General features: G+C 46.3%; 6 protein-coding genes, 4 long non-coding RNA genes, 10 other non-coding genes and 1 pseudogene across 28 annotated transcripts; 9 read left to right on the forward strand and 12 right to left on the reverse strand.

Moving 5' to 3' along the window:
* The first annotated feature begins 5,432 nt into the window (after positions 1-5,432).
* LOC137309993 (zona pellucida sperm-binding protein 3-like) lies at positions 5,433-6,603 on the forward strand. The gene is made up of 6 exons (XM_067977993.1): positions 5,433-5,598; positions 5,684-5,810; positions 5,891-5,970; positions 6,053-6,174; positions 6,247-6,381; positions 6,464-6,603. The coding sequence occupies exons 1-6, from the start codon at positions 5,507-5,509 to the stop codon at positions 6,580-6,582; spliced, it is 675 nt and encodes a 224-aa protein (XP_067834094.1). The 5' UTR covers positions 5,433-5,506; the 3' UTR covers positions 6,583-6,603.
* Positions 6,604-12,139: 5,536 nt separating this feature from the next.
* LOC137309978 (uncharacterized) lies at positions 12,140-39,714 on the forward strand. Of its 2 annotated transcripts, none has more exons than XR_010960033.1 (4): positions 12,140-12,811; positions 12,910-13,101; positions 19,312-19,401; positions 39,036-39,714. It is a non-coding gene; the product is annotated as an uncharacterized lncRNA (long non-coding RNA). The 2 variants fall into 2 exon arrangements; XR_010960034.1 differs by having other exon boundaries at positions 12,150-12,197.
* Positions 32,147-32,318, reverse strand: LOC137310003 (U2 spliceosomal RNA; annotated as a pseudogene).
* LOC137309977 (probable G-protein coupled receptor 139) lies at positions 36,970-41,004 on the reverse strand. 2 transcript variants are annotated; one of them, XR_010960032.1, is made up of 2 exons: positions 40,222-40,477; positions 36,970-39,313 (listed from the first exon to the last, which is right to left on the reverse strand). XR_010960032.1 is itself a non-coding variant. In XM_067977980.1 (2 exons), exons 1-2 carry the CDS (start codon positions 40,778-40,780, stop codon positions 38,412-38,414), a joined length of 972 nt encoding a protein of 323 aa, XP_067834081.1. In that variant the 5' UTR covers positions 40,781-41,004; the 3' UTR covers positions 36,970-38,411. The 2 variants fall into 2 exon arrangements, 1 of the variants encoding a protein (XP_067834081.1); XM_067977980.1 differs by lacking the exon at positions 40,222-40,477 and adding an exon at positions 40,711-41,004.
* Positions 41,005-53,611: 12,607 nt separating this feature from the next.
* Positions 53,612-55,030, reverse strand: LOC137309994 (uncharacterized). Its single transcript, XR_010960036.1, has 4 exons — positions 54,956-55,030; positions 54,752-54,873; positions 54,546-54,680; positions 53,612-54,463 (listed from the first exon to the last, which is right to left on the reverse strand). It is a non-coding gene; the product is annotated as an uncharacterized lncRNA (long non-coding RNA).
* A 535-nt stretch (positions 55,031-55,565) lies between these two features.
* Positions 55,566-57,118, reverse strand: LOC137309995 (uncharacterized). The gene is made up of 3 exons (XR_010960037.1): positions 56,799-57,118; positions 55,787-55,902; positions 55,566-55,699 (listed from the first exon to the last, which is right to left on the reverse strand). It is a non-coding gene; the product is annotated as an uncharacterized lncRNA (long non-coding RNA).
* Positions 57,119-67,942: 10,824 nt separating this feature from the next.
* LOC137310000 (uncharacterized) lies at positions 67,943-110,529 on the reverse strand. 5 transcript variants are annotated; one of them, XR_010960039.1, is made up of 5 exons: positions 109,587-110,529; positions 103,887-103,976; positions 86,184-89,258; positions 84,052-84,244; positions 77,965-80,350 (listed from the first exon to the last, which is right to left on the reverse strand). It is a non-coding gene; the product is annotated as an uncharacterized lncRNA (long non-coding RNA). The 5 variants fall into 5 exon arrangements; XR_010960041.1 differs by lacking the exon at positions 86,184-89,258; XR_010960042.1 differs by lacking the exons at positions 77,965-80,350; positions 84,052-84,244; positions 86,184-89,258 and adding an exon at positions 67,943-68,634 and having other exon boundaries at positions 109,587-110,525.
* A 2,982-nt stretch (positions 110,530-113,511) lies between these two features.
* On the reverse strand, positions 113,512-231,164 carry LOC137309988 (zona pellucida sperm-binding protein 3-like). 2 transcript variants are annotated; one of them, XM_067977989.1, is made up of 9 exons: positions 231,126-231,164; positions 114,984-115,099; positions 114,793-114,896; positions 114,532-114,709; positions 114,321-114,447; positions 114,161-114,240; positions 113,960-114,081; positions 113,752-113,886; positions 113,512-113,673 (listed from the first exon to the last, which is right to left on the reverse strand). In XM_067977989.1, the coding sequence occupies exons 2-9, from the start codon at positions 115,097-115,099 to the stop codon at positions 113,555-113,557; spliced, it is 981 nt and encodes a 326-aa protein (XP_067834090.1). In that variant the 5' UTR covers positions 231,126-231,164; the 3' UTR covers positions 113,512-113,554. The 2 variants fall into 2 exon arrangements, with proteins under 2 accessions (XP_067834090.1, XP_067834089.1); XM_067977988.1 differs by lacking the exon at positions 231,126-231,164 and adding an exon at positions 115,993-116,350.
* On the forward strand, positions 119,936-120,007 carry trnad-guc (transfer RNA aspartic acid (anticodon GUC)). The gene has a single exon. It is a non-coding gene; the product is annotated as a tRNA-Asp (tRNA).
* On the forward strand, positions 126,179-126,260 carry trnal-uag (transfer RNA leucine (anticodon UAG)). The gene has a single exon. It is a non-coding gene; the product is annotated as a tRNA-Leu (tRNA).
* Positions 144,286-144,357, forward strand: trnah-gug (transfer RNA histidin (anticodon GUG)). The gene has a single exon. It is a non-coding gene; the product is annotated as a tRNA-His (tRNA).
* Positions 156,289-156,360, forward strand: trnah-gug (transfer RNA histidin (anticodon GUG)). The gene has a single exon. It is a non-coding gene; the product is annotated as a tRNA-His (tRNA).
* trnae-uuc (transfer RNA glutamic acid (anticodon UUC)) lies at positions 169,097-169,168 on the reverse strand. Its single transcript has one exon. It is a non-coding gene; the product is annotated as a tRNA-Glu (tRNA).
* Positions 172,035-172,107, reverse strand: trnaf-aaa (transfer RNA phenylalanine (anticodon AAA)). The gene has a single exon. It is a non-coding gene; the product is annotated as a tRNA-Phe (tRNA).
* On the reverse strand, positions 181,597-219,887 carry LOC137309975 (CD209 antigen-like protein C). 2 transcript variants are annotated; one of them, XM_067977978.1, is made up of 7 exons: positions 219,684-219,886; positions 208,180-208,441; positions 197,120-197,215; positions 195,849-195,977; positions 195,114-195,265; positions 188,104-188,210; positions 181,597-182,335 (listed from the first exon to the last, which is right to left on the reverse strand). In XM_067977978.1, the coding sequence occupies exons 2-7, from the start codon at positions 208,265-208,267 to the stop codon at positions 182,179-182,181; spliced, it is 729 nt and encodes a 242-aa protein (XP_067834079.1). In that variant the 5' UTR covers positions 208,268-208,441; positions 219,684-219,886; the 3' UTR covers positions 181,597-182,178. The 2 variants fall into 2 exon arrangements, with proteins under 2 accessions (XP_067834079.1, XP_067834080.1); XM_067977979.1 differs by lacking the exon at positions 197,120-197,215 and having other exon boundaries at positions 219,684-219,887.
* LOC137309989 (zona pellucida sperm-binding protein 3-like) lies at positions 225,112-226,484 on the reverse strand. The gene is made up of 7 exons (XM_067977990.1): positions 226,410-226,484; positions 226,141-226,318; positions 225,928-226,054; positions 225,768-225,847; positions 225,566-225,687; positions 225,359-225,493; positions 225,112-225,273 (listed from the first exon to the last, which is right to left on the reverse strand). Exons 1-7 carry the CDS (start codon positions 226,414-226,416, stop codon positions 225,155-225,157), a joined length of 768 nt encoding a protein of 255 aa, XP_067834091.1. The 5' UTR covers positions 226,417-226,484; the 3' UTR covers positions 225,112-225,154.
* trnak-uuu (transfer RNA lysine (anticodon UUU)) lies at positions 228,642-228,713 on the reverse strand. Its single transcript has one exon. It is a non-coding gene; the product is annotated as a tRNA-Lys (tRNA).
* Positions 231,165-237,240: 6,076 nt separating the features above from the next.
* Positions 237,241-237,313, forward strand: trnaf-gaa (transfer RNA phenylalanine (anticodon GAA)). Its single transcript has one exon. It is a non-coding gene; the product is annotated as a tRNA-Phe (tRNA).
* Positions 237,314-239,647: 2,334 nt separating this feature from the next.
* trnae-uuc (transfer RNA glutamic acid (anticodon UUC)) lies at positions 239,648-239,719 on the forward strand. The gene has a single exon. It is a non-coding gene; the product is annotated as a tRNA-Glu (tRNA).
* A 14,162-nt stretch (positions 239,720-253,881) lies between these two features.
* LOC137309985 (probable G-protein coupled receptor 139) lies at positions 253,882-256,299 on the forward strand. The gene is made up of 2 exons (XM_067977985.1): positions 253,882-253,981; positions 255,398-256,299. Exons 1-2 carry the CDS (start codon positions 253,882-253,884, stop codon positions 256,297-256,299), a joined length of 1,002 nt encoding a protein of 333 aa, XP_067834086.1.
* Positions 256,300-285,878: 29,579 nt separating this feature from the next.
* Positions 285,879-285,950, reverse strand: trnah-gug (transfer RNA histidin (anticodon GUG)). Its single transcript has one exon. It is a non-coding gene; the product is annotated as a tRNA-His (tRNA).
* Positions 285,951-288,358: the final 2,408 nt, after the last annotated feature.

The raw sequence follows: 288,358 nt of genomic DNA on the forward strand, positions 1-288,358 counted from the left end.
CACTGAACATTTTAACCAGACTCTTAAAAAACAGTCTTTAAAATGAGAACGGATAAAAGTTCATCACATGCAAAACACAATAACTTCCCCACGTGTCACTGGGTAACCATGTTAGTATTTCCGTCAGTCAGTCTGCAGAAAGTTATCGCTTCATTAATGGCGATTACAACAATTTTTCATCTTTCACGTGTTCATTTAATAAAGTTCACAATTGTTTTGTGACAATTATTTCATTGACCGGGAATCGAACCCACACCGCGGCGGTGAGAGCCCTGAATCCAAACCACCAAATGCCGCGCAGTGGGTCGAGTCACGGATCGGCACAGTTGAGACAAAGAACAAAGTAAAAAGTAGAAACAGAAAATGTTGCGAACTCTCAGCAGGTCAGACAGCCTCTGTGGAGAGAGAAACAGAGGGAATGTTTCAGGTCGGTGACCTTTCATCAGAACTCGCTCCACAGATGCTGCCTGACCGGCTGAGTGTATCCAGCATTTTCTGTTTATAGTTCAGATTTCCAGAATCCGCAGCACTTTGCTTTTGAAATTAAAAAGTAGCCCAAGTTGATGAAAGTTGCACCAGTGAAAATCCTGGGTGGAGATTTAGAGGATGCGACAGTGGGAAGGGCTGGACTGCGATTCGAACAGTCCTCCAAGCAAATTTCGGGGAAGTCATCGAAATTTAAAAGAGGACTTGGAACGGGAATAGAACGACAGGCTCACGTGACAGGGCATTGGTATTCGGAATGTACAAAATGCAGTCCCCATTGCTCTGATGACCTGAATCAGACAAATAGTAATTCACAACACAGGACAAATCCATTTGATTTGAGTTTTGGAAACCCATTCACGACAGCAGCTGTCTCCCATCAGTTTACTTTTCCAAACTAAAGGGTGTGAAGCTTGCACGAGTGATGATCTGTGCTGTATTATTTCTGAGCAGCAGACTCACTTTGCCCCATCAATGCCTATTTGTTGGAAGGCGCAGTCCCCATTGGTCGAGGGGATCGGTTTCTCGAGCTGTGATTCACCGTCGTCTATTTCAGGAATATTCCGGTTTGCTGAAAATGAGATGAGATGAAACGAGCAGGTCCAACGAGCCGGTCTGTAACACTACACGGCATCTACAAAGTTGTCTCTTGCACTTACAGTGAAGCGGAGGGCAGTTTTCACCCTGAAACCAACAAGTTAGGTGGCGCAGTAAATAGTGTAGATGGGAGCAGGAAGTAGTGAAGGGACATTGATGATTAAATGAGAGGGTAAAACTGTGGCAGATGGAGTTCAATGTGGGGAAGTGAGATATAATCCACTTAGAACATTAAAAAGATAAATCAGAGTATTTTCTAAATGACGAGAAACTGGGAACTATGGAGGAGCAGAGAGGTTCAGGGGTCCATCTCCAGAAATCACTAAAAACTAGTGGACAGGTACAAAAAATAATTAATGGAATGTGAGCCTTCATCTGAAGGGGCTGGAATACAAAGGGTGGAAGTTATGATACAGATGCATAAAGCTCTGGTTAGACCACATTTGGAGAAATGCGTTCAGTTCTGGGCACCGTACCCCAGGAGGGACATATTGGCCTTGACTGGGTGTGGAACAGATTCACCAGAATGATACCGGGGCTAAAAGGGTTAAATTATGAGGACAGGTCTTGTGGACGAGACTTTTATTCCCTTGAGTATAGGAGGTTAAGGGGTGATCTAATTGAGATGTTTAAGAAGATGGGGGGAGGGGAGTGTAAGAAGATGGTTTGTAGTGGAGAAGAGAAGCCGGGGGTTATCTTTACATTCCAGGATGATCCTGGAATAGTGAGCAGTTTTGTCAGAGGAGAGCAGGACCCGATAGTGCTTTATGTGGTCCAGCCAGATCTGGTGATGAATGGTTAACCAGTTGTCCACCATAAATGTTCAAGTCTGCGTCCCTTGGGCTCACAGGAGTGGAAATGAGGGCAGTACTAGGAGGATCGACCAGGGTGAGAGAAGAGTAATGGTTTTAATGGGGAGAAGGGTATCAAAGATGGAGGTGAGGGTCTGATCGAGCAGATGGGTCGCTGCAGAAATGTCGTGGTGAATGGAGGGCCAAAGTCCAGACAGTTGGGAATTTGAAAGTGCTGTTGTAAGTGACCTGGGGGAGGGTTTTTTCCAGGGATGAACACAGAAGGAAGTGGGTTAGTCCCACTCCCCTGCTCTTTCCCCATATCTCTCCAAATTTTTTCATGTCAACGATTCACTCAATTCCCTTTTGAAAGTTACGATTGAACCCACTTCCACCGCCCTTTCAGGCAGTGCATTCCCGATCATAAAGACTCGCTGCGTAAAAAAAATCTCTCCTCATTCCCCCGCCCGTGGCTTTTTTGCCCATTGATCTTAAATCTGTGTCCTCTGGTTATTAACCCTTCCATCACTGGAAACAGTTTCTCCTTATTTACTGCATCAAAACCTGTCACAATCGTGACCCTCCATTAAACCTTCTGGGTGTAGTCTCAGTACCCTTCCTGCTGACTATCCCTTTAGTTCTCATGTGGTCCAGCGGTTAGGATTTCTGGCTTTTACCCAGGCGGCCCGGGTTCGACTCTCGGTGTGGACAAAACAGCTTTTTAGTCCCAGCCTCGCAATTTGCCTGCAGTCCGGGCTGTGGCTGCTGCTTCCTCTCTCACTTCTGTGTCAGACCCACAATCACACTGACAAATGAGGCAGACCACAGCTCTTAAAGGGACAGTGCACTAAAAGCAACAATGTCCAGACAGGTCACTCAGCAGCTCATGGCCAAGTGTTTGACGACAATCCTTTTATCATTCACTGTAAAACCCGAGGCTCAGTGAAACACTCACAGAATATTCTGGAAAAACTCAGCGAGTCAGGCCGAATCTGTAGAGAGAACAAACCAATTAACTGAGAGTCTCAGTGAGACAAGGAACGAGACACGTTTCTTCACAAATTGTCAGGGGATCTTTTACACCTCGGAGCAGAAAGAAGGGACCCCCATTAAACACCTCATTCAAAGGACAGCACCTCTCACGATGCAGCTCCCTCTCAGAGCGACACAGTCAGTCTGGATCATGTGTCCCAGTCCTGGAACGGGAGATGGAACCCACACCCTTCTAAACACCAGCCTGACTCCCTGGTGTTCCTCCCACCCTTGGCTAGTCATGAAACAGACTGTGCCACTCCCAGAGTAACTGATGAGCACAGCCTCAGCCCTGGGTCCCGGTCTGCACCATAACTGCAGCCTGTTACCGCTCATAGAAAGTGGGATTCCTGTGTTCATTCTGTGATGTGCATTGGGGGAGTGGGACTACATGGATTGCTCTTGCATAGAACTGGTATGGACTCAATGGGCCGAATGGCCTCCTTCCGTCCTGTAACCTTTCTATGATTCTATGATTCCATTTGGGTGGAGAGGGTTAAAAGGAAGTGATCAGAGATGGCCTTATCCATGATTGACACGATCGGGAGTAGAGAGGCCACGTGTTTGCAAGGTCGAGGGGCTGGCCATGAATATGGGTCGGGGAGTTTCTATGCAGGGAGAGATTAAGGGAGGATAAAGTATCACATAATAGACTTGTTTTAAAAATTGAAGCCCATGGGATTAAAGGGACAATGGCAGCGTGGATACAAAACTGGCTAAGGGGCAGAAAACAGAGAGTAGTGGTGAACGGTTGTTTTTCAGACTGGAGGCAAGTATACAGTGGTGTCCCCCAGGGCTCAGTATTAGGACCACTGCTCGTTTTGATATATATTAATGACTGGGACTTGGGTGTACAGGGCATAATTTCAAAGTTTGCAGATGACACGAAACTCAGAAATGTAATAAACAATGTTGAGGATAGTAACAGACTTCAGGAGGACATAGACAGACTGGTGAAATGGGCAGAAACATGGCAGATGAAATTTAATGCAGAGAATTGTGAAGTGATACATTTTGGTAGGAAGAATGAGGAGAGGTAATATAAACTAAATGGAACAATTTTAAATGGAGTGGAGGAATAGAGAGACCTGGGGGTGTCGTTACACAAATCTTTGAAGGTGGCAGGACAAGTTGAGAAGGCTGTTAAGAAAGCAAATGGGGCCCTTGGCTTTATTAATTGAGGCATAGAATAAAAAGCAAGGAATTGATACTAAACCTTGATAAAATACTGGTTAGACCTCAGCTGGAGTATTGTGTTCAATTCAGGACACCAAACTTTAGGAAGGATGTCAAGGCCTTCGAGAGGGTGCAGAAGAGATTTACGAGAATGGTGCCAGGAATGAGGGACTTCAGTTATGTGGAGAGACATGGAGAAACTGGGGCTGTTCTCCTGAGAGCACAGAACGTAAAGGGGAGACTTGATAGAGGTGTTCAAAATTGTGAAGAGTTTTCATAGGGTAAAGAAGGAGAAACTTTCCAGTTGTAGACCTAACTCTGAGATTCAATTCTATTGACCTTGAACCTTCACCTACATTTCTCCAAAACACTCTGTTCTCTTGTGCCTCAATTGATTTATCTTTTCTGTTCCTTCCTGTGTATATTCTGGCCTGTTGCCTCAACTTGTGGTCAATGAATGTTCAGTGTGGAAGTTCCTGTTGAGACTGCTCTTAAATGATGAAACAAGTGGAATAATAATTGTATCCCAATGTATTAAAGGGGAACTCCACTTTTGGTTATTACACCTGCCAATCCCCTTGTTTTAATGGACACAGATGAGGTTTAAAAGTGATGTGTTTTGTGCTCCATATCAGGGGTAACTTGAAGCCCCTTAAGGTGAAAGCTCTATTCTATATGGGAAAGAATGCTCATCAAATCTGGCAGTGCCAATCATTTCAGGGTTTCTGACTGCAGGCCTGAAGTCCCCTGTAATAGAAGGTGGACTGAGTCGAGTAACAGAGGCTGCTCCAGGCAACTTCAACCAATGGTGGAGCTGCTTCAATCATGTGTCATTGAGGAACAACTGAAACTCCTCAAACTGCTGCTCAACAGGGCAGGAAAATGACCAGAAATAGCTTTTGTCCAATGAGACCAGCTCTTCATTCCTGAACCTGATGTCTTTCAGATGGCTGGAGATTTCCTGGTCTACACCACCCACCTGAACCACACCCCAAATGCTCGTGGATCTGTCATTGTGAGAACTAATGGAGCCATCATTCCCATTGAGTGCCACTATTTTAGGTAAGAATCTTTCCTCTGTGGCAAATAAGGTCTACAGCAGGTGCAGTTCTATGAAGTTGTCCTGAAATTATCTACTGTCCTTCCAGGAAGGGCAATGTGAGCAGTGACCCTATCAAGCCCACCTGGATCCCATTCAGCTCGACCAAGTCTGGAGAAGGGCTTCTGTCATTCTCACTGCGTCTTATGAACGGTGTGTGATGGGTGGATGGCGAGTGCTTTTCTGTCGTTTCTCACTGGGAGTTACACCCACTGTCTCCAACCCTTGTCCTCTTGTACTTCAGATGACTGGCTTACAGAGCGCACCTCGACTGTCTACTACCTGGGTGACCTCATTCACATTGAGGCCTCTGTTTCAATGACCAATGCCCTTGAAGCTCTACATTGACAGCTGTGCAGCTACATTGAGCCCAGACAAGGATTCCACCCCAAGATACAACATCATTGACTACCATGGGTAAGGAGCTCTCTGCTTTCTCCAGCTGGTTATGTCTCAATAGGTTCACTTTATTCACTTTGTCCCTTTTTTAATCTTTCTTCAGTTGCCTCCTGGACAGCAAAGCTGAGGACTCCTTTTCAACCTTTGTGTTGCCAAGAGGTGAACGTGAGCTGGACAAACTCCAGTTTGACCTGGATGCGTTCCGCTTCTTTGGAGATGACCGTTCCTTGGTAAGAGGACGCCAAACATTGGGTTCCCCATGTTGGGAGGAGGTCACTAAATAACAACTTGTATTGAATGTGTCCCTCAGATTTTCATCACCTGTCACCTGAAAGTTGCTGCAGTGGATCGGAGAGATTCCATGAACAAAGCTTGTACTTTCCAGAATATGTAAGTTCCCTCTCTTGCTCAGGGATGTGTTGTATTAAAGGGTGATGGACAACCTGGTTGATAAACTGATTCTCTGGTTTAGCTGGACCCCATTGGAAGAATCGACCAATGACGTGTGTACCTGTTGTCATCTGGGCAACTGCGGTGCCACAAGGGAATTCCTACTTGATTCCAGAGGAAGGAGGGATCTTGTACCTGGACCTGGTAGGACACTGATCCTCTTGATTGTTGGAGGTCACCCTTTACCCTCTCTAACTGGAATGTTTGATATTGCAGAGAGTGATGCTGAATTGAAGTGGGAGGGTGAGGCCTCACTTGGACCCCTGGTCATTCTGGATCCTTATGTGACAGATGTGGCAACTGAGCCCCTTAATGAGGTTGAGCAAAGGATGCAGGAGAGGTCTCCGGGTGGTGAGTTGGCCGACTGCTAGTTTCCATTTTCCCCTCAGTATTTCCTTCCCTCACTGACCATTGGTTTCTTGTTCCTTTTTAGGTGTGGCGTCTGAGGTGGTCCTGATCCTGGCCCTGACTGTGACTGCTGTATCTCTGATCTCTGCCTCTTTGATCGCCTTGTTTCTGTACAGGAAACACAAGCGCACCCAGTTCAACTAGTTATCAAATGACCAATAAATCAGTGACTACTTGTATCTTCTAATGGCTGGTTGCTCATTTTTCATTATCTGGCTCCAATCAGCATGCAATGCGTGCTCAATACTGTTCGTAACACTCTGCACTCCTCCACAGTTCCTCCTGTTAGTGAAATAGGTTTTAATGAGTCCATGTAAGTAGTTGCAGAATGGTTGGTAATAGTGTATCCAGACCCAGTCCAGGGATGGCTGCAGCAATGGGTGAAGGCTTGCCAGGCCCTCATTGTGCAGGTCAATGAACTTTAAAGGGACAGTGGGACTGGCCTGAGGTACTGGTGCCGCCTGGTTGACTGCCCAATCATTCCCTTGGTGCTCTGCAGTCATTGATCACTTGAATCCCCACACGGGCTCCAAACTCCAGTTAAACTTTCCCGTTCGGATCTAATTGTCCAAACACCAATACAATTGAAAGTCAGTGGCCTTGGAACTCTCTTCCAAGATTGAAGATCTCTGCCCCTGGTGTAAAGATTCTTGTTTAGTGGTGCTGGGACTCCGGGTAGATTTCAAATGCTCAGTGTAAATGTGTGCACCGGAGGCAATGTTGTGCCCATTGGGTACAGGCACAGTGAGAGTGTGAGGGATGGGGAGCCCAGCGGTTGTGTTTTAACTCTGTTGGATGTGAATTTCACCTGTCTTCTTGTGAGCACAGGCTGAAGTTTCGATATCTTCAGCTTCCCCTCACGACAGGCCCTCAGGATTTTATTGTATGTAGTTAGTCCTATTTTCAGATTACATTATTTATCGTTCACTGTATTTGAGGGGTGGTCACAGGAACAGGATTAGGCCATTTCGCCCCTTGAGCCTGGTCCACCATTCAATGAGATCATGGTTGATCTGTGACATAACATCGAGCGGGAGGAGGTATTGGCGGTTTTAGCAGGCCTAAAAATGAATAAATCCCCAGGCCCGGACGAAATGTATCCCAGGCTACTGTGTGAGGCAAAGGAGGAGATTGGGGGTGCTGTAACACATATATTCAGAACCTCTCTGGCCACAGGGGATGTGCCAGAGGACTGGAGAACCGCTAATGTAGTACCATTATTCAAGAAGGGGAGTAGGGAAAAACCGGGGAACTACAGGCCAGTGAGCCTAACATCAGTGGTAGGAAAATTATTGGAAAAAATTCTGAAGGACAAAATTAGTCTCCACTTGGAGAAGCAAGGATTAATCAGGGATAGTCAACATAGCTTTGTCAAGGGAAGATCATGTCTGACTAATTTGATTGAATTTTTTGAGGGGGTGACTCGGCGTCTGGATGAGGGTAACGCAGTGGATGTGGTATACATGGATTTCAGTAAGGCCTTCGATAAAGTCCCCCACAGGAGACTGGTCAAGAAGGTACGAGCCCATGGAATCCAGGGTGCCTTGGCACTTTGGATACAAAACTGGCTTAGTGGCAGAAGGCAGAGGGTGATGGTCGAAGGTTGTTTTTGTGACTGGAAGCCTGTGGCCAGTGGGGTACCACAGGGATCTGTGCTGGGGCCCTTGCTGTTTGTGGTCTACATTAACGACATGGATATGAATGTAAAAGGTATGATCAGTAAGTTCGCTGATGATACAAAAATTGGTAGGGTGGTAAATAGCGAGGAGGATAGCCTCAGTCTTAGGACGATATCAATGGGTTGGTCAGATGGGCGGAACAGTGGCAAATGGAATTTAACCCGGAAAAGTGCGAGGTGATGCACTTTGGAGGGACTAACAAGGCAAGGAAATACACAATGAATGGGAAGACCCTAGGCAAGACAGAGGGTCAGAGGGATCTTGGTGTGCAAGTTCACAGATCCCTGAAGGCGGCAGAACAGGTAGATAAGGTGGTAAAGAAGGCATATGGGATACTTGCCTTTATTAGCCGAGGCATAGAATATAAGAGCAAGGAGGTTATGATGGAGCTGTATAAAACACTGGTCAGGCCACAGCTGGAGTACTGTGTGCAGTTCTGGTCGCTGCACTACAGGAAGGATGTGATCGATTTGGAGAGGGTGCAGAGGAGATTCACCAGGATGTTACCAGGGCTGGAGCGCTACAGCTATGAAGAGAGACTGGGAAGATTGGGTTTGTTTTCCTTGGAGCAGAGGAGGCTGAGGGGGGACATGATTGAGGTGTACAAAATTATGAGGGGCATAGATAGGATGGATACTAAGGAGCTTTTTCCCTTCGTTGAGGGTTCTATAACAAGGGGGCATAGATTCAAGGTAAAAGGTGGGAGGTTTAGAGGGGATTTGAGAAAGAACTTTTTCACCCAGAGGGTGGTTGGAGTCTGGAACTCACTGCCTGAGAGGGTTGTGGAGGCAGGAACCCTCACAACATTCAAGAAGCATTTGGATGAGCACTTGAAATGCCATAGCATACAAGGCTACGGACCAAATGCTGGAATATGGGATTAGATTAGACTGGGCTTGATGGCCGGCGCGGACACGATGGGCCGAAGGGCCTCTATCCGTGCTGTATAACTCTATGACTCTATAACTCCATATACCTGCCTTAGTCATATCACTTACCTTTTGGTTAACAAAATTTTATTCTGTGATAATAGATTTAACAATTGAGCGAGCATCAACTGCTCTTTGTGGAAGAGTGTTCCTAACTTCTCCCACTCTTTGCGTGCAGAAGTGTCTCTTAACTTCACTCCTGAAAGTCCTGATTCTAATTTTTAGGTTATGTCCCCTGGTCGCTAAACTGGCTGTTTTTATAACTTTACAGTGAATTGGGCCCAATCCATGTCTGGGACACCCTTTACTTTGAAATATTGAAATTTGTTCATAAAATGTTCTTCAGATTAATAAGAGAATGTTTAACTTTACTGAGCTGGGTTTTTCTTTTTGGTAAATCAGACATTCAGGGGGCCTACTAAACAGGATGGGAGCTGTTAGCAGTAAACACCCTCGCTTCAGACAACATTCTTTGGCAGGTGGAGACCACGCCTCCATTTAAATCAAATCATGGTAATATTTTACTTGAGCTATAATCACTGAAGTTTAGTGTTTAAACATAGCAGGAGATCCAGGCTTGTTCTGTTAAAGTAGAATAACAATAAGTTAGTGGGAACTTTTAACAATAGCAATTCATTTCTGCTCACTGTACACACTGAAGGTGATTTTTCTTCCAGTGGAAACTGCAGTCAGACGGCCCCTCCTCACTTTCACTCTGAGCTTCCTCACACTATTGATAAATAGTGTTCGGAAACTTTAAACCCAATAGATGACAATACATTCAAGTGTAGTGTAGGTCCATCCTACCCTCTTCTGACTGTTGTCTGATTTACATGTAAACATTTCAGGGAGACTTTACAAACTAGATATACTGGCCAGGACACCAGGAGAACTACTTTGGGATTTTGTTTACAATGTTGCAAAAAAATACTATGTAGGAATGCTTAAAGAATTCATTCTCAATGAAGCTTAGGATCTTACAGTACAGAAACAGGTGACTTTCCTCTTGCTCCTCATCCAATTTAATGTTCCTCTGTTCCAAGGTCCCTGGACACGACACAAAGCTGGGGTGGAATGTGAGCTGTGAGGAGGATGGAAAGAGGTTCCAATGTGATTTAGACAAGTTGTGTGAATGGGCAAGAACATGGCAGATGCAATATAACGTGAATAAATGTGAGGTTATCCACTTTGGTTGTAAAAACAGAAAGGCAGATTATATCTGAATGGAGATAGATTTGGAAAAGGGGAGGTGCAACAAGACCTGGGTGTCCTTGTCCGCCAGTCGCTGAAAGCGAGCATTCAGGTGCAGCAAACAGTTAGGAAGGCGAATGGTATGTTGGCCTTCATTGCAAGAGGATTTGAGTATAGGAACAGGGATGTCTTACTGCAGTTATACGGGTCTTGGTGAGACAACATCTGGAGTATTGTGTGCAGTTTTGGTCTCCTTATCTGAGGAAGGATGTCCTTGCCATGGAAGGAGTGCAATGAAGGTTTACCGGACTGATTCCTGGGATGGCAGGACTGATGTATGAGGAGAGATTGGGTCGACTAGGTCTATATTCAGTAGAGTTTGGAAGAATGAGAGGTGATCTCATCAAAACATATAAAATTCCAGCAGGACTAGATGCAGGGAGGATGTTCCCGATGGCTGGGGAGTCCAGAACCAGGGGTCACAGTCTCAGGATACGGGGTATGCCATTTAGAACAGAGATGAGGAGAAATTTCTTCACTCAGAGGGTGGTGAACCTGTGGAATTCTCTACCACAGAACGCAGTGGAGGCCAAGTCATTAGATGTATTCAAGAAGGAGGTAGATATATTTATTAATGGTAAAGGGGTAAGGGGGAAAAGCGGGAACAGGATACTGAGTTAGAAGATCAGCCATGATCATTTTGAATGGTGGAGCAGGCCCGAAGGGCTGAATGGCCTACTCTTGCTCCTATTTTCTATGTTTCTATACTCCCGTTTAAAATAATTCATGGAGTCTCTGTCAATAACACTGTCGGGCAGAACTCTACATTGTCCCTTCCCTCTCTGTAAAGATTTTTTTTGAACCATAAACATGTATCTTTTGCCATGTCACATTTGACCCAAGGGGTTATGGAATGATAGAAATTTACAGCACAGAAGGAGGCTATTCGGCCCATTGTGTCAGTGCCAGCTGAAAAAGAGCTCTCCAGCCTAATCGCACTCTTGGTCTTGGTCCGCAGCCTTGCAGGTGACGGCACTTCAAGTGCACATCCAAGTATTTTTAAAAAGCGATGTGGGTTTCTGCCTCTACCACCCTTTCAGCCAGTAAGGTCCATACTCACACCACCCTCGGGTTGAAAAAAATTTATCCACAGATCCCCTCTAATCCTTCTACCAATTACTTGAAATATATGCCCCCTGGTTATTGGCCTCTCTGCTAAGGGAAATAGGACCTTAATATCCTTTTTTTATTTGTTCATGGGATGTGGGCTTTGCTGGCAAGGCCAGAATTTATTGCCCATCCGAAATTGCCCTTGAGAAGGTGGTGGTGAGCTGCTGTTTTGGAAGTGATGCAGTTCGTCTGTCCCTCAATAATTGAAACACCTCAATTAAATCCCCCCCTCAGCCTCCTCTGTTCCAATGAAAACAACCCCAGCCGATCCAATCCTTCCTCACAGCTAAAATTCTCCAGTCCTGGACCATCCTTGTAAATCTCCTCTGGACCCTCTCTGGTCCAATCCCATCTTTCCTGTAATGTGGTGACCTGAACTGGACACGGGTTAAATTTATTAGTCCGCCTGTTCCCACAGGTCCCAGTCGAGTTTCTTCATTCCTTTCCTTGGTTCAATCCGTCATTCACCGATTGGGTTTATGACCGGTCACCACCTCCTGTGATTTCCCCAATTGGCTGCCCCTCTTCTCAGAGATTCTCTCGCTCCACAGACCACCTGCACTCTGTCGGTTCCACCAATCCGGGAAGCTTCACCTGTGATTGGATGAACTCGGTGACCCGGGCCCGTCATGGCGGCCGAATCTCCCACAATGCAGAGCGGCGGAGAAAAGGCCCCATCTGTGAGACAGGCCGCGCTGCACTCTGGGAGAATGTTCGCACATGCGCACATCACCCGCCGGATCAGCGACCGCTTCCTGTTGTGTCGCGAGACAAACTTTCCGTTTTTTCGGTTGAGAACGAGCGGTTTTTATTGTGACGGAAACTGACGTCACTTTTCCTTTGAATCGCGCGGTTTGATTTAAATAAACGGCGCACATGCGCAGTGTGGCGCATCCCTCTTAAAGGGCCCTGGACCGGCCGAGAGTCCCCGAGCCCGGGGACAGGACCGAGAGACGGGCAATGGGATTAGAGCGGAGGGCGGCCCCGGGGAGGGGGAACTTGCATTTCTCCAGCGCCTGACACATCCTCAGGACGCCCCAAAGCCTCGCAGCCAATGGGGGGCTTTGGAAATGAGGTCACTGTTGTCATGTGGGCAGCCATTTTGTGCACAGCAAGATCCCACAAACAGCAATGTGATAAATGACCAGATAATCTGTTTATAGGTGTTGGTTGAGGATTAAATATTAGCCAGGACACCGGAGAGAACTCCCCGGCTCTTCTTCGAATAGTGTCGTGGGATCTTTTACATCCACCTGAGGGGCCGGACTGGTTTAACGGCTCGTGCAACAGACGGCTCCTCCGACAGTGCAGCACTCCCTCAGTACTGCACTGGAGTGTGAGCCGAGATTTTGTGCTCAGGTCTCTGGAGGGGAGCTTTAACCCACAACCTTTATGATTCTTGAGGTGAGAGAGTGATACAAATGAGCCACGGCCGACACCGAGTACTTCAGAAGGGTCGTTAATTCTTCCGTCCAGTAACACGATGTGACTTTCTTCCACAGGAGAATTCATGCCTGAACTTCCAGGAGTTTTGAGGAAAACCGCACCGGATTTGAAACAATCTGTTGGAAAATACTTGAGGCCGACTGGAAACCTCTTTGGATGTTCACACGGCCGGGAGGCACCAAGACAATTCGATGAGACTGTGAAGGATGTCAAGTGAAATCAGGGACATGGCGAGCAACGGTGTGAAGGTAACTGCGGGATCCCCGGGGTAATGCCCAGTCTGTTCAGGTGGGCTGTTTAAAAGGAAATGGAACAGTGCGGGGAGAAAGTTGTCTGGGGACCGGAAACAGAGGGTCCGGGTTAATGGGAGTTGCTGAGATTGGAGAATTGTAAACAATTTTACAACACCAAGTTATAGTCCAACGATTTTATTTTTAATCCCACAAGCTTTCGGGGGCTTTCCCCTTCCTCAGGCGGTGTGGAAGTGATTGGAGAAGGGTTGGAAGTGGTTACCCCAGGGGTCAGTGCTGGGCCCACTTTTATTCTCCGTATTTATGGACCGTTTAGAATTACATAGAATTTACAGCACAGAAACAGGCCATTCGGCTCAACTGGTCTGTGCTGGTGTTTATGCTCCACACGAGCCTCCTCACACCTCTCTTCATCTATCCCTATCTGTATATCCTTCTATTCCTTTCTCCCTCATGTACTTATCTAGCTTCCCCTTAAAAGCATCTATGCTATTTGCCTCAATTACTCCATGTCTTAGCAAGTTCCACATTCTAACCACTCTCTGGGTAAATAAGTTCCTCCTGAATTCCTGACTGGATTTATTAGTGACTATCTTCTATTCATGGCCCATAGTTTTGGACTCCCCCACAAGTGGAAACACATCTATGTCGACCCTATGAAACTCCCTCATAATTTTAAAGATCTCTATCAGGTCACCCCTCAGCCTTCTCTTTTCTAGAGAAAAGAGCCCCAGCCTGTTGAGTTTATCCTGATAGTTATAATCTCTCAGTTCTGGTATCATCCTTGTCAATCTTTTTTGCACCTTCTCCAGTGGCTCTACATCCTTTTTGTAACATGGAGACCAGAACTGTGCACAGTGCTCAGTGTGGTCTAACCAAGGTGCTGGACAAGTTTAACATAACTTCCCTGCTTTTCAATTCTATTCCTCTGGAAATGAACCCCAGTGCTTTGTTTGCTTTTTTATGGCCTTATGAACCTGAGTCACTACATTTAATGATTTGTATATCTGTACCCCTGGACCCCAATTTGCTCCTCTATCCCATTTAGACTCTTATTATCCAGGAAGTATGTGGCCTCCTTATTCTTCCTACTAAATTTGTACCACCTCACACTTGTCTATATTGAAATTCATTTGCCAATTCCACGCCCATTCTGCAAGATTATTAATGTCTTCCTGTATTTTATCGCAGTCCTCTTCACTATTAACGATATCCCTCAATTTGGTGTTGTCCGCAAATTTTGAAATTGTTCTTCCGATTCCCAAGTCCAAACCGTTGATGCAAATGGTGAACGACAGTGTTCCCAGCACCGATCCCTGTGGAACACCACTTCCCACCTTTTGTCAGTCTGAGTGACTCTCATTAACCCCTGCTCTCTGTTTTCTGTTTTGTTATCAGCTTGCTATCCATTCTGCTACCTGTCCCCTGACTCCACAAGCTCTGACCTTGGTCATGAATCTACTATGCGGTACCTTATCGAAGGTCTTTCAAGATTTTCTTCTTCAGATATTGATTCACTTCCCTTTTAAATTCTGCTTCCCTCAGTGTTTCTGGTCGGACATTCCATCGTCCTAACAACCCTCTGCATCAAAAAGAAAACCAACCTCTCTTAATTTGATGCCCTCCAGTTACTGACTCACGAACTGGGATGTGGGCGTCACTGGCAAGGCCAACGTTTATTGCCCTTCCCAGTTGCCCTTGAGAAGGTGGTGGTGTGCCACCTGTCTTGAACAATTGAGTGACTTGCTAGGCCATTTCAGAGGGCAATTAAGAATCAGCCACATTGCTGTGGGTCTGGAGTCACATATAGGCCAGACCGGGTAAGGACGGCAGGTTTCCTTCCCTAAAGGACATCAGTGAACCAGATGGGTCTTTACGACAATCCGGTAGTTTCATGGCCACCATTACTGATACTAGTTTTTTTTAAATTCCAGATTTTATTTAATTAATTGAATTTAAATTCCCCAGCTGCCGTGGATTTGATCTCATGACTCCGGAATATTAGTCCGAGCCTCTAGGATTACTAGTCCAGTAACATAACCACTGTGCTCCCGTACCCGTACTAGTGGAAATAGTTTTCCCTCATTTACTTTATCAAAACCCCCTCATAATTTTGATCCCCACTCTCTGATCTTATTTAAACTTCTCTGCTCTCATGAAAAGTTATGTCAAGACTCTCATCCTTGGGATCATCTTAGTGAATCTCTTCTGCCCCTCTCCATGGCCGCGACATTCTTACTAAAGTAATGCACCAAAAACTGGACACAATATTCTGACTGTGGCCTGACCCATGATTTGTCCAGGGGTAGCATTAACTCTTTCCTTTTATACTCTATGCCCCTATTTATAAATCCTAGGATCCCATGGGGGTTTTTGCAAAACAGCTTTATCAACTTGTCCTCCCACTTTTTTAAAGATTTGTGTATCTGAATCCCTAAATCTCTCTGCTCCTCTACTCCTTTTACAGTTTTACAGTATAGTGTCTATTTCCTCTCCTTATTCTTCTCACCTCACATCTCTCCCCATTAAATTCCATCTCACATCTACCTGCCCAATCTGCTCACCTGTCTGCCTCCTCCTGAAGTTGTCGATAATCCTCTTCATGGTTAATCTCACTCCTTATCTTTGTGGCAGCTGCAAATTTTGATATTGTGCCCCCTACACCCAGGTCCAGATCATTTCTATCCACAGATATTGAGAAAAGCAATGGTGCCAACACTGACCCCGGGGATCGCCACTGTTTAAATCCTTCCAGTGCAAGAAACATCTGTTAATCACAACTCTCAGTTTTCTGTCCTTTTATCCATGCAATCTCTCATTTCTCTCCAACTTCTCACATTTCTATCCCTTAGTTCTCATGCACAAACAGGCTCTCTTCCCCTTTCCTCTCTCTCTTACACACAGACTGTTTCTCTTTCCTGTCTCCAATATTCTCTCTTGCCCGTTCTCACAAACCCTTTCTCCCTCTCTATCTCCCTCCCACCCTACCTCTCAGACTCTCCTTCATCCAGATGCAGACTCTCCGAGACACACTCTCAGACTCTCCGAGACTCATTCCCTCTCTCACACAGACTCTCTGAGACTCATTCCCTCTCTCACACAGACTCTCTGTGACTCACTCCCTCTCTCACACAGATTCTCCGAGACTCATTCCCTCTCTCACACTATTTTACCCACTTTTCAGAGAAACTTACAGAACAGAAGGAGGCCATTCATCGTGCCTTTGAAAGAGCTGTCCAATTTAGTCCCACACTCCAACTCTTTCCCCATAACCCTGCATATTAGTCCTCTTCAAGTATATGTCTAATTGCCCTTTCAAAATTCCCATGGAATCTGATTCCACCAACCTTTCAGGGAGTGCGTTTCAGATCTTAACAACTCTCTGTATGAAGAAAAACTTCTCCTCATTTCCTCTCTAGTTCTTTTGCCAATTATTTTAAATCTACGACCTCTGGTTACCGACCCGCTTGCCAGAGGAAACAGAGCAAGTAGGGAGAAACTATCAAAACCCCTCTTGATTTTGAACACCTCTATTAAATCTCCCCTTATCCCCGGCTCTAAGGAGAACAATCCCAGCTTCTCCAACCTCTCCACATAACTGATGTCCCTCATCCCTGGTACCATACTGGTAAACCTCCTCTGTACCCTCTCCATGACCTTGACATCCTTCCTAAAGTGCGGTGCCCAGAGTTGTCCACAATACTCCAGCTGAGGCCTAACCAGTGATTTGTAAAGGTTCAGCATGACTTCCTCGTTTTTGTATTCAATGCCCCTATTTACAAAGCCAAGTTTCCCATACCCTTTCTTAACCATCTTATCAATTTGCCCTGCCACCTTCAAAGATTTGTGACTATGTACCCCAGGTCCCTCTGTTCTTGCACTCCCCTCAAAATCGTCCCATTTAGATTATACTGCCTGTCCGCTTTGTTCCTCCCAAAGTGCATCACTTCACACTTGTCCGTCTTAAATTGCATCTGCCCTGTGTCTGCCCATTTTACCAGTCTGTCTATGTCCTCCTGAAATCTGCTACTATCCTCCTCACTATTTACTACGTTGCTAAGTCCTGTATCAGTCGCAAACTTTGAAACTGTGCTCCCGAAACCCAAATCCAGGTCATTTTGATATAACAAGAAAAGTAATGGTCCTAATACTGACCCCTGGGGGACCCCACTGCATACTTCTGTCCAGTCAGAAAAGCATCCGTTCACCACGACTCTCTGCTTCCTTTCCCCTAGCCAATTACGTACCCAAGTTTCCACCAATTTTTTCCTTTAATCCCATGGGCTTCTGTTTTCCAAATAAGTCTGTTATGTGATTCTTTATCAAATGCTTTTTGCAAGTCCATATATACAACAGCTACTGCACTACCTCCATCGACCCTCTCTGTTACTTCATCAAAGAATTCAATCAGGTTCGTCAGACATGGTTTGCCTTTCAGAAATCCGTGCTGGCTGTTCCTTCTTAACCCATGCCTCTCCAAGTGAGAATTAATTTTGTCCTTGACAATAGTCTCAAGTAGTTTCCCCACCACTGATATTGGACTGACTGGCCCGTAGTGACCAGTTTTATCCCTCTCTCCTTTTTTGAACAGGGGTGTAACATTTGCAATCCTCCAGTCCTCTGGCACCACTCCCATATCCAAGGAGGATTGAAAGATTGTGGTCAGAGCTTCTGCTATCACCACCCTTGCTTCCCTCAGCAGCCTGGGATGCATCCCACCTGGACCGGGGGACTTGTTAACTTTGAGTGATGCCAACCTATTTAGCACCTCCTTTCTATCTATTTTGATCCTATCCAATATCTCTACTCCCTCCTCCTCTACTGCGACATTAACTTCATCCTCTTCTTTTGTGAAGACAGATGCAAAGTCCTCATTCAGTACCTCAGTCATGTCCTCTGCCTCCACAAGCAGATTTCCTATTTTATCCCTAACCGGCCCCACCATTCCTTTTATCCTTTTACTTTTTATATTTTTATAAAAGTTTTTGGGTTCCCATTTATGTTACTTGCTAATCTTTTCTCATATTCTCTCTTTGCCCTTCTTATATCCTTTTCAATTTCCCCCTGCACACTCTCCTGGTTGTGTACTGTATTCTGTACCTGACAGTGGTCATAAACCTTTTTCTGTTTTATTTTAAGCTCTATTTCCTTTGTCATCCAGGGAGCTCGAGCTTTGGATGCCATATCTTTGCTCCTTATGGGAAAATCCTTGGTTTATACCCGAACTATCTCCACCTTGAAGACCTGCCATTGCTCATTTACTGTTTTTTGGCCAATCTTTGTTTCCAGTCCACCTGTGCTCGATCCCTTCTCAAATCACTGAAATTGGCTCTCTTTCAGTTGGATATTTTCACCTTTGATTTTTCTTTGTCCCTTTCTGTAATTACTTTAAACCTAATTATATTATGATCACTATTACCCAGATGTTCTCTCACTGAAATACACTCCACTTGCCTTACATCATTCACTAAAACTCGATCCAGCACTGCTTCCTTCCTCGTTGGGCTAGAAATATACTTGTAAACAATTTTACAACACCAAGTTATAGTCCAGCAATTTTATTTTAAATTCACAAGCTTTCGGAGGCTTCCCCCTTCGTCAGGTGAACGATGTGAAATGAAATCCTCGAAATGAAATCGCATTTATAATTCACAGAACAATGCTTGGTGAGTACAGACAGTTTTTTCAACTGCCCGTTGCCAAGGCAATCAGTGTGCAGACAGACAGGTGTTACCTGCCAGGTCTCACAGAATATACAAATCACCAAAAAAAAACAGAGATAGAGAGGTTGAAACATAGAAAAGACAGCAACTGACCCGTTATATTAAAAACAGATAACATTTGTTCGCTGGTGGGGTAACGTGTAGAAATATACTAATTAAGAAAGTTCTCCTGTACAAATTTTTCAAATTCTTCACCCTCTCTCCCTTTCAATTACTATAATCCCCTGCGTCTGTCTTTAAGGGACCACATTACTCTGAGTCACCTTCTTTCTCTTAATATACTTGTAAAAACCTTTAGTGTTGTCCTTGATATCCCTCACAAACTGGAGTTGGCAGCTGATATTGTGACTGAATTTAATCCATGTAAAGAGCGGAAAGAAAAGAACAATTTAATGTTAAAGTAAATCAATCAAATGCCATTAATGACAAATATATTCAAATTAAATATAATCATCGTCTCAAAAATAGTCCTGTTGTATTCCAGTGACAGATTCTGGAATCTAATCAGCCACGAGGAGATGTCGGACAGCTGCCCAGTGAGACTCGGCCTGTGATGGTTCCTCTCTTCCTCGGGGTAAGCACCTTGGCCAATATCGCCTTTAATGTAGTAAAACACCCTCAGGTGATTCACAGGCGTGATTATCAATCAGAATTTAACACCGAGCCACATAAGGAGGTATTAGGACAGGTGACCAAAAGCTTGACCAAAGAGATAGGCTTAAGGGACGTCTTAGAGGAGGAGAGAAAGAGAAGGAATTCCAGAGCTTAGGATCAATGCAGCTGAAGACACGGCCGCCAATGGTGGAACGATTAAAATCGTCGATGCGCGTGAGGCCAGAATTAGAGGAGCGTGGAGATCTTGGAGGGTTGTAGGGCTGGAGGAGGTCACAGAGATAGGCAGGGGCGAGGCCATGGAGAGATTTGAAAAGAAGGATGAGAATTTTAAAATCAAGGTGTTGCTGGACTGGGAACTAATGTAGGTCAGCGAGCACAGGGGTGATGGGGTGAACGGGACTTGGTGCGAGATAAAATACGGGAGTTTTGGACGAGCTGAAGTTTATGGAGGATGGAAGATGGGAGGCCAGCCAGGAGAGTATTGGGATAGTCAAGTCTAGAGATAACAAAGGCATGGATAAGGGTTTCAGCAGCAGATGAGCTGAGGCAGGTGTGGAGACGGGCGATGTTATGGAGGAGGAAGTGGGCGGACTTCGTGATGGAGCGGATATATGGTCAGAAACTCATCTCGGGGTCAAATAGGACACCAAGGTTATGAATGGTCTGGTTCAGCCTCAGACAGTGACCGGGGAGAGGGATGGAGTCGGTGACCAGGGAAACGGTGTTTTTGGTGGGGACCAATTGAGCCAAGTGTTACTGTGGACGCTGCACGTGATCTGCTACAGAAAATGGATCAACTGATTTAGCAAATGAGATCACCTACAATTCAACGTAATAAATGCCCTGAATCTCAATAAAATGAATAATCTGTGAATCAAAATAGCTGAGATAATCTTAAAGAATGGCTGACCTGCAGCATGAACACAGCTGTGTGCGGGCCTGTCTGTCTATCTACCTGTCTGTCTCCCTTTCTGTCTCCAACCTGCCTGTTTGCTTCACTTGCTCACTCACGGTCGGTCTGTCCCTTGACCTCTCTCACTATTCCTGTTTCCCCTGCTTTTGTGCCGCCCAGTCTCTGCATGCTGGTTTCTCTCACTTCCTCCTTGTCCCATTTCACTTGCTCCGCATCCCTCTCCCTTGCTCCCCATCTCCTATTCTCTCCCAACCGAGTTCTCATCTCTGCGTCCACCTTACTCTGTTTCCTTACCCCTCCCTCTCTCCATTCCTTCTCATCCCTCTCTGTCATCCCCATCAATCGCTCTTTACCCTCTCTCTTCCCTCCCACTCCGTCCCCATCCACTTTCTCTCTGTGCCTGACCCTGCTCTCCTTTTAATTTCTCGGACACATTTTCGACACAATCCCCGTGTTTTGCCCCGTCCCTAGATCTCTCTGTCTGCAGTCCATCCCTTTCTGGAGGAGGGCCAATTTCAGTGGGATGAGAACAGATCTGGCCCGGGTTAATTGGAATCATAGATTGGCAGGGAAAACTGTAATTGAACAGTGGGCGGCCTTTAAAGAGGAGATAATTCGGGTACAGACAAAGTACATTCCAATGAGGGAGAAAGGTAGGGCAACTAAAGCCAGAGCTCCCTGGATGACAACGGAGATAGAGAATAAGACGAAGCGGAAAAAAGTGGTGTATGGCAGGTATCAGGTTGATAAAACAAGTGAGAACCAGGCAGAATATAGAAAGTTCAGAGGGGAAGTGAAAAGGAAATAAGAGGAGCAAAGAGAGAGTATGAGAATAGACTAGCGACCAACATAAAAGGGAATCCAAAAGTCTTCTACAGATATGTTAACAGTAAACAGGTAAAACGAGGAGGGGTGGGGCTGATTATGGACCATAACGGAGATCTACTCATGGAGGCAGTGGGCATGGCTGAGGTATTAAATGAATACTTTGCATCTGTCTTTACCAAGGAAGAAGATGCTGCCAGAGTCTCGGTAAAGGAAGATATTGTTAAAATACTGGATGGGCTAAAAATTGATAAAGAAGAGGTACTAGAAAGGCTGGCTGTACTTAAAATAGATAAGTCAACTGGTCTGGATGGGATGCACCCGAGGATGCTGAGGGAAGTAAGGGGGGTAATTGCAGAGGTACTGGCCATAATCTTCCAAACAACCTTGGATACGGGAGTGGTGCCAGAGGATTGGAAAATTGCAAATGTTACACCCTTGTTCAAAAAAGAGTGTAAGGATAAACCCAGCAATAACAGGCCAGTCAGTTTAATCTCGGTGGTGGGGAAACTTCTGGAAACAATAATACTAGACAGAATTAACAGTCACTTCGACGAGTGTGGATTGATCAGAGAAAGCCAACACGGATTTGTTCAAGGCAAATCGTGTTTAACTAACCTAACAGAGAGGGTAGATGAGGGAAATGCGGTTTATTTTGTGTATATGGACTTTCAAAAGGCGTTTGATAAAGTGCCACATGGTAGGCTTGTCATCGAGGTTGTGGCCCATGGAATAAAGGGGGCAATAACAACATGGACACAGAATTGGCTAAGTGACAGGAAACAGAGAGTAGTGGTGACCGGTTGTTTTTCGGGCTGGAGGGAGGTGCATAGTGGTGTTCCCCAGGAGTTGGTTCTGGGACTACTGCTTTTCTTGATATATATTAAGGACTTGGACTCGGATGTACAGGGCACATTTTCAAATTTGCAGATGACACGAGACTTGGAAGGGTAATGTACAGTGCAGAGGATAGTGATAGACTTCAAGAGGATATCGACAGGCTAGTGGCATGGGCGGAAACGTGGCAGATGAAATTTAACCCAGATAAATGTGAGGTGATACATTTCGGTAGCAACGAGGAGAGGCAATATAAACTGGAGGGCAAAATTCTAAAAGGGGTACAGGAAAAGAGAGATCTGGGGGTATTTGTGCACAAATCGTTGAAGCTGGCAGGGCAGGTTGAGAAAGCGGTTAAAAAAGCAGATGAGCCCTGGGCTTTATAAATAGAGGCATAGAGTACAAAAGTAAGGAAGTCATGATGAACCTTTATAAAATACTGGTTCGACCACAACTGGAATATTGTGTCCAGTTCTGGGCACTGCACTTTAGTAAAGATGTGAAGGCCTCAGAGAGGGTGCAGAAGAGATTTACTAGAATGATTCCAGGGATGAAAGACTTTAATTATGTGGATAGACTGGAGAAGCTGGGGTTGTTCTCTTTGGAACAGAGAAGGTTGAGAGGAGAGTTGATAGAGGTATTCAAAATCATAAAGGGTCCAGAGAGAAACTGTTCCCATTGGCTGAAGGGTCAAGAACCAGAGGGCATAGATTTAAGGTGATTGGCAAAAGAACCGAAGGTGATATGATGTAAAACGTTTTTACACAGCGAGTGGTTATGATCTGGAATGCGCTGCCTGAGGGGGTGGTGGAGGCAGATTCAATCATGGCCTTTAAAAGGGAACTGGATAAGTAGTTGAAAGTAAAAAATTTTCAGGGCTGTGGGGATAGGGCGGGGGAATGGGACTAGCTGGATTGCTCTTGCACAGAGCTGACATGGACTGGATGGGCTGAATGGCCTCCTTCCATGCTGTAATCTTTCTATGACTCGAAGAGTAAACCGTATGACTCTGCCTAATCATATTTTGATTTTCTAGGTGCCCTGTTACTACATCCTTAATAATAGATTCCAGCATTTTCCCTAACTATTGATGTCAAGCTAACTAGCCTACAGTTCCCTCTTTTCTCTCTCACTCCTTTCTTAAATGGCGCGGTTACATTTGCTGCCTTGCAATCCACAGGGACCATTCTAGAATCTGGGGAATTCTGGAAGATCACAACCAATGCATCCACTATCTCTGCAGTCACCTCTTTTAAAACCCGAGGATGTCGGCCATCAGGTCCAGGGGGTTTCTCGGCTTTTAGTCCCATTAATTTCTCCAGTACTTTTTCTTTACTAATATTAATTACTTTAAGTTCCTCACTCTCATTAGGCCCTTGGTTCCCCACTGTTTCCGGTATGTTTTTTGTGTCATCTGCTGTGACGACAGATACAAAATATTTGTTTCACATCTCTGCCATTTCCTTACTCCCCATTATAATTTCTTCTGTCTCTGCCTCTAAGGGACCCACGATTACTTTCACTCATCTCTTCCTTTTCACATACTTGTGGAAGCTCTTACAATCTGTTTTTATATTTCTTGTTGGTTTACTGTCAGATTCAATTTTCTCCCTCTTTATGAATTTTTGGTCATCCTTTGCTGATTTCTAAAACTCTCCCAATCCTCAGGCTAACTACGCTTTTTGACTACATTGTAAGCCTCTGCTTTTCATCTAATATTATCCTTAAATTCTCTAATTAGCCACAATTGTACCACTTTTCCCGTGGAGTTTTATTCCTCAAGGGAATGTATATTAGTTGAGAATTATGAATCATTTCTTTAAATATTTGCCATTGTTTGTCTGCCGTTATATCTTTTAATCTAATTTCCCAATCTACCTCAGCCAACTCGCCCCTCAAACCTACATAATTGGCTTTGTTTGTTTCAGACCCTAGTTTCGGACTTAACCACATCACTCTCAAACTGAATATGAAATTCTATCGTATTATGTTCACTCTCCCCCAGAGGATCCATTACTATAAGTTTATTAATTAACCCTGTCTCATTACACAATACGAGATCTAAAATAGCCTGTTCCCTGGATGGTTCCTCTACCAATTAAGTACTTTTAAAGTCTAGTTGCTGCTTTACTGTCGGAAACACGGCAGTACATTGAACACAGTAAGGTCCCACAAACAGCAATGTGATAATGACCAGATCATCTGTTTTAGTGATGTTGGTTGAGGGATAAAAATTATAATTGAATTTAAAAGACCGGTCCAGCAGTAAGATACGGGTTTTCACCCACCTGCCATGTTTCTAAACCCGACCTTACCACTGGGGAAGATACCAAGCAAAGGCTGGGCCAGGGAGGCAGGGACTCTCCACAGGTGGTGGGGGGGAGATCAAGGGAGAATTGCCCAGGTTGCTCTTACACCCTCTTCTAGTGGCTGGATTCAGACCAGCAATGGTGGAGGTCGAAGACCCAGAGAAGGGGAGAAATGGCCTCAGATATAGAAATGACCGAGGCTCAGTGTTCATCACTGTGGAGTAGTTTACAATTCAGCAAATATATTGTCCACACGGAGAAAATTGTCCACCACAGCCAACTTATCAGGCGGGTAGAAGTGAACTCTTCGAGGAGTCGCGTTTCCCTTAAAAACTCTCCAGCCAAATGGTAATGTCCCTTGAAATTTACAATCCTGCCACACCAGTCATCGCCAGCTTGAATGTGTTGTGTCAGATCCTCTATCCAAGCAGTTTTCTGCTCCTGTCACTGTGACTCATTTCTGTTACACACCAGAGAGAGAGAGAGAGAATGTACTGCAAGTCTATTTATAAATCTCAGCCCATCTCCCCATCACTCACTGAAACATTGTTGGTGCAGAGGGGTGATTAAGCAACACATATTTCTCCCTGTACCTTTCTGCCAGCTGAAATGTGTCCATTATAATGAGAACAGGTGATGTGCCACATAAGTCCAGTGCCTGGCATGTGATCCTTGGCACATTTATACACAGAGGCACCCTCAGAAAAGGTGGCAAATACCGTGGCATTATTTTGGATGGAGAGGGCCTGAGGCTTAATTGCGACAGGCCTTTCCCCACAATATATGTGTGAGTGACAGGAGACACAGACGGAGACACGGGAGAGACAGACGGGGAGAGAGAGACAGACAGACAGACATGGGAGAGACAGACGCAGATATTAAAACGTACCCTTGTTTTAGATGGAGTATGACTTAAAAGCAAAGTAATGCATTGTTTCATTGACTAGTAATGTGGTGAATAGTTACTAATAGACCCGAACTCATTCATAACACCTGCAAGAATAACTTGCAGTTATAGCTTTCCCTCCAGTGGCACATGTGGACTATCATGCAATGTGAAACAGGGTGATTTTAACTCTCCCTGATCGCAGGAGCAGTTAAAATGGAGCAGCTCCATTTCCTGCTCCATTCCCGTCAATCGGCCGTTTTAACGCCACTCATCTTGGCTTTTAACGAGTCTCCCGCTGGACTCCTCGATCACATCATAACCCCTGAAATTTAACCCACTTCTGAGCAGGAAGGCCACCCCACAGGGGGAACCTGTCGAGAAGCCTGCAAGACACACTGAGGTAAGTTTAAAAAATAAACTGACCTTTGAGTAAATAAGGAGAAATTGTTTCCACTGACAGGAGGGTTGATAACCAGAAAAAAACAGATTGAAGATAATTGACATCTAATCCAAATACATTGGGCCCGGTGTTACCAGGGCTGCGGATTCTCGGCGGGGGGGGCTATCGGGCACGTGGGTAACGCGCCCGGTGAAATCAGTCAGCTCCCCGCGCGATCGTAGCATAAATGGATCCACTTACCTGGTCTTCCGGGTTCCCCACTGCTGATCTGCGCGTCGGGCGGACTGCGCGTGCACAGTCAGATCCGTCAGCTGGAGGAGCTCTATTTAAAGGGGCAGTCCTCCACTGACACATGCTGCAACAAATAGAAAAAATTACAGCATGGAGCAGCCCAGGGGGAAGGCTGCTCCCAGTTTAATGATGCCTCAGTCCAGGTATCAATACATGGGGTGAGGTGAAGGGGGAGGACCGAGATCGTCTCCCCCCCCCCCGCCCCCCCGGCGGGCGGGAGGAAGCGGCCTGCCTCTGCCACCAGGAAGGCCTGGCTCGAGGTGGCAGAGGAGGTCACCAGCACCACCAACATATCGCCCACCTGCATACAGTGCAGGAGGCGCTCCAATGACCTCAGTAGGTCAGCCAAAGTGAGTACACTTACTCATTCCCCTACACTCCATCTGCCACATCACTGCCCCCACCCCACACCTCCTTCTGCACTGCCAACACTACTCTGTCACATCACCCCTCATACCCACTCAAACCTCATCCTCATCTTACCTGCACCTACTCACCTCGCCAGTACTCATCCCGCCACTACCACTCAACCCAATCCTCATACAATATCATGGCTCTATCTCATACTCACCCTCTCATGCATCTCTTTCACAGTCAGCCTCACTCAACCTGCCACTACCTGTGCTGCAGCCACAGGGCATGCATCACATATGTGCAGCAGGAAGCGTAAGGCAAACGTGTCGTGAGCATGAAGGGGATGCACAAGGGTGTTTGAGGGTTTGTCATGGTGTTTACCTGTATTTAATTTCTGAGCAACTCACATCACAGATTATATTGGCACCACTGCTGCCATGTCTTCGCGAATCTTGTCTGGTTTGTGCAATAATGCCCTTTCCTGAGGATCACTATGAAGACCCACAACTGATGCCACCCATTGTGTCACTGCAGAGTGGGTGTAGGTGTATTTGCAGGGCTCTTTTGTGCAGACGGCTGAGAGACGTCAGCGATGTCCCCGGTTGCACCCTGGAAGGATGCGGAGGAGAAGTTGTTGAGGGCAGTGGTGACTTTGACAGCGACAGGTAAGAAGATGGTGCTCGGGCCAGCCAGGAGCAGCTTGGCATGAAGGAGGCTGCAGATGTCCACGACTACATGTCGAGTGACTCTGAGCCTCCGTGTGCACTGCTGCTCAGAGAGGTCCAGGAAGCTGAGCCTCGGTCTGTGGACCCTGTGGCGAGGGTAGTGCCCTCTGCGACGCATCTCTCTCTGCGGTAGCCCTCCCTCCTGCTGTACAGGTGGACGTGTCACAGCGCACTGTTGTGGAGCTCCACGTGTCAGAGGTGGACGGTGAGGCTGGTGATGCTGTTCGCCCTCCGAGGAGGTCATGACTGCAGCTACGGCGGCCCCCATCCGGAAGATGTACATCTGAGGGGGTCCGCAAGGTAGGTACATATCTCTGGACCCCGGGGTAAGTGTGCAAGTTGGTGACTTTGGTTGTCAGGAGGAGGGTGGTGGAGGCCAAACTTTGTCCCAAGTGACTGAGTGGCCTCCTGCAATGGGTGAGGGTCTCCCCCACCCCCAACCTGTCAAATGGACCTTTGCTGCTGCCACAGGCTGACAGCTGCAACAGGTCCATTTGAACTGGGAGTGTTTCCCCCAGTGCGGGAAACAGTCCCAGTTTCCTTTAAAATCCCACCCCTCCTCACATAATCCCTGAATCAGGTCAGTTAATCACCTGAACAAGCAAAATAAATACGTTCAAGTGGCATCCCGCTGGCTATAATTGCCTGTGGGATTCCCACCAGCGGGGGCTGCGCGCGCACGCCGGCGCGTTAGTGGGGAACCCGGAAATGCGTGGTCCCACTCCGGGATTTCCCGATTTTCGGGGCCCCCCCGCCAGGAACGCACCCGATAGCGGGTGCTAAAATGCTGCCCATTATATACAAGATGGGTAAAAAGAGTTAAGATACAGATTAGCCATGATCTAAATGAATGGCAGAACAGAATTGCGGGAATGAATGATCTACTCCTGAGGGTGAGCGTGCAGTTCAATGGGCCCTTCCTCTCACTTGATTCAGTTCCATGGACCCTGACAGTCACTGGGGGACAGTTCCATGGACCCTGACAGTCACTGGGGTACAGTTCCATGGACCCTGACAGTCACTGGGATACAGTTCCATGGACCCTGACAGTCACTGGGGTACAGTTCCATGGACCCTGACAGTCACTGGGGTACAGTCCCATGGGCGATGATTCTCACTGGGGTACAGTTCCATGGGCGATGATTCTCACTGGGTACATTTCCATGGGCACCTACTCTCACTGAGGTACAGTTCTGTACACTCTGACTCTCACTGGGGTACAGTTCTGTGCACTCTGGCTCTCACTGGGGAACAGTTCTATGCACCCTGACTCTCACTGGGGAACAGTTCCATGCACCCTGACTCTCACTGGGGAACAGTTCCATGAGGACCTACTCTCTCAGTTCCATGGACATTGTCTGTCACTCGAATACTATTCTGTGGATCCTGACACACTCTGCGAACAGTTCCATGAACACTGACACTGGGATACAGTTTCACGGACACTGACACTCACTGGGATACAGTTCCATGGACACTGACTCTCACTGGGATACAGTTCCATGGACACTGACTCTCACTGGGATACAGTTCCATGGACACTGACTCTCACTGGGATACAGTTCCACGGACACTGACACTCACTGGGATACTGTTCCACGGACACGGTCTCTCACTGGGATACTGTTCCACGGACGCTGTCACTAATAATGAAATACCATGGATGAATAAAGAGATAAGATCAGAATTGAAACTAAAGAAAAAGGCATACACTCAGCACCTGGACAATAAAGAAGAGGATGACAAAAGGGAATACGAAGAGGTTAGGAAATAAGTTTTAAAAACCTATTCGGAAGGCAAAGAGGAATTACAAAATTAAATTATCAAAGAATACTTTTTAAAAAGTAAAGTATTCTACAGACACATAAATAACAAAAGGAAAATCATGATAGGGGTCGGGCCACGAAGGGATGCACAAGGTAAACTCACAGGTAACGGCAGAAATGTGGAATCATTACTTTGCCTCAATATTGACACTAACAAGATGGATAAGACATTAGAAGCAGAAATCAAAAATGTTGTAAAGACATTTATGATAGAAAAGGGGAGATAATTGATAAACGAGTCAAACATAGAAAAGAATAGAAGGATATGCTGATAGGTTTAGATGAAGTACCTGAACTATCTCCTCCTTGAAGGCCTCCCTTTGCTCTTTAACTGTTTTACCTGATAATCTTTGTTCCCATTCCATAAGGGCCAGATCCCTTTTCAACTCACTGAATTTAACCCTCTTCCGGTTAAGTATCTTCAACTTTCATTGTCCTTGTACTTTTCCATAATTACTCTAAACCTAATCATGTTGTGATCACTGTTTCCAAAACACTCTCCCATTGAAACTTGCTCCACTTCATTCCCCAGAACTAGATCCAGCACTGCTTCCTTCCTCGTTAGGCTGGAAAATGTCTGAAGAACCTCAGACATTTACAAAAGCTGAAACTATCCCAGCAGCTCAATCCAATACAGCACCTCCAACTAACCCAGTAACTTAAGCTAAAACTGCACTTGCAGTAAATAGATTACCTCAAACTTAAGCTGCTGCCCTAAGTAATCCAGCACCTCAACATAATCTAATACCTCAAGCAAAAACAGCACCTCAGACCAGCCCAGAACCTCAAAATAACCTAATACTTCAAAATAATACAGCCTCCAAACTAATCCAATACCTCAAGCTAACCTAGCACCTCAAGTTAGTCCAGCACCTTAACCTAACCTAGCTCTTCAAGTAGTACAGTACCTCTAACTGGCCCAGCACCTCAAGCTAATACCATGTATCTCTGAAACTGACCACAGCACCCTGAAACTGACTCTGGTACTGCAAACTGGGTTCAGGGACCATAACTGAGGCAGTGTTCAATGACTGACTATCCCATCTCCCCAAATGAGTCAGCATCCTAAAGCTGTCCACAATATGCCCCAAACCGATCACATCATCTGCAAAAAAAACACAATACCCAGAAACTGACCCAGCCCCCACACACTTACCTCACCATCCACACATTGATCAAACACCCAAAGCTAACGATCGCATCACACATTGGGCTTCTGCATCCTGTAAAATGATAACTGCACTGTCACAGCAAACCACAGCATCTGTAAACTGACCTTAAACAGTGCACATTACCCCAATACTGAGCAGAGAAACCCCAAACCACAACACCCACAAACTGACACAGAACAACAAACATAGACAACGATCTCTGATGACTCAACACGCCCAGACTGATGCCAACACTGAGGGATTGTAGAAATCTCTGACGCTCAGCCTTCGGTCTCAGCCTTGTCATGTGGGTTCATTCTGGGTTCGAGATATGTTTCGTGCGTTGAATATTTTTAGGCTGATGAATCAGTGTAAGACTTTGGTTCAATCTTGGATTCTGGGCTTGTTTTCAGTTTCAACACAAATTTGGGTTCTTGGCTTTTCTTTATGTTTATAATTCATTTTACACGAGTTGGTCACTTTAGAATTGGGATTGGTTCAGGGTCCCAGTTCAGTTTTATATTCTGGGTTAGTTTGGTCAATTTGAGATTCTGTGTTGTTTTGAGTTTCTGGCTCAGTATCTGGTTGTAACATGCTGCACACAAACTGACCATAAGAGCTCCAATTAACTCAGGACCCTCAAGACTAACATTCTCCACGCATCCAAAAACACCCAGCACTGCAAAATATTCCACAGGACCCCGGCAAAGACTGATACTCACAGACTGATCTCGATGATCCCTAACATTACATCATATCTCAAAAACAGCAGAAGAGCCTGAAACAAACGACAGAACTAACAAGTGAACCAGTGGAGTCAGCTAGGGTTCTGGGCCAGGTCGGGTTTCCAGGTCTGCTTGGTGTTTCGGGTCTGCTTTGGGTTTGCCGTACTTTAACATTCAGAGTCCGTTTAGGATAGTGGATCAATTAGGGTTTAGATCAGCCTGTGATTCTGAGTTGGTTGCAGTTTTGCTTTGGTTCCGGGTTCCAGGTCAGTTTAGGATTCTGGAACAGTTTAACGTTCTTCCACTCTGAGAGGGAAATCCAGAGGACCGGAGCTCTTGGATTGACTCGAGTTCCTTTGGAACTGCAACAATTTAGGCTACGGAAAGTGTCAGTATGAGGGTCTGGGTCAGTTTATGTTTCGGTACAGGTTTAGGGTTTTATCTTCGATTTAGGGCTTTGGATCACTGGGTTTTGGGATGTTTAGGGTATCCAGTCATTTCAATTTACATATTAATTTGGGGCTTAATGTGAGTTTAGAATTGTGGGTTACTTTGTAGTTATGTTGAATGTAAGATTCTGGATCATTTTCAGGTTCTGACTCAGTATTTCGTTGATGGTCAGTTTAGGGTACCTGTCACTTTTGGGATTCTGGATCAGTTTCGGGTTCCAGGTCAGTTTAAGTTTCTGGGTCACTCGGGGTTCGTGAGCTGATTTAGGGTTTTGTGCAGCTTAGTGTTTTTGGTCTCTAAAGTACTTTGGATCAGAGGGTCTCAAGAAGGGCAGAGGGCTCTTGTTCACAGGGAGTTCTGTGTATGTTCAGGATTCCAGGGCACTTTTATGTTCCAGATCAAGTTGAGGTTGTTCAGAAGTTTGGGCATTCATGTTCAATTCAGTTTAGTTTGGGTTCAGGTAGGGTTTGTGTCTCTGGGTCATTTTACAGTTCCTGGTTTATTTGAGGTTTGTATGTGAGTTTAGGGTCTTCCAGTGTTGGGCACCGTGTTGTTTAGGTTTGAGGATCAGATTGAGAGTTGTTGCTTGTTTTGTTCAGAGTCATTGTTGGGTTCTGGTTAAGTTTAGGTTTGTGACTCGCTCTGGTTCTGCTTCAGTTTGGGGAAATGGTTCAGTGTCTGATTAAGGGTTAGTTTGGGGATTTAGGTCAAGTTATGTTTCAGTGTCAGTTTTGGATTGTAACATTGTGTGTTTGCCTTGTCGTGCAAGTGTCTACAGAAGATTGGGGTTCTGGGTCACTTTGTAATTCTGGTCAGTTTAGGTTTCAGGTTCAGTTTGGAAATCTTCAATATCATTTCCACCTCAATATTTATCTAGTTAATCTTCACAGCTTTAATTGAGGATTTATTCCACATTTTTTTTAAGTACAAAATATCAACTTTATTCTCAGTAATAATACATACAGGGACACTGGAAAAACCTGTTTTTCATTTTGAATATCTCCCCACAGGGAGGTGCACCGTTCCCAGAGACACTGCAATACTGGGTCAATGCGTGGAGTGGACGGAGCAAGCCCCTATTCCATCTCCCTGTTCCAAAAATCAAATTAATATACGGTCCCCAGATAAGGGACGTATCAGATATTAAACTGATAAGAACAGATTTTTTTTTCAAAAAATATACTTTATTCATAAAATTTGTAACACTACTTGCAATACAGTTGTCATCACATTTCAAACATACACAATACAGATTATACAATTTGCAAGATACATAAAGTACAGTTCAATTATGATTCCAACAATACAGTTACACATTGTTCATAATTACAGTTCATGACACTCTAGGGTGCCTTATTGCATTACAATCAATAAGCTTATTGATTACAGATTCATTGCAGTACATTACGATTCATTACATAATTTTGTATTTTACCTGATTGCAGCCCCTCGGTTTACAATTGCGGGAGAGCTCTAAACGATAGCCTTTCCCCACAGAGCCTTTGCGGCGGCCGCACCCAGCTTCAGTGCATCCCTGAGCACGTAGTCCTGGACCTTGGAATGTGGCAGTTGAAAAACACTCGGTCGAGGACAGCTCCTTGCACTGGAAGACCAGCAAGTTTCGGGCAGACCAAATGGCATCTTTCACCGAGTTGATGGTCTTCCGGCAGCAGTTGATATCTGTCTCGGAATGCTTCCCTGGGAATAGCCCATAAAGCACAGAATCATGTGTTACAGAACTGCTCCCTTGAGGGAGAAACTAGAACCAGGGGCCACAGTTTAAAAGTAAGGGGTCTCCCATTTAAGATGGAGATGAGGAGAATTTTTTCTCTGAGGGTCGTGAGTCTGTGGAACTCCCTTCCCCGGAGAGCAGTGGAGGCAGGGTCATTGAATATTTTTAAGGCTAAGTTGGATAGATTCCTGATTAACAAGGGAGTCAAAGGTTATCATAGGTAAATGGGAAACTACGGTTGAGATCACAATCAGATCAACCATGACCTTATCAAATGGCAGAGCAGGCTCGAGGGGCTGAATGGCCTACTCCTGCTCTTAATTTGTATGTATGAACCTGGACAGATACCACTGCATCTCTCTCCAGATCGTCTTTGCAAAGGGACATTCCAGGAGGAGATGGGTGACGGTCTTGTCTCCACCGCAGCTTCCTCGGGGACAGCGCACGTTGGCACTGAGAGGTCGGGAGTGCATGAAGGATCTGATGGGAAGGGCCCTTTTCACCACCAGCCAAACTACGTCTTGGTGCTTGTTTGAAAGCTCTGGCGATGAGGTATTCTGCCAAATGACTTTGGCAGAACACCTCATCGCTGCACAATGGGGAAATCCTTCCAATCGAACACTAAGGATTGTTAATGTTGTATCCACATCACGTACTTCTGTGCCCCAACAGTTTGTTGTGACACACAATCCATTTCTCTTGTTGTATTTTATACTATTACTGTGCGAGTTTCTGTTCTTATGGAGGTGTCTGTGAGTTCCCGTGGGCTGGATGTTGGTAATTTCAGCCTCCAATGCCTGTGTTTGGACACAGCCCACACTGACAGGAGGCAAATCTGTTCTACCTGCTACTTGTAAGGATCCCACATTAAACAGTCTGGGCAGCATCAATCCATTATTTACTGGGAATGGGCCCACTGCAAATATTGTGTTTAATTAATGATCTCACTCAGATAAGATCAGAGCAGGTGGAGTCAGGGGACAAAGAGCAGAATTAATAGCAAGCTGGGTACAAAACAGAAAACAGAGAGTAAGTGTTAAAGGTAGTTACTCAGACTGGCAAAAGGTCTGAGTGGTGAATCACAGGGATTGGTGCTGGGACCACTGTCTTCACCATTTATATAAACGATTTGGACTTGGGAATTGGAAGTATAATTTCAAAATTTGCGGACAACTCCAAACTGGGGGGTATAGTTAATACTGAGGAGGAGTGCGACACAATACAGGAAGATATAAATAAATTTGCACAATGGGCGTGTAACTGGCAAATGAATCTCAATATAGATAAGTGTGAGGTTTTAAATTATGATGGGAAGAATAAGTGGGCCACTGCTTCAATAATGGGGTAAAGGAGCAGAGGCGTCTCGGGGTACAGATACACAAATCACTAAAAGTAACGACACAGGTTAATAAGGCCATTAAAAAAGCAAACCAACACTGGGGTTCATTTCCAGAGGGATAGAATTGAAAAGCAGAGAAGTTATGTTAAACTTGTATGGAACCTTGGTTGGACCACACTTGGAGTACTGTGAACAGTTCTGGTCTCCATATTATAAAAAGAATATAGAGGCACTCTATAGAGTAGGTGAAAAAAAGATTTACGAGGATGATACCAAAACCGAGAGGTTATGCTTAACAGGAAAGATTGAACAGGCTGGGGCTCTTTTCTCCAGAAAAGAGAAGACTGAGAGGTGACCCGATGGAGATCTTTAAGGTTATGAGAGGGTTTGATAGAATTAATAATAATAGTAACAAAACTTCACTAATTTAATCTTCTAATATGCAGAGCATATCTTTGCTTAGTTCATGAATAATGAACCTAGGCCCTGTGAGTAAAATTGCAACTGACTGTCCACAAAGTTTAATGGAAACTGAGCAACTTGTGTTGATGTATCACCAGCCTGAAAATATAGGGCTCGATTTTAAAAGTAAAGAACGGGTGGGTTGGGGGTGGGGGTGCATTGAAAATTGCCACCATTTCAGACCTGCCTCCAACCCGCCCATTTCCCGTTTTCACAGGGGCGGGCGACCAACCCGCTCCCAGGGGGCGGGTCGGGCCTCATAACCTTTCAAGGAGGCTTCAGGCATCCATTTTTTACTAATTCCCGATTTCCACCCTGGGTGGCGAGGATTCCTGGGCCTTCTGTTTTACTCCTCGTGAAAGGAGGTGAGAAGGCCTGAGAGTAACAGGCAGGTGCCTGGAAAGGCACAGCTTGTGGGCCCTGAGGAGCAGGAGTGCTTCCCCCAGGCCCAACAAGCCTACCTGCACCGACACCCCTCCCCCGATCCCGGACCCCCGAATCCGATCCTCCCCCTCCGACCCCCGACATTCCCCTCAATGATTGCTGACCCCTGCAATGAACCCCGATCCCATCCCACATGACTAGCGACCCCCGTGCCCACCTATGCCCATCTATGCCCCGTGCTCACCCGTGCCCCCCATCCATGCAAACAAAGACTTACCTGAAGACGTCCTCTCCCTGGCTGGTTTCCCGTCCCACTGAGACGAGCCTGTCAATCAACCGGTCAGTCAGACGGGAAACAAAAAAAATAAAAGATGTCCTTCCGTCAAAATCTTAAGGATGTCACGGAAACCCGTACTAATGGGTTTCCTGACCTCAAATTGACCCCCGCCCCTTTCCCGGCTCCGTTTTAAAATCACCCTCATAATCTCTGAACATCAACCATGGAGTGGAGTGAACAAATAGGTGGCAGCTGCAGTTGAAGGCAGAGAAATGGAATATATAGAGAGAGATGGGTAGTGAGAGGGAGGGATGTGGAGAGACAGAGCAATGGAATATACAGAGAGAGGGAGGGTGGATAAAGAAAGGGAGCAACTTAAACAGAGAGGGGTGGACGGCAGACAGAGAGATCCAGGAACGGGGCAAAATGAGGGGTTGTGTAGAAAACGGTTCTGCAAAATTGCAGAGAACAGAGCCAGGCACAGAGAGAAAGTGGATAGGGACAGAGTGGGAGGGAAGAGAGAGGGTAAAGAGCGATTGATGGGGATGATAGAGAGGGATGAAAAGGAAGTGAGAGAGTGAGGGGTAAGGAAACAGTGAGGTGGACTCAGAGGTGAGAACTCGGTTGGGAGAGAATGGGAGATGGGGAGCAAGGTAGGGAGGGGTGCGGATCGAGTGAAAGGGACAGGGAGGGAGAGAGATACACTAGTGTGCAAGGAGTTGGAGGCAAATAAGCAGGGCAGCAGGAATAGTGAGATAGGCAATGGGAGATAGAGAGGGATGAAGACAGATACAGACCGTGTCAGAGAGAGAGAGAGAGACTCGAACGGGAAGGTGGGAGACAGAGAGACAGGCTCACGGACAGCTGTGTTCATGCTGCAGGTCAGCCATTCTTTAAGATGATCTCAGCTATTTAGATTCACAGATTATTCATTTAATGGAGATTTCTTACAGTAAAGGAGAGAGCAGGTCCCCAGTGACACCAGGACCAGAGTTTTATTAACACAGCACATGGAGATTTCTTACACAGTCCAACCCCTTACTGGCAAAGTCACACATTGTACAAAAGGGATCCAACAAACTCCTCAAATTTGTCACTTAGTTACAAAGAGGGTTATTCATATATCAGTGATAACGCCCTTTGTACAACTTGCTGTCTACAGGAACTGAGCTAACTTGAGCCATGTTTATTTTTAAAAAAAATCTATGTCCCTGACCCCGTCTCCCCGTGCGTCCCTGACCCCGTCTCCCCGTGCGTCCCTGACCCCGTCTCCCCGTGCGTCCCTGACCCCGTCTCCCCGTGCGTCCCTGACCCCGTCTCCCCGTGCGTCCCTGACCCTGACCCCGTCTCCCCGTGCGTCCCTGACCCTGTATTTGGCGTTTTCCCCTTTCACTCTTTCTGACTGAAACTTGTCTGATGAGTGGTAACACTGTCATACAAGGTACTTTCTGAATCCTCACTGCCTGTCTGTACAATTCACCTTCTCCCCCTAACCTCTGTGGTGTTTGCCGTGGATTTCTTCCAAACACACATTGGCCTCACCCCTTCCTGCTTTGTCAACATCTCTTCCTTTGAGCATTATCTCTGGACTCCTCCCCTTCGATCACCTCCCTGCCGATCCCCATACCCCGCCCTCCCATTCCTCCACTGATCAGATCTCATTGACTTCCATTGGTTTCCTGACCCTCAACACGTTCCCTATAAGTCCCTCCAAGGTTTGCCTGTCCTCCCTCTGCAAACGCCTCCATCTCCATGTCCCACACTCTTTGATCCTCCAACACTGGCCTTCTGTGCATTCACTCATTCCTCGGTTCCCCTTCTGCGGCAGTGCCTCCAGCTAACCCGGCTTTACTCTCTGTTAATCCCTTCTGAGTGACGGAAACTTCATCTACTCCTGTGAAATTCCTCCATCAACTATTCTAACTGAGTCATTGGCCTGATTTTTAAAAAAAAGACTTCACGCCTGTTTTGAAACATCAACAGATCTTCTGTGCCTGGATGCTTCCGTGTTTCATGTCTACAAGGAGTGTGAGAGGTTGCAGCCCCTGTTCCACTATTTAAAGGGGCTGCTCCACAACTTCTGGCTGCGTTTCAGTCCCACGCTCCTCATCTTTGGCCACCGGGTGAGGAGGAGGGCGGGTCAGTCGGAGGATCTCCTCGTGGGCCTGTCCAAGGTGGCCATCCACAGGTCCAGGTTCGACGGGGCCCGTGGGGGCGGTCGCTCCAACTGTCGGCCTCTCTTCCCCGGATTTCTCCGCGCCTGGGTGGCCCTGGAGATGGAGCACGCGGTGTCTGCCGGTTCGCTTGGGGCTTTCCGCGACCGGGGGGCACCGCAGGGGCTGGAGTGCATCCTGGACCGATATAATAAAATTTAAATTTGACACTTATTTTGGGTTGTTTGGTTTTTCTGCACAGGAACACACCCTAAACCCCGCTTCTTGTGAAAGGGGGGCGTAAAAACACAAAAAAAATCAAAAAAAATCAAGCGTCATTCTGACTGCACTTCCAGTAAACACTTCAGAACCGAGCTGAGTGGAGGTCTGAGCAGAGCAAAACGACAGCCCTTGCCTGCCTCCTGAATCCGGGAGAAGGCAGAAAAAAAAACCATCAGTGATTCCCAGACTATTGAGGACCAACGGCTGTTAAAATATCACAGACAGAGTTACAGGAATGTTTTAAGGGGGCCCAGAAATAGTTAAAAAAGAGAGAATTAACCCCACAGATGCTGTAGGCGGGGCTCGATTATTAGTCCGGTCCGGTGGAAACTAATATCCAGTCGCTAATTCACAGCCCTTCCTCCGGACAATTACATTTCGGGTCAGACTCCCTGAGGACGTTTTTAAAAAATGATCTGAATACAGGAACATGTTTTGATAATGTTACTGTCTGTTGCTTTTGCTCATTTTTTGTCGGCTGCTGTAAAATTAAATTTTGATCTAACTTTTGAGAAGAAATGTGTTTGAAGGAGATATCGATGGCCCTGATGCTGAGTCCCTTTGGTAAATTGAGGTGATAATTGTGATCTGGAATTGAGTTGTGATGTTGGGAAGTCAGTTCCAGCTTCACTTCAGCCGTTTTCCTCATTTGACCAATTTACCAATTAGAGTAAACGGATATTTAATCACATTGAGCAGCTCCTCTCTGAACTTACTCTGGGTCACTGTGTAAATGGCCGTGTTCGTGCAGGAACTCAGAAGCTGAAGCAGAATTCCCGCTTGTTCGAAGGTTGCAAAAGGGTTAAACAAAGATCGGTGGTTAAAGACACCTGAAATTCGATAATATAAAAAATATACGACCGTTGTCATCCAGAGCAGGATAAAACTGGCGGATATGGCAAAAAGTAAAACGATGGACCTTCTGCGGTTCTTCATCTCAGGGTCCTTGTCATTCTCACCATTGCTGAGGTCCCGGAGGCTCCTTCGGGCCCGACTGGCCACTGAAATGCGTCTGACGGTGAGAGCATTAAACAATAAAATCAAACAGAATGGAAGCAACGGGGTTAACAGCTGTTCAATCCAAGAAAATGCGATCCATGCGGGTCGAATATAAAACTGTGATGATACACGACAACCCCGTGGTATATTGTTAACAGTACGGTAATGATCATACACGAAGGGCCGGGGAATGTTCTTTAAACCGAACAGCGCGCTCAAAGTCACGATAATCACAAGTGAAGTTTTCTCGGTGCAATATTTTGTTTTCAGCTTCTGACAACTAATGGCTACAAAACGATCAAAGGTAAAAGCGACCGTTAACCAAACAGAACTGTCTGTGGCAGTCGGAGCCAGGAAGAGAATGAATCTGCAAACACGAGTGTGGAGCAGGAAAGTGTCCCACCAATAAAGATGAGCAATCCGATATAAGATCACATTACAGGCAATCACCAGGAGATCCGCCGTCGCCATGGCCACCAGGTAGCGAGTGATACATTTGGAGAGACCGCACTTTCCACGGGACAGGATCACAATCGCCAGCAAGTTCACTGAGAGAAAGAGAGAAACAGAAACAGTGAAATCACTAACCGGGCTGATCAATGAGCTCTCAGTTTAACCGATGTACATGGGCTATGATTGTGTTTATTTATTGGTTTTTCCCCTTGGCTTCTGCCTCCTGGTCCGAAGGGGCAGCTCATTCTGGGAGGTTCCTTTCGGGTGACGGTGGCCCCGGGATCCCTCACCCGACAGCTGAGTCCTCACTTGTGATCCTTGAGATTAAGTTTATTTTGTCGATTCCGACACTGGGAGGTCCGCGGGGCAGGACGTCACCAACTATGAAAGTGAAAGGCGACAAGACGAGTTAAATCAGGAAATACAGACAAGGTGACTCTGGATTTGGCTTAAATCGTAATACGGGGGAGAAACCTAATGATTTGACCCACACAATACCAGAGACTTTGATTTCAGAAAATACATTGAAAACACGAGCCTGGTATTGAGTTGCTGCCCGTCATCTTTCAGTAATTAATTAGATGAGGTTTCCAGTGGAGTATTGTGAATGGATCATGACACACTATGTCAAGGAATTTAATTCTGTAACGTGCTCCAGTTATAACCAGGTCCAGTCTTTATATCTCAGCACAAGGCGTGAGAAAAACAAAGGACAGTCGGATCCTCGGAATAAGAGATCGTTCCCAGGAGCCGCGCGGTATAAGAACAAATCACCGCCAACTCTCACTCATGGTCTCCAGTTAATCCCCCACCCGAACCAGTGTCAAGACTGGTTTCCCCACTCTCCACAATAACACACATGGACTGAAGTATACAGTCATCGTCATTCAACTAGTCCAAACAATACTTTAAACATCAAATACATCAAAAGTCCTGTGAAGCCATTTTGCTGAAATATAATTATGATCTGAGAGGAACATTTGACGGGAACACAAGATTGTACCTTCGAGTGAGGAGGACAGTTTCTGTCACATGTTTTATTTATCTGATGCGTATTCCGTTTGTTCCCTGTCCTTCTATCCTGAAGACACTGACTCATGCCGGGATACACAGCCGCAATCTGCTCTCCGGAACCCCAGGCGATCGGTCCTCGGGAAACACGACAATCTCACCCGGTCCTTCCTCGCCCGATCTCCACAACAGGCGCGCTTTCCACCAGGAGGCAGTGGATTACACTCAGGACTGTGCGCCCTGCCTGTTTTACCCCTGCCTGGCCAGGGAGCACCAAGGACACATTTGGACCCCAGACTCGACAGTTCAGCACAGAGCGAGGGTGAGTTACTCGGTGCATTGACCAATGGGACAAGGATGGAAGTTTTAACTATCACTAAATTGTGAAGAATAACATTTTACATTTACCAGGCTCAGAGCACAAACAGCAATATCGTTAAACATTCTGTTACTTACACCGTACGTGTTGATAATGACTTACCAGGTACTCCAATTGCTGCCAGAACAGGGTAATAAATGAATTCTATCTCCGTAAATAAAGACCAACGCATTTCTCCGTGAAGACGATGTCTTTCGGTGCTGTAAAGAGGTATGCGAACTGCGATAGTCAGGTAACGAAGTTAAAACAGCGGGATACTTATAGTGTAAATAAACCCCGAATGGGACAATTAGATCGCATCCCGACTGACATCACATATTACTTACAGACTCCTGAACAAATAAGTTTTGGTCCCATCTGACCTTTGACTATCACACTCATTAAGGAGACGGAACATTACACATCGACCAGCTGAGTAACCTTTTGGAACAATGAATTGTACAATGACAGAGTCACAATTTCTAAGTTTAATAAATTACATGAAGATTGAAACCACAAGCACACAGTGTAAGAAATATCGAAACCCAGTTCACCAATGTGACATTTTTCCTTGAATCTTCTGTACTCCCATTCCCAGGCCGGTCCTGCTATTCCCTGTCACCCTACTATGTAATTTAGCACAGTCCTTGTCACCTTGTTTCACTCATTCCCCCTCTTTCTGTCTCTCTCAATGCCCAGGCCTCTCTCCCTCACACACACTCCTTTTACTTGACTCCCAAATTTCTCTGTCTGTTAATCTACCTCTTTTATTCCCTCTTTCTCTGGAACTCTATTTTCTTCCTGATTTCCCCTCTTTCTGGCTAACGGTAGTTAACTCAAAATGATTTTTGAGACTGAGATTGATAGATTTTTATTTGATGAAGATATCAAGGGATATGGATCAAAGGCGGGTAATTGGAGTTGAGGTACAGATCAGCCATGATCTGACTGAATGGCGGCACAGGATTGAGGGGCTGAATGACCCACTTCTGTTCTTATAAGATAATTTTTCACTTCTTTATAATTGGCCGCAGCTCACACTCCAGGTTCAAACGAGTTGTTACTCACTCTTTTCTGCCAGCTGGTGGAATTTACGTTAAAGTCTGGCTGATCTCTGCACCTCAGTGAAAGACAGAGCCAAGCATAGTTCTGGGAGCCTTTGCTGCTTGTCTGACCGCTGCAGGCAGACCACAGCTCTTAAAGGGACAGTGCATCAAAAATCCAGAACCACAAGCTGAAGGGAAGCAAGCCACAATGTCCCGACAGGTCACTCAGCAGCTGGGCAGCAGCTCATGGCCTGGTGTTTGACGACAGTCCTTTTATCATTTACTCCAAAACCCGAGTCACACACAACATTCTAGAAACACTCAGCGAGTCGGGCCCCATCTGTGGAGAGAACAGACCAATTAACTGAGATCTCAATGATATGAGGAACAAGACACGGCCCCCTGTGAGAAACAAAGAACTTGCATTCATATAGCACCTTTCACATCCTCCTTTAAGACACTCCTTAAAACCTGCCTGTTTGACCGAGCTTTTGGTCACCTGCCCTAATACCTCCTCACGTGGCTCGGTGTCAAATTTTGTTTGAAAATCGCTCCTTTGAAGTGCCTTGGGACATTTCACCACCTTAAAGGTGCGATATAAATGCAAGTTGTTGTTGATGTTATTCACGGTGAGATCGTGCGTTTCATTTCTTCCTCATTATTGTGGTTCTGACATCGAGGTGAAGAGTGACAGAGAGCAGATTTTAAAACCGTTGGAATATCAGTGAAATTAAATTGTGGCAAGTGAGAAACTCCGAGTCAGTTTTGCTCTGTATTTCCTGCATCCAATATTGCAGATAAATGAAAGTGAAGCTTTTGAAGGCAGAAAGTTTAATCGCCCCGTCGGAGGAATTGAACTCCTGTCTTTCCACGTGACAGGCGAAGATACTCATCACGATACTCACGGATAAGGCCATCCTTGATCACTTCCTTGTATCCCTCTGTACCCACATCCCCCTTCCCCCTCCAAAACCCACTTCATTCTGTGTTCGCCCATCAAAAAAACCCTCCCCCCAAGTCACTTACAATCACAATTTCAAAGTTCCAACTGTCCAGCCTTTGGCCCTCCATTCACCACGACATTTCTGCAGCTACTGATCTGCTCAATCACACACTCACCTCCACTTTTGATGCAGTTGTCCCCATTAAAACCATTGCTCTCTCTCACACTGTTCGGCCACCCTGGTACAGCTCTCGTCTCCTCTCCCTTCAGTCCAAGGGACAGGGTAAGGTCGCATAGCGATTATATTACTGGACTAGTAATCCAGTAGGTCCGGACTAATAATCGGGAGTCATGAGTTCAAATCTCCCCCACAGCAGCTGGGGAATTTAAAATCAGTTAATTAAATAAAATCTGGACTGAAAAGCCACCATCAGAAATGGTAACTCTGAATGCACTGGATTGTCATAAAAACCCCTCTGGTTCACTAATGCCCCCCTGAGGGAAGGAAACATGCCGTCCTCAGACCAATAGCAATGTGATTGATTCTTAACGGTTCTCTGAAATGGCCTAACAAGCGACTCAGTTGCACAATCCCGCTACGTAATAAGAATAAAACAATACGGGCCACACGCACCGAACAAGGCTCAGGCAATCCAAGCACAGTCGACCCTACGAAGTTCACCTCACGAACATTAGGGGACTTGTGCCAAAATTGGGACAGCTGTCCCAGAGATTGGTCAAGCAACAGCCTGAAATAGCGACACTCACAGAATCATGCCTTTCAGCCAAAGCCCGAGACTCCTCCATCATTATCCCTGGGTATGTCCTGACCCACCAGAGGTGGCAGCACAGTGGTATACAGTCAGGAGGGAGTGGCCGTGACAGTCCGCAACAGTTGACTCTGGACACCATGAAATGTCATGGTTTCAGGTCAAACAAGGGGAAGGAAACCTCCTGCTGATTCCCACTTACCGACCTCCCTCAGCTGATGAATCGTTACTCGTCCCTGTTGAGCACCACTTGGAGGAAGCAGTGAGGGTAGCAAGGGCACAAGCTGTACTCTGAGTGGGGAAACCTCACTGTCCATCACCAAGAGTGGTTCGGTAGCACCACTGCTGGCCGAGTCCTGAAGGACATAACTGCCATACTGGGATTGTGGCAGGTGGTGAGAGAACAAACATGAGGGAAAAACCTTTTGGACTTCGTCCACATCAATCTACCCGTCGCAGATGCATCTGCCCATGACAGCATTGGTTGGACCGACCACTGCATAGTCCTTATGGAGACGAAATTCCGACTTCACACTGTCCAGCATATAGTGTGGTGGCCGTGCTCAATGGGATAGATTCAGAACAGATCTATGCAACTCCAAACTGGGCATCCATATGGTGCTGTGGGCCAACAGCAGCAGCTGAATTGTATTCCACCACAATCTGTAACCTCATGGCCCGGCATATACCTCACTCTACCATTACCAACAAGCCAATGGATCAACCCTGGTTCAATGAGGGGTGTAGAAGAGCGTGTCAGGAGCAGCACCAGGAGTACCTAAAATGAGGTGTCAACCTGGTGAAGCTACAATTGTCCTACAACACAGGACTACATGCAAGCCAAACAACAGAAGTAGCATGCTGGAGAGCACAGCTAAGCAATCCCACAACAAACGGATCAAATCAAAGCTCTGCTGTCCTGCCACATCCAGTCCTGAATGGTGATGGACAATCATCCTCAATGATGGCAGAGCCCAGCACATGAGTGCAAAAGACAAGGCTGAAGTGTTTGCAACCATCTTCAGCCGGAAGTGCCAAATGGATGATCCTTCTCGGTCTCCTCCTGAGATCCCCACCATCACAGAAGCCAGTCTTCAGCTAATTCGATTCACCCCACGTGATATCAAGGAACGGCTGAGTGCATTGGATTCAGCAAAGGCAAAGGGCCCTGACAAAATCCCAGCTGTAGTGCTGGAGACTTGTGTTCCAGAACTAGATGCGCCTCTAGCCAAGCTGTTCCAGTACAGCTACAACACTGGCATCTACCCAACAAAGTGGTTAATTGCCCAGGTATGTCCTGTCCACAAAAAACAGGAGAAATCCAATTCATCCAATAACCGCCACATCAGTCTACTCTCAAAGATCAGCAGAGTGATGGAAGGTGTCGTCGACAGTGTTATCAAGCAGCATTTACTCACGAATCACCTTCTCACCAATGCTCAGTTTTGGTTCCACCAGGATCACTCGGCTCCAGATTTCATTACGGCCTTGGTCCAAACATGGACAAAAGAGCTGAATGCCAAAGTTGAGGTGAGAGTGATTGCCCTTGACACCAAGGCAGCTTTTGACCGAGTGTGGCATCAAGGAGCCCTAATAAAATTGAAGTAAATGTGAATCAGAGACAAAACTCTCCAGTGGCTGGCGTCATAGCTAGCACAGAGGAAGATGATAGTGATTGTTGGAGGCCAATCATCTCAGCCCCAGGACATCGCTGCAGGAGTTCCTCAGGGCAGTGTCCTAGGCCCAACCATCTTCAGCTGCTTCATCAATGACATTCACTCCATCATAAGGTCAGAAGTGGGGTGTTCGCTACTGATTGCACTGTGTTCAGTTTCATTCACAACTCCTCAGATAATGAAACAGTCCGTTCTCACATGCAGCAAAACCTGGACAACATCCAGGCTTGGGCGGATAAGTGGCAATTAACATTCGCGCCAGACAAGTGCCAGGCAATGATCATCTCCAAGAGAGAGTCCAACCACTTCCCCTTGACATTTAATTTCATTACTGTTGTCGAATCGCCCACCATCAACATCCTGGGTGTCACCATTCACCGGAAACTTAACTGGTGAAGCCACATAAATACTGTGGCTACAGGAGCAGATCAGAGGCTGGGTATTCTGCGGCGACTGACTCACCTCCTGACTCCCCAAAGCCTTTCCACCATCAACAAGGCACTAGTCAGGAGTGTGAAAAAATACTCGCCACTTGCGTGGATGAGAGCAGCTCCAACAACACTCAAGAAACTCGACACCATCCAGGACAAAACAGCCCGCTTGATTGGCACCTCATCCACCTTAAACATTCACTCTCTCCACCACCGGCGCACCGTGGCTGCAGTGTGTACCATCCACAGGAAGCAATGCAGCAACTCGCCAAAGCTTCTTCGTAAGGACCTCCCAAAACCTCGACCTCTACCACCTAGAAGGAAAAGGGCAGCAGGTACACGGGAACAACACCACCTGCACAGTCCCTTTCAATTCACACACCATCCTGACTTGGAAGTACATCGCTGTTCCTTCATCATCGCTGGGTCAAAATCCTGGAACTCCCCATCTAACAGCACTGTGGGTGAACCTTCACCACACAGACTGCAGCGGTTCAAGAATGGAAGCTCACCACCACCTTCTCAAGGGCAATTAGGGATGAGCAATACCTGCTGGCCTTGCCAGCAATGCCCACATCCCATGAAAGAATTTTAAAAATCGTCCAAATAACCTCTGGTCTGTCTCTCCCTATGTTTGAGTCACTCTATGTTTATATGTATGCGTGTGTGTCTGTTTCTTTGTGTAGGTGTGTCTTTCTGTGTATTTTTGTGTCTGTCGATGCATGCGTGTGTCTCACATTTTCTATGTTTTCCTGAATGCGTCTGTTTCTCCTTCTTTCTCTCTCTCACTCTCTCCCGCGCTCCCCACATAATTTTACTCTGGACATAATTGAACAAAGAGATGAAAAAGTGGTCGGGAAGTCTTCTTTCAACAGTGGCCCGTGGAAAATTAAACAAACTGTCATCAAACAATAGTTCAAAAAGAATCAGTAAAACATGAAGCATCTGTGGTGAATGTACGGTAACACCCAGCATCGATTCCTCATTAGTATAGTGGTGAGTATCCCCGCCTGTCACGTGGGAGACAGGGGTTCAATTTCCCGACGAGGAGGTTATTGCTGCTTTAGAAGCTTCACTTTCATTTATCTGCAATATTGGATGTTGAAAATACAATGAAAAACTGACTCGGCCTTTCCCACTTCCACAATTTGATTTCACAGCGATTTTAAAATCTGCTCTCCGCCTCACTCTTCAGCTCGATGTGAGAACCACAATGATAGGCAAGAAATAAAATGCAGAATTGTGCTGTGGACAGACCGGGTCTGAGTCACCAGCCCGAAACAGGGAGAGACCGATCGAGAGAGAGACAGACAGACAGAAAGAAAAAAGATGGAGATACAGAGAGAGACAGGTCTCGGAACAGGCGCAGATGAGAAAGCAGACTCGGAAGATCTCACATACAGCAATGAAAAGGATGCATGTTTCAGTGAATCTGTTTTAACTACTTCTTTGATGACAGTTTATTTAATTTTCCACGCGCCACTGCTGAAAGAAGACTTACTTTCGATCTCTTTGTTAGTCAAGGTCCAGAGAAAAATTATGTGGGGAACAGGGAAAAAGTGACAGAAAGAAAGAAAGAGAGAGACACTCAGAAACGGGTAGAAAAAGTGAGACACACGCAGACATATTCACACATACACACACATTCATAGCTACATACACACGCACACAAAGACACACAATCATACACCCTCCAATAACCTGAAAGTAACACAGGACTACTTGCCAAACAGCAGAAGCAGCATGCTATAGGCAGAGCTAAGCGATCCCACAACCAACGGATCTTCTGCAGTCCTGCCACACCCAGTTGTGAATGGTGGTGGTCAATTAAACAACTAACGGGAGGAGGCTCTGTGAACATCCCCATCCTCAATGATGGTAAAGCCCAGCACGTGAGTGCAAAAGACAAGGCTGAGCTGTGAGCAACCATCTTCAGCCAGAAGTGTCGGGTGGATGATCCATCTCGGCCTCCTCCCGATATCCCCACCATCAGAGAAGCAAGTCTTACATCGAGGTGAAGAATGACGCACAGAGCAGATTTTAAAACCGCTGGAATATCAGTTCATTTAAATTGAGGAAAGTGGGAATCTCCGAGTCAGTTTTACACTGCACTTTCCACATCCAATATTGGAGATAAAAGCTTTTGAAGGCAGCGAAAGTTTAATCTCCTCGTCGGGGAATTGAACCCCCATCTCCCGCGTGACAGGCGGGGATACTCACCACTATACTAACGAGGAACTACTATATTGATTCTACACTCACCCCAGATGGCGTTAAAAATGCTTCATGTGTCAGTGAATTTCTTTCAACGATTTATTTGATCACAGTTTGTTTAATTTTCCACGGGCCACCGTTGAAAGAACCTTTAACATTTCCATCTCTTTGTTAGACAACGAACAACTGACTCTGTCTTTCTTTCGTTCTTTCTTTCTCTTTTATCGTGGTGAGTTGCCCCGCCTTAGTCCGTGGTTTAATTCCCCGACGGGGAGGAAGCATTTATGAGACGCCAACTTTAATTTTATGTCTTCGCCAAGCTTCTTCCAGATGTTTGATTTTCCTCCCCGCCTTTTTTCCACGAGGGTGCCCTCCTTCCCCCCCGGCCGAGGCCTTGTTTTTTTATTCTTCGAGTGTGTTCACGTGCAGTCAACAATAAACCCAGAATATGTGTCATAATAATTTTTTTCCCTTGTGTTTTCGGCCCTCTTTCATAAGAAGGGGGGGTTTGGGTGGTTTTTTTTGTCGACTGGAAGTTCAGTCAGAATGAGGCTTTTTTTCCCCCTTTTTCCTTGTGTGTTTTTAGGCCCCCCTTTTATAAGTAGTGGGTGGGGGGGTTCAGGGTGTGTTCATGTGCAATAAACCAAAAAACCCAAAATAAGTGTCAAATAATAATTTTATTATTTCGGTCCAGGATGCACTCCAGTTTCGTCTAGTTTTCTCGTTTAGCCTCATGTGGGACAATTGGAGTCAGCTGACTTCAGGTTGTGTATAAAAGGTGCTGGTTGGTGGGGAAAGTGATAGTTGAGTTATTTGGTATCATGGGGGATTTTGTAGTGAGAGGTTCATCACTGTGGTACTGACAACGAGCAGAGCAGAGCAGAGCCAGCCAGCCTGAGGAGAGGAGAAGGAGACGAGAGGAACCATCAACAGGGAAGGAGGGAGAAGGAGAACACCATCACCATCAACATCAGCCGTGAGGGGTGTGCTGCTGCGGGTTCGGCCGTCAACACAGAGGGAGGAAGAGGAGGTCGGCGCCGTGAGGTGTGGACGGCTGGAGGTAGGGGGAGGAAGAAGACCATAAAAGGACAGGGGGTTTCCCCCCAAGTGTCTGGCCCGGGACAGCTGGAGCTGCCTGGGTGAAGTTACTTTTCTTTTGTTTCCATCCTTGGAGGACTGAGCCGAGGCAGCTTCGGCTGTCTAGGGGAAGACATCTCCTCCCCACTGCCCACCAGAAGGAAGAAGGTGCAGCCCCGCCCCTCTTCGACCCACTTCAGCGGCAGCCCACCCCTGCGGACTCTCTCCTTTCTCTGGGCGCCATCCCTCCCTCACTTGCTCTCCTGCTCTTGTGAGCTATACCTCTTAAGGCATAAACATCGGACAAAGGAGCCCCTCTCCCAAATTAATATTGGCAGACGTGGGAGAGGCGGTTATCCATTAAGGCCGTCTCCATCCATCGGCCTGAGACTATGGCATCACCATCTTCGCCGGTGCCGGGACCCAGCAGGACGTATGCGGGAGTTGCCGCGGCGGCCGCTTCTGCTGTTTCTGCCGCTCCTGCTGGGCCGGCGCCGTTTCGCCTCTTGACGAGGAAGAATGGGGTCAAGGCCTACGCCCACCCCAACATGACCATTGAGGCCTGCGTGAAGGCCATGGCCGAGGTTGTCAGCCCCTCGGCCATCGTTGCGGCCTCCAAGGTCTACGGGAAGGCTGTTGTCTTTTTGAGGTCCGAGCGGGCGGTGTCCCTGGCCCTGAGCAAGGGGCTCACGGTGGGCGGGACTTTCCTGCCGGTGGACCCGCTGGAGGCCACCGCGCAGCGGGTTGTCATCTCCAACGTCCCGCCCTTCCTTCCGGATGAGCTCCTCCTCCCCCACCTGCGTCAACTGGGGGAGGTGAGGTCGGGGATAACGCCGCTGACGCTCGGCCTCAAGGATAACAGCCTCCGGCATGTTTACTCCTTCCGTCGCCAAGCCTTTATTACACTGGCACGGGAGGAGGTGACGGAGGGGGGCTTTAACGCCCTCCATGACGGGACAGCCTACCGTGTCTTCTGGACGGCGGAGGGTGGGCGGTGCCATGCCTGTAAGGAGGTGGGGCACCTAAAGAAGAACTGCCCCGCCTCCCAGGCCGCCAAACAAGCTACGGCGGCCAAGGCTGGCGCCGCCACCGCTCCTCCCCCGAACCCCGCCCCCGCGTCGGGAGAGTCAACTGCGCGGGCGGAGGGCACCCTCGGCCGCGAAAAGCGCTGGAGAAGACGAGGCACCAGGAGGCTGGTCCCCGGGACGTTAACGGGTCGAGCCAGCCCAAGGCCGTGGTCGTGACCGCGGCTGATCAACATCTCGCAGTCGCGACAGTTCCCGGGCTGGCGGGTGGTCAGGAGGGAGCGGAGGTGGGGGCCCCAGCAGACATGGGGCTCCCCCTCCCTCTGCGACCCTCCGGCAAGAAGAAAAGGCACCACTCCCTGGAAGCGGGGGGGAAACCTGCTAAGGGACGGCCCCCCGTGGATGGGGAGTTGGCGCCACTCGCGGATCATGCGGCCCTGCCCGCTACATCTAAACAGCGGCGGGGGTCTTCTGCCTCTCGGGGGGAGGAGATCGTGCCCGTGCCGCCCGGGGGGGATGGAGAGACCCTGCTGATAGGGGGGGTCGCGGATCCGCCCACAGACATACGTACCCCGTTCACCGGGTCGGGCGTCCTGGGTGCCGGGGCGGGCGAGGCCGAAGAGGCCGGATTCGTCTGCCCTCGGCTCGACCTCTCCCAGGACCTGCTCGACCTGGTGGCGGGGTTTAATAAAAACATCTCACGGGCCGGGTCGGTCGGTGGCGACGTGGGTGGGGGGACCCCCTCCTCCCAGTATCTGGGCACGGAGCCGGGGGAGGTGGGAGAACTGGAGTATACGTTCTCCCCCGTTTCCCCGGTTTGCCCCTATATCCGGGTGCCTGTTTTTCACCACCCGGAGGATGGGGAGGGTCCCCGCCCGGCGCCGCCCTCTGACCCAGAGCCCCCGGTAGAGCCCGGGCGGGGACTCCTCTGCCGACGATCCGGGGGGTGGGATCGTGACAGGGGCGGGGCCGGCCGGCGCGGCCGTCTCGTTCTCCGCACCCTGTGCGGGGAGCGGGTCGGCCGCGAGTGACGATGATCCGGAGGAGGACGGGGACTCGGTGGTGGGCACTGGGGAGGATTTGGAGTTCGCCACCAGTGAGGTGGTGGACGCCCTCGTGCCCGACACCGAGTCTCTCCTCATCCCCGTTGAGGAACTCCGGGATTTTGTGTCCGTTTGGAGCCATCGTCGCGATGGCGTCCGGCTGGCCCTCGACCGTTGGTCGGAGCCGGCGCAATTAATCTGCTCGGTCCGGGCCGCCGTCGCGTCTGTGGCCGCGGAGGAGGGCGGCGGCAGGGTCGGGTTGCGCCGGCTCAGGTTTCTCCTCACCGGGCTCTTGAGGGAGTGGCGGTCGACTAGCGGCCCCGCTCCCTCCGCGCATTAGGTTTAAGTAGGTTGCGCTGTGCTCTTGCCATGGAGATAACCATAGCCAGCCTCAACATCAACGGCGGCAGAGACGCCCGCCGTAGATTTGACAAGTTCTCGGTCCTTCGGGACGGGAAGTATGCGGTGTGCTTTCTGCAGGAAACCCACACCGTTCCGGGAGACGAGGCCACGTGGATCCTGGAATGGGGAGGGGGGGTCTACTTGAGTCACCTCGCCAGCGTTTCGAGCGGGGTGGCCATCTTGTTGGCCCCGACTTTTCAGCCGGAGATCTTGGGGGTCAAGGAGCCGGTGCCGGGCCGCTTGCTCCACGTGGCCCTTCGCCACGGGGACGTGCCGCTTCACCTGGTGAACGTGTACGCCCCCTGGTCCGGAGCCGAGCAAGTGAGCTTCTTTGAAGAAGTGTCCACTTACCTGAACTCCGTCGACGCCGGCGAGTGCATTATCCTCGGGGGGGATTTTAACCGTACCCTCGAGGCGAGGGACCGCTCCGGTCCCGCGGATCGCCGGTCGGCGACGGGGAAGTTGAGGGACCTGGTCGGGTCCTTCGACTTGGTGGACGTCTGGCGGAATCTCCATCCCGACTCCAGCCAGTTCACCTTTGTGAGGGCCGGAGGGGGGGGGAAGCACCAGAATCGACCGCCTGTACGTTTCGCGGGCGTACGCCTCCTGCGTCCCGTCGGCCTCCATCCGGCCGGTGTCGTGCTCGGACCACCACCTGGTGTGGATGGAGCTCGCTCTGTTCCGCGCCCGGTCGGGGTCCGCGTACTGGCACTTTAACAACCGGCTGCTGGAGGACGCGCGGTTCCGGGACTCGTTCCGTCTGTTCTGGAGCGACTGGAGAGGGAAGCGGGGAGGCTTCTCCTCCTTGAGGCTATGGTGGGACGTGGGCAAGGCTCACGTCCGCCTCTTCTGTCAAGAGTACGCGAGGGGGTCGATTAAGAGGCGGGAGTCCGAGGTCAGGCGGTTGGAGCAGGAGGTGCTTGGCCTGGAGTCCCGTCTCGGTCAGGCCGCCGAGGATCCGGCCCTGCGGTGGGCATACAAAGAGAAGGATGCTCTGAGGGACCTGCAACTGGACCTCGCTGGAAAAGCGGCGGGGGGCCCGTAAGCATCTCCTTACGCTGCTGGCCGACGACGGGTCCCTCGTCTCGGACCCGGAGGGATTCAGGGCCCGGGCTCGATCCTACTACGAGGCTCTGTTCTCTCCAGAGCCGTCCAGTGAGGAAGCGCGCAGAGTTTTGTGGGAGGACCTGCCAAAGGTCAGCCCGGAGGACGCCGACCAGCTGGACGCTCCGCTGAGTCTGGCTCGGGAGGCTGCGCCTCACAACTTGAGCTGTCTCGGAAATTCCCTCCGTGCCTTTTCACTCCGCGCGGAGGTATTTCCTGTACGGGCTGCTCCTGCACACACTCCACTTCCTCGCCCTCGTCTCTCGCCCGGACACGCCCTGGCCTGCCATCCGGCAGAGGCGGGGGTCCCCAGTGGGGGGGCTCTCTACTCGGGGATCCTCCCGTGTTACATCGGGCATCTGGGGTGGAGAGTGTTGCACGGAGCAGTCGCGTGCAATAGGCGTTTACCCCATTTCACGGACTCCCAGGCCGCCTGCAATTTCTGCGGCCTGGAGGAGTCCGTGTTTCATTTGTTCACGGGGTGTGGGAGACTGCAGCCCCTGTGATTATTTGGAGGGGCTGCTCCTCAGGTTCTGGCTGCAATTCAGTCCCACGCTCCTGATCTTTGGCCGCCTGGTGAGGAGGGGGGCGGGCAGGCCGGCGGACGTCCTCGTGGGCCTGTCCAAGGTGGCCATCCACAGGTCCAGGTTGCTTGCGGCCCGTGGGGGCGGTCGCTCGGACTGTCTGCCTCTCTTCCGCGGAATGCTCCGCGCCCGGGTGGCCCTGGAGTTGGAGCACGCGGTGTCTGCCGGTGCGCTTGAGGCTTTCCGCGACCGGTGGGCACCGCAGGGGCTGGAGTGTATCCTGGACAAGGAAAATAAAATTATAATTTGAAACTGGTTTTGGTTTTTCTTTGGGATTTTTGCACATAAAAGACACCCGAAATCCCCCTCCTTTTAAAAGGGGGGCCTAAAAAATGTCGCTGTTGGGAATGGAAAAAAGTCGCGAAAAAATCCTGGCTGCTAAAAACAGCAAAAAGGTCACTGCTTTGATGCGATTGGATGTCTTTCAGACTCATCAGAAAAAGAGTAGCTGATAAACCCCCGGCTGCTCTTCCATCCCACACTCCTGAGCTGAGCGGAGTGGTGAAAATAGTAAAAAACTGTTTTTGATCCAACTCAATGTCTTTCGGATGCTCCTTTCGTTCAATCACTTCCATTGTCCTATTTCATAAATTTCTAAAAGAAAAAATAAGGAGTCACTGTTGGGATACGATTGGATGTCTTTCAGACAGACCATCAATCCATCCAGGGATCAGCCTGACTGAACTTGCCAGTTAATACTGCTGAGTAGAGCAGAGGTCAGAGTTAAAGCTCTGGGTGGAGAGCAGGGTGAAAAGTACTAGCCCTCGCTTGTGTACCTCTGAATCCAGGAGAAGGAGAAGGAGAGGAACAAACAACCAACAGGGAGGAAGGAGGAAGAAGAAGACCACCATTCACTGTGAGGGGTGTGCTGCTGCTGACCGATACCATCCAACAGAGGGAGGAAGAGGAGGTCGGTGTGGTGCAGTGTGACCAACTGAAGGTAGGGGGAGGAAAGATCATACAGAACAGGGGGTTTCCCCCCCAGTGTCTGGCCCAGGACAGCTGGAGCTGCCTGGGTGAAGTTACTTTTCAATCTGTGGAGGACTGGGCAGCTCCAGCTGTCTAGGGGAAGACATCTCCTCCCCCTGCCCACCAGAAGATCCACCTGTTAAGGTGCAACCCCACCCCTCTTCCACCCACTTCTGCAGCAGCCCACCCCTGCAGACTCCCTCCTTCCCATTCGACCATCCCTCCCACTATCACGGATATTCTTTTTTACAAAATCCTGCAAAGGAGCCCCTCTCCAAACACAGTGGGAATTGGGGAGAGGAGGTTTTCTTTTGCAAGGCCTTTGTTATTAGTCGGCCTGAGACTTGGGGTGGGTGTAGCTCGATGGAATATGGCGACACCATCTCCGCCGATGGGCACTGCAGGGGCTGGAGAGCATCCTGGACAAAAATAATAAAATCTTAATTTGACACTGGTTTTTGGTTTTCTGCACAAACACACCCTGAACCCCCACTAATTATAAAAGGGGGGCCTAAGAAAAAAAAGCAGAGATCAGAGACAGCGGTCACAGTCAGGGCCAGGATCAGGATCAGGACCACCTCAGACTCCACACCTAAAACGGAAGAAGAAACCAATGGTCAGTGAGTGAAGGAAATATTGAGGGGAAAATGGAAACCAGCAGTCCGCCAACTCACCACCTGGAGACCTCTCCTGCATCCTTTGCTCAACATCATTAAGGGGCTCAGTTGCCAGGTCTGACACTTCAGGATCCAGAATGACCAGGGGTCCAAGTGAGGCTTCACCCTCCCACTTCAATTCAGCATCACTCCCTGCAATATCAAACATTCCAGTTAGAGAGGGTAAAGGGTGACCTCCAACATAGAGAGGATCAATGTCCTACCAGGTCCAGATACAAGATCCCTCCTTCCTCTGGAATCAAGTCAGAATTCCCTCCTCGCACTGCAGTTGCCCAGATGACAACAGGCGCACACGTCATTGGTCAATTCTTCCAATGGGGTCGAGCTAAACCAGAGAATCAGTTTATCAACCAGGTTGTCCATCACCCTTTAATACAACACATCCCTGAGCGAGAGAGGGAACTTACATATTCTGGAAAGTACAAGCTTTGTTCATGGAATCTCTCCGATCCACTGCAGCAACTTTCAGGTGACAGGTGATGAAAATCTGAGGAACACATTCAATACAAGTTGTTATTTAGTGACCTCCTCCCAACATGGGGAACCCAATGTTTCGCTTCCTCTTACCAGTGAACGGTCATCTCCAAAGAAGCGGAATGCATCCAGGTCAAACTGGAGTTTGTTCAGCTCACGTTCACTCTTGGCAACACAAAGGTTGAAAAGGAGTCCTCAGCTTTGCTGTCCAGGAGGCAACTGAAGAAAGATTAAAAAAACAGACAAAGTGAATTAAGTGAACCTTTGGGACATAACCAGCTGGAATAGGCAGAGAGCTCCTTACCCATGGTAGTCAATGATGTTGTATCTTGGGGTGGAATCCTTGCCTGGGCTCAATGTAGCTGCACAGCTGTCAATGTAGAGTTTCAAGGGCATGTGGTTGGTCATCGAAACAGAGGCCTCAATGTGAATGAGGTCACCCAGGTAGTAGACAGTCGAGGTGCGCTCTGTAAGCCAGTCATCTGAAGTACAAGAGGACAAGGGTTGGAGACAGTGGGTGTAACTCCCAGTGGGAGACGACAGAAAAGCACTCCCCATCCACACATCACATACCATTCATAAGACACAGTGAGAATGACAGAAGCCCTTCTCCAGACTTGGTCGAGCTGAATGGGATCCAGGTGGGCTTGATAGGGTCACTGCTCACATTGCCCTTCCTGGAAGGACAGGCGTGTAATTTCAGGACAACTTCAGAGAACTGCACCTGCTGTCGACCTCATTTGCAATAGAGTAAAGATTCTTACCTAAAATAGTGGCACTCAATGGGAATGACTGCTCCATTAGTTCTCACAACGACAGATCCACAAGCATTTGGGGTATGGTTCAGGTGGGTGGTATAGACCAGGAAATCTCCAGCCATCTGAAAGACATCAGGTTAAGGAATGAAGAGCTGGTCTTATTGGACAAGAGCTATTTCTGGTCATTTTCCTGCCCTGTTAAACAGCAGTTTGAGGGGTTTTAGCTGCTCCTCAATGACACATGATTGAAGCAGCTCCACCATTGGTTGAAGTTGCCTGGAGCAGCCTCTGTTACTCTGCTCAGTCCACCTTCTATTGCAGGGGACTTCAGGCCTGCAGTCAGAAACCCTGAAATGATTGGCACTGCCAGATTTGATGAGCATTCTTTCCCAAATAGAATAGAGCTTTCACCTTAAGGGGCTTCAAGTTACCCCTGATATGGAGCACAAAACACAACATCACTTTAAAACCTCACCTGTATCCATGGAATCAAGGGGATTGGCAGGTGTAATAACCAAAAGTGGAGTTCCCCTTTAATACATTGTATCCCAATTATTATTCCACTTGTTTCATCTTTCAAGAGAAGTCTCAACAGGAACTTCCACACTGAACATTCATTGACCACAAGTTAAGGCAACAGGCCTGAATATCCACAGGAAGGCACAGAAAAGATAAATCAATTGAGGCACAAAAGAACAGAGTGGTTTGGAGAAATGTAGGTGAAGGTTCAAGGCCAATAGAGTTGAATCTCAGAGTTAGAGTAGTAATGACCCATTTAAGAAAGATGCAGTCCCTCAGTGACAATTTGAAGTTCTTTTTAAATATAAAGCTAAGATTGACATGTCAACATAAAGAAGTAGTTTCACACAGGGTGATATTTAACAGTGGGCAAGAATTTATACACAGATTTCATTCAGGGATCTCCTCAGTGGCTGGAGTTTCACCCGATGTTAATGAGTTCTGAGTGGGCAGTAATCTACACAGTGAAATTGGAGCAAGAGTTGAGGAATCACATTACCTGCAATCTGCTGCCACATTCATGGAGCCCATAGTCAAAGAGGACAGTGTGGTTCTGAGAGTGGATCCCAGTTGGCCGACAACCTGCTGTCCCCAAGGTCAGGTCAGCAGCTTTAATCAGGTGCCTGGTTCTAAATAAATCCATGTCTACCCTCACCAGCAGGTTCTGCTCTCCACACTGCACCATCACAGTCTGCAGTGGAGACAGACTTCTCCCCTCAGACACACTGAAATGGGAACCAAAGGGAGGCACAGGGGGAGGGACTCTCTGGGGCACAGGGGTGGGTTTTACTCTTCTCCATGGAAATCTCTGGCCTCTAAACTGTTGCCAAATGTCAGAGTAACAAACCACTCCAACTAACACCAGCACCGGGAACAAACCTCTCACCACTCAATCCCCCATGATACCAAACAACTCAACTATCACTTTACCCACCAACCAGCACCTTTTATACACAACCTGCAGTCAACTGACTCCAATTGTCCCAGATGAGGCTAAACGAGAAAACTAGACAAAACTGGAGTGCATCCTGGACCGAAATAAAAAAATTATTATTTGACACTTATTTTGGGTTTTTTGGTTTACTGCACATGAACACACCCTGAACCCCCCCCACTACTTATAAAAGGGGGGCCTAAAAACACACAAGGAAAAAGGGGGAAAAAAAGCCTCATTCTGACTGAACTTCCAGTCGACAAAAAAAACCACCCAAACCCCCCCTTCTTATGAAAGAGGGCCGAAAACACAAGGGAAAAAAATTATTATGACACATATTCTGGGTTTATTGTTTACTGCACATGAACACACTCGAAGAATAAAAAAAACAACACAAGGCCTCCGCCGGGGGGGAAGGAGGGCACCCTCGCGGAAAAAAGGCGGGGAGGAAAATCAAACATCTGGAGGCTGGTCCCCGGGATGCTGAACAATCGAGTGAGCCCGAGGCTGCGATCGTGACCGCGGCCGATCTACATCTCGTGGTCGCGACGGAGGCCGGGCAGATCGTTGGTCAGGAGGGAGCGGAGGAGGGGGCCCCAGCAGACCCTCCCTCCGCGAGCCTCCGGAAAGAAAAAAAGGCGCCGCTCCCTGGAAGCGGAGGGGAACCCTGCAAAGGGACGGCCCCCCGTGGAAGGGGAGTTGGCGCCTGACGCGGATCCTGGGGCCCCACCCTCCATTTCACACCATCGGCGGGAGTCGTCCACCACTCGGGGGGAGGAGACCGAGTCCGTGCTTCCCGGGGGGGATGGGGAGACCCTGCCTATGAGGGGGGTCGCGGATCCGGGCACGGAGGAGAGTATACAGTTCACCGGGTCGGGCGTCCTGGTTGCCGGGGTGGGCGAGGCCGATGAGGCTGAATTCGCCCGCTCGCGGCTCGACATCTCCCAGGACCTGCTCGACCTGGTGGACGGTTTTAATAAAAACGTCTCACCTGCCAGGTCGGTTGGTGGCGGTGTGGGTGGAGGGAGCCCCTTCTCCCGGTCTCTGGGCACGGTGCCGGGTGAGTTGGGGAGCTGGAGTTCACTTACTCCCCGGTTTCCCCGACCGGTGGGCACTGCAGGGGCTGGAGTGCATTCTGGACAAAAATAATAAAATCTTAATTTGACACTGGTTTTTGGTTTTCTTTGGGTGTTTTTGCACATAAACAAACCCTAAACCCCCCTTCTTATAAAAGGGGAGCCTAAAAACACACAAAAAAGAAGAAAAAAAGAAAAAGAAAAAAAAGAGTCGCTGTTTTGAAACGATTGGATGTCTTTCAGGGCCCCATTTGCTTACTTAACAGCCTTCTCAACTTGTCCTGCCACCTTCAAAGATTTGTGTAACTACACCCCCAGGTCTCTCTATTCATCCACTCCATTTAAAATTGTTCCATTTAGTTTATATTGTCTCTCCTCAATCTTCCTACCAAAATGTATCACTTCACAATTCTCTGCAGTAAATTTCATCTGCCATGTTTCTGCCCATTTCACCAGTCTGTCTCTGTCCTCCTGAAGTCTGTTACTGTCCTCCACATTGTTTATTACATTTCTGAGTTTCGTGTCATCTGCAAACTTTGAAATTATACCCTGTACTCCCAAGTCCCGGTCATTAATATATATCAAAAAGAGCAGTGCTCCCAATACCGAGCCCTGGGGGACACCACTGTATACTTGCCTCCAGTCTGAAAAACAACCGTTCACCACAACTCTCTGTTTTCTGCTCCTGAGCCAATTTTATATCCACGCTGCCATTGTCCGTTTAATCCCATGGGCTTCAATTTTTAAAACAAGTCTATTATGTGATACTTTATCCTCCCTTAATCTCTCCCTGCATAGAAACTCCCCGACCCATATTCATGGCCACCCCCTCGACCTTGCCATCTCACGTGGCCTCTCTCCCCCCGATCGTGTCAATCATGGATAAGGCCATCTCTGATCACTTCCTTGTATCCCTCTCCACCCACATGGAATCATAGAATCATAGAAAGGTTACAGCACGGAAGGAGGCCATTCGGCCCATCGAGTCCATGCCAGCTCTATGCAAGATCAATCCATGCAGTCCCACTCCCCCAATGCACATCACAGAATGAACTCAGGAATCCCACGCCACTTTCTATGAGCGGTATCAGGCTGCGGTTATGGTGCAGACCGGGACCCAGGGCTGAGGCTGTGGTCATCAGTTACTCTGGGAGTGGCACAGTCTGGTTCATGACTAGCCGGGGGTGAGAGTAACACCAGGGAGTCAGGCTGGTGTTTAGAAGGGTGTGGGTTCCAGCTCCCGTTCCAGGACTGGGACACATGATCCAGACTGACTGTGTCGTGCTGAGAGGGAGCTGCATCGTGAGAGGTGCTGTCCTTTGAATGAGGTGTTTAATGGCGGTCCCTTCTTTCTGCTCCGAAGTGTAAAAGATCCCGTGACAATTTGTGAAGAGCCCGTGTCTCGTTCCTTGTCTCATTGAGACTCTCAGTTAATTGGTCTGTTCTTTCCACAGATTCGGTCTGACTCGCTGAGTGTTTCCAGAATGTTCTGTGTGTGTTTCACTGAGACTCGGGTTTTACAGTAAATGATAAAAGGATTGTAGTCAAACACTTGGCCATGAGCTGCTGAGTGACCTGTCCGGACATTGTTGCTTGCTTCCCTTTCGCTTTCAGGGTTGGGGTTTTGGTGCACTGTCCCTTTAAGAGCTGTGGTTTGCCTCATTTCTCAGTGTGATTGTGGGACTGACACAGAAGTGAGAGAGGAAGCAGCAGCCACATCCCGGGCTGCAGGCAAATTGCAAGGCTGGGACTGAAAGGCTGGTATTCCCACACCGGGAGTCCAACCCGGGCCGCCTGGGTGAAAATCAGGAATCCTCACCGCTAGACCACATGGGAACTGAAGGAAGGACCAGCAGGAAGGGCTCTGAGGCTACACCCAGAAGGTTGCAGGGCGATTTCATGGACGTGTTCACAATTATGAAAGATTTCGATAGAGTAAATTCGGAGAAACTGTTTCCAGTGATGGGAGGGTTAATAATCAGAGGACACAGATTTAAGATAAATGGGCAAAAAAGCCACGGGCGGGGGAATGAGGAGAGATTTCTTTACACAGCGAGTTGTTATGATTGGGAATGCACTGCCTGAAAGGGAGGTGGAAGCAGGTTCAATAGTAACTTTCAAAAGGGTATTGAATAAATACTTGACGTTTAAAAAATTCACAGGGCTGTGGGGAAAGAGCCGGGGAGTGGGACTAACCCACCTCCTTCCGTGTTCATCCCTGGAAAAAATTCTCCCCCCAAGTTACTTGCAACGGCACTTTCAAATTCCCAACTGTCCAGCCTTTGTCCCTCCATTCACCACGACATTTCTGCAGCTACTGATTTGCTCAATCACACCCTCACCTCCACATTTGACGCTCTTGTACACCCATTAAAACAATCACTCCCCCTCACCCTGGTCGTTCTCCCTGGGTCTGCCCTCATTTCCACTCCCCTAAGTCCAAGGGACACAGCTTTGAACATTTATGGTGGACAACTGGTTTGGCCATTCATCGCCAGATCTGGCTGGACCACATAAAGCACTATCGGGTCCTGTCTCCTCTGCCAAAACTGCTCACTATTCCAGGATCATCCTGGAATGTAAAGATAACCCCTGGCTTCTCTTCTCCACTACAAACCGTCGTCTTAAACCCCACTCCCCTCACTCCTCCACCCTCACCTCCAACAAAATGTGCGAGGAGCTCATGGACTTCTTGGTCACTAAGATTGAGACCATCCATTCAGCTGCCTCTGCCGCTCCCCTCCTTTCCCAAGCCCACCAAGTTTCTCTCCTATCTCCTCTCATGCCCTCTCTGAGCTCTCTTGACAATGAGACCAACATCCTGCTCCCTCGGCCCTATTCCCACCAAACTGCTGACCACCCAACCTCCCTTCCTGGCCCCATGTTAGCTGACAATGTTAATTATCCCCTCTCCTCAGGTGCTGTCCCCCTCCCCATCAAATCTGCTCTCATCGCCCTCCTTCATAAAAGACCCACCCTTGACCCCTGTGTCCTTGCAAACTACCACCCCATCTCCCACCTCCCTTTCCTCTCCAAAGTGTTGCCGCCTCCCAAATCCATGTCCATCTTTCCCACAACACCATGTTTGAATCCCTCCAATCAGGTTTCCACTCCTGCGACAGTACTGAAACGGCCCTTGTCAAAGTCACAAATGACATCCTCTGTGACTGTGTGGACGGAGATTTAATCTTGATCTAACCCTTGATGCACCTGCCCACGGAGTGTTTGATGGCACAGTGCAGAGGGAGCTTTACTCTGCCATGTACTGTACAGTATCAGTCTGTAATGGAGCAGAGCCCTGCTCTTTAATAGAAATTATTCTTTCGAAGAGCCACTGAGCCACTAAAGCAGCCTCCAAGATCCAAAGTCTGATTTCCATCCCACAGTTCCAGCAGTTTGCGAGGGCTGGGCCACGTTAACAGCAGCTCTCTGTTCCTGGTCTGGAGCTGAGGTGTTGTGTATTGTCCCTGACACAGGGACCAGGCGGTGAGCTGCTGGCTCCTATTGTTCTGGGATCATTCCCTGCTGCTCTGTTCTCACCTCTTCACTGGGTCTCAGATTATTACCAGCCATCTTCCTGATCAATAAATCATTTTTCACATCGTTCACCTGACGAAGGAGGAAGCCTCCGAAAGCTTGTGAATTTAAAATAAAATTGCTGGACTATAACTTGGTGTTGTAAAATTGTTTACAATGATCAATAAACAATCGGCAGTCTGACCGAGGAGATTTGAAATGTGTGAAACATTTCATGTGTCTCATCCCTCTCCATGGCCACAAATAAATAGACCATCATGAAATGTTCACAGTCCGTTTCTTGAGCCTTCTCCTCCTTAGAAGAATCTTTTAAACTCCTTGCTAAAGTGACCTTTGATCTTAATGTCTTGTTTTGCGGTATGTTCGAGATTGTTCCAGGTCAGCATTGTAATAATTCGGGGTAGTTGAAAAGTGGGATCATTACATTAAATCTAGATATTTATCACAGCCCCGCCCCCCGAACATTCAAACCACCGTTCAGGAGGAGAACCCCTCTGCTCGCTGACCGACATTGGCTCCCAGTCCACCAACATCTCAAATTTTAAATTCTCATCCTCGTGTTCAAATCCCTCCATGACCTCGCCCTCCCTATCTCTGTAACCTCCTCCACCCCTACAACCCTCCGAGATCTCTGAGCTCCTCCAATTCAGGCCTCTTGCGCATCCACGATTTTCATCGCTCCACCATTGGCGGCCGTGCCTTCAACCGACTGGGCCCAAAGCTCTGGATTTCCCTCCCTAAACCTCCCGCCTCTCGACCTCTCTCTCCTCCCTTAAGACACTTAAAACCGACCTCACCTGTCCCAATATCTCCTTATGTGGCTCCGTGTCACATTTAGTTTGATAATCGCTCCTGTGAAGCGCCTTGGGACGTTTTAGTCCGTTAAAGGCGCGATATAAATGCAAGTTGTTGTTGTTGTTGGGGTGGAGAAAGGGTTTTCTTTCTTTTTATCACTCTTTTCTATCTCTCTATTTCTTTCCTTTCTCGGACTCTGTTTTCCGGGTCTGTTTACTGACACACATTACAATCTGTGTCACTCGGTGTCTAACAATGTGAGGCAATGTGTTTTATTCCCGCTGTGTTATCTCTCTGGCGGTTTGCTGATAAATGTTTAACTCGCGGCCTGTTCCCGTTAATGGTCACAAGCAGTAACAGACAGACAGAGCGTGTCTGACCGCCCTGAGATGTGGAAAAGGCATCAGTTTAGGACAAATGCATCAAATCAAATGTTCATCGGGCACCGAGAGAGACAAAAACCAGAGAGAAAGGCAGAAGGAAATAGACAAATAAAGCTAAATACAGACATCCTTGATGTCTCTCTATTCCATCCCCAACCGTTCAGTGTCGGGTAAAAATGTCAGTGTAAATAAATGTTCGAGAATCGACCCAAAGAAGAAACAAAATAATCCAAAAACTGCTGAAATCCGGAATCGAACCAGCGACCTTTAAATTTTCAAGCAAACGCTCCCCCAACTGAGCTATTTCAGCCCCACATCAAACTGTGCCTTGGTTCATCCTTTTGGAATAAAATATAACCCCGGGTGGAATTGCCCCTCCCGCTCATTCCTCACTTCGGGAGAATGAGACCGACCATCAAGGAGAGATTTTCTGATCCTGTCGTTGAATCTCATTTATATTAAACATTCCTTGAACTCTCTGCCGGGGGGATTCAGAGCTGGGGTTCGCCATGAACCAGCTTCCCCTCAATTCCCAGCTTTATCAGTGAATGGACCAACAAACGCTCGAGAGAGCTCAGGTTATATTAATAATAAAAACAGAAAATACGGGAAACACTCAGCAGGTCAGGCAGCATCTGTGGAGAGAGAAACATCCTTTCAGGTCGATGACCTTTCATCAGAAAAAGGAGATATTCTGTTTTTGCTTCAGATTTCCAGCACCTGCAGTATTTTGCTTTTGTTTTACAGCTTGTATTAATGTTCTGCTGATGATATCTGAATATTATCTTGTTTTTGGGCCACTTTAATCAGGTTCATGGACAAATTCTTCCATCATCCCTTCTCCCACATCGCTTCTCTCTCTCATTCATTCTTTTCTCCTTCCAATCCAGAAGAGGGCGGGAATCAGAGCTCACCCCCCGAACCCTCCGCACACTGACCCCCGTCTACCACCCCGTGTGATCCAAGAGACAATTCAATACATTACACTCTGTATAAACACAGAAAGCTGACACACCAGGGGAGATCACACGGTGTTGGACACGGAGTGAAATAAACTGAAGCGTTTATAAAAAGTTACAGATCACAACACGTGTCTCTGTCTCTCTCCACCATCCCGGCCTGTGCTGAGTGAGCTGATCTCAACTGGTGTGGTACTGAGTCCCACACAGAGCAGGATGGGCACATGTTCAATCTCCAGCCTGTACTGAGTTAGCTGATCTCACGAGGTGTGCTGCTGAGCCCCGGAGCAAGAAAAGCCGAGGCTCAGTCCTCGGCCTGAGCTAAGTTACCTGGATTCACCCTTGTGGTACTGAGCCCCACAGGGCAAGTTGGATCCCCGGCCTGTGATATGTTAGTTCATCTCACTATAATTTATTAAGGAGGTCAAGGTCTTGGAGAGGATGGAGAGGAGATTTACCAGAATTATACCAGGGATGGGGTTTAGTTGTGTGGAGAGAATCGAGAACCTGGGATTGTTCTGCTTCGAGCAATGAAGGTTAAGGGTGGAAGTAATCCACGTGTTCAAAATTAAGAGGGGTTTTGATAGAGTGAATAAGGAGAAACTGCACGCACTGGCTAAGGTGCCTGTCTATCTCATACGTTGCAGGAAAGGATGCCCCGGAGCATGGTACATTGGCGAGACCATGCAGACGCTGCGACAATGGATGAACGGACACCGCACAACAATCGCCAGACAGGAGGGTTCCCTCCCAGTCGGGGAACACTTAGCAGTCAAGGACATTCAGACTCCGATCTTCGGGTAAGCGTTCGCCAAGGCGGCCTTCGAGACAAAATCGTCGAGCAGAAATTGATAGCCAAGTTCCGCACCCATGAGGACGGCCTCAACCGGGATCTTGGGTTCATGTCACGCTACATGTAATGCCACCCGGGGGGGGGGGGGGGGAAGAGAAAAATAAGTTATCTGTTTTTAATACAACTGGCCATTCTTTGTCTCTCTCTCTTTCTCTCTTTTTCCCGGGGATGAGGGGGCGGACATATGAGGAGAGGTTGAGTAGATTGGGACTCTACTCATTGGAGCTCAGAAGAATGAGAGGCGATCTTATTGAAACATATAAGATTGTGAAGGGTCTTGATCGGGTGGATGCAGTAAGGATGTTCCCAAGGATGGGTGAAACCAGAACTAGGGGGCATAATCTTAGAATAAGGGGCTGCTCCTTCAAAACTGAGATGAGGAGAAACTTCTTCACTCAGAGGGTAGTAGGTCTGTGGAATTTGCTGCCCCAGGAAGCTGTGGAAGCTACATCATTGAATAAATTTAAAACAGAAATAGACAGTTTCCGAGAAGTAAAGGGAATTAGGGGTTACGGGGAGCGGGCAGGAAATTGGACATGAATTTAGATTTGAGGTTAGGATCAGATCAGCCATGATCTTATTGAATGGCGGAGCAGGCTCGAGGGGCTGATTGGCCTACTCCTGCTCCTATTTCTGATGTTCTTATGTTCTTATGTCTTTGTAATCTGACCGCTTGCGTATTCAGTGGTCTTGGGTGTAATGTTCCCCTGTCTGAACACCATCCATGCAGCGGTGTGATAACGGGCAGTTGGAAAGATTATCTGTAATCACCAGGCATTGTTCTGTGACGATATATGCGGAGCTTTTATGGAAACCTTCACACACCTGACGAAGGAGGAAAGCTCCGAAAGCTTGTGATTTTCAATTAAAACTGTTGGACTATAACCTGGTGTTGTAAGATTCCTTACATTTATCCACCCCAGTCCATCACCGGCATCTCCACATCATATATTCTTTCAGTTCTGGTATCATACTTGTGAATCTTTTTTGCATCCTCTCCAATGCCTCTATATCCTTTCTATAATATGGAGACCAGAACTGTGACCAGTACTCCATGTGTTCTATAAGCGTTTAACATAACTTCTCAGCTTTTGAATTCTTTCCCTCTAGAGATGAACCCCAGTGCTTGATTTGCCTTTTTATGGCCTTATTAATCTGCATCGCTACTTTTAGTCATTTGTGTATCTGTACCCCTCGACCATTTGGTCCTCCATCCAATTTGGACTTTTATTATCCAAGTAGTGTGAGGCCTCCTTATTCTTCCTACTGGTAGATGCCAGTGTTGTCGATGTAGTGGAACAGCTTGGCTGGTTCTGCAACACGTTTTCAGCTGGGATGTTGTTGGGGCACATAGTTTTACTGTGTCCAGTGTGTTCATCCGTGACTTGATATCTTGTTGAGTGAATCGAATTGGCTGAAGACTGGCATTTGTGATGGCGGGGTCCTCAGGAGGAGGCCGAGAAGGATTATCCCTTTGGTGCTTCTTGCTGAAGATGGCTGCGAACACTTCAGCCTTGTCTTTTGCACTCACATACTGCGCTCCACCACCTTTGAGGATGGGGATGTTCAGGGAGCCTCTGCGTCCCGTTAATTTCTTAATTCTCCGCCACCATTTTTGACTGGATATGGCAGGACTGCAGAATTTGGACCAGATACGTTGGTTATGGGATCATTTAGCTCTGTCTATCGCCTACTGATTCCGCTGTTTAGCATGTAGTCCTGTGTTGAAGCTTCACCAGGTTGACATCTCATTTTCAGCTACACCTGATGCAGATCCAGAGATGCTCTTCTACACTACTCATTGAACCAGGGTTGGCTTGATGGTGATGGAGGAGTGAGAGATATGCCGGGACATGAGGTTACGGATTGTGGTGGATTAAAATTCTGCTGCTGCCAATGGCAAAACAGTGCCTCATGAATGCCCAGTTATGAGCTGCTAGATCTGTTCTTAATCTTTCCGATTTAGCAAGTTGAGAATGTCACATGACACGATGGAGGGCTTCCTCGTTGGGACCTGGTCTCCACAAGGACTGTGCGGTGGTCACTCCCACCAATACTGTCATGAACAGATGCATTGGCGACAGGTGGGTTGGTGAGGACGGTGTCAAGTAGATTGTTACCTTATGTTGTTTCTGTCACTATCTGTCACAAGCCCAGTCTAGTAGCTATATCCTTCAGGATTCTGCCAGCTCTGTCAATGGTGGTTTTACTGAGCCACTTTTGGTGACTGACATTGAAATCCCCACCCAAAGTATATTCTGTGCTTCCTCCAAGTGGTGCTCAACATGGAGGAGAACTGATTCATCAGTTGAGGCGAGGTGATAGGTGATAATCAGCAAGAGGTTTTCTTGCCCATGTTTGACCTGAGGCCTTGAGACTTCATGTGGTCCAGAGACAATGTTGAAGAATTCCAGGGTCACTCGCACCACACTGTATATCCACTTCTGGTGGGTCAGGCCTGCCGGTGGGAGAGGATGTACCCAAGGATGATGGTGGGACTTTTGCTGATAGCTTTGATTCTGTAAGATTGACTAGAATGTGGGACTGCTGTCCCAACTTTGGAGTCAGTCCCCAGATGTTGGAAGAGTTTTCATGGTCGACTGGGCTGGGTGTGCCTTTGTCATGTCCGAATTCGATGCTTAGGAGGCAGCCAAGTGGTCCGTCCGATTTTATTCTTCTTAACCTTTTTTATAGCGGTTTGATTCAACTGAGTGTCTTGCTTGGCCATTTCAGAGGGCAGTTCATCATCACGTATAGGCCAGACCGGTAAGCACGGCAGGTTTCCTGCCCTAAACGACAATAGTGAACCACTTAGGATAACCTGACAGCTTCGTGGTCACTTTTTGTTCCAGGTTAATTTTGTTTTTTTCCATTTAAACTGAATTACAATTCACAAACTACCGGTGGCGATAGAGGGAATAGTAGGACCAGGCTGGCAATGGGAGTACAGAAAATTCAAGGAGAACTTTCACATTGGTGAACTGAGTTTCGATATTTCTTGCACGGTGTGCTTGTGGTTTCAATCTTCATTTAATATATTTAACTTAGAAATTGTGGCTCTGCCTTTGTACAATTCACTGTTCCAAAAGGTTACTCAGCTGGTCGATGTGTAATGTTCCGTCTCCTTAATGATTGTGATAGTCAAAGGTCAGATGGGACCAAAACCTGTTTGTTCAAGAGTCTGTAAGTAATATCAGCAGATATGCGATCTAATTGTCTCATGAGAGGTTTACTTAAACTATAAGTATCTCGCTGCTTTAACTTTGTTACCTGACATTGAAGTCCGCATACCTCTTTACAGCATCGAAATTAATCGTCTCCACAGAGAAATGCATGTGCCTGCAATTGCGGAGACAGAAGCAGTTTATTACCCTATTCTCGCAGCAATTGGGTTACCTGGTAGGTCATTATCAGCACGTATGGTGTAAGTAACAGAACATTGAACTATTTCAACGCTGAGTCTGGTAAACATAGAATGTTATTTTGCAAAGTTTTGTGATACAGCTAAAACTTTCATTCTTATCCCATTGGTCAATGCACCGAGTAACTCACCCTCGCTCTGTGCTGAACTGTCGAGTCTGGGGTCTAAATGTGTCCTTGGTGCTCCCTGGCCAGGCAGGGGTAAAACAGGCAGGGCGCACAGTCCTGAGTGCAATCCACTGCCTCCTGGTGGAAAGCGCGCCTGTTGTGGAGATCGGGTGAGGAAGGATCGGGTGAGATTGTCGTGTTTCCCGAGGACCGATCGCCTGGGATTCCGGAGAGCAGATTGCGGCTGTGTATCCCGGCATGAGTCAGTGTCTTCAGGATAGAAGGACAGGGAACAAATGGAATACGCATCAGATAAATAAAACATGTGACAGAAACTGTCCTCCTGAGTTGAATGTACAATCTTGTATTCCCATCAAATGTTCCTCTCAGATCATAATTATATTCCCGCAATGACTTTACAGGATTTTTATGCATTTGATGTTTAAAGTATTGTAAGGGCTAGTTGAAAAAAGGTGACTGTAGGAATAAACGGATCATTCTCAGGTTAGCAGGCTGTAACTTGTAGGGTGTCACAAGCATCAGTGCTTGGGCCACAGCTATTTTCAATCTATTTGAATGACTTAGATAAAGGGACCGAGTGTAATGTATCCAAGTTTGCTGACGATACAAAGCTAGGTGGGAAAGTAAGCTGTGAGGAGGACACAAAGAGTGAGCAAAGGGAGATGGATAGGTTAAGTGAGTGGGCAAGAAGATGGCAGATGGAGTATAATGTGGGGAAATGTGAGGTTATTCACTTTGGTAGGAAGAATAGAAAAACAGATTTTTTTTAAATGATAAGAAACTATTAAATGTAGATGTTCAGAGGGATTTGTGTGTCCTTGTACACAAAACACAGAAAGTTAACATGTTGGTACAGCAAGCAATTGGGAAGGCAAATGGAATATTGGCCTTTATTGCAAGGGGTTGGAGTACAAGAGTAAGGAAGTCTTGCTGCAATTGTGCAGGGCTTTGGTGAGACCACACCTGGATATTGTGTACAGTTTTGGTCTCCTTACCTAAGGAAGGATATACTTGTCTTCGAGGGGATGCAATGAAGAAAAGAAAGAAAGTCTTGCATTTACCTAACGCCTTTCCCGACCTGCCAAAGCGCTTTACAACCAATAAAGTACTTTTGAAGTGTCGTTGCTGTTGTAATGTAGGAAACACAACAGCTCATTTGCTCATAGCACAGTCCCACAAATAGCCATGTGATAATCACCAAATGATTTGATTTTTTAGTGATGTTGGTTGAAAGGCAGTATCTACCGACAGAACAACACCCTCAGTCCGACACTGGAAGATCGGCTTAGATTGTTGGTGCAACTTTCGTGGGGTGGGGCTTTGAACCCACCACCATTTGACTCAGAGGCGAGAGTGCGACCAACTGAATTACAGCTTATAAATAGAAGGTTCGCTCGATTAATTCCTGGGATGAGAGGGTTGTGAGGAGCGATTGAGTAGAATGGACCTATGCTCTCTGGAGTTTAGAAGATTGAGAAGTGATCTCATTGAAATATGTAAGATTCTGAGAGGGCTTGACAGGGTAGATGCTGAGAGGCTGTTTCCCCTGGCTGAAGAGTCTTGAACTGGAGAGCATTGTCTCAGGATAAGGAGTCAGACATTTAAGATGAGGAGGAATTTCTTCACTCCAAGGGTTGTGAATCTTTGGAATTCTCTACCCCAGTAGGCTGTGGATGCTGAGTCATTGAATATATTCAAAACTGAGATCGATAGATTTTGAGATTCCAAGAGAATGAACCGGGCGGGAAAGTGGAGTTGAGGTCGAAGATCAGCCATGATCTTATTGAATGTCGGAGCAGGATCGAGGGGCTGGATGGCCTACTCCTGCTTCTATTGCTTATGTTCTTATGTACTTTTGTACTAATGACTGCATGCTGCTGCCCATGTATGTTATTGTGGAGAGTGGGGGAAACCAGACTTGGCATTAATTCGAGAGGGGTTTAGCTGGAGAACATGAATGAGAGTTGGCGGTCATTTGTTCTTATATAGCGCGGCTTCTGGGATCCATCTCTTAGAATCATAGAGTAGTTACAGCACAGAGGAGGCCATTCGGCCCATCGAGCCGGTGCCGGCTCTTTGTCAGAGCAATCCAGTTAGTCCCATTTCCCCGCAGCCCTGCAATTTTCTTTCCTTTCAAGTATTTATCCAATTCCTTTTGGAAAGAATGGTGTACATATATCCCCAGATCTCTCCGTTCCTGCACCACCTTTGGAATTGTACCATTTAGCTTATATTTCCTCTCCTTATGCTTCCTGCCAAAATGTATCACTTCGCAATTCTCTGCATTAAATTTCATCTGCCATGTCCCGCCCATTCCACCTGCCTGTCTGCCTAATTTACGGGAAATTATCTTGTCGCATTTGCTTTCAAATTTGTTGACGTCCTGTCCCGTGGACCTCCCAGTGTCGGAATCGACTGAATAAACTTAATCTCAAGGATCACAAGTGAGGACTCAGCTGTCGGGTGAGGGATCCCGGGGCCACCGTCACCCGAAAGGAACCTCCCAGAATGAGCTGCCCCTTCGGAACAGGAGGCAGAAGCCAAGGGGAAAAACCAATAAATAAACACAATCATAGCCCATGTACATCGGTTAAACTGAGAGCTCATTGATCAGCCCGGTTAGTGATTTCACTGTTTCTGTTTCTCTCTTTCTCTCAGTGAACTTGCTGGCGATTGTGATCCTGTCCCGTGGAAAGTGCGGTCTCTCCAAATGTATCACTTGCTACCTGGTGGCCATGGCGACGGCGGATCTCCTGGTGATTGCTTGTAATGTGATCTTATATCGGATTGCTCATCTTTATTGGGGGGACACTTTCCTGCTCTACACTCCTGTTTGCAGATTCATTCTCTTCCTGGCTCCTACTGCCACAGACAGTTCTGTTTGGTTAACGGTCGCTTTTACCTTTGATCGTTTTGTAGCCATTAGTTGTCAGAAGCTGAAAACAAAATATTGCACCGAGAAAACTTCACTTGTGATTATCGTGACTTTGAGCGCGCTGTTCGGTTTAAAGAACATTCCCCGGCCCTTCGTGTATGTTCCGTATCCGTATGTAACAATTAACAATATACCGTGGGGTTGTCGTGTATCATCACAGTTTTATATACGACCCGCATGGATCACATTTTCTTGGATTGAACAGCTGTTAACCCCGTTGCTTCCATTCTGTTTGATTTTATTGTTTAATGCTCTCACCGTCAGACGCATTTTAGTGGCCAGTCGGGCCCGAAGGAGCCTCCGGGACCTCAGCAATGGTGAGAATGACAAGGACCCTGAGATGAAGAACCGCAGAAGGTCCATCGTTTTACTTTTTGCCATATCCGGCAGTTTTATCCTGCTCTGGATGACAACGGTCGTATATTTTTTATATTATCGAATCAAAAGCATCTTTAACCGCAGATCTTTCCATAATCCTTTCGCAAACTTCGAACAAGCGGTAATTATGCTTCAGCTTCTGAGTTCCTGTACGAACACGGCCATTTACACAGTGACCCAGAGTAAGTTCAGAGAGGAGCTGCTCAATGCGATTAAATATCCGTTTACTCTAATTGGTAAATTGGTCAAATGAGGAAAACGGTTGAAGTGAAGCAGGAATGGACTCCCAACATCACAACTCAATTCCAGATCACAATTATCACCTCAATTTACCAAAGGGACTCAGCATCAGGGCCATCGATATCTCCTTTAAAGACATTTGTTGTCAAAAGTTAGATCAAAGTTAAATTTGACAGCACCCGACATAAAATGAGCAAAAGCAACAGACAGTAACATTATCAAAACATGTTCCTGTATTCAGATCATTTTTTAAACACGTCCTCAGGGAGTCTGACCCGAAATGTAATTGTCCGGAGGAAGGGCTGTGAATTAGCGACTGGATATTAGTTTCCACCGGACCGGACTAATAATCGAGCCCCGCCTACAGCATCTGTGGGGTTAATTCTCTCTTTTAACTATTTCTGGGCCCCCTTAAAACATTCCTGTAACTCCGTGTCTGTGATATTTTAACAGCCGTTGGTCCTCAATAGTCTGGGAATGACTGGTGTTGATCACAGTGAAGGAATGTTTCCACATTCAGTCGCTGTTTTTTTTAAGGGGCACAACTAATTAAACCCAAATCATACAAAGAAGGACAAAAGAAACTTATTTAATTGAATCATTAAGTTGTTGCTGATGTTGACTGTCCGGTCCAGCCCCTGCGGTGCCCACCGGTCGCGGAAAGCCTCCAGCAACCGGCAGACACCGAGTGCTCCTTCTCCAGGGCCACCCGGGGCGGACAAGGCCACGGAAGAGAGGCCGGCAGTCAGAGCTACCACCCCCTCGGGCCAGGTCAAACCTGGACCTGTGGATGGCCACCTTGGCCAGGCCCAGGAGGAGATCCTCCGACTGACCCGCCCTCCTCCTCAGTCGGTGGCCAAAGACGAGGAGCGTGGGACTGAAGCGCAGCCAGAAGTTGAGGAGCAGCCCCTTTAAATAGTGGAACAGGGGCTGCAACCTCTCACACTCCTTGTCGACATGAAACACGGACTCATCCAGGTCGCAGAAGGTCCGTTTCTGTTTTAAAACGGCCGTTAAGTCTTTTAAACAAAATTATCAGGCTGATGACTCAGTTAGAATAGTCGATAGAGGAATTTCACAGGAGGAGATGCAGTTTCCATCAGTCAGTATATTTATTTTCTTTAAATGGGAGGAGGGAGGCTGCCAGGCGGAAGGGTTTAACAGAGAGTAAAGCCGGGTTAGCTGAAGGCACTGCCGCAGAAGGGGAGCCGAGGAATGAGTGAATGCACAGAAGGCCAGTGTTGGAGGATCAAAGAGTGTGGGACATGGAGATGGAGGCGTTTGCAGAGGTCGGATAGGGCAAACCTTGGAGGGACTGATTTGTTTCCTGTCCCTCAACATATTACCGATGAGATCTGATAAATGGAGGAATGGGAGGGCGGGGTATGGAGACCGGCAGGGAGGTGATTGAAGGGATGGAGGAGTGGGAGGGTGGAGGAATGGAGACCGACAGGGAGGTGATTGAAGAGATGGAGGAGTGGGAGGGTGGAGGAATGGAGACCGACAGGGAGGTGATTGAAGAGATGGAGGAGTGGGAGGGTGGAGGAATGGAGACCGACAGGGAGGTGATTGAAGAGATGGAGGAGTGGGAGGGTGGAGGTATGGAGACCGACAGGGAGGTGATTGAAGAGATGGAGGAGTGGGAGGGTGGAGGTATGGAGACCGGCAGGGAGGTGATTGAAGAGATGGAGGAGTGGGAGGGTGGAGGTATGGAGACCGGCAGGGAGGTGATTGAAGAGGTGGAGGAGTGGGAGGGTGGAGGTATGGAGACCGGCAGGGAGGTGATTGAAGAGATGGAGGAGTGGGAGGGTGGAGGTATGGAGACCGGCAGGGAGGTGATTGAAGAGATGGAGGAGTGGGAAGGTGGAGGTATGGAGACCGACAGGGAGGTGATTGAAGAGATGGAGGAGTGGGAGGGTGGAGGTATGGAGACCAGCAGGGAGGTGATTGAAGAGATGGAGGAGTGGGAGGGTGGAGGTATGGAGACCAGCAGGGAGGTGATTGAAGAGATGGAGGAGTGGGAGGGTGGAGGTATGGAGACCGACAGGGAGGTGATTGAAGAGATGGAGGAGTGGGAGGGTGGAGGTATGGAGACCAGCAGGGAGGTGATTGAAGAGGTGGAGGAGTGGGAGGGTGGAGGTATGGAGACCGGCAGGGAGGTGATTGAAGAGATGGAGGAGTGGGAGGGTGGAGGTATGGAGACCAGCAGGGAGGTGATTGAAGAGATGGAGGAGTGGGAGGGTGGAGGTATGGAGACCAGCAGGGAGGTGATTGAAGAGATGGAGGAGTGGGAGGGTGGAGGTATGGAGACCGACAGGGAGGTGATTGAAGAGATGGAGGAGTGGGAGGGTGGAGGTATGGAGACCAGCAGGGAGGTGATTGAAGAGGTGGAGGAGTGGGAGGGTGGAGGTATGGAGACCGGCAGGGAGGTGATTGAAGGGATGGAGGAGTGGGAGGGTGGAGGAATGGAGACCGACAGGGAGGTGATTGAAGAGATGGAGGAGTGGGAGGGTGGAGGAATGGAGACCGACAGGGAGGTGATTGAAGAGATGGAGGAGTGGGAGGGTGGAGGAATGGAGACCGACAGGGAGGTGATTGAAGAGATGGAGGAGTGGGAGGGTGGAGGTATGGAGACCGGCAGGGAGGTGATTGAAGAGGTGGAGGAGTGGGAGGGTGGAGGTATGGAGACCGGCAGGGAGGTGATTGAAGAGATGGAGGAGTGGGAGGGTGGAGGTATGGAGACCGGCAGGGAGGTGATTGAAGAGGTGGAGGAGTGGGAGGGTGGAGGTATGGAGACCGGCAGGGAGGTGATTGAAGAGATGGAGGAGTGGGAGGGTGGAGGTATGGAGACCGGCAGGGAGGTGATTGAAGAGATGGAGGAGTGGGAAGGTGGAGGTATGGAGACCGGCAGGGAGGTGATTGAAGGGATGGAGGAGTGGGAGGGTGGAGGTATGGAGACCGGCAGGGAGGTGATTGAAGGGATGGAGGAGTGGGAGGGCGGGGTATGGAGACCGGCAGGGAGGTGATTGAAGAGATGGAGGAGTGGGAGGGTGGAGGTATGGAGACCGGCAGGGAGGTGATTGAAGAGGTGGAGGAGTGGGAGGGTGGAGGTATGGAGACCGGCAGGGAGGTGATTGAAGAGGTGGAGGAGTGGGAGGGTGGAGGTATGGAGACCGGCAGGGAGGTGATTGAAGAGGTGGAGGAGTGGGAGGGTGGAGGTATGGAGACCGGCAGGGAGGTGATTGAAGAGGTGGAGGAGTGGGAGGGTGGAGGTATGGAGACCGGCAGGGAGGTGATTGAAGGGATGGAGGAGTGGGAGGGTGGAGATATGGAGACCGGCAGGGAGGTGATTGAAGGGATGGAGGAGTGGGAGGGTGGAGGTATGGAGACCGGCAGGGAGGTGATTGAAGAGATGGAGGAGTGGGAGGGTGGAGGTATGGAGACCGACAGGGAGGTGATTGAAGAGATGGAGGAGTGGGAGGGTGGAGGTATGGAGACCGGCAGGGAGGTGATTGAAGGGATGGAGGAGTGGGAGGGTGGAGATATGGAGACCGGCAGGGAGGTGATTGAAGAGGTGGAGGACTGGGAGGGTGGAGGTATGGAGACCGGCAGGGAGGTGATTGAAGAGGTGGAGGAGTGGGAGGGTGGAGGTATGGAGACCGGCAGGGAGGTGATTGAAGAGGTGGAGGAGTGGGAGGGTGTTGATATGGAGACCGGCAGGGAGGTGATTGAAGAGATGGAGGAGTGGGAGGGTGGAGGTATGGAGACCGGCAGGGAGGTGATTGAAGAGGTGGAGGAGTGGGAGGGTGGAGGTATGGAGACCGGCAGGGAGGTGATTGAAGAGGTGGAGGAGTGGGAGGGTGGAGGTATGGAGACCGGCAGGGAGGTGATTGAAGAGGTGGAGGAGTGGGAGGGTGGAGATATGGAGACCGGCAGGGAGGTGATTGAAGAGGTGGAGGAGTGGGAGGGTGGAGGTATGGAGACCGGCAGGGAGGTGATTGAAGAGGTGGAGGAGTGGGAGGGTGGAGGTATGGAGACCGGCAGGGAGGTGATTGAAGAGGTGGAGGAGTGGGAGGGTGGAGGTATGGAGACCGACAGGGAGGTGATTGAAGAGGTGGAGGAGTGGGAGGGTGGAGGTATGGAGACCGGCAGGGAGGTGATTGAAGAGATGGAGGAGTGGGAGGGTGGAGGTATGGAGACCGGCAGGGAGGTGATTGAAGAGATGGAGGAGTGGGAGGGTGGAGGTATGGAGACCGGCAGGGAGGTGATTGAAGAGGTGGAGGAGTGGGAGGGTGGAGGAATGGAGACCGGCAGGGAGGTGATTGAAGAGATGGAGGAGTGGGAGGGTGGAGGTATGGAGACCGGCAGGGAGGTGATTGAAGAGATGGAGGAGTGGGAGGGTGGAGGTATGGAGACCGGCAGGGAGGTGATTGAAGGGGTGGAGGAGTGGGAGGGTGGAGGTATGGAGACCGGCAGGGAGGTGATTGAGGAGATGGAGGAGTGGGAGGGTGGAGGTATGGAGCAGGGAGGGAGGTGATTGAAGAGGTGGAGGAGTGGGAGGGTGGAGGTATGGAGACCGACAGGGAGGTGATTGAAGGGGTGGAGGAGTGGGAGGGTGGAGGAATGGAGACCGGCAGGGAGGTGATTGAAGAGATGGAGGAGTGGGAGGGTGGAGGTATGGAGACCGACAGGGAGGTGATTGAAGGGGTGGAGGAGTGGGAGGGTGGAGGAATGGAGACCGGCAGGGAGGTGATTGAGGAGATGGAGGAGTGGGAGGGTGGAGGTATGGAGACTGGCAGGGAGGTGATTGAAGAGGTGGAGGAGTGGGAGGGTGGAGGAATGGAGACTGGCAGGGAGGTGATTGAAGAGGTGGAGGAGTGGGAGGGTGGAGGAATGGAGACTGGCAGGGAGGTGATTGAAGAGATGGAGGAGTGGGAGGGTGGAGGTATGGAGACCGGCAGGGAGGTGATTGAAGAGGTGGAGGAGTGGGAGGGTGGAGGTATGGAGACCGACAGGGAGGTGATTGAAGGGATGGAGGAGTGGGAGGGTGGAGGTATGGAGACCGGCAGGGAGGTGATTGAAGAGATGGAGGAGTGGGAGGGTGGAGGAATGGAGACCGGCAGGGAGGTGATTGAAGAGATGGAGGAGTGGGAGGGTGGAGGTATGGAGACCGGCAGGGAGGTGATTGAAGAGATGGAGGAGTGGGAGGGTGGAGGTATGGAGACCGACAGGGAGGTGATTGAAGGGGTGGAGGAGTGGGAGGGTGGAGGAATGGAGACCGGCAGGGAGGTGATTGAGGAGATGGAGGAGTGGGAGGGTGGAGGTATGGAGACTGGCAGGGAGGTGATTGAAGAGGTGGAGGAGTGGGAGGGTGGAGGAATGGAGACTGGCAGGGAGGTGATTGAAGAGGTGGAGGAGTGGGAGGGTGGAGGTATGGAGACCGACAGGGAGGTGATTGAAGGGATGGAGGAGTGGGAGGGTGGAGGTATGGAGACCGGCAGGGAGGTGATTGAAGAGATGGAGGAGTGGGAGGGTGGAGGTATGGAGACCGCGGTGCAGGGAGGTGATTGAAGAGATGGAGTCCAGAGGTAATGAACAAATGGGGAATAAAAACTTTGGAGGGACTGCACCTCAGAGAGTCGGAGACAGGGATTTTTATGGAAGCGGAAGGAACTGGCACTGGTGAAGAATAAAATTGCGGAGAGCAAGCGCAGCTCTCAATCGAATAGGTTGTTCACACCTGGTTCCGTGGGAGCCAGTTTACTAATAACCTGAGACGACATCTGACCAACTGGAGCTACTACACTATTTACACAATTCCACATCCGACACATTGTAGCTGATACGCTGTAAATATACTTGTTTTGTGCAGAAATACCACAGACACATTGCACAGAAACCCCAGTGTTTGCCACAGAAACAGACATGGTGCTCCAGGTCCATTTCACTGATAGGCTAGATGGCCAATCTATTAACAATGATAAGGCAATCCGTTCTTTCTGTGGTTCACACATGTTTATTCTCAGGTAGATATCTGACTCATAAAAATCCATCAAGGTTCTTAAGAATGAGGACAGGATGAGACTGGGAAATCCATATTAGTTCCTCCCGATGGTCTGATTTGTGAGCTCAATCTTTCCTTTCATGAGAACCATCCCACGTTCCGTAAGTCCAGGGGCCTTGTCACCTCACAACGGAACCGCTCACCTTTTAACATGAACTTTCTGAGTGGACTTCACCAATTGTTTCCATGGATTGGGTGGTTAGCGTTGTTCACAAATAGATTTTTTCAGTGTGAAAGTGGTCTGATTGTTACCCTATTATTTTGTCAACATATCACCTTTCACCTTTGTTCGCTGTCTCTCTTCACCAATTCAATAAAACAAGGCAAAATATTTCTGTATTCGCAACTGCAAGATTGAAAATTCTCACGGAGCTCAGGAAGAACGATCTGTCGGAAAGATTCCATCTGAGCGCTAGAGTTAACCAAGTCCTGTCACTAAAATTTATGTAAAAGGCCTTTGTGATTTTGTTGCAATTAACGGAAAATGAAATATTTCCCCATAGAACTGAGAAACTTGCTCAATTTGGAATTGTTTAAAATTGATTGTCTGTCTGTTTGGTTTCACTTCTAAGCTTGAATTATGCTGAAATAAAGTACAAAAGTTGCATTTGGGTGTTCATTTGTATTTCTGTCTGCCAAGGGAGGAAGATTAACTCTGGCCACAATTCTTGGAAACGAAACAGATAATCTGTTTTAGTGATGATGCTTGAGGGATAAATTAGGCCAGGACATCGAGGAGAACTCCCATTCTCTCTTCCAATAGTCTCATGAATCTTTTACGCCCATCAGAGAGGGCAGAAGGGGCCTTGGTTTAAGGTCTCATCCAAAAGGCCTCAGACAGGGCAGCACTCCCTCAGTACTGCATTGAAGTGTCAGCCTAGATTATGTGTTCAAGACCCTGGAGTGGGACTTGAACCCACAGCCATCTGACTCAGAGGCGAGAGTGCGACCATGGAGTAAAGGCTGACACTTGAGAAGGTGATGGTGGATCTTCTTCTTGATCCGCTGCAGTCTGTATATTTTGTAGCAGTTTCGTACAACTGAGTGCTTACTAGGCCACTTCTAGGACAGTGAAACAGCCATCCACATTGGTTTGGGACTGGGGTCATACATAAGGACATCAGCTTTGCTTTTCTAAAGGGCATTACTGAACCAGTTGGGTGTTTACGACAATCCAACAGCTCCATGGTCAGTTTTACTGATACCAATTTTTTATAGAGTCTTACAGCACAGAAGGAGGCCATTCAACCCATCATGCCTGTGCCGGCTCTTTGAAAGAACTATCCAATTAGTCCCACATCCCTAATCTTTCCCATTTACCTGCAGTTTTTTTCATTTTCAAGTGCATGTCCCATTCCCTTTTGAAAGTCACTATTGAATCTGCTTCTACCTCCCTTTTCAGGCAGTACATTCCAGATCATAACAACTCACTGCGTTAAAAAATTCTTCTCATTTCCCCCCTGGCTTTTTTGCCAATTATCTTAAATCTGTGTCCTCTGGTACCCAACACTGCTGCCAATGGAAACAGTTTCTCCCAGCTACTCTATCAAAAGGCCTCATAATTTTGAACACCTCTATACACTTCTCTACATTAAATTTCATCTGCCACGTGTCTGCACATTTCCCCAGTCTGTCCATGTCCTCCTGAAGTCTTCTCATGTCCTCCACACTGTTTAATACATTTCCAAGCTTTATGTCATCAGCAAACTTTGAAATTATGCCCCCAATACACAAGTCCAGGTCATTAATATATATCAAAAATAGCAGTGGTCCTAATACTGGGGGACACCACTGTATATTTACCTCGGTCTGATGACCAACCATTCACCACTAAGCTCTACTTTCTGCCTCTTAGACAATTCCGTGTGCACGCTGCCACCGTCCCTTTAATTCCATGAGCTTCATGTTTTCTAACCAGTCTATTATTGTCACTTGATCAAACACCTTTTCAAATTCCATATACACAATATCAACTGATCTACTTTCACCAACCATCTCCGTCGTTTCATCGAAGAACTCAATCAAGTTTGTCAGACACGACTTGCATTTATAAAATCCCTGTTGCCTGTCATTTATTAACCCATGTTTTTACGGATTATTGTCTGTCGAAGTTTCTCCACCACCATCGTTAGGCTGACCGGCCTGTAGTTATTGGGTTTACCCCATCCCATTTTTTGACCTGGCGTGTAACATTTCCAACTCTCCAGTCCTCTGGCTCCACTCCCACATCCAAGGACGATTGAAATATTTTGGCCAGAGCCTCCACTATTTCCATCCTTCCTGCGCACATCAACCTGGGATGCATCCCATCTGGACCAGGTGACTTTTCTACTTTGAACGCTGCCAACCTGTTAAGCAACCAATCTTTATTTAATTTTTTATCCTATTCAGTTTCTCTGTTCCTTTCTCTTCACTGTGAGATTAGCAGCATCCTCTCAATGTGGCCGAAACAATGTTTAGCTGAAACCAGAAAGAATAAGAAGTTTCCTGGTGCAGAGGTTGAGAGAGGAAAGGTGAGAGGGTGCAACTGGATAATGTGTTCAAAGGAAGAGAAGGTGACAGAGCAGGAAGGGGTGAGGCCAATGTGTGTTTAGAAGAGATCCACGACAACACCACAGAGGTTGGGGGAGAAGGTGAATTGTACCAACAGGCAGTGAGGATTCAGAAAGCCTCTTGTACCTTGTTTGATCGGCCAAGTTGCAGTCAGAGAGAAAAAGACAGGGAGAGGGGAAAACAGCATATATAGATTCAGACATACAGGGATACAGGGTCAGACACACAGAGATACGGGGACAGACACACAGGGATTCAGGGTCAGACACACAGGGATTCACAGAGTCAGACACACAGGGATTCACAGGGTCAGACACACAGGGATACAGGGTCAGTCACACAGGGATACAGGGTCAGACACACAGGGATACAGGGTCAGTCACACAGGGATACAGAGTCAGACACAAAGGGATACAGGGTCAGACACACAGGGATTCAGGGTCAGACACACAGGGATACAGGGTCAGACACACAGGGATACAGGGTCAGACACACAGGGATACAGGGTCAGACACACAGGGATACAGGGTCAGTCACACAGGGATTCAGGGTCAGACACACAGGGATTCACAGAGTCAGACACACAGGGATTTAGGGTCAGACACACAGGGATTCACAGGGTCAGACACACAGGGATTCGGGGTCAGACACACAGGGATACGGGATCAGACACACAGGGATTCACAGGGTCAGACACACAGGGATACAGGATCAGTCACACTGGGATTCACAGGGTCAGACACACAGGGATACAGAGTCAGACACACAGGATTCACAGGGTCAGACACACAGGGATACAGAGTCAGACACACAGGGATACAGAGTCAGACACACAGGGATACAGGGTCAGACACACAGGGATTCACAGGGTCAGACACACAGGGATACAGAGTCAGACACACAGAGATACAGGGTCAGACACACAGGGATTCATGGTCAGACAGACAGGGATACAGGGTCAGACACACAGGGATTCACAGGGTCAGACACACAGGGATACAGAGTCAGACACACAGAGATACAGGGTCAGACACACAGGGATTCATGGTCAGACAGACAGGGATTCACAGGGTCAGACACACAGGGATTCACAGGGTCAGACACACAGAGATACAGAGTCAGACACACAGGGATTCAGGGTCAGACACACAGGGATACAGGGTCAGACACACAGGGATACAGGGTCAGACACACAGGGATACAGGGTCAGACACACAGAGATACAGGGTCAGACAGACAGGGATTCAAGGACAGACACACAGGGATTCACAGGGTCAGACACACAGGGATACAGAGTCAGACACACAGGGATACAGAGTCAGACACACAGAGATACAGGGTCAGACAGACAGGGATTCATGGTCAGACAGACAGGGATTCACAGGGTCAGACACACAGGGATTCACAGGGTCAGACACACAGGGATACAGAGTCAGACACACAGGGATTCAGGGTCAGATACACAGGGATACAGGGTCAGACACACAGGGATTCAGGGACAGACACACAGGGATTCAGGGTCAGTCACACTGGGATAAAGGGTCAGACACACAGGGATACGGGATCAGACACACAGGGATACAGGGTCAGGCACAAAGGGATACAGAGTCAGACACACAGGGATACAGGGTCAGACACACAGGGATACAGGGTCAGTCACACAGGGATACAGAGTCAGACACACAGAGATACAGGGTCAGACACACAGGGATTCATGGTCAGACAGACAGGGATACAGGGTCAGACACACAGGGATTCACAGGGTCAGACACACCGGGATACAGAGTCAGACACACAGAGATACAGGGTCAGACACACAGGGATTCATGGTCAGACACACAGGGATTCACAGGGTCAGACACACAGGGATTCATGGTCAGACAGACAGGGATTCACTGGGTCAGACACACAGGGATTCATAGGGTCAGACACACAGGGATACAGAGTCAGACACACAGGGATTCAGGGTCAGACACACAGGGATACAGGGTCAGACACACAGGGATACAGGGTCAGACACACAGGGATACAGAGTCAGACACACAGAGATACAGGGTCAGACACACAGGGATACAGAGTCAGACACACAGAGATACAGGGTCAGACAGACAGGGATACAGGGTCAGACACACAGGGATACAGGGTCAGACACACAGGGATACAGGGTCAGACACACAGAGATACAGGGTCAGACACACAGAGATACAGGGTCAGACACACAGGGATACAGGGTCAGACACACAGGGATACAGGGTCAGACACACAGGGATACAGGGTCAGACACACATGGATACAGGGTCAGACACACAGGGATTCAGGGTCAGACACACAGGGATACAGGGTCAGGCACAAAGGGATACAGAGTCAGACACACAGGGATACAGGGTCAGACACACAGGGATACAGGGTCAGTCACACAGGGATACAGGGTCAGACACACAGGGATACAGGGTCAGTCACACAGTGATACGGGATCAGTCACACAGGGATACGGGATCAGACACACAGGGATACAGGGTCAGACACACAGAGATACAGGGTCAGACACACAGAGATACAGGGTCAGACACACAGGGATACAGGGTCAGACACACAGGGATACAGGGTCAGACACACAGGGATACAGGGTCAGACACACAGAGATACAGGGTCAGACACACAGGGATACAGGGTCAGACACACATGGATACAGGGTCAGACACACAGGGATTCAGGGTCAGACACACAGGGATACAGGGTCAGGCACAAAGGGATACAGAGTCAGACACACAGGGATACAGGGTCAGACACACAGGGATACAGGGTCAGTCACACAGGGATACAGGGTCAGACACACAGGGATACAGGGTCAGTCACACAGTGATACGGGATCAGTCACACAGGGATACGGGATCAGACACACAGGGAGACAGGGTCAGACACATAACAACAAAAACAACTTGCATTTATATAGGGTGTTCCTAATACACGTTGTTGAGTCAGGGTCACACCTCCGCTCTGTCCGCAAGCGTGACCCTGACCTGCCAGTCGCTTGCCATTTTAATTGCCCCTCCCACTCCTACTCTGACCTCTCTGTCCTCGGCCTCTTGCACTGTTCCAATGAAGCTCAATGTAAGTTTGGGGAACAGCACCTCATCTTTCGATTAGGCACTTTACAACCTTCCGGACTGAACATTGATTTCAATAACTTCAGATCATAACCACTGCTCCCATTTTTTCGGTCAGCTGGTGCTGGCAACGGTTCTGCCATTTACAGCAACTGATCAATCTTTTGTTTCTTAACCTGTCCCATTACCACCTTCCTTGCCTTGGACCATCATCCCTTTTGTCATTTAATCACTCGTGCCCTCCACCCTATCAGAGACCTTCCCTTTTGTTCTTTTCTCCTCTCCTCTCCCTCCCTCCCCTCCTTTCCCTGGCTCTGTACTTGCTCAAAAACTTTAAATCTTTTAACATCTTCCAGTTCTGACGAAAGGTCTTTGACCTGAAACGTTACCTCTGTTTCTTTCTCCACAGATGCTGCCTGATTTGCTGAGCTTCTCCAGCATTTTCAGTTTGTATTTCAGATTTCCAGCATCCGCAGTATTTTGCTTTTGATGTTGCCGTAAGGCTTGTTGAGTGAGTGAAGGTCCGTGTGTGCAGTCGAATTGTCCTTCAAATGGTGAATTTTTGTGCCTTTGTAGGCGGTACTAATAGAGGGAACAGAGATAAGGATAAGTCCTTCTTTCGTCTTCCTGCTATTATCACTAACCAAGGGATTAAAACTGAGGAATTGTCTAAAAAGGAGTGAGAATTGTGACTGGCGAGGATTGCTCTGTCCGACTTGACGTTATTTAACCTTCCGCATGTTCGAGTCTGCTCAGACCATATTGTATCAAGTAAGTTCATTGTCAAATATCTTTCTAGGTTGTATTCATACTGAATATCTGTATCAACAAAGACAAAAACATCAGTGTTTTTATATTTGCTGTTACAGAACTGGATGAAACTTACGGGACAGTCGACTTGTTGAACAGTTACGGATGGTAACGAGCACGTGTGATCCATCATAGACCAGACACAACACGAAGTTTTATATATGTGTTCGGTTATTGTTCAATTTTACTTTTAGGACCCATCTGGTATTTGGTGACTGGACTATGGATCCCAGCAATTACAAAGGCTGGACTGGTTCATCTTTGAAAGGTCGGATAAAATCAGAAATACATCTGTGGCTTACTTTATATTTCTGTGTTTTTTTTAACAGTGTTGAAATTCAAACATTGCCTTAATTTCAGTGCCCACGGACCATGTTCGCTGCGGTCAGGTGCAAGGCTTGCAGGCAGCAATTGTGATCACCTTGTAATTTGAAGTGATGGAATGATTTTCCTTTTCTCTGATTTTTTGTCCTGTCTTATTGTTTATTTTTCTGTTAAAGCTTGGCTCTCTTGCCTGAACATTATGAGTCGACTAACCCAGACTGGGCGCCTTTCTTAAAGCTCAGACAGGAGAAGGTGAAGGAAACTTCAATTGCTGTATCTCGCCACGAGAGGCAAGTGAAAAGAAAGAAGCAGCAGCTGGATCCAGAAGCTGCATCAGCACTTTTGACTCTCGGGGAAGACCAGTCAATAATGGAGGATGGACAAGTGGACCAAGCAGGCCCAGGTGATGTGGCATCCCAGACAGAGTTAACTGGAGGCATGATCAGTGGTATGGGATCGAGATCAATCGCCTACTTCAGGATAACTCAAAAGTTGAAAGAAAATATACCGGAGGATTTATTTCAAAGTTATGAAAATATAATAAAGTTTTATACAAATCTTCAGAACTTCATGGTGCTTATAATTGTGTTTAATTTTCTTGAACCCTTCATTAATGAAACTGCTAGAAATTCCCTGACCAAGTTTCAGCAATTGATAATGACAACTTAAGAACATAAGAAATAGGACCAGGAGTTGGCCATACGGCCTCTCGAGCCTGCTCCGCCATTCAATAAGATCATGGCTGATCTTCCACCTCAACTCCACTTTCCCACCCGATCCCCATGTCCCTTGATTCCCTTAGATTCCAAAAATCTATCGCTCTCAGCCTGAAATATATTCAACGACGGAGCATCCACAGCCCTCTGGGGTCGAGAATTCCAAAGATTCACAAACCTCTGAGTGAAGAAATTCCTCCTCATCTCAATTTTAAATGGCCGACCCCTTATCCTGAATCAGTGCCCCCGAGTTATAGACTCTCCAGTGATGAGAAAGTGGTGATACTTAGACTGTAATTAAGTGTGCAAGACTTGGCTTATCGCTTTCGTGTCTCACATCTTTTCAACAGTTATAAATATCATGCATGTAAGGTTACATTTTTTGATAAGATTGCCTACCAGAGAAGAGTTAATTAAAACCATGCCAATGGTCTTCAAAGAGAATTTTGGAAACAAAGTTGCTGTTATAACAGACTGTTTTGAGGTTTTTATTGATGGGCCTTCACATTTCGTAGCCCGTGCAGAAACGTGGTCTAATTACAAGCACCACAACACAATTACATTTTGACGGGGATAATTCCATGAGGTGTAATAAGTTTTGTTTGCAAATATTAAGGTGGTAGAATTAGTGAACATCTTACAGAAAACTGGATTTTTAAATAATATTCTACCTGGAGATCGGATTCTGGCCAACAGAGGCTTTCACCTCACTGATACTGTTGGAATGTTACGTGCACAAATCGAGATCCTGCATTTACAAGAGGAAAGAATCAGTTGTCTTTGAATGACGTTATTGACACAAGGAAAATGGCTAATGTTAGGATTGATGTTGAAAGAGTGACAGGCAATGTAGGGCAAAAATATGCGATTATGAAGGGACCTGTTCCCCTGGACTTCATGAATAACAAGGATACTGATGGTGTTACTTTGATTGGCAAAATTGGATCTCTGTGTGGTTACTTGACAAATTTGTCATCATCAGTTGTTCTGTTTAATTGATAATGTTTAATTGCTAATCATTTACTGAGTGATGAAGTTTTAATGTAATTTATTCAGCCTTTTAAAACTGGTTTACGATAAAAACTCTTAGCGCCACAACTGAACATTGAATCAATTTAGAAACATTTGCAGAACTGAATGAAGTACAGATGCCATAGATTTTGACATTTTGAAACAACACAAATGTTTCTAACCCTTGAATTATTTGCTGATTACACACGTGAATAATATTTTCCCCTGACTTCTAACATCAGGACCCAATAAAAAAAATCTGTAGCTTTTTGTAAAATACTATTAATAAAATCATGATCTGGCAAAATGCGCTCAATATGAACACTTTTGTCTGTCCATATAACAAAGTCACAGAACTCTCTTTGACAAACGACTGGGTCTGAACATGGTAGTGGTACTGCTGCTAACGGTCCAAACTCTCAGATCCAACATCATTTTTCTGAAGCCATGCATGCTCTTCAGCAGACTTGTCCTTCACACAAATGGCCATTTGATTTCCAGTACACCAGACCCATAACAATCACATGATACACCACCATCTGGGGATGCAGCAAGGTGGGGATACTCAGGGTTGAGTGCTGATCACGAATCCTCCACGTTGAAATGTTCGTCAGACAGGAACATAAAGTCTGTGTAATCTTCTCGAGCAGCTTTCTCGTGGTCACATCCCCAGCAATAGCTTTGGTGGAGAGCTTGACAGTCTCTGGGTAGCATATGGCTTTAATCAAACTGCGTGATGGTTTATCAACACGGTTGAGGCATGCTGTCTTCATTCTGGAGGCCGGTATGCGACCACTTCGATACATAAACCGAAGTCTAGAGTCTGCCTGAGTCCTGGTATTCTGCTCTGCAGTGTTTGCTTCTTGTGTGACAGATCTGAATGATCTGACACTCATTGCGAAGTTCATCACATCCAGTTCTGATATACTTCCAGTCTTCTTTTATTCGTTCATGGGATGTGGGCATCATTGGCAAGGTCAGCATTTATTACCCATCCCTAATTGCCCTCGAGAAGGTGGTGGTGAGCCGCCTTCTTGAACCGCTGCAGTCCGTGTGGTGAAGGTTTTCCCACAGTGCTGTTAGGAAGGGAGTTCCAGGATTTTGACCCAGGACGATGAAGGAACGGTGATATATTTCCAAGTCAGGATGGTGTGTGACTTGGAGGGGAACATGCAGGCGGTGTTGTTCCCATGTGCCTGCTGCCCTTGTTCTTCTAGGTGGTAGAGGTCACAGGTCTGGGAGGTGCTGTCAAAGAAGCCTTGGCGAGTTGCTGCAGTGCATCCTGTAGATGGTACACACTGCAGCCACTGTGCGCCGGCGGTGAAGGGAGTGAATGTTCAGGGTGGTGGGTGGGATGCCAATCAAATGGGCTGCTTTGTCCTGGACGGTGTCGAGCTTCTTGAGTGGAGGCAAGTGGAGAGTATTCCATCACACTCCTGACTTGTGCCTTGTAGATGGTGGAAAGTCTTTGGGGAGTCAGGAGGTGAGTCATTTGCTGCAGAAATCCCAGCCTCTGACCTGCTCTTGTCGCCACAGTATTTATGTGGCTGGTCCAGTTACGTTTCTGGTCAATAGTGACCCCAGGATGTTGATGGGGGGGGATTCGGCGATGGTAATGCCGTTGAATGTCAAGGGGAGGTGGTTAGACTCTCTCTTGTTGGAGATGGTCATTGCCTGGCACTTGTCTGGCGCAAATATTACTTGCCACTTATCAGCCCAAGCCTGGATGTTGTCCAGGTTTTGCTGCATGCGGGCACAGACTGCTTCATTATCTGAGGGGTTGCGAATGGAACTGAACACTATGCAATCATCAGCCGAACATCCTCATTTCTGACCCTATGATTGAGGGAAGGTCATTGATGAAGCAGCTGAAGATTGTTGGGTCCAGGACACTGCCCTGAGGAACTCCTGCAGCAATGTCCTGGGGCTGAGATGATTGGCCTCCAACAACCACTATCATCTTCCTTTGTGCTAGGTATGACTCCAGCCACTGGAGAGGTTTCCCCGATTCCCATTGACTTCAATTTTACTAGGGCCCCTTGGTGCCACACTCGGTCAAATGTTGCCTTGATGTCAAGGGCAGACACTCTCACCTCACCTCTGGAATTCAGCTCTTTTGTCCACGTTTGGACCAGGCTGTAATGCGGTCTGGAGCCAAGTGGTCCTGGTGGAAGCCAAACTGAGCATCGGTGAGCAGGTTATTGGTGAGTAAGTGCTGCTTGATAGCACTGTCAACAACACCTTCCATTAATTTGCTTGAGAGTAGACTGATGGGGTGGTTATTGGCCGGATTGGATTTGTCCTGCTTTTTGTGGACAGGACATTCCTGGGCAATTTTCCACTTTGTCGGGTAGATGCTAGTGTTGTAGCTGTACTGGAACAGCTTGGCTGGAGGCGCGGCTAGTTCTGGAGCATAATTCTTCAGCACTACAGCCGGGATGTTGCCGGGGCCCATATCCTTTGCTGTCCCTGAGTTACTTCAATGGCTTAAGGAAATGAGGCTGCACAGGTTTAGGTATAAAATCTGCATTGCATGGTTCCATTATGCTGAGAATGGCAGTCTTTGTTCCAGTCTGACTAAAATGCTCAAAAAATCTTGGAACATCTGCATCATTTGGTGGTGGGATATTGTGAGTTTGCCGTCGTCTCTGTGCAACTGGGTGTGGTACTGTTGGTAGGGAAAGTTGCATCCGGGCTCTGCACAGCTTTCATTGCAGCATCAAATCTCTTTTTGCCTTTGACAGATGTACAATCAATGTCAGCAATTGGTGAATATGTAACATCTTTCGCAGGAGTTGGAAAATAACCAACATGGCCACCGGAAGTTAAAGAGTGATGTCATTCGAAATACCCTACAGCGCCTTTAATGTAATTATATGTCCCAGAGCACTTCACAGGAGCGATTATCAAACAAAATTTGACACCGAGTCACATAAGGACATATTAGGAGAGGTGACCAAAAGGTTGGCCAAAGAGGTAGGTTTGAAGGAGCGGCTTAAAGGAAGAGAGGTAGAGAGGTTGAGGGAGGGAATTCCAGAGCTAAGGGCCGAGGCAGCTGAAGACACAGCTGCCAATGCTGGAGCGATTAAAATTGGGGATGCGCAAAAGGCCAAAATTGAAGAAGCACAGAGATCCCAAAGGGTTGTGTGGCTGGAGGAGGTCAAAGACAGGAAGGGGTGAGACCATGGAGGGATTTCAAAACAAGGATGAGAATTTCAAAATCGAGGCGTTGCTGGACCGGGAGCCAATGTAGGCCAGCGAGCTCAGGGGTGATGGCTGAACGGGACTTGGTGCGAGTTAGGATACGGGCAGCAGAGTTTTGGATGAGCTCAAGTTAATGGAGGGTGGAAGATGGGAGGCTGGCCAGGAGATTATTGGAATATTCAAGTCGAGAGATAACAAAGGCATGGATGAAAGTTTCAGCAACAGATGAGCTGAGGCAGGGGCGGAGACGGGCGATGTTACTGAGGTGGAAGTAGGTGGTCTTGGAGTTGGAGCGGATATGCTGTTGGAAACTCATCTCAGGCTCAAATAGGACGCCAAGGTTGTGTACGCTCTGGTTCAGCCTCAGACAGTGGCCAGGAAGAAGGATGGAGTCAGTGGCTAGGGAATGGTGTTTGTGGTGGGGACCAAAGACAATGGCTTCAGTCTTCCCCATATTTAGTTGGAGGATATTTCTGCTCACCCAGTACTAAATGTCGGACAAGCAGTATGAAAAATCAGAGATTGTGGAGGGGTCGAAGGAGTTGGTGGTGAGGTAGAGCTGGGTGTCGTCAACGTACATGTGGAACCTGATGTGTTTTCGGATGTTGTTGCCGAGGGGCAGCAGCATGTAGTTGAGGAAAGGGGATTGGCCAAGGATAGGTCCTTGGGGGACTCCAGAGGTAACGGTGCGGGAGCGAGAAGAGAAGCCATTGCAGGTGATTCTCTGGGTACAAGTGGTTAGATAGGAATGGAACCAGGAGAGGGCAGTCCCACCCAGCTGGATGGTGGAGGAGAGGCGATGGAGGAGGATGGTGTGATCAACCCTGTCAAGGGCTGCAAACAGGTGGAGAAGGATGAGGAGGGATGGTTTACCACAGTCACAGTCACACAGGATGTCATTTGTGACTTTGATAAGGGCCATTTCAGTACCGTGGCAGAGGCGGAAACCTGATTGGAGGGTTTCAATGAGTTGCAGGAAAGATGGACACGGATTTGGAAAGTAACAACATGTTCAAGGACTTTGGAGAGGAAAGGGAGGTTGGAGATGGGGTGGTAGTTTTCAAGGACATAGGGGTCAAGGGTGGGTTTTTGAGGAGGGGGTGATGATGACAGGGACACGGGGGTACAGGGCCAGGGACATGGGGATACAGAGCCAGACACACAGATTTTTAAAAAATAAACAAAGCTCTCGTTAGCTCAGATCCTGTAGACAGCAGGTTGCACACACTGGGCGTTATCACTGATATATGAATAACCCGCTTAGTTACGAAATGACGAATTTCAGGAATTTGTTGGATCCCTTTTGTACAATGTGTGACTTTACCAGTAAGGGTTTGATCTGCGTAAGAAATCTCCATGTTCTGTGTTAATAAAATTCTGCTTCTAGTGTCACTGGGGACCTGCTCTCCATTTACTATAATAAATCTCCAGGTGCTGACACACCCCGTACTGGGTTAATGAAACTCTCCATCTCGCTCCAACTGGGGCTCGCTCACTGTTGTTTTCAAAAATGTTTTACAAATGTGTACACAGAACGAAACTACACCCCAGACCCTGTAAACTACATTCCATGTCCTCTAAGCAAAATTGCAGATCCTCCCAACTAAATCCCAGATCCTGTCACCCTATCGATTGAGCCAAGTCGGAGACAGACAGAGATAGACAGACAGGCAGACACGCAGACAGCTGTGCTCATGCTGCAGGTCAGCCATTCTTTAAGATTATCTGGACTCTGGACACTGCACATGATCTGCTACAGAAAATCGATGAACCTAATTTAGCAAATGAGATCACTTGCAATTCAACATAATAAGTGCCCTGTACCTCAATAAAATGAATCATCTGTGAATCAAAATAGCTGAGATAATCTTAAAGAATGGCTGACCTGCAGCATGAGCACAACTGTCTGCGTGTCTGCCTGTCTATCTCTCTGTCTGTCTATGACCTTCCCGTTTGCTTCTCTTTCTCTCTCTGATGCGGCCTATACCTGTCTTCATCCCTCCCTGTCTCTCTCTAGTTCCCATTACCTATCTCACTATTCCTGTTTCCACTGCTTTCTTGCCTCCAACTCCCTGTCTCCTTGTCCGTTTCACTCAAACGTCATCCCTCTCGACCTTGCTCCCCATCTCCTACTCTATCCCAACCCAGTTCTCCTCTCTGTGTCCACTTCAATGAGTCCCTATCCCTCCCTCTCTCCATTTCTTTTCGTCCTTCTCGATCATCCCCATCAATCGCTGTCTATCCTTTCTCTTCCCCCTCGCTCCATCCCGATACACTTTCTCTCTGTGCCTGGCCCTGCTCTCTCTAATTTCACGGACATTTTTTTCGATGCAATCCCCTCATTTTGGCCCGTCCATCCCGTTCTGCTTAAGTCACTCCCTTTCTTTTTCCACCCTCCCTCTTTCTGACTTTCCGTTTCTGTCTCTCCACATTCCTCCCTCTCCCTACCTGTCTCTCTCTACATATTCCATTTCTCTGCCTTTAACTGCAGCTGCCACCTATTGGTTCACTCCACTCCATGGTTGGTGTTCAGAGGTTATATTTTCAGGCCGGTGATACATCAACACAAGTTGCTCAGTTTCCATTAAATTCTATGGACAGTAAGTTGCAATTGTAACCGCAGGGCCTGGGTTCATTATTTATCAACTAAACAAAGATTTGCTGTGTATATTAGAAGATTAAGTGAGTGAAGTTTCATTACTGTTGTTACCATACATTCCAATAGCACCAATATTTTCATCAGTCTGACACTCATTCACTTTTAACACCGGCCATACTCCAGCCTGTCTGAGTGAGATCATTAGATAAAAACAATATTTGCTGTGGGCCCATTCCCAGTAAGTAATGGATTGATGCTGCCCAGACTGTTTAATGTGGGATCCTTACAAGCAGCAGGTAGAACAGATCTGCCTCCTGTCAGTGTGGACTGTGTCCAAACACAGGCATTAGAGGCTGAAATTACCAACATCCAGCCCACAGGAACCCACAGACACCTCCACAAGAACAGAAACTCACACAGTAATAGTCTAAAATACAACAAGAGAAATAGATTGTGTGTCACAACACTATGTGACGTGGATACAACATTAATAATCCTTAGTGTTCGATTGGAAGGATTTCCCCATTGTGTAGTGATATGTGAAATAAATCCTCAGTTAAAGCTGTGAAGATTAACTGGATAAATATTGAGGTGGAAATGATATTGAAGATTTCCAAACTGAACCTGAACCCGAAACTGACCATAACTACAAAATGACCCAGAACTCGAAACTCATGGAGACACTTGTACTACAAGGCAAACATATAATGATACAATCCTAAACTGACACTGAAACACAAATTGAACTAAATCCCCAAACTAACCCTTAATCAGACACCCAACCATTTCCCCAAACTGAAGCAGAACTAGAGCAAGTCACAAACCTAAACTTAACCAGAACCCAACAATGACTCTGAACAAAACAAGCAACAACTCTCAATCTGATCCTCAAACCTAAACAACATGGTGCCCAACACTGGAAGACCCTAAACTCACATACAAACCTCAAATAAACCAGGAACTGTAAAATGACCCACAGACAAAAACTCTACCTGAACCCAAACTAAACTGAACTGAACATGAACGCCCAAACCTCTGAACAACCTCAACCTGATCTTAAAGTTAAAAGTGCCCTGGAACCCTGAAGATATGCAGAACTCTCTATGAATAAGAGCCCATCGCTGTTCTTAAAAACCTCTGATCCAAAGCATTTCAGAGACCAAGAACACTAAGCTGAGCTGAACCTTAAATTAGCTGACAATCCCACAGTGACTTAGAAACTTAAACTGACCTGAAACTCGAAACTGATCCAGAATCCAAAAAGGGACCAGATAACCTTAACTGGCCATCAACCGAGCATTGAGTCAGAACCTCAAATTGACCCAGAACCTTACACTGACCATAATTAAGAGTAACCCAGAATTCCAAACTCACATTAAGCCCCAAATGAAAATGTAAATTGAAATGACTGGATACCCAAAACAATCCAAAACACAGTGACCCAGAACCCGAAATCGACATAAAACCCTAAACCTATACAGAAAGCAAAACTGACCCAGACCCTCAAACTGACACTTTGTGGCCTAAATTGTTAAAGCTCCAATGGAACTCGAGTCAATCCAAGAGCTCCGGTCCTCTGGATTCCCCTCTCAGAGTGGAAGAACGTTAAACTGTTCCAGAATCCGAAACCGACCTGGAACCTGGAACCAAAGCAAAACTGCAACCAACTCAGAATCACAAGCTGATCCAAACCCTAAACTGATCCACTATCCTAAACGGACTCAGAATATTAAAACACGGCAAACCCGAAACAGACCCGTAACACCAAGCAGACCTGGAAACCCGACCTGGCCCAGAACCCTCGCTCACTCCACTGGTTCACTTGTTAGTTCTGTCGTTTGTTTAAGGCTCTTCTGCTGTTTTAAGATATGATGTAATGTTAGGGATCATTGAGATCAGTCTGTGAGGATCAGTCTTTGCCGGGGTCCTGTGGAATATTTTGCAGTGCTGGGTGTTTTTGGATGCGTGGAGAATGTTAGTCTTGAGGGTCCTGAGTTAATTGGAGCTCTTGTGGTCAGTTTGTGTGGAGTATGTTACAACCAGATACTGAGCCAGAAACTCAAAACAACACAGAATCTCAAATTGACCAAACTGACCCAGAATATAAAACTAAACTGGGAGCCTGAGCCAATCCCAATTCTAAAGTGACCAACTCATATAAAATGAATTATAAACATAAAGAAAAGCCAAGAACCCAAATTTGTGTTGAAACTCAAAACAAGCCCAGGATCCAAGTCTTACACTGACTCATAAGCCTAAAAATATTCAATGCACGAAACATATCTCGAATCCAGAATGAACCCACATGATGAGGCTGACACCGAAGGCTGAGCGTCAGGGGTTTCTACAATCCCAGTGTTGGCATCAGTCTGGGCGTGTTGAATCATCAGAGATCGTTGTCTATGTTTGTTGTTCTGTGTCAGTTTGTGGGTGTTGTGGTTTGGGGTTTCTCTGCTCAGTATTGGGGTAATGTGCACTGTTTAAGGTCTGTTTACAGATGCTGTGGTTTGCTGTGACAGTGCAGTTATCATTTTACAGGATGCAGAAGCCCAATGTGTGGTGCCATCATTAGCTTTGGGTGTTTGATCAATGTGTGGATGGTGAGGTAAGTGTGTGGGGACTGGGTCAGTTTCTGGGTATTGTGTTTTATAGCGGATGATGTGATTGGTTTGGGGCGTATTGTGGACAGCTTCAGGATGCTGACTCATTTGGGGAGATGGGATAGTCAGTCATTGAACACTGCCTCAGTTATGGTCCCTGAACCCAGTTTGCAGTACCAGAGACAGTTTCAGGGTGCTGTGGTCAGTTTTAGAGATACATGGTATTAGCTTGAGGTGCTATATCAGTCTGAAGTGCTGGGCCAGTTAGAGGTACTGTACTGCCCGAAGAGCTAGGTTAGGTTAAGGTGCTGGACTAACTTGAGGTGCTCGGTTAGCTTGAGGTGTTGGATTAGTTTGGAGGTTGTATTATTTTGAAGTATTAAGTTATTTTGAGGTTCTGGGCTGGTCTGAGGTACTGCCTTTTTGAGGTACTGTTTTTGCTTGAGATATTATTTTATGTTGAGGTGCTGGATTACTTAGGGCGGCAGCTTTAGTTTGAGGTAATCTATTTACTGCAAGTGCAGTTTCAGATTAAGTTACTGGGTTAGTTGGAGCTGTGGTATTAGATTGAGCTGCTGGGATAGTTTAAGCTTTTGTAAATGTCTGAGGTTCTTGATCAGTATGTTTCCAGCCTAACGAGGAAGAAAGCAGTGCTGGATCTAGTTCTGGGGAATGAAGTGGGGCAAGTTTCAATGGGAGAGTGTTTTGGAAACAGTGAACACAATATGATTAGGTTTATAGTAATTATGGAAAAGTACAAGGACAATGAAAGTTGAAGATACTTAACTGGAAGAGGGTTAATTTCAGTGAGTTGAAAAGAGATCTGGCCCTTATGGGATGGGAACAAAGATTATCAGGTAAAACAGTTAAAGAGCAAAGGGAGGCCTTCAAGGAGGAGATAGTTCAGGTACTTCATCTAACCCTATCAGCATATCCTTCTATTCTTTTCTCCCTCATGTATTTATCTAGCTTCCTTTTAAATGCATCTTTGCTATTCGCCTCAACTACAGCATATGATAGCAAGTTCTATATTCTAACCACTCTCTGGGTAAAGAAGTTTCTCCTGAATTCTTTATTGATTTTATTAGTGACTAACTTATATTTATGTCACCTAGTTTTGGACTCTTCAAAAGTGGTCACATCTTCTCTACATCGACCCTATCAAACCCCTTCATAACTTTAAAGATCTCGATTAGATCACCCTCTGCCTTCTCTTTTCTAGACAAAATATAGCGATCCTGTTCAGTCTTTCCCCATAGTTAAAATCTCAGTTCTCATATTATTCTTGGAAATCTTGTTTGCACCTTCCCTAGTTTTTGATAATTTAATTTTGTAATTCCTCTTTGCCTTCTGAATAGGTTTTTTTTTCTTATTTCCTAACCTCTTCATATTCCCTTTTGTCATCCTCTTCTTTATTGTCCAGGTGCTGAGTGTATGCCTTTTTCTTTAGTTTCAATTCTGAACTTATCTCTTTCTTCATCCATGGTATTTCATTATTAGTGTCAGTGTCCGTGGAACTGTATCCCAGTGGGTGTCAGTGTCCGTGGGACAGTATCCCAGTGAGTGTCAGTGTCCATGGAACTGTATCCCAGTGAGAGTCAGTGTCCATGGAACTGTATCCCAGTGAGAGTCAGTGTCCGTGGAACTGTATCCCAGTGAGAGACCGTGTCCGTGGAACAGTATCCCAGTGAGTGTCAGTGTCCATGGAACTGTATCCCAGTGAGTGTCAGTGTCCATGGAACTGTATCCCAGTGAGTGTCAGTGTCCGTGGAACTGTATCCCAGTCAGTGTCAGTGTCCGTGGAACTGTATCCCAGTGGGTGTCAGTGTCCGTGGAACAGTATCCCAGTGAGTGTCAGTGTCCATGGAACTGTATCCCAGTGAGAGTCAGTGTCCATGGAACTGTATCCCAGTGAGAGTCAGTGTCCATGGAACTGTATCCCAGTGAGAGTCAGTGTCCATGGAACTGTATCCCAGTGAGAGACCGTGTCCGTGGAACAGTATCCCAGTGAGTGTCAGTGTCCATGGAACTGTATCTAGTGAGAGTCAGTGTTTGTGGAACTGTATCCCAGTGGGTGTCAGTGTCCGTGGAACTGTACCCCAGTGAGTGACAGTGTCCGTGGAACTGTACCCCAGTGAGTGACAGTGTCCGTGGAACTGTACCCCAGTGAGTGACAGTGTCCGTGGAACTGTACCCCAGTGAGTGACAGTGTCCACGGAACTGTTCGCAGAGTGTGTCAGGATCCATGGAATAGTCTTCGAGTGACAGACAATATCCATGGAACTGTGAGAGTAGGGCCTCATGGAACTGTTCCCCAGTGAGAGTCAGGGTGCATGGAACTGTACCCCAGTGAGAGTCAGGGTGCATGGAACTGTACCCCAGTGAGAGTAGGTGCTCATGGAAATGTACCCAGTGAGAATCATCGCCCATGGAACTGTTCCCCAGTGACTGTCAGGGTCCATCGAACTGTCCCCCTGTGAATGTAGGCGCCCAGAGAACTGAATCAAGTGAGAGTAAGGGCCCATTGAACTGCACTCTCACACCCTCAGGAGTAGATCATTCATTCCCTCGATTCTGTTCTGCCATTCATTTAGATCATGGCTAATCTGTATCTTAACTCTTTTTACCCATCTTGTGTATAATGTATTTGGATTAGATGTCAATTATCTTCAATCTGTTTTTTTCTGGTTATCAACCCTCCTGTCAGTGGAAACAGTTTCTCCTTATTTACTCAAAGGTCGGTTTATTTTTTAAACTTACCTCAGTGTGCCTTGCAGGCTTCTCGACAGGTTCCCCCTGCGGGGTGGCCTCCCTGCTCAGAAGTGGGTTAAATTTCAGGGGTTATGATGTGACCAAGGAGTCCAGCGGGAGACTCATTAAAAGCCAAGATGAGTGGCGTTAAAACGGCCGATCGACGGGAATGGAGCGGGAAATGGAGCTGCTCTATTTTAACTGCTCCCCAATCCTTTCCTGCTCCTGCGATCAGGGAGAGTTAAAATCACCCTGTTTCACATTGCATGATAGTCCACATGTGCCACTGGAGGGAAAGCTATAACTGCAAGTTATTCTTGCAGGTGTTATGAATGAGTTTGGGGTCTATTAGTAACTATTCACCTCATTACTAGTCAATGAAACAATGCATTACTTTGCTTTTAAGTCATACTCCATCTAAAACAAGGGTACGTTTTAATGTCTGTGTCTGTCTCTCCCTCTCTCTCTCTTCCCGTCTGTCTCTCCCGTGTCGCCGTCTGTGTCTCCTGTCACTCACACATATATTGTGGGGAAAGGCCTGTCGCAATTAAGCCTCAGGCCCTCTCCATCCAAAATAGTGCCATGGTATTTGCCACCTTTTCTGAGGGTGCCTCTGTGTATAAATGTGCCAAGGATCACATGCCAGGCACTGTACTTATGTGGCACATCATCCGTTCTCGTTATAATGGACACATTTCAGCTGGCAGAAAGGTACAGGGAGAAATATGTGTTGCTCAATCACCCCTCTGCACCAACAATGTTTCAGTGAGTGATGGGGAGATGGGCTGAGATTTATAAATAGACTTGCAGTACATTCTCTCTCTCTCTCTCGTGTATAATAGAAATGAGTCACAGTGACAGGAGCAGAAAACTGCTTGGATCGAGGATCTGACACAGCACATTAAAGCTGGTGATGACTGGTGTGGCAGGATTGTAAATTTAAAGGGACATTACCATTTGGCTGGAGAGTTTTTAAAGAGAAATTCGACTCCTCGAAGAGCCCACTTCTACCCGCCTGATACGTTGGCTGCGGTGGACAATTTTCTCTGTGTGGACAATATATTTGCTGAATTGTAAACTATTCGACAGTGATTAAAACTGAGCCTCGGTCATTTCTATATCTGAGGCCATTTCTCCCCTTCTCTGGGTCTTCGACCTCCACCATTTCTGGTCTGAATCCAGCCACTGGAAGAGGATGTAAGAGCAACCTGGGCAATTCTCCCTTGATCTCCCCCCACCACCTGTGGAGAGTCCCTGCCTCCCTGGCCCAGCCTTTGCTTGGTATCTTCCCCGGTGGTAAGGTCGGGTTTAGAAACATTGCAGGTGGGTGAAAACCCGTATCTTACTGCTGGACCGGTCTTTTAAATTCAATTATAATTTTTATCCCTCAACCAACATCACTAAAACAGATGATCTGGTCATTATCACATTGCTGTTTGTGGGACCTTGCTGTGTGCAATGTACTGCCGTGTTTCCTACAGTAAAGCAGCAACTACACTTCAAAAGTACTTAATTGGTAGAGGAACCACCGAGGGAACAGGTTATTTTAGATCTCGTATTGTGTAATGAGACAGGGTTAATTAGTAAACTTATAGTAAAGGATCCTCTGGAGGAGAGTGAACATAATATGATAGAATTTCATATTCAGTTTGGGAGTGATGTGGTTAAGTCCGAAACTAGGGTCTTAAATATAAATAAAGTCAATTATGTAGGTTTGAGGGGCGAGTTGGCTGAGGTCGATTGGGAAATTAGATTAAAAGATATAACGGCAGACAAACAATGGCAAATATTTAAAGAAATAATTCATAATTCTCAACTAATATACATTCCCTTGAGGAATAAAACTCCACGGGAAAAGTGGTACAATTGTGGCTAATTAGAGAATTTAGGATAATATTAGATTAAAAGAAGAGGCTTACAATGTAGTCAAAAAGCGTAGTTAGCCTGAGGATTGGGAGAGTTTTAGAAATCAGCAAAGGATGACCAAAAATTCATAAAGAGGGAGAAAATTGAATCTGACAGTAAACCAACAGGAAATATAAAAACAGATTGTAAGAGCTTCCACAAGTATGTTGAAAAGGAAGAGATGAGTGAAAATAATCGTGGGTCCCTTAGAGGCAGAGACAGAAGAAATTATAATGGGGAGTAAGGAAATGGCAGAGATGTTAAACAAATATTTGATATCTGTCTTCACAGTAGAAGACACAAAAAACATACCGGAAACAGTGGGGAACCAAGGGCCTAATGAGAGTGAGGAACTTAAAGTAATTAATATTAGTAAAGAAAAAATACTGGAGAAATTAATGGGACTAAAAGCCGAGAAACCCCCTGGACCTGATGGCCGACATCCTCGGGTTTTAAAAGAGGTGACTGCAGAGATAGTGGATGCATTGGTTGTGATCTTCCAGAATTCCCCAGATTCTAGAATGGTCCCCGTGGATTGCAAGGTAGCAAATGTAACCCCGCCATTTAAGAAAGAAGTGAGAGAGAAAAGAGGGAACTGCAGGCTAGTTAGCTTGACATCAATAGTAGGGAAAATGCTAGAATCTATTATTAAGGACGTAGTAACAGGGCACCTCGAAAATCATAATATGATTAGGCAGAGTCATACGGTTTACTCTTCGAATCATAGAAAGATTACAGCATGGAAGGAGGCCATTCAGCACATCTAGTCCACGCCGGCTCCGTGCAAGAGCAATCCAGCTAGTCCCATTCCCCCGCCCTATCCCCACAGCCCTGAAAATTTTTTACTTTCAACTACTTATCCAGTTCCCTTTTAAAGGCCATGATTGAATCTGCCTCCACCACCCCCTCAGGCAGCGCATTCCAGATCATAACCACTCGCTGTGTAAAAAAGTTTCACATCATATCACCTTCGGTTCTTTTGCCAATCACCTTAAATCTACGCCCTCTGGTTCTTGACCCTTCAGCCAATGGGAACAGTTTCTCTCTATCCACTCTGTCTGGACCCTTTATGATCCTCTCAACCTTCTCTGTTCCAAAGAGAACAACCCCAGCTTCTCCAGTCTATCCACGTAACTAAAGTCTCTCATCCCTGGAATCATTCTAGTAAATCTCTTCTGCACCCTCTCGAAGGCCTTCACATCTTTACTAAAGTGCAGTGCCCAGAACTGGACACAATATTCCAGTTGTGGTCGAACCAGTATTTTATAAAGGTTCATCATGACTTCCTTACTTTTGTACTCTATGCCTCTATTTATAAAGCCCAGGGCTCATCTGCTTTTTTAACCACTTTCTCAACCTGCCCTGCCACCTTCAACGATTTGTGCACATATACCCCCAGATCTCTCTGTTCCTGTACCCCTTTTAGAATTTTGCCCTCTAGTTTATATTGCCTCTCCTCGTTGCTACCGAAATGTATCACCTCACATATATCTGGGTTAAATTTCATCTGCCACGTTTCCGCCCATGCCACCAGCCTGTCTATATCCTCTTGAAGTCTATCACTATCCTCTGCACTGTACACTACCCTTCCAAGTCTCGTGTCATCTGCAAATTTGAAAATGTGCCCTGTACATCCAAGTCCAAGTCCTTAATATATATCAAGAAAAGCAGTGATCCCAGAACCAACTCCTGGGGAACACCACTATGCACCTCCCTCCAGCCTGAAAAACAACCGGTCACCACTACTCTCTGTTTCCTGTCACTTAGCCAATTCTGTCTCCATGTTGTTATTGCCCCCTTTATTCCATGGGCCACAACCTCGATGACAAGCCTACCATGTGGCACTTTATCAAACGCCTTTTGAAAGTCCATATACACAAAATCAACTGCATTTCCCTCATCTACCCTCTCTGTTACCTTATCAAAAAACTCCATTAGGTTAGTTAAACACGATTTGCCTTTAACAAATCGTCGAAGTGACTGTTAATTCTGTCCAGTATTATTGTTTCCAGAAGTTTCCCCACCACCGAGATTAAACTGACTGGCCTGTTATTGCTGGGTTTATCCTTACACTCTTTTTTGAACAAGGGTGTAACATTTGCAATTTTCCAATCCTCTGGCACCACCCTCGTATCCAAGGTTGTTTGGAAGATTATGGCCAGTACCTCAGCAATTTCCCCCCTTACTTCCCTCAGCATCCTCGGGTGCATCCCATCCAGACCAGTTGACTTATCTACTTTAAGTACAGCCAGCCTTTCTAGTACCTCTTCTTGATCAATTTTTAGCCCATCCAGTATTTTAACAATATCTTCCTTTACCGAGACTCTGGCAGCATCTTCTTCCTTGGTAAAGACAGATGCAAAGTATTCATTTAATACCTCAGCCATGCCCACTGCCTCCATGAGTAGATCTCCGTTATGGTCCATAATCAGCCCCACCCCTCCTCTTATTACCTGTTTACTGTTAACATATCTGTAGAAGACTTTTGGATTCCCTTTTATGTTGGTCGCTAGTCTATTCTCATACTCTCTCTTTGCTCCTCTTATTTCCTTTTCACTTCCCCTCTAAACTTTCGATATTCTGCCTGGTTCTCACTTGTTTTATCAACCTGATACCTGCCATACACCACTTTTTTCCGCTTCATCTTATTCTCTATTTCCTTTGTCATCCAGGGAGCTCTGGCTTTCGTTGCCCTACCTTTCTCCCTCGTTGGAATGTACTTTGTCTGTACCCGAATTATCTCCTCTTTAAAGGCCGCCCACTGTTCAATTACAGTTTTGCCTGCCAATCTATGATTCCAATTTACCCGGGCCAGATCTGTTCTCATCCCACTGAAATTGGCCCTCCTCCAGAAAGGGATGGACTGCAGACAGAGAGATCTAGGGACGGGGCAAAACACGGGGATTGGGTAGAAAATGTGTCCGAGAAATTAAAAGGAGAGCAGGGTCAGGCACAGAGAGAAAGTGGATGGGGACGGAGCGGGAGGGAAGAGAGAGGGTAAAGAGCGATTGATGGGGATGACAGAGAGGGATGAGAAGGAATGGAGAGAGGGAGGGGTAAGAAAACAGAGTAAGGTGGACGCAGAGATGAGAACTCGGTTGGGAGAGAATAGGAGATGGGGAGCAAGGGAGAGGGATGTGGAGCAAGTGAAATGGGACAGGGAGGAAGTGAGAGAAACCAGCATGCAGAGACTGGGCGGTACAAAAGCAGGGGAAACAGGAATAGCGAGAGAGGTCAAGGAACGGACCGACCGTGGGTGAGCGAGTGAAGCAAACAGGCAGGTTGGAGACAGAAAGGGAGACAGACAGGTAGATAGACAGACAGGCCCACAGACAGCTGTGTTCATGCTGCAGGTCAGCCATTCTTTAAGATTATCTCAGCTATTTTGATTCACAGATTATTCATTTTATTGAGATTCAGGGCATTTATTATGTTGAATTGTAGGTGATCTCATTTGCTAAATCAGTTGATCCATTTTCTGTCGCAGATCACGTGCAGCGTCCACAGTAACACTTGGCTCAATTGGTCCCCACCAAAAACACCGTTTCCCTGGTCACCGACTCCATCCCTCTCCCCGGTCACTGTCTGAGGCTGAACCAGACCATTCATAACCTTGGTGTCCTATTTGACCCCGAGATGAGTTTCTGACCATATATCCGCTCCATCACGAAGTCCGCCCACTTCCTCCTCCATAACATCGCCCGTCTCCACACCTGCCTCAGCTCATCTGCTGCTGAAACCCTTATCCATGCCTTTGTTATCTCTAGACTTGACTATTCCAATACTCTCCTGGCTGGCCTCCCATCTTCCATCCTCCATAAACTTCAGCTCGTCCAAAACTCCCGTATTTTATCTCGCACCAAGTCCCGTTCACCCCATCACCCCTGTGCTCGCTGACCTACATTAGTTCCCAGTCCGGCAACACCTTGATTTTAAAATTCTCATCCTTCTTTTCAAATCTCTCCATGGCCTCGCCCCTGCCTATCTCTGTGACCTCCTCCAGCCCTACAACCCTCCAAGATCTCCACGCTCCTCTAATTCTGGCCTCACGCGCATCGACGATTTTAATCGTTCCACCATTGGCGGCCGTGTCTTCAGCTGCATTGATCCTCAGCTCTGGAATTCCTTCTCTTTCTCTCCTCCTCTAAGACGTCCCTTAAGCCTATCTCTTTGGTCAAGCTTTTGGTCACCTGTCCTAATACCTCCTTATATGGCTCGGTGTTAAATTCTGATTGATAATCACGCCTGTGAATCACCTGAGGGTGTTTTACGACATTAAAGGCGATATTGGCCAAGGTGCTTACCCCGAGGAAGGAAGGAACCATCACAGGCCGAGTCTCACTGGGCAGCTGTCCGACATCTCCTCGCGGCTGATTAGATTCCAGAATCTGTCACTGGAATACAACAGGACTATTTTTGAGACGATGATTATATTTAATTTGAATATATTTGTCATTAATGGCATTTGATTGATTTACTTTAACGTTAAATTGTTCTTTTCTTTCCGCTCTTTACATGGATTAAATTCACTCACAATATCAGCTGCCAACTCCAGTTTGTGAGGGATATCAAGGACAACACTAAAGGTTTTTACAAGTATATTAAGAGAAAGAAGGTGACTCAGAGTAATGTGGTCCCTTAAAGACAGACGCAGGGGATTATAGTAATTGAAAGGGAGAGAGGGTGAAGAATTTGAAAAATTTGTACAGGAGAACTTTCTTAATTAGTATATTTCTAGCCCAACGAGGAAGGAAGCAGTGCTGGATCTAGTTTTAGTGAATGATGTAAGGCAAGTGGAGTGTATTTCAGTGAGAGAACATCTGGGTAATAGTGATCATAATATAATTAGGTTTAAAGTAATTACAGAAAGGGACAAAGAAAAATCAAAGGTGAAAATATCCAACTGAAAGAGAGCCAATTTCAGTGATTTGAGAAGGGATCGAGGGCAGGTGGACTGGAAACAAAGATTGGCCAAAAAACAGTAAATGAGCAATGGCAGGTCTTCAAGGTGGAGATAGTTCGGGTATAAACCAAGGATTTTCCCATAAGGAGGAAAGATACGGCATCCAAAGCTCGAGCTCCCTGGATGACAAAGGAAATAGAGCTTAAAATAAAACAGAAAAAGGTTTATGACCACTGTCAGGTACAGAATACAGTACACAACCAGGAGAGTGTGCAGGGGGAAATTGAAAAGGATATAAGAAGGGCAAAGAGAGAATATGAGAAAAGATTAGCAAGTAACATAAATGGGAACCCAAAAACTTTTATAAAAATATAAAAAGGAAAAGGATAAAAGGAATGGTGGGGCCGGTTAGGGATAAAATAGGAAATCTGCTTGTGGAGGCAGAGGGCATGACTGAGGTACTGAATGAGGACTTTGCATCTGTCTTCACAAAAGAAGAGGATGAAGTTAATGTCACAGTAGAGGAGGAGGGAGGAGAGATATTGGATCGGATCAAAATAGATAGAAAGGAGGTGCTAAATAGGTTGGCATCACTCAAAGTGAACAAGTCCCCCGGTCCAGGTGGGATGCATCCCAGGCTGCTGAGGGAAGCAAGAGTGGTGATAGCAGAAGCTCTGACCACAATCTTTCAATCCTCCTTGGATATGGGAGTGGTGCCAGAGGACTGGAGGATTGCAAATGTTACTCCCCTGTTCAAAAAAGGAGAGAGGGATAAAACTGGTAACTACGGGCCGGTCAGTCTGATATCAGTGGTGGGAAAACTACTTGAGACCATTGTCAAGGACAAAATTAATTCTCACTTGGAGAGGCATGGGTTAAGAAGGAACAGCCAGCACGGATTTCTTAAAGGCAAACCATGTCTGACTAACCTGATTGAATTCTTCGATGAAGTAACAGAGAGGGTCGATGGAGGTAGTGCAGTCGCTGTTGTATATATGGACTTTCAAAAGGCATTTGATAAAGAATCACATAACAGACTTATTTGGAAAACAGAAGCCCATCGGATTAAAGGAAAAAATTGGTGGTAACTTGGGTACGTAATTGGCTAGGGGAAAGGAAGCAGAGAGTCGTGGTGAATGGATGTTTTTCTGACTGGACAGAAGTATGCAGTGGGGTCCCCCAGGGGTCAGTATTAGGACCATTACTTTTCTTGTTATATCAAAATGACCTGGATTTGGGTTTCGGGAGCACAGTTTCAAAGTTTGCGACTGATACAGGACTTAGCAACGTAGTAAATAGTGAGGAGGATAGTAGCAGATTTCAGGAGGACATAGACAGACTGGTAAAATGGGCAGACACAGGGCAGATGCAATTTAAGACGGACAAGTGTGAAGTGATGCACTTTGGGAGGAACAAAGCGGACAGGCAGTATAATCTAAATGGGACTATTTTGAGGGGAGTGCAAGAACAGAGGGACCTGGGGTACATAGTCACAAATCTTTGAAGGTGGCAGGGCAAGTTGATAAGGTGGTTAAGAAAGGGTATGGGAAACTTGGCTTTGTAAATAGGGGCATTGAATACAAAAACGAGGAAGTCATGCTGAACCTTTACAAATCACTGGTTAGGCCTCAGCTGGAGTATTGTGGACAATTCTGGGCACCACACTTTAGGAAGGATGTCAAGGTCATGGAGAGGGTACAGAGGAGGTTTACCAGTATGGTACCAGGGATGAGGGACATCAGTTATGTGGAGAGGTTGGAGAAGCTGGGATTGTTCTCCTTGGAGCCGGGGATAAGGGGAGATTTAATAGAGGTGTTCAAAATCAAGAGGGGTTTTGATAGTTTCTCCCGACTTGCTCTGTTTCCTCTGGCAAGCGGGTCGGTAACCAGAGGTCGTAGATTTAAAATAATTGGCAAAAGAACTAGAGAGGAAATGAGGAGAAGTTTTTCTTCATACAGAGAGTTGTTAAGATCTGAAACGCACTCCCTGAAAGGGTGGTGGAATCAGATTCCATGGGAATTTTGAAAGGGCAATTAGACATATACTTGAAGAGGACTAATATGCAGGGTTATGGGGAAAGAGCTGGAGTGTGGGACTAAATTGGACAGCTCTTTCAAAGGCACGATGAATGGCCTCCTTCTGTTCTGTAAGTTTCTCTGAAAAGTGGGTAAAATAGTGTGAGAGAGGGAATGAGTCTCGGAGAATCTGTGTGAGAGAGGGAATGAGTCTCGGAGAGTCTGAGAGTGTGTCTCGGAGAGTCTGCATCTGGATGAAGGAGAGTCTGAAAGGTAGGGTGGGAGGGAGACAGAGGGAGAAAGGGTTTGTGAGAACGGGCAAGAGAGAATATTGGAGACAGGAAAGAGAAACAGTCTGTGTGTAAGAGAGAGAGGAAAGGGGAAGAGAGCCTGTTTGTGCATGAGAACTAAGGGATAGAAATGTGAGAAGTTGGAGAGAAATGAGAGATTGCATGGATAAAAGGACAGAAAACTGAGAGTTGTGGTTAACAGATGTTTCTTGCACTGGAAGGATTTAAACAGTGGCGATCCCCAGGGTCAGTGTTGGCACCATTGCTTTTCTCAATATCTGTGGATAGAAATGATCTGGACCTGGGTGTAGGGGGCACAATATCAAAATTTGCAGCTGCCACAAAGATAAGGAGTGAGATTAACCATGAAGAGGATTATCGACAACTTCAGGAGGAGGCAGACAGGTGAGCAGATTGGGCAGGGAGATGTGAGATGGGATTTAATGGGGAGAGATGTGAGGTGAGAAGAATAAGGAGAGGAAATAGACACTATACTGTAAAACTGTAAAAGGAGTCGAGGAGCAGAGAGATTTCGGGATTCAGAAACACAAATCTTAAAAAAAGTGGGAGGACAAGTTGATAAAGCTGTTTTACAAAAACCCCCATGGGATCCTAGGATTTATAAATAGGGGCATAGAGTATAAAAGGAAAGAGTTAATGCTACACCTGGACAAATCATGGGTCAGGCCACAGTCAGAATATTGTGTCCAGTTTTTGGTGCATTACTTCAGTAAGAATGTCGCAGCCATGGAGAGGGGCAGAAGAGATTCACTAAGATGATCGCAAGGATGAGATAACTTTTCATGAGAGCAGAGAAGTTTAAATAAGATCAGAGAGAGGGATCAAAATTATGAGGGGGCTTTGATAAAGTAAATGAGGGAAAACTATTTCCACTAGTACGGGTACGGGAGCACAGTGGTTATGTTACTGGACTAGTAATCCGAGAGGCTCGGACTAATATTCCGGAGTCATGAGATCAAATCCACGGCAGCTGGGAAATTTAAATTCAATTAATTAAATAAAATCTGGAATTTAAAAAAAACTAGTATCAGTAATGGTGGCCATGAAACTACCGGATTGTCGTAAAAACCCATCTGGTTCACTGATGTCCTTTAGGGAAGGAAACCTGCCGTCCTTACCCGGTCTGGCCTATATGTGACTCCAGACCCACAGCAATGTGGCTGATTCTTAATCGCCCTCTGAAATGGCCTAGCAAGTCACTCAATTGTTCAAGATAGGTGGCACACCACCACCCTCTCAAGGGCAACTGGGAAGGGTAATAAATGCTGGCCTTGCCAGCGATGCCCACATCCCAGTTCGTGAGTCGGTAACTGGAGGGCATCAAATTAAGAGAGGTTGGTTTTCTTTTTGATGCAGAGGGTTGTTAGGACAATGGAATGTCCGACCAGAAACAATGAGGGAAGCAGAATTTAAAAGGGAAGTGAATCAATATCTGAAGAAGAAAATCTTGAAAGATCTTGAAAGGCCTTCGATAAGGTACAGCATGGTAGATTCATGACCAAGGTCAGAGCGTGTGGGGACAGGGGACAGGTAGCAGAATGGATAGCAAGTTGATAACAAAACAGAAAACAGAGAGCAGGGGTTAAAGATAGTCACTCAGACTGGCAAAAGGTGGGAAGTGGTGTTCCACAGGGATCGGTGCTGGGAATACTGTTGTTCACCATTTGCATCAACGGTTTGGACTTGGGAATCGGAAGAACAATTTCAAAATTTGCGGACAAATTGAGGGATATCGTTAATACTGAAGAGGACTGCGATAAAATAGAGGAAGACATTAATAACCTTGCAGAATGGGCGTGTAATCGGCAAATGAATTTCTATATCGATAAGTGTGAGGTGGTACAAATTTAGTAGGAAGAATAAGGAGGCCACATACTTCCTGGATAATAAGAGTCTAAATGGGATAGAGGAGCAAAGTGGGGTCTAGGGGTAGATATACAAATCATTAAATGTAGTGACTCAGGTTCATCAGGCCATAAAAATGCAAACAAAGCACTGGGATTCATTTCCAGAGGAATAGAACTGAAAAGCAGGGAAGTTATGTTAAATTTGTCCAGCACCTTGGTTAGACCACACTGAGTACTGTGCACAGTTCTGGTCTCCATGTTACAAAAAGGATGTGGAGCCACTGGAGAAGGTGCAAAAAAGATTGACAAGGATAACACAAGAACTAAGACATTATAACGATCAGGATAGACTGAACAGGCTGGGGCTCTTTTCTCTCGAAAGGAGAAGGCTGAGGGGTGACCTGGTGGAGATCTTTAAAATTATGAAGGTGTTTGATAGATTCGGCATCGAGATGTTTCCACTTGTCGGGGAGACCAGAACTAGGGGCCATGAATGGAAGATAGTCACTAATAAATCCAGTATGGAATTGAGGAGGACCTTATTTACCCAGAGAGTGGTTAGAATGTGGAACTTGCTAAAACATGGAGTAGTTGAGGCAAATAGCATAGATGTATTTAAGGGGAAGCAAGATAAGTACATGAGAGAGAAAGGAACAGAAGGATATACGGATAGGGACAGATGAAGAGAGGTGTGAGGAGGTTCGTGTGGAGCATAAACACCAGCACAGACCAGTTGAGCCGAATAAAAGTGGGCCCAGCACTGACCCCTGGGGTAACCACTTCCAACCCTTCTCCAATCTCAGCAACTCCCATTAACCCGGACCCTCTGCTTCCGGTCCCCAGACAACTTTCTCCCCGCACTATTCCATTTCCTTTCAAACAGCCCACCTGAACAGACTGGACATTACCCTGGGGATCCCCCAGTTACCTTCACACCGTTGCTCGCCATGTCCCTGATTTCACTTGACATCCTTCACAGTCTCATCGAATTGTCTTGGTGCCTCCCGGCCGTGTGAACATCCAAAGAGGTTTCCAGTCGGTCTCAAGTATTTTCCAACAGATTGATTCAAATCCAGTGCGGTTTTCCTCAAAACTCCTGGAAGTTCAGGCACGAATTTTCCTGTGGAAGAAAGTCACGTCGTGTTACGGGACGGAGGAATTAACGACCCTTCTGAAGTACTCGGTGTCGGCCTTGGCTCATTTGTAGCACTCTCTCACCTCCAGAATCATAAAGATTGTGGATTAAAGCTCCCCTCCAGAGACCTGAGCACAAAATCTCGGCTCACACTCCAGTGCAGTACTGAGGGAGTGCTGCACTGTCGGAGGGGCCGTCTTTTGCACGAGCCGTTAAACCAGTCCGGCCTCTCAGGTGGATGTAAAAGATCCCGTGACACCATTCGAAGAAGAGCAGGGGAGTTCTCCCCGGTGTCCTGGCCAATATTTAATCCTCAACCAACACCTATAAACAGATTATCTGGTCATTTATCACATTGCTGTTTGTGGGATCTTGCTCTGCACAAAATGGCTGCCCACATTACAACAGTGACCTCATTTCCAAAGCCCCTCATTGGCTGCGAGGCTTTGGGTCGTCCTGAGGATGTGACAGGCGCTGGAGAAATGCAAGTTCCCCCTCCCCGGGGCCGCCCTCCGCTCTAATCCCATTGCCCGTCTCTCGGTCCTGACCCCGGGCTCGGGGACTCTCGGCCGGTCCAGGGCCCTTTAAGAGGGACGCGCCACACTGCGCATGTGCGCCGTTTATTTAAATCAAACCGCGCGATTCAAAGGAAAAGTGACGTCAGTTTCCGTCACAATAAAAACCGCTCGTTCTCAACCGAAAAAACGGAAAATTTGTCTCGCGACACAACAGGAAGCGGCCGCTGATCCGGCGGGTGATGTGCGCATGTGCGAACATTCTCCCAGAGTGCAGCGCGGCCTGTCTCACAGATGGGGCCTTTTCTCCGCCGCTCTGCATTGTGGGATATCCGGCCGCCATGACGAGCCCGGGTCACCGAGTTCATCCAATCACAGGTGAAGCTTCCCGGATTGGTGGAACCGACAGAGTGCAGGTGGTCTGTGGAGCGAGAGAATCTCTGAGAAGAGGGGCAGCCAATTGGGGAAATCACAGGAGGTGGTGACCGGTCATAAACCCAATCGGTGAATGACGGATTGAACCAAGGAAAGGAATGAAGAAACTCGACTGGGACCTGTGGGAACAGGCGGACTAATAAATTTAACCCGTGTCCAGTTCAGGTCACCACATTACAGGAAAGATGGGATTGGACCAGAGAGGGTCCAGAGGAGATTTACAAGGATGGTCCAGGACTGGAGAATTTTAGCTGTGAGGAAGGATTGGATCGGCTGGAGTTGTTTTCATTGCAACAGAGGAGGCTGAGGGGGGATTTATTTGAAGTGTATAAAATTATTGGGGGCCACACAGACTGCATCACTTCAAGAAGGCAGCTCACCACCACCTTCATGAGGGCAATTTCGGATGGGCAATCAATTCTGCCATTGCCAGCGACGCCCACATCCCATGAACAAATAAAAAAAGGATATTAAGGTCCTATTTCCCTCAACAGAGAGGCCAATAACCAGGGGGCATATATTTCAAGTAATTGGTAGAAGGATTGGAGGGGATCTCTGGATAATTTTTTTCACCCAGAGGGTGGTGTGGGTATGGACCTTACTGGCTGAAAGGGTGGTAGAGGCAGAAACCCACATCGCTTTTTAAAAAGTACTTCGATGTGCACTTGAAGTGCCGTCACCTGCAAGGCTGCGGACCAAGACCAAGAGTGCGATTAGGTTGGATAGCTCTTTTTCAGCTGGCATAGACACAATGGGCCGAATAGCCTCCTTCTGTGCTGTAAATTTCTATGATTCTATAACTCCTAGTGTCAAATGTGACATGGCAAAAGATACTTGTTCATGATTCAAAAAAAATCTTGACAGAGAGGAAAGAAACAATGTGGAGCTCTGCCTGAAAGTGTTGTTCAGACAGACTCCATGAATTATTTTAAATGGGAGTGGTATAGGGACCTTAGAACAGAGGAACATTAAATTGGATGAGGGGAGAGGAAAGTCACCTGTTTCTGTACTGCAAGATCCTAAGCTTCATTGAGAATGAATTCTTGAAGCATTTCTACATGGTATTTTTTGCAACATTGTAAAAATATCCCAAAGTAGTTCTCCTGGTGACCCGGCCACTTTGTAAAGTCTCCCTGAAATGTTTACATGTAAATCAAACAGTCAGAAGAGGGTAGGATGGACCTGCACTGCACTTGAATGTGTTGTCATCTATTGGGTTTAAAGTTTCTGAACACTATTTATCAATAGTGTGAGGAAGCTCAGAGTGAAAGTGAGGAGGGGCCGTCTGACTGCAGTTTCCACTGGAAGAAAAATCACCTTCAGTGTGTACAGTGAGCAGAAATGAATTGCTGTTGTTAAAAGTTCCCACTAACTTATTGTTATTCTACTTTAACAGAACGAGCCTGGATCTCCTGCTATGTTCAGTGATTATAGCTTAAGTAAAATATTACCATGACTTGATTTAAATGGAGGCGTAGTTTCCACCTGCCAAAGAATGTTGTCTGAAGCGAGGGTGTTTACTGCTAACAGCTCCCATCCTGTTTAATAGACCCCCTGAATGTCTGATTTACCAGAAAGAAAAACTCAGCTCAGTAAAGTTAAACATTCTCTTATTAATCTGAATATTTTATGAACAAATTTCAGTATTTCACAAGGCAAGGGTGTCCCAGACATGGATTGGACCCAATTCACTGTAAAGTTATAAAAACAGCCAGTTTAGCGACCAGGGGACATCACCGAAAAATTAGAATCAGGACTTTCAGGAGTGAAGTGAAGAGACACTTCGACACGTAAAGAGTGGGAGAAGTTAAGAACACTCTGCCACAAATGGCAGTTGATGCTCGCTCAATTGTTAAATCTATTATCTCAGCTTAAAATTTTGTTAACCAAAAAAAGGTAAGGGATATGACTAAGGCAGGTATATGGAGTTATGTCACAGATCAACCATGATTTCATTGAATGGTGGACCAGGCTCGAGGGGCTAAATGGCCAACTCCTGTTCCGATGACCACCCTTCAAATACAGTGAATGACAAACAATGTAATTTGAAAATAGGACGAACTACTTACAAGACAATCCTGAGGGCCTGTCGTGAGGGGAAGCTGAGGATAAAGAAACTTCAATCTGTGCTCACAAGATGACAGGTGAAATTCAAATCCAACAGAGTTAAATCACAACCGCTGGGCTCCCCGACCCTCACACTCTCACTGTGCCTGCACCCAATGGGCACAACATTGCCCCCTGTGTACATTAACCATTACACTGAACATTTGAAATCTACCTGGAGCCCCACCCCCACTAAACAAGAATCTTTACACCAGGGGCAGAGATCTTCAATCTTGGAGGAGAGTTCCAAGTCCACTGACTTTCAATCCGATTGGTGTTTGGACAATTAGCTCCAAAAGGGGAAGTTTAACTGGAGTTTGGAGCCCGTGTGGGATTCGAGTGATCAATGGCCACGGGACACCAAGGGAATGATTGGGCCGTCAACCAGCCAGCACCAGTACCTCAGGCCAGTCCCACTGTCCCTTCAGAGTTCATTGACCTGCACAATGAGGGCCTGGCAAGCCTTCACCCATTGCTGCAGCCATCCCTGGACTGGGCCTGGATACACTATTACCAGCCATTCTGCCACTACTTACATGGACCCATTAAAACCCATTTCACTAACAGGAGGAACTGTGGAGGAGTGCGGAGTGTTACTAACAGAATTGAGCACTCGTTGCATGCTGATTGGAACCAGATAATGAAAAATGAGCAACCAGCCATTAGAAGATACAAGTAGTCACTGCTTTATTGGTCATTTGATAACTAGTTGAACTGGGTTTGCTCGTGTTTCCTGTACAGGAACAAGGCGATCAAAGAAGCAGAGATCAGAGAGACAGCGGTCACAGTCAGGGCCAAGATCAGGACCACCTCAGACTCCACACCTAAAAAGCAACAAGAAACCAATGGTTCGTGAAGGAAATACTGAGGGGAAAATGGAAACTAGCAGTCGGCCAACTCACCACCCGGAGACCTCTCCTGCATCCTTTGCTCAAGCTCATTAAGGGACTCAGTTGCCAGCTCTGTCACATCAGGATCCAGAATGACCAGGGGTCCAAGTGAGGCCTCACCCTCCCACTTCAATTCAGCATCACTCTCTGCAATATCAAACATTCCAGTTAGAGAGGGTAAAGGGTGACCTCCAACATGGAGAGAGGATCAATGTCCTACCAGGTCCAAATACAAGATCCCTCCTTCCTCTGGAATCAAGTCGGAATTCCCTCGTGGCACCGCAGTTACCCAGATGACAACAGGCACACACATCATTGGTCGATTCTTCCAATGGGGTCCAGCTAAACCAGAGAATCAGTTTATCAACCATGTTGTCAATCACCCTTTAATCAACACATCCCTGAGTGAGAGGGAACTTACATATTCTGGAAAGTACAAGCTTTGTTCATGGAATCTCTCCGATCCACTGCAGCAACTTTCAGGTGACAGGTGATGAAAATCTGAGGGACACATTCAATACAAGTTGTTATTTCGTGACCTCCTCCCAACATGGGCAACCCAATGTTTGGCTTCCTCTTACCAAGGAACGGTCATCTCCAAAGAAGCGGAACGCATCCAGGTCAAACTGGAGTTTGTCCAGCTCACGTTCACCTCTTGGCAACACAAAGGTTGAAAAGGAGTCCTCAGCTTTGCTGTCCAGGAGGCAACTGAAGAAAGATTAAAAAAGGACAAAGTGAATTAAGTGAACCTATTGAGACACAACGAGCTGGAGAAAGCAGAGAGCTCCTTACCCATGGGAGTCAATGATGTTGTATCTTGGGGTGGAATCCTTGTCTGGGCTCAATGTAGCTGCACAGCTGTCAATGTAGAGCTTCAAGGGCATGTGGTTGGTCATTGAAACAGAGGCCTCAATGTGAATGAGGTCACCCAGGTAGTAGACAGTCGAGGTGCGCTCTGTAAGCCAGTCATCTGAAGTACAAGGGTTGGAGACAGTGGGTGTAACTCCCAGTGGGAGACGACAGAAAAGCATTCCCCATCCACCCATCACATACCGTTCATAAGACGCAGTGAGAATGACAGAAGCCCTTCTCCAGACTTGGTCGAGCTGAATGGGATCCAGGTGGGCTTGATAGGGTCACTGCTCACATTGCCCTTCCTGGAAGGACAGGAGTGTAATTTCAGGACAACTTCAGAGAACTGCACCTGCTGTAGACATTATTTGCAATAGAGTAAAGATTCTTACCGAAAATAGTGGCACTCAATGGGAATGATTGCTCTATTAGTTCTCACAATGACAGATCCACGAGCATTTGGGGTGTGGTTCAGGTGGGTGGTGTAGACCAGGAAATCTCCAGCCATCTGAAAGACATCAGGTTAAGGAATGAAGAGCTGGTCTCATTGGACAAAAGCTATTTCTGGTCATTTTCCTGCCCTGTTAAGCAGCAGTTTGAGGGGTTTCAGCTGCTCCTCAATGACACATGATTGAAGCAGCTCCACCATTGGTTGAAGTTGCCTGGAGCAGCCTCTGTTACTCTGCTCAGTCCACCTTCTATTTCAGGGGACTTCAGGCCTGCAGTCAGAAACCCTGAAATGATTGGCACTGTCGGAATTGATGAGCATTCTTTCCATATAGAATAGAGCTTTCACCTTAAGGGGCTTCAAGTTAACCTTAATATGGAGCACAAAACATCACCACTTTTAAACCTCATCTCTGTCTGTGGAATCAAGGGGATTGGCAGGTGTAATAACCAAAGGTGGAGTTCCCCTTTAATTCATTGTATCCCAATTATTATTCCACTTGTTTCATCTTTCAAGAGAAGTCTCAACAGGAACTTCCACACTAAACATTGATTGACCACAAGTTGATGCAAGAGGCCTGAATATCCACGAGAAGGCACAGAAAAGATAAATCAATTGAGGCACAAAAGAACAGAGTGGTTTGGAGAAATATAGGTGAAGGTTCAATGTCAATAGAATTGAATCTCAGAGTTAGAGAGTAGCAATGACCCATTTAAGAAAGATGCAGTCCCTCAGTGACAAGTTGAAGTTCTTTTCAAATATAAAGCTAAGATTGACATGTCAATATAAAGAATTAGTTTCACACGGTGATATTTAACAGTGGGCAAGAATTTATACACAGATTTCATTCAGGGATCTCCTCAGTGGCTGGAGTTTCACCCGATGTTAATGAGTTCAAAGTGGGCAGTAATCTACACAGTGAAATTGGAGCAAGAGTTGAGGAATCACATTACCTGCAATCTGCTGCCACATTCATGGAGCCCATAGTCAAAGAGGACAGTGTGGTTCTGAGAGTAGATCCCAGTTGGCCGACAACCTGCTGTCCCCAGGGTCAGGTCAGTAGCTTTAATCAGATGCCTGGTTCCAAATAAATCCATGTCTACCCTCACCAGCAGGTTCTGCTCTCCACACTGCACCATCACAGTCTGCAGTGGGGACAGACTTCTCCCCTCAGACACACTGAAATGGGAACCAAAGGGAGGGACATGAGGAGGGACTCTCTGGCCTCTAAACTGTTCCCAAATATCAGAGCAACAAACCACTCCAACTAACACCAGCACCAGGAACAAACCTCTCACTACAAAATCCCCCATGATACCAAACAACTGAACTATCACTTTACCCACCAACCAGCACCTTTTATACACTGCAGTCACCTGACTCCAATTCAATGAGTCGCTGTTGTGATACGATTGGATGTCTTTCAGAAAAAAACTCAATATCTTTCTGATCCTCCTTTCATTCAATCACTTCCATTGTCCTATTTCATAAGTTTCTTTAGAAAAAAAGAAAAAAAGAAAAGAAAAAAGACGGAGGGAGAGAGCGGTGCAACTGAGTACAGAGATACAGAGAGACACCAGCAGAGGGAGGTAGAGAGCGGTGTAACTGGGTACAGAGATACAGAGAGACACCAGCAGAGGGAGGTAGAGAGCGGTGTAACTGGGTACAGAGATGCAGAGAGACACCAGCAGAGTGTCCAGGAAACCAACCTTTTATCTGAAATCTGAGGCGAGATCTAAACTGCACAGTGTAGAGGAAGCATTACTGTGTATCTAACGCGTGTTGTACCTGCCGTGTGAGTGTTTGATTTGACAGTGTAGAGGGAGCTACATCTGCATATAACCCGTGCTGTACCTTCCCTGGGAGTGTTTGATGTCACAGTGTGGAGGGAGCTTTGCTCCCGATCTGACCTGTAACTGCCCTTCTGCAACTGGAAAGTTTCTCCTTCTTTACTCTTTGAAAACCCTTCACAATTTTGAACACCTCTATCAAATCTCCCCTTTATGTTCTCTGCTCGAAGGAGAACATCCCCAGTTTATCCAGTCTCTCCACAGAACTGAAGTCCCTCATTCCTGGCACCATTCTAGTAAATCTCCTCTGCATCTTCTCTAAGGCCTTGACATCCTTCCTAATGTTTGGTGCCCAGAATTGAACACAATACTCCAGCTGAGGCCTAACCAGTGTTTTATCAAGATTTTGTATCAATTCCTTAATTGCCTCAATTAATAAAGCCAAGGGCCCCACTTGATTTTTTTAACAGCCTTCTCAATTTGTCCTGCCACCTTCAAAGATTTGTGTAACTACACCCCCAGGTCTCTCTATTCGTCCACTCCATTTAAAATTGTTCCATTTAGTTTACATTACATCTCCTCATTCTTCCTACCAAAATGTATCGCTTCACAATTCTCTGTATTAAATTTCATCTGCCATGTTTCTACCCATTTCACCAGTCTGTCCATGTCCTCCTGAAGTCTGTTACTATCCTCAACATTGTTTATTACATTTCTGAGTTTCCTGTCATCTGCAAACTTTGAAATTATACCCTGTACACCCAAGTCCCGGTCATTAATATATATCAAAACGAGCAGTGGTCCTAATACCGAGCCCTGGGGGACACCACTGTATACTTGCCTCCAGTCTGAAAAACAACCGTTCACCACTACTCTCTGTTTACTGCTCCTTAGCCAATTTTGTATCCACGCTGCCATTGTCCCTTTAATCCCATGGGCTTCAATTTTGCTGACAAGTCTATTATGTGATACTTTATCCTCCCTTAATCTCTCCCTGCATAGAAACTCCCCGACCCATATTCATGGCCACCCCCTCGACCTTGCCATCTCACGTGGCCTCTCTACTCCCATCGTCTCAATCATGGATAAGGCCATCTCCGATCACTTCCTTGTAACCCTCTCCACCCATATGGAATCATAGAATCATAGCAAGGTTACAGCACGGAAGGAGGCCATTCGGCCCATCGAGTGATTACCGGCTCTATGGAAGATCAATCCATGCAGTCCCACTCCGCCAATGCACATCACAGAATGAACTCAGGAATCCCACCCCACTTTCTATGGGTCGGGGAGTTTCTATGCAGGGAGAGATTACGGGAGGATAAAGTATCACATAATAGACTTGTCAGCAAAACAGGCTGCGGTTATGGTGCAGACTGGGATCCAGGGCTGAGGCTGTGGTCATCAGTTAGTCTGGGAGTGGCACAATCTGGTTCATGACTCGCCCGGTGTGAGAGTAACACCAGGGAGTCAGGCTGGTGTTTCGAAGGGTGTGGGTTCCAGCTCCCAGTGTTTCCAGAATGTTCTGTGTGTGTTTCACTGAGACTCGGGCTTTACAGTAAATATTAAAAGGATTGTAGACAAATACTTGGCCATGAGCTGCTGAGTGACCTGTCGGGAGATTGTTGCTTGCTTCCCTTCAGCTTGTGGGACTGTGTTTTTGGTGCACTGTCCCTTTAAGAGCTGTGGTCTGCCTCATTTCTCAGTGTGATTGTGGGACTGACACAGAAGCGAGGGAGGAAGCAGCAGCCATAGCTCGGACTGCAGGCAAATTGGGAGGCTGGGATTAAAAGGCTGTTATTCCTACACCGGGAGTTGAACCCACGCCACCTGCAGGAAAACCAGGAATCCTAACCACCAGACCACATGGGAATGGAAGGAGGAATCAACAGGAAGGGCACTGAGACAACACCCAGAAGGTTAAGGCGCGATTTAATGTAGGTGTTCACAATTATGAAAGGTTTTGACAGACGAAATAAGGAGAAACTGTTTCCAGTGATGGGAGGGTTAATAACCAGAGGACACAGATTAAAAATAAATGGGAAAAAAAGCCACGGGCGGGAGGAATGAGGAGAGATTTTTTTACGCAGCGAGTTTTTATGATCGGGAATGCACTGCCTGAAAGGGAGGTGGAAGCAGGTTCAATAGTAACTTTCGAAAGGGAATTGGATAAATACTTGACCGGAAAAAATTCACAGGGCTGTGGGGAAAGAGCCGGGGAGTGGGACTAACCCACTTCCTTCTGTGTTAATCCCTGGAAAAAACTCTCCCCCCAAGTCACTTACAACGGCACTTTCAAATTCCCAACTGTCTATTCTTTGGCCATTCATCGCCAGATCTGGCTGAACCACATAAAGCACTATCGGGTCCTGTCTCCTCTGACAAAACTGCTCACTATTCCAGGATCATCCTGGAATGTAAAGATAACCCCCGGATTCTCTTCACTACAAACCATCTTCTTAAGCCCCTCTGCCATCCCCTGTCCACCCTCACCTCCAACAACAAGTGCGAGGAGCTCATGGACTTCTTTGTCACTAAGATTGAGACCATCCATTCAACTGCCTCTGCCGTTCCCCTCCCTTCCCCTAGCCCACCAAGTTTCTCTCCTATCTCCCCTCATGCCCTCTCTGAGCTCATCTTGACCATGAGACCCACCTCCTGCTCCCTCGACCCTATTCCCTCCAAACTTCTGAATACACAACCTCCTTTCCTGGCCCCATGTTTGCTGACATTGTTAACGGTCCCCTCTCCTCAGGTACTGCCCCCTCCTCATCAAATCTGCCGTCATCACCCTCCTTCTCAAAAGACACACCCTTGACCCTCTGTCCTTTCAAAAGACCGCCCCATCTCCCACCTCCCTTTCCTCTCCAAAGTCCTTCAATGCCTCCTAAATCCGTGTCCATCTTTCCCACAACACCATGTTTGAATCCCTCCAATCAGGCTTCCACTCCTGCCACAGTACTGAAACGACCCTTGTCAAATTCACAAATTACATCCTCTGTGACTGTGTCGAGGGAGATTTCATCTTGATCGAACCCTTGATCGAACCAGATTCACTGAAATGTGAAGCATCTGTGGTGAATGTACGGTAAAAGCCTGCACCACTTCCTCGTTAGTATAGTGGTGAGTATCCCCGCCTGTCACGCGGGAGACCGGGGTTCAATTCCCCGACGAGGAGTTTATTGCTGCTTTCGAAGCTTCACTTTCATTTGTCTGCAATATTGGATGTTGAAAATACAATGAAAAACTGACTCGGCCTTTCCCACTTCTCCAATTTGATTTCACAGCGATTTTAAAAATCTGCTCTCTGCCTCACGCTTCAGCTCGATGTGAGAACCACAATAATGGGCAAGAAATAAAACGCAGAATCGCGCTGTCACCAGCCCGAAACAGAGAGAGACAGGTCTCGGAACAGGCGCAGACATGAAAGATCTTACATACAGCAATGAAAAGGATGCATGTTTCAGTGAATCTATTTTAACTACTTCTTTGATGACAATTTGTTTAACTTTCCACATGCCACTGTTGAAGGAAGACTTACTTTCCATCTCTTTGTTAGTCAAGGTCCAGAGGAAAATGATGTGGTGAGCAGGGAAAAAGTGACAGAAAGACACTCAGAAACCCGTATAACAAGTGAGACAGACATAGTCATATTCAAACACACACATTCCTAGCTACATAAACACTCACACACAGACATATACACACAAACAGAGTGAATTAAAATTCCACGGCTTTGAACACCTCGAGTTTTATGCTCATTTTAATTGATCTGCAAGATTTCACGAAATCTACGACAGAAATAGAACAAAAATCATCCAAATTATCCATATTCTGTCTCTCAGTATTTCTGAGTCAATCCATGTGTATGTGTGTCTGTTTCTGTGTGTGTGTCTGTCTGTCTGTGTATGTGCCTCATATTTTCTATATTTTCCTGAGAAGATCTCTGTCTCTTTCTGTCTCACTCTCTCCCGCGTTACCCACATCATGATCCAACATGTGATGCAAAAGTGGTCGGTAATTTTTCTTTCAACAGTGGTCCGTGGAAAGTTAAACAAACTGTCATCAAATGAACAGTTCAAACAGATTCACTGAAACGTGAAGCATCTGTGGTGAACGTACATCCCCTTCCGGCTCCAGTTCCTCGTTAGTATCATGGTGAGTATCAGTGTCTCTCACCCTGGAGACTGGGGTCAATTCCCCGACGGGAAGGTCTGCCTTTAGAAGCTTCATTTTCATTTATCTGCAACATCGGATGAGGAAAATACAGTGAAAAACTGACTCGGACTTTTCCACTTTCCATGATTTAATTTCACTGATATTCCAGCAATTTTAAAATCTGTTCTCTGCCTCACTCTTCACCTCGATGTCAGAACCACAATAATGAGGAAGAAATAAAACGCAGAATCGCTGTGAACAGACCCGGGCTAATTCACCAGCCCAAAACAGAGAGAGACAGAAAACTGCTCATTATTCCAGGATCATCCTGGACTGTAAAGATATCCCCGGTATCTCTTCTCGAGACAAAACGACTTATTGGACCCCCCCCCCCTGCCTCCTCCACCCTGCCTCCTCCACCCTCACCACAAAAATTGCGAGGAGCTCATGGACTATTCTGTCACTAAGATTGAGACCATCTGTTCAGCTTCCGCTCCAGTGGAAAACTCTCCAGTTTCTGGAGTCATACCGAGCACAAAAGTACCCGCGACATCGACCACCGAGAAGGAAAAGGGCAGCAGGTGCACGGGAACAACACCACCTGCACATCCCTTTCAATTCACACACCATCCTGACTTGGAAGTACATCGCCGCTGCGTCAAAATCCTGGAACTCCCCATCTGACAGCACTGTGGGTGAACCTTCACCACACAGACTGCAGCGGTTGAAGAAGGAGGCTCACCACCACCTTCTCAAGGGCAATTAGGGATGAGCAATACCTGCTGGCCTTGCCAGCAATGCCCACATCCCATGAAAGAATTTTAAAAATCGTCCAAATTACCTATGGTCTGTCTCTCCGTATGTCGAAGTCACTGTATGTTCATATGTATGCGTGTGTGTCTGTTTCTTTGTGTAGGTGTGTCTTTCTGTGTGTATGTATCTGTCTGTCGATGCATGCGTGTGTCTGTGTGTGTCTCACATTTTCCATGTTTTCCTGAATGCATCTGTTTCTCCTTCTTTCTCTCCCACTCTCTCCCGCGCTCCCCACATAATTTTACTCTGGACATAATCGAACAAAGAGAAGATCTTCCGAGTCTGCTTTCTCATCTGCGCCTGTTCCGAGACCTGTCCCTCTCTGTATCTCCATCTTTCAACAGTGGCCCGTGGAAAATTAAACAAACTGTCATCAAATAGTAGTTCAAAAAGAGTCAGTAAAACATGAAGCATCTGTGGTGAATGTACGGTCATAACCAGCAGCAATTCCTCATTAGTATAGTGGTGAGTATCCCCGCCTGTCACGCGGGAGACCGGGGTTCAATTCCCCACCGAGGAGATTATTGCTGCTTTAGGAGTTTCACTTTAATTTATGTTGGATGTTGAAAAGACAATGAAAAACTAACTCGGCCTTTCCCACTTCCACAATTTGATTCCACAGTGATTTTAAAATCTGCTCTCTGCCTCGGCTCGATGTCAGAAGCACAATGATCGACAAAAAATAAAATGCAGAATCGCACTGTGGACAGACCGGGTCTGAGTCACCAGCCCGAGAGAGAGAGACAGACAGAAAGAAAAAGGACGGAGACACAGAGAGAGACAGGTCTCGGAACAGGCGCAGATGAGAAAACCGACTCGGAAGATCTCACATACAGCAATGAAAAGGATGCATGTTTCAGTGAATCGATTTTAACGACTTCTTTGATGACAGTTTGTTTAACTTTCCACATGCCACTGTTGAAAGAAGACTTATTTTCTATCTCTTTGTTAGTCAAGGTCCAGAGAAAAATTATGTGGGGAACAGGGAAAAAGTGACAGAAAGAAAGAAAGAGAGAGACACTCAGAAACGGGTAGAAAAAGTGAGACACACGCAGACATATTCACACATACACAAACACACACATTCATAGATACATACACACTCACACACACCGCATGTACACACAAACACACACCCACCAATAACCTGAAGGTAACACAGGACTACTTGCCAAACAGCAGAAGCAGCATGCTGCAGACAGAGCTAAGCGATCCCATAACCAACGGATCTTCTGCAGTCCTGCCACACCCAGTTGTGAATGGTGGTGGTCAATTAAACAACTAAGGGGAGGAGGCTCTGTGAACATCCCCATCCTCAATGATGGTAAAGCCCAGCACGTGAGTGCAAAAGACAAGGCTGAACTGTGAGCAACCATCTTCAGCCAGAAGTGCCGAGTGGATGATCCATCTCGGCCTCCTCCCGATATCCCCACCATCACAGAAGCCAGTCTTAGATCGAGGTGAAGAGTGACGCGGATAGCAGATTTTAAAACCGCTGGAATATCAGTTCAATTAAATTGAGGAAAGTGGGAATCTCCGAGTCAGTTTTACACTGCATTTTCCACATCCAATATTGCAGATAAAAACTTTGACAGGCGGCGAAAATTTAACCTCTTCGTCGGGGAATTGAACCCCGGTCTCGGGCGTGACAGGCGGGGACACTCACCACTATACTAACGAGGAATTACTGCATTGATGCTACACTCACCCCAGATGGTGTTAAAAATGTCAGTGAATTTCTTCAACGATTTATTTGATGACAGTTTGTTTAATTTTCCACGGGCCACTGTTGAGAGAACCTTTTACATTTCCTTCTCTTTGTTAGACAACGAACAACTGACTCTGTCTTTCTTTCGTTCTTTCTCTCTCTTATCGTGGTGAGCATTTATAAGACGCCAACTTTTAATTTTATGTCTTCGCCGAGCTTCTTCCTAAAAAAAACTACAGAGAAAAATAAACAGCTGATTGTCGCTTTCAGAATATTATTGAACAGAGACTGTTTGGGGACTGGATGCAGAGCGATTGTGATTTTAACTTACTCGTGGTTAAGGTGACAGATTAAAATTTCATTCATTTCCCTCGCACAGGTTCGAATCTGAGAGACTTCAGATCCCGTCATTTATCAACGTGTTCATCTCTGCGTTTCAAAATTCAACAAGTTTCTTGTGGAATTAATAATTCTGAAGTGAATTAAAATTCCACAGCATTGAACACCTCGAGTTTTATGCTCATTGATCTGTGAGATTTCACGAAATCTACGACAGAAATAGAACAAAAATCATCCAAATTATCCATGTTCTGTCTCTCCATATTTCTGAGTCACTCCATGTGTATGCGTGTCTGTGTCTATCTGTCTGTGTATGTGCCTCATGTTTTCTATGTTTTCTTGAGTCGGTCTTTCTCTGTCTCACTCTGTCCCGCGCTCCCCACATCATGATCCAACATGAGACGGAAAAGTGGTCGGTAAATCTTCTTTCAACAGTGGTCCGTGGAAAGTTAAACAAACTGTCATCAAAAGAATATCTCAAACAGATTTACTGAAACGTGAAGCATCTGTGGTGAACGTACATCCCCTTCCGGCACCAGTTCCTCGTTGGTATCATGGTGAGTATCAGTGTCTGTCACCCTGGAGACTGGGGTCAATTCCCCGACGGGAAGGTCTGCCTTTAGAAGCTTCACTTTCATTTATCAGCAATATTGGATGAAGAAAATACGGTGAAAAACTGACTCGGACTTTTTCACTTTCTACGATTTAATTTCACTGATCTCCGAGCAGATTTTAAAATCCTCACCTCGATGTCAGAACCACAATAATGAGGAAGAAATAAAACGCAGAATCGCGTTGTGAACAGACCCGGGCTAATTCACCAGCCCTGAACAGAGAGAGACAGAAAACTGCTCACTATTCCAGGATTATCCAGGAAACCAAAGATACCCCCGGTATCTCTTCTCGACCACAAACCGACTTCTTGCACCCCCTGCCTCCTCCACCCTCACCACAAAAATTGCGAGGAGCTCCTGGACTATTTTGTCACAAAGATTGAGACCACCGTTCAGCTGCCGCTCCAGTGGAAAACTCTCCAGTGGCTGGAGTCAGACGGAGCACAAAAGAAGATGGTAGTGGTTGTTGGAGGCCAATCATCTCAGCCCCAGGACATTGCTGCAGGAGTTCCTCAGGGCAGTGTCTTTGGCCCAACCATCTTCAGCTGTTTCATCAATGACCTTTCCCCCATCATAAGGTCAGAAATGGCGATGTTTGCTGATGATTGCGCAGTGTTCAGTTCCATTCGCAAACCCACAGATAAGAAGCAGTCCGTGCCCACATGCAGCAAGACCTGGACAATATCCAGGCTTGGGCTCATAAGTAGCAAGTAACATTCATGCCAGACAATTGCCAGGCAATGACAATCTCCAACAAGAGAGAGTCTGACCACCTCCCCTTGACATTCAACGGCACTACCATCGCCGAATCCCCCACCATCAACATCCTGGGTGTCTCCATTGACCAGAAACTTAACTGGACCAGCCATATAAATACTGCGGCTACACGAGTAGGCCAGAAGCTGGGTATTCTGTGGTGAGTGACCCACCTCCGGACTCCCAAAAGCCTTTCCACCATCGACAAGGCACAAGTCAGGAGTGTGATGAAATACTCTCCACTTGCCTGGATGAGTGCAGCTCCAACAACACTCAAGAAGCTCGACACCATCCAGGACAAAGTAGCCTACTTGATTGGCACCCCATCCACCACCCTAAACATTCACTCCCTTCACCACCGGCGCACTGTGGCTGCAGTGTGTACCATCCACAGGATGCACTGCAGCAACTCGCCAAGGCTTCTTCGACAGCACCTCCCAAACCCACGACCTCTAACATATAGAAGGACAAGGGCAGCAGGCACATGGGAATAACACCACCTGCACGTTCCCCTCCAAGTCACACACCATCCCAACTTGGAAATATATCACCGTTCCTTCATCGTCGCTGGGTCAAAATCCTGGAACTCCCTACCTAACAGCACTGTGGGAGAACCTTCACCACATGGACTGCAACGGTTCAAGAAGGCGGCTCACCACCACCTTCTCGAGGGCAATTCGGGATGGGCAATAAATGGTGGCCTCGCCAGCGACGCCCACATCCCATGAACGATTAAAAAAAGGCAATAATGGCGCGGCTGGGATACAAAGCCATGCTGGCAAAGCTCAATGGATTAGTAGTCCATCACCTCAACCACTCAGCCACCTGGTCGCAAGAACAGTGCAAAGAAAGCCCTTTTATTTGATTCTTTCAAGGCAAAAATCTTGGACTCAAAGGTCAGAGTCGGAAAGCCGCTTTTCAATCACCAGTTCCGAGATTCTGAACAACACCATTGTGAAGCGGTAGCGTGGCCGAGCGGTCAAAGCCGCTGGATTTAGGCTCCAGTCTCTGCGAGGGCGTGGGTTCGAATCCCACCGCTGCTGTTAATTATTTTAGCCTCATCACCAAAATCTTTCTTTTCTCAGCAGTGTCATGCGTGCCATTAATGTTGTTGGGGCACAACTACCACACCTCATGTGCTGCGTCGTGATCGTTTTGTGGTTCATACTCTGCGTTGTGGTCGCAGTAACATCGGAGCGAATCTGAGTCTCCACAGAGTTTCATTTACCGATTTTTTCCTTTGCCACATATGCTGAGAGGATGCAGCAAGAAATCAATCTTTAGAACATGAAAGAAAAATGTTTTGGTGAAACCTTTCAATTCCGTCAAATCCCACCTCTGTCACATGCCTGTACTTGATGTTCCACAGTTCAAACCCGCCTCTTCTCCCAGCTTTTTCTTCCTTCCACAGTCAATCGGCCGCCTTTCCTTTCCTCCTTCCATTTCATGGACACTTTCCTGCGGCATTACCGACTCTAACATTTACGATCACGATCTCACTCCTTTAAGTTTGTTCTGCTCCGACCGCTGTTTCTATTGGGCACATGTCCCATTCACACCAATGTTCATTTGTGCCTTGAAATCAGTCGACACATTTCGATCTGCGTGACCGCTCGACAGACAAACACGACGAAAGCAGGGCTGGTCTCTGGAAAGACAGCCGCCCGATTGTTCACGAAATTTACTTGGGGAATCTTGTGATCCAGGGGATGGTAACTGAAGAACTGGTTTTTGTTTTGATGCTTGTTGGCTCTTTTCTCTCAGCAGTTGATGTGCGTGAGTGACGGGCAGCGCTACAGAGCTGCGAATGGCGGTTGAAAGGTTCACATTTGGCAAGTTGGGGCGGTGCAGTAAGATCGGAAGTGTTCCGCCTTGATCTTAATAGTTCTGTTGAAACGTGCGATTGAATCGAGTATAGGATAAATGTAAAGAGCGCCTGTAGGGAAAAAGGAGCGATTGCAGGCCATGAGCGGAAGGTCTTTCAAATTCTCGTGGTGCAGGACGCTGTGTGCGGAAACGGCAGATTTTAAAGCGCGTGTGTAGGAAAGTAAAGTGCGATCTTGTGTGTGAGAAGAGCACAAGAAAGTTGTGCTTGAAGCTGCGCCCTTGAGGCAAGTTGCAGGTTGTCAGGAAAACTGCGATAGTGAAAGCACAAAAATAAACCCAGAAACTGCTGGCCACACTCAGCAGGTCAGGTGGTATCTGTGGAGAGATACTCAAGTATTTATCCAATTCTCCTTTTAAAGTTACGATTGAATCGAGCTCCACCATCCTTTAAGGCAGTGCGTTCCAGATCATAACAATTTGCTGTGTAAAAAAACCTGCTTATTTTCCTCTAGTTCTTTTGCCAATTATCTTAAATCTGCGTCCGTTGGTTGCCGACCCTCCCGCCAGTGGGTGAAGTTTCTCCTTATTTACTCGATCAAAACCCCTCTTAATTTTGAACACGTGGATTACTTCTACCCTTAACCTTCATTGCTCGAAGCAGAACAATCCCAGGTTCTCGAGTCTCTCCACACAACTAAACCCCACCCCTGGTATAATTCTGGTAAATCTCCTCTCCATCCTCTCCAAGACCTTGACCTCCTTAATAAATTATAGTGCCCAGAATTGGACACAATACTTCAGATGAGGCCTGAACAGTGATTTATAAACGTTTAACATAACTTCCTTGCTTTTGTGCTCTATTTCTCTTTTATTAAGCCAAGGAACCGGATGCTGTTTTAACGGTTTCACCAACTTGTGCTGCCACAGTCAAAGATGTTGATGAAAATGATCAGCAACACATTGAGTGAGATCAGATGACAGAGCACAGGCCGGGAGGGCGGAGAGAGAGAGAGACACGGGTTGTGATCTGTAACTTTTTATAAACACTTCAGTTTATTGCACTCCGTGTCCAACACCGTGCGATCTCCCCTGGTGTGTCAGCTTTCTGTGTTTATACAGAGTGTAATGTATTGAATTGTCTCTTGGATCACACGGGGTGGTAGACGGGGGTCTGTGTGCGGAGGGTTCGGGGGGTGAGCTCTGATTCCCGCCCTCTTCTGGATTGAAAGGAGAAAAGAATGAATGAGAGAGAGAAGCGATGTGGGAGAAGGGGTGATGAAAGAATTTGTCCATGAACCTGATTAAAGTGGCCCAAAAACAAGATAATATTAAGATATCATCAGCAGAACATTAATACAAGCTGTAAAACAAAAGAAAAATACTGCAGATGCTGGAAATCTGAAGTAAAAACAGAAAATGCTGGAAATACTCAGCAGGTCAGGCAGCATCTGTGGAGAGAGTTCTAATGAAAGGTCATCGACCTGAAAGGATGTTTCTCTCTCCACAGATGCTGCCTGACCTGCTGAGTGTTTCCCGCATTTTCTGTTTTCATTATTAATATAACCTGAGCTCTGTCGAGCGTTTGTTGTTCGATTCACTGATAAAGCTGGGAATTGAGGGGAAGCTGGTTCATGGCGAACCCCAGCTCTGAATCCCCCCGGCAGAGAGTTCAAGGAATGTTTCATATAAATGAGATTCAACGACAGGATCAGAAAATCTCTCCTTGATGGTCGGTCTCATTCTCCCGAAGTGAGGAATGAGCGGGAGGGGCAATTCCACCCGGGGTTAGATTTTATTCCAAGAGGATGACGCAAAAGTACTGCTTACAGTGGGGCCGAAATAGTTCAGTTGGGAGAGCGTTAGACTGAAGATCTAAAGGTCCCGGGTTTCGGCAGTTTTGGGTGACTTTGTTTCTTCTTCTTTGGGCCGATTCTCAAACATTTATTTGCACTGACATTTTTACCCGACACTGAACGGTTGGGGATGGAATAGAGAGACATCAAGGATGTCTGTATTTAGCTTTTATTTCTTTATTTCCTTCTGCCTTTCTCTCTGGTTTTTGTCTCTCTCGGTGCCCGATGAACATTTGATTTGATGCATTTGTCCGAAACTGATGCCTTTTCCACATCTCAGGGCGGTCAGACACGCTCTGTCTGTCTGTTACTGCTTGTGACCATTAACGGGAACAGGCCGCGAGTTAAACATTTATCAGCAAACCGCCAGAGAGATAACACAGCGGGAATAAAACACATTGCCTCACATTGTTAGACACCGAGTGACACAGATTGTAATGTGTGTCAGAAAACAGACCCGGAAAACAGAGTCCGAGAAAGGAAAGAAATAGAGAGATAGAAAAGAGTCATAAAAAGAAAGAAAACCCTTTCTCCACCCCAACAACAACAATAACTTGCATTTATATCGCGCCTTTAACGGAGTAAAACGTCCCAAGGCGCTTCACAGGAGCGATTATCAAACAAAATGTGACACGGAGCCAAATAAGGAGATATTGGGACAGGTGAGGTACGTTTTAAGTGTCTTAAGGGAGGAGAGAGAGGTCGAGAGGCGGGGAGGTTTAGGGAGGGAAATCCAGAGCTTTGGGCCCAGTCGGTTGAAGGCACGGCCGCCAATGGTGGAGCGATGAAAATCGTGGATGCGCAAGAGGCCTGAATTGGAGGAGCTCAGAGATCCCGGAGGGTTGTAGGGGTGGAGGAGGTTACAGGGATAGGGAGGGGCGAGGTCATGGAGGGATTTGAACACGAGGATGAGAATTTTAAATTTGAGATGTTGGTGGACTGGGAGCCAATGTAGGTCAGCGAGCAGAGGTGTTCTCCTCCTGAACGGTGGTTTGAATGTTTGGGGGGCGGGGCTGTGATAAATATCTCGATTTAATATAATGATCCCACTTTTCAACTACCCCGAATTATTACAATGCTGACCTGGAACAATCTTGAACATACCGCAAAACAAGACATTAAGATCAATGGTCACTTTAGCAAGGAGTTTAAAAGATTCTTCTGAGAAGGAGAAGGCTCAAGAAACGGACTGTGACCATTTCATGATGGCCGATTTATTTGTGTCCAGGGAGAGGGATGAGACACATGAAATGTTTCACACATTTCAAATCTCCGCGGTCAGACTGCCGATTGTTTATTGATCAGGAAGATGGCTGGTAATAATCTGAGACCCAGTGAAGAGGTGAGAACAGAGCAGCAGGGAATGATCCCAGAACAATAGGAGCCAGCAGCTCACCGTCTGGTCCCTGTGTCAGGGACAATACACAACACCTCAGCTCCAGACCAGGAACAGAGAGCTGCTGTTAACGTGGCCCAGCCCTCGCTAACTGCTGGAACTGTGGGATGGAAATCAGACTTTGGGTCTCGGAGGCTGCTTTAGGGGCTCCGTGGCTCATCGAAAGAATGATTTCTATTAAAGAGCAGGGCTCTGCTCCATCACAGACTGATACTGTATCGTACATGGCAGAGTAAAGCTCCCTCTACACTGTGCCATCAAACATTCCGGGGGCAGGTGCATCAAGGGTTCGATCAAGATTAAATCTCCCTCTACACAGTCACAGAGGATGTCATTTGTGACTTTGACAAGGGCCGTTTCAGTACAGTGGCAGGAGTGGAAACCTGATTGGAGGGATTCAAACATGGTGTTGTGGGAAAGATGGACATGGATTTGGGAGGTGACAAGACTTTGGAGAGGAAAGGAAGGTGGGAGATGGGGTGGTAGTTTGCAAGGACACAGGGGTCAAGGGTGGGTCTTTTGAGAAGGAGAGTGATGACGGCAGATTTGATGGGGAGGGGGACAGTACCTGAGGAGAGGAGACCATTAACAATGTCAGCTAACATGGGGCCAGGAAGGGAGGTTGTGTGGTCAGCAGATTGTTGGGAATAGGGTCGAGGGAGCAGGAGGTGGGTCTCATGGTCAAGATGAGCTCAGAGAGGGCATGAGGGGAGATAGGAGAGAAACTTGTTGAGCTCGGGGAAGGGAGGGGAGCGGCAGAGGCAGCTGAATGGATGGTCTCAATCTCAGTGACAAAGAAGTCCGTGAGCTCCTCGCACTTTTTGTTGGAGTTGAGGGTGGAGGAGTGAGGGGAGTGGGGTTTAAGAAGATGGTTTGTAGTGGAGAAGAGAAGTCGGGAGTTATCTTTACATTCCAGGATGATCCTGGAATAGTGAGCAGTTTTGTCAGAGGAGACAGGACCCGATAGTGCTTTATGTGGTCCAGCCAGATTTGGCGATGAATGGCCAAAGCAGTTGTCCACCATAAACTTTCAAAGCTGTGTCCCTTGGACTTAAGGAAGCAGAAATGAGGGCAGACCCAGTGGGATTGACCAGGGTGAGGGAGAGTGATGGCTTTAATGGGTACAAGGGCGTCAAAGGTGGAGGTGAGGGTGTGATTGAGCAAATCAGTAGCTGCAGAAATGTCGTGGTGAATGGAGGGACAAAGTCCAGAGAGTTGGGAATTTGAAAGTGCCGTTGTAAGTGACCTGGGGGAGGGTTTTTTCCAGGGATGAACACAGAAGGAAGTGGGTTAGTCCCACTCCCTGGCTCTTTCCCCACAGCCCTGCAATTTATTACACGTCAACTATTTATCCAATTCCCTTTTGAAAGTTACTATTGAACCTGCTTCCACCTCCCTTTCAGGCAGTGCATTCCAGATCACAACAACTCGCTGTGTAAAAAAATCTCTCCAAATCCCCCAATGATTTCTTTCAATTTATCTGAAATCTGTGTCCTCTGGTTATTAACCATTCCATCACTGGAAACAATTTCTCTTTACACACTCTGTCAAAACCTTTCATAATTGTGAATACCTCCTTTGAATCGTCCGTTAACTTTCCGGTTGTAGTCTCAGTGCCCTTCCTGCTGGTGTTTTATTTCAGTTCCCATGTGGTCTAGCGGTTAGGATTCTTGGTTTTCACCCAGGCGGCACGGCTTCGATTCCCGGTGTGGGAATAGTTAACTTTTAGTTTCAGCCTCCCAATTTGCCTGCAGTCCAGGCTGTGGCTGCTGCTTTCTCTCTCACTTCTGTGTCAGTCCCACAATCACACTGAGAAATGAGGCAACAGTGCACCAAAAACTGAAGGGAAGCAAGCAACAATGTCACGACAGGTTGGGCAGCAGCTCATGGCCAAGTGTTTGACTACAGTCCTTTTATTATTTACTGTAAAGCCCGAGTCTGAGTGAAACACACACAGAACATTCGGGAAACACTCAGTGAGTCGGGCCCCATCTGCGCAGAGAACGGACCAATTAACTGAGAGTCTCAATGAGACGAGGAACGAGACACGGCCCCCTGTGAGAAACAAGGAACTTGCATTTGTATAGCACCTTTCACATCCTCAGGACATCCCAACGCACTTCTCTCAAGATCAGTCACTATCGTTTTTAAGAGAAGGTAGCAGACAAGTTGTGTACAGCAAGATCCCACAAAAAGTGATGAGATATTGAGCCGATCTCCTGTTTGTTGGGTGCTGATGGTCGAGGGAAGAATGTTGGCCAGGACACCAGGTGAACTCCCTGCTCTTCACAAATTGCCACGGGATCTTTTACACCTCGGAGCAGAAAGAAGGGACCCCCATTAAACACCTCATTCAAAGGACAGCACCTCTCACGATGCAGCTCCCTCTCAGCACGACACAGTCAGTCTGGATCATGTGTCCCAGTCCTGGAACTGGAGCTGGAACCCACACCCTTCTAAACACCAGCCTGACTCTCTGGTGTTACTCTCACCCCCGGCGAGTCATGAACCCGACTGTGCCACTCCCAGAGTAACTGATGACCACAGCCTCAGCCCTGGGTCCCGGTCTGCACCATAACCGCAGCCTGATACCGCTCATAGAAAGTGGCGTGGGATTCCTGAGTTCATTCTATGATGTGCATTGGGGGAGGGGGACCAGCTGGATTGATCTTGCATGGAGCCGGTAAGGACTCGATGTGCCTTTCTATGATTCTCTGATTCCATGTGGGTGGAGAGGGATACAAGGAAGTGATCAGAGATGGCCTTATCCATGATTGACACGATCAGGAGAAGAGAGACCACGTGAGATGGCAAGGTCGAGGGGGTGGCCATGAATATGGGTCGGGGAGTTTCTATGCAGGGAGAGATTAAGGGAGGATAAAGTATCACACAATAGACTTGTTAGCAAAATTGAAGCCCATGGGATTAAACGGACAATGGCAGCATGGATACAAAATTGGCTAAGGAGCAGAAAACAGAGAGTAGTGGTGAACGGTTGTTTTTCAGACTGGAGGCAAGTATACAGTGGTGTCCCCCAGGGCTCGGTATTAGGACCACTGCTCTTTTAGATATATATTAATGACCGGGACTTGGGAGTACAGGGTATAATTTCAAAGTTTGCAGATGACAGGAAACTCAGAAATGTAATAAACAATGTTGAGGATGGTAACAGACTTCAGGAGGACATAGACAGACTGGTGAAATGGGCAGATGAAATTTAATGCAGAGAATTGTGAATTGATACATTTTGGTAGGAAGAATGAGGAGAGGCAATTTAAACGAAATGGCACAATTTTAAAGGGAGTGCAGGAATAGAGAGACCTGGGGGTGTAGTTAAACAAATCTTGGAAGGTGGCAGGACAAGTTGAGAAGGCAGTTAAAAAAGCAAATGGGGCCCTTTGCTTTATTAATTGAGGCATTGAATACAAAAGCAAGGAATTGATACAAAACCTTTATAAAACACTGGTGAGGCCTCAGCTGGAGTATTGTGTTTAATTCTGGGCACGAAACATGAAGAAGGATGTCAAGGCCTTAGAGAGGGTGCAGAGGAGATTTATTAGAATGGTACCAGGGATGAGGGACTTCAGTTATGTGGAGAGACTGATTAAAGTTCCATCTGAACTGCCCCATCAAACACTCCCAGGACAGGTACAGCACGGGTTATATGCAGAATGAAGCTCCCTCCACACTGTCAAATCAAACACTCCCAGGGCAGGTACAACACGGGTTAGATACACAGTAATGCTTCCTCTACTCTGTGCAGTTTATATCTCGCCTCAGATTTCAGATAAAAGGTTGGTTTCCTGGACACTCTGCTGGTGTCTCTCTGTCTCTCTGCACTCAGTTACACCGCTCTCAACCTCCCTCTGCTGGTGTCTCTCTGTATCTCTGTACCCAGTTGCACCGCTCTCTACCTCCCTCTGCTGGTATCTCTCTGTATCTCTGTACTCAGTTACACCGCTCTCTACCTCCCTCTGCTGGTGTCTCTCTGTATCTCTGTACTCAGTTACACCGCTCTCGATCTCCCTCGCTGGTGTCTCTCTGTATCTCTGTACTCAGTTACACCGCTCTCTACCTCCCTCTGCTGGTGTCTCTCTGTATCTCTGTACTCAGTTACACCGCTCTCTACCTCCCTCTGCTGGTGTGTCTCTGTACCTCTGTACTCAGTTACACCGCACTCTACATCCCTCTGCTGGTGTCTCTCTGTATCTCTGTACTCAGTTACACCGCTCTCTACCTCCCTCTGCTGGTGTCTCTCTGTATCTCTGTACTCAGTTACACCGCTCTCTCCCTCCCTCTGCTGGTGTCTCTCTGTATCTTTGTACTCAGTTACACCGCTCTCTACCTCCCTCTGCTGGTGTCTCTCTGTATCTCTGTACTCAGTTACACCGCTCTCTACCTCCCTCTGCTGGTGTGTCTCTGTACCTCTGTACTCAGTTACACCGCACTCTACATCCCTCTGCTGGTGTCTCTCTGTATCTCTGTACTCAGTTACACCGCTCTCTACCTCCCTCTGCTGGTGTCTCTCTGTATCTCTGTACTCAGTTACACCGCTCTCTACCTCCCTCTGCTGGTGTCTCTCTGTATCTCTGTACTCAGTTACACCGCTCTCTACCTCCCTCTGCTGGTGTCTCTCTGTATCTCTGTACTCAGTTACACCGCTCTCTACCTCCCTCTGCTGGTGTCTCTCTGTATCTCTGTACTCAGTGACACCGCTCAGTCTGTCCCCGCAGCTCCTTCGGGAGTTTAATGATTTTGAAATTAAGTCTTTTTCCTCTGTGACTTGTGAAGTTTTGATCAGTGAAATGTTTGAGAAAGAGATGGAATGAGAGCTTTAAGTGTGGGACAGAAGTTGTTTAACGGAGAAGGCACACGATGCCTTAAATTGAGCAGTGGTTTCCCTCGTGCAGCGGTTATCATGTTTACATCACTCATGAAAGGTCTCTGATTCAATCCCGGGCGGGACCATTATTTGGGAAATTGCTCCGCGTGAATCTCCAGGATGAGTTTCTTCTCCTGTGAAAAGCGGGCGATAATTGATTTTTCCTGTTAAATTTGGCAACCGCTGCACCACATTCCTTTCAGGGAGAAGGGATGATGGAAGAAAGTGCCCATGAACCTGATTAAATGAGGACAAACACAAGATAATATTAAGATATCATCAGCTGAACATGAACATAACCTGAGCTCCGAGATCTGACCGGGTTCCATTCCCCCAGAGTGAGGAATGAGCGGGAGGGGAAATTCCACCCGGTTTATATTTTTGTCCAAGGTGATGTCACAAAGTCCAATTTACTGTGGAGTCGAAATAGTTGAGTTTGGAGAGCGTGAGATTGAAGATCTAAAGGTCTCTGGGTTTGATTCTGTGTTCGGTGATTTTTGTTGCTCTGTTCTCGTTCTTTGAGTCGATTCTCGCATTTATTTCACTGAAATTTTAACCGGCACAGAAAGGTTGGGGAAGAAATAGACAGGCATCAATAATGGGAAATATTGATAGTGTCTTTATTGAGTTTTTATTTCTCTTTTCTCTTCTGCCTTTTTCTCTGGAATTTGTCTCTCTCGGTGCCGGGAGACCATTTGATTTGAGGCATTTGTCCTAAACTGATGTCTTTTCCACATCTCGGGGCGGTCAGACCCGCTCTGTCTGTTCCTACTTGTGACCATTGACGGGAACAGGCCGCGAGTTAAACGTTTATCAGCAAACCGACAGAGAGATAACACAACGGGAATCAAACCCATTGGGCAAGATTTTATCGGGGAGGGGGGTCACGGGGGTCATGAGGTCATGGGTGGGTCAGTCATCGGAGGCATCGGCGAGTCAGTCATCGGGGGTCGGGGTTGGGGGTCATCGCGGGGGTCGGAGATCATGGGGTTTGTCGCTCGTGCAGGGGTGTCGTTGATTTGGAGGGGGTCGGCCGATCGCCTGTGTGGGATCACGGCCGGTTGGCTTGTTGGGCCAGGGGGAAGCACTCCTGCTCCTCCGGGCCCACAAGCTGTGCGAAAAAGGCATTTACCTGCTGTTTCGGGCCTTCTCGCCTCCTCTCATGTGGTGTGAAGGAGAAGGCCCAGGAATCGAGACCCCCAAGAGTTTAAAATAAAAAAGCTGTAAAAATGGAGGCCCACATGCTAGCTACATAAACACTCACACACAGACATATACACACAAACATACACACACCAATAACATGAAAGTAACACAGGACTACTTGACAAACAGTATGCTGCAGATAGAGCGAAGCGATCCCACAAACAACGGATCAGATCAAAGCTCTGTAGTCCTGCCACACCCATTTGTGAATGATGGTGGATAATTAAACAACAAACGGGAAGAGGCTCTATGAACATCCCCATCCTCAATGATGGTAAAGCCCAGCACGTGAGTGCAAAGTTTTAGAAACCGTCTTCAGCCAGAAGTGCCGAGTGGATGATCCATCTCGGCCTCCTCCCAAAATCCCCACCATCACAGAAGCCAGTCGAACATCGAGGTGAAGAGTGACGCTGAGAGCAGATTTTAAAACCGCTGGAATATCAGTGAAATTAAATTGGCGAAAGTGGGAAACTCCGAGTCAGTTTTACACTGTATATTCCGCATCCAATATTGGAGATAAAAGCATTTAAAGGCGGCGAAAGTTTAAACCCCCCGTAGGGGAACTAAATCCCGGTCTCCCGCGTGACAGGCGGGGAGACTCACCACAATACCAACGAGGAACTGTTACATTGATCTTGCACTCATCCCAGATGGTGTTAGACATGCTTCACGTATCAGTGCATTACTTTTAACTATTTATTTGATGACAGTTTGTTTCATTTTCCACTTGCCACTGTTGAAAGAACCTTTTACATTTCCATCTCTTTGTGAGACAACGACAACTGACTCTGTCTTTCTTTCTCTCTTATCGTGGTGAGTTGCCCCGCCTTAGTCCGGGGTTTAATTCCCCGACGGGGAGGAAGCATTCATCAGACGCCAACTTTTAATTTTATGTCTTCGCCGAGCTTCTTCCTAAACAAAAACTGCAGAGCAAAAAAACAGGTGATTGTCACTTTCAGAATATTATTGTACGGAGACTATTTGAGGACTGGATGCAGAGCAATTGTGATTTTTACTAACTGGTGGGTTAGGTGACAGATTCGAAATTCATTCATTTCCCCCGCGCAGGTTCAAATCTGACAGACTTCAGATCCCGTCATTCATCAACCTGTTTCATCTCTGCGTTTCAAAATTCAACAAGTTTCTTGTAGAATTAATAATTCTTAAGTGAATTAAAATTCCACAGCATTGAGGACCTCGAGTTTTATGCACATTTTAATTGATCTGCAAGATTTCACGAAATCTACGACAGAAATGGAACAAAAATCAGCCAAATTATCCATATTCTGACTCAGTATTTCTGAGTCAATCCATGTGTATGTGTGTCTGTCTGTCTGTCTGTGTATGTGCCTCATATTTTCTATATTTTCCTGAGAAGATCTGTCTCACTCTCTCCCGCGTTACCCACATCATGATCCAACATGAGATGGAAAAGTGGTCGGTAATTCTTCTTTCAACAGTGGTCCGTGGAAAGTTAAACAAACTGTCATCAAATGAACAGTTCAAACAGATTCACTGAAACGTGAAGCATCTGTGGTGAATATACGGCAAATGTCTGCATGAATTACTCGTTAGTATAGTGGTGAGTATCCCCGCCTGTCACGCGGGTGACCGGGGTTCAATTCTCCGACGAGGAGGTTCTTGCTGCTTTCCAAGCTTCACTTTCATTTATCTGCAACATTGGATGTTGAAAATACAATGAAAAACTGACTCGGCCTTTCCAACTTCCACAAATTGATTTCACAGCGATTTTAAAAATCTGCTCTCTGCCTCACGCTTCAGCTCGATGTGAGAACCACAATGATGGGCAAGAAATGAAACGCAGAATCGCGCTGTCACCAGCCCGAAACAGAGAGAGACAGGTCTCGGAACAGGCGCAGACATGAAAGATCTTACAAACAGCAATGAAAAGGATGCATGTTTCAGTGAATCTATTTTAACTACTTCTTTGATGACAATTTGATTAACTTTCCACATGCCACTGTTGAAAGAAGACTTACTTTCTATCTCTTTGTTAGTCAAGGTCCAGAGAAAAATTATTTGGGGAGCAGGTTAAAAGTGACAGATAGAAAGAAAGAGAGGGACACTCAGAAACGCATATAACAAGTGAGACAGACATAGTCATATTCACACATACACAAACACACACATTCCGAGCTACATAAACACTCGCACACAGACATATACACACACCAATAACCTGAAAGTCACACAGGACTACTTGACAAACAGTGGAAGCAGCATGCTGTAGACAGAGCTAAACGATCCCACAAACAACGGATCAGATCAAAGCTCTGCAGTCCTGCCACACCCATTTGAGAATGATGGTGGATAATTAAACAACTAATGGGAAGAGGCTCTATGAACATCCCCATCCTCAATGATGGTAAAGCCCAGCGTGTGAGTGCAAAGTTTTAGAAACCGTCTTCAGCCAGAAGTGCCGAGTGGATGATCCATCTCGGCCTCCTCCCGAAATCCCCAACATCACAGAAACCAGTCGAACATCGAAGTGAAGAGTGAAGCTGAGAGCAGATTTTAAAACCGCTGGAATATCAGTGAAATTAAATCGGGGAAAGTGGGAAACTCTGAGTCAGTTTTACACTGTATATTCCGCATCGAATATTAGAGATAAATGAGAGAAAAAGCCTTAAAAGGCGGCAAAAGTTTAATCTCCCCGTCGGGGAATTGAACCCCGGTCGCCCGCGTGACAGGCGGGGATTCTCACCACTATACTAACAAGGAACTGCTGCATTTACTGTGCACTCATCCCAGATGGTGTTAGACATGCTTCACGTATCAGTGCATTTCTTTTAACTATTTATTTGATGACAGTTTGTTTCATTTTCCACGGGCCACTCTTGAAAGAACCATTTACATTTCCATCTCTTTGTTAGACAACGACAACTGACTCTGTCTTTCTTTCGTTCTTTCTTTCTCTCTTATCGTGGTGAGTTGCCCCACCTTAGTCCGGGGTTTAATACCCCGACTGGGAGGTAGCAGTTTTCAGACGCTAACTTTTAATTTTATGTCTTCGCCGACCTTCTTCCTAAACAAAAACTACAGAGCAAAAAAACAGGTGATTGTCACTTTCAGAATATTATTGTACGGAGACTATTTGAGGACTGGATGCAGAGCAATTGTGATTTTTACTAACTGGTGGGTTAGGTGACAGATTCGAAATTCATTCATTTCCCCCGCGCAGGTTCAAATCTGACAGACTTCAGATCCCGTCATTCATCAACCTGTTTCATCTCTGCGTTTCAAAATTCAACAAGTTTCTTGTAGAATTAATAATTCTTAAGTGAATTAAAATTCCACAGCATTGAGGACCTCGAGTTTTATGCTCATTTTAATTGATCTGCAAGATTTCACGAAATCTACGACAGAAATGGAACAAAAATCAGCCAAATTATCCATATTCTGACTCTCAGTATTTCTGAGTCAATCCATGTATATGTGTCTCTGTGTCTGTCTGTCTGTGTATGTGCCTCATATTTTCTATATTTTCCTGAGAAGATCTGTCTCACTCTCTCCCGCGTTACCCACATCATGATCCAACATGAGATGGAAAAGTGGTCGGTAATTCTTCTTTCAACAGTGGTCCGTGGAAAGTGAAACAAACTGTCATCAAATGAACAGTTCAAACAGATTCACTGAAACGTGAAGCATCTGTGGTGAATATACGGCAAATGTCTGCACGAATTCCTCGTTAGTATAGTGGTGAGTATCCCCGCCTGTCACGCGGGAGACCGGGGTTCAATTCCACGACGAGGAGGTTATTGCTGCTTTCGAAGCTTCACTTTCATTTATCTGCAATATTGGATGTTGAAAATACAATGAAAAACTGACTCGGCCTTTCCCACTTCCACAAATTGATTTCACAGCGATTTTAAAAATCTGCTCTCTGCCTCACGCTTCAGCTCGATGTGAGAACCACAATGATGGGCAAGAAATGAAACGCAGAATCGCGCTGTCACCAGCCCGAAACAGAGAGAGACAGGTCTCGGAACAGGCGCAGACATGAAATATCTCACATACAGCAATGAAAAGGATGCATGTTTCAGTGAATCTATTTTAACTACTTCTTTGATGACAATTTGATTAACTTTCCACATGCCACTGTTGAAAGAAGACTTACTTTCTATCTCTTTGTTAGTCAAGGTCCAGAGAAAAATTATTTGGGGAGCAGGTTAAAAGTGACAGATAGAAAGAAAGAGAGGGACACTCAGAAACGCATATAACAAGTGAGACAGACATAGTCATATTCACACATACACAAACACACACATTCCGAGCTACATAAACACTCGCACACAGACATATACACACACCAATAACCTTAAAGTAACACAGGACTACTTGACAAACAGTGGAAGCAGCATGCTGTAGACAGAGCTAAACGATCCTACAAACAACGGATCAGATCAAAGCTCTGCAGTCCTGCCACACCCATTTGTGAATGATGGTGGATAATTAAACAACTAATGGGAAGAGGCTCTATGAACATCCCCATCCTCAATGATGGTAAAGCCCAGCGTGTGAGTGCAAAGTTTTAGAAACCGTCTTCAGCCAGAAGTGCCGAGTGGATGATCTATCTCGGCCTCCTCCAGAAATCCCCACCATCACAGAAGCCAGTCGAACATCGAGGTGAAGAGTGAAGGTGAGAGCAGATTTTAAAACCGCTGGAATATCAGTGAAATTAAATTGGGGAAAGTGGGAAACTCCGAGTCAGTTTTACACTGTATATTCCGCATCCAATATTGGAGATGAATGAGAGAAAAAGCTTTTAAAGGCGGCGAAAGTTTAATCTCCCCGTCGAGGAATTGAAACCCGGTCTTCGGCGTGACAGGCGGGGATACTCACCACTATACTAACGAGGAACTATTTCATTGACTGTGCACTCATCCCAGATGGCGTTAGACATGCTTCATGTATCAGTGCATTTCTTTTCACTATTTCCTTGATGACAGTTTGTTTCATTTTCCACGGGCCACTCGAGAAAGAATCTTTTACATTTCCATCTCTTTGTTAGACAACGACAACTGACTCTGTCTTTCTTTCGTTCTTTCTTTCTCTCTTATCGTGGTGAGTTGCCCCATCTTAGTCCGGGGTTTAATTCCCCGGCAGGGGGGAAGCATTTTTAAGACACCATCTTTTAATTTTATGTCTTCGGCTCGCTTCTTCTTACAAAACTACAGAGAAAAATAGAACAGAAGAAAAAATTAAACAGGTGATTGTCACTTTCAGAACATGATTGAACGGAGACGGGTTGGGGGCTGGATGCACGGTGTGTTACCGAGCGATCACTCATTGCGATTTTAACAAAGCAGTGGTTAAGGTGATAAATTTGAAATCCATCGTTAGATTTGCACCTACACCTAGTTTAAAATGGGTTCCTCAGTGATATCAATAAACCGATAACAACCCCGAAACCCCAGCGGGTATATTTGTTCCGATACTTCGTGACGGTCTCAATTTCCATTGAAATTTTCAATCAGCAAATCCCAGCGGTTGCTTTGAGTTTGACAAACTAATTTATGTACTTGACTGGTTCCTGGAAATGATCAAAATGGGGTTTTCCTTACCCATACAGATATATAAATAAACACATTCGGTCATTTCGCAAAAGACAGTTGGATTAATAAATAAATCGCAGTATCTGTGGAGAGATCCTCGCTTTCCCGGGGTGTCATTGTGCACTTTGATTGATACTTCACGTTATTCACATCTTACACTCGCAACACCTCAGGACTTTGCAGATTTGAGCAGAGTTCAGCGAGCAATGCAAAATTCATCCACCGTGGCTTCGGGTTGGACCGAGGCCCAGGACTTCTGGATGAAGACAAGGAAGGAACCAACACATCAAACGGTAAATGTAATAATGGCGCGGATAGGATAAAAACCATGCGTGCAGAGCACAGTGGATTAGGAATCCATCACCTCAACCACTCGGTCACCTCGTCGCATGAACATTGCTCAGAAAGCCCATTTATTTTATTCGTTCAATGGAAAATCCTCGACTCAAAGGTCAAAAAGCAAGAAAGCCGCATTTCAATCATTAGATAGCAAATTATGAGGAAATATAATCAACTGGTAGCGTGGCCGAGCGATCTAAGGCGCTGGATTAAAACTCCAGTCTCTGAAGGGATATGGGTTCCGATCCCACCGCTGCCAGAATTTAAAGTGCTTAACACTTTAACCACATCACCAAACATCCTTCTTTTCCAACCAGCACCGTGCGCGACATTGCTGTTGTTCGGGCACGACTGCCACAGCTGATGTGCGTCGCCGTGATCGTATCCTGGTCCATACTCTGCGTTGTGGTCGCAGGAATCCGAGTTGCAGTACAGTTTTGTTTACCTCTTTTGTCCTCTGCCACATTTGTGAATAGAATGCAGCAAGAAATCAATCTTCAGCACATGAAAGAAATTTTTTTTGTTGCTGGTGAAAACCTATCCATTCCTTCAAATCCCAGCACTCTCACATGCCTGGACTTGATGTTCCACAGTTCAAAACGGTCTGTTCTCCAGGCTTTTTCTTCCTTCCATAATCAATAGGCCGGCTTTCCTTTCCTCCTTCCATTTCAGGGACACTTTCCTACGGCATTGCCGACTCTAACATTCACTTTCACGATCTTATTTGTTCTGCTACGACCGCTGTTTCTATCCCATTCTCACAGTTTTTCTTTCTCCGTCGCGTCTGTTCTGACGATGCCACTTTCCACAACACTACTTCTGATATGTCTTCCTTTTTCCTCAACAGAGGATTCCCCTCCACTGCAGTTGACTTGGCCTCGACTGTGTCCGTCCTATTTCCTGCACTTCTGTCCTTATCCATTCCACTCCCTCCCAGAACCACGGTAGGTCCCCTTGTCCTTACCTTCCACCCCACCAGCCTCCACATTCAACGTATCATCCTCCGCCACTTCCACCATCACCACAAACAACTTCCCCTCCCCTCCCCTTTCAGCCTTCCGAAGGGACCGCTCCCTCCAGGAAACCCTGGTCCGCTCTTCCATCACCCCCAACACTCGCTCTCCTCCCCACGGCACCTTCCCATGCGAGTGCAGGAGATGCAACACCTGCCCTTTCACCTCCTCCCTTCCCACCTTCCAGGGCCCCAAACATTCCTTCCAGGTGAAACAGCGATTTATTTGTAATAGCTTTGCTGAACACCTCCGCTCAGTCCACAAGCGTGACCCTGAGCTTCCGGTCGCTTGCCATTTTAATTCCCCGTCCCACTCCCACTCTGACCTCTCTGTCCTCGGCCTCTTACTCCGTTCCAATGAAACTCAACATAAGCTCGAGAAACAACACCTCATCTTTCGATCAGGCTCTTTACAACCTTCTGAACTCAACATTGATTTCAATAACTTCAGATCATAAACACTGATCACATTTTTTCGGACAGCAAGTGCTGATTGTGGTTCAAATTTTGCCATTTACAGCTCCTCGAGACCCATCTTTTGTTTCTTTACTTGTCCCATTACCACCCTCCTTGCCTTGCACCATCACCCCTTTTTTTATTTAATCACTCCTGCCCTCCACCCTATCAGAGACCTTCCCTTTTGTTCTTTCCTCCCCTCCCCTTCCTCCCCCATCCCTTTTCCTGACGCTGGACTTGCTTAAAAACTGTTTAATCTTCAACTTTTTCCATTTCTGACCAACGGTCATCGACCTGAAAAGTTAACTCTGTTTCTCTCTCCACAGACGCTGCCTGACTTGCTGATTATTTACAGCATTTTCTGGTTTTATTTCAGATTTCCAGCATCCGCAGTATTTTGCTTCTAATATCTCCTTCTGTGGCTCGGTGTCAAATATTGTTTAAAAACGCTCCTGTGAAGCGCCTTGGGACGTTTCGCTACGTAAATAGTTCGGGCAAAAACTCACTGACTGACGTGTGCCGCCGTGATCGTATAGTGGTTAGTACTCTGCGTTGTGGCCGCAGCAACCTCGGTTCGAATCCGAGTCACGGCATAGTGTGCGCTGCTTCTTTTATTCTCTCCCGCGCTTGCGAATATAATGCAACAATTTCTCAATATTGAACACATGAGAAAAACATTTTTTGTTGGTGGCGAAAACCTATTTATTCCATCAAATCCCAGCACTCTCACATGCCTGTACTTGATGTTCCACAGTTCAAACCCACCTCTTCTCCCAGCTTTTTCTTCCTTCCACAGTCAATAGGCCGCCTTTCCTTTCCTCCTCCCATTTCATGAACACTTTCCTGCGGCATTGCCGACTCTAACATTCACTTTCACGATCTCACGCCTTTAAGTTTGTTCTGCTCCGAACGCTGTTTCTATTGGGCACATGTCCCATTCACACCAATGTTCATTTGTGCCGTGAAACCAGTCGACACATTTCGATCTGCGTGACCGCTCGACAGACAAACACGACGAAAGCAGGGCTGGTCTCTGGAAAGACAGCCGCCCGAATGTTCACGCAATTTACTTGGGGAATCTTGTGATCCAGGGGATGGTAACTGAAGAACTGGTTTTTGTTTTGATGCTTGTTGGCTCTTTTCTCTCAGCAGTTGAGTTGCGTGAGTGATGGGCAGCGCTGCAGAGCTGCGAATGGCGGTTGAAAGGTGCACATTTGGCAAGTTGGGGCGGTGCAGTAAGATCGGAAGTGTTCCGCCTTGATCTTAATAGTTCTGTTGAAGCGTGCGATTGAATCGAGTAGAGGATAAATGTAAAGAGCGCCTGTGGGGGAAAATGAGCGATTACAGGCCATGAGCGAAAGGTCTTTCAAATTCTCGTGGCGCAGGACGCTGTGTGCGGAAACGGCAGATTTTAAAGCGCGTGTGTCGGAAAGTAAAGTGCGATCTTGTGTGTGAGAAGAGCACAAGAAAGTTGTGCTTGAAGCTGCGCCCTTGAGGCAAGTTGCAGGTTGTCAGGAAAACTGCTAGAGTGAAAGCTCAAAAATAAACCCAGAAACCGCTGGCAACACTCAGCAGGTCAGGTAGTATCTGTGGGGAGATACTCAAGTATTTATCCAATTCTCCTTTTAAAGTTACGATTGAATCGAGCTCCACCATCCTTTAAGGCAGTGCGTTCCAGATCATAACAATTCGCTGTGTCAAAAAAATCTCCTTATTTCCCTTCTAGTTCTTTTACCAATTATCTTAAATCTGCGTCCGTTGGTTGCCGACCCTCCCGCCAGTGGGTGAAGTTTCTCCTTATTTACTCGATCAAAACCCCTCTTAATTTTGAACACGTGGATTACTTCTACCCTTAACCTTCATTGCTCGAAGCAGAACAATCCCAGGTTCTCGAGTCTCTCCACACAACTAAACCCCACCCCTGATATAATTCTGGTAAATCTCTCCATCCTCTCCAAGACCTTGACATCGTTAATAAATGATCGTGCCCAGAATTGGACACAATACTTCAGATGAGGCCTGAACAATGATTGAAAACGTTTAACATCACTTCCTTGCTTTTGTACTCGATTTCTCTATTATTAAGCCAAGGAAACATATGCTGTTTTAACGGCTTGAACAAATTGTGCTGCCACATTCAAAGATGTTGATGAAAATTACCAGGAACACATTGAGTCAGCTCACTCGGCTCAGGCCCTGGACTGAGCCTCGGCTTTTCTTGCTCCGTGGCTCAGTAGCACACCTCGTGAGATCAGCTAACTCAGTACCGGCTGGAGATGCTGCCTGACCTGCTGAGTGTTTCCCGCATTTTCTGTTTTTATTATTGATATAACCTGAGCTCTGTCGAGCGTTTGTTGGTCGATTCACTGATAAAGCTGGGAATTGAGGGGAAGCTGGTTCATGGCGAACCCCAGCTCTGAATCCCCCCGGCAGAGAGTTCAAGGAATGTTTAATATAAATGAGATTCACCGACAGTATCAGAAAATCTCTCCTTGATGGTCGGTCTCATTCTCCCGAAGTGAGGAATGAGCGGGAGGGGCAATTCCACCCGGGGTTATATTTTATTCCAACAGGATGACCCAAAGGCCAGTTTGATGTGGGGCCGAAATAGCTCAGTTGGGAGAGCGTTAGACTGAAGATCTAAAGATCCCGGGTTTCAGCAGTTTTGGGTTATTTTGTTTCTTCTTCTTTGGGCCGATTCTCAAACATTTATTTGCACTGACATTTTTACCCGACACTGAACGGTTGGGGATGGAATAGAGAGACATCAAGGATGTCTGTATTTAGCTTTTATTTCTCTATTTCCTTCTGCCTTTCTCTCTGGATTTTGTCTCTCTCGGTGCCCGATGAACATTTGATTTGATGCATTTGTCCTAAACTGATGCCTTTTCCACATCTCAGGGCGGTCAGACACGCTCTGTCTGTCTGTTACTGATTGTGACCATTAACGGGAACAGGCCGCGAGTTAAACATTTATCAGCAAACCGCCAGAGAGATAACACAGCGGGAATAAAACACATTGCCTCACATTGTTAGACACCGAGTGACACAGATTGTAATGTGTGTCAGTAAACAGACCCGGAAAACAGAGTCCGAGAAAGGAAAGAAATAGAGAGATTGAAAAGAGTCATAAGAAGCAAGAAAACCCTTTCTCCACCCCAACAACAACAACAACTTGCATTTATATCGCGCCTTTAACGGAGTAAAACGTCCTAAGGCGCTTCACAGGAGCGATTATCAAACAAAATGTGACACGGAGCCACATAAGGAGATATTGGGACAGGTGAGGTAGGTTTTAAGTGACTTAAGGGAGGAGAGAGAGGTAGCGAGGCGGGGAGGTTTAGGGAGGGAAATCCAGAGCTTTGGGCCCAGTCGGTTGAAGGCACGGCCGCCAATGGTGGAGCGATGAAAATCGTGGATGCGCAAGAGGCCTGAATTGGAGGAGCTCAGAGATCTCGGAGGGTTGTCGGGGTGGAGGAGGTTACAGAGATAGGGAGGGGCGAGGTCATGGAGGGAATTGAACACGAGGATGAGAATTTAAAATTTGAGATGTTGGTGGACTGGGAGCCAATGTAGGTCAGCGAGCAGAGGGGTTCTCCTCCTGAACGGTGGTTTGAATGTTTGGGGGGCGGGGCTGTGATAAATATCGAGATTTAATATAATGATCCCACTTTTCAACTACCCCGAATTATTACAATGCTGACCTGGAACAATCTAGAACATACCGCAAAACAAGACATTAAGTTCAATGGTTACTTGTGCGAGGATTTTAAAAGATTCTTCTACGAAGGAGAAGGCTCAAGAAACGGACTGTGAACATTTCATGATGGTCTATTTATTTGTGGCCAGAGAGAGGGATGGAGTCGGTGACGAGGGAACGGAGTTTGTGCCAATATTTAGTTGGAGGAATGTTTTTCTCATCCATTACTGGATGTTGAAAAAGCAGTGTGAGAAATCAGAGACAGTGGGGGGGTCGAGACAGGTGGTGAGGTCGAGGTGGGTGTTATCAGCGTACATGTAGAACCTGACATTATGTTTTCGGATGATATCGCAAGAGGCAGCATGTGGATGAGAAATAGGTGGGAGTCAAGGATAGATCCTTAGAGAACTCCAGAGGTAATGGTGCAGGAACGGGAAGAGAAGCCATTCCATTTGATTCCCTGGCTACGATTGGAGAGATAGGAATGGAACCAGACGAGCTCAGTTTCACCCAGCTGGAAGACGGAGGAGAGACACTGGAGGAGGATGGTGTGGTCAACCATGTCAAAGGCTGCAGACAGGTCGAGAAGGATGAGGAGGGATAGTTCACCACGGTCACAGTCACAGAGGACGTAAATTGTGACTTTGATAAGGGTCTTTTCAGTATTGTGGCAGGGGCGGAAAACTGATTGGAGGGATTCAAACATGCAATTGCGGTTGAAATGGGCACGGGTTTGGGAGGCGACAACACGTTCAAGGACTTTGGAGAGGAAAGGGAGGTTGGAGATGGGCATTATCGACCTGGATCTGCACTTTCATGGAATATATATTTGAAACGCGAGGTCTCTATGTTCATTCACAGCGTCTGTGCCGTTCTGTTGAGTGTGCACTTCCATTCCTTGTTTTTCCTCATAAAATATATTATCTCATAATTTCCACATTAAATTCAATTTATCAACTGTCTGCACCTTCTATTAACTTGTCTATAGTAGAATTACATAGAATTTACAGCACAGAAACGGTCCATTCTGCCCAAATGTTCCATGACTGTGTTCATGCTCCACATTCCCACCCTTCTTCACCGCACCCTATCAACATATCCTCTATTCCTTTCTCCCTCATGTGTTTGTCTAGTTTTCCCTAAATGCAGATATGCTGGTATCCTCAACTATTCCTTGTGGTACCGAGTTCCACATTCTAAGAACATAAGAAATAGGAACGGGAGGAGGCCATGCGGCCCCTCGAGCCTGCTCCACCATTCACTCAGATCATGGCTGATCTTCGACCTCAACTCCACATTCCCCACCCGATCCACATGTCCCTTGATTCCCTTAGAGTGCAAAAATCTATCGATCTCAGACTTGAATACACTCAATATCCACAGCCCTCTGGGATAGAGAATTCCAAAGATTCACAACCCTCTGAATGAAGAAAGTCGTCCTCACCTCAGTCCTAAATGGTTGATCCTTTACCCTGAGACTAAGACCCCTAGTTGTGGATTCCACAGCCGGGGGAAACAGCCTCTCAGCATCTACCCTGTCGATCCGTCTCAGAATTTTTCATGTTTCAATGAGATCACCTCTCATTCTTCTTAACTCCAGCGAGTATAGGCCCATTCTACGCAATCTCCACTCATAGGACAACCCTCTCATCCCAGGAATTAATCTAGTGAACCTTCATTGCACCACAACTAAGGCATGTATGTCCTTTCTTAGATAAGGAAACCAAAGCTGCACACAATGCCCCAGGTGTGGTCTCACCAAAGCCCTGTATAATTGCAACAAGACTTCCTTACTCTTGTACTCCAACCCCCTTGCAATAAAGGCCAACATACCATTTGCCTTCCTAATTGCTTGCTGTACCTGCATGTTAACTTCTTGTATTTCATGTACAAGACAGCAAAATGAACATCAACATGGAAACATGGATAATTTATGGCACAGATGGAGGCCATTCAGGCCATCATGTCTCTACAGGTCGTAAAAGAGCCACCCCGCCTAATCCCACTTTCCAGCACTTGGTCCGTAGCCCTTTAGGTTACGGCAATTCAAGTGCATATCCAAGTACTTTTTAAATGTGATGATGGTTTCTGCCTCTACCACCCTTTCACGAAGTGAGTTCCAGAACCCCACCACCCTCTGAGTGAATTTTGTTTTCCTCAGTTTATCTCTAATCCTCCGACCAATCCCCTGCTAAATGGGCCCTCTGCTAAGGGAAATAGGTCCTTCCTGTCCATTCTATCCAGGCCCCTCATAATTTTATACACCTCAATGAAACCACACCTCAGGCTCCTCTGTTCCAAAGAAAACAACCCCAGCCTGTCCAATCTTTCCTCATAGCTAAAATTCTCCAGTCCTGACAACATCCTCATAAATCTCCTTTGTACCCTCTCAAGTGCAATCACATCTTTGCTGTAATGTGGTGACCACAACTGTGCACAGCACTCAAGCTGTGGCCTAACTAGTGTTTTATACAGTTCTAGCATAACTTCCCTGCTCTAATATTCTATGCCTCGGCTAATAAAGGAAAGTATCCCGTATGACTCCTTGACCAACTTATCTCCCTGTCCTGCTACCTTCAGGGATCAGTGGACACGCACTCCAAGGTCTCTCTCTCCCTCCACACCTCTCAGTATTCTCCCATTTATTGTGTATTCCCTTGCCTTGTTTGACCTCCCCAAATGCATTACCTCACACGTTTCTGGATTGAATTCCATTTGCCACTTGTCTGCCCTCCTGACCAGTCCACTGATATCTTTCTGCATTCCACAGCTTTCGTCCTCACTATTAACCACACGGCCAATGTTTGTATCATCTGCCAACTTCTTAATCATGCCCGCTACATTTAAGTCTAAATCATTAATATATACCACAAAAAGCAAGGGACCTCGTACTGAGCCCTGCGAACCCCAATGGAAACAGCCTTCCAGTCACAATCCGTCAACCCTTTGCTTCCTGCCACTCAGCGAATTTTGGATCCAATTTGCCACTTTCCCTTGGACCCCATGGGCTTTAATTTTTTTGACTAGTCTGCAATGTGGGACCTTGTCAAAAGCCTTGCTAAAATCCATGTGGACGACGTCAAACACACGACCCTCGTCGACCCTCCTTGTCACCTCCTCAAAAAATTCAATCAAGTCAGTCAGACAAGACCTTCCCTTAACAAATCCATGTTGACTGTCCTTGATTAATCCGTGCCTTTCGAAATGACGGTTCATGCTGTCTCTCAGAATTGATTCCAATAATTTGCCCACCACCGAGGTTAGACTGACTGGCCTGTATTTACTGGGTCTGTCCTTTTCTCCATTTTTAAAGAACGGCCAACTTTAGCAGTCCTCCAATCCTCCGACACCATGCCTGTAGCCAGGGACGATTGGAAAATGTTGGTCAGAGCCTCCCTTATTTCCTCCCTTGCTTCTTTCAACAGCCTGTGATACATTTCATCCGAGCCTGGCAATTTATCTACTGTCAAAGATGCTAAACCCCTTAATACTTCCTCTCTCATTATGTTTATCCCATCCAATATTTCACATTCCTCCTCCTTAACTACAATCTCTGCATCGTCCCCCTCTTTTGCGAAGACAGACGCAAATTATTCATTGAGAACCATTCCCACGTCTTCCACCTCCACGAATAGGTTATCTTTTTGGCCTCTAATAGGCCCTACTCTTTCCTTAGTTATCCTCTTGCTCTTTATGTATTTATATAACATTTTTGGGTTTTCCTTAATTTTACTTGCCAGTATTTTTTCATGCCCTCTCTTTGCTTTCCTAATTTCCTTTTTAATTTCACCAACGTTTAATTATTTCTCACCATTTAAAACATATTCTGTTCTTTTATTCTTCCCATCAAAGTGAATAACCTCGCATTTCCACACATTGTACTCCATTTGCCGCCTTCTTGCCCACTCACTTAACCTGTCTATATCCCTTTGCAGACACGTTGTGTCCTCCTCACAGTTTACTTTCCCATCTTGCTTTGTATCGTCAGCAAACTTGGACACATTGCACTCGGTCCCTTCATCCAAGTCGTTAATACAGATTGAAAATAGCTGACGCCCAAAAACGGCCGGCATTGCTCTCTGTTCAGTCAAGAGGAACTTCCCTGCCTGGAAATTCGTCCCAGCCTTGTTGAGGTGCAACACGTCCATCTTGTGCAGGTCTTTAATATTAATCAATACACAATGAGGCCCTGGGAAAGCGAATATCTCTCCACAGATGTTGCCTGATCTGTTGAGTGTTGCCAGTAGTTTCTGAGTTTATTTTCGAGCTTTCACTGCAGCAGTTTTCCTGACAATCTGCAACTTGCCTCAAGGGCGCAGCTTCAAGAACAACTTTCTTGGGCTCTTCTCACACACAAGATCGCACTTTACTTTCCGACACACGCGCTTTAAAATCTGCCGTTTCCACACACAGCGTCCTGCGCCACGAGAATTTGAAAGATCTTTCGCTCATGGCCTGTAATCGCTCCTTTTTCGCCACAGGCGCTCTTTACATTTATCCTCTACTCGATTCAATCACAAATTTCAACAGAACTATTAAGATCAAGGCGGAACACTTCCGATCTTACTGCACCGCCCCAACTTGCCAAATGTGCACCTTTCAACCGCCATTCGCAGCTCTGCAGCGCTGCCCGTCACTCACGCAACTCAACTGCTGAGAGAAAAGAGCCAACAAACATCAGAAGAAAAACCAGTTCTTCAGTTACCATCCCCTGGATCACAAGATTCCACAAGTAAATTTCGTGAACATCCGGGTGGCTGTCTTTCCAGAGACCAGCCCTGCTTTCGTCGTGTTTGTCTGTCGAGCGGTCACGCAGATCGAAATGTATCGACTGGTTTCAAGGCACAAATAAACATTGGTGTGAATGGGACATGTGCCCAATAGAAACAGCGGTCGGAGCAGAACAAACTTAAAGGCGTGAGATCGTGAAAGTGAATGTTGGAGTCGGCAATGGAGCAGGAAAGTGTCCATGAAATGGAAGGAGGAAAGTCAAGCCGGCCTATTGACTGTGGAAGGAAGAAAAAGCTGGGAGAAGAGGCGGGTTTGAACTGTGGAACATTAAGTACAGGCATGTGAGAGTGCTGGGATTTGATGGAATATTAGATTTGCTTTCACGTATCAAAGATGACTGCATTCTATTAGCATGAGAGGCAGAAGACAAAAGAAGCAGCGCACAACACAGAGTACGAACCACTATACGATCACGGCACCACATCCCACCTGTGCAAACGTAGTCTGTACTATTTACCTTTAACGTAGCAAAACGTCCCAAGGCGCTTCACAGCAGCGTATTTAAACAAAATTTGACACCGAGCCACATGCGGAGATATTAGAAGCAAAATACTGCAGATGCTGGAAATTTGAAATAAAAACAGAAAATGCTGTAAATAATCAGCAAGTCAGGCAGCGTCTGTGGAGAGAGAAACAGAGTTAACGTTTCAGGTCGATGATCCTTCGTCAGAAATGGAAAAGGTTGAAGATGAAACAGTTTTTAAGCAAGTACAGAGTCAGGAAAAGGGATGGGGGAGGAAGGGAAGGGGAGGAAATAACAAAAGGGAAGGTCTCTGATAGGGTGGAGGGCAGGAATGATTAAATGACAAAAGGGATGATGGTGCAAGTCAAGGAGGGTGGGAATGGGACAAGTAAAGAAACAAAAGATGGGTCAAGAGGAGCTGTAAATGGCAACATTAGAACCATAACCAGCACTTGATCTCCGAAAAAATGTGATCAGTGTTTATGATCTGAAGTTATTGAAATCCATGTTGAGTTCAGAAGGTTGTACAGAGCCTGATCGAAAGATGAGGTGCTGTTTCTCGAGCTTATGTTGAGCTTCATTGGAATGGAGTCGGAGGCCGAGGACAGAGAGGTCAGAGTGGGATTGGGACGGGGAATTAAAATGGCAACAGACCGGAAGCTCAGGTTCACGCTTGTGGACCGAGCGGAGGTGTTCAGCAAAGCTATTACAAATAAATCACTGTTTCACCTGGAAGGAATGTTTGGGGCCCTGGAAGGTGGGAAGGGAGGAGGTGAAAGGGCAGGTGTTGCATCTCCTGCGCTCGAGTCGGAAGGTACCGTGGGGAGGAGAGCGGGTGTTTGGGGTGATGGAAGAGTGGACCAGGGTGTTGTGGAGGGAGCGGTCCATTATGAAGGCTGAAAAGGGAGGGGAGGGGAAGATGTTTTTGATGGTGGCATCGCGCTTGTACGTGGAGGAAATGGCGGAGGTTCATACATTGAATGTGGAGGCTGGTGAGGTGGAAGGTAAGGACAAGGGGGACCCTATCATGGTTCTGGGAGGGAGGGAGGGGAAGAGGCAAGGGCAGAAGTGGAGTCAATAGGACCGACACAGTCGAGGGCCCAGTCAACTGCAGTGGAGGGGAATCCTCGATTGAGGAAAAAGGAAGACAGATCGGAAGCATTTGTGTGGATGGTGGCATCATCAGAACAGACACGACGGAGATGGAGAAACTGGGAGAACAGAATAGAGTCCTTACAGGAAGCGGGGTGGGATGAAGTGTAATCAAGGTAGCTGTTGGGGTCGGTGGCCTTATAACAGATATTGGTTGACAGACCATCCCCGGAAATGGAGATAGAGAAGTCGAGGAAGGGAATGGAAGGTTCAGAGATGGACCGTGTGAAGGCGAGGGGAGGGTGGAAATTGGAAGCGAACTTGATTGGGGCGAGAGCAGGAAGTGACATCGATGTACCAGAAAAAGAGGTGAGGGGAACAGAGTAGTACTGGAACAAAGAATCTTCCACGTATCCCCCAGAAAAAGTCAGGCATAGCTCGGACCCACATGAGTTCCCATAGTGACATCTTTCATTTGGAGAAAGTGAGTGGAGTCAAAGGAGAAGTTGTCCAAAGTAAGAACAAGTTCAGCCAGACGGAGGAGAGTGGTGGAGGATGGGGATAGGTTGGGCCTTCGTTCATGGAATAGGCGGAGGGCCCGCAGGCCGTCCTGTTGTGGGGGGTGGGGGGGGCTGGTGGTGGTGGAGGTGTAGACGGACTGGAAGTCCATGGTGAAAAGGAGACAGTTCGGGCCGGGGAACTGGAAATTGTTCAAGTGACGCATGGAGTTGTAAGATTCGTGGATATAGGTCGGAATAGACTGGACGAGGGGAGAGAAAGTAGAGTCAAACTAGGAAGAAATAATTATCCGGGGGCACGAACAGGCTGAGACGATGGATCTCATGGGTCTGTTCTGCATGTGGATCTTGGAAGGAGTTAGAAGCGGGGTTGGGGGACAATGAGGTGGAGGCCTTGGGGAGGAAGATCTCCAGAGGAGATGAGGTCATTGACGGTCTGGGAAACTATGGCTTGATGTTCGGTGGTGGGATCACGCTCCAAAGGAAGGTAGGAGGAGGTATCGGAGAGTTGGCGTTCAGCCGCCGCTAGGTAGAGGTCTGTTCGCCTCACAACAACAAGAGCGCCGCCATTGTCAGCAGGTTTAATGACAATGTCAGGGTTGGACCTGAGAGAACGGAGTGCTGCGAGTTCAGAGGGAGGGAGGTCAGAGTGAGTGAGGGGAGTAAAGAAATTGAGACGGCCGATGTCACGCTGGCAGTTCCCAATGGAAAGATCAAGAGAGGGTAAGAGGATAGAGGGAGGGGTCCAGGTGGAATGAGAAATCTGAAGATGGGAGACAGGGTCCGCTGTGCGGGGGGAAGACTCCTGGACAAAGAAATGGGCGCGGAGGTGAAGGCGACGGAAGAAGAGCTCAGCATCGTGTCGAGCTCGAAACCCATTGAGGTGTGGGCGTAAGGGGATGAAACTGAGGCTTTTACTGAGGACTGACGTTCGGGCTCAGAGAGGGTATGGTCAGAGGGAATGGTGAAAACACGACAAAGAGATTGGAGGGAGGGGTGGGGTCAGAGGAAAGTGAAGGGGAAGAAGGATCGGGAGGGGTGTTGGTATCTAAGAGTTGTTGAAACTTGTGGTCCTTGACACCTAAAAGGAAGAAAAAAGTTTTTTGTTGAAGCTCCGGATGAGGCGAAGGATGAAATGGAACTGCGGACCAGGACAGCTCTGAAGTAGAGAGAGTCGGTGCTGCTGAAGACAGAGTGTTTGATCAGGTTTCTACTAAAACTCACTTTCACAGACACATCTCCTTCCTCAGCAACTGTGTCCGGCTCCGACTTATTCCACGTGGATTCCAACTTAAATTCCACCCTTCATGTTTCGGATCCGCCCATGATTCCAGATATCTCCATGATATTCAGCGTTCCTCCAACCACTGCTCCCGCCGCTTCCTGAGATCCACGCTCAACGCCACGCACCGTCACATGCTCACTCTCGACCTCTCTCTCCACGCATGGTTTTTATCCCATCCGCGCCATTATTGCATTTACCGTTTGATGTGTTGGTTCCTTCATTATATTCATCCAGAAGTCCTGGGTTTCAGTCCAATCCGAAGCCACTGTGGATGAATTTTGCATTGCTCGCTGAACTCTGCTCAAATCAGCAAAGTCCTGATTGGCGGCCGGAGGTGTTGCGAGTGTAAGATGTGAATAACGTGAAGTATCAGTCAAAGTTCACAATTTCTGTTTAATCTTCAACCTTTTCCAGTTCTGACGACGGATCATCGACCTGAAACGTTAACTCTGTTTCTCTCTCCACAGATGCTGCCTGACTTGCTGATTATTTACAACATTTTCTGTTTTTTTTTTCAAATTTCCAGCATCGGCAGTATTTTGCTTCCAATATCTCCTTCTGTGGTTGTGTCAAATTTTGTTTGAAAACGTGACTGTGAAGCCCCTTGGGATCTTTTGCTACCTTAAAGGAGCTTTATAAATACTACAGGCCGAGCAGTTCTAGCTGTGGTGTGGTGCCGTGATCGTATAGTGGTTAGTACTCTGCGTTGTGGCCGCAGCAACCTCGGTTCGAATCCGAGTCACGGCATAGTTTTTGTCTTCTGCCTCTCTTGCTCATCGAATGCAGTAATATTTCAATCTTTAACACATGGAATAAAACCAAATATTCCATCAAATCCCAGCACTCTCACATGCCTGTACTTCATGTGCCGCAGTTCAAACCCGCCTGTTCTCCCAGCTTTTTCTTCCTTCCACAGTCAATAGGCCGCCTTTACTTTCCTCCTTCCATTTCATGGACACTTTCCTGCTCCATTGCCGACTCTAACATTCACTTTCACGATCTCACGCCTTTAAGTTTGTTCTGCTCCGACCGCTGTTTCTATTGGGCACATGTCCCATTCGCACCAATGTTCATTTGTGCCTTGAAATCAGTCGACACATTTCGATCTGCGTGACCGCTCGACAGACAAACACGACGAAAGCAGGGCTGGTCTCTGGAAAGACAGCCGCCCGAATGTTCACGAAATTCACTTGGGTGATCTTATGATCCAGGGGATGGTAACTGAAGAACTGGTTTTTGTTTTGATGCTTGTTGGCTCTTTTCTCTAAACAGTTGAGTTGCGTGAGTGATGGGCAGCGCGACAGAGCTGCGAATGGCGGTTGAAAGGTTCACATTTGGCAAGTTGGGGCGGTGCAGGAAGATCGGAAGTGTTCCGCCTTGATCTTAATAGTTCTGTTGAAGCGTGAGATTGAAGCGAGTCGAGGATAAATGTAAAGAGCGCCTGTGGGGAAAAAGGAGCGAGTACAGGCCATGAGCAGAAGGTCTTTCAAATTCTCGTGGCGCAGGACGCTGTGTGTGGAAACGGCAGATTTTAAACGCATGTGTCGGAAAGTAAAGTGCGATCTTGTGTGTGAGAAGAGCACAAGAAAGTTGTTCTTGAAGCTGCGCCCTTGAGGCAAGTTGCAGGTTGTCAGGAAAACTGCTCCAGTGAAAGCACAAAAATAAACCCTGAAACTGCTGTCAACACTCAGCAGGTCAGGTCGTATCTGTGGAGAGATACTCGCTTTCCCAGGGCCTCATTGTGCATTGATTAATATTAAACACCTGCACAAGATGGACGTGTTGCACCTCAACAAGGCTGGGACCAATTTCCAGGCAGGGAAGTTCCTCTTGACTGAACAGAGAGCAATGCCGGCCGTTTTTGGGCGTCAGCTATTTTCAATCTGTATTAACGACTTAAATGAAGGGACCGAGTGCAATGTGTCCAAGTTTGCTGACGATACAAAGATAGACAGGAAAGTAAGCTGTGAGGAGGACACAAAGTCTCTGCAAAGGGATATAGACAGGTTAAGTGAGTGGGCAAGAAGGTGGCAGATGGAGTATAATGTGTGGAAATGTGAGGTTATTCACTTTGATGGGAAGAATAAAAGATCAGAATATGTTTTAAATGGTGAGAAATCATTAAACGTTGGTGAAATTAAAAAGGAAAATAGGAAAGCAAAGAGAGGGCATGAAAAAATAGGCCTCTTGCGCATCCACGATTTTCATCGCTCCACCATTGGCGGCCGTGCCTTCAACCGACTGGGCCCAAAGCTCTGGATTTCCCTCCATAAACCTCCCCGCCTCTCCACCTCTCTCTCCTCCCTTAAGACACTTAAAACCTACCTCACCTGTCCCAATATCTCCTTATGTGGCTCCGTGTCACATTTTGTTTGATAATCGCTCCTGTGAAGCGCCTTGGGACGTTTTACTCCGTTAAAGGCGCGATATAAATGCAAGTTGTTGTTGTTGTTGGGGTGGAGAAAGGGTTTTCTTTCTTTTTATGACTCTTTTCTATCTCTCTATTTCTTTCCTTTCTCGGACTCTGTTTTCCGGGTCTGTTTACTGACACACATTACAATCTGTGTCACTCGGTGTCTAACAATGTGAGGCAATGTGTTTTATTCCCGCTGTGTTATCTCTCTGGCGGTTTGCTGATAAATGTTCAACTCGCGGCCTGTTCCCGTTAATGGTCACAAGCAGTAACAGGCAGACAGAGCGTGTCTGACCGCCCTGAGATGTGGAAAAGGCATCAGTTTAGGACAAATGCATCAAATCAAATGTTCATCGAGCACCGAGAGAGACAAAAACCAGAGAGAAAGGCAGAAGGAAATTGAGAAAAAAAAGCTAAATACAGACATCCTTGATGTCTCTCTATTCCATCCCCAACCGTTCAGTGTCGGGTAAAAATGTCAGTGCAAATAAATGTTTGAGAATCGGCCCAAAGAAGAAGAAACAAAATAACAGAAAACTGCTGAAACCCGGGATCGAACCAGGAACCTTTAGATTTTCTGTTGAACGCTCGCTCAATTGAGCTGTTTCAGCCCCACTGTGAACTGCACTTTGAGACTTCCTCTTGGACTAAAATATAACCCCGGGTGGAATTGCCCCTCCCGCTCATTCCTCACTTCGGGAGAATGAGACCGACCATCAAGGAGAGATTTTCTGATACTGTCGTTGAATCTCATTTATATTAAACATTCCTTGAACTCTCTGCCGTTGGGATTCAGAGCTGGGGTTCGCCATGAACCAGCTTCCCCTCAATTCCCAGCTTTATCAGTGAATCGACCAATGAACGCTCGAGAGAGCTCAGGTTATATTAATAATAAAAACAGAAAATGCGGGAAACACTCAGCAGGTCAGGCAGCATCTGTGGAGAGAGAAACATCCTTTCAGGCCGATGACCTTTCATCAGAACTCTCTCCACACATGCTGCCTGACCTGCTGAGTATTTCCAGCATTTTCTGTTTTTACTTCAGATTTCCATCATCTGCAGTATTTTTCTTTTGTTTTACAGCTTGTATTAATGTTCTGCTGATGATATCTTAATATTATCTTATTTTTGGCCACTTTAATTAAGTTCACGGACAAATTCTTCCATCATCCCTTCTCCCACATCACTTCTCTCTCTCATTCATTCTTTTCTCCTTTCAATCCAGAAGAGGGCGGGAATCAGAGCTCACCCCCCGAACCCTCCGCACACAGACCCCCGTCTACCACTCCGTGTGATCCAAGAGACAATTCAATACATTACACTCTGTAAAACACTGAAAGCTGACACACCAGGGGAGATCGCACGGTGTTGCACACGGAGTGAAATGAACTGAAGTGTTTATGAAAAGTTACAGATCACAACACGTGTCTCTGTCTCTCTCCGCCATCCCGGCCTGTGCTGTGTTATTCGTTCTCACCCAATGTGTTACTGGTAATTTTGTGGAAGTGCATGACGGGATACTTGACCATATTAACTCTTCATTAACTCACATGATAGGATTAGCCACAAACACAAAGTAAGCACAATTGTTTAATTGCGTTTGAGCCTTGGTATGTTGATAATTAGGCCTAGCACAGCCAGGCCTTCCTTGAGAGAAGGACAGAATATAATAATAATAGAGTTGATGAATGGCCATGAAGCCTTGAGACTGGCTCCAGCCTTACTGATAACAAGGAACAGGAATGCAGAGAGAAAGAAAATAGCTGACATCTGCTCAGGCCTACGTGATGTCCATGGATGTTCGGCGGCTGGCTCACTACTTGATTGACCAACTACCTGAGCCAATAAAGAATGTACGTGTACGCCCATATTCTGTAACAGGTGGGCGTTGCCTCATGAATTGTATAAACATGAACTGATTCATTGACTCGGCGAAGTTCCACCCTCAACCATTGTTTGAGGTGCACATCCACTTGTATACAAGTTGGGGTTCAATAAAGTTTCTCCTTGTACTACTTGTTTGGGTGTTAATGCATTTGTATAGTGTTAAGTTTCGACAGTTTTCATCAACATCTTTGAATGTGGCAGCACAAGTTGGTGAAACCGTTAAAACAGCATCCGGTTCCTTGGCTTAATAATAGAGAAATAGAGCACAAAAGCAAGGAAGTTATGTTAAACGTTTATAAATCATTGTTCAGGCCTCATCTGAAGTATTGTGTCCAATTCTGGGCACTATAATTTATTAAGAATGTCAAGGTCTTGGAGAGGATGGAGAGGAGATTTACAAGAAATATACCAGGGATGGGGTTTAGTTGTGTGGAGAGACTCGAGAACCTGGGATTGTTCTGCTTCGAGCAAAGAAGGTTAAGGGGAGAAGTAATCCACGTGTTCAAAATTAAGAGGGGTTTTGATCGAGTAAATAAGGAGAAACTTCACCCACTGGCGGGAGGGTCGGCAACCAACGGACGCAGATTTAAGATAATTGGCAAAAGAACGAGAGGGAAATAAGCAGGTTTTTTTACACAGCAAATTGTTATGATCTGGAACACACTGCCTTAAAGGATGGTGGAGCTCGATTCAATCGTAACTTTAAAAGGAGAATTGGATAAATACTTGAGTATCTCTCCACAGATACTATCTGACCTGCTGATTGTTGCCAGCAGTTTCTGGGTTTATTTTTGTGCTTTCACTATCGCAGTTTTCCTGACAACCTGCAACTTGCCTCAAGGGCGCAGATTCAAGCACAACTTTCTTGTGCTCTTCTCACACACAAGATCGCACTTTACTTTCCAACACACGCGCTTTAAAATCTGCCGTTTCCGCACACAGCGTCCTGCGCCACGAGAATTTGAAAGACCTTCCGCTCATGGCCTGTAATCGCTCCTTTTTCCCCACAGGCGCTCTTTACATTTATCCTCTACTCGATTCAATCGCACGTTTCAACAGAACTATTAAGATGAAGGCGGAACACTTCCGATCTTACTGCACCGCCCCAACTTGCCAAATGTGAACCTTTCAACCGCCATTCGCAGCTCTGTTGCGCTGCCCGTCACTCACGCACATCAACTGCTGAGAGAAAAGAGCCAACAAGCATCAAAACAAAAACCAGTTCTTCAGTTACCATCCCCTGGATCACAAGATTCCCCAAGTAAATTTCGTGAACAATCGGGCGGCTGTCTTTCCAGAGACCAGCCCTGCTTTCGTCGTGTTTGTCTGTCGAGCGGTCACGCAGATCGAAATGTGTCGACTGATTTCAAGGCACAAATGAACATTGGTGTGAATGGGACATGTGCCCAATAGAAAAAGCGGTCGGAGCAGAACAAACTTAAAGGAGTGAGATCGTGATAGTGAATGTTAGAGTCGGCAATGGAGCAGGAAAGTGTCCATGAAATGGAAGGAGGAAAGGAAAGGCGGCCTATTGACTGTGGAAGGAAGAAAAAGCTGGGAGAAGAGGCGGGTTTGAACTGTGGAACATCAAGTCCAGGCATGTGAGAGAGGTGGGATTTGACGGAATTGAAAGGTTTTCACCAAAACATTTTTCTTTCATGTTCTGAAGATTGATTTCTTGCTGCATCCTCTCAGCACATGTGGGAAAGGAAAAAATCGGTAAATGAAACTCTGTGGAGACTCGGATTCGCTCCGATGTTACTGCGACCACAACGCAGAGTGTTAACCTCAAAACGATCACGACGCAGCACATGAGGTGTGGCAGTTGTGCCCCAACAACATTAATGGCACGCATGACACTGCTGAGAAAAGAAAGATTTTGGTGATGAGGCTAAAATGTTCAACAGCTCAGATTATGGCAGCGCAGAGACTGGAGCCTAAATCCAGCGCCTTGGACCGCCCTGCCACGCTACCGCATCACAAGAGTGTTGTCCAGAATCTCGGAACTGGTGATTGAAAAGCGGCTTTCCGACTCTGACCTTTGAGTCCAAGATTTTTGCCTTGAAAGAATCAAATAAAAGGGCTTTCTTTGCACTGTTCTTGCGACCAGGTGGCTGAGTGGTTGAGGTGATGGACTGCTGATCCATTGAGCTTTGCCAGCATGGTTTTGCATCCCAGCCGCGCCATTACTGCCTTTTTTTAATCGTTCATGGGATGTGGGCGTCGCTGGCGAGGCCACCATTTATTGCCCATCCCTAATTGCCCTTGAGAAGGTGGTGGTGAGCCGCCTTCTTGAACTGTTGCAGTCCATGTGGTGAAGGTTCTCCCACAGTGCTGTTAGGTAGGGAGTTCCAGGATTTTGACCCAGCGACGATGAAGGAACGGTGATATATTTCCAAGTCGGGATGGTGTGTGACTTGGAGGGGAACGTGCAGGTGGTGTTGTTCCCATGTGCCTGCTGCCCTTGTCCTTCTAGATGTTAGAGGTCGTGGGTTTGGGAGGTGCTGTCGAAGAAGCCTTGGCGAGTTGCTGCAGTGCATCCTGTGGATGGTACACACTGCAGCCACAGTGCGCCGGTGGTGAAGGGAGTGAATGTTTAGGGTGGTGGATGGGGTGCCGAACAAGTGGGCTACTTTTTCCTGGATGGTGTCGAGCTTCTTGAATGTTGTTGGAGCTGCACTCATCCAGGCAACTGGAGAGTATTCTATCACACTCCTGACTTGTGCCTTGTAGATGGTGGAAAGGCTTTGGGGAGTCCGGAGGTGGGTCACTCACCACAGAATACCCAGCTTCTGGCCTACTCGTGTAGCCACAGTATTTATATGGCTGGTCCAGTTCAGTTTCTGGTCAATGGTGACACCCAGGATGTTGATGGTGGGGGATTCGGCGATGGTAGTGCCGTTGAATGTCAAGGGGAGGTGGTCAGACTCTCTCTTGTTGGAGATTGTCATTGCCTGGCAATTGTCTGGCATCAATGTTACTTGCCACTTATGAGCCCAAGCCTGGATATTGTCCAGGTCTTGCTGCATGTGGGCACGGACTGCTTCTTATCTGTGGGGTTGCGAATGGAACTGAACACTGCGCAATCATCAGCAAACATCCCCATTTCTGACCTTATGATGGGGGAAAGCTCATTGATGAAGCAGCTGAATATGGTTGGGCCAAAGACACTGCCCTGAGGAACTCCTGCAGCAATGTCCTGGGGCTGAGATGATTGGCCTCCAACAACCACTACCATCTTCTTTTGTGCTCCTTCTGACTCCAGCCACTGGAGAGTTTTCCACTGAAGCGGCAGCTGAACGGATGGTCTCAATCTTTGTGACAAAATAGTCCAGGAGCTCCTCGCAAATTTTGTGGTGAGGGTGGAGGAGGCACGGGGTGCAAGAAGTCGGTTTGTGGTCGAGAAGAGATACCGGGGGTATCTTTGGATTCCTGGATAATCCTGGAATAATGAGCAGTTTTCTGTCTCTCTCTGTTTCGGGCTGGTGAATTAGCCCGGGTCTGTTCACAGGGCGATTCTGCGTTTTATTTCTTCCTCATTATTGTGGTTCTGATATCGAGATGAGGATTTTAAAATCTGCTCGGAGATCAGTGAAATTAAATCGTAGAAAGTGAAAAAGTCCGAGTCAGTTTTTCACTGTATTTTCTTCATTCGATGTTGCTGATAAATGAAAGTGAAGCTTCTCAAGGCAGACCTTCCCGTCGGGGAATTGCTCCCAGTCTCCAGGGTGATAGACACTGATACTCACCACGACACTAACGAGGAACTGGTGCCGGAAGGGGATGTACGTTCACCACAGATGCTTCACGTTTCAGGAAATCTGTTTGAGCTATTCTTTTGGTGACAGTTTGTTTAAATTTCCACGGACCACTGTTGAAAGAAGAATTACCGACCACTTTTCCATCTCATGTTGGATCATGATGTGGGGAGTGCGGGAGAGAGTGAGACAGAGAAAGACCGACTCAAGAAAACAAAGAAAATATGAGGCACAAACACAGACAGATAGACACAGACACGCATACACATGGAGTGACTCAGAAATATGGAGAGACAGAACATGGATAATTTGGCTGATTTTTGTTCTATTTCTGTCGTAGATTTCGAGGAATCTCAAAGATCAATGAGCATAAAACTCGAGGTGTTCAATGCCGTGGAATTTTAATTCACTTCAGAATTATTAATTCTACAAGAAACTTGTTGAATTTTGAAACGCAGAGATGAACACGTCGATAAATGACGGGATCTGAAGTCTGTCAGATTTGAACCTGCGCGAGGGAAATGAATGAAATTTTAATCTGTCACCTGAACCACGAGGAAGTCAAAATCACAATTGCTCTGCATCCAGTCCTCAAATAGTCTCCGTACATTAATATTCTGAAAGTGACAATCACCTGTTTTTTTTCGCTGTAGTTTTTTTTTAGGAAGAAGCTCGGCGAAGACATAAAATTAAAAGTTGGCGTCTTATAAATGCTTCCTCCCCGTCGGGGAATTAAACCCCGGACTGAGGCGGGGCAACTCACCACGAGAAGAGAGATAGAAAGAACGAAAGAAAGACAGAGTCAGTTGTCGTTGTCTAACAAAGAGATGGAAATGTAAAAGGTTCTTTCAAGAGTGGCCCGTGGAAAATGAAACAAACTATCATCAAATAAATAGTTAAAAGAAATGCACTGATACATGAAGCATGTCCAACACCATCTGGGATGAGTGCACGGTGGGTGCAGCAGTTCCTCGTTAGTATCGTGGTGAGTATCCCCGCCTGTCACGCGGGAGACCGGGGTTCAATTCCCCGACGGGGGGATTAAACTTCCGCCGCCTTTCGAAGCTTTTCTCTCATCCATTTCCAATATTGGATGCGGAATGGACAGTGTCAAACTGATTCGGAGTTTCCCACTTTCCCCAATTTAATTTCACTGATATTCCTGCGGTTTTAAAATCTGCTCTCAGCTTCACTCTTCACCTCGATGTTCGACTGGCTTCTGCGATGGTGGGGATTTCGGGAGGAGGCCGAGATGGATCATCCACTCGGCACTTCTGGCTGAAGACGGTTTCTAAAACTTTGCACTCAAGTGCTGGGCTTGACCATCATTGAGGATGGGGATGTTCATCGAGCATCTTCCCGTTAGTTGTTCAATTATCCACCATCATTCACAAATGGGTGTGGCAGGACTGCAGAGCTTTGATCTGATCCGTTGTTTGTGGGATCGCTTAGCTCTATCTGCAGCATGCTGCTTCCACTGTTTGTCAAGTCGTCCTGTGTTACTTTCATGTTATTGGTGTGTGTATGTTGGTCTGTATATGTCTGTGTGTGAGTGTTTTTGTAGCTAGAATGTGGGCCTCCATTGTTACAGCTTTTTTATTTTAACCTCTTGGGGCCGGGATTCCTGGGCCTTCTCCTTCACACCACATGAGAGGAGGCGAGAAGGCCCGAAACAGCAGGTAAATGCCTTTATAGCACAGCTGGTGGCCCGGAGGAGCAGGAGTGCTTTCCGCAGGCCCAACAAGCCAACCTGCCGTGATCCCATACAGATGATCGGCCGACCCCCTCCAAATCTCCGACACCCCTGCACGAACTACGAACCCCATGATCTCCGACCCCTGCAATGACTCCCGAACCCGACCCCCGATGACTGAGCCCTCCCTCCGATGACTGACCCACCCATGACCTCATGACCCCGTGACCCCCCTCCCCGATAAAATCATGCCCAATGAGTTTGATTCCCGTTGTGTTATCTCTCTGTCGGTTTGCTAATAAACGTTTAACTCGCGGCCTGTTCCCGTCAATGGTCACAAGTAGTAACAGACAGAGCGGGTCTGACCGCCCCGAGATGTGGAAAAGACATCAGTTTAGGACAAATGCCTCAAATCAAATGGTCTCCCGGCTCCGAGAGAGACAATTTCCAGAGAAAAAGGCAGAAGAGAATAGAGAAATAAAAGCTCAATAAAGACACTATCAATATTTCCCATTCTTGATGCCTGTCTATTTCTTCCCCAACCTTTCTGTGCCGGTTAAAATTTCAGTGTAAATAAATGCGAGAATCGACTCAAAGAACGAGAACCAAGCAACAAAAATTGCCGAATACAGAATCAAACCCAGAGACCTTTATATCTTCAATCTCACGCTCTCTAAACTCAACTTTTTCGGCTCCACTGGAAATTGGACTTTGTGACATCACCTTGGAGGAAAATATAAACCGGGTGGAATTTCCCCTCCCGCTCATTCCTCCCTCTGGGGGAATGGGACCCGGTCAGATCTCGGAGCTCAGGTTATGTTAATGTTCTGCTGATGACATCTGAATATTATCTTGTGTTTGGCCTCATTTAATCAGGTTCATGGGCACTTTCTTCCCTCATCCCTTCTCCCAAATCGTTTCTTCCCTGAAGCAATGTGGTGCAGCCGTGGCCAAATTTAACAGGAAAAGCCAATTATCGCCTGCTTCCCACAGGAGAAAAAGCTCACCCTGGAGATTCAAGCGGAGCAAATTCCCAAATAACGTTCTCATCTGGGATCGAACCGGGGACTTTTCGCGTGTGAGAGAAATGTGATAACCGCTCCACTCCAGAAACCATTGCTCAATTTATCGCATCGTGTGGCTTCTCTGTTAAACAACATCTGTCCCACACTAAAGGCTCTCAATCCTTCTCTTTCACAAACATTTCACTGATCAAAACTTCACAAGTCACACAGGAAAAAGTCTTCATTTCAAAATCATTAAACTCCCGAAGGAGCTGCGGGAACAGATTGAACGGTGCAACTGAGTACAGAGATACAGAGAGACACCAGCAGAGGGAGGTAGAGAGCGGTGTAACTGAGTACAGAGATACAGAGAGACACCAGCAGAGGGAGGTAGAGAGCGATGTAACTGAGAACAGAGAAATGCAGAGAATTTGACACCACCAGGTTATTGTCCAACAATTTTATTTGAAAATGACAGCTTTCGGAGGCTTTCTCCTTCGTCAGGTGAGACACCAGCAGAGGGAGGTAGAGAGCGGTGTAACTGAGTACAGAGAAAGAGAGAGACACCAGCAGACTGTGCAGCACAGCAACCTTTTATCTGAAATCTGAGGCGACATCGAAACTGCACAGAGTAGAGGAAGCATTACTGTGTATCTAACCCGTGTTGTACCTGCCCTGGGAATGTTTGATTTGACAGTGTAGAGGGAGCTTCATTCTGCATATAACCCATGCTGTCCCTGTCCTGCGAGTGTTTGATGGGGCAGTTCAGAGTGAACTTTAATCAGTCTCTCCACATAACTGAAGTCCCTCATCCCTGGCACCATTCTAGTAAATCTCCTCTGCACCCTCTCTAAGGCCTTGACATCCTTCCCAATGTTTGGTGTCCAGAATTGAACACAATACTCCAGCTGAGGCCCAACCAGTGTTTTGTGAAGGTTTGGTATCAATTCCTTGCTTTTGTATTCTGTGCCTCAATTAATAAAGCCAAGGGCCCCATTTGCTTTTTTAAACAGCCTTCTCAACTTATCCTGCCACCTTCAAAGATTTGTGTACATACACCTCCAGGTCTCTCTATTCCTGCACTCCCTTTAAAATTGCACCATTTACTTTTTATTTTCTCTCCTCATTCTTCCTACCATAATGTATCACTTCACAATTCTCTGCATTAAATTTCATCTGCCATGTTTCTGCCCATTTCACCAGTCTGTCTGTGTCCTCCTGAAGTCTGTTACTATCCTCCACATTGTTTATTACATTTCTGAGTTTTGTGTCATGTGCAAACTTTGAAATTATACCCTGTACTCCCAAGTCCCAGTCATCAATATATATCAAAAAGAGCAGTGGTCCTAATACCGAGCCCTGGGGGACACCACTGTATACTTGCCTCCAGTCTGAAAATCAACTGTTCACCACTACTTTCTGTTTTCTGCCCCTTAGCCAAATTTGGATCCACGCTGCCATTGTCCGTTTAATCCCATGGGCTTCAATTTTGCTAACAAGTCTATTATGTGATACTTTATCCTCCCTTAATCTCTCCCTGCATAGAAACTCCCCGACCCATATTCATGGCCAGTCCCTCGACCTTGCCATCTCACGTGGCCTCTCTACTCCCGATCGTGTCAATCATGGATAAGGCCATCTCTGATCACTTCCTTGTATCCCTCTCCACCCACATAGAATCATAGAATCATAGAAACGTTACAGCACGGAAGGAGGCCATTTGGCCCATCGGGTCCATACCGGCTCTATGCAAGATCAATCCAGCTAGTCCCACTCCCCCAATGCACATCACAGAATGAACTCAGGGATCCCACGCCACTTTCTATGAGCGGTGAAAGGCTGCGGTTATGGTGCAGACCGGAACCCAGGGCTGAGGCTGTGGTCATCAGTTACTCTGGGAGTGGCACAGTCTATTTCATGACGAGCCAACGGTGAGAGTAACCCCAGGGAGTCAGGCTGGTGTTTAGAAGGGTGTGGGTTCCAGCTCCCGTTCCAGGACTGGGACACATGATCCAGACTGACTGTGTCGTTCTGAGAGGGAGCTGCATCGTGAGAGGTGCTGTCCTTTGAATGAAGTGTTTAATGGGGGTCCCTTCTTTCTGCTCCGAGGTTTTAAATGTCCCGTGGTAATTTGTGAAGAGCAGGGAGTTCTCCCGGTGCCGTGGCCAATATTCTTTCCACAACCATCAGCACCCAACAAACAGGAGGTCTGCTCAATATAGCATCACTGTTTGTGGGATCTTGCTGTACACAACTTTGCTGCTGCGTTCTCTTATGAAACGACAGTGACTGAACTTCTAGTGAAGTTCGTTGGGATGTCCTGAGGATGTGCAAGGTGCCATACAAATGCAAGTTCCTTGTTTCTCACAGTGGGCCGTGTCTCTTTCCTCGTCTCATTGAGACTCTCAGTTAATTGGTCCGTTCTCTCCGCAGATGGGGCCCGACCCGCTGAGTGTTTCCAGATTGTTCTGTGCGTGTTTCACTCAGACTCGGGTTTTACAGAAAATGATAAAACGATTGTAGTCAAACACTTGGCCATGAGCTGCTGAGTGACCTGTCGGGACATTGTTGCTTGTTTCCCTTCAGCTTGTGGGACTGGGTTTTTGGTGCACTGTCGCTTCAAGTGCTGTGGTTTGCCTCATTTCTCAGTGTGATTGTGGTGCGAATTCAGAAGGAGCCACAGTCCGGACTGCAGGCAAATTGGGAGGCTGGGACTAAAAGTTTACTATTCCCACACCGGGAGTCGAACCCGGGCCGCCTGGGTGAAAACCAAGAATCCTCACCGCTAGACCATATGGGAACTAAAAAACAGATTAGCAGGAAGGGCACTGAGACTACAACCGGAAAGTTAACAGACGATTCAAATGAGGTATTCACAATTATGAAAGGTATTGACAGAGTATGTAAGGATAAATTGTTTCCAGTGATGGAAGGGTTAATAACCAGAAGAGAAAGATTTAAGATAAATTGAAAGACAGTCATGGGGGGATGTGACTAAGATTGAGACCATTCATTCAGCTGCCTCTGCCGCTCCCCTCCATTCCCCAAGCCCACCAAGTTTCTCTCCTATCTCCCCTCATGCCCTCTCTGAGCTCTCTTGACCATGAGACCCACCTCCTGCTCCCTCAACCCTATTCCCACCAAACTGCTGACCACACAACCTCCATTCCTGGCCCCATGTTAGCTGACATTGTTAATGGTCTCCTCTCCTCAGGTACGGTCCCCCTCCCCATCAAATCTTCCATCATCACCCTCCTTCATAAAAGACCCACCCTTGACCCCTGTGTCCTTGCAAACTACCACCCCATCTCCCACCTCCCTTTCCTCTCCAAAGTGTTGTCGCCTCCCAAATCCGTGTCCATCTTTCCCACAACACCATGTTTGAATCCCTCCAATCAGGTTTCCACTCCTGCCACAGTACTGAAACGGCCCTTGTCAAAGTCACAAATGACATCCTCTGTGACTGTGCAGAGGGAGATTTAATCTTGATCTAACCCTTGATGCACCTGCCCCCGGAGTGTTTGATGACACATTGTGGAGGGAGCTTTACTCTGCCATGTACTGTACAGTATCAGTCTGTGATGGAGCAGAGCCCTGCTCTTTAATGGAAATCATTCTTTCGATGAGCCACTGAGCCCCTAAAGCAGCCTCCAAGACCCAAAGTCTGATTTCCATCCCACAGTTCCAGCAGTTTGAGAGGGCTGGGCCACGTTAACAGCAGCTCTCTGTTCCTGGTCTGGAGCTGAGGTGTTGTGTATTGTCCCTGACACAGGGACCAGACGGTGAGCTGCTGGCTCCTATTGTTCTGGGATCATTCCCTGCTGCTCTGTTCTCACCTCTTCACTGGGTCTCAGATTATTGTAAACAATTTTACAACACCAAGTTATAGTCCAGCAATTTTATTTTAAATTCACAAGCTTTCGGAGATTTTCTCCTTCCTCAGGCAAATGTTTCAAGATCTCCTTGAAGCCTATTACCAGCCATCTCAGATTATTACCAGCCATCTTCCTGATCAATAAACAATCGGCAGTCTGACCGCGGAGATTTGAAATGTGTGAAACATTTCATGTGTCTCATCCCTCTCCCTGGACACAAAGAGATCTTGGAGATCAAGGAGATCTTGAAACATCTTGAAAAATGTTTCAAGGAGATCTTGAAACATTTGCCTGAGGAAGGAGAAAATCTCCGAAAGCTTGTGAATTTAAAATAAAATTGCTGGACTATAACTTGGTGTTGTAAAATTGTTTAAAATTGTCAACCCCAGTCCATCACCGGCATCTCCACATCATGGACACAAATAAATAGTAAACAATTTTACAACACCAAGTTATAGTCCAACGAATTCATTTAAAATTAAATTCCACAAGCTTTCGGAGGCTCTGAAAGCTTGTGGAATTTAATTTTAAATGAATTTGTTGGACTATAACTTGGTGTTGTAAAATTGTTTACAATTGTCAACCCCAGTCCATCACCGGCATCTCCACATCACAAATAAATAGGCCGTCATGAAATGGTCACAGTCCGTTTCTTGAGCCTTCTCCTTCTTAGAAGAATCTTCTAAACTCCTTGCTAAAGTGACCATTGATCTTAATGTCTTGTTTTGCGGTATGTTCTAGATTGTTCCAGGTCAGCATTGTAATAATTCGAGGTATTTGAAAAGTGGGATCATTATATTAAATCGAGATATTTATCACAGCCCCGCCCCCCAAACATTCAATCCACCGTTCAGGAGGAGAACCCCTCTGCTCGCTGACCTACATTGGCTCCCAGTTCACCAACATCTCAAATTTTAAATTCTCATCCTCGTGTTCAAATCCCTCCATGACCTCGCCCCTCCCTATCTCTGTAACCTCCTCCACCCCGACAACCCTCCGAGATCTCTGAGCTCCTCCAATTCAGGCCTCTTGCGCATCCACGATTTTCATCGCTCCACCATTGGCGGCCGTGCCTTCAACCGACTGGGCCCAAAGCTCTGGATTTCCCTCCCGAAACCTCCCCGCCTCTCTACCTCTCTCTCCTCCCTTAAGACACTTAAAACCGACCTCACCTGTCCCAATATCTCCTTATGTGGCTCCGTGTCACATTTTGTTTGATAATCGCTCCTGTGAAGCGCCTTGGGACGTTTTACTCCGTTAAAGGCGCGATATAAATGCAAGTTGTTGTTGTTGGGGTGGAGAAAGGGTTTTCTTTCTTTTTATGACTCTTTTCTATCTCTCTATTTCTTTCCTTTCTCGGACTCTGTTTTCCGGGTCTGTTTACTGACACACATTACAATCTGTGTCACTCGGTGTCTAACAATGTGAGGCAATGTGTTTTATTCCCGCTGTGTTATCTCTCTGGCGGTTTGCTGATAAATGTTTAACTCGCGGCCTGTTCCCGTTAATGGTCACAAGCAGTAACAGACAGACAGAGCGTGTCTGACCGCCCTGATTTGTGGAAAAGGCATCAGTTTAGGACAAATGCATCAAATCAAATGTTCATCGGGCACCGAGAGAGACAAAAACCAGAGAGAAAGGCAGAAGGAAATAGAGAAATAAAAGCTAAATACAGACATCCTTGATGTCTCTCTATTCCATCCCCAACCGTTCAGTTTTGGGTAAAAATGTCAGTGTAAATAAATGTTCGAGAATCGACCCAAAGAAGAAGAAACAAAATAACCCGAAAACGGCCGAAACCCGGGATCGAACCAGGGACCTTTAGATCTTTAGTCTAACGCTCTCCCAACCGAGCTATTTCGGCCCCACATCAAACTGGTTCTTGGGTCATCCTCTTGGAATAAAATATAACCCCGGGTGGAATTGCCCCTCCCGCTCATTCCTCACTTCGGGAGAATGAGACCGACCACCAAGGAGAGATTTTCTGATACTGTCGTTGAATCTCATTCATATTAAACATTCCTTGAACTCTCTGCCGGGGGGATTCAGAGCTGGGGTTCGCCATGAACCAGCTTCCCCTCAATTCCCAGCTTTATCAGTGAATCGACCAACAAACGCTCGACAGAGCTCAGGTTATATTAATAATAAAAACAGAAAATGCGGGAAACACTCAGCAGGTCAGGCAGCATCTGTGGAGAGAGAAACATCCTTTCAGGTCGATGACCTTTCATCAGAACTCTCTCCACAGATGCTGCCTGACCTGCTGAGTATTTCCAGCATTTTCTGTTTTTACTTCAGATTCCCAGCATCTGCAGTATTTTGCTTTGCTTTTGTTTTACAGCTTGTATTAATGTTCTGCTGATGATATCTTAATATTATCTTATTTTTGGCCACTTTAATCCGGTTCATGGACAAATTCTTCCATCATCCCTTCTCCCACATCGCTTCTCTCTCTCATTCATTCTTTTCTCCTTTCAATCCAGAAGAGGTCGGGAATCAGAGCTCACCCCCCAAACCCTCCGCACACAGACCCCCGTCTCCCACACCGTGTGATCCAAGAGACAATTCAATACATTACACTGTATGAACACAGAAAGCTGACACACCAGGGGAGACCGCACGGTGTTGGACACGGAGTGCAATAAGCTGAAGTGTTTATAAAAAGTTACAGATCACAACACGTGTCTCTGTCTCTCTCCGCCATCCCGGCCTGTGCTGTGTTATCCGTTCTCACCCAATGTGTTACTGGTAATTTTGTGGAAGTGCATGACGGGATACTTGACCATATTAACTCTTTATTAACTCACATGATAGGATTAGCCACAAACACAAAGTAAGCACAATTGTGTAATTGCGTTTGAGCCTTGGTATGTTGATAATTAGGCCTAGCACAGCCTGGTCTTCCTTGAGATAAGGACAGAATATAATAATAATAGAGCTGATGAATGGCCATGAAGCCTTGAGACTGGCTCCAGACTTACTGATAACAAGGAACAGGAATGTAGAGAGAAAGAAAATAGCTGACATCTGCTCAGGCCTACGTGATGTCTATGGATGTTCGGCGGCTGGCTCACTACTTGATTGACCAACTACCTGAGCCAATAAAGAATGTACGTGTACGCCCATATTCTGTAACAGGTGGGCGTTGCCTAATGAATTGTATAAACATGAACTGATTCATTGACTCGGCGAAGTTGCACCCTCAACCATTGTTTGAGGTGCACTTCCACTTGTATACAAGTTGGGGTTCAATAAAGTTTCTCATTCTACTTCTTGTTTGGGTGTTAATGCATTTGTATAGTGTTAAGTTTCGACAGTTTTCAGCAACATCATTGAATGTGGCAGCACAAGTTGGTGAAGCCGTTAAAACAGCATCCGGTTCCTTGGCTTAATAATAGAGAAATAGAGCACAAAAGCAAGGAAGTTATGTTAAACGTTTATAAATCATTGTTCAGGCCTCATTTGAAGTATTGTGTCCAATTCTGGGCACTATAATTTATTGAGGAGGTCAAGGTCTTGGAGAGGATGGAGAGGAGATTTACCAGAATTATACCAGGGATGGGGTTTAGTTGTGTGGAGAGACTCGAGAACCTGGGATTGTTCTGCTTCGAGCAATGAAGGTTAAGGGTAGAAGTAATCCACGTGTTCAAAATTAAGAGGGGTTTTGATCGAGTAAATAAGGAGAAACTTCACCCACTGGCGGGAGGGTCGGCAACCAACGGACGCAGATTTAAGATAATTGGCAAAAGAACTAGAAGAGAAATAAGGAGATTTTTTTGACACAGCGAATTGTTATGATCTGGAACGCACTGCCTTAAAGGATGGTGGAGCTCGATTCAATCGTAACTTTAAAAGGAGAATTGGGTAAATACTTGAGTATCTCCCCACAGATACTACCTGACCTGCTGAGTGTTGCCAGCAGTTTCTGGGTTTATTTTTGAGCTTTCACTATAGCAGTTTTCCTGACAACCTGCAACTTGCCTCAAGGGCGCAGCTTCAAGCACAACTTTCTTGTGCTCTTCTCACACACAAGATCACACTTTACTTTCCGACACACGCGCTTTAAAATCTGCCGTTTCCGCACACAGCGTCCTGCGCCACGAGAATTTGAAAGACCTTTCGCTCATGGCCTGTAATCGCTCCTTTTTCCCCACAGGCGCTCTTTACATTTATCCTCTACTCGATTCAATCGCATGTTTCAACAGAACTATTAAGATCAAGGCGGAACATTTCCGATCTTACTGCACCGCCCCAACTTGCCAAATGTGCACCTTTCAACCTCCATTCACAGCTCTGTCGCGCTGCCCGTCGCTCACGCAACTCAACTGCTGAGAGAAAAGAGCCAACAAGCATCAAAACAAAAACAAGTTCTTCAGTTACCATCCCCTGGATCACAAGATTCCCCAAGTAAATTTCGTGAACAATCGGGCGGCTGTCTTTCCAGAGACCAGCCCTGCTTTTTTTGTGTTTGTCTGTCGAGCGGTCACGCAGATCGAAATGTATCGACTGGTTTCAAGGGACAAATGAACATTGGTGCGAATGGGACATGTGCCCAATAGAAACAGCGGTCGGAGCAGAACAAACTTAAAGGCGTGAGATCGTGAAAGTGAATGTTAGAGTCGGCAATGGAGCAGGAAAGTGTCCATGAAATGGAAGGAGGAAAGTAAAGGCGGCCTTGTGGAAGGATGAAAAAGCTGGGAGAAGAGGCGGGTTTGAACTGTGGAACATCAAGTTCAGGCATGTGAGAGTGCTGGGATTTGATGAAATAAATAGGTTTTCGCCACCAAAAATTTTTTTTTTCACGTATTAAGGATTGATCGATTGTTGCATTATATTTGCAAGCGCGGGAGAGAATAAAAGGAGCAGCGCACACTATGCCGTGACTCGGATTCGAACCGAGGTTGCTGCGGCCACAGCGCAGAGTACTAACCACTAAACGACCACGGCACCACATGTCAGTGGTAAGCGATCTGCCCGAACTATATAAATAGCGCCTTTAAGGTAGCAAAACGTCCCAAGGCGCTTCACATGAGCTTTTTTAAACAATATTTGACCCCGAGCCACAGAAGGAGATATTAGAAGCAAAATACTGCAGATGCTGGAAATCTGAAATAAAAACAGAAAATGCTGTAAATAATCAGCAAGTCAGGCAGCGTCTGTGGAGAGAGAAACAGAGTTAACGTTTCAGGTCGATGACCCTTCGTCAGAACTGGAAAAGGTTGAAGATTAAACAGTTTTTAAGCAAGTAGAGAGCGTTTCAGGAGCATCTTAAGGGAGGAGAGAGAGGTAGAGAGGCGGGGAGGTTTAGGGAGGGAAATCCAGAGCTTTGGGCCCAGGCGGTTGAAGGCACGGCCGCCAATGGTGGAGCGATGAAAATCGTGGATGCGCAAGAGGCCTGAATTGGAGGAGCTCAGAGATCTCGGAGGGTTGTTGGGGTGGAGGAGGTTGCAGAGATAGGGAGGGGCGAGGTCATGGAGGGATTTGAACACGAGGATGAGAATTTTAAATTTGAGATGTTGGTGAACTGGGAGCCAATGTCGGTCAGTGAGCAGAGGGGTTCTCCTCCGGAACGGTGGTTTGAATGTTTGGAGGGGGCTGTGATAAGTATCTGGATTTGATATAATGATCCCACTTTTCAACTAGGTTGGAGATGGGGGCAGTAGTTTGCAAGGACCGAGAGTCAAGGGTGAGTTTTTTGGGAGGGGGTGATGACGCCAGATTTGAAGGGGAGGGGGACAGTACCTGAGGAGAGGGAACCGTTAACAATATCGGGCTAACATGGTGGCCAGGAAGGGAAGTTGGGGGGTCAGCAGTTTGGTATGAATAGGGTCAAAGGAGCAGGGTGTGGGTCTCATGGTGAAGATGAGCTCCGAGAGGGCAAGAGGGGAGATAGGAGAGAAACTAGAGAAAGATGTGAGTTCAGGGCTAGGGCAGGACGGAACCTGAGTGGAAGTTTGGCTTGTGGGCTGGGGGAAGGGAGAGAAACGGCAGAGGCAGCTGAACGGATGGTCTCAGTCTTAGTGACAAAGAAATCCATGAGCTCCTCCCACTTGTTGTTGGAGGTGAGGGTGGAGGGGGCAGGGGAGAGGGGTTTAAGAAACCGGTTTGTAGTGAAGAGAAGCCGGGGTTATCTTTACATTCCAGGATGATCCTGGAATAGTGAGCAGTTTTGGCAGAGAGCAGGACCTGATGGTGCTTTAAGTGTTCCCGCCAGATCTGGCGATGAATGGCTGAACCAGTTGTCTGCCATAGACGTTCAAGTCTGCGACCTTGGACTTAAAGGATGGGAGATGAGGCTGCACATCACATCCCTTAAACATTGTTACCCGTTTCTGTCTGAAACTGGTGAGTGTGTAAATAGAAAGTAACAGAAAAAAAGTATTTTAAGCATCAAAGTTAATTCTGATTATTATTATAGCATAAAACCTGAACAGCCCATCCCTCAAACACTGATATAAAACCAGTCCCAGGACCCTGAGCCGCTGTGAAAATGCTGTGATCCCGACCTGATTCGAACTCGCAGCTTTCTGATCGGGAATCAGACGCTGTCAGTTGCGGCACGAGGTGGATCCGGATCCAGAGGAGGGAGATCGGTACCGACCGCCGCCGGGACTCTCGGAGGGCGAGAGGCGGAAGCAGCAGCAGCCAGACCGCCTCAACAACAGCTCAGGATTCCCGCTATACGAGAATGGATTAGGAAAAAAAGGAGGGCTTTTGGCAGATACAAAAGGCTAAAGACGGAGGAAGCCCTAGAGGAGTACAAAAAGTGCAGGGGGATACTTAAAAAAGAAATTAGGAGATCAAGGAGGGGCCATGAAATAACACTGGCGAGCAAAATAAAGGAAAATCCTAAGATGTTTTATAAGTATATTAAGGGTAAGAGGATGACTAGGGAAAAAATAGGGCCCATTAGGGACAAAAATGGCAATCTGTGTGTGGAGCCGGCAGATGTAGGAGGGGTTCTAAATGAATTTTTTGCATCTGTTTTCACTATGGAGAAGGACGATGTAGACATAGAAATACGGCAGGGGGACTGTGATATACTCGAACATATTAACATCGAGCGGGAGGAGGTATTGGCGGTTTTTGCAGGCCTAAAAATGGATAAATCCCCAGGCCCGGACGAAATGTATCCCAGGCTACTGTGTGAGGCAAAGGAGGAGATTGCGGGGGCTCTGACACATATATTCAGAACCTCTCTGGCCACAGGGGATGTGCCAGAGGACTGGAGAACCGCTAATGTAGTACCATTATTCAAGAAGGGGAGTAGGGAAAAACCGGGGAACTACAGGCCAGTGAGCCTAACATCAGTGGTAGGAAAATTATTGGAAAAAATTCTGAAGGACAAAATTAGTCTCCACTTGGAGAAGCAAGGATTAATCAGGGATAGTCAACATGGCTTTGTCAAGGGAAGATCATGTCTGACTAATTTGATTGAATTTTTTGAGGGGGTGACTAGGCGTGTGGATGAGGGTAACGCAGTGGATGTGGTATACATGGATTTCAGTAAGGCCTTCGATAAAGTCCCCCACAGGAGACTGGTCAAGAAGGTACGAGCCCATGGAATCCAGGGTGCCTTGGCACTTTGGATACAAAACTGGCTTAGTGGCAGAAGGCAGAGGGTGATGGTCGAAGGTTGTTTTTGTGACTGGAAGCCTGTGGCCAGTGGGGTACCACAGGGATCGGTGCTGGGTCCCTTGCTGTTTGTGGTCTACATTAATGACTTGGATATGAATGTAAAAGGTATGATCAGTAAGTTCGCTGATGATACAAAAATTGGTAGGGTGGTAAATAGCGAGGAGGATAGCCTCAGTCTGCAGGACGATATAGATGGGTTGGTCAGATGGGCGGAACAGTGGCAAATGGAATTTAACCCGGAAAAGTGCGAGGTGATGCACTTTGGAGGGACTAACAAGGCAAGGGAATACACAATGAATGGGAGGACCCTAGGCAAGACAGAGGGTCAGAGGGATCTTGGTGTGCAGGTTCACAGATCCCTGAAGGCGGCGGAACAGGTAGATAAGGTGGTAAAGAAGGCATATGGGATACTTGCCTTTATTAGCCGAGGCATAGAATATAAGAGCAAGGAGGTTATGATGGAGCTGTATAAAACACTGGTTAGGCCACAGCTGGAGTACTGTGTGCAGTTCTGGTCGCCACACTACAGGAAGGATGTGATCGCTTTGGAGAGGGTGCAGAGGAGATTCACCAGGATGTTACCAGGGCTGGAGCGCTTCAGCTATGAAGAGAGACTGGGAAGATTGGGTTTGTTTTCCTTGGAGCAGAGGAGGCTGAGGGGGGACATGATTGAGGTGTACAAAATTATGAGGGGCACAGATAGGATGGATACTAAGGAGCTTTTTCCCTTCGTTGAGGGTACTATAACAAGGGGACATAGATTCAAGGTAAAAGGCGGGAGGTTTAGAGGGGATTTGAGAAAGAACTTTTTCACCCAGAGGGTGGTTGGAGTCTGGAACTCACTGCCTGAAAGGGTTGTGGAGGCAGGAACCCTCACAACATTCAAGAAGCATTTGGATGAGCACTTGAAATGCCATAGCATACAAGGCTACGGACCAAATGCTGGAATATGGGATTAGAGTGGACAGGGCTGATGGCCGGTGCGGACACGATGGGCCGAAGGGCCTCTATCCGTGCTGTATAACTCTATGACTCTATGACTCTCTAATCCAGCCGCTGCCGGCGGAGAGCTGCCGGTCCCGGCCTGAGCCGTGTCTGGGAGCCGCCTGCCGGTCTCTCTTTACTGAACGGGACCGATCCAGGTGCAGCTCACACACAGGCCCAGGAATCCCACTCCGGACAGATTCACTTCTTTAAACCTTGTTTAGATTCAGTGAATTGGGATTTAATTCAATCCTCATCTGCCCTCCGCTCTGTCAGTTCAGGACTTTATTTAAACCGATACTTGGAGCTCTGTTTTACAGGGTGTCGGCTGTTTAAGTATTTCTCAGTCCCACTACTCCCATTAATAACACTTTTTGCTGCGAACTGCTGATTGATACAAAGTGCCCAGGAATTGGGAAATTTCTCCCGGGGACCGGGGAACTGACTCGGATTCGGCTCAACCCTCAAATCCACAAAGTTTTTGTCACTGCTGCTGTACAGGATTAAAGGAAGGGACCGAACCAGAAGCGGTTTTAAATTATTACTGACAAATCAGGGTAAAAGGCAAAGGATACAGTCTGCTTATCTGCAGGGCTGAGTCCCTGCCCGCTTCACTGTCTGTCTGTCTGTCTCCCGGTCTATCCGTCTGATTGAGTCTCTGTCTTATTCTCTGTTTATTTTTGTTTGCTGACTGGGACCGGACACGTTCTCTGACACCAGTGCTCCCGTCAGACACCTTCAATTTCGGCTTCTTAATTAACACTTTTTTCATGGTATTTAAGGAGGATTTGGGGCAAGTGGGAGCTGAAACTGAGAATCTCTCTCCCGGCTGTCGCTGGCTGAAGAGACGGGCGTTATTTTATTTGAAAACTGACGCTCGGAACTTTCCCTTCGAGAAGTGCGACAGGAGATTGTGGTTGGTGGCAGTTGTCGGGGAGATCCAGAGGAGAGGGAGGAAAGCGTTCGTGCAAAACGGACATTAGAGCAAAGCAGGCGTTGGAGCAAAACGGGCGTTAGAGCAAAGCAGGCGTTAGTGCAAAGCAGGCGTTAGTGCAAAACGGGCGTTGGAGCAAAACGGGCGTTCGAGCAAAGCAGGCGTTAGTGCAAAACGGGCGTTGGAGCAAAACGGGCGTTAGAGCAAAACGGGTGTTCGAGCTAAGCAGGCGTTAGTGCAAAACGGGCGTTAGAGCAAAACGGGTGTTCGAGCTAAGCAGGCGTTAGTGCAAAACGGGCGTTAGAGCTAAGCAGGCGTTAGTGCAAAACGGGCGTTAGAGCTAAGCAGGCGTTAGTGCAAAACGGGCGTTAGAGCTAAGCAGGCGGTAGCGCGAAACGGGTGTTCGAGCTAAGCAGGCGGTAGCGCAAAACGGGCGTTAGAGCTAAGCAGGCGGTAGCGCGAAACGGGCGTTAGAGCTAAGCAGGCGGTAGCTCAAATCGAGCATTAGAACAAAACGGGCGTTAGAGCAATTGCAGCCATTTTACATTCTGCCATTTATTTTCTTGGGGTCATTTTAACTTTCGGCAATTGTATAAAACGGGCTCTATGGGAATGGCCGCCCGTTCTACACCCGCCTCACTTTCCTTTTCATTCACTTCAATAGAAAGGAGACTCGGGCGAGGTCTTGGATTTTCAATTTGCCCGGGTGTAAAACTGGCGTTACGGATCCGCCGCCCCTCCGAGAAACTGCCGGATTTTCATTCCCACTGATCGAAATTGAAATGGGAAATTGAGCAGTTTCTATAACGAATAGTGGATCCAGAACGCCAGTTTTACGCAGGGGATTAAAACTGTTCATCTACCCGGACCTGTGATCATCAATGAATTTCCATAACGTACGATGAGCAAATTTAGGCGGTGACTTCAGATTGAATTGAATTGTGATGTTGGGAAGTCAGTTCCAGCTCCACGGCAGCCGTTTTCCTCTTTTGACTAATTTACCAATTAGAGTAAACGGATATTTAATCGCATTGAGCAGCTCCTCTCTGAACTTACTCTGGGTCACTGTGTAAATGGCCGTGTTCGTACAGGAACTCAGAAGCTGAAGCAGAATTCCCGCTTGTTGAAAGGTTGCAAAAGTGTAATAGAAAGATCTGTGGTTAAAAGTGGCTCTAATTCAAGTTACAACTCAGTTGCACCTTTCTCTCTCCTACTGTTGGTGTTTCTCCGTTTCACTCATTATTCTCAGTCACCCCTCTCTCTATCACTCTGCCGGCCCCTCTCTGTGTCACTCATTATTCTCAGTCACCCCTCTCTCTATCACTCTGCCGGCCCCTCTCTGTGTCACTCATTATTCTCAGTCACCCCTCTCTCCATCACTCTGCCGACCTCTCTCGCAGTGTCTCTCTGTGTCACTCATTATTCTCAGTCATCCCTCTCTACCTCCATCTCCTGCTGCCTCTCTCTGTATCACTCATTATTGTCGGTTATGACTCACTCTCTCCCTCTGTTGGTGTCTCTCTATATCACCCACTCTACTCAGTTGTGCATCTCCAAATCCCTCATCCACTGTCTCTCTGCGTCACTCGCTGCATCAAGTACACACATTCACCATCAGAAACATTAATAAAGCAGATTCTGTCTTAAATATTCTCTGGTAATTTGACGGATGAACCATTTACAGGAGAACATTGACGGGTATTTAGGACATCCTTATACGGTGTTTGCAGAAAGTAACCAAGACTTTATTGGACAGCTCAACACAAATTATTTTTCTTGAATATAAAAACTTCTCAATTTTCTTGACATTAACAAAATTGATTTATTTGAATTCTGCCAGTGATGTGTTAATGTGGAAGGTGTTTGGTGACAATATCACTTAAATCTCCAAAATAAGTGAATCTGAGACACTTTCAGGAGCAGCCGTTGATCATCAAAGTGGAGTCAGTCGACATCAGTTATCCAAACGGTTGTGTAGACAACACTCTCCATAAATCCTTCACAATCAGCCTGCATCCAACCGAGCCTCACTAATACAGAGAGGGGCTCTGATTTGGGTCAATCTGGTTCAATAAACCCGAAAGTTTATAGAGACTAAAATAACCAAAGGGAAAGTTTTTAAATTGTGCAATCTTGAAATAGAGCAAGTGTCTTGGGAATGTGGAGCTGATCAGTCAGTGCCTGCAGGAGAAAGTGCCCGACTCAGGATATTGTGGAAGGGGCTCTCCAGGAACATTCAGCTCTCTGATTGACCTGCTGTACATTTCTGGCATTCTCGGGTTTTAATGAAAAAAGGACAGAAATCATCAGGCGAGTCGGGCACTTCCGCTGTTCGTCTCTTTGTCTGATTCTGTTCAACTCACAGCGACGTCCACAAAACTAACGCTGCACAAGAGCGGTTGATTTTCGTTCACAAATCCATTTCCAACGCGTGACGCAGCAATCGTCGTTCCAGCCCCAGTAATCGGTGGTGGCGCAGTTCTCATCCTCACAGTGTGCGCTCTTGTTGTTGTTCGGTTCACCTCTGCGCCAAAATCTGTAGGGACCAATCAAAGATCCACACAAATAAGTGCGGGGTAAATATTCCTTTTAGTTAAATGGAAGTGAATATTTAGTTGTCTCCGATTGGAATCCAGTTCCTCAGTTATAGAAATTGACCTCCTCATAACCTCAATCACTCGGCACAGGTGTCTCAGGGGCTCAGTCCCCTTTCCAGGGACTAATGTGCTGCACAGGAACAGAAGGCCCTGGGTTCCAGTGCTGGCTTGTCTGGAGTCAGCTGATTGGAAAGGTTGGTGGTGGGTGATGGATTTATCCTCAGTCATCCCTGAGCACAGGGTGGATTCAGACCCCTGACCCAATCCCAATCGCTGTCCAGTGGCCTCGGCTGCAAACCAATGAGGTGAATGTTTGAGGTTCTCCGACTGCGCTGCCGTAACTTTGGTGGGATTTCGGCGGAAACCCCATTCACGTGTCTAAATGGACGTCAGGCAAAGTTACAGCAGCAGAGTGGGAGAGTCCGGAGGAAATTCAGCCCCGCACGTCTTCGGGCCATCAGTACAGGAGAGGGAAGGATCTGCTCTGCTGGGTCCTACGGACAGAGCCTGTCAAAGCTCATTGGGGGTGAATTCACCATGGGCCGTGGCACAAAACGGGCGGTAGTGAATTGGGAGCAGGTCCGAGGAATTACCGAATATCTGGGGGTTTCTGCGGATCTTCTCCGAGGTTACTGTCGGCCAATGGGGAGAACCACAGAGGGAATTACTGGCCAATAGTAACGAGCATTTCTCATTGGTACAGAAGTACAGGGTTTATAGGGGATGTTAGTGTAGGGGTTAAAGGATACACTGGTGCAGTGATGATAGGGAACGGTAATGTAGGGATTATAGGGCTTGGTGTAGGGGTTATAGAGTACGGGGGATTGAGGGTTATAGGGTAAGGGGAATTAAGGGTTATAGGGTACCCAGGATTAAGGGTTATAGGGTATGGTAGTGTCTGGATTATAGGGTACAGTAGTTTAGGGGTTATATGGTACAGTAGTTTAAAGGATATAGGTTGATAGGGTACGGTAGTGTAGGGGTTATAGGGTACGGTTCTGTAGGTACCCTATAACCTGTATATGTTAGTGCAGAGGTTATAGGGTATGGCCTTGTAGTGGTTATAAGAGTACGGTAATGTAGGGGTTCTAGGGTACTGAAGTATGGGAGTTAATGGTTTGTTAGTGATTATGCAGCACTAGTTACAGCCTGCCAACCTGAAAATGATCCGTTTATTCCTACTTTTTATATACTTGTCGAAGCTCTTACAATTGTTTTTATATTACTTGCTAATTTACTCTCAAATAAGATTTTCTCCCTCTATCAATTTTTTTGCTCATCCTTTGCTGATTTCTATAACTCTCCCAATCCTCAGGCTTACTACGCTTCTTCGCAACATTATAAGCTTCTTCTTTTAATCTACTGCTATCCTTAACTTTAGTTAGCCATGAACAGATCACTTTTCCCATGGAGTTTTTATTCCTCAATAGAATGTATATTTGTTGAGAATTATGAAATATTTCTTTAAATGTTCACCATCGTTGATGTCCCATCATATCTTTTAATCTAATTTCCCAAGTAACCTGAGGCAACTCACCCCTCATACCTATTCAAATGGCTTTGTTTAAGTTTAAGACTTCAGTTTCGGACTTGAGTTCATCACTCTGGAATTAAATGTGAAATTCTATCATATTATGATCACCCTGCCGCAGAGGATCCCTTACAATGAGATTACTAATTAACCCTGGTCCATTACACAAGACAAGATCTAAAATGGCCTGTTCCCTGGTTGATTCCACCACGTATCAGGGCTATCTTAATGGCGAGAAACTGGAAAGTACTGCAGTACAAAGGGATCTGGGGGTCCAAGTGCAAGAAAATCAAAAAGTTAGTACGCAGGTGCAGCAGGTGATCAAGAAGGCCAACGGAATGTTGGCTTTTATTGCTAGGGGCATAGAATATAAAAACAGGGAGGTATTGCTGCAGTTATATAAGGTATTGGTGAGACCGCACCTGGAATACTGCATACAGTTTTGGTGTCCATACTTAAGAAAAGACATACTTGCTCTCGAGGCAGTACAAAGAAGGTTCACTCGGTTAATCCCGGGGATGAGGGGGCGGACATATGAGGAGAGGTTGAGTAGATTGGGACTCTACTCATTGGAGTTCAGAAGAATGAGAGGCGATTTTATTGAAACATATAAGATTGTGAAGGGGCTTGATCGGGTGGATGCGGTAAGGATGTTCCCAAGGATGGGTGAAACTCGAACGAGGGGGCATAATCTTAGAATAAGGGGCTGCTCTTTCAAAACTGAGATGAGGTGAAACTTCTTCACTCAGAGGGTAGTAGGTCTGTGGAATTTGCTGCCCCAGGAAGCTGTGGAAGCTACATCATTAAATAAATTTAAAACAGAAATCAACAGTTTCCGAGAAGTAAAGGGAATTAGGGGTTACGGGGAGCGGGCAGGAAATTGGACATGAATTTAGATTTGAGGTTAGGATCAGATCAGCCATGATCTTATTGAATGGCGGAGCAGGCTCGAGGGGCCGATTGGCCTACTCCTGCTCCTATTTCTTATGTTCTTATGTATTGTTCTAGGAAACCGTCTCGAATGCATTCTATGAGCTAGTCCTCCAAATTACTTTTGCCAATTTGATTTGCCCAATCCACATTGAGATGATAAAGTCCCCCCGATTATTGCATTACCTTTGTTACCAGCTCCTCTCATTTCTTGATTAATATTTTGTCCAACAGTATAACTACTGTAGCGCGGCCTATAAACAACTCCCACCAATATTTTCTGCAGCTTGTTATTTCTTATCTCCACCCATACTGATTCTACTTCCTGATCTTCTGAGCCAAGATCCTTTCTCACTGCTATCTTAATGTCATCCTCTATTATCAGGGCTACCCCACCCCCCAACTTTTCCATTTTGTTTCTCTTTTCCAAAAGTCAAGTACCCGGAATATTCATTTCCCAACCTGGGTCACCTTGCAACCACGTCTCAGTAATGGCCATTATCAAACCCATTTATCTCTATTTGTGCCATTAATTCTTCTATCTTGTTACGAATGCTTCATGCATTCAAATGAATCGTCTTTAATTTTAACTTTTTAACATTTTTCTCTGATGTGACCTTATTCACTGACGCATTATTACCTCAAAACTCTCTGTCTCTTCCTGACACACTCTGCTTATCTTCAGCCAAATCGCTACATCTGACTTTTCTCTTTAGATTTATAAATTTACCCTTTCCTGAAACCATCCCGCCCTCCTGCAACTTTTTAGTTTAAAGCCCTATCTACCGCCCTAGTTATTCGATTCGCCAGGACACTGGTCCCAGCCCGGTTTAAGTGGAGCCCATTCCAATGGAACAGCTCCCTCTGTTCCCAGTACTGGTGCCAGTGCCCCATGAATTGAAACCCCTGTCTCCCACATCACTCTTTGAGCCACGCATTTAACTCTCTGAATTGTTCGACCTACTGCCAATTTGTGTGTGGCTCAGGTAGTAATCCAGAGATTATTACCTTTGAGCTTCTGCTTATTAATTTGGACCCTAGCTCCTCAAACTCCCTCAGCAGAACCTCATTCCTAGTCCTACCTATGTTGTTGGTTCCTACGTGGACCGCGACAGCTGGATCCTCCCCTCATGCTCCAAGTTCTTCTCCAGACACGAGGAGATATCCTTAACCCTGGCACCTGGTGGACAGCTCAGCCTTCGGGCTCCCGGTCGCGGCTGCAGAGAACAGTCGCCATCCCCTGACTATACTAATCCCCACCACTACCACATTCCTTTTTACTCCCCCTGCTTGAATGGCCTCCTGTACCACGGTGCCGTGGTCAGTTTGCCCATCCTCCCCACAGTCTTTCTTCTCATTCACACAGGTAGCAAGTACCTTGTACCTCTTGGACAAGGTCAAGGGCTGAGGCTCCTCCCTCACTACACCCTGGGTCCCCATACCTGCCTGACTCACAGTCACATCCTCCTATCCCTGACCACTGACCAAATCTAAACTACGATCTAAACTAAGGGGTGTGACTGCCTCTTGGATCAAAGTGTCCAGATAACTCTCCCCCTCCTGATGCATCGCAATGTTTGCAGCTCAGACTCCAGCTCAACAACTCTGAGCCGAAGTTCCTCGAGTTGTGAACACTGACTGCAGATGTGGTTGCTCAGGATCTTGCTGGTCTCCACCAACTCCCGCATACTGCAGTGACGACAAACCACCACCTGTCCTGCCATCTCTTTCTAACCTTGATTTATATCGTTAATTAGATAAAGTCTTTATTCACTCGATATTGTTAGTTCTATTAACAGTTAGTTTATCTAGTTTAAGTTCTGAATTTAATAAAATAACAGCGAGTTATAGTTTCCAAGCTCTTGGTTTGAACCACTGCCCGAGATCAGAGAGCAAAAAAAGCGGCAACACTCACCAACCAACCACCTGCCCGCTGTCCCGTGGCCTCACTCCTCCATTAGTTTTTGGTTTTGATTTCAGCCTTTAATAGGGAGCGTTTCCTGGGCCTCCCGCTCAGGTCCGCTCTCCCACGCTACTCAACTTATAAGTTACAGTGGTTATAGAATACGGTGGAGCGCGGGCCGCGGGGGTACGGTGGAGCGCGGGCCGCGGGGGTACGGTGGAGCGCGGGCCGCGGGGGTACGGTAGAGCGCGGGCCGCGGGGGTACGGTAGAGCGCGGGCCGCGGGGTCACGGTGGAGCGCGGGCCGCGGGGGCACGGTAGAGCGCGGGCCGCGGGGGTACGGTGGAGCGCGGGCCGCGGGGGTACGGTGGAGCGCGGGCCGCGGGGGTACGGTGGAGCGCGGGCCGCGGGGGTACGGTAGAGCGCGGGCCGCGGGGGTACGGTAGAGCGCGGGCCGCGGGGGTACGGTGGAGCGCGGGCCGCGGGGGCACGGTGGAGCGCGGGCCGCGGGGGTACAGTAGAGCGCGGGCCGCGGGGGTACGGTAGTGCGCGGGCCGCGGGGGCACGGTGGAGCGCGGGCCGCGGGGGTACGGTAGAGCGCGGGCCGCGGGGGTACGGTAGTGCGCGGGCCGCGGGGGCACGGTAGAGCGCGGGCCGCGGGGGTACGGTAGTGCGCGGGCCGCGGGGGCGCGGGTGTTACAGGTAAAATAGTGCACGGGTTATAGTGTTCGGTAGTGAAGAGTTAAATATCCTTTTATCATTTCCTACTGCAGTTGATAATTCAGTCGGGAACTACACGCCGTGCGGTTCATTTTCATTCTTCCCGCCCGACGGTAAACGGGTGACAGGAGATCCGCCGCCCGGCTGACATTCCGCTCGATAGTCGTTCCCATCGAAGTGAGTGGAGATTAAAATCGTACAGAATGTAAAACCACCGGCCGATTCGCTCCCGCCCGTTTTATCCCGACGGTAAAAGTGAACATTCAGCCCAGAATGGTTTTTCAGGCCCCACCCCCGGCCCAGGGGCGAATTTTAACATTTTCACAAAGACAATTGGAAAGGAAAATGGTGGGAGGTGTAGAACGGGCGGCCGATCCGATATCGCCCGTTTTACACTATCGCCTGAAGTTAAAATGAAGCCCAGACTGTTCCTTGTACAGTCAGACTGTGCAGACTAATCACACAGTGAACATTAGAACCGACAAACACACGGGATTTTATCCCGGGAATCTGATTGGATTTGAGGTCGAGCTCCGAAGATCACTGAGCCGAGGTCTCACCACCCAGTTTCCCGGGAATATTGTTCTGCGTCCCCTCCATTCACTCACACCTCTCAGTACTCACTCAGGTTCAGAGAGCGGGCCTGCACCATCCACCCATTGCCAGGTGCCTTCCTTTTCCTCGTCCGTCAATCCAATCCAATGTGCATAATATCCGCCCTTAACAAAATCCTTCAGGGAATGTGAAAATATTACACAGATTGTAAGATTATTATTAATTGAAAAACTAGGAGCAGGGTCAGTGCTTATTGTGTAACACTGCTCAATGGTTATAGACAATAAGGAAGGAGACAAGGCAATTAAATAACAGTGAGTGTGTGACGTTTAACTTGTGTTTTTAAAATATGTTGATTGTAGGAGGAAGAGAAAAAAGAAAGAAAGGAAAGTAACCCCGCTGTTCAAGAAAGGAGGGAGAGAGAAAACAGGGAACTACAGGCCAGTTAGACTGACATCAGTCATCGGGAAAATGCTGGAATCCATTATTGAGGAAGTGGTAACAGGGCACTGAGAAAATCATTAGATGATTAGGCAGAGTCAACATGGTTTTATGAAAGGGAAATCATGTTTGAGAAATCTATTAGAGTTTTTTGAGGATGTAACTAGCAGGGTCGATAAAGGGGAACCAGTGCATGTAGTATATTTGGATTTTCAAAAGACATTTAATAAGGTGCCACATAAAAGGTTCTTACGCAAGGTCAGGGCTCATGGGGTTGGGGGTAATATATTAGCAAGGATAAAGGATTGGTTAATGGACAGAAAACAGAGAGTAGGGATAAACGGGTCATTTTCAGATTGGCAGGCTGTAATGAATGAGGTGCCACAAGGATCAGTTTTGGGCCTCAGCTATTTACAAACTATATTAATGACTTAAATGAAGGGATTGAGTGTAATGTATCCAGGTTTGCTGACGATACAAAGCTGGTGGGAAAGTAAGCAGTGAGGAGGAAAGGGATTATAGACAGGTTAAATGAGCGGGCAAGAAGGTGGCAGATGGAGTATAACGTGGGGAAATGTGAGGTTATTCACTTTGGTCGGAAGAATAGAACAACAGAATATTTTTAAAATGGTGAGATACTATTAAATGTTGGTGTTCAGAGAGACTTGGGTGTCCTCGTACAAGAAACACCAAGTTAACATGCAGGTACAACAAGCAATTAGGATGGCAAATGGCATGTTGGCCTTTATTGCAAGGGAGCTGGAGTACAAGAGTAAGGAAGTCTTACTGCAATTGTATGGGGCTTTGGTGGGACCACACCTGGAGTACTGTGTACAGTTTTGGTCTCCTTATCTAAGGAAGGATATACTTGCCTTAAAGGCAGCGCAACGAAGGTTCACCAGATTGATTCCTGGGATGAGAGGGATGTTCTATGAGGAGAGATTGAGTAGAATGGGCCTATATTCTCTGGAGTTTAGAAGAATGAGAGGTGATCTCATTGAAACATATAAGATTCTGAGGGGGCTTGACAGGGTCGATGCTGAGGGGTTGTTTCCCCTGGCTGGAGATTCTAGAACTAGGGGGCATAGTCTCAGGATAAGTGGTCGGCCATTTAAGACTGAGATGAGGAGGAATTTCTTCATTCAGAGTTGTGAATCTTTGGAATTCTCTACCACAGAGGGATGTGGATGCTGTGTCATTGAGTGTATTCAAGGCTGAGATAGGTAGATTTTTGCAATCTAGGGGAATCAAGGGATATGGGGATCAGACAGGAAAGAGGAGTTGAGGTCAATGATCAGCCATGATCTGATTGAATGACGGAGCAGGCTCGAGGGGCCGTATGGCCCACTCCTGCTCCTATTTCTTATGTTCTTATGTTCCTAAATAAAGAAAGACCTTGCATTTATACAGCGCCTTTCACGACCTCAGGACGCACCAAAACATTTCACAGCCATTTAAAGATTAGTGACTTTTGAAATGAGGGGAAACGCAGCAGCTAGTTTGAGCACAGCAGGACACCACAGTAATTAGATAATGACCAGATCAACTGGTTTAGTGATGTTGGTTGAGAATAAGTAATAGCCAGGGTGCCGGAAGATCTCCCCTGCTCTTCTTCGAATAGTGCCATGGGATCTTTTACACCCACCTGAGAGGGCAGATAGAGCCTTGGTTTCATAGCATCATAGAATCATAGAAAGATACAGCACAGAAGAAGGCCATTCGGTCCATTGTGCCTTTGAAAGAGCTATCCAATTCGTCCCATTCCCCTGCCCTTTCCCCATCGCTCTGCAAATTTTTCCCCTTCAAGTATTTATCCAACTCTCTTTTGAAAGTTATTATTGAGTCTGCTTCCACCACCCTTTCAGGCAGTGCACTCCAGATCATAACAACTCACTGCTTAAAACAATTTCTCCTCATCTCCCCTGTGGCTCTTTTGCCAATTACTTTAAATCTCGTTCTGCCACTGGAAACAGTTTCTCCTTGTTTACTGTATTAAAACCCTGCATAATTTTGAACACTTCTAATAAATCTCCCCTTAACCTTCTCTGCTCTGAGGAGAACAATCCCAGTCTCAAAAAGGATTGAGGAATCAGAGAGGACTTAAAGCTATAATGGGAGTTGTCTACAGGCATCCTGACAGCGGCAATGAAGTGGTAGAATGTATTAATTCAGAGATTAGAGAGGCATGTCGCAAAAGCAGAGTTGTTTTAATGGGAGACTTTAATTTTCATATTGATTGGGAAGAGCAGAGTAGCTCAAGTCAGAAAGGTCGTGAATTTTTAGAGTGCATTCAAGAGAGTTTTCTGGAACAATGTGTTCGAGAGGGCAGGATATACTAGATTTAGTAATGAGCAATGAGCCAGACTTGGTTAATAATCTAACAGTAATGGAAAATTTATCTGACAGGGGATCATAATATGATCGAATTCAATGTTAGGTTTGAGAAGGAGAAATGTAACACCATTACTAAGATTCTAGATTTTGCTAACTTCAAAGGGATGAGATGGAGACTGACGGCAGAAAACTTGTCGAAAGTGTTATCAGGTAAAACTACCGATGAACAGTGGGAGTTGTTCAAAAATAATTTAGCTTAATACACAAGTAGAGTATACTCATAAGGGACAAGAGCTCTACTTCCCAAATAAAACAGCCATGGTGGACAAAAGAGGTGAGAGATAAGATAACTCTAAAGGAGGGAGCGTACAAAAGTGTAAACAATTGTGTAGATCCAGGGGACTGGGAGAGATATAAAGAACAGCAAAGGAAGACAAAAAAGATAGTAAGAGCCGCAAAAATGGAATACGAAAAGAAACTTTAAGGGTAACAAGATTAACACAAAAAGATTTTACAACTATATTACAAGAAAAAGGGTAGTCAAGGGTAATGTGAGTCCTTTAAAAACAGATGTGGGTAATATTGCAAATGAAAATAAGGAAATGGCAGACTTGTTAAATGGTTACTTTGTGTCAGTCTTCACAGTAGAGGAAGAGGATAATATACCTGACATTCCAGGGAAACTAATAATAAGTCAAGGACTGGAACTCACTAAAGTTAACATAAGCAAGAAAACAGTATTGGAAAATATAATAGCACTAAAGGCTGACAAATCCCCAAGTTCTGATGGTTTCCACCCCAGGGTTTTAAAGGAAGTAGGTGGGGAAATTGCAGATGCTTTAGCCGTGATCTTCCAAAACTCTCTCAATTCAGGAATTGTCCCTTTAGATTGAAAAATTGCAAATGTAGCTCCATTATTTAAGAAAGGTGAGAGAGAGAAATCAGGAAATAATAGACCTGTTAGTCTAACATCTGTTGTGGGGAAGTTATTGGAATATATAATTAACTAATGACAGATTGACTGAACACTTAGAGAAATTTGAGCTGATTAGAGAGAGCCAACATGAATTTATAAAGGGTAGCTCATGTGTAATAAAGGTAATTGAATTTTTTGAGGAAGTAACTGAAGTAGTAGACAGGGGAATGTCTATGGATGTGGGTTATATGGACTTCCAGAAGGCATTTGATAAGGTTCCACATAAGAGACTGTTAGCTAAAATTAAAATTCATGGAATTGAAGGCAAATAATTGACCTGGTTAGGGGATTGGTTAGGCAGGAGAAGACAGTGTGTAGGGATAATGGGTATGTACTAGAATTGAAAGAAAGTAACTAGTGGTGTCCCACAAGGATCTGTGCTGGGGCCTCAAATATTCACTATTTTATTAATGACTTGGATAACACAATAGAGAGCCATACATTCGAGTTTGCCGATGACACAAAGATTGGTGGCATAGTTATTAGTGTAGATGGGAGCTTAAAATTACAAAGACATTGATTGATTAAGTGAGTCGGCAAAACTGTGGCAGATGGATTTCAACGCAGGAAAATGTGAGGTCATCCATTTTGGACCAAGAAAGGATTGATCAGAGTACTTTTTAAAATGGTGAAAATCTAGGAACAGTGGAGGTTCAAAGAGATTCAGGTGTCCATGTGCACAGATCACTAAAATGTAGCAGTCAGGTAAAAAAAAATCATAAATGATAATGGAATGTCAGCCTTTTTAACTGGATGGCTAGAATATAAAAGGGAGGAAGTTTTGCTACAGCTATAAAAGCCCTGGTTAGACCACATCTGGAGCACTGTGTACAGTTCTGGGCACCACATCTAAGAAAGGATATATTGGCCTTGGAAGGGGTGCAGCGTAGATTCACCAGAATGTTACCAGGGCTCCAAGGATTACATTATGAGGAGAGATTACAGACACTAGGCTTGTATTCCCTGGAATATAGAAGGTTAAAGGGTGATGTGATTGAGGTTTTTAGGATTTGAAAGGATAGGGCAGATAGAGAGAAACTTTATCCGCTGGTGAGAATCTAGGACAAGGGGACATAACCTTAAAATCAGAGCACGGCCATTCAGGAGAGAAGTTAGAAACACTTCTTCACAGAAAGGGTGGAGAAGTGTGGAACTCTCTCCCACAAAAAGCAGTAGATGCTAGCTCAATGAATAATTTTAAATCTGAGATCGATAGAATTTTCCTGGCCAAGGGTACACCACTGTATACTTCCCGCCAGTCTGAAAAACAACCGTTATCCACGACTCTCTGCCTTCTGTCCCCTAGCCAATTTTGTATCTGTGCAGCCACTGCCCCTTTAATCCCATGGACTTCAATTTTGTTAACAAGTCTATCATGTGGTACTTAACAAACAGCATTTGAAAGTCCATTTACACAATATCAACCGCACTACCCTCATCAACCCTCTCCGTTACTTCATCAAAGAACTCAATCAAGTGAGTCAAACACGATTTATCTTTACCAAATCCACACTGGCTGTCATTTATTAACCAATATTTTTCCAAGTGACTATTAATTTTTTCTTGGATTATTGTCTCTAAAGGTTTACCCACCACTGTCGTTAGGCTGACTGGCTGCAGTTACCAGGATTATCCCTCGCCCCTCTTTTGAACAGACGTGTAACATTTGCAATCCTCCAGTCCTCTGACACCACTCTTATATCTAAGGAGGATTGGAAGATTGTGGCCAAAGCCTCAGCTTCTCTACCCTTACTTCTCTCAGCAATCTAGGATGCATCCCATCCGGACCGGGTGACTTTCCTACTTTCAGCGCTGTCAACCTTTTTAGCACCTCCTCTTTATCTATTTTTATCCTATCCGATTTCTCTACTACTTCCTCTTTACCGTGACATTGGCAGCATCTTCTTTAGTGAAGACAGACGCAAAGTATCAACTTCGTACCTCAGCCATGCCCTTTGCCTCCACAAGAGGATCTACTTTTTGGTCCCTAATCGGCCCTACCTTTCCCTTGACTGCCCTTTTAGTATCTATATGTTTATAAAAGACTTTTGAGTTCCTTTTTATGTTTCCCGCTAATCTATTCTCATACACTCTCTTTGCCCCTCTTATGGCCATTTTCAGATCTCCTCTGGTTTAACGTCTCATCCGAAAGCCGTTACCTCTGACAGTGCAACACTCCCTCAGTACTGTACTGGAGTATCAGACTGGATTCCGTGCTCACATCTCTGGAGTGGGACTTAAACCCATGACCTTTCGACTCCAAGGTGATTGTGCTAACTCTGAGCTAAGGCTGGCACCTAAAATATGGAGAGAGCTGAGAAGTCCACAGTTTTAGATCTTGGGGTTAATGAGCGTGACCACAAGGAGGTGATGACCCTGGATTTAAATGCAGAGCGGATTCATAGAGCGGGGTGGGGCGGGGGGGGATGAATGTACGGGGCATCGAGGTAAGAGGAAGAAGAGATGAATAACTGTAAATATATTGTAACAATAGAAGACAAAAGAATGGTTACAACGCAGAGAGAGGCAGAGAAAGAAAAGGAGGTAGAAATAGAGACAGTGGCAGATAGAGTGCACATCGGAATGGTCTCTTTATAAGAGAATGGGCTCCTGCTAGCATCCTCTCATTGGTTTATTCGAAACTGACCTGTGTGTCTGACCTGTGTGTGTCTGACCTGTGTGTGTCTGAATGAGAGTGTGGCGACCGTGTGTAACACTGGAACTCTTAACTTCGTTTTGTACAGTCCTACAGGAAAGGTCTTCGACCTGAAACGATCTGTTTCTTTCTCCACAGATGTTGCCTGACTTGCTCAGTATTTCCAGCATTCCAGAATTGTCTGATTCCTACAGGAAATCTGATAGCTAATCTGTTGGGAGTATGGAAATATGGGGTATAAATTCATCTTGCACTGTGGCATAAACCGAGTGATAGTAAATCGGCTGCCCATTTCACCCCCCCGCCCCCCCCACCCGTTCCATCCCCGCCATTGAAGTCAATGAAAATGAAAATCAGGTGGAGTATAAAATGGGCGGCCGATTCTCTCTCGCCCATTTTGCGCCACTGCTGCGCCGAATTTATCCCTCACCATGCCGGGGGAGTCCCGTAGAATTGGCATTGCAGATCGAGCGCCCGTTATTGACACCGCCCGATACCCCTCAGGTGGTGAAGACAAAATCTACCCCGGGGGGGAAATTCCACTTCTTTGCTCCTCTGCACACAGTTCTTCATCCATTTATTTAATGACGAGTGCAGGATCGAAATATCTACCCCATAATCATTGGTCTAATTAAAGTGATATTATATTCTCACGGTACGATGAACTCTCACCTGTTCCTTTTGACTCGTGATCACCACAAGATGGGATTTGTTCCCACTGCAATACTTCGCACTTTCAGTCCAATTTCGTTGTTCAGTTGAAAAAAAGTAACAACTTCCATTAAAAAACTTCCATTCCTTCGGACAAAAGATCTCATCACACTCTGTAAGACAACAGATTTTGTTGGCATATTTCACCAGAGATAGAGAAATAATTGGATTATTTAGAGGGATGGATAGAGAGAGAAATAGATGGGCAGATAGAAACACAAACAGAGAGATGAATCAATAGACAAATTGATGGATTGCTAGTTGGATAGATAAAAGGATAATGAGAGAGACAGAGAATGGATACATAGAGGGTAAAATTAAACCAGGGCGGGGGGTGCGACTGACGGGAGCGGATCGACCGCCCGTTATACACACGCCCGATTTCCCTTCTGTGGACTTCAATAGGGGGCGGGCGGCCAATCCTCTACGGCCTGTTTATCTGCACAAACTGAAGTTTAATTTCACCTCCGAGGGTGGAACTAAACACCTTGGGACATTTTACTACATTAAAGGTGTTTTTTAAATGCAAATTGTTGTTGTAGATAGATATACAGAGAAGTAAATAACCAAATGGATGGATGGGTGTGTATGTATGGATAATGGAATGAATCGGTGGGGACCTGGATGAGTGGGTGGTTATGGAAATAGGTGGATGGATGAATAGATTCCTGAAATATGAATAATTATTATACATACCCGGAGCACGATTCTGATCACAAAACCTTATCCAAAGTTGTGTATATTTTTCCTGGAGGTGTGTAAAATTGTGGTTCAGGTTCTCCAGGGTCGTAAATGTCGTCTCAAGTTCCTTGCGGGTGAAATATCCTTAAAATAAGAGAAACTCTTTACAATGTGAAAAGGACAACACACAATTAATGTGAAATAAACAAGTAACCTGGGATAAACTATAAAACACAGCTGGTGATATATTCTTTCACTGCTTCTGAAATCATTTGAAATTATATAAAACTACAAATACTGACAGGCATCAGTGGACTTCAATAAAACGATAGCAAGAGTTTTGAAATATTGTGGGGAAAAACTGTATCTCGAGACTTTATATTGCTTCCAACCTGCTTTTTGGGACACTGTAATGAAGAAGATAATCTGCATTTAACCCCTGCTCTACCTGATTAGGAACGATTGTTGAGGAAATTTATTCCATATTAAATCTGAAGTGTATCAGTCTGGGTCGTATTTCACAGGGAAACCGTCTGGATCGAATGTATGCTGCAGCTGAGCTAGGAGTGTTTGATGGGACAGTGCAGAGGGAGCTTTACTCTGTATCTAACCCTGTACCTGCCCTGGGTGTGTTCAATGGACAGTATAGAGGGAGCTTTACTCTGTATCTAACCCGTGCTGTATCTGCCCCTGGGAGTGTTTGATGGGACAGCATAGAGGGAGCTTTACTCTGTATCTAACCCGTGCTGTACCTGCCCTGGGAGTATTCAATGGACAGTGTAAAGGGAGCTTTACTCTGTATCTAACCCATGCTGTACCCGCCCTGGGAGTGTTCAATGGACAGTATGGAGGGAGCTTTACTCTGTATCTAACCCGTGCTGTATCTGCCCCTGTGAGTGTTTGATACGACAGTATAGAGGGAGCTTTACTCTGTATCTAACCCGTGCTGTATCTGCCCCTGTGAGTGTTTGATGGGACAGTATAGAGGGAGCTTTACTCTGTATCTAACCCGTGCTGTACCTGCCCTGGGAGTATTCAATGGACAGTATAGAGGGAGCTTTACTCTGTATCTAACCCGTGCTGTATCTGCCCCTGTGAGTGTTTGATGGGACAGTATAGAGGGAGCTTTACTCTGTATCTAACCTTGTTGTACATTTCCTAGGATTATTTTGATGGGACAGAGACAGCTCTAATGAACCATCCTCCCCCGTTGGGTCACCAACGTGAACCAGGACAAGTTCGGAATAAGTGATGAAGAGAAAAATAATAAAATTAATTTTACCAACCAGTTGTTATTTGCGAAACAATTGCTGCAATTAGAACAAAGCAGATGACCAGAAGGACTATCGCCGGCACCTTCCAGGAGGCAGGTTTCTTGGTATCTAAAATGAGAAATAATTTGGCGAATGAAAAAATGGAACAAAAGCACTGGAATGTACACGGCTCTGGGCTGATCATTTAAATCAGAGGAGTTTAGGAAACTTTCAAGAGCAAAAAAATAATTCGCAACAAATTTAATTTGTTGATGACACAAATCACAAAACATTTATATAAAGAAAGAAAGGAGCACTGAATTGATCATTTTAAGGCCATGGATTTGGTGATCAGGAAATGTTTTGTCCCGTGTTGAGAGACAGAGAATTTGATGAAGGACAGTTGCAGTATTTGTGTGTGAGGAGTTTATGTTTTTCGGGAATGCCGGGGATACTGGGCTTGTTCTGTTTGGAAAGTAAATCCCAGGGGGTAATTTTAACTTTCAGCGATGGTGTAAAACAGGTGATATCAGATCCACCGCCCATTATACTCCCGGCCATTTTACATCATCGCTGAAATTTAAAATGACCCCCCAGATATTGAGGGACATTTTCAATTTGCCCCTCGGGGGTAAATCTGAAATCGGTGGAAATGGAAATCAGGAGGTTTCTATAATTGGTGCCGATTCACAATCCCAGTTTTATGCTCGGGCAGCAAGTTAAAAAGAGGCGATTTTAACCCACCCCACCCGGCGTAGTTCATCTTCTGTCCTCTCTGCTTAACCTCTTTACCTGCCTCAGTCACCTTCTCCCCTTCCCAGTTCACCGTAATGGGCCACAATTCACTGTAGCCAGCGAACAAACGGCGCCCATCGTTCGTTGGACTTGCCTGTGCCCGTTCAGTTTCCATGAGCTTTTGAACAGCAAGTTGCTGTAAGAGATCCAAACAGCGCGGCGCCCTCTACAGGGCATCTGGGACCTCTGTGAACAGGACAAGCAACTGTGTATCTCCTTCATCAATCAAATTGAAGCATCGTTAATGAACAGACCAGAGTCTGAACCAGGAAATGTAAGTGAGAATAGTGAATTCAATGTCAAATCAGTTACAGAAAGCAAAATCAAGAGAGGGAAATGAAAGAATGAATTAAGAGAGAGAAAAAAGAGACAAAGAAAAATTAAAACAAAAAGTTTTAATTTAACTTTTTTTGAAAAAATCTCCAACAATTAAAAGCTGAAGGACTGAGACTCCACACTGGTAAAAGTTAATTTTCAGTGCCAGAGAGGTTGTTTGGCAGTAATTAAGACTTATCATGCCATTAAAATCGGTACTTAGACTGAAATGGACAAGCCCTAACTTTCTGTGGTGAGTTTAGTTCCTATCACCCACACAAATACAGGAACTTCACACTGTTCAATGTATTTGAATGGTGAGTCAGACAGCGAGATTCTGTTTCGTGAAGTCAACGGTGGAGCGGCGCATCTCAGACAGCAACTTCCCGATTTTCCCATTTCACCACGCATCTGCCCCTCGCCTGAAGTTGCCGTGCGATTTATGGATGAGTGATGGTCGGTGTCGTCGACAGTGCTATCAAGTGGCACTTACTCACCAATAACCTGCTCACTGATACTCAGTTTGGGTTCCACCAGGACCACTCGGCTCCAGACCTCATTACAGCCTTGGTCCAAACATGGACAAAAGAGCTGAATTCCAGAGGTGAGGTGAGAGTGACTGCCCTTGACATCAAGGCAGCGTTTGACCGAGTGTGGCACCAAGGAGCCCTAGTAAAATTGATGTCAATGGGAATCGGAGGAAAAATCTCCAATGCCTGGAGTCATACCAAGCACAAAAGAAGATGGCAGTGGTTGTTGGAGGCCAATCAGCCCCAGGACTTCGCTGCAGGAATTCTTCAGGGCAGTGTCCTCGGCCCAACCATCTTCAGCTGCTTCATCAATGACCTTCCCTCCATCATAAGGTCAGAAATGGGGATGTTCGCTGATGATTACACAGTGTTCAGTTCCATTCGCAACCCGACGGATAATGAAGCAGTCCGAGTCTGCATGCAGCAAGACCTGGACAACATCCAGGCTTGGGCTGATAAGTGGCAAATAACATTCGCACCAGACAAGTGCCAGGCAATGACCATCTCCAACAAGAGAGGGTCGAACCACCTCCCCTTGACATTCAACGCATTACCATCGCCGAATCCCCCACCATCAACATCCTGGGGGTCACCATTGACCAGAAACTTAACTGGACCAGCCATATAAATACTGTGGCTCCAAGAGCAGGTCAGAGGCTGGGTATTCTGTGGTGAGTGACTCACCTCTGGACTCCCCAAAGCCTTTCCACCATCTACAAAGCACAAGTCAGGAGTGTGATGGAATACTCTCCACTTCCCTGGATGAGTGCAGCTCCAACAATACTCAAGAAGCTCGACACCATCCAAGATAAAGCAGCCCGCTTGATTGGCACCCCATCCACCACCTTAAACATTCACTCCCTCCACCACCGGCGCACAGTGGCTGCTGTGTGTGCCATCCACAGGATGCACTGCAGCAACTCGCCAAGGCTTCTTCGACAGCACCTCCCAAACCCACAACCTCTACCACCGAGAAGGACAAGGGCAGCAGGCACATGGGAACATCACCAACTGCACATTCCCCTCCAAGTCACACACCATCCTGACTTGGAAATATATCGCCGTTCCTTCATCGTCGCTGGGTCAAAATCCTGGAACTCCCTACCTAGCAGCACTGTGGGAGAACCTTCACCACACGGACTGTAGCAGTTCAAGAAGGCGGCTCACCACCACCTTCTCAAGGGCAATTAGGGATGGGTAATAAATGCTGGGCTTGCCAGCGACGCCCTCATCCCATGAACGAATAAAAAAAATGCATAAATAATGGTGAGCGTCATTAGCCTCACCGTTATTTGGGCAGTAAATTCTGGACCATTACCTTTCTATTGCAATTTCTCAAAAGCCAAGCTCACGCTCTCCCTTGTCTGGTTCATCTTCCCAGCTGTGCACATCATATTCTCACTCATCTGGCTTATCTTCACATCTGTCCACTACACCACCTCATTCATCTAGATCTGCTTCTCACCCACCAAGGAATATTGTCACTTTCCGAGTTCATCTCATATCAAGGTTATTTTCTCTCTTGTAATAGTCGCCGTTCAGGGATGTCCAGTGCACCCTCTCCCCTGTCCAGTGCACCACCTCCCCTGTCCAGTGCACCCTCTCCCTTGTCCAGTGCACCACCTCCCCTGTCCAGTGCACCACCTCCCCTGTCCAGTGCACCACCTCCCCTGTCCAGTGCACCACCTCCCCTGTCCAGTGCACCCTCTCCCCTGTCCAGTGCACCCTCTCCCCTGTCCAGTGCACCCTCTCCCCTGTCCAGTGCACCCTCTCCCTTGTCCAGTGCACCACCTCCCTTGTCCAGTGCACCACCTCCCCTGTCCAGTGCACCACCTCCCCTGTCCAGTGCACCACCTCCCCTGTCCAGTGCACCACCTCCCCTGTCCAGTGCACCCTCTCCCCTGTCCAGTGCACCCTCTCCCCTGTCCAGTGCACCCTCTCCCCTGTCCAGTGCACCCTCTCCCCTGTCCAGTGCACCCTCTCCCCTGTCCAGTGCACCACCTCCCCTGTCCAGTGCACCACCTCCCCTGTCCAGTGCACCACCTCCCCTGTCCAGTGCACCCTCTCCCCTGTCCAGTGCATATTCTCTCTTGTCTAGTTCACCTTCTGAACATTTATGCCTCACCTTCTCATCTATCCAGTTCACCTCCTCAATTGTCTTGTTCTCCTGCCCTTGTCCTCCTCACCTTCTCATCTATCGAATTCACCTCATCACCAGTTCAGATTCCAGACTCTCAAATTCACCTTCTCACTTGTGCAGTTCAACATCTCACCTGTATAGGCCTCCTCCTCCCTCGTCTATTTCACCTTCACGTGTCTATTTCTTCACCTTCTCAATTTACTAATTCAATATCTGACGTGTAGTCCAGACTGATTTGTGGGCAGGGTCCTTCTGTGAAAAGATTGTTTTTTTACGACAATCTGGATGCTTTCCTGGCTATTTGTTCTGGGCCTGTTGCACAAATTCCCAGATTGATTGAATTGAATTGAAACATTTTATCCTGGTGAGATTTTAATTCCTGGTCTCTCGGTTGCTAGCTCAGAACCACAACCACTGGGCTCCCGTTTACCTTCTCAACTGCCCTGTTCACCATCGCACTCGTCTTCTTCACCTTCTCACCTGCTAATTCACCTTTTTACTGTCCAGTTTATCGACTCACCTGAACAGTTCACATACTCACCTGTTAATTCACCTTCTCACCTGCTTAGTTCATCATTTCACCAGCCTATTCAATCTTATCTCTTGTCCAGTTCACCTTCTTACCTGGCTCATTCACTTTCTCACTTGCCTTGTTCAACTTCTCATTCTCCAGTTGACTTTATAACTGGTTCCTTGGGCTTACAAGTTAACTGGATGACGACACAGATCCAGTCACTCAGCCACTTTCTCCCACCTCCACCTAATCTAGAGATTTCAGGTAAGACTGTGGATTGGGTGGAGCGATTCCCGTATCCAGGATCACTGATCCATGAGTCATGTTGAAGCATCCCAGAAATATTACATAGAATTTACAAAACAGAAACTGGCCATTTGGTCCAACTGGTCTGTGCTGGTGTTTATGCTCCACACGACCCCCTCTCACACCCTATTTCATCTAACCTTATCAGCACGTCCTTCTATTCCTTTCTCCCTCATGTATTTATCTAGCTTCCACTTAAATGCATCCATGCTATTCGCCTCAACTATCCCATGTGGTGGTAAGTTCCACATTCTAACCACTTTCTGGGTAAAGAAGTTTCTCCTGAATTCTTTATTGGATTTATTAGACACTATCTTATATTTATGGCCCCCACAAGTGGAAACATCTTCTCTACGACCACCCTATCAAACCCCTTCATAATTATAAAGACCTATATTATATCAAATACGATGCAGAACTGTTCTGATGTGCCAGGTGATGGTGGACATGGTCAAGAAAATATGGTCATCGCATCTTCCACTTCCAACAAAGCTTGGCCTGTATCAAATCTGCATCACACCAGTTCTCCTGTATACATCAGAGACTTGAACCGTTTCACAAGCCCACCAGGCAAACATTGATGCAGTGGGCCAGTGGCATAATTGGTGGTGTGACCATGTCACAAATAGTCAGGTCAGTAATATGACCTTCCCTAGGTGTCATAAGGCGTTAATCGCTGTTTGGGCACATGTCCAGGTTTGACGGCACACGACACCTCGAGGACACTCAGCCTGTTGTATAAAGACCCGGAAAGGCCCCCCTAGAAGAAGCATTTGGTTCTCATCGGTCACAGTTTACCTCAGGTCCCAGAATATGGGGATCTTCTCCGCCATGAGGAGAGCCGCAGACCGTGATAGGTGGAGTTGAATGATTTAGCAAGCAATGACCCGAGGAGCCTTCTGCAATCGTCATCATGTTCACCGTCTACATTAGTCTCGTTCACCATCTCAGCTGTCTCGTTCGCCTATTCACCTGTATTTTTCAGTGTCACATCAGACAGGGCTTTAGCTGGTCGATTAGCGGGCAGCAGCATTTTTGTTTTTATTTGCCAGGGGGATGGGCACCAGGATGTAGAACTGGAAAGGAGAAACAAGGTGCACAAAGGATTGGGAGCGACAGATCGCACTAGGTTAAGAAATAGTACAGTATTAGATAGGATCAGACTAAGAGAGAATACAAGAAGGTCTAAGATAGGTTTGCAGTGCATGTGTGTAAACACACCACAAGGTTGGTGAGCTACAGGCACAAATAGCCACGTGGGAATATGATGTTGTGACGATAACGGAGACCTGGTTCAATAAAGGGCAGGATTGGGTACTAAATACTCCGGGATACAAAGTGTTCAGGAAAGAAAGGAGGGGAGTGGCAGTATTCATTAAGGAGAATATTGCAGTGCTGGAGAGAGAGGATGTCCTGGAGGGGTCAAGGACAGAATCTATTTGGTTAGAGTTAAGAAACAGTAGAGGTGCCATTACACTACTGGGTGTATTCTATAGGCCACCAACCAGCGGGAAGGATATGGAGAAGCAAATTTGCAGGGAAATTACAGAGAGGTGCAAGAGCCATAGAGCAGTGATAATGGGGGACTTCAATTATCCTAATAAAGCCTGTAACAGTGTGAAGGGCAGAGAGGGGGGAAGAATTTCTGAAGTGTGTTTAGGAGAACTTTCTTGATCAGTAAGCTTCCGGCCCAACGAGGAAGGAGGCATTGCTGGATCTGGTTCTGGGGAATGAGGTGGAGCAAGTGTCGGGAGGGGAACAGTGGCCATAGTATCATAATGTTTAGATTATCAATCGAAAAGGACAAGGAGCAATCTAGGGTAAAAATACTGAATTGAAGGAGGGCTAATTTCAGTGGTTTGAGAACGGATCTGGCCCGGGTAAATTGGAATCAAAGATTGGCAGGTAAAACTGTAATTGAACAGTGGGCAGCCTTTAAAGAGCAGATGGTTCAGGTACTTTCCCACGAGGGGGAAAAGGTAGGGCAACTAAAGTCAGAGCTCCCTGGATGACGAAAGAGAGAGAGAGAGAAAGATGAAGCAGAAAAAGGGGGAGTATGACAGATGTCAGGCTGATAATACAAGTGAGAACCAGGCTGAATATAGAAAGTTCCTTTTTCACTTCCCCTCTGAAATAAGAGGGACAAAGAGAAGTATGAGAATAGACTGGCAACTAACATAAAAGGGAATCCAAAAGTCTTCTATAGGCATATAAATAGTAAACACGTCGTCAGAGGAGGGCTGGGGCCGATTAGGGACCAAAAAGGAGACCTACTTATGGAGGCAGAGGGCATGGCTGAGGTACTAAATAGGTACTTTGCATTTGTCTTTACCAAGGAAGAAGATGCTGCCAAAGTCTCAGCAAAAGAGGAGGTAGTAGAGATATTGGATGGGCTAGAAATTGATCAAAAGGAGATGCTAGAAAGGCTAGCTGTACTTAAAGTAAATAAGTCACCCAGTCCAGATGGGATGCATCCTCGGTTGCTGAGGAAAGTAAGGGTGGAAACTGCAGAGGTTCTGGCCATAATCTTCCAATCATCCTTAGATATGGAATGGTGCCACAGGACTGGAGATTTGCAAAGGATAAACCCAGCAACTACAGGCCAGTCAGTTTCAGCTCGGTGGTGGGGAAACTTTTAGAAGCGATAATCTGGCACAAAATTAACAGTCACTTGGACAAGTGTGGATTAACTAAGGAAAGCCAGCACGGATTTGTTAAAGGCAAATCGTGTTTAACTAACTTGATTGAGTTTTTTGATGAGGTAACAGAGAGGGTCGATGAGGGCAATGCGGTTGATGTAGTGTATATGGACTTCCAAAAGGCGTTTGATAAAGTGCCGCATAATGGGCTTGTCAGCAAAGTTGACGACCATGGAATCAAAGTGGCAATGGCAGCATGGATATGAAATTGGCTAAGTGACAGGAAACAGATAGTAGTGGTGAACGGTTGTTTTTCAGACTGGAGGAAGGTATACAGCTGTGTTCACCAGGGGTCGGTACTATGACCACTGCTTTTCTTGATATATATTAATGACTTGGACTTGGGTGTACAGGGCACAATTTCAAAATTTGCAGATGACACAAAACTTGGAAGGGTAGTGAACAGTAAGGAGGATAGTGATAGAATTCAAGAGGATATGGACGGGCTGGTGGAATGGGCGGACACGTGGCAGATGAAATTTAACGCAGAGAAGTGCAAAGTGATACATTTTGGTAGGAAGAACGAGGAGAGGTAATATAAACTAAAGGATACAATTCGAAAGAGGGTGCAGGAACAGAGAGACCTGGGGGTGTATGTGCACAAACCGCTGAAGGTGGCAGGGCACGTTGAGAAAGTGGTTAAAAAACCATAGGGGATCCTAGGCTTTGTAAATAGAGGCATAGAGTACAAAAGCAAGGAAGTTATGATGAACCTTTATAAAGCACAGGTTCAGCCACATCTGGAGTTTTGTGTCCCATTCTGAGCACCAGACCTTAGGAAGGATGTGACGGCCTGAGTGAGGGTGCAGAAAAGATTTACCACAATGGTTCCAGAGATGAAACACGGGGGGAAAAAAAACGGGAAACCTCAGCCGGCCCGGATATGGAAAGGATTGACAGATTGATTGCTCTTTCTCAATTCTGTGGGCGGTGGTGCATGGCCGTTCTTAGTTGGTGGAGCGATTTGACTGGTTAATTCCGATAACGAATGAGACTCCTTCATGCTAAATAGTTACTTGACCCTCGAGCGGCTGCGGATGCTGAGTCAATGAACATAGTCAAGGCTGAGATGGATAGATTTTTGGACTCTACGGGAATCAAGGGATGTGGGGATCAGGCAGGAACGTGAGTTGAGGTCGAAGATCAGCCATGATCTGATTGAACGGCGGAGCAGGCTCGAGGGGCTGTATGGCTCTTTTTTTATTCGTTCATGGCATGTGGGCGTCGCTGGCAAGGCCAGGATTTAACGCCCAACCCTAATTGCCCTTGAGGAGGTGGTGGTGAGCCACCTTCTTGAACCGCTGCAGTCCATGCGGTGACGGTTCTCCCACAGCGCTGTTAGGGAGGGAGTTCCAGGATTTTGACCCAGCGACGATGAAGGTACGGCGATATATTTCCAAGTCGGGATGGTCTGTGACTTGGAGGGGAACATGCAGGTGGTGTTGTTCCCATGTGCGTGCTGCCCTTGTCCTTCTAAGTGGTAGAGGTCGCGGGTTTGGGAGGTGCTGTCGAAGAAGCCTTGGCAAATAGCTGCAGTACATCCTGTGGATGGTACACACTGCAGCCACGGTGCACTGATGGTGAAGGGAGTGAATGTTTAGGGTGGTGGATGGAGTGCCAATCAAGCGGGCTGCTTTGTCCTGGATGGTGTCGAGCTTCTTGAGTGTTGTTGGAGCTGCACTCATCCAGGCAAGCGGAGAGTATTCCATCACACGCCTTGTAGATGGTGGAAAGGCTTTGGGGAGTCAGGAGGTGAGTCAGCCGCCGCAGAATACCCAGTCTCCGCCCTGCTCTTGTAGCCACAGTATTTATGTGGCTGGTCCAGTTAAGTTTCTGGTCAATGGTGACACCCAGCTTACTCCTGCTCTTATTTCTTATGTTTCTATGTGGGACTTCAGTTACATGAATAGACTGGAGGAGTTGGGTTTGTTCTCCTTACAGCAGTGAAGGTTGAGAGGAGATTTGATAGAGGTGTTCAAAATCATCAGGGGTCTAGACAGTGTAGGTAGAGAAAAGCTGTTTCCATTGGCAGAATGGTTGAGAACCAGAGGACACAGATTTAAGGTAATTGGCAAAAGAACCAAAAGCGACATTAGGAAAAGCATTTTTACCCAGCGATTGGTTATGATCTGGAATGCACTGCCTGAATGGGTGGTGGAGGCGGATTCAATCATGGCTTTCAAAAGGGAATTGGATAAGTACTTGAAGGAAAAAAAATTGCAGGGCCACGGGGAAAGGGCGGTGGAGTGGGGCTATCTGGATTGGTGGAGTGGGGCTTCTGTGTTGTAACCATTCTATGATTCTATTTGCAAATTAGGATTCTTTTCTAAGCCAGTTGTGAAATAATGAGCAGTTGGTAAGCAAATTATAGAACGTTTATAGTAAATGTGCTGCAACTTCCCTTTGTTCTGCTGTGTCCCAGGAAACTTCTGTTTTAAACCATGAACATACAATTAAATCAGGAAGTCACTGCAGCCCACAAGAGAGTTAGGGGAAACACCGATTGCCGCAAGTTCCTGGTTCTGTACAAAATTAACGTCCAAAACAAGATCGTCACCAAGATAAGGTTCACTTCAGTCACAAAAGGCTGTGGCTACTGTTCCTGGCTGTGAATGATACCGAGGCTCAGGATGATACCGGGGTTTAGAGGGTTAAATTATGACGACAGGTTGTATCAACTAGGCTTGTATTCCCTGGAGTATAGAAGATTGAGGGGTGATCAGATCGAGGTGTTTAAAATATTAAGAGGATTTGATAGGGTAGATACGGAGGAACTATTTACTCTGATGAGGGAAATCAAGAACAAGGAGACAATCTTAAAATTAGAGCTCGGCAATTCAGGAGTGAAATCAGGAAGCACCTTTTAACACAAAGGGTGGTAGAAATCTGGAACTCTCTCCCCCAAAAGGCTGTTGATGCTCGGACAAACGGGGATTTGAAGACTGATATTTTTGTTAGGTAAGGGTATCAAGGCACATGGATCAAAGGCAGGTAAATGGAGTGGAGGCGCAGATCAGCCATGATCTAATTGAATGGCGGAGCAGGCTCGAGGGGCTGAATGGCCTACTCCTGTTTCCAATGTTCCCGTGTTCTTTTGTTCCAGTGCCGAAATTAACAAAGGTCATGGTGAACTGCAACAGGACAGCAATGCAGGGACAGCAATGTCTCAGTGAGAATAATCACTGCTTGAAATATAGTGCCAGATTGAGTAACTATTTACACACAAACATATATATTTAATATACTTAAAATACCCCACCACCCATAAACCCTCCTTTACCCTCAGCTCAATCAGATCTGAACATTGTTTTATTGACATCGGTGATGTTTCTGGTCGCTGGCCCGAGCGGTCATTCTTCCTGTAGGAGCCGGTCAGTGAGCGTTGTCTGAATATTTAAGCCTGAGGGAATCCCGTCCAATGCAGCTCCCATTAGGGCCTCTCACCCACTGTTTCCTGCCAGAGTAACTGGATGGCAAACCCGCAGCTCCAATCATCGCTCACCCTCCTCCCTAAAACGAGAGCCCTCCGATCCTTAATATTTCGCTGTCAGGACCGTGTCCCGGATCAGCAAACTCTGAGGAGAACAGGCTTCCTACCTGGAACCTCCGTGGCCCTTTGTGACTTCGGTGCCGCTCCGAAACTCTCAAGAATCTCAGAGATAAACTGGCACGAGTTCAAAAGGTGAGAAATAAAATGGGACATTCCTGTCCGCAGAGCACCGCAGTGAAACTAAAATAACAGCCTGGTCACATTAAAGCTACGTTACTACTGACTGAACAGGTGGGTCAGGTACCTGCATTGCTGGGAGAAGGTGCTGGAAGTTGTTGCTTCAGAGGAGATTGAGAGAACCTCAGTTCTGCATAAGTGATATCAGCTTCCATTCCGCCGATCAGCCTGCAGCATCTGTGAAGCTGTATTGTTGAGGGGCGGTGTGATAGTGAACAGTGTCAGACAGGATGGGACGTTAGTCAGAGGCGGGTTTCACTATTTCTCCTTTTCTCTCCTATGCTGAAGATGTGACGGGTTTTTGGAGGTTTTACAAGTGTCTCGAACATCTGTTGCAGCAGAGACCAGTTTTGTTTCATTGAAATGTAACAGAACACAGTTATAATTATTAGATTTTACTTCATTATAAACATCATGGGAGTAGAAATTCACTCGAGCGGTGGCTCAAAACCAGCGGTTCCAGGCCCCGCCCCACATACAGTTCCATCGGCCGCGATATTAACCCCCAGCCCCCGATATTAACCCCCACCACGGCCGACCACCCCCCCGACATAAACTACCCCACCTACCCCCTCGATATTAAACCCCCACCACGGCCGACCAACCTCCGATATTAACTACCCCACCTACCCCCTCGATATTAACCCCTACCCCCCGATATTAAACCCCCGCCTGCCCCCCGATATTAACGCCCCCACCTCCACCCTCGATATTAACCCCCACCCCCGATATTAAACCCCGCCTTCCGCCCCCCCCTATATTAAACTCCTGCCACGGCTTCACCCCCCCAATATTACGCCCCCACCTCCACCCTCGATATTAACCCCCACCCCCCGATATTAAACCCCGCCTGCCCCCCCCCCCCCGATATTAAACCCCTGCCACGGCCTCTCCCCCCGATATTAACGCCCCCACCTCCCCCCTCGATATTAACACCCCCACACCCCCCCTCGATATTAACCCCAAACGCCTCCACCCACCCCGAGCCACCCACGCCCCGAATCCCCCCCCCCCCCCATAACAGGGAACGTGACCCCACCCCACTGCGTACGCGCCTGTCATCGGTTTCACAGTGGTGGGTTTTGTGGCGTCCGATTAGCCCAACGTGGAGAGGTGAGAATCCTCATTATGCCTCTATTTATACATTAGGAGTACAAAAGCAACAAAGTCATGATGAATCTTTATAAAACACTGCTTCGACCACAACTGGAGTATTGTGTCCAATTCTGGGCACCGCACTTTAGGAAAGGTGTGAAGGCCTTCTAGAGGGTGCAGAAAAGATTTACTGGAATGGTTCCAGGGATGAGGGTCTTCTGTTATGTGGATGGACTGGAGAAGCTGGGGTTGTTCTCCTCAGAACAGAGACGGTTGAGAGGAGATTTGATAGAAGTGTTCAAAATCATGAAAGTTTAGATAAAGAGAAATTGTTCCCATTGGCGGAAGGGTCGAGACCAGTGCACACAGATATCAGGTGATTGGCAAAAGAATCAAAGGCGACATGAGGAAAATCTTTCTTTGAATGCAGCGAGTGATTATGGTCTGGAATGCACTGCCTGAAAGGGTGTTGGAAGCAAATTCAATCGTGGCTTTCAAAAAGGAAGTGAATAAATACTTGAAGGTAAAAAAAATTGCAGGGCTACGGGGAAAGAGCGGGGGAATGGGACTAACTGGATTGCTCTTACAAAGACCCGGCACTGGCTCGATGGGCCAAATTGCCTCCTCTGCGCTGTAACTATTCTATCATTCTGTGATTCTATGAGGTGTCATCAAATCATAGAAAGGTTACAGCGCGGAAGGAGGCCGTTCAGCCCATCGATTCCACGCCGGCTCGATGCAAGAGCAATCCAGTAGTCCCACTCCCCCACCCGATCCCCGTAGCCCTGCATTTTTTTTTCCTTTCAAGTACTGATCCAGTTCCTTTTTGAAGGCCATGATTGAATCTGCCTCCACCACCCCCTCGGGCAGTGCATTCCCGATCCTAATCACTCGCTGTGTAAAAAAGCTTTTCCTCATGTCACCTTTGGTTCTTTTGCCAATCACCTTAAATCTATGTCCTCTGGTTCTTGACCCTTCTGCCATTGGCAACAGTTTCTCTGTATCTACTCTGTCTAAACCCTTCATGATTTTGAATACCTCTATCAAATCTCCTCTCAACCTTCTCTATTCCAAGGAGAACAGCACCAGCTTCACCAGTCTATCCAAGTAACTAAAGTCCCTCATCCCTGGAATCATTCCAGTAAATCTCTTCTGCACCCTCTCTAAGGCCTTCACACCTTTCCTAAAGTGCGGTGCCCAGAACTGGACACAATACTCCAGTTGTGGCCGAACCAGTGTTTTATAAAAGGTTCATCATGACTTCCTTGTTTTTGTACTCTATGCCTCGACTTATAAAGCACAGGATCCCGTATGCTTTTTTAACCGTTTTCTCAACTGGCCCTGCCACCTGCAACGATTTGTGCACATAAACCCAAGATCCCTCTGTTCCTGTACCCCTTTTAGAATTGTGCCCTCTAGTTTATACTGCCTCTCCTCGTTCTTCCTACTGAAATGTATCACTTCGCATTTTTCCGCATTAAATTTCATCTGCCACGTGTCCGCCCACGCCACTAGCCTGTCTATATCCTCTTGAAGTCTATCACTATCCTCCTCACTGTTCACTACCCTTCAAAGTTTAGGGGTAGAGGTGGGTGTTGTCAGTTTACGTGAAGAATCGGCATTGTGTTTTCGGTTGATGTCACCGAGGGGCAGCATATGGATGAGAAACAGGAGGGGGCCAAGGATAGATCTTTGGGGGACTCCAGAGGTAACGGTTCGGGAGTGGGAAGAGAAGCCACTGCAGGCGATTCTCTGGCTATGACTGGATAGATAGGAATGGAACCAGAAAATGGCAGTCCCACCCAGCTGGACAATGGAGGAGAGGCATTGGAGGAGGATGGTGTGGTCAACCGTGTCAAAGGCTGCAGACAGGTCGAGAAGGATGAGTAGGGATAGTTCACCATGGTCACACTCACATAGGATGTCATTTGTGACTTTATGAGGGCCGTTTCAGTGCTGCGGCAGGAGTGGAAACCTGATTGGAGGGGTTTAAACATAGGATCAGGATTAGGCCATTCAGCCCCTCAAGCCTGTTCCAGCATTCAATTAGATCATGGCTGACCTGTATCTTAACTCCATCTACCAGGCAATGACCATCTCCAACAAGAGAGAGTCTAACCACCTCCCCTTGACATTCAACAGCATTACCATCGCCGAATCCCCCACCATCAACATCCTGGGGGTCACCATTGACCAGAAACTTAACTGGACCAGCCATATAAATACCATGGCTACAAGAGCAGGTCAGAGGCTGGGTATTCTGCGGCGAGTGACTCACCTCCTGACTCCCCAAAGCCTTTCCACCATCTACAAGGCACAAGTCAGGAGTGTGATGGAATACTCTCCACTTGCCTGGATGAGTGCAGCTCCAACAACACTCAAGAAGCTCGACACCAATACAGGACAAAGCAGCCCGCTTGATTGGCACCCCATCCACCACCCTAAACATTCACTCCCTTCACCGCCGGCGCATGTGGCTGCAGTGCGTACCATCCACAGGATGCACTGCAGCAACCCGCCAAGGCTTCTTCGACAGCACCTCCCAAACCCGCGACCTCTACCACCTAGAAGGACAAGAGCAGCAGGCACATGGGAACAACACCACCTGCACGTTCCCCTCCAAGTCACACACCATCCCGACTTGGAAATATATCGCCGTTCCTTCATCGTCGCTGGGTCAAAATCCTGGAACTCGCTACCAAACAGCACTGTGGGAGAACCTTCACCACACGGACTGCAGCGGTTCAAGAAGGCGGCTCACCACCATCTTCTCAAGGGCAATTAGGGATGGGCAATAAATGCCGGCCTCGCCAGCGACGCCCACATCCCATGAATAAACAAAAAAAAACCCGCATCAGTTCCATAATCCTTAATATTCTTGCCTAACAAAAATCTATCACTCTCAGTTTTGACATTTTCAATTGACCCCCAGCCTCAACAGCTTTTTGGGGGAGAGATTTCCCAATTTCCACTGCCCTTTATGTGAAGAAATGCTTTCTGACATCAGCCCTGAACGGCCTAGCTCTAATTTAAAGGTTATGACCCCTTGTTTTGGACTCCCCGCCTGCCCCGCTCCCCACCAGAGGAAATAGGGTAGATAGAGAGAAACTATCAACTCCTTTGATCATCATAAACACCTCAATTAGATCACCCTACAATCTTCTATACTTAAGAGAATACAGGCCTAATCTATATAACCTGTCCTCAATATTAACCCTTTTTTAGCCCCGGTATCATTCTGGTGAATCTGCAATGCACCCCCTCCAAGGTCAATACATCCTTCCTGAGGTGCACCGCCCAAAGCTGAATGCAGTCCTCCAGATGGGGTCTAACCAGAGCACTCAACAGCTATAACATAACTTCCAACCCTTTGAATTCCAGCCCTCTTGAGATAACAGCAAACATTTAAATTATTTTTAATACCTGTCCGCTAGATTTTAGTGATTTTCGTACTTGGATCCCTTTTTCTCTCCGCCCATCCAGTTCCCAGCTTCTCACCATTTAGATAATATTCTGATCTATCTTTCTTAGGGCCAAAATTGATGACCCTGCACTTTCCCATGTTGAACTCCATCTGCCACAGTTTTGCCCACCCACTTAATCTATCAATGTTATTTTGCAACTTTCTGTTCCCATCTGCACTATTAAGTGCGACCTAACTTAGTGTCGTCAGCAAACTTTGATATACGGCTCTGTATTCCTTCATCCAAGTCATTTATAAATACAGGGAAAAGCTGAGGCCCCAGGACAGATCCCTGGGTGACAGCACTGTTCACATCCTGACAATTTGAGCACATACCCATTATCCCATCTCTGTCTCCTCCCTCCTGACCTATTCCCTGTCGAAGCCAATGAGTTGCCACCAATCCCACGCGCTCTCACTTTAGTTAACTTTCTCTTATGTGGAACCTTGTTGATTGCCTTCTGGAAGTCTATTTAAATATCAACAGAGACTCCTTTATCTACCACTTTTGTTACCGCCTCATAAAACTCAACTCAGTTCATTAAACATGACTTACCCTTTACAAATCCATGCTGGCTCTCTCTGATCAGCTCATACTTGTTCAAATGCTCAGTCACTCTGTCCCTAACAAGAGATTCTAGTAACTTCCCCACTACTGACATTAGACTAATAGGTCTGTAACTTCTTAGTTTATTTCCCCTACCCTTAAACAATGGAGTTATATTGGCAGTTTTCCAATCCAAGGGAACAATTCCTGAATCAAGAGAGTTTTGGAAGATCTTGAAGCATCAACAATTTCCTCACCTGCACTGGGATGGAAACCATCGGGTCCTGGGGTTGCAGGAGAGATGGGCACAGATAACAGAAAAGATGGAGAGAGAGTCTGTGTGTATAATGGAATTGGTGGAGAGAGAGTCTGTGTGTATAATGGAATTGGTGGAGAGAGAGAGTCTGTGTGTGTAATGGAATTGGTGGAGAGAGAGAGTCTGTGTGTATAATGGAATTGGTGGAGAGAGAGAGTCTGTGTGTATAATGGAATTGGTGGAGAGAGAGAGTCTGTGTGTATAATGGAATTGGTGGAGAGAGAGAGTCTGTGTGTATAATGGAATTGGTGGAGAGAGAGTCTGTGTGTGTAATGGAATTGGTGGAGAGAGAGAGTCTGTGTGTATAATGGAATTGGTGGAGAGAGAGAGTGTGTGTATAATGGAATTGGTGGAGAGAGAGTCTGTGTGTATAACGGAATTGGTGGAGAGAGAGAGTCTGTGTGTATAATGGAATTGGTGGAGAGAGAGAGTCTGTGTGTGTAATGGAATTGGTGGAGAGAGAGAGTCTGTGTGTATAATGGAATTGGTGGAGAGAGAGAGTCTGTGTGTATAATGGAATTGGTGGAGAGAGAGAGTCTGTGTGTATAATGGAATTGGTGGAGAGAGAGAGTGTGTGTATAATGGAATTGGTGGAGAGAGAGTCTGTGTGTATAACGGAATTGGTGGAGAGAGAGAGTCTGTGTGTATAATGGAATTGGTGGAGAGAGAGAGTCTGTGTGTGTAATGGAATTGGTGGAGAGAGAGAGTCTGTGCGTATAATGGAATTGGTGGAGAGAGAGAGTCTGTGTGTATAATGGAATTGGTGGAGAGAGAGAGTCTGTGTGTATAATGGAATTGGTGGAGAGAGAGAGAGTCTGTGTGTATAATGGAATTGGTGGAGAGAGAGTCTGTGTGTGTAATGGAATTGGTGGAGAGAGAGAGTCTGTGTGTATAATGGAATTGGTGGAGAGAGAGTCTGTGTGTATAATGGAATTGGTGGAGAGAGAGTCTGTGTGTATAATGGAATTGGTGGAGAGAGAGTCTGTGTGTATAATGGAATTGGTGGAGAGAGTCTGTGTGTACAATGGAATTGGTGGAGAGAGAGTCTGTGTGTATAATGGAATTGGTGGATAGAGTCTGTGTGTATAATGGAATTGGAGAGAGAGTCTGTGTGTATAATGGAATTGGTGGAGAGAGAGTCTGTGTGTATAATGGAATTGGTGGAGAGAGAGAGTCTGTGTGTATAATGGAATTGGTGGAGAGAGAGTCTGTGTGTTTAATGGAATTGGTGGAGAGAGAGTCTGTGTGTTTAATGGAATTGGTGGAGAGAGAGTCTGTGTGTATAATGGAATTGGTGGAGAGAGAGTCTGTGTGTACAATGGAATTGGTGGAGAGAGAGTCTGTGTGTATAATGGAATTGGTGGAGAGAGAGTCTGTGTGTATAATGGAATTGGTGGAGAGAGAGAGTCTGTGTGTATAACGGAATTGGTGGAGAGAGAGTCTGTGTGTGAGAGAGAGAGAAAAGAGGAGGCAGAATCTGAGAGAGAAGGGGAGACAGTGTATGAGTGAAAGAAGAGACAGAGAGCTTGTGTGTCAGAGCGAAGGGGAGAACAAGTCAGGGTGTATGAAAGAGGAGGTTGAAAGCAGGGGGGTGATTTTAAACCCCAAGAACGGGTGGGTTGGGGGCGGGTGGGTGTTGAAAGTAGTTTTTTGGGTCGCGACCTCAACTCGGCTTTATTTCCGGGTTGAGCGCCGGCGTGTAAAAGTACAGGCTTCCCATTGGGGATGCAAAGTCCGAAAATGTTGCGGTTGTGACCCAAAAAAACAACTATTTTCAACTCCCACCAATCCCCAACCGGCCGATTCTTGGGCTTTAAAATCATCCCCCTAGGTGTCTGTGCAAGACATGGGAGAGAGAATCTGTGTATAAAAGAGGAGACCAAGCTGCCTGAGTGCAACAGTGTGAGATAGTGAGTCTCAGAGAGTCTGTGTATGAGGGAGTGAGTCTCAGAGTCTGTGTATGAGGGAGTGAGTCTGTGAGGCAGACTCTCAGAGAGTCTGGATGTGGATGAGGGAGAGTCTGAGAGATAGAGTGGGAGGGAGATATGGGGCCCGATATTAGAAAGGAGGTGGGTTGGCAGTGGGGGGTCGACTGGGCGCGTGGGTAACCCACCCAGTGAAATATGTGGGTTTGGCACGTGGTCGTAAGTAAATTGAAGCAACTTACCTTGGCTTCTGGGTTTCATGCTGGAAAGCTGCACAGTGGGTGGACTGCACACCCACATCATAAGCTGTCAGCTAGAGGAGCCCTATTTAAAAGGGGCAATCCTCCACTGACTGATACTGCAGGAAATAGGCAAAATTACAGCATGGAGCAGCCCAGGGGGAAGGCTGCTCCCAGGTTTAATGATGCCTCACTCCAGATCTGACTGGATGGGGGGAGGAGGAGGAGGAGGAGGAGGAGGGAGATCTTCCACCCGTCGGACGGGAAAAAGCGGCCTGCCTCTGCCACCACGAAGGCCTGGCTCAAGGTAGCAGAGGAGGTGACCAGCACCACCAACATATCGCCCACCCCCATACAGTGCAGGAGGCGCTTCAGTGACCGAACCAGGTCAGCCGAAGTGAGTACTCTTACTCATTCCCCGACACTCCGTCTGCCACATCACCGCCCCCACCCCACATCTCCTTCCGCACTGCCAACACTTCTCAATCACATCACTCCTCACACCCACTGAACCCTCATCCTCATCTTACATGCATTTCCTCACTTCCCCAGTATTTATCTCACCACTATCACTCAACCCAATCCATAAACAATCTCATGGCTCTGTCTCATACTCACCCTCTCATGCATCTCTTTCATGGTCAGTCTCACCCCACCTGCCACGACCTGTGCTGCAGCTACAGGGCATGTATCACGTATGTGTAGCAGGAAGCATAAGGCAAACGTGTCGTGAGCATGAAGGGGATGCACAAGGATGTTTGAAGGTTTGTCATGGTTTTTACTTACATTTGATTTCTGATCAACTCACATTACATATTATATTGTCATCACTACTGCTACATCTTGGCCATTCCTGACTGGCTTGTCCAATAAGGCCCTTTCATGAGGTTCTCCATGAACACCCTGGATGCCACCCATTCGGTCACCCTACAGTGGGTGTCTGTGCAGTTGCATGACTACTTTGTGCAGGTGCCTGTTGCGCAGCACTGTGTTGTGTAGCTCCACATGGCGGAGGTGGACGGCGTGCCTGGCGAGGCTGGTGATGTTGGTCATCCTCCAATGGAGTGAATGAATGCAGCTATGGAACCCCCCACCCCCATCCTGACGCTGTGAGTGTGAGGGGGTCCGCAAAGTAGGTAAATGTGTTTGGACAGCAGAGTTTAGGGTATGATGTAATAATTTTGAGTGTGGAGACAACGGTGTGGCAGACAAAACTTTGTCTGAGGTGACAGAGTGCCCTGCTGCAATGAATGAGGTATTCCCCCCGACTGTCAAGGAATCCTCTGCATCTCCCAATGGCTGCTGACTGAAACACGTCTGCAACAACAGGGAGTATTTCCCACAGCATGGGAAACACGCTGAGGAGAGTCCAAAATCACATCCCTGCTAAAATCTCTTCCCAATGAGGTGTGTCAACGACCTCAAGTACCTCCCTAACTATCTAAACTGTCATCCCGCCAGCTTTAATTGGCGGTGGGAGGCCCGCACGCGGGGGCTGCGCACGCACCGATTCGCGTCATTGGGGAAACCAGAAGTGGGCAGGTTGGAGCCGGGCTCCGGACCCGCTCCGGGATTCCCCAATTTTAGGAACCCCCCCGCCACGAACGCACCCGCTCGGTCATCCTAAAATTGACCCCATGGTGTGTGTATATAAGAGTGAGAGAGGATATGGGAGAGAAAGTCTGTGTGTATGAAAGAGAGGAAAGGGGAAGAGAGTCTGTTTGTGTATGAGAACTGAGGGATAGAAATATGAGAAGCTGGAGAGGAGAAATGAGAGAGAGGGGATGGGTAAAGGACAGAAAATTGAGAGTTGTGGTTAACAGATGTTTCTTGCACTGGAAGGGTTCAAACCGTGGTGATCCCCGGGGTCAGTGTTGGCACCATTGCTTTTCTCAATATCTGTGGATAGAAATGATCTGGACCTGGGTGTAGGAGGCACAATGTTAAAATTTGCAGCTGCCACAAAGATTAGGAGTGAGATTAACCATGAAGATGATTGTCAACAACTTCAGGAGGAGGCAGACAGATTGGGCAGATAGATGTGAGATAGAATTTAATGGGGAGAGATGTGAGGTGAGAAGAATAAGGAGAGGAAATAGACACTATACTGTAAAACTGTAAAAGGAGTAGAGGAGCAGAGAGATTTAGTGATTCAGATACACAAATCTTTAAAAGTGGGAGGACAAGTTGATAAAGCTGTTTTACAAAAACCCCCATGGGATCCGAGGATTTATAAATAGGGGCATAGAGTATAAAAGGAAAGAGTTAATGCTACACCTGGACAAATCATTGGTTAGGCCACAGTCAGAATATTGTGTCCAGTTTTTGGTGCATTACTTTAGTAAGAATGTCGCGGCCATGGAGAGGGGCAGAAGAGATTCACTAAGATGATCCCAAGGATGAGAGTCTTCACATAACTTTTCATGAGAGCAGAGAAGTTTAAATAAGATCAGAGGGTGGGGATCAAAATTATGAGGGGATATTGATAAAGTAAATGAGGGAAATCTATTTCCACCAGTTTGTGAGTCGGTAACTGGAGGGCATCAAATTAAGACCAAAAGAATGAAGTGAGAGGTTGGTTTTCTTTTTGATGCAGAGGGTTGTTCGGACAATGGAATGTCTAACCAGAAACACCGAGGAAAGCAGAATTTAAAAAGAAAGTGAATAAATATCTGAAAAAGAAAACCTTGAAAGGCCTTCGATAAGGTATCGCATAGTAGACTCATGACCAAGGTCAGAGCTTGTGGAGTCAGGGGACAGGTAGCAGAATGGATAGCAAGCTGGCTACAAAACAGAAAACGGACAGTAGGGATTAAAGGTAGTTACTCAGATTGGCAAAAGGTGGGAAGTGGTGTTCCACAGGGATCGGTGCTGGGAACACTGTTGTTCACTATTTGCATAAATGATTTGGACTCAGGAATCGGGAGTACAATTTCAAAATTTGCCGACGACACCCAATTGGGAGGTATAGTTAATACTGAAGAGGACTACGACAAAATACAGGAAGACATTAATAAATTTGCAAAATGGACGTGTAATTGGCAAATGAATTTCAATGTAGATAAGTGTGAGGTGCTACATTTTGGTCGGAAGAATAAGGAGGCCGCATACTGCTTGGATAATAAGAGTCTAAATGGGGTAGAGGAGCAAAGGAATTTCGGGGTACAGGGACACAAATAATTAAAAGTAGCAAAGCAGGTTAATAAGGCATTAAAAAAGCAAACAAGGCACTTGGGTTCATATAAAAATGATACAGAGGCACCGGAGAAGGTGCAAAAAAGATTTACTAGGATACCACCAGAAATGAGAGGTTAAACCTATCAGGAAAAAGTGAACAGGCTGGGGCTCTTTTCTCTACAAAGGAGAAGGCTGGGGGTGGGGGGGGGGGGGGGGTCACTTGATAGAGGTTTTTAAGATTATGAAAGGGTTTGATTGGGTGGAGGTGGAGAAGAAGTTTCCACTTGTGGGGGAGACCAGAACTAGGGGCCATGAAAATAAAATAGTCACTAATAAATCCAGTAAGCAATTCAGGAGGAAATTATTTACCCAGAGAGTGGTTAGAATGTGGAACTTGCTAACACATGGAGTTGTTGAGGTGAATAGCATAGACGCATTTAAGGGGAAGCTAGATAAGTACATGAGGGAGAAAGGAATAGATGGATATACAGATAGGGACAGATGAAGAGAGGTGTGAGGAGGCTCGTGTGGAGCATAAACACCAGCACAGACCAGTTGAGCCGAATGGCCTGTTTCTGTGCTGTAAATTCTATGTAATTCCAAATAGTCCATAAATACGGAGAATAAAAGTGGGCCCAGCACTGACCCCTGGGGTAACCACTTCCAACCCTTCTCCAATCTCAGCAACTCCCATTAACCCGGACCCTCTGTTTCCGGTCCCCAGATAACTTTCTCCCCGCACTGTTCCATTTCCTTTTAAACGGCCCACCTGAACAGACTGGGCATTACCCCGGGGATCCCCCAGTTACCTTCACACCGTTGCTCGCCATGTCCCTGATTTCACTTGACATCCTTCACAGTCTCATCGAATTGTCTTGGTGCCTCCCGGCCGTGTGAACATCCAAAGAGGTTTCCAGTCGGCCTCAAGTATTTTCCAACAGATTGATTCAAATCCGGTGCGGTTTTCCTCAAAACTCCTGGAAGTTCAGGCACGAATTCTCCTGTGGAAGAAAGTCACATCGTGTTACGGGACGGAAGAATTAACGACCCTTCTGAAGTACTCGGTGTCGGCCTTGGCTCATTTGTATCACTCTCTCAACTCTAAAATCATAAAGGTTGTGGGTTAAAGCTCCCCTCCAGAGACCTGAGCACAAAATCTAGGCTCACACTCCAGTGCAGTACTGAGGGAGTGCTACACTGTCGGAGGTGCCGTTTTTCAGATGAAATATTAAACCGAGGCCCCGTTTGCCCTCTCAGGTGGCTGTAAAAGATCCCATGACACTATTTGGAAGAAATGCACGGGAATTCTCCCCAGTGTCCTGGCCAATATTTATCCCTCAACCAACATCACTAAAACAGATTATCCGGTCATTATCACATTGTTGTTTGTGGGATCTTGTTGTGCAAGAAATGGTTGCCTACTTTACAACAGTGACATTATTTCCAAAGCCCCCGACTGGCTGCGAAGATTTGGGACACGAGGATGTGAAAGGCGCTGGAGAAATGCAAGATCCCCCTCCCCCTATCCGGGGCCGCCCTTCCCTTTAATCACATTTCCCATCTCTCAAATCTCGGCCGCTGCAGGGCCCTTTAAGAGGCCTTGGGCCGATCTCCAGGGTCAGGGTCCTGAGTCAGGGTTCATCGACTGGGCTCTTTAGCGCTGAGTGGAGGATGGAGACGGTCTGTAACCTCTGACCCTGAATCCAGGTGAGAATCTGCCAATCACGGGACCCATGATGCCACAGAAAGGATTGTGGCGTCATCCACCGCGTGACGGCCATGTTTGCGTGACGGTCACACTGCGCATGTGTGCCGTTAATTTACATAGAATTACATAGAATGTACAGCACAGAAACAGGCCATTCGGCCCAACTGGTCTATGACGGCGGTTGTGCTCCACACGAGCCTCTTCATCGAACCCGATCAGCATAACCTGCTATTCCTTTCTCCCTCATGTGTTTCTTTAGCTGCTCTTTAAATGCATCTATGTTATTTGCCTCAACTGCTCCTTGTGGCAGCACGTTCCACATTCTGACAATTCTTTGTGAAAAGAGGTTTCTCCTGAATTCCCAATTACATTTATTAGTGACGATCTTATATTGATGACCCCTTGTTTTGGTCTCCCCCACAAGCAGAAACATTTTCTCTACATCTCCCCTATCAAATCCTTTCATTATCTGAAAAGACCTCGATCAGGTCACCCCTCAGCCTTCTCCTTTCTCGAGAAAAGAGCCCCAGCCTGTTCAATCTTTCCTGATAACTCGATCCTCTCAGTTCTGGTACCATCCTTGTGAATCAGTTGGGTGTTATTGATTGATTGCTGTGATTTGTTGAGTGATTGATTATTGATTAGTTGGGTGTTATTGATTGATTGCTGTGATTTGTTTAGTGATTGATTATTGATTAGTTGGGTGTTATTGATTGATTGCTGTGATTTGTTTAGTGATTGATTATTGATTAGTTGGGTGTTATTGATTGATTGCTGTGATTTGTTGAGTGATTGATTATTGATTGCTGCTCTGCCCATACCTGATGTTTGTCAGGAGCCTGCAGTCGAAGGCTGCGTGTGCAGAGCCGCAGAAGGTCAGGGCCCAGGCGCGGATCCTCATGGTTTTGGCGGAAGTTTTCTCTTCTTTGTTTAACGGTGCCTCGAACTCGAAAGACTGGAGTCGGCGGTGAGACTGGAGTCGGCGGGTGTCGCCATTCTCCGCCCAGGGCCGCAGCGGCTCACAGGCCTCGCCCGTCACCCCCAGCAACGGCCCCCCGCCCTCCCCCCGCCCCGTCGCCTCCAGCAACGAAGAAGAGCAGGGGAGTTCTCTCCGGTGTCCTGGCCAATATTTAATCCTTCACCAACACCGATAAACAGATTATCTGGTCATTTATCACATTGCTGTTTGTGGGATCTTGCTCTGCACAAAATGGCTGCCCACATTACAACAGTGACCTCATTTCCAAAGCCCCCCCCATTAGCTGCGAGGCTTCGGGGCGTCCTGAGGATGTGACAGGCGCTGGAGAAATGCAAGTTCCCCCTCCCCGGGGCCGCCCTCCGCTCTAATCCCATTGCCCGTCTCTCGGTCCTGTCCCCGGGCTCGGGGACTCTCGGCCGGTCCAGGGCCCTTTAAGAGGGACGCGCCACACTGCGCATGTGCGCCGTTTATTTAAATCAAACCGCGCGATTCAAAGGAAAAGTGACGTCAGTTTCCGTCACAATAAAAACCGCTCGTTCTCAACCGAAAAAACGGAAAGTTTGTCTCGCGACACAACAGGAAGCGGCCGCTGATCCGGCGGGTGATGTGCGCATGTGCGAACATTCTCCCAGAGGGCAGCGCGGCCTGTCTCACAGATGGGGCCTTTTCTCCGCCGCTCTGCATTGTGGGAGATTCGGCCGCCATGACGGGCCCGGGTCACCGAGTTCATCCAATCACAGGTGAAGCTTCCCGGATTGGTGGAACCGACAGAGTGCAGGTGGTCTGTGGAGCGAGAGAATCTCTGAGAAGAGGGGCAGCCAATTGGGGAAATCACAGGAGGTGGTGACCGGTCATAAACCCAATCGGTGAATGACGGATTGAACCAAGGAAAGGAATGAAGAAACTCGACTGGGACCTGTGGGAACAGGCGGACTAATAAATTTAACCCGTGTCCAGTTCAGGTCACCACATTACAGGAAAGATGGGATTGCACCAGAGAGGGTCCAGAGGAGATTTACAAGGATGGTCCAGGACTGGAGAATTTTAGCTGTGAGGAAGGATTGGATCGGCTGGAGTTGTTTTCATTGGAACAGAGGAGGCTGAGGGGGGATTTAATTGAAGTGTATAAAATTATTGGGGATCACACAGGCTGCATCACTTCAAGAAGGCAGCTCACCACCCCCTTCTCAAGGGCAATTCGGGATGGGCAATAAATGCTGCCCTGGCCAGCAACGCCCACATCCCATAAACAATTTTTTCTAAAGGTATTAAGGTCCTATTTCCCTCAGCAGACAGGCCAATAACCAGGGGGCATATATTTCAAGTAATTGGTGGAAGGATTAGAGGGGTACTGGGGATAAATTTTTTCACCCAGAGGGTGGTGTGGGTTTGGACCTTACTGGCTGAACGGGTGGTAGAGGCAGAAACCCACATCACTTTTTAAAAGTACTTGGATGTGCACTTGAAGTGCCGTCACCGACAAGGCTGCGGACCAAGACCAAGAGTGCGATCAGGCTGGATAGCTCTTTTTCAGCTGGCACAGACACAATGGGCCGAATAGCCTCCTTCTGTGCTGTAAATTTCTATGATTCTATAACTTCTCGGGTCAAATGTGACATGGCAAAAGATACATGTTTATGGTTCCAAAAAAATCTTTACAGAGAGGGAAGAAACAATGTAGAGTTCTGCCTGAAAGTGTTGTTCAGACAGACTCCATGAATTATTTTTAATGGGAGTAGTATAAGGACCTTGGAACAGAGGAACATTAAATTGGATGAGGGGAGAGAGGAAAGTCACCTGTTTCTGTCCTGTAAGATCCAAAGCTTCATTGAAAATGAATTCTTGAAGCATTTCTACATGGTATTTTTTTGCAACATTATAAAAATATCCCAAAGTAGTTCTCCTGGTGACCTGGCCAGTGTATGCACTTTGTAAAGTCTCCCTGAAATGTTTATATGTAAATCAGACAACAGTCAGAAGAGGGTAGGATGGACCGACACTACACTTGAATGTATTGTCATCTATTGGGTTTAAAGTTTCCGAACACTATTTATCAATAGTGTGAGGAAGCTCAGAGTGAAAGTGAGGAGGGGCCGTCTGACTGCAGTTTCCACTGGAGGAAAAATCACCTTCAGTGTGTACAGTGAGCAGGAATGAATTGCTATTGTTAAAAGTTCCCACTAACTTATTGTTATTCTACTTTAACAGAACGAGCCGATAGCTCAAGTAAAATATTACCATGATTTGATTTAAATGGAGGAATGGTTTCCACCTGCCAAAGAATGTTGTCTGAAGCGAGGGAGTTTACTGCTAACAGCTCCCATCCTGTTTAATAGACCCCCTGAATGTCTGATTTACCAAAAAGAAAAACCCAGCTCAGTAAAGTTAAACAGTCTCTTGTTAATCTGAATATTTTATGAACAAATTTCAGTATTTCACAAGGCAAGGGTGTCCCAGACATGGATTGGACCCAATTCACTGTAAAGTTATAAAAACACAGCCAGTTTAGCGACCAGGGAACATAAACTAAAAATTAGAATCAGGACTTTCAGGAGTGAAGTTAAGAGACACTTCTACATGCAAAGAGTGGGAGAAGTTAAGAACACTCTTCCACAAAGGGCAGTTGATGCTAGCTCAATTGTTAAATCTATTATCTCAGCTTAAAATTTTGTTTTTATGCAAAGAAGGTAAGGGGTATGACGAAGGCAGGTATATGGAGTTATGTCACAGATCAACCATGATCTCATTGAATGGTGGACCAGGCTCGAGGGGCTAAATGACCTACTCCTGTTCCTATGACCACCCCTCAAATACAGTGAATGAAACAATAATGTAATCTGAAAATAGGACTAACGACTTACAGTACAATCCCGAGGGCCTGTCGTGAGGAGAAGCTGAACATAAAGAAACTTCAGTCTTCTCAAAAGACAGGTGAAATTCAAATCCAACAGAGTTAAATCACAACCGCTGGGCTCGCTGTCCCTCGCACTCTGTGCCTGTACCCACTGGGCACATCATTGGCCCGTGTACATTAATCTTTACACTGGGCGTTTGAAATCTACCTGGAGTCCCAGCCCCACTAAACAAGAATCTTTGCACCAGCGGCAGAGATCTTCAGTCTTGGAAGAGAGTTCCAAGTCCACTGACTTTCAATCCTATTGGTGTTTGGACAATTAGCTCCAAACAGGAAAGTTTAACTGGAGTTTGGAGCCTGTGTGGGGATTCAACTGATCAATAGCCACAGAGCACCAAGGGAATGATTGGGCCATCAACCAGCCGGCACCAGTACCTCAGGCCAGTCCCACTGTCCCTTCAAAGTTCATTGACTTGTACAATGAGGGCCTGGCAAGCCTTCACCCATTGCTGCAGCCATCCCTGGACTGGGCCTGGATACACTATTACCAGCCATTCTGCCACGAGTGACATGGACCCATTTCAACCCATTTCACTAACAGGAGGAACTGTGGAGGAGTGCGGAGTGTTACTAACAGTATTGAGCACTCGTTGCATGCTGATTGGAGCCAGATAATGAAAAATGAGCAACCAGCCATTAGAAGATACAAGTAGTCACTGCTTTATTGGTCATTTGATAACTAGTTGAACTGGGTTTGCTTGTGTTTCCTGTACAGGAACAAGGCGATCAAAGAAGCAGAGATCAGAGAGACAGCGGTTACAGTCAGGGCCAGGATCAGGACCACCTCAGACTCCACACCTAAAAAAAAGGAACAAAAAAACTAATGGTCAGTGAGTGAAGGAAATACGGAGGGAAAATGGAAACCAGCAGTCGGCCAACTCACCACCCAGAGACCTCTCCTGCATCCTTTGCTCAACCTCATTAAGGGGCTCAGTTGCCAGCTCTGTCACATCAGGATCCAGAATGACCAGGGGTCCAAGTGAGGCCTCACCCTCCCACTTCAATTCAGCATCACTCTCTGCAATATCAAACATTCCAGTTAGAGAGGGTAAAGGGTGACCTCCAACAATCAAGAGGATCAATGTCCTACCAGGTCCAGATACAAGATCCCTCCTTCCTCTGGAATCAGGTCGGAAATCCCTCGTGGCACTGCACTTGCCCAGATGACAACAGGCACACACGTCATTGGTCGATTCTTCCAATGGGGTCCAGCTGAACCAGAGAATCCATTTATCAACCAGGTTGTCCATCATCCTTTAATACAACACATCCCTGAGAGAGAGGGAACTTACATATTCTGGAAAGTACAAGCTTTGTTCATGGAATCTCTCCGATCCACTGCAGCAACTTTCAGGTGACAGGTGATGAAAATCTGAGGGACACATTCAATACAAGTTGTTATTTAGTGACCTCCTCCCAACATGGGGAACCCAATGTTTGGCTTCCTCTTACCAAGGAACGGTCATCTCCAAAGAAGCGGAACGCATCCAGGTCAAACTGGAGTTTGTCCAGCTCACGTTCACCTCTTGGCAACACAAAGGTTGAAAAGGAGTCCTCAGCTTTGCTGTCCAGGAGGCAACTGAAGAACGATTAAAAAAAGGAAAAAAAAGTGAATTAAGTGAACCTATTGAGACATAACCAGCTGGAGAACACAGAGCTCCTTACCCATGGTAGTCAATGATGTTGTATCTTGGGGTGGAATCCTTGTCTGGGCTCAATGTAGCTGCACAGCTGTCAATGTAGAGCTTCAAGGGCATGTGGTTGGTCATTGAAACAGAGGCCTCAATGTGAATGAGGTCACCCAGGTAGTAGACAGTCGAGGTGCGCTCTGTAAGCCAATCATCTGAAGTACAAGAGGACAAGGGTTGGAGACAGTGGATGTAACTCCCAGTGGGAGACAACAGAAAAGCACTCCCCATCCACCCATCACATACCGTTCATAAGACGCAGTGAGAATGACAGAAGCCCTTCTCCAGACTTGGTCGAGCTGAATGGGATCCAGGTGGGCTTGATAGGTTTCTTAGTGTTTTTAGAACCCTTCACTCACCTGACGAAGGAGGTAAGCTCCGAAAGCTTGTGATTTTCAAATAAAACTGTTGGACTATAACCTGGTGTTGTAAGATTCCTTACATTTGTCCACCCCAGTCCATCACCGGCATCTCCACATCATGGCTACGATAAACTGCACAGAGTACAGGAAGCATTACTGTTTTACCTGCCCTGTGAGTATTTCATTTGACAGTGTAGAGGGAGCTTCATTCTGCATATAACCCGTGCTGTCCCTTCCCTGGAAGTGTTTGATGTCAATGTAGAGGAAGTTTTGCTCTCTATCTAACCCGTGTTGTAACTGCCCTTCTGCAACTGGAAAGTTTCTCCCTTGCTCCATCAAAACACTTCATGATTTTAAACACCTCTATCAAATCTCCCCTTTACGTTCTCTGCTCCAAGGAGAACAGCCCCAGTTTCTCCAGTTTCTCCACATAACTGAAGTCCCTCATTTCTGATACAATTTTAGTAATTCTCTTCTGCACCCTCTCTAAGGCCTTGACATCCTTTCTAAAGTTTCGTGCCCAGAATTGAACACAATACTCCAGCTGAGGCCTAACCAGTGTTTTATTAAGGTTTAGTATCAATTCTTTGCTTTTGTATTCAATGCCTCCATTAATAAAGCCAAGGGCCCCATTTGCTTTCTTAACAGCCTTCTCAACTTGTCCTGCCACCTTCAAAGATTTGTGTAACTACACCCCCAGGTCTCTCTATTCCTCCACTCCATTTAAAATTGTTCCATTTAGTTTATATTGCCTCTCCTCATTCTTCCTACCAAAATGTATCACTTCACAATTCTCTGCATTAAATTTCATCTGCCATGTTTCTGCCCATTTCACCAGTCTGTCTATGTCCTCCTGAAGTCTGTTACTATCCTCAACATTGTTAATTACATTTCTGAGTTTCGTGTCATCTCCAAATTTTGAAATTATACCCTGTGCACCCAAGTCGCAGTCATTAATATATATCAAAAAGAGCAGTGGTCCTAATACCGAGCCCTGGGGGACACCACTGTATACTTGCCTCCAGTCTGAAAAACAACCGCTCACCACTACTCTCTGCTTTCTGCTCCTTTGCCAATTTTCTATCCAATCTGCCATTGTCCGTTTAATCCCATGGGCTTCAATTTTGCCAACAAGTCTATTATGTGATACTTTATCCTCCCTTAATCTCTCCCTGCATAGAAACTCCCCGACCCATAGTCATGGCCACCCCCTCGACCTTGCCATCTCACGTGGCCTCTCTACTCCCGATCGTGTCAATCATGGATAAGGCCATCTCTGATCACTTCCTTGTATCCCTCTCCACCCACATGGAATCATAGAATCATAGAAAGGTTACAGCACGGAAGGAGGCCATTCGGCCCATCGAGTCCATACCAGCTCTATGCAAGAGCAATCCATGTCGTCCCACTCCCCCAATGCACATCACAGAATGAACTCAGGAATCCCACGCCACTTTCTATGAGCGGTGACAGGCTGCGGTTATGATGCAGACCGGGACCCAGGGCTGAGGCTGTGGTCATCAGTTACTCTGGGAGTGGCACAATCTGGTTCATGACTCGCCGGGGGTGAGAGTAACACCAGGGAGTCAGGCAGGTGTTCAGAAGGGTGTGGGTTCCAGCTCCCGTTCCAGGACTGGGACACATGATCCAGACTGACTGTGTCGTGCTGAGAGGGAGCTGCATCGTGAGAGGTGCTGTCCTTTGAATGAGGTGTTTAATGGCGGTCCCTTCTTTCTGCTCCGAGGTGTAAAAGATCCCGTGACAATTTGTGAAGTGCCGTGTCTCGTTCCTTGTCTCACTGAGACTCTCAGTTAACTGGTCTGTTCTCTCCACAGATTCGGCCTGACTCGCTGAGTTTTTCCAGAATATTCTGTGAGTGTTTCACTGAGACTCGTGTTTTACAGTGAATGATAAAAGGATTGTCGTCAAACACTTGGCCATGAGCTGCTGAGTGACCTGTCGGGACATTGTTGCTTTTAGTGCACTGTCCCTTTAAGAGCTGTGGTCTGCCTCATTTCTCAGTGTGATTGTGGGTCTGACACAGAAGCGAGGGAGGAAGCAGCAGCCACAGCCCGGACTGCAGGCAAATTGCGAGGCTGGGACTAAAAAGCTGTTATGCCCACACCGGGAGTCGAACCCGGGCCGCCTGGGTAAAAGCCAGGAATCTTAACCGCTAGACCACATGAGAACTGAAGGGATGGTCAGCAGGAAGGGCACTGAGACTACATCCAGAAGGTTTAATGGAGGTTCACGATTATGACAGGTTTTGATACAGTAAATTAGGAGAAACTGTTTCCAGTGATGGAAGGGTTAATAACCAGAGGACACAGATTTAAGATCAATGGGCAAAAAAGCCACGGGCGGGGGAATGAGGAGAGATTTTTTAACGCAGCGAGTGTTTGTGATCGGGAATGCACTGCCTGAAAGGGCGGTGGAAGTGGGTTCAATCGTAACTTTCAAAAGGGAATTGAGTGAATAGTTGACATGAAAAAATTTGGAGAGATATGGGGAAAGAGCAGGGGAGTGGGACGAACCCACTTCCTTCTGTGTTCATCCCTGGAAAAAACTCTCCCCCAGGTCACTTACAACAGCACTTTCAAATTCCTAACTGTCCAGCCTTTGGCCCTCCATTCACCACAACATTTCTGCAGCTACCGATTTGCTCGATCAGACCCTCACCTCCATCTTTGATGCCCTTCTCCCCATTAAAACCATTACTCTTCTCTCACCCTGGTCGATCTCCCTGGTACTGCCCTCATTTCCACTCCTGTGAGCCGGAGGGACGCAGACTTGAACATTTATGGTGGACAACTGGTTAACCATTCATCACCAGATCTGGCTGGACCACATAAAGCACTATCGGGTCCTGCTCTCCTCTGACAAAACTGCTCATTATTCCAGGATCATCCTGGAATGTAAAGATAACCCCCGGCTTCTCTTCTCCACTACAAACCATCTTCTTACACTCCCCTTCCCCCCTATCTTCTTAAACATCTCAATTAGATCACCCCTTAACCTCCTATACTCAAGGGAATAAAAGTCTCGTCTGGAAGACCTGTCCTCATAATTTAACCCTTTTAGCCCCGGTATCATTCTGGTGAATCTGTTCCACACCCAGTCAAGGCCAATATGTCCCTCCTGGGGTACGGTGCCCAGAACTGAACACAGTTCTCCAGATGTGGTCTAACCAGGGCTTTATGCATCTGCATCATAATTTCCACCCTTTGTATTCCAGCCCCTTGAGATGAAGGCTCACATTCCATTAATTATTTTTTGTACCTGTCCACTAGTCTTTAGTGATTTCTGGAGATGGACCCCTGAACCTCTCTGCTCCTCCATAGTTCCTAGTTTCTCGTCATTTAGAAAATACTCTGATTTATCTTTTTATTGTTCTAAGTGGATTATATCTCACTTCCCCACATTGAACTCCATCTGCCACAGTTTTACCCTCTCATTTAATAATCAATGTCCCTTCACTACTTCCTGCTCCCATCTACACTACTTACTGCGCCACCTAACTTGTTGGTTTAAGGGTGAAAACTGCCCTCCGCTTCACTGTAAGTGCAAGAGACAACTTTGTAGATGCCGTGTTGTGTTACAGACCGGCTCGTTGGACCTGCTCGTTTCATCTCATCTCATTTTCAGCAAACCGGAATATTCCTGAAATAGAGGATGGTGAATCACAGCTCGAGAAACCGATCCCCTCGATCAATGGGGACTGCGCCTTCCAACAAATAGGCATTGATGGGGCAAGGTGAGTCTGCTGCTCAGAAATAATACAGCACAGATCATCACTCGTGCAAGCTTCATACCCTTTAGTTTGGAAAAGTAAACTGATGGGAGACAGCTGCTGTCGTGAATGGGTTTCCAAAACTCAAATCAAATGGATTTGTCCTGTGTTGTGAATTACTATTTGTCTGATTCAGGTAATCAGAGCAGTGGGGACTGCATTTTGGACATTCCGAATACCAATGCCCTGTCACGTGAGCCTGTCGTTCTATTCCCGTTCCAAGTCCTCTTTTAAATTTCGATGACTTCCCCGAAATTTGCTTGGAGGACTGTTCGAATCGCAGTCCGGCCCTTCCCACTGTCGCATCCTCTAAATCTCCACCCAGGATTTTCACTGGTGCAACTTTCATCAACTTGGGCTACTTTCTAATTTCAAAAGCAAAGTGCTGTGGATTCTGGAAATCTGAACTATAAACAGAAAATGCTGGATACACTCAGCCGGTCAGGCAGCATCTGTGGAGCGAGTTCTGATGAAAGGTCACCGACCTGAAACATTCCCTCTGTTTCTCTCTCCACAGAGGCTGTCTGACCTGCTGAGAGTTCGCAACATTTTCTGTTTCTACTTTTTAATTTGTTCTTTGCATTAACTGTGCCGATCCGTGACTCGACCCACTGCGCGGCACCTGGTGGTTTGGATTCAGGGCTCTCACCGCCGCGGTGTGGGTTCGATTCCCGGTCAATGAAATAATTGTCACAAAACAATTGTGAACTTTATTAAATGAACACATGAAACTGTGAAAGATGAAAAATTGTTGTAATCGCCATTAATGAAGCGATAACTTTCTGCAGACTGACTGACGGAAATACTAACATGGTTACCCAGTGACACGTGGGGAAGTTATTGTGTTTTGCATGTGATGAACTTTCATCCGTTCTCATTTTAAAGACTTTTTTAAGAGTCTGGTTAAAATGTTCAGTGTTTATGAAAACAGGAATGTGGTACAGCCGTTGTTAAATTCAACAGGAAATGCCAATTATCTCCCACTTTTCACAAGAGCAAATTCTCAAATAACATTCCCGCCTGGGGTCGAACCAGAGATCTTTCGTGTGCGAAACGAATGTGATAACCGCCACACTCTGGAAACCGCTGCTCATGTTCATTTCATCGCGTGACTTCTCCATGAAACAACATCACTTCTGTCCCACACTAAAAGCTCTCAATCCTTCCCTTTCACAAACATTTCACTGATCAAAACTTCACAAGTCACACAGGAAAAACTCTTCATTCCAAAATCATTAAACTCCCGAAGGAGCTGCGGGGACAGACTGAGCAAACCTGCGTTCAGTCGTCAAAGGCGGTGTGTGAAGGGTGTGGGTGTGTTGTCATCCTGAGAGACAGCGACAGGCCCGTGACACAGAGCGAAGGCAGGAACTGAGAAATGTGGCCATTCAGGTCCATAAATAGGCAGACACTCAGTCCCAGTCATTCATTCCGACACACGGTCCGGTAGTTAGTCAGTCAGTCGGGTCGGGAGGCCTGCAGACAGCAAACAAAGAGCCAGAGAATAAAGCAGAGACTCAATCAGACGGATAAACCGGGAGACAGACAGACAGACAGTGAAGCGGGCAGGGACTCAGCCCTGTAGATAAGCAGACTGTATCCTTTGCCTTTGACCCTGTTTTGTCAGTAATAATTTAAAACCGCTTCTGGTTCGGTCCCTTCCTTTAATCCTGTACAGCAGCAGTGACAAAAACTTTGTGGATTTGAGGGTTGAGCCGAATCCGAGTCAGTTCCCGGTCCCCGGGAGAAATCCCCCAATTCCTGGGCACTTTGTATCAATCAGCAGTTCGCAGCAAAAAGTGTTATTCATGGGAGTAGTGGGACTGAGAAATACTTAAACAGCCGACACCCTGTAAAACAGAGCTCCAAGTATCGGTTTCAATAAAGTTCTGAACTGACAGAGCGGAGGGCAGATGAGGATTGAATTAAATCCCAATTCACTGAATCTAAACAAGGTTTAAAGAAGTGAATCTGTCCGGAGTGGGATTCCTGGGCCTGTGTGTGAGCTGCACCTGGATCGGTCCCGTTCAGTAAAGAGAGACCGGCAGGCGGCTCCCAGACACGGCTCAGGCCGGGACCGGCAGCTCTCGGCCGGCAGCGGCTGGATTCGAGAGCGGGGATCCTGAGCTGTTGTTGAGGCGGTCTGGCTGCTGCTGCTTCCGCCTCTCGCCCTCCGAGAGTCCCGGCGGCGGTCGGTACCGATCTCCCTCCTCTGGATCCGGATCCACCTCGTGCCGCAACTGACAGCGTCTGATTCCCGATCAGAAAACTGCGAGTTCGAATCAGGTCGGGATCACAGCATTTTCACAGTGGCTCAGGGTCCTGGGACTGGTTTTATATCAGTGTTTGAGGGATGGGCTGTTCAGGTTTCATGCGATAATAATAATCAGAATTAAGTTTGATGCTTAAAATACTTTTTTTTTCTGTTACTTACTATTTACACACTCACTAGTTTCAGACAGAAACGGGTAACAATGTTTAAGGGATGTGATGTGCAGCCTCATCTCCCATGCTTTAAGTCCAAGGTCGCAGACTTGAAAATTTATGGCGGACAACTGGTTCAGCCATTCATCGCCAGATCTGGCGGGAACACTTAAAACACCATCAGGTCCTGCTCTCTGCCAAAACTGCTCACTATTCCAGGATCATCCTGGAATGTAAAGATAACCCCGGCTTCTCTTCACTGCAAACCGGTTTCTTAAACCCCTCTCCCCTGCCCCTCCCCCCTCACCTCCAACAACAAGTGGGAGGAGCTCATGGATTTCTTTGTCACTAATACTGAGACCATCCGTTCAGCTGCCTCTGCCGTTTCCCTCCCTTCCCCCACCCACAAGCTAAACTTCCCCTAAGGTTCCCCCTGCCCCAGCCCTGAACTCACATCTTTCTCCAGTTTCTCTCCTATCTCCCCTCTTGCCCTCTCGGAGCTCATCTTGACCATGAGACCCACCCCCTACTCCTTCGACCCTATTCACACCAAACTACTGACCACCCAACTTCCCTTCCTGGCCACCATGTTAGCCCAATATTGTTAACGGTTTCCTCTCCTCAGGTACTGTCCCCCTCCCCTTCAAATCTGGCGTCATCACACCCTCCTCAAAAATCTCACCCTTGACTCTCGGTCCTTGCAAACTACTGCCCCCATCTCCAACTGAGTTGAAAAGTGGGATCATTATATCAAATCGAGAGACTTATCACCTCCCCCTCCAAATATTCAAACCACCGTTCAGGAGGAGAACCCCTCTGCTCACTGACCTACATTGGCTCCCAGTCCACCAACATCTCAAATTTTAAATTCTCATCCTCGTGTTCAAATCCCTCCATGACCTCGCCCCTCCCTATCTCTGTAACCTCCTCCACCCCGACAACCCTCCGAGATCTCTGAGCTCCTCCAATTCAGGCCTCTTGCGCATCCACGATTTTCATCGCTCCACCATTGGCGGCCGTGCCTTCAACCGACTGGGCCCAAAGCTCTGGATTTCCCTCCCGAAACCTCCCCGCCTCTCTACCTCTCTCTCCTCCCTTAAGATGCTCCTTAAACGCTCTCTACTTGCTTAAAAACTGTTTAATCTTCAACCTTTTCCAGTTCTGACGAAGGGTCATCGACCTGAAACGTTAACTCTGTTTCTCTCTCCACAGACGCTGCCTGACTTGCTGATTATTCACAGCATTTTCTGTTTTTATTTCAGCTTTCCAGCATCTGCAGTATTTTGCTTCTAATATCTCCTTCTGTGGCTCGGGGTCAAATATTGTTTTAAAAAGCTCCTGTGAAGCGCCTTGGGACGTTTTGCTACCTGAAAGGCGCTATTTAAATAGTTCGGGCAGATCGCTAACCACTGACATGTGGCGCCGTGACCGTATAGTGGTTAGTACTCTGCGTTGTGGCCGCAGCAACCTCGGTTCGAATCCGAGTCACGGCATAGTGTGCGCTGCTCCTTTTATTCTCTCCCGCGCTTGCAAATATAATGCAACAATCTATCAATCCTTAATACGTGAAAAAAAAAAATTTTTTGGTGGCGAAAAACCATCAAATCCCAGCACTCTCACATGCCTGTACTTGATGTTCCACAGTTCAAACCCACCTCTTCTCCCAGCTTTTTCTTCCTTCCACAGTCAATAGGCCGCCTTTCCTTTCCTCCTTCCATTTCATGGACACTTTCCTGCTCCATTGCCGACTCTAACATTCACTTTCACGATCTCACGCCTTTAAGTTTGTTCTGCTCCGACCGCTGTTTCTATTGGGCACATGTCCCATTCACACCAATGTTCATTTGTCCCTTGAAACCAGTCGATACATTTCAATCTGCGTGACCGCTCGACAGAAAAACACAAAAAAAGCAGGGCTGGCCTCTGGAAAGACAGCCGCCCGAATGTGCACGAAATTTACTTGGGGAATCTTGTGATCCAGGGGATGGTAACTGAAGAACTTGTTTTTGTTTTGATGCTTGTTGGCTCTTTTCTCTCAGCAGTTGAGTTGCGTGAGCGACGGGCAGCGCGACAGAGCTGCGAATGGAGGTTGAAAGGTTCACATTTGGCAAGTTGGGGCGGTGCAGGAAGATCGGAAATGTTCCGCCTTGATCTTAATAGTTCTGTTGAAACATGCGATTGAATCGAGTAGAGGATAAATGTAAAGAGCGCCTGTGGGGAAAAAGGAGCGATTACAGGCCATGAGCGAAAGGTCTTTCAAATTCTCGTGCCGCAGGACGCTGTGTGCGGAAACGGCAGATTTTAAAGCGCGTGTGTAGGAAAGTAAAGTGCGATCTTGTGTGTGAGAAGAGCACAAGAAAGTTGTGCTTGAAGCTGCGCCCTTGAGGCAAGTTGCAGGTTGTCAGGAAAACTGCTATAGTGAAAGCTCAAAAATGAACCCAGAAACTGCTGGCAACACTCAGCAGGTCAGGTAGTATCTGTGGAGAGATACTCAAGTATTTATCCAATTCTCCTTTTCAAGTTACGATTGAATCGAGCTCCATCATCCTTTTAGGCAGTGCGTTCCAGATCATAACAATTCGCTGTGTAAAAAAAATCTCCTTATTTCCCTTCTAGTTCTTTTGCCAATTATCTTAAATCTGCGTCCGTTGGTTGCCGACCCTCCCGCCAGTGGGTGAAGTTTCTCCTTATTTACTCGATCAAAACCCCCCTTAATTTTGAACACGTGGATTGCTTCTACCCTTAACCTTCATTGCTCGAAGCAGAACAATCCCAGGTTCTCGAGTCTCTCCACACAACTAAACCCCATCCCTGGTATAATTCTGGGAAATCTCCTCTCCATCCTCTCCAAGACCTAGAGCTCCTTAATAAATTATAGTGCCCAGAATTGGACACAATACTTCAGATGAGGCCTGAACAATGATTTATAAACGTTTAACATAACTTCCTTGCTTTTGTGCTCTATTTCTCTATTATTAAGCCAAGAAACCGGATGCTGTTTTAACGGCTTCACCAACTTGTGCTGCCACATTCAATGATGTTGCTGAAAACTGTCGAAACTTCACACTATACAAATGCATTAACACCCAAACAAGAAGTAGAATGAGAAACTTTATTGAACCCCAACTTGTATACAAGTGGATGTGCACCTCATACAATGGTTGAGGGTGCAACTTCGCCGAGTGAATGAAACAGCTCATGTTTATACAATTCATTCGGCAACGCCCACCTGTTACAGAATATGGGCGTACACGTACATTCTTTATTGGCTCAGGTAGTTGGTCAATCAAGTCGTGAGCCAGCCCCCGAACATCCAGAGCCATCACGGAGGCCTGAGCAGATGTCAGCTCTTTTCTTTCTCTCTGCATTCCTGTTCCTTGTTATCAGTAAGGCTGGAGCCAGTCTCAAGGCATCATGGCCATTCATCAGCTCTATTATTAATATATTCTGTCCTTATCTCAAGGAAGGCCAGGCTGTGCTAGGCCTAATTATCAACATACCAAGGCTCAAACGCAATTACACAATTGTGCTTACTTTGTGTTTGTGGCTAATCCTATCATGTGAGTTAATAAAGAGTTAATATGGTCAAGTATCCCGTCATGCACTTCCACAAAATTACCAGTAACACATTGGGTGAGAACGGATAACACAGCACAGGCCCGGATGGCGGAGAGAGACAGAGACGCCTGTTGTGATCTGTAACTTTTTATAAACACCAGCTTATTTCACTCCGTGTCCAACACCGTGCGGTCTCCCCTGGTGTGTCAGCTTTCTGTGTTCATACAGTGTAATGTATTGAATTGTCTCTTGGATCACACGGGGTGGTAGACGGGGGTCTGTGTGCGGAGGGTTTGGGGGGTGAGCTCTGATTCCCGCCCTCTTCTGGATTGAAAGGAGAAAAGAATGAATGAGAGAGAGAAGCGATGTGGGAGAAGGGATGATGGAAGAATTTGTCCATGAACCGGATTAAAGTGGCCAAAAATAAAATAATATTAAGATATCATCAGCAGAACATTAATACAAGCTGTAAAACAAAAGCAAAGCAAAATACTGCAGATGCTGGAAATCTGAAGTAAAAACAGAAAATGCTGGAAATACTCAGCAGGTCAGGCAGCATCTGTGGAGAGAGTTCTGATGAAAGGTCATTGACCTGAAAGGATGTTTCTCTTTCCACTGATGCTGCCTGACCTGCTGAGTGTTTCCCGCATTTTCTGTTTTTATTATTAATATAACCTGAGCTCTGTCGAGCGTTTGTTGGTCGATTCACTGATAAAGCTGGGAATTGAGGGGAAGCTGGTTCATGGCGAACCCCAGCTCTGAATCCCCCCGGCAGAGAGTTCAAGGAATGTTTAATATAAATGAGATTCAACGACAGGATCAGAAAATCTCTCCTTGATGGTCGGTCTCATTCTCCCGAAGTGAGGAATGAGCGGGAGGGGCAATTCCACCCGGGGTTATATTTTATTACAAGAGGATGACCCAAAATCTAGTTTGATGTGGGGCCGAAATAGCTCAGTTGGGAGAGCGTTAGGCTGAAGATCTAAAGGTCCCTGGTTCGATCCCGGGTTTCGGCCGTTTTCGGGTTATTTTGTTTCTTCTTCTTTGGGTCGATTCTCGAACATTGATTGACACTGACATTTTGACCCAACACTGAACGGTTGGGGATGGAATAGAGAGACATCAAGGATATCTGTATTTAGCTTTTTTTTCTCTATTTCCTTCTGCCTTTCTCTCTGGTTTTTGTCTCTCTCGGTGCCCGATGAACATTTGATTTGATGCATTTGTCCTAAACTGATGCCTTTTCCACATCTCAGGGCGGTCAGACACGCTCTGTCTGTCTGTTACTGCTTGTGACCATTAACGGGAACAGGCCGCGAGTTAAACATTTATCAGCAAACCGCCAGAGAGATAACACAGCGGGAATAAAACACATTGCCTCACATTGTTAGACACCGAGTGACACAGATTGTAATGTGTGTCAGTAAACAGACCCGGAAAACAGAGTCCGAGAAAGGAAAGAAATAGAGAGATAGAAAAGAGTCATAAAAAGAAAGAAAACCCTTTCTCCACCCCAACAACAACAACAACTTGCATTTATATCGCGCCTTTAACGGAGTAAAACGTCCCAAGGCGCTTCACAGGAGCGATTATCAAACAAAATGTGACACGGAGACACATAAGGAGATATTGGGACTGGTGAGGTAGGTTTTAAGTGTCATGAAGGAGGAAAGAGAGGTAGAGAGGCGGGGAGGTTTAGGGAGGGAAATCCAGAGCTTTGGGCCCAGACGGTTGAAGGCACGGCCACCAATGGTGGAGCGATGAAAATCGTGGATGCGCAAGAGGCCTGAATTGGAGGAGCTCAGAGATCTCGGAGGGTTGTCGGGGTGGAGGAGGTTACAGAGATAGGGAGGGGCGAGGTCATGGAGGGATTTGAACACGAGGATGAGAATTTAAAATTTGAGATGTTGGTGGACTGGGAGCCAATGTAGGTCAGCGAGCAGAGGGGTTCTCCTCCTGAACGGTGGTTTGAATGTTTGGGGGGCGGGGCTGTGATAAATATCGAGATTTAATATAATGATCCCACTTTTCAACTACCACCGAATTATTACAATGCTGACCTGGAACAATCCAGAACATACCGCAAAACAAGACATTAAGATCAATGGTCACTTTAGCAAGGAGTTTAGAAGATTCTTCTAAGAAGGAGAAGGCTCAAGAAACGGACTGTGACCATTCCATGACGGTCTATTTATTTGTGTCCATGGAGAGGGATGAGACACATGAAATGTTTCACACATTTCAAATCTCCGCGGTCAGACTGCCGATTGTTTATTGATCAGGAAGATGGCTGGTAATAATCTGAGACCCAGTGAAGAGGTGAGAACAGAGCAGCAGGGAATGATCCCAGAACAATAGGAGCCAGCAGCTCACCGTCTGGTCCCTGTGTCAGGGACAATACACAACACCTCAGCTCCAGACCAGGAACAGAGAGCTGCTGTTAACGTGGCCCAGCCCTCGCAAACTGCTGGAACTGTGGGATGGAAATCAGACTTTGGGTCTTGGAAGCTGCTTTAGGGGCTCAGTGGCTCATCAAAAGAATAATTTCTATTTAAGAGCAGGGCTCTGCTCCATCACAGACTGATACTGTACAGGGCAGAGTAAAGCTCCCTCTACACTGTGCCATCAAACACTCCGGGGGACAGGTGCATCAAGGGTTCGATCAAGATTAAATCTCCCTCTACACAGTCACAGAGGATGTCATTTGTGACTTTGACAAGGGCCGTTTCAGGACAGTGGCAGGAGTGGAAACCTGATTGGAGGGATTCAAACATGGTGTTGTGGGAAAGATGGACATGGATTTGGGAGGCGACAACACTTTGAAGAGGAAAGGGAGGTGGGAGATGGGGTGGTAGTTTGCAAGGACACAGGGGTCAAAGGTGGGTCTTTTATGAAGGAGGGTGATGATGGAAGATTTGATGGGGAGGGGGACCGTACCTGAGGAGAGGAGACCATTAACAATGTCAGCTGACATGGGGCCAGGAAGGGAGGTTGTGTGGTCAGCAGTTTGGTAGGAATAGGGTTGAGGGAGCAGGAGGTGGGTCTCATGGTCAAGAGAGCTCAGAGAGGGCATGAGGGGAGATAGGAGAGAAACTTGGTGGGCTTGGGGAATGGAGGGGAGCGGCAGAGGCAGCTGAATGAATGGTCTCAATCTTAGTCACACCCCCCATGACTGTCTTTCAATTTATCTTAAATCTTTCTCTTCTGGTTATTAACCCTTCCATCACTGGAAACAATTTCTCCTTACATACTCTGTCAATACCTTTCATAATTGTGAATACCTCATTTGAATCGTCTGTTAACTTTCCGGTTGTAGTCTCAGTGCCCTTCCTGCTAGTCTGTCTTTCCGTTCCCATGTGGTCTAGCGGTGAGGATTCCTGGTTTTCACCCAAGCGGCCCGGGTTCGACTCCCGGTGTGGGAATCGTAAACTTTTATTCCCAGCCTCCCAATTTGCCTGCAGTTCGGACTGTGGCTGCTCCTTCTGAATTCGCACCACAATCACTCTGAGAAATGAGGCAAACCACAGCACTTGAAGGGACAGTGCACCCAAAACCCAGTCCCACAAGCTGAAGGGAAGCAAGCAACAATGTCCCGACAGGTCACTCAGCAGCTCATGGCCAAGTGTTTGACTACAATCGTTTTATCATTTACTGTAAAACCCGAGTCTGAGTGAAACATGCACAGAACAATCTGGAAACACTCAGCGGGTCGGGCCCCATCTGCGGAGAGAACGGACCAATTAACTGAGAGTCTCAATGAGACGAGGAAAGAGACACGGCCCACAGTGAGAAACAAGGAACTTGCATTTGTATGGCACCTTGCACATCCTCAGGACATCCCAACGCACTTCACTCGAAGTTCACTCACTATCGTTTCATAAGAGAACGTAGCAGCCAAGTTGTGTACAGCAAGATCCCACAAACAGTGATGATATATTGAGCAGACCTCCTGTTTGTTGGGTGCTGATGGTTGTGGAAAGAATATTGGCCAGGGCACCGGGAGAACTCCCTGCTCTTCACAAATTACCACGGGACATTTAAAACCTCGGAGCAGAAAGAAGGGACCCCCATTAAACACTTCATTCAAAGGACAGCACCTCTCACGATGCAGCTCCCTCTCAGAACGACACAGTCAGTCTGGATCATGTGTCCCAGTCCTGGAACGGGAGCTGGAACCCACACCCTTCTAAACACCAGCCTGACTCCCTGGGGTTACTCTCACCCCCGGCTAGTCATGAAACAGACTGTGCCACTCCCAAAGTAACTGATGACCACAGCCTCAGCCCTGGGTCCAGGTCTTCACCATAACCGCAGCCTGTTACCGCTCATAGAAAGTGGCGTGGGATTCCTGAGTTCATTCTGTGATGTGCATTGGGGGAGTGGGACTACATGGATTGATCTTGCATAGAGCCGGTAAGGACTCGATGGGTCAAATGGCCTCCTTCCGTGCTGTAACCTTTCTATGATTCTTTGTTTCGATGTTGATGGAGAGGGATACAAGGAAGTGATCAGAGATGGCCTTATCCATGATTGACACGATCGGGAGTAGAGAGGCCACATGAGATGGAAAGGTCGAGGGGGTGGCCATGAATATGGGTCGGGGAGTTTCGATGCAGGGAGAGATTAAGGGAGGATAAAGTATCACACAATAGACTTGTTCGCAAAATTGAAGCCCATGGGATTAAATGGACAATGGCAGCGTGGATCCAAATTTGGCTAAGGGGCAGAAAACAGAAAGTAGTGGTGAATGGTTGTTTTTCAGACTGGAGGCAAGTATACAGTGGTGTCCCCCAGGGCTCGGTATTATGACCACTGCTCTTTTTGATATATATTAATGACTGGGACTTGGGAGTACAGGGTTAATTTCATAGTTTGCAGATGACACGAAACTCGAAAATGTAATAAACAATGTGGAGGATAGTAACAGACTTCAGGAGGACATCGACAGACTGGTGAAATGGGCAGAAACATGGCAGATGAAATTTAATGCAGAGAATTGTGAAGTGATACATTATGGTAGGAAGAATGAGGAGAGACAATATAAACTAAATGGTGCAATTTAAAAGGGAGTGGAGGAATAGAGAGACCTGGAGGTGTAGTTACACAAATCTTTGAAGGTGGCAGGATAAGTTGAGAAGGCTGTTAAAAAAGCAAATGGGGCCCTTGCCTTTATTAATTGAGGCACAGAATACAAAAGCAAGGAATTGATACTAAACTTTTATAAAACACTGGTTGGGCCTCAGCTGGAGTATTGTGTTCAATTCTGGACACCAAACATTGGGAAGGATGTCATGGCCTTAGAGAGGGTGCAGAGGAGATTTACTAGAATGGTGCCAGGGATGAGGGACTTCAGTTATGTGGAGAGACTGATTAAAGTTCACTCTGAACTGCCCCATCAAACACTCGCAGTACAGGTACAGCACGGGTTATATGCAGAATGAAGCTCCCTCTACACTGTCAAATCAAACATTCCCAGGGCAGGTACAACACGGGTTAGATACACAGTAATGCTTCCTTTACTCTGTGCAGTTTAGATCTTGCCTCAGATTTCAGATAAAAGCTTGCTTTGGTGCACGGTCTGCTGGTGTCTCTCTCTTTCTCCGTACTCAGTTACACCGCTCTCTACCTCCCTCTGCTGGTGTCTCACCGGACGAAGTAGAAAGTCTCCGAAAGCTTGTGATTTTCAAATAAAATTGTTGGACAATAACCTGGTGTTGTCAGATTCTCTGCATTTCTCTGTTCTCAGTTACACCGCTCTCTACCTCCCTCTGCTGGTGTCTCTCTGTATCTCTGTACTCAGTTACACCGCTCTCTACCTCCCTCTGCTGGTGTCTCTCTGTATCTCTGTACTCAGTTACACCGCTCTCTACCTCCCTCTGCTGGTGTCTCTCTGTATCTCTGTACTCAGTTACACCGCTCTCTACCTCCCTCTGCTGGTGTCTCTCTGTATCTCTGTACTCAGTTACACCGCTCTCGACCTCCCTCTGCTGTTGTCTCTCTGTATCTCTGTACTCAGTTACACCGCTCTCTACCTCCCTCTGCTGGTGTCTCTCTGTATCTCTGTACTCAGTTGTCCCGCTCAGTCTGTCCCCACAGCTCCTTCGGGAGTTTAATGATTTTGGAATGAAGTCTTTTTCCTGTGTGACTTGTGAAGTTTTGATCAGTGAAATGTTTGTGAAAGAGAAGGATTGAGAGCTTTTAGTGTGGGACAGAAGTGATGTTGTTTCATGGAGAAGCCACACGATGCGTTATGTTGAGCAGCGGTTTCCACATTAACCCACACACGCAAAAGGTCCCCGGTTCGATCCCGGGCGGGAACATTATTTGGGAATTTACTCCAGGTGAATCTCCAGTGTGAGTTTCTTCTCCTGTGAATGGGGGAATAATTCCTTTTCCTGTTAAATTTGGCAACGGCTGCACCACATTCCTTCCAGGGAGAAGGGATGATGGAAGAAAGTGCCCATGAACCTGATTAAATGAGGCCAAACACAAGATAATATTAAGATGTCATCAGCAGAATATTAACATAATCTGAGCTCCGAGATCTGACCGGGTCCCATTCCCCCAGAGTGAGGAATGAGCGGGAGGGGAAATTCCACCCGGTTTATATTTTTGTACAAGGTGATGTCACAAAGTCCAATTTACAGTGGAGCCGAAATAGTTGAGTTTGGAGAGCGTGAGATTGAAGATCGAAAGGTCTCTGGGTTTGATTCTGTGTTCGGTGATTTTTGTTGCTTTGTTCTCGTTCTTTGAGTCGATTCTCTCATTTATTTACACTGAAATTTTAACCGGCACAGAAAGATTGGGGAAGAAATAGACAGGCATCAAGAATGGGAAATATTGATAGCGTCTTTATTGAGCTTTTATTTCTCTTTTCTCTTCTGCCTTTTTCTCTGGAATTTGTCTCTCTCGGTGCCGGGAGACCATTTGATTTGAGGAATTTGTCCTAAACTGATGTCTTTTCCACATCTCGGGGCGGTCAGACCCGCTCTGTCTGTTACTACTTGTGACAATTGACGGGAACAGGCCGCGAGTTGAACGTTTATCAACAAACCGACAGAGAGAGAACACAACGGGAATCAAACTCATTGGGCATGATTTTACCGGGGGCGGGGGGGGGGGGGAGTCATGGGAGGTCGTCAGGGGTCATGGGTGGGTCAGTCATCGGGGGCATTGACGGGTCAGTCATCGGAGCGAGGACTCAGTCATCGGGGGTCGGGGGTCGGTGGTCATCGCGGGGGTCGGAGATCATGGGGTTCGTAGTTCGTGCAGGGGTGTCGGTGATTTGGAGGGGGTCGGCCGATCGCCTGTGTGGGATCACGGCAGGTTGGCTTGTTGGGCCTGGGGGAAGCACTCCTGCTCCTCCGGGCCCACAAGCTGTGCTATAAAGGCACTTACCTGCTGTTTCGGGCCTTCTCGCCCCCTCTCATGTGGTGTGAAGGAAAAGGCCCAGGAATCCCGGCCCCCCAGGAGTTAAAAATAAAAAAGCTGTGAAAATGGAGGCCCACAGCCTCCTTCAAAGCTTTCACTGACCGACCCGCCTCCGTTAAAACCAGGAGTGGGCGGGTTGGGGTCGGGGTTTAGATATTTTTACTATTTTTACCTTCCCAACCCACCCATTCGTGGGGTTAAAATTTCGGCCCTTTACTCTGTTTCTTTCTCCACAGATGCTGCCTGATTTGCTGAAGGATATACTTGCCATGGAGGGAGTGTAACGAAGGTTCACCAGACTGATTCCTGGGATGGCGGGATTATCCTATGAGGAGAGATTGAGTAGACTGGACCTGTATTCTCTCGAGTTTAGAAGAATGAGAGGTGATCTCATTGAAACATACAAAATTCTTACAGGGCTCGACAGGGTAGATGCAGGGAGGATGTTTCCCCTGGCTGGCGAGTCTAGAACCAGGGGTCACAGTCTCAGAATAAGGGGTCGGCCATTTAGACTGAGATGAGGAGAAATTTCTTCACTCAGAGGGTGGTGAATCTTTGGAATTCTCTCCCCCAGAGGGCTGTGGAGGCTCAGTCATTGAGTACATTCAAAACAGAGATCGATAGATTTCTAGATATTAACAACATCAAGGGATATGGGGATAGTGCAGGAAAATGGCGTTGAGGTAGAAGATCAGCCATGATCTTGTTGAATGGCGGAGCAGGTTCGGGGGGCCGGATCGCCCACTCCTGCTCCTATTTCTCATGTTCTTGCTGAGTATTACCAGCATTTTCTGGTTTGATTATAAAATTAAAATAAAGATGTGTTTCTCCGCCCCAGGGGTAAAGGTATATCAAACATTGCAATGGCTGTTATTGATAAAAATATATCCTGTGACATTTTGTGTGGATTTGTTTGTTTGTGAAGTTTGGATTTTAAAGGACAGCAAAACGCGGAAAATAATAAGCCGATGGTTCGTATGGGAATTGAGCCCACGCTCTTGGTGTTATTGGCACCACGCTCGAACCGAATGAACGAATCAGCCATAAAGTAATCCTGTGGTCATGGGTTCGAGCCCTGCGTTGGGCGGTCTGTGTTTCATTTCTCACACTGGGTGACAGAGTTATTGCACAATCATTGAACAAACCACATCCCGGAAACATTGTTCGTTGTTTATGTATAAAACTGGTGAGGATGTAAATCGAAAGTAACAGATAAAAAGCACTTTAATGTATCAAATTTTATTATTATTTTACAAACCCTAAACAGCCCGTCCCTCAAACACTGTCTGGATATAAAACCAGTCCCAGGACCCTGAGCCGCTGTGACCCCGACCTGATTGGAATTCACAGCTTTCAGAGCGGGAGTCAGACGCTCTCCGTTGCGCCGCAATGTCCACAGTGAGCGGGTGGAGCCGGATCAATTGGAGAGAAAATCGGTCCCGACCGCCGCCGGGAATCTCCGATTCAGAGCCAGACCGCCTCAACAACAGCTCAGGATCCCCGCTCTCTCATCCAGCCGCTGCCGGCCGAGAGCTGCCGGTCCCGGCCTGAGCCGTGTCTGGGAGCCGCCTGCCGGTCTCTCTTTACTGAACGGGACCGATCCAGGTGCAGCTCACACACAGGACCAGGAATCCCACTCCGGACAGATTCACTTCTTTAAACCTTGTTTAGATTCAGTGAATTGGGATTTAATTCAATCCTCATCTGCCCTCCGCTCTGTCAGTTCAGGACTTTATTTAAAACGATACTTGGTGTTCTGTTTTACAGGGTGTCGGCTGTTTAAGTATTTCTCAGTCCCATTACTCCCATTAATAACACTTTTTGCTGCTAACTGCTGATTGATACAAAGTGCCCAGGAATTAGGGAATTTCTCCCGGGGACCGGGAACTGACTCGGATTCGGCTCAACCCTCAAATCCACAAAGTTTTTGTCACTGCTGCTGTCCAGGATTAAAGGAAGGGACCGAACCAGAAGCGGTTTTAAATTATTACTGACAAATCAGCGTCAAAGGCAAAGGATACAGTCTGCTTATCTCCAGGGCTGAGTCCCTGCCCGCTTCACTGTCTGTCTGTCTGTCTCCCGGTCTATCCGTCTGATTGAGTCTCTGCTTTGCTCTCTGGCTCTTTGTTTGCTGTCTGCAGGCCTCCCGACCCGACTGACTGACTAACTACCGGACCGTGTGTCGGAATGAATGACTGGGACTGAGTGTCTGCCTATTTTTGGACCTGAATGGCCACATTTCTCAGTTCCTGCCTTCGCTCTGTGTCACGGGCCTGTCGCTGTCTCTCAGGATGACAACACACCCACACCCTTCACACACCGCCTTTGACGACTGAACGCAGGTTTGCTCAGTCTGTCCCCGCAGCTCCTTCGGGAGTTCAATGATTTGGAAATGAAGACTTTTTCCTGTGTGACTTCTGAAGTTTTGATCAGTGAAATGTTTGTGAAAGAGAAGGATTTAGAGCTTTTAGTGTGGGACAGAAGTGATGTTGTTTAACGGAGAAGCCACACGATGCCAGAAATTGAGCAGCGGTTACCGTAGTGTGGCGGTTGTCATGTTTGCCACACACATGAAAAGTCCCCGGTTCGATCCTGTGTCGGAACATTATTTGGGAATTTGCTCCAGGTGAATCTCCAGGGTGAGTTTCTTCTCCTTTGACAAAGGGGGCGATAATTGGCTTTTCCTCTTAAATTTAACAACGGCTGAACCACATTTCTGGTGTCATAAACACTGAACATTTTAACCACACTCTTAAAATACAGTCTTTAAAATGAGAATGGATGAAAGTTCATCACATGCAAAACACAATAACTTCCCCACGTGTCACTGTCACTCGGTAACCGTGTTAGTATTTCCGTCAGTCAGTCTGCAGAAAGTTATCGCTTCATTAATGGCGAGTACAACAATTATTCAACTTTCATAGAGTTTCATCAGTTTTGTGTGTTCATTTAATAAAGTTCATAATTGTTTGTGAAAATTATTTCATTAACCGGGAATCGAACCCACACCGCGGCGGTGAGAGCCCCGAATCCGAACCACCAGATGCCGCGCAGTGGGTCGAGGAACGGATCGGCACAGTTGATATGAAGAACAAATCAAAAAGTAGAAACAGAAAATGTTGCGAACTCTCAGCAGGTCAGACAGCATCTGTGGAGAGAGAAACAGAGGGAATGTTTCAGGTCGGTGACCTTTCATCAGAACTCGCTCCACAGATGCTGCCTGACCGGCTGAGTGTATCCAGCATTTTCTGTTTATAGTTCAGATTTCCAGCATCCGCAGCACTTTGCTTTTGAAATTAAAAAGTAGCCCAAGTTGATGAAAGTTGCACCAGTGAAAATCCTGGGTGGAGATTTAGAGGATGCGACAGTGGGAAGGGCTAGACTGCGATTCGAACAGTCCTCCAAGCAAATTTCTGGGAAGTCATCGAAATTTAAAAGCGGACTTGGAACGGGAACAGAACGACAGGCTCACGTGACAGGGCATTGGCATTCGGAATGTCCAAAATGCAAAAGACAAGGCTGAAGTGTTTGCAACCATCTTCAGCCAGAAGTGCCGAGTGGATGATCCATCTCGGCCTCCTCCCGATATCCCCACCATCACAGAAGCCAGTCTTCGGCCAATTCGATTCACTCCACGTGATATCAAGAAACGGCTGAGTGCACTGGATACAGCAAAGGCTATGGGCCCCGACAACATCCCAGCTGTAGTGCTGAAGACTTGTGCTCCAGAACTAGCTGCGCCTCTAGCCAAGCTGTTCCAGTACAGCTACAACACTGGCATCTACCCGACAATGTGGAAAATTGCCCAGGTATGTCCTGTCCACAAAAAGCTGGACAAATCCAATCCGGCCAATTACCGCCCCATCAGTCTACTCTCAATCATCAGCAAAGTGATGGAAGTTGTCATCGAAAGTGCTATCAAGCGGCACTTACTCACCAATAACCTGCTCACCGATGCTCAGTTTGGGTTCCGCCAGGACCACTCGGCTCCAGACCTCATTACAGCGTTGGTCCAAACATGGACAAAAGAGCTGAATTCCAGAAGTGAGGTGAGAGTGACTGCCCTTGACATCAAGGCAGCATTTGACCGAGTGTGGCACCAAGGAGCCCTCGTAAAATTGAAGTCAATGGGAATCAGGGCGAAAACTCTCCAGTGGCTGGAGTCATACCGAGCACAAAGGAAGATGGTAGTGGTTGTTGGAGGCCAATCATCTAAGCCCCAGGACATTGCTGCAGGAGTTCCTCAGGGCAGTGTCCTAGGCCCAACCATCTTCAGCTGCTTCATCAATGACCTTCCCTCCATCATAAGGTCAGAAATGGGGATGTTCGCTGATGACTGCACAGTGTTCAGTTCCATTCGCAACCCCTCAAATAATGAAGCAGTCCGAGCCCGCATGCAGCAAGACCTGGACAACATCCAGGCTTGGGCTCATAAGTGGCAAGTAACATTCGCGCCAGATAAGTGCCAGGCAATGACCATCTCCAACAAGAGAGAGTCTAACCACCTCCCCGTGACATTCAACGGCATTACCATCACCGAATCCCCCACCATCAACATCCTGGGGGTTACCATTGACCAGAAACTTAACTCGACCAGCCATATAAATACTGTGGCTACGAGAGCAGGTCAGAGGCTGGGTATTCTGCGGCGAGTGACTCACCTCCTGACTCCCCAAAGCCTTTCCACCATCTACAAGGCACAAGTCAGGAGTGTGATGGAATACTCTCCACTTGCTTGGATGAGTGCAGCTCCAACAACACTCAAGAAGCTCGACACCATCCAAGATAAAGCAGCCCGCTTGATTGGCACCCCATCCACCACACTAAACATTCACTCCCTTCACCACCGGCGCACTGTGGCTGCAGTGTGTACCATCCACAGGATGCACTGCAGCAACTCGCCAAGGCTTCTTCGACAGCACCTCCCAAACCCGCGACCTCTACCACCTAGAAGGACAAGAGCAGCAGGCACATGGGAACAACACCACCTGCACGTTCCCCTCCAAGTCACACACCATCCCGACTTGGAAATATATCGCCGTTCCTTCATTGTCGCTGGGTCAAAATCCTGGAACTCCCTTCCTAACAGCACTGTGGGAGAACCGTCACCACACGGACTGCAGCGGTTCAAGAAGGCGGCTCACCACCACCTTCTCGAGGGCAATTAGGGATGGGCAATAAATGCTGGCCTCGCCAGCGACGCCCACATCCCGTGAACGAATAATAATAATTTTTTAAAAAGTCCCCACTGCTCTGATGACCTGAATCAGACAAATAGTAATTCACAACACAGGACAAATCCATTTGATTTGAGTTTTGGAAACCCATTCACGACAGCAGCTGTCTCCCATCAGTTTACTTTTCCAAACTAAAGGGTATGAAGCTTGCACGAGTGATGATCTGTGCTGTATTATTTCTGAGCAGCAGACTCACCTTGCCCCATCAATGCCTATTTGTTGGAAGGCGCAGTCCCCATTGGTCGAGGGGATCGGTTTCTCGAGCTGTGATTCACCATCCTCTATTTCAGGAATATTCCGGTTTGCTGAAAATGAGATGAGATGAAACGAGCAGGTCCAACGAGCCGGTCTGTCACACTGCACGGCATCGACAAAGTTGTCTCTTGCACTTACAGTGAAGCGGAGGGCAGTTTTCACCCTGAAACGAGCAAGTTAGGTGGCGCAGTAAATAGTGCAGATGGGAGCAGGAAGTAGTGAAGGGACATTGATGATTAAATGAGAGGGTAAAACTGTGGCAGATGGAGTTCAATGTGGGGAAGTGTGATATAATCCACTTAGAAACTTAAAAAGATAAATCAGAGTATTTTCTAAATGACGAGAAACTAGGAACTATGGAGGAGCAGAGAGGTTCAGGGGTCCATCTCCAGAAATCACTAAAAACTAGCGACAGGTACAAAAAATAATTAATGAAATGTGAGCCTTCATCTCAAGGGGCTGGAATACAAAGGGTGGAAGTTATGATTCAGATGCATAAAGCTCTGGTTAGACCACATCTGGAGCACTGCGTTCAGATCTGGGCACCGTACCCCAGGAGGGATATATTGGCCTTGATTGGGGTGTAGAACAGATTCTCCAGAATGATATCGGGCCTAAAAGGGTTAAATTATGGGGACAGGTCTTGTAGACTGGACTTGTAGACTCTTGAGTATAGGAGGTTAAGGGGTGATCTAATTGAGATGTTTAAGAAGATAGGGTAGATAGAGAGAGGCTATTTCCTTTGAGGGAGTCCAGAACAAGTTGGCATAACCTTAAAATTAGAGCTCGGCCGTTCAGTGGTGATGTCAGGAAAAACTTCTTCACACGAAGGGTCGGGGAACTCCCACACACTGGGTAGGGCCCAGGCTGTTTCTTGTCAGTGTGCTGAGTCCCACACACCCTGGGGGATGGGCTCAGTTACACATCTCCTGTCTCTCTGAAATGTTTCACATATTTCAAATCTCCCCGGTCAGACTGCCGATTGTTTATTGATCAGGAAGATGGGTGGTAATAATCTGAGACCCAGTGAAGAGGTGAGAACAGAGCAGCAGGGAATGATCCTGGAACAATAGGAGCCAGCAGCCTGGTCCCTGTGTCAGGGACAATACACAACACCTCAGTTCCAGACCAGGAACAGAGAGCTGCTGTTAACATGGCCCAGCCCTCGCAAACTGCTGGAACTGTGGGATGGAAATCAAACTTTGGTTCTCGGAGGCTGCTTTAGGGTCTCAGTGGATCATCAAAAGAATGATTTCTAATAAAGAGCAGGGCTCTGCTCCATCACAGACTGATACTGTACAGTACATAGCAGAGTAAAGCTCCCTCTACACTGTGCCATCAAATACTCCTGGGGAAGGTGCACCATGGATTAGATCAAGATTAAATCTCCCTCTACACAGTCACAGAGGTTGTCACTTGTGACTTTGACAAGGGTCGTTTCAGTGCTGCGGCAGGATTGGAAACCTGATTGGAGGGATTCAAACATGGTGTTTGACGGCAGATTTGAAGAGGAGACGGACAGTACCTGAGGAGAGGGGACTCTTAACAATGCCAGCTGACAGGGGGCCAGGAAGGGAGTTTGGGTGGTCAGCAGTTTGGTGGGAATAGGGTCGATGGAGCAGGAGGTGGGTCTCATGGTCAAGATGAGCTCAGAGAGGGCATGAGAGGAGATAGGAGAGAAACTTGGTGGGCTAGGTGAAGGGAGGGGAGTGGCAGAGGCAGCTTAACGGATGGTCTCAACCTTAGTGACAAAGAAGTCCATGAGCTCCTCACAATTGTTGTTGGAGGTGAGGGTGGAGTGGGGAGGGGAGAGGGCTTTCAGAAGATGGTTTGTAGTGAAGAGAAGCCGGGGGTTATTGTTACATTCTAGGATGCTCCTGAAATAGAGAGCAGTTTTGGCAGAGAGCAGGACCCAATAGTGCTTTATGTGTTCCAGCCAGATCTGGTGATGAATGACTGAACCAGTTGTCCACCATAAATGTTCAAGTCTGCGTCCCTTTGGCTTACGGGAGCGGAAGCTATACAAAACCCTGGTTAGACCGCACCTGGAGTACTGTGAGCAGTTCTGGGCACCGCACCTTCGGAAGGACGTATTTGCCTTGGAGGGAGTGCAGCGTAGGTTTTCTAGAATGACACCCGGACTTCAAGGGTTAAATTACGAGGAGAGATTACACAAAGTGGGGTTGTATTCTCTAGAGTTTAGAAGGTTAAGGGGTGATCTGATCAAAGTTTATAAGATATTAAGGGGAACGGATAGGGTGGATAGAGAGAAACTATTTCCGCTGGTTGGGGATTCTAGGACGAGGGGGCACAGTCCAAAAATTAGATCCAGACCTTTCAGGAGTGAGTTTAGAAAACACTTCTACACACAAAGGGTGGTAGAAGTTTGGAACCCTCTTCCGCAAACGGCAATTGATACTAGCAAAATTGCTAATTTTAAATCTGAGATAGATAGCTTTTTGCCAACCGAAGGTATTAAGTGGTATGGGCCAAAGGCAGGTATATGGAGTCAGATCACAGATCAGCCATGATCTTATCAAATTGCGGAGTAGGCTCAAGGGGCTGAATTACTGACTTCTGTTCCGTTTGTCCTATGTTCCTAAATGAGGGCAGTACCATGGGGATCGACCAGGGTGAGAGAGAGAGTAATGGTTTTAATGGGGACAAGGGCATCAAAGGTGGAGGTGAGGGTGTGATTGAACAAATCAGTAGCTGCAGAAATGCCGTGGTGAATGGAGGGCCAAAGGCTGGACAGTTGGGAAATTTGAAAGTGCCGTTGTAAGTGACTTGGGGGAGAGTTTTTTTCCAGGGATGAACACAGAAGAAAGTGGGTTAGTCCCACTCCCCGGCTCTTTCCCCACAGCCCTGTGAATTTTTTCACGTCAAATATTTATTCAATTCCCTTTTGAAAGTTACTATTGAACCTGCTTCCACCTCCCTTTCAGGCAGTGCATTCCCGATCATAACAACTCGCTGCATAAAAAAACTCTCCTCATTCCCCCCACCTCCCTACCGTGGCTTTTTTGCCAAATTACCATAAATCTGTGTCCTCTGGTTATTAACCCTTCCATCACTGGAAACAGTTTCTCCTTATTTATTCTATTTAAACCTCTCATAATTATGAATGCATCCATGAAATCGCCACTCAACCGTTTGGGTGTCCTCTCAGAGCCCTTCCTGTTAACCTATTATTTCAGTTCCCATATGCTCCAACGATTAGCATTTCTGGTTTTTACTCAGGCGGCCGGGGTTCGATTCCCGGTTTCTGGTTTTTACTCAGGCGGCCGGAGTTCGAATCCCTGTGTGGCAATGGTAGGCTTTTAGTCCCAGCCTCCAAATTTGCCTGCAGTGCGGGCTGTGGCTGCTGCTTCCTCTCTTGCTTGTGTGTCAGCCCCACAATCACACAGATAAATGAGGCAGACCACAGCTCTTAAAAGGACAGTGCACCAAAAACCCAGAACCAAAAGGTGAAGGGAAGCAAGCAACAATGTCCCGACAGGTCACTCAGCAGCTGGGCAGCCGCTCATGGGATCAAGGGATATGGGGAAAAAGCAGAAACAGGGTCCTGAGTTGGATGATCAGCCATGATCATTTTGAATGGCGGAGCAGGCCCGAAGGGCAGAATGGCCGACTCTTGCTCCTATTTTCTATGATTCTATCGTGCATGCATTGTTTGTGATCTTCCAAAGTTCTCTAGATACTATAACGGTCTCAGTGGATTGGAAGTTAGCAAGAGTGGTGTTACACCACTCTTCAAGAAAGGAGGGAGAGAGAAAACAGGGAACCTCAAGCCAGTTAGCCTGACATCAGTCGTTGGGGAAATGCATGGGATCTGGGCTACGCTGGAAAGGCCAGCATTTGTTGCCCATCCCTAATTGCCCTTGAGAAGGTGGTGGTGAGCTGCCAACTTGAACCGCTGCAGTCCGTGTGGTGAAGGTTCTCCCACAGTGCTGTTAGGAAGGGACTTCCAGGATTTTGACCCAGCAATGATGAAGGAACAGCGATATATTTCCAAGTCAGGATGAAGTGTGACTTGGAGGGGAACGTGCAGGTGGTGTTGTTCCCTTGTGCTTGCTGCTCTTGTCCTTCTAGGTGGTAGAGGTCGTGCGTTTGGGAGGTGCTGTCAAAGAAGCCTTGGCGAGTTGCTGCCGTGCATCCTGTGGATGGTACACACTGCAGCCACTATGCGCCGGTGGTGAAGGGAGTGAATGTTTAGGGTGGTGGATGGGGTACCAATCAAGCGGGCTACTTTGTCCTGTATTGGTGTCGAGCTTCTTCAGTGTTGTTGGAGCTGCACTCATCCAGTCAAGTGGAGAGTATTCCATCATACTCCTGACTTGTGCCTTGTAGATGGTGGAAAGGCTTTGGGGAGTCAGGAGGTGACTCACTCGCCGCAGAATACCCAGCCTCTGACCTGCTCTTGTAGCCACAATTTAGGGTTTTATTAAAATTGGTTTCTGCATTTTGCAGTATTTATGAAAATTGCTCTTTTCCCTGATGGGATTGCAGTGCCAGCAATGTGGTGAGATGTTTGTTCTTTCGCCTGTAACTGATATTATTAATTGTGCAGCTCGGTTTTGTCTCTGGAGGGTTCGTTCCTGTATAATAAAAGAGGCCCTTCAATGCGTGACTTCAGTGTGTCACTGGTGACGGCCTCCAGGATGGACAGACATCACCGCTTCTCCCAGAAAATGTACCGATCGACCATCGGGCAGGTCGGAGCCGTTTACTATCCCACTCTTGCAGCCGTGGGACTTCCCGGTAGGTGATTGTAACCGGTTCCTGTTTACCCGCTGCTGCTCTTTGCTGTCTGTAATGTAAGTGGTTGTCTTGCTTTAGCTGTTGTAAAACAAATCCTCTTTTTTTTGCATCCTTTCAATTAATCAATCACTGATTTACTGCTTTTTGGAGGTAAGTTTAAATTTGTCCATCGCATAAAACGCCTCTCCTGATTTTCGAGCGAGGTGTCCAGCGGGCGGTGTCTCCAATATTGTCTATTCTACGCTATTGCTAGATATTAAAATTGCCCGCCTTATGCGACAGCTTTACTTGGATTACAATCCTTTAAACTTTTACCTAGTTATCATTTTAGATCACTAGATAGCAGGTTGGCCTGTGATTGAGAAGATTGTGTATTCTTGCTCCAGGACCTGGGGATGTATTTTCTCAGAGCTTTCAGCTGTAGCATCCGCGGAAATGATGCAAAACCCACGGTTTACGCTCCATTCTTGGGGATTTCCGCGGATCTTCTCACAAAGTTACCAGTGGATGCCCGCGGAAACTCACTGGAGTCCGATAACAATATTGCCTGACTGCAATATTACTGGACGAAAGAGGTTCGTTGTTTCCTTCCAAATAGTGGGTGGTGGGTTAAGCGAGTGAAATTCATTTTGGGACGCTTCGCGAAATGGGCACTGGCGAATTTGCAGCCTGTTACACACTTCAATTGTAAAGCCTCTCTGCCGAGTGTAAAACGGGCTGGCGATTTGCTATCGCCCATTTTGCGCTACTTCCATAGATGAATTTCAGCCACAAGGTTTGTGTGAAAATGTGGGACTGAACAATGTTGCACTAAAACACTTAGAGCTGGTGCGGTCACAGTTCAAAGCATGAGCTAAGAACGGCTCTGCTCATTCAATACACACATACATCAGGCAAAAGACGGAAACAGAAACAGAGACGTGTATTTATCTCATCATTTATTGTGTCTCTAAAATGAGACAAAGCACTTCGAGTGCAATTTGTTACTTTGAATTTTAGTAATTTCTGGACTGTAAAGTAGTCATTTCCCGACTTAATGGGAAAAAATAATCTAAATCTCCGATTTTAACTGAATCCACCGGCAGGAACGAGCAGATTCAGGTTGGAGGTCCGATTATCACCCTGTCCGATTTCACTCTTCACTGAAGGCTGGTAGGGAAAATCTGATGTGGTGTTTAACTGGCGGCCGCTCCTCCATCGCCTGTTTAACGCTATTGGCCAAAGTTAAAATTAACCTCAGTGGAGAGTAAAATTAATCAAGGCGTAAAACGGGCATCGGATGCGAAAATTCGCCGACCCCGCCAGATCGATTAGGTTAAAATTGAGGCTTAATTTCCACACAGATTTCACGTCAAGCCAATTAATTGGTTGGGAGTCTAATGATCATTTCCCTGTTTCACCCTCTCTTTCTTACAGCGAACCTAGTGACAGTTGTGATTTTGTCTCGGGGTAAGTGCGGCCTCTCCAAAGCCATCACCCGCTACCTGTTGGCCATGGCGGTGGCGGATCTCCTGGTTGTCATTACCGACGTGATACTCAATCGGGTGAACGATCTTTTTTTTCCCACTTGCTTCCTGGACTACACTCCTTTCTGCAGTTTGAAATTTGTCCTGATTTACGCTGCCTTGGACAGTTCTGTCTGGTTAACGGTGGCTTTCACCTTTGACCGATTGGTTGCCATTTGTTGCCAGAAGTGGAAATGGAAATATTGCACCGAGAGAACGGCGGCTGCGGTTATAGGGACGGTGTATGTGCTGTTCAGTGTAAAAAACATCCGCTGGTACTTCACCTACCAACCTCTCTATGTAATTGATAATGTTCCCTGGTTTTGTGACGTGAAACTGAGCTTCTATGATTCGGCCGCCTGGGTAATGTTTGACTGGGTTGACACGATTTTAACTCCGTGTGTCCCGTTTTTTCTGATTTTGTGCCTCAATGCTCTGACAGTCAGACATATCTTAATGGCCAGTAAAGTACGCAGGGGTCTCCTGGCACAAAGCAACGGCGAGAATCACCTCGACCCCGAGATACAGAACAGAAGAAAATCCATCATATTACTTTTTACTGTGTCGGGCAGTTTCATTCTGCTCTGGACCACCCACGTCGCAGTTTTCCTGTATTGGCGCATCACCCAGACTTTTTCTTACCAAAGTTTGGACGACCCTTTTTACATAGCGCTAGAAACAGGGTACATGCTTCAGGTCTTGAGCTCGTGTACAAACACCTATATTTATGCAGTGACTCAAACGAAATTCAGAGAGCAGCTGAAGAATATGATGAAACAGCCCCTCGTGTTACTTGCTCAACTTGTTAACTGAAAGGTAATTTCACGGAGGTCCCAGCTGAAACGGGATTGGGGTGGAGAATGCACGGCAGAGCTTTGAAACGAGCTAGTAGCTGTCTTCAGCCTTCGAAAGGAACCTGTCTGAAACTTCCTAAGAGCTTTTAGCAAAGAAGATCATCTGCTTTCGGGGAGAAAAGGGAAATATCATGCAAGTATAACAGTACTTATAATGCAGTCTATTTTAATTAAAAAGATTTCCGAATTATTTATTCTTTTCTATTATCGGACCAGCTACTGTAATTGTATATTATGTTAGAATCATAGAATCGTAGAATGGTTACAGCACAGAAGGAGGCCATTCGGCCCATCGAGCCTGTGCCGGCTCTTTGTCAGAGCAATCCAGTTATTCCCATTCACCGCTCTTTCCCCGTAGAGCTGCAATTTTTTTTCCTTCAAGTATTTATCCAACTCCTTTCTGAAAGACATGATTGAATCTGCTTCCACTACCCTTTCAGGCAGTGCATTCCAGATCATAACAACTCGCTGCGAAAATAAGTTTATCCTCATGTCGCCTTTGTTCTTTTGTCAATCACCTTAAATCTGTGTCCTCTGGTTCTCGACCCTTCCACCAATACGAACACTTTTTCTTTATTTACTTTATCTAAGCCCTTCATGATTTTGAATACCTCTATCAAATCTCCTCTTAACCTTCTCTGCTCTAAGGAGAACAACCCCAGCTTCTCCAGTCTATCCAGGGAACTTAAGTCCCTCATCCCTGGAACCATTCTCGTAAATCTTTGCTGCACCCTCTCTAAGGCCTTCACATCCTTCCTAAAGTGCAGAGCCCAGAATTGGACACAATGCTCCAGCTGTAGCCAAACCAGTGTTTTATAGAGGTTCAACATAATTTCATTACTTTTGTACTCTAGGCCTCTATTTATAAAGCCCTTTAACTTTAGCCCTGTTACTTTAACTTTACGTTTGATCTGTTACTGCTTAATCAGTTCCATGCCCCCAGTGTATGGTAGTGTGGTTGTTAAGTTACTGGATACATGAAGGATTTGGGGCTTTTCAATTTAAAAGCAAAATACCAGTTTTATGGAAACTAAAAAGATTGGATACAAACCTGGATTAATTACCTGAAACTGACCGTTCAAGGCAGTATGCTGGGAAGGTTGGCCACATTGGGAAAGTTTTATTCAGTAAACTGTCTAGAAGATTAAAGATAAGACAGTTGCGAGGCCTTGAAAGTCTGATGTGAACATCAAATGCTGTAATATCAACTTGTTTTAACCCACAGGAAAGAGACAAGATTGTGGAAAGTACTAGAAGTTTGTAAAACACCAGCAGAAAGGGAATAAAACCAGGTATTTTAGTAAGTTTGTAGAGACAATCCACGAGACCAACCAGAAGCAGTCCAGAGCCAATTCCAGTAGGGAAAGGATGTCAATGGACTATCAACCTCTTAGTCTCCCGAAGTAGAAGAATTGGCTATTCTGAGTTTCGAGTTGTATTACTGACTTAAATGTAGTATGAATCTCTACCTGTAAAACTTGGTGCATTTTAATGTTAATAAAACCAATAGTTAGAAAAGTAATAAACCTTGGTTGATTCTTCAAAATCAAAAGCAAAATACAGCGGATGCTGGAAACCTGAAATAAAAACTGAAAATGCTGGAAATACTCAGCAAGTCAGGCAGCATCAATGGAAAGAGAAACAGAGTTAACGTTTCAGGTCGATGGCCCTTCGTCAGAAATGGAAAAAGTTGAAAATTGAACCGTTTTTAACCAAGTGCAGAGCCAGGAAAGGGGGTGGCGGGGGGGGGGGGGGGGTGTCGGAAGGAAGGGGAAAGGAGGAAGGAGAAGGGAGGAACGAACAAAAGCGAAGGTCTGTGATAGGGTGGAGGGCAGGTGTGATTAAATGACAAAAGGGATAATGGTGCAAAGCAAGGAGGGTGGCAATGAGACAGTGAGTGGTAATTTGTCCCATTAGCATCCTCCTTACCTTGCACCATCATCCCTGCTGTACCATCATCACCTTCTCTGGCTCTGTACTTTCTTAAAAACTGTTTAATCTTACACTTTTCCATTTCTGACGAAGGGTCATCGATCTGAAACATTAACTCTGTTTCTTTCTCCACAGATGTTGGTTGATCCTTAGCGCTGATTACCCCAAAGAGTTAAAAGAGTTAAGAGAAATTCCTTACAGATATGGCGCCCATACATAGGGACCAGAGCATTGAGAACAATTGAGTGTTTAGTTGGATTGATTGACATTAGTGCCTAGTTGTCTAGTGCAACTGCAGTAGGAGGATAAGTAAAGCCTGGGGAGCTTTGAGCAGTTTTGCAAACGGGAGAACAGTAGATTTAAGCTCATTTAAGGTTCAGCCAGCCAAACAGGAGATAAGCTCAGGGAGCTTATAGAAGTGGAGTCTGCCAAATTCCCAAGACGATTTGGGAACTCAAAGCAGCAGGCAGGTGAAAGATTTGGCTTGGGCAGTTGAAACAGAAAAGGAAACTCAAGGATAGGCAGATAAAGATAGCCTAGCCAATAACAGCTTCACTTACAGTTAAAACAAATGATAAATTGATGCATAAACAGTTAGAGATGAAAGCAATAGGAGCAGCTTGCTCAGAAGCAATTATTGTTTTGTAGGAAGGGACCGTCTCAAAACTGATAAGATATTCAGTGAAAAGGAAAAATGTGGGAGTTGTAAACATGGTCTAATGGAGTGCGGAATCAGAGTTGGAATGTTGAAACCAGTGGTGAGAGAAATGGAGATATCGGTTCCAGAGGGTGAACCAAGAAATGGACTGGGACTCTCGACTGGATGCCCAGCGTCTCCTTCCCCCTTTGCTCTGTCATTGCACCCCTCCCATATACCAATGGAGAAGAGCGTTCAGAATTGTGCAACAGGAAACAATCCTCTCACAGCATAGAGAGGCTGTAAAGGAGTCACGAAAACTTCCCTTGGTTAGACAAGCCAAGAGTAACAAATGAATTAAGGAAAAGAGGAAGAAATTAGAAGTCCTCAATGCTATTGCCCGCACCTTCACCATACCAGACATGGGTGATGACATGGGCTGTGATCTTGAGATTTGAAACAGTACAGTATGGGGTTAAGAAGCAAACATCAGAAATTAAAAATTGGTTTGAGAAAAAAAGGACACAATGTGAAAGGCTGAAATATTTCAATGGACTGTTTCTTTAAAAAGCCTATGTGAATGTGAATGTTTTGGTGCCTCTGGCTGTGGCTCCGCCCCCTTTCAATATTTGTTATGTGTTAACCCCTTTTGTGTAAGAATGTTACTAAACTTTTGTTTAACTGTGAAAGTGAACTTTTTCTTCAGTTATATTTAGTATTTTTTTACAATCATTTGAAAAGGCGCCTGAAGAAAGAACAATAGGAAGATGACTTATAATGTACAGATTATTTTTTTTAAACTAGTGCTACTTTGATAACTTTATCAAAGTATTGTGTTACTTTGGGGAAGTGAGACCTTCTGCTTTGTGGTCTGAATTTAATATGGTAAATTTATTGATGTTAACTAGCCCATTAATTTTTGAAAACCAGACTTTTATTTTGGCCACGGTGAAATTCTGGTTATTGTAAATTATTTGAAAGTCTCCAGTTCCAGACTTAAGATTATCACATTGAAAAAATGGCATTTTTAAAATTTCTCAGCCGTGTCAAAGGTAATGATGTGAGGTGGATTAGGAGTTAATGCAGAATGTAATTGATCTGCTTGGAGTTGTGTGTTGGGCATCAGAGAGTGTGCATACTGTTGTTATCGGGGTGGGGAGGAGGTTGCTGGTTCAGTGCATGGCATCAATTTTGAATTGGTTTGACGTCTCTAAAATTTTGGGAGATTGGAGGTGATTCTAATTGTCTAATCATCTTGGTCGTACCAGAATGCAGTGGCCAGTCAGGAAGCTGAAAGCACCCTTTGGTGATTGACTGGAGACATTTCGTGGTTAGGCTGTACTAACTACCAAAGAGTTAATAATGTAAGGGGTTTTGGATACCTCTTAAATAAATGAGAAATGGTTTAACAAAAATCGTGCTTTAATCTACTCTTAGCCTGCACATTTTAAAATGAGATGAACGTGTTAAAATTCTGGATTGTGTAAAATTTAGTTGCCAGAATATAATTCTATTAGGATCTTTGTGCAATTTCACTGTTAAAGGCATAAAGACTTTGAAAACAATGTAAAATGGGGCTTGATTCTTTTTCATTAGGCAAAGTTTCTTTGAGTTTACTTGAAAGCTTCGTGACGCAGGCTGATACTGTCTGATGCTGGCAGTCTCTGCACTTTTTGTCAGGACAAAGATGTTAACCTTTTCCACAGGCAGCTGGTTTTATTCTTTCTTATATCAAATTAACTCTGTTTAAATTTCAATAAGCAACAACTTCTGCATTGCTGAATGTAAACTTATAACAGGCTTATTTAATTTTAAGTTTCTTAATTTGAGTCTATATTTCCCCACGGTGACAGAAGGAAATCAGGAAATGAGAACTGCATCGAATACAATTAACCCATTGGGCTCCAAGAAAGAGCTAGAATGGCTGTTCTTTGTTATTTTTAAAAGGTGAGCATGGTTTCTGGGTTCCACATCAGTGATGGTGGCACAGGATTACCGAGATTAGTTCTTTTACATGAAAGTAGCTTCACAGAGTTACGAAGATGCCTTTGTTGATAAGGTGTTGGTGCAAGGAAGAGATGCAATCGTGTTAGGAATACCATCAAATGCCACAGCATGATGACACGGTGGAGTAAAGCTTATCTTCTCAAAGGATTGGCTTGAACCCATTCAGGGTCACTTGTTACCTTCCAAGATAGAGTGCTTAAGGAGGGAAATATGATATTACATCCAAAAGTAACTGCAAGCATTTCTGTCTTCATGCAAAAATATTAAACATGGGCATAATTTGTTCCTGTAATTGAAATTGATAAGATACGTTGATACGAGTTGCTGTTCAAGCAGTTGAGAAGGGAAAATTTATCTGAAGTTTAAGGGGATAATGATTTTTTTAATGTGTCCAGTCTATGTGGCTCCTGTCCAATGCTGTGCACTTAGTGATTTTTTTTAAAAATAAGATTAAACATTGACAAATCCTGTCAGTCCAAAATGTACCAGTCCAATTTGAACCTATTCCTGGTGTCAAGTCGGGGCGGGTCGTGGGTGGGGAGACTGCTGTGCTAAAGGTAACTAACATCCCTCATCTTGGGGGATGAGGGATGTTAGACTGCCCTCTGGAATTTGGTTAATATTGTAATGATACAATGGACTCAGGCACAAAATAGCCGGATATTTTGGGGAAAAAGAGGTCCAAGAAAAATTGAAATAAAATAAACAAAAATATACTGATAACTTGGACCAAGTTAGGAACTTGCAATCTATGTTTTAAGGAGAAATAATTTTCAGTTTATTCAACAGTAATGTTCCTCCAGGGTTCGTGAATGAAATGAAATGGTAATATAAGGTCTACAGAAGAGGTAGGGAAAATGGAAGAGGGGGAGGAGTAGCCTTAGTGATTAGAGATGAAATCACTTCAATGATAAAGGAGGATATAATGAGGGGTAAGCAGCCATTAGATACCTTATGGGTTGAATTAAGAAATAGGAAAGGATCTAAGACTATAGTGGGAGCTGTGTGTCGGACCCCTGGCAACAGCTCTGAAGTGCTAGATTGTATAAATGCAGAGATTAGACAAGCGTGTAACAAATGCATAGTGGTCTTAATGGGGGAGTTTAACCTTCACGTAGATTGGGAAAAGCAGACTAGCAACTGTCATAAAGGTAGTGAATTTCTTGAGTGTGTCCGGGATAGTTTTCTACAGCAGTATGTCCTAGAGGCAACAAGAAGACAAGCCATACTAGATTTAGTAATGAGTAATGAACCAGATTTAGTTTACAGCTTAACTGTGCGTGAACATCTATCCAATAGCGATCATAACATGATCGAGTTCAATGTAGTGTTTGAAAGGGAAAAAAGTGAATCAGCTGCTAAGATTCTAGACTTGGGTAAAGCCGACTTCAATGGGATTAGACAGAGACTGTCCACAGTAAACTGGGCAAATCTGTTAATGGGTAAAACGACTGATGATCAGTGGGAAATGTTTAAAGAAACATTTAACGAGAAACAGAACTGGTTTATACCCCTGAGGGGCAAGGACACTACTTGCCAAAAAAAACAGCCTTGGACAACTAAAGAGGCAAGGGACAGTATAAGACACAAGGAAAGGGCATACAAAAAGGCAAACAATGGCACAGATCCTGGCGAATGGGAAATATACAAAGATCAACAAAGGGTCACAAAACAGACAGTAAGAGCTACAAAAAGAGAGTATGAAAAGAAACTTGCAAGGGATATCAAAACCAATGCAAAGAACTTTTATAGTTATATTAGGAAAAAGAGGGTGGTCAGGAGCAGTGTTGGCCCCTTAAAAACTGAAAGTGGGGATATTGTCATTGACAATGAGGAAATGGCGGACATGTTGAATAATTACGTTGCGTCAGTATTTACAGTAGAAAAAGAGGATAGCATGCCGGAAATCCCAAGAAAACTAATATTGAATCGGGGACAGGGCCTCAATTAAATTAACAAGAGTAAAACAACAGTAACGAAGAAAATAATAGCACTAAAGAGTGACAAATCCGCAGGTCCAGATGGTATCCATTCCTGGGTTTTAACGGAAGTAGGTGAGCCCATTGCAGATGCCCTAACTATAATCTTTCAAAGTTCTCTAGATTCAGGAACCGTCCCTCTAGATTGGAAAATTGCACATGTCACTCCGCTTTTTAAGAAAGGAGAGAGAGGGAAACCAGGGAATTATAGACAAGTTAGCCTAACATCTGTTGTGGGGAAAATGCTGGAGTCTATAATTAAGGATAGGGTGACTGAACACCTCGAGAATTTTCAGTTAATCAGAAAGAGCCAGCATGGAATTGTGAAAGGTAGGTCGTGCCTGAAAAACCTCATTGAATTTTTTGAAGAGGTGACTAAAGTAGTGGTCAGGGAAATGTCAGTGGATGTTATTTATATGGACTTCCAGAAGGCATTTGACAAGGTCCCACATAAGAGACTGTTAGCTAAGATAGAAGCCCATGGAATCGAGGGTAAAGTACGGACTTGATTAGGAAGTTGGCTGAGCGAAAGGTAACAGAAAGTAGGGATAATGGGTAGGTACTCATATTGGCAGGATGTGACTAGTGGAGTCCCGCAGGGATCTGTCTTGGGGCCTCAATTATTCACAATATTTTTTCTCGACTTAGATGAATGCATAGCAAGTCTCATATCTAAGTTTGCCGATGACACAAAGATTGGTGGCATTGTAAGCAGTGTAGATGAAAACATAAAACTACGAAGGGATATTGATAGATTAGGTGAATGGGCAAAACTGTGGCAAATGGAATGCAATGCGGGCGAATGTGAGGTCATTCACTTTGGATCAAAAAAGGATAGAACAGGGTACTTCCTAAATGGTAAAACGTTTAAAACAGTAGATGTCCAAAGGGACTTAGGGGTTCAGGTATATAGATCATTGAAGTGTCATGAACAGGTGCAGAAAATAATCAATAAGGCTAATGGAATGCTGGCCTTTATATCTCGAGGACTAGAGTGCAAGGGGGCAGATGTGATGCTGCAGCTAAACAAAACCCTGGTTAGACAGCACCTGGAGTATTGTGAGCAGTTCTGGGCACCGCACCTTCGGAAGGACATATTGGCCTTGGAGGGAGTGCAGCGTAGGTTTACTAGAATGATACCCGGACTTCAAGGGTTAAGTTACGAGGAGAGATTACACAAATTGGGGTTGTATTCTCTAGATTTTAGAAAGTTAAGGGGTGATCTGATCGAAGTTTATAAGATGTTAAGCGGAACAGATAGGGTGGATAGAGAGAAACTATTGCCGCTGGTTGGGGATTCTAGGAGTAGGGGGCACCGTCTAAAAATTAGAGCCAGACCTTTCAGGAGTGAGATTAGAAAACATTTCTGCACACAAAGGTTGGTAGAAGTTTGGAATTCTCTTCCGCAAACGGCAATTGATGTTAGCTCAATTGCTAAATTTAAATGTGAGATAGATAGGTTTTTGGCAACCAAAGGTATTAAGGGATATGGGCCAAAGGCAGGTATATGGAGTTAGATCACAGATCAGCCATGATCTTATTAAATGGCAGAGCAGGCACGAGGGGCTGAATGGCCTACTCCTGTTCCTTTATTCCTATGTTCCTGTTGGCCAGGGGCTGCAGAAAACTACTGAGTTTATTTCAAATTGCTAACAAAGACACTGACTTTTGAACTGAAGTGGTCTGGAGTTCAGTCACTGGTCTGAGCTGGCCGGAACCGGTTTGAATTAGTTCCGCTTCTAAGGGACAAAGGAGCTCTGATGAGGCACCAGTCCTTATTTAGAAAAGGAGTAATGAGGTGATGCTACCTAGCCCCTTGGAAAAGAGCCAATCAGGGGATGACACCGACCACTCGAGGAACTTTAAGCCAACCGGAGAAGACAGCATCATTCGAAAAGACAGACTTGGGAATAAGACTGAAGAATTACAGGCTTGGTGCCAGTTTGTGTGCGAGACTCTGGAGACTAACCATCGCGGAAGTAGGGTCCCTACATCAGGGACGTAGAGACTATGTCAGGGATGTAGAGACGACGTTGAGAGAGAGTGAACAGAACCCCTGGCCAGCGTCAGCTCTCCTTTCCGGGTAATATAATATCCTTTCTATTCTGTGACCACTCAGGGAGTGTTCGTCAGAGAAACCTAGTGGGTGTGCGTTTAAATCCTAGTTTGAGTATAAAACTGTATAACCTGCTGTAAACTGCATGCCTATATCTAACCAGACGTATAAGCGGTATGTACATGATCTAATAACGTTAATAAAGCGAATTGAGAATTAAGAGAGAATTGACTCGTCTCCTCTGTGTACTAAGCCAATAACTGTAACCGGTGACCTCCGGTCAACAGTTCCTATGTTCCTATAATGGGTTGTGTAAATTGGACATGAGGAAGTGACTGCGGGTATAAGATAGAAACAGGAAATGGGGTCTAAATTCATTGCCCTAGGAGAATTTCAGGAATCTAAACCAAAGGGTTTAGGCAATAGATGTGTGAGTGCATCCATGGGAAACATAAATCATCAGGCCACAATTCAACAAAAGATATTAATCTGATATCAATGCACAATCTAGTGAAAGTCATGAAAGTGAGAAAGTTAACTGATAGCTTTGCACCATACCTCCAGACACCATCTCCCCCCAGTCCGATCTTTTGATAAGATCGCCAGAAAGCACAGGAGTGGAGTGCATCTGATGTTACGTGTGGCATGACCTTGGGATAACGGTGTGTGTGCAAATGTGATAAATTGCGTGTGACCTAACCAGTATGCAGAATGCATGATGCATAACGGGTTTCCCAAATGCTAGTCACGCTTACAACATCACTACATGAAATAGATAATGGCTCAGGAGAGTGAGGACATATACTGTATTGAGTATATAATTGAAACCTTTAATCAAGGCACTAACACATGCTCCATAGAGAAACCAACTGTTTAATGAAATAATCAGGACAGAGTTAAACACACTTGTACCTATCTGATGGATTGAAATGAAAGTAAAGAGGGACATACAATTTTGATTACCAAAATTTAGAGTTGGATTCGTTTGAGATAATGAAATTGGGATAACTGAGGGCTACGAAGAAATAATACTTAGCAGAATTATCCACCAGATGGATAACGGCAAAAGGAAAGCTGGAGGATATTTTAAGTCCATGATTCCTTGATAAAATGGTACACTGTCGGTTTGTGTACAATGTATTATGATTTTCTTTATCTGCATCATGATGTGTAATATTAATCAAATTACACTTAGACTAGAAAAGCAAATGGCTCGAGATAGGTATGTAATGCTAAAATATGAGAACCTTAGATAAGGCCCCCAGGATCCCACACAGGACGGGGGCATGCGGCATTACAGAGGGCTGTTGGAAATTAAGACTGAGAAGTAATAAGATAAACCACTTTATTGGATTACTTCTGTAGTTTAAAAATCTTAATATTGAAAGACTGCATATGAACTAATGTAATGCTGACATTGAAAAGGGGCTATCTACCCTGAATGTGGGAGGTACTCTATAATGTAGACCGACTGCCGCCCCGATTCCGGGCACGTTGACTAATAATGTACGGTTTATACATGCACCTGTAGTGTTTAATTTTTCACCTTGGGCTAATCATAGCAATGCCAACCGTTTTAATGTTAGTGCAGTCTCTTTATTTTCCAATACAGCCTTAGTAAATATGTTGAGACGTTATCACAAGAAGAATAGGGATCCCCTAATTGTCCAAGGAAGACCGTCAACCGGGAAGGTGTTTAGATCAATCCGGTTGAAGAGGGGGACAGCAGGGATAGTAGGAGCGGTGTCGAGATTACTTGGCACGGGTATGTCGGTCTGGAACCGGGCGGATGCAGAGGCCATAAAGAGACCCTTTACTATTTTCAGAACAGCCTTGCCGGCAGTGCCGTGAGGCCGATGTTAGAAAGGATTAGTAGATTAGCACAGGAGGAAGGGTTTACAACGTATGACATGCATGGTATTGCTAACTTGTACAATGATTCACAAAAAAACTCAATGAGATAATACTGAAAGAGAGAGCAAAGAACCAGAAATTAGCAGCTACCGCCCATTTTTCTTGATTATGGGTCGTGTGCACTCGAGACCCTGAGTGACCTCCCGCAGAGTGTGTCCGGAGGAATTATTCCAGATCAGCTGCCGCTGACCTGTCCGAACCAAAGCAAAGTTGCGCACAATATCAAGACATTTAAGATAGAAGTGGAGGGGAAATAATTGATAAACTAGTTAAACTTAGAGAGGATAAAACCTCTTGTCTGGACGGATTACATTCCTGCATGCTGAAAGAAGCTAGGCAAGAGATAATAAAGACATTATTATATATTTATTTTAATAAAACATTAGAAAACGGTTGTCGGATATTTGTTTTTATTCTCTTAACTATTTAGGGTAATCAGAGGTGAGATCAACCAAGACTTTAAACGTTTCTAACCAATGGTTTTATTCATATTAAAACTGTAGTTTTACAGATATTGATGAATACAACTTTAATTCGGTTGTACAATTCAGAACTTAGAATAGTCGATTCTTCTGCTTCGTGAACACTGAAAGGTTAATTTTCCGCCCACATTCTGCGTGGTAAGAGGTTAATAATCCACGGACTGCTTGCGTCCCGTTCTTCTGGTCTAATATGTGCACTGAGCCCTGGACGGTCTCGAGGACAATCTTTTAGACTATTTTTACTGACAATCATAACCTCTCAGTAATTTTCCATTGCCTCTTTCCCATGGTTACAAAGACTGATGCTGCCAATAAGCACCTGGTGTTTACGGTGGTCTCCCACAGTCTGTCAAAGTCTCTTTATCTGTAGCTGTCCACAGCCTGCAAAACACTTTTCGAGTTTGGTCAAGCTTGCCATTAATGAACCGATAACTCTCTGTTGCAAACTGACAGAAATGCTCACACGATTACCGAGTAACAGCCAAAATTTTAATATTTCTTCGTGTTTTACATGTGCTGATTTTTTTAATCCGTTCTCATTTTACAGACTGTATTTTAAAAATCCAAGTAAAAGTGCTCACGGCACCAGGAACCAGGTGCCGCCGTTGTTAAAGGGACAGAAAATTATCGCCCTATTCACAGGAGAAGAAACTCGCCAATAGAGGTTCATGTGGAGCAAGTTCCAACATAATACTGCCTGAATCTGTGACCAAGGGACAGAAAGCAGAAAGTAGAGGTGAACGGTTGTTTTTCAGACTGGAGGGAAGTTTACAGTGGTGTCAACCATTGGTCGGTATTAGGACCACTGCTCTGTTTGATATATATGAATGACCTGGACTTGGGTATACAGAGCATAATTTCAAAGCTGACAGATAAAACGAAACTCTGAAATGAAATAAACAGCGAGGAGGATAGTGAAAGACTTCCCGAGGACATAGACAGACTGGTGAAATGGGCAGACAAATGGCAGATAAAATTTGACGTAGAGCAATGTGATGTGATTAATTTTAGTGGGAAGAATAAGGAGAGGCAATACAAATTAAATGGTAGAATTTTAAACATGGAGAGGCAGTATAAACTAAATGGTAATATTTTGAGGGAGTGCAAGAGCAGAGGGACCTGGGGTGCATAGTCACAAATCTTTGAAGGTGGCAGGGCAGGTGAAGAAAGTGTATGGGATACTTGGCTTTGTAAATAGGGGCATTGAATACAAAAAGACTTGGTGGTCATGCTAAACCTTGACAAGTCACTGGTTAGGCCTCAGCTGGAGTATTTTGCACAATTCTGGGCAGCACATTTTAGGAAGGATGTCAAGGCCTTGGAGAGAGCACAGTTGGGGCTTACCAGGGTGATACAAGGGATGAGGGACTTAAGTTACGCGGAGAGATTGGAGAAACTGTGATTGTTCTCCTTAGAGCAGTGAAGGTTAAGGGGAGACGTAATAGAGGTATTCAAAACAATGAGGGGTTTTGATAGAGCAAATGGGGAGAAACTGTTTCTTCAGTCAAGTGGATTGGTAACCAGAGGACATAGATTTAAAATAATTGGCAAAAGAACTAAAGGGGAAATGAGGGAAAAAATCACACAGAGGGTTGTTAAGATCTGGAACGCAATGCCTGTAACGGTGGTGGATGCAAATTCCATTGGAACTTTTAAAAGGCTTGTACTTGAAGAGGACTAGTTTGCAGGATTATAGGGAAAAGCTGGGATGTGGGACTAAAATGGCCTCCTTCTGTGCTGAAATATCCCATGATTCTATGATTCTCTGCGTTAAATTGCATCTGCCATGTGTCTGCTCATTTCACCATTCTGGCTATGTCCTCCCGAAGTCTGTTACTATCCTCTTTACTGTTTACAACATTTCCGAGTTTCGTGTTATCTGAAAACTTTGAAATTATGCCCTGAATACCCGAGTCCATGTCATTAATATATATCAAAAAGAGCATTGGCCCTAATACCGACCACTGGGGCACACCACTCTATACTTCCATCCTGCCTGTAAAACAACTGTTCATCACTATTCTCTGCTTTCTGTCTCCTAGCCAATTTCGTATTCACGCTGCCACTGCCCCTGTTATCAAATGGGCTTTGGTGTTATTAATAATTCTATTATGTGGTACATTATCAAATGCCTTTTGTAAGTACATATACACAATATCAACCACACTACCTTGATCAATCCTCTTCGTTACTTCATCAAGTTGGTGAAACAGGGTTGGGCTTTAACAAATATGTGCTGGCTGTCGTTTATTAACCCATATTTTTCCAAGTGACAACTAATTTTGTCTCGAATTATTGTCCCTAAATGTTTCCCCATCACCTTTAATAGGCTGACTGGCATGTAGTTGCCGGGTTGATCCCTCTCCCATTTTTTGAACAGTAGCGTAACATTTGCCTCCACATAAAGGTCTCCTTTTTGGTCCCGAAGTGGGCCCACTCTTCCTTTGTCTATCCTTTTACTATTTATATGTTTATAAATGACTTTTAGGCTCCCTTTTATATCACCCGCTAATCTATTCTCATACACTCTCTTTGCACATCTATGTTCCTTTTTCAGTTCTCCTCTGTACTTTCTTTATTCAGCTTGGTTTCCTACTGAATTATGAACCTAGCATTTATAATAAGCCTCCTTTTTCAGTTTCATTTCAATCTCTATATTTTTAGTAATCCAGAAAGCTCTCACATTGGATGCCCTTCCTTTGGCGCTCGTGGGAACTTGTCTCGTATGTAAGTGAACTATTTCCTCTTTGAAGGCCTCCTACTGCCCATTTACTGTTTTACCTGCCAATATTTGATTCCAATCCACCTGAGCCAGATCCCTTTCAACTCATTGAATTTAGCCCTCCTGCAGTTGACTATTTTCACGTTTGATCATTCCTTGTCTTATTCCATAACCATTCTAAACCTAATGATATTGTGATTGCTGTTTCCTAAATGCTCCCCAATGAAACATGATCCTAGTGCTCCACTTCATTCCCCAGAACCAGATTCAGCACTGCTTCCTTCTGGAAACATACTGATCAAGAAAGTTCTCTTGTTCACATTTCAGGAATTCCTCCCCCTCTTTGCACTTAACACTGCTAGCTTCAACGTCTATATTAGGATAATGAAAGTCCTCCGTTATCACTCATCTGTCGTTCGTTCATCTTTCAGAAATTTGCCTGAAAATTTGCTTTACTATCTTCTCACCACTATTTGCTGGCCTATAGTATACACCCAGCAGTGCAATAGCTCCTCTATTGTTCCTTCATTTTAACCAAATGGGTTCTGCCTTTGAACCCTTGCGAACATCATCCCTTTCCAGTGCTGTAACAGTACATTTTATCAATACTGCCACCACCTCCGCTTCTTTTTTCCTTCCACATCTTTCTGAATACCTTGTAGCCAGGAATATTACTTTACCAATCCCCCCCTTGTTTGAGCCAGGTCTCCGTTACTGGCACCAAATCATAATCCCATGAGGCAATTTGTGCCTGCCTCTCATCAACCTATTTGCCACGCTCCATGCAACTGCACACATGCACTCCAAACCCATCCTAGCCTGCCTCGCATTTCCCCCAGTCTGAACCCTCCTATTTCTAAACTACTCTTTATTCTAATTCTGTTTGTCTTCTCAGTCACCTGTGCAATTTGTTTATCCTCTCCACTGCTCATCCTGCTGCCCCTCCCGCTGACAAATTAGTTAACACCCTCCCCCACAGCACTAGTTAACCTCCCCATGAAGACATTGGTCCCAGCTCAGTTGAGGTGCAACCTATCCATCTTGTAAAGATCCGCCCTGCCCCTGAACTGGTCCCAATTCCCCAGGAATCTGAAGCCCCTCTTTCTGCATCATTTCTCCAGCCACTCATTCAGCTGCCTTATCTGACTGCTCCTGTACTCACTAGAACATAGCACTGGGAGCAATCCAGAGAATGCCACATTTGAGGTTCTAGTCTTTAACTTCCTCCCTAGCTCCTGAAACTCTGACTGCAGGACCTCGACCTTTTCCTTCCAATGTCTTCGGTTCCAACATGGACCACGAATTCTGGCTGTTCCCCTTCCCCCCACAGAATGCTCTGCACCCGTTCCGTTATTTCCTTTACAGTTGCACCAGGGAATCTACTCTCCATGCAAGTCTCGCGTCCATGGTTGCAGAAGCGACTATCTATCCCGCTGACTATTGAATCACCTATGACCACTGCATTTCTAACCTTTGCTATGACCCCCAGTGCAGTCATTTACCCCTTGGTGCCGGGGATTTGCTCTGGACTGCCCTCCTTCGAGGTGTCACGCTCACCGGTATTCAGCACTGAAAACCGGTTTGTTAGCGCCACATTCCCGGAGGATTCCTGCACTGCCTGCCACTTCCTATCTTGCTGGATGGCCACCCACGTTCTGATCTCCTGAACTCTGTGGCTGCGGAGTGACCTTATCCTGGAACCTGCGATCCAAGGAACTTTCAGCCTCCCGAATGCCCTGCAGTGACTCCAGCTGCTCCTCAAGCTCAGAGAGCCTGACCTCGAGCTCGAGCAGCCAGAGACACTTCCTGCACACATCGTTATCCAGAACACATGGAGCGTCCTGTAATTCCCACATGGCACAGGAACTGTAGACAACGGGTCCCATCTGTTACTTAAAAGCCTAACTACTTATGTTATATATATTATATATTATATATATAAGCTTTAGTTTAGTATCCACTTAACTGCTATTTATTATTTATTTATGGCAGATTTTTATTCAATGGAATTCGGATCCCTTTAATCCTCTACTTAGTTCATTTTATCCCCTGAGATTTTCTTAATTACTCTGATTATTTATTTTTATGTTTACTTATTTACTGTTGTCCCTTGGTTTATATTACTTAGCGCCTCCTTGCCATCTGCAGCTAATTCCAACCTTCACCGAAATCATGTTTTAATATCCTCACTGTTTTGCAATTCACTCCGATTAGAAGTTCACTCTCTGTGCTTCAAGCTCTCTGTGGTCTTGCAGATTTACTCTCTAATAGATACAATTTCAGACACACAGGGTTTCATTTCAAATTTTGCAGGTGACACGAAACTCAGAAATGGAATAAACAATGTGAGGGATAATAGCAGACTTCAGGAGGACATAGACAGACTGGTGAAATGGGCAGATTAATGTCAGGTGAAACTTAATGCAGAGAAGTGTGAAGTGATACATTTTGGTAGGAATTATGAGGAGAGGCAATATAAACTAAATGGTACAGTTTTAAAGGGAGTGCAGGAACAGAGAGACCTGCGGGTGTACGTACACAAATCTTTGAAGTTGAGAAGGCTGATGAAAAAAAATATGGGATCCTTGGCTTTATTAATAGAGGCATAGAGTGCAAAAACAAGGAAGTTACGCTAAACCTTTATAAATCACGGGTTAGGTCTCAGATGGAGTATTGTGTTCAATTCCAGACAACAAACCTTAGGAATGACACCATGGCCTTAGAGAGGGTGCAGAGGAGATTTACTAGAATGGCACAGGGAAGAGTTACTTCAGTTACATGGAGAGACTGGAGAAGCTGGGTTTGCTCTCTTAGAGTGGAGACGTTTAAGGGGAGATTTGATAGAGGTGTTCAAAATCATGAACAGTTTAATAGAGTAAATAAGGAGAAATTGTTTCCAGTGCAGTAGGATCTGTAAACAGAGAACACAGATTTAAGGTGATTTGAAAAAGAACCAGAGGCGACATGAGGAATCATTTTTTTTTACGCAGCGAGTTGTAATGAGCTGGAATACACTGCCTGGAAGGGTGGAGAAAGCAATTTTAATATTAACTTTGAAAAGTGAATTGGATGAATACTTGAAGGGAAAAAACTACGGTGCAATGGGGAAAGAGCAAGGGAGTGGGACTAATTGAATAGCTCTTTCAAAGAGCCGGCACAGGCACGATTGGCCGAATGGCCTCCATCTGTGCTGTACTAAGCTATGAAACCATGATACTATGATACAGTAGATTATAGCAGTCAACAACCCCTAGCCACACAATAATTAACACCTAATCTGCTTACAATTGATTGGGAATTAACTGCCAACTTGACTTGCTTTTTTAAAGTTAGAAAACTAAGTTAAATTTCAGTTTGATATAAGCACACTTCAGTGCTTCTTACCCACTACTTAATAGTGAACTCCCACTCTCACCAAATTCCCGTTTTAAAGTCCTCAATCTATTTTATAATTCACTCCGTTTTTAGCAGTTCACTTTCTCTGTGTTTAGAGCCCTCTCTGTAGTAAAATGTTAGGCAATTTAAAAGGCATCATCCCCTCATTCTCGAGACCGCACACGAAGTTACATTTCATAATTAGTTTTTTCAATTTCTGCAGCACGCTTCATATCAACATATTTAATTCCCTCCCTGTAGTTTTAATCGCAATAAAGTTGAAAACTACAGAGAGGGAATTAAATGCAGGTTCAGGGACAGCAGTCTCCAGAATTTTCTTACCTGCGGCCCTCTTCCATCACTCTCCCCTTCCTTCTATATTTCTCAGGGTTTTATACTCAGTTTAATTATGCCGAATTGCTGTTTTTCTAATTTCTCCCGTTTCCCCTTTTCTCCTTTGTCTGTATCTAATGCGGTTTCCTCGCATGTTCCATCCCCGCCAGCGCTCCATCCGTCTCCGTGTTCAGACGAACAGACTGGGTGAAGTGTCACAAAATCCCAGGTGGATTTCAGCGCGTGACTGAGGCTTGGAGGTGCACTTGGTCCCATTCAAAGAGTTTCATCAAGATGTGTTTAAATATCCTGAAGTGATCGTTATTTCCTGTAGTTTATAATGTACAGGCGGGCAGTGAGACGCAATGGAGATAGCGTGCAGAAATTGGAATGGGATTCACTTTGGTTTGACCATTTTAAAAATCTGTTTTTGATGAATCCCCCGAATAGATGGAGAGGCTTGTTATTGAGAATGGCTCGTGAATCCAGTTCAGACAGAACTAAGTATCGAGGAAGTCGGGTGGGACTTTAGCGAGTGATATAACAGGAAATGTAATGGCGGCAGTTTCACTTCCCTGAACGACAACAGTGAAGCACGTGTTTTTGTTAAAAAAGTTCGCTGTCCAGCGTCTCGACGACAAAACATGAAATACAAATGTGGTGTAAGTCGAACCCACAATCTTTGAATGTCTATCAACTACTAACTCAACGTCCAACGAGGTATCCATTGTGCCACAGAGTCGATTGACCTATTTGCGCATTGCCTTGGAATTTCTAACGATGTGAGTCAGACGGTTTCAGAGTTCATTGCGAGTTGCAAAGTTCAAGGAGTCAAAACATTTCATGAGAAATTTACACAGGTACATTTCACCCTTGTCCCAATACTAAGTGCTCTCTGTCTTTCACTGTCTGTCTCTCTGTCGCTCTCTGTCTGTTTCTCAGCAGGGATAGACACCCATCTTCTAAGTCCTGCGATACGCAATGCAGGTCGGCAAACTTTAAGGCTTGGGGACACCAAGTGCCTGCAGGGGTAGAAGTGCAGTTGAACCAACTAAAGTTGTAAGAATATACATATGTTTTTACATTATTCTCACAGAATAGCTTACATAACAGAATTGGTTTAAACTGATGCTCGCAAATCCTGTCTTTTCCCCTCAATAACGCTGATAACATTGGAGAGGATGAATTTCAGCGTTTAAAACATTCTACTGAAAGGTTAGGGACATGTAGATTATTTTACAAAGCTAGTTGGATAATATGGAGCTAAAAGTGTTGTTAGGTTAAAACACATAGGCTTTTAAAAGCAAGATTGGGAATTACTGCAGTACAAAAAGAGAATAGGTTCCTCTAATGTAGAGCATAACATCAAAGGTTTGTACAACAAAGCTATGGCTCGGGAAAAGCAATGATAGGAAGTAACGGTGTGGTATGAGAAGACATGGGGCTCTTCATGCCTGTCCAACAATCTGATCAAACAGCTAACGGTCATAAAACGCCCATGAGCTTTTGAATCCCGCAGGAACTAGGCGATAAAAGACAATGGTACAAAAAAGAGATGCCATGTTTCACTCAGTTGGAACATTTGCCTATCCTCAGGACCAGGTAACATGATTAGGCTTGGAATAGCCATGCACGCGATTTCTCATAGAAATGCACAGATGGTTTTACACGTAATGCTAAATGTGCACCAATCTGTATGGAGTTTTAAGATTAATAGTTTGAAACAATAATAAATGAAGTTAATTATCGGACATATTGCTGTTTCTAGATTTACGAATCTGTGAAAAGGATAAGGAAGGAATTCTCCGAACATTTTGGTGCACCGCGGTGATAGCTAAGACTAGTAATTGTTTCAAGGTCCAATCTGGGAACATAGAAACAGGAGTAGACCATTCAGCCCCTCGTGCCTGCTCCGCCATTTGATAAGATCATGGCTGACCTGTGATCTAACTCCATATACCTGCCTTTGGCCCATATCCCTTAATAACTTTGGTTGCCAAAAAGCTATCTATCTCAGATTAAAATTTAGCGATTGAGCTTGCATCAATTGCCGTTTGCGGAAGAGAGTTCCAAACTCCTACAACCCTTTGTGTGTAGAAATGTTTTCTAATCTCACTCCTGAAAAGTCTGGCTCCAATTTTTAGACTGTGCCCCCTGCTCCCAGAATCCCCAACCAGCAGAAATAGTTTCTCTCTATCCACCCTATCTGTTCCCCTTAATATCTTATAAACTTCGATCAGATCACCCCTTAACCTTCTATACTCTAGAGAATACAACCCCAATTTGTGTAATCTCGCCTCCTAACTTAACCCTTGAAGTCCGGGTATCATTCCAGTAAACCTACGCTGCACTCCCTCCAAGGCCAATACGGCCAACTCCCGGATTAAACTATGATAATAGGAGGAATAAATACATTCATTTCGGATATGTGAAAGTTGGACCAGTTAGGAACATATGTAGATGAATACCCTGCCCGATATGGCGGCGGACTCCTAAAGGTTGGAGATCTTATGGGAAAAACCGATTCGCTAGACGAACTAGTGGAGCTCCTTAAGAAGGACAAGACTGAGACCGTTGTAATACACGGAATGTTTACTGTGACAAAAGCCCTGTCCGACAGACTGAAATGTTCAACGAAATTGTTAAAGGAAAAAGAAAATACGCAGAAATACTTAGAAATAGCAGCACAGGAGGAAATCCAGCAATTTAAAGATACGATTGTGGACCAACAAGCAGCAGGAGCTTGTTCGGAAGCATTTAGAGCTCAGTAGAAAGGGACAGATTCAAAACTGAGAGTGAAAAGGGAAAGTACGAGAAGTGTAAAGATGGCCTGGAGGTTACAAGAATGAAAAAGGCAGTTGTAATGATTCAGCAGCGCAGAAATTTGCTGGGACTTTCGACGAGTTCCCTAATGCTCCGTCCGCGTGTACTCTATGCCATTACACGCCTTCCTTTGTTCAACGGAGAGGAAGGCAATGCATTGTGCAGAAGGCCGAGAAGTTTTTATTGGCCTTTTCACAACAAACAGAGGCTGTGAAGCAGTTATGTAAAAATTCCATTGTTAGATATGCGAAGAGTAAGAACAGATTTAGGAAGAGAAAGAATTTGAAAGCCGACAGCAAACATCAGAGCTTAACATTGCTGTGAGTAAACAGGATTGAAGTAAAAGACGAACAGACTTCCTTTTTTGTTTCATGCACTATCCCTTTAAATGTGTATCCTGCTTTCTGCTGTTTCATTCAGCAGCTGTCTCAGAACTAAATGCAATTTGGCATATGCTGTCTTAAGTTTATTAATTGTTTTCTTTTTATGTATGCACATATGTGTTATATTTTTATGATATTGCGTCCGTTCGTTACTTGGTCTGAAACCTGAGTTTACAGACTGCGTAATCAAATTATGGCTACCACTTTTGCATTGGTGGCCACTTTACAAATCTGGTTATGTAAATTATGTGAACAATCTCTAGTTCGCGACTTGGGATTATCGCATAAAATATGGCACTTTTGAATTAATCAACCCATAACAAGGAAACAATATTTTAAGGTGGATGAGAGGCATTATGACTTGATTGATTGAGAATGATTCAGGTACTTGGAATTGTTATGAGAGCGTGACTGTAGTTTTTAAGAGTATGTTCATTTCAATTTACGAGTGTGCCCCCAGAATATGGGAGATTTAAGGACAACCTTTGTGCTTTCATGCAAGTGTTTGGCTTTATAGATTTTATTTTAAAGACGTGTGGTCTGAATTTATTTTTACTGTAATTTACGTTACCATTGTTAAAATGGACAGAGCTTTTTAAAAAACAAAAGAAATAAGGATAAAAAGCAGCTTTGGAGAATTACAAAGTTAGAGTTTGAACCTTTTCAAAGCGCTTTTTTGTTTTGTTGACTCATCAGCACGCCTGAAACTGCTACTATGCAGGCTGACTCCTCCCCCGCCCCCAAGGGTTTTTCCACCGTGAAGAAGTAGCTAACCCGTTACTTCTATTTGCCACATTGAATTGCTGAATGTCAGACACGCTGTATTAGTTTTTTTATGTGTCAGCTCGAAGCGATGTCACCATGCTCACCACAGCGAAAGTTCTGATGGAACAAGTTCGAGGTGATTGATAATGATAATGGAGCATGGTTTGTGCGCTAGGTCATGAACTGAATGGGCACAATATTAGGGACTGAACAGAAATTCCACATCCCAAGTGTCAGGCTTGGTGGAAAGAACAAATCGAACGGTTAAAACTCTGTTGAAAAAAGTAATCAGTGAGACTGAGTGAGACTGGGATGCTAACGTACAACTGGTGTTTAAAAGTATTGAAGTAAGGCCTTTTAATTTTTGAAGCAATGATAAGAAAGAGCGTCTCCGAAACACCTTTATGCTTGCCCCGATGACGGATATGTTAAAACAAATCGTTGCCACTGAACCCTTTTCAGTACATAAATTCGGTTATTTCTAATTAAATTCTAACCTGAATGGAGAGTTATTTCTTTATAGACGGAAAGGACGGCGTGGGAGTGTTTAAAGGACAAAATAGGCAGACAGGGAATGTTATATCAGGACAACAAAGACTATAAGGAACATCTGATTCCAAAGGAAATAACCTGTAGTAGGTATGGAGGTTTGTTACTTACTTAATCAGATCCAAAAAAGGGTTAAATGATACAGAAAACAATTCAATCCCAAATGCTATATTGGGCAAACACATGGCAATCTGGAAATCAGATGGGAATATAGATTGGTGTAAGGTGCAAAGATTCGCATTGGTGTATTACGCCAGGAAGCCTGCAAGCAGAGTGGGGATGTTCGCTATTGATTGCACAGTGTTCAGCTTCATTCACAACGCCTCAGATAATAAAGCAGTCCGTGCCCGCATGCAGCAAGATCTGGACAACATCCAGGCTTGGGCTGATAAGTGGCAAGTAACATTCACGCCAGACAAGTGCAGGGAATGATCATCTCCAAGTAGAGAGAGTCCAACCACCACCCCATGACATTCAACGGCATTACCATCGCCGAATCCCCCACTATCAACATCCTGATGGTCACCATTGACCAGAAACTTAACTGGTCAAGCCACATAAATACTGTGGCTACAGGAACAGGTCAAAGGCTGGGTATTCTGTGGTGAGTGACTCACCTCCTGAGTCCCCAAAGCCTTTCCACCATTTACAAGGCACAAGTCAGGAGTGTGATGGAATACTCTCCACTTGCCTGGATGAGTGCAGCTCCAACAACACTCAAGAAGTTCGACACCATCCAGGACAAAACAGCCCGCTTGATTGGCACCTCATCCACCTTAAACATTCACTCTCTCCACCACCGTCGCAAAGTGGCTGCAGTGTGGACCATCCACATGAAGCACTGCAGCAACTCGTTAAAGCTTCTTCGAAAGGACCTCCCAATCCGACGACGTCTACCACCGAGAAGGAAAAGGACAGCAGGTGCACGGGAACAACACCACCTGCACAGTCCCTTTCAATTCACACACCATCCTGACTTGGAAGTACATCGCCGTTTCTTCATCGTCGCTGGGTCAAAATCCTGGAACTCCCCATCTAACAGCACTGTGGGTGAACCTTCACCACACAGACTGCAGCGGTTGAAGAAGGAGGCTCACCACCACCTTCTCAAGGGCAATTAGGGATGAGCAATACCTGCTGGCCTTGCCAGCAATGCCCACATCCCATGCAAGAATTTAAAAAATCGTCCAAATTCCCTATGGTCTGTCTCTCCGTATGTCTAAGTCACTGTATGTTCATATGTATGCGTATGTGTCTGTTTCTTTGTGTAGGTGTGTCTTTCTGTGTGTATGTATGTGTCTGTCGATGCATGCGTGTGTCTGTGTGTGTCTCACATTTTCTATGTTTTCCTGAATGCATCTATTTTTCCTTCTTTCTCTCTCTCTCTCTCCCACGCTCCCCACATAATTTTACTCTGGACATAATCGAACAAAGAGAAGATCTTCCTAGTCTGCTTTCTCATCTGCGCCTGTTCCGAGACCTGTCTCTCTCTGTATCTCCGTCTTTCGACAGTGGCCCGTGGAAAATTAAAAAAACTGTCATCAATTAATAGTTCAAAAAGAGTCAGTAAAACATGAAGCATCTGTGGTGAATGTACGGTAACACTAAGCATCAATTACTTGTTAGTATAGTGGTGAGTATCCCCGCCTGTCACGCGGGAGACCGGGGTTCAATTCCCCGACGAGGAGGTTATTGCCGCTTTCGAAGCTTCACTTTCATTTATCTGCAATATTGGATGTTGAAAATACAATGAAAAACTGATTCGGCCTTTCCCACTTCCACAATTTGATTTCACAGCGATTTTAAAATCTGCTCTCTGCCTCGCTCTTCAGCTCGATGTCAGAACCACAATGATGGGCAAGAAATATAAATGCCGAATTGCGCTGTGGACAGACCGGGTCTGAGTCACCAGCCCGAAACAGGGAGAGACCGATCCACGGAGAGAGAGAGACAAACAGAAAGAAAAAAGACGGAGATAGAGACATGTCTCGGAAGAGGCGCAGATGAGAAAGCAGACTCGGAAGATCTCACATACAGCAATGAAAAGGATGTATGTTTCAGTGAATCTATTTTAAAAACTTTCCACATGCCACTGTTGAAAGAAGACTTACTTTCTATCTCTTTGTTAGTCAAGGTCCAGAGAAAAATTATGTGGGGAACAGGGAAAAAGTGACAGAAAGAAAGAAAGAGAGAGACACTCAGAAACGGGTAGAAAAAGTGAGACACATATTCACACAAACACAAACACACACATTCATAGCTACATACACACTCACACAAAGACACACCGGCATGTACACACAAACATACACACACCAATAACCTGAAAGTAACACAGGACTACTTGCCAAACAGTAGAAGCAGCATGCTACAGACAGAGCTAAGCGATCCCACAACCAACGGATCTTCTGCAGTCCTGTGATGACAGTAAATTTAATTTTCCACGGACCACTGTCGAAAGAACCTTTTACATTTCCATCTCTTTGTTAGACAACGAACAACTGACTCTGTCTTTCGTTCTTTCTTTCTCTCTTTTCATGGTGAGTTGCCCCGCCTTAGTCCGGGGTTTAATTCCCTGACGGGGAGGAAGCATTTATATGACGCCAAAAGATACCTCTTGCTGTTCCAGAAAAGTGATGCTTGGGTATGCGGCTGCAATGTGCTGCAGAGCTCATCGTTAGCATGTGGCTTCAACCTGGACTGAAGAAACCTCACACTTCACCTCGATGTCAGAACCACAATAATGAGGAAGAAATAAAACGCAGAATCGCCCTGTGAACAGACCCGGGCTAATTCACCAGCCCTAAACAGAGCGAGACAGAAAACTGCTCATTATTCCAGGATCATCCTGGAATGTAAAGATACACCCGGTATCTCTTCTTGACCATAAACCGTCTTCTTGAACCCCCTGCCTCCTCCACCCTCACCACAAAAATTGCGAGCAGTTCATGGACTATTTTGTCACTAAGATTGAGACCATCCGTCCACCTGCCGCTCCCTCCCTTCCCCCAGCCCGCCAAGTCAAACTTCCCCCACAGTTCACCCCTGTCCCAACCCTGAACTTGCATCTTTCTCTAGTTTATCTCCTATCTCCCCTCATGCCCTCTCCGAGCTCATCTTGACCATGACACCCACCTCCTACCCCCTACCCCCTCAACCTACTTTCCTGGCCTCCCTGTAGCTGATATTGTTAACGGTTCCCTCTCCTCATGGTACTGTCATCCTCCCCTTCGTGCCCTGAATCCTGAGATTCCCTCCGTAAACCTCTCCTCCTTCAAGACGCTCCTGAAAACCTGCCTCCTTGACCAAGTTTTTGGCCACCTGTCCTAATATCTCCTTATTTGGCTCGGTGAGAATTTTTTTTTGTTGAAAATCGCTCCTGTGAAGCTCCTTGTTGTTTAATTCACAAATGAGGTAAATATCACACAGGAGACTCGGACAAAGAAGGTCCAGCTGGGAGTTGAACACAGGATCTCCTGTTTATTGGACAAGACAGGCGAAGGCACGGAGCCAAATCAAGCAGCAATCGCGTCCCCTGCTTTCACTGATATCCATCAGCTCCCTGTCACTGTCTGTTGGATTGAGGCCGTTTTGTCCTTCTCTATTCCTCTTGTCTATTTCCCTGTGTTTCCCGATACTGTCTGTATCTCTCTCTGTGTTTATCTCTCTGTGTCAATCTGTGGGTTGTTTCTGAACGAACACGTGTGTTTGTGTTTGTTTGTTACATGAAATAAATGAGGGGATCAGACAATTCTCCCTCTGACACTGGAGAAATAATGAGTCAAACTTTATAACAAGATATTGTTTATTGTGATGCAGCAAAGGAAACATTCCATCTTGAATGATTTCGGTTTCACTTCTGTACAAAAAGAAACTGTGACCCCAACGTGTTCCCAACACGCCGCCTTTGAAGTTGATATCAGACACGCTGACATTGCAGCACAAGGTGTTGGCAGCGCGCTGAGGACCTTCGTGTGTCTCTGGGCCTTTCAGACACTTCGTGTGACACAAGATCTTTCCAATCCCCGCCAGCTCCTGGACACCGAGACATCCGTCAGAAGCAGCATTCACCACCAGGGCCGATACCTTTACCGGACTGCAGCAAATCCAATGCTGGAAATAAAAAGCAGTGCGGACAGTATGTGGAAAACAGTTAACCTTTCAGTGTTCAGACTTTAGTTCGAACTGTAAACAGGGCTTTGGGTAGATATAAACTGGGTGTGTATGAGTGTGCTGTTGTTTCATTAACTATGGGAGTGTATATATGAGTGTGACGTTCATATATGAACTGTGGGGTGTGTGTGTTTGAGTGCGATGTTTATATATGAACTGTGGGGGGGGGGGTGTTTGAGTGCGATGTTTATATATGAACTGTGGGGGGGGGTGTTTGAGTGTGATGTTTATATATGAACTGTGGGGGTGTGTGTTTGAGTGCGATGTTTATATATGAACTGTGGGTGTGTGTTTGAGTGCGATGTTTATATATGAACTGTGGGGGGGGGGTGTTTGAGTGTGATGTTTATATATGAACTGTGGGGGTGTGTGTTTGAGTGCGATGTTTATATATGAACTGTGGGTGTGTGTTTGAGTGTGATGTTTATATATGAACTGTGGGTGTGTGTTTGAGTGTGATGTTTATATATGAACTGTGGGTGTGTGTGTTTGAGTGCGATGTTTATATATGAACTGTGGGTGTGTGTTTGAGTGTGATGTTTATATATGAACTGTGGGTGTGTGTGTTTGAGTGCGATGTTTATATATGAACTGTGGGGGTGTGTTTGAGTGTGATGTTTATATATGAACTGTGGGGGTGTGTGTTTGAGTGCGATGTTTATATATGAACTGTGGGGGTGTGTGTTTGAGTGTGATGTTTATATATGAACTGTGGATGTGTGTGTTTGAGTGCGATGTTTATATATGAACTGTGGGTGTGTGTTTGAGTGCGGTGTTTATATATGAACTGTGGGTGTGTGTTTGAGTGCGGTGTTTATATATGAACTGTGGGTGTGTGTTTGAGTGCGGTGTTTATATATGAACTGTGGGTGTTTGTTTGAGTGCGGTGTTTATATATGAACTGTGGGTGTGTGTTTGAGTGCGGTGTTTATATATGAACTGTGGGTGTGTGTTTGAGTGCGGTGTTTATATATGAACTGTGGGTGTGTGTTTGAGTGCGGTGTTTATATATGAACTGTGGGTGTGTGTTTGAGTGTGATGTTTATATATGAACTGTGGGTGTGTGTTTGAGTGTGATGTTTATATATGAACTGTGGGGGTGTGTTTGAGTGTGATGTTTATATATGAACTGTGGGGGGGGGGTGTTTGAGTGCGATGTTTATATATGAACTGTGGGGGTGTGTGTTTGAGTGTGATGTTTATATATGAACTGTGGGGGTGTGTGTTTGAGTGCGATGTTTATATATGAACTGTGGGGGGGGGGTGTTTGAGTGCGATGTTTATATATGAACTGTGGGTGTGTGTTTGAGTGCGATGTTTATATATGAACTGTGGGTGTGTGTTTGAGTGCGATGTTTATATATGAATTGTGGGGGGGGGTGTTTGAGTGTGATGTTTATATATGAACTGTGGGTGTGTGTTTGAGTGCGATGTTTATATATGAAGTGAGGAATGAACGGGAGGGGCAATTCCTCCCGTGGTTATATTTTCTTCCAAGACGATGACACAAAGTCCAATTTGCGGTGGTGCTGAAATAGCTCAGTTGGGAGAGCGGTTGACTGAAGATCTCAAGGTCCCTGATTTAATCCTGGGTTTCAGCACTTTTTATTTACACCCTCTCCAGTTTTATATAGAAACAGGAATCAATGTTTAAGGGATGTGGCGCGCAGTGTTTATGGAAACAGTGTAATTAAATTTGACACTTTAATCAGTTCCTTCTCCAACCCAGACTCTTATCATTAGATTTGCGCCTTCACCGAGTTTAAAATGGGTTCCTCAGTGATATAAATAAACCGGTAACAACCCCGAAACCCCAGCGGGTATATTTTTTCCAATACTGAGTGACGGTCTCGATTTCCATTGAAATTTTCAATCAGCAAATCCCAGCGGTCGTTATGAGTTTGACAAACTAATTTATGTACTTGACTGGTTCCTGGAAATGATCAAAATGGGGCTTTCCTTACCCGTACAGATAAATAAATAAACACATTCGGTCATTTCGCAAATAACAGTTGAATAAATCAAGAAATCGCAGTATCTGTGGGGAGATACTCGCTTCACCGGGGCGTCATTGTGCACTTTGATTGATACTTCACGTTATTCACATCTTACACTAGCAACACCTCCGGGCGGCAATCAGGACTTTGCTGATTTGAGCAGAGTTCAGCGAGCAATGCAAAATTCATCCACCGTGGCTTCGGATTGGACCGAGACCCAAGACTTCTGGTGAATAAACGGAAGGAACCAACACATCAAATGATAAATGCAATAATGGCGTGGGTGGCACAGAAAACCATGCGTGCAGAGCACAATGGATTAACAGCCCATCACCTCAACCACTCGGCCACCTCGACACATGAACATTACCCAGAAAGCCCTTTTGTTTTCGTCTCTCAGTGCAAAATCCTGGACTCAGCAAGAAAGCCAAATTTCACTCACCAGTCACCAGATCCTGAAAGCTACGCACAGTTCCATGTGGCCGAGCGCTCTCAGGCGCTGGATTAAAACTCCAGTCTCCATAGGGGCGTGAACTCGAATCCCACCACTACGAAAATTTGAGTTGCTATTTTTAGCCTCATCACCAAAACTGCTTCCTTTCAAAATCGTGCGTTGCGCGACATTGCTGTCGTTGGACCGGACCTGATGGGCATCGCCATGATCGCACGAAGGTTCGCGCTCTGTGTGGTGGTCGCTGTAACCTGTTTCGATCCGAGTCACGGCGCACCTCACTTCACCTCTTTTATCAATGTGTTCCTGATCATTTTCATCAACATCTTTGAAAGTGGCAGCACCAGTTGGTGAAACCGTTAAAACAGCATCCGGTTCCTTGGCTTAATAATAGAGAAATAGAGCACAAAAGCAAGGAAGTTATGTTAAACGTTTATAAATCTTTGTTCAGGCCTCATCTGAAGTGTTGTGTCCAATTCTGGGCACTATAATTTATTAAGGAGGTCAGGGTCTTGGAGAGGATGGAGAGGAGATTTCCCAGAATTATACCAGGGATGGGGTTTAGTTGTGTGGAGAGACTCGAGAACCTGGGATTGTTCTGCTTCGAGCAATGAAGGTTAAGGGTAGAAATAATCCACGTGTTCAAAATTAAGACGGGTTTTGATCGAGTAAATAAGGAGAAACTTCACCCACTGGCGGGAGGGTCGGCAACCAACGGACGCAGATTTAAGATAATTGGCAAAAGGGAGTTAAGGAGATTTTTTTTACACAGCGAATTGTTATGATCTGGAACGCACTGCCTTAAAGGATGGTGGAGCTCGATTCAATTGTAACTTTAGAAGGATAATTGGATGGAGTAAATCAGTTTTCGCCACCAACAAAAAATATTTATTTCAAGTATTAAAGATTGATTTATTACTGCATTTTATTGGCAGAGAACAAAAGGGGCAAAGTGCACTATGCCGTGACTCGGATTCGAACCGAGGTTGCTGCGACCACAACGCAGAGTACTAACCACTATACGATCACGGCGCCACATGTTACTCAGAGCACTTGCCCCCGCGCCTCTTCTCCCCGGAGCATTTATAAAGCTCCTTTAACGTAGCAAAACGTCCCAAGGCGCTTCACAGGAGATTTTAAACAAAATTTGACACCGAGCCACAGAAGGAGATATTCGAAGCAAAATACTGCGGATGCTGGAAATTTGAAATAAAAACAGAAAATTCTGTAAATAATCAGCAAATCAGGCGGCGTCTGTGGAGAGAGAAACAGAGTTAACATTTCAGGTCGATGATCCTTCGTCAGAACTGGAAAAGGTTGAAGATTAAACAGTTTTTAAGCAAGGACAGAGTCAGGAAAAGGGATGGGGGAGGAAGGGGAGGGGAGGAAAGAACAAAAGGGAAGGTCTCTGATAGGGTGGAGGGCAGGAGTGATTAAATAACAAAAGGAATGATGGTGCAAGGCAAGGAGGGTGGTAATGGGACAAGTAAAGAAACAAAAGATGGGTCTAGAGGAGCTGTAAACGGCAACATTAGCACCATAACCAGCACTTGCTGTCCGAAAAAAAATGTGAGCAGTGTTTATGATCTGAAGTTATTGAAATCAATGTTGAGTTCAGAAGGTTGTAAAGAGCCTGATCGAAAGATGAGGTGCTGTTTCTCGAGCTTATGTTGAGCTTCATTGGAACAGTGTAAGAGGCCGAGGACAGAGAGGTCAGAGTGGGATTGGGACGGGGAATTAAAATGGCAAGCGACCGGAATCTCAGGGTCACGCTTGTGGACTGAGCGGAGGTGTTCAGCAAAGCTATTACAAATAAATCGCTGTTTCACCTGGAAGGAATGTTTGGGGCCCTGGAAGGTGGGAAGGGAGGAGGTGAAAGGGCAGGTGTTGCATCTCCTGCACTCGCATGGGAAGGTGCCGTGGGGAGGAGAGCGAGTGTTGGGGGTGATGGAAGAGTGGACCAGGGTGTCGTGGAGGGAGCGGTCCCTTCGGAATACTGAAAGGGGAGGGGAGGGGAAGATGTTTTTGGTGGTGGCATCGCGCTTGGACGTGGTGGAAGTGGCGGAGGATCATACATTGAATGTGGAGGCTGGTGGGGTGGAAGCCAAGGACAAGGGGGACCTACCGTGGTTCTGGGAGGGAGTGGAATGGGTAAGGGCAGAAGTGGAGGAAATAGGATGGAGACAGTCGAGGGACCAGTCAACTACAGTGGAGGGGAATCCTAGGTTCAGAAAAAAGGAAGACATATCGGAAGCACTGGTGTGGAAGGTGGCATCATCAGAACAGACACAACGGAGACGGAGAAACTGGGAGAAGGGAATAGAGGCCTTACAGGAAGCAGGGTGGGAGGAAGTGTAATCAAAGTAGCTGTGGGGGTCGGTGGACTTATAATAGATATTGGTTGACAGCCTATCCCCGGAAATGGAGGTGGAGAAGTCAAGGAAGGGAAGGTTCGGAGATGGACCATGTGAAGGCGAGGGGAAGGGTGGAAATTGGAAGCAAACTTGACTGGGGCAAGAGCAGGAAGTGACATCGATACAGTCATCAATGTACCGGAAAAAGAGGTGAGGGAGGGGACCTGAGTAGGACTGGAACAAAGAATGTTCCACGTAGCCCACAAAAAGGCAGGCATAGCTGGGACCCATTGGGGTTCCCATAGCGACATCTTTCATTTGGAAGAAGTTAGTGGAGTCAAAGGAGAAGTTGTTCAACGTTAGAACAAGTTCAGCCAGACGGAGGAGGGTGGTGGAGGATGGGGATTGGTTAGGCCTTCGTTCATGGAAGAGGCAGGGGGCCCGCAGGCCGTCCTGGTGGGGGATGGAGGTGTAGATGGACTGGACGTCCATGGTGAAAAGGAGGGGGTTAGGACTGGGGAACTGGAAATTGTTCAAGTGGCGGAAGGAATAGGATGAGTTCCGGAAAGAGAATAAACTGGACGAGGGGAGAGAAAGTAGAGTCGAAATAGGAAGAAATTTGTTCCACGGGGCAAGAACAGGCTGAGACGATGGATCTCCTGGGGCAGTCCTGATTTGGATCATGGGAAGGAGGTAGAAGGGGGTTCGGGGACTGTGAGGTTGGAGTCCGTGGGGGGAAGATCTCCAGAGGAGGAGGTCAGTGATGGTCTGGGAATCAATGGCTTGATGTTCGGTGGTGGGGTCATGGTCCAGGGGAAGGTAGGAGGAGGTATCGGAGAGTTGGTGTTCAGCCTCCACTAGGTAGAGGTCTACTCACCTCACAACAACAACAGAGCCGCCATTGTCAGCAGGTTTAATGACAATGTCAGGGCCGGACTCGAGAGAACGGAGTGCTGCGAGTTCAGAGGGAGGGAGGTTAGAGTGAGTGAGGCGAGCAGAGAAATTGAGACGGCCGATGTCACGCTGGCAGTTCCCAATCAAAAGATCAAGAGAGGGTAAGAGGATAGAGGGAGGGGTCCAGGTGGA

Source organism: Heptranchias perlo, unplaced genomic scaffold, assembly GCF_035084215.1.
Source record: "Heptranchias perlo isolate sHepPer1 unplaced genomic scaffold, sHepPer1.hap1 HAP1_SCAFFOLD_199, whole genome shotgun sequence".
NCBI lineage: Eukaryota > Metazoa > Chordata > Chondrichthyes > Hexanchiformes > Hexanchidae > Heptranchias > Heptranchias perlo.

What these genes read in the sequence shown, in the direction of transcription:
- LOC137309977 (XM_067977980.1), bottom strand. Translation starts at nt 40,780, where the DNA reads ATGCGTTGGTCTTTATTTACGGAGATAGAATTCATTTATTACCCTGTT. An exon ending in GGCAGCAATTGGAGTACCTG is followed by an intron (nt 39,314 to 40,710) that starts GTAAGTCATTAT and finishes TCTTTCTCTCAG; the next exon opens with TGAACTTGCTGGCGATTGTG.
- LOC137309985 (XM_067977985.1), top strand. Translation starts at nt 253,882, where the DNA reads ATGGACAGACATCACCGCTTCTCCCAGAAAATGTACCGATCGACCATC. An exon ending in TGCAGCCGTGGGACTTCCCG is followed by an intron (nt 253,982 to 255,397) that starts GTAGGTGATTGT and finishes TCTTTCTTACAG; the next exon opens with CGAACCTAGTGACAGTTGTG.
- LOC137309975 (XM_067977978.1), bottom strand. Translation starts at nt 208,267, where the DNA reads ATGGAAGCTGATATCACTTATGCAGAACTGAGGTTCTCTCAATCTCCT. An exon ending in ACCTTCTCCCAGCAATGCAG is followed by an intron (nt 197,216 to 208,179) that starts GTACCTGACCCA and finishes TTCTCATTTTAG; the next exon opens with ATACCAAGAAACCTGCCTCC. An exon ending in TGTTTCGCAAATAACAACTG is followed by an intron (nt 195,978 to 197,119) that starts GTTGGTAAAATT and finishes TCTTATTTTAAG; the next exon opens with GATATTTCACCCGCAAGGAA.
- LOC137309989 (XM_067977990.1), bottom strand. An exon ending in AACATCATTGACTACCATGG is followed by an intron (nt 226,055 to 226,140) that starts GTAAGGAGCTCT and finishes ATCGTTCTTCAG; the next exon opens with TTGCCTCCTGGACAGCAAAG. An exon ending in GGATCTTGTATCTGGACCTG is followed by an intron (nt 225,494 to 225,565) that starts GTAGGACATTGA and finishes TTGATATTGCAG; the next exon opens with AGAGTGATGCTGAATTGAAG.
- LOC137309988 (XM_067977988.1), bottom strand. Translation starts at nt 116,178, where the DNA reads ATGGTGCAGTGTGGAGAGCAGAACCTGCTGGTGAGGGTAGACATGGAT. An exon ending in CTCACTGCGTCTTATGAACG is followed by an intron (nt 114,710 to 114,792) that starts GTATGTGATGGG and finishes CTTGTACTTCAG; the next exon opens with ATGACTGGCTTACAGAGCGC. An exon ending in GCTTGTACTTTCCAGAATAT is followed by an intron (nt 114,082 to 114,160) that starts GTAAGTTCCCTC and finishes TCTCTGGTTTAG; the next exon opens with CTGGACCCCATTGGAAGAAT.
- LOC137309993 (XM_067977993.1), top strand. Translation starts at nt 5,507, where the DNA reads ATGCCCTTGAAGCTCTACATTGACAGCTGTGCAGCTACATTGAGCCCA. An exon ending in TTGGAGATGACCGTTCCTTG is followed by an intron (nt 5,811 to 5,890) that starts GTAAGAGGACGC and finishes TGTGTCCCTCAG; the next exon opens with ATTTTCATCACCTGTCACCT. An exon ending in GGATCTTGTACCTGGACCTG is followed by an intron (nt 6,175 to 6,246) that starts GTAGGACACTGA and finishes TTGATATTGCAG; the next exon opens with AGAGTGATGCTGAATTGAAG.